Source organism: Pongo pygmaeus, chromosome 10 (assembly GCF_028885625.2).
Source record: "Pongo pygmaeus isolate AG05252 chromosome 10, NHGRI_mPonPyg2-v2.0_pri, whole genome shotgun sequence".
Taxonomy (NCBI): Eukaryota; Metazoa; Chordata; class Mammalia; order Primates; family Hominidae; genus Pongo; species Pongo pygmaeus.
In genome coordinates this window covers 94,594,472-94,865,674 of record NC_072383.2, presented here as the reverse complement: position 1 = coordinate 94,865,674, position 271,203 = coordinate 94,594,472, and the positions used below count along the sequence as shown (strand labels likewise).

General features: G+C 41.0%; 2 protein-coding genes and 1 non-coding gene across 5 annotated transcripts; 2 read left to right on the top strand and 1 right to left on the bottom strand.

Moving 5' to 3' along the window:
- Window positions 1-47,732: 47,732 nt before the first annotated feature.
- On the top strand, window positions 47,733-163,639 carry CDK17 (cyclin dependent kinase 17). Its single transcript, XM_054442307.2, has 17 exons — window positions 47,733-48,374; window positions 113,501-113,647; window positions 124,276-124,440; window positions 128,895-129,028; window positions 131,181-131,306; window positions 141,765-141,821; window positions 143,146-143,260; window positions 144,440-144,534; window positions 144,829-144,891; window positions 147,044-147,167; window positions 152,893-153,013; window positions 155,411-155,508; window positions 156,023-156,128; window positions 158,537-158,579; window positions 159,589-159,679; window positions 161,297-161,374; window positions 161,903-163,639. Exons 2-17 carry the CDS (start codon window positions 113,530-113,532, stop codon window positions 161,938-161,940), a joined length of 1,572 nt encoding a protein of 523 aa, XP_054298282.1. The 5' UTR covers window positions 47,733-48,374; window positions 113,501-113,529; the 3' UTR covers window positions 161,941-163,639.
- On the top strand, window positions 138,646-138,782 carry LOC129011130 (U4 spliceosomal RNA). The gene has a single exon (XR_008493243.1). It is a non-coding gene; the product is annotated as a U4 spliceosomal RNA (small nuclear RNA).
- Window positions 163,640-172,347: 8,708 nt separating the features above from the next.
- ELK3 (ETS transcription factor ELK3) lies at window positions 172,348-247,663 on the bottom strand. 3 transcript variants are annotated; one of them, XM_054442309.2, is made up of 5 exons: window positions 247,310-247,660; window positions 218,291-218,499; window positions 194,657-195,451; window positions 182,623-182,745; window positions 172,348-175,081 (listed from the first exon to the last, which is right to left on the bottom strand). In XM_054442309.2, the coding sequence occupies exons 2-5, from the start codon at window positions 218,495-218,497 to the stop codon at window positions 174,983-174,985; spliced, it is 1,224 nt and encodes a 407-aa protein (XP_054298284.1). In that variant the 5' UTR covers window positions 218,498-218,499; window positions 247,310-247,660; the 3' UTR covers window positions 172,348-174,982. The 3 variants fall into 3 exon arrangements, with proteins under 3 accessions (XP_054298284.1, XP_063502670.1, XP_063502669.1); XM_063646600.1 differs by lacking the exon at window positions 194,657-195,451 and having other exon boundaries at window positions 247,310-247,663; XM_063646599.1 differs by lacking the exon at window positions 218,291-218,499 and having other exon boundaries at window positions 247,310-247,661.
- Between the last annotated feature and the right edge of the window lie 23,540 nt (window positions 247,664-271,203).

Here is a 271,203-nt window from a genome sequence, read left to right as displayed (position 1 = left end):
AAGGTAAATATTTTGAATTGACTGGATATATAAGATCAGCTGAAATTTTGCCTACATTAAATTAACCTTGGCCATGAGCAGTGGCTCATGCCTGTAATCCCAGCACTTTGGGAGGCCGAGGTGGGCAGATCACTTGAGGTCAGGAGTTTGAGACCAGCCTGGCCAACATGGCAAAAACCTGTCTCTACTAAAACTACAAAAATTAGCATGGCTTGGTAGCAGGTGCCTGTAGTCCCAGCTACTCAGGAGGCTGAGGCAGGAGAATTGCTTGAACCCAGAGGGCAAAGGCTGCAGTGAGCCAAGATTGCACCATTGCACTCCAGCCTGGGCGACAGAGCAGGACTCCATCTCAAAAATAAAAATAATAATTAATCTTATGTCCTATTTTTGTCCTCAAATTTGATCAAGGCAAATTCACCCAGAACCCATTATTAAAATGGAACATAATTGTGTTTAGGAGTGATGATCATGGAAACCATTTTACTGATTCAGGCTAATTAAGTAAAAAAAAAAGGTGGGGGGGAGCTATTTTAACTTCCTCAGATATGTGATACATCTTTGAAAATACAAGGTAAATTGTTCTTGTAAATGTTACAAAAAGGGCTACAGATCCCTTAATAAAGATTATTAGACCTTTATCCATGTATAAGTTCTTTTGTTTGTTTGTTAGTTTAATAATGCTACTGCTGGTTGATCAACCAAGCTGTTTTAGGAGCTCCACAGTATATTAGCAAGTCTGTAAAGTAATAGATAATTAGTCCTTAACCAAAAAAAAAAGGAGAATGTCACAGCCCCCGCAAATCTGTTACTTGTCAGATGTCTATTACAGTGGCTGCTCCAAATGCCATTAAAGTGAAACCTTGAATTCTTGCCTATTTATCCTCACAGTCTATCAACTCTTCATATTCTAAAGCTCCATACACTTGTTTTCTTGTTTTCTATTACACTATTAATTTCAGCAATTACAATGTATGGCTTAGCTAGAGGAGTTTCTACAGTATAAATATTAAAAATAGGCCGGATGCGGTGGCGCATACCTGTAATCCTAGCACTTTGGGAGGCCAAGGTGGGCGGATCATTTGAGGCCAGGCATTCAAGACTAGCCTGGTCAACATGGTGAAACCCCTTCTCTACTAAAAATACAAAAATTAGCCGGGCATAGTGGCACGTGCCTGTAATCCCAGCTACTCAGGAGGCTGAGGGAGGAGAATTGCTTGAACCCGGGAGGCGGCGATTGCAGTGAGCTGAGATCGCGCGACTGCACTCCAGCCTGGGCAACAGAATGAGACTCTGTCTCAAAAAAATAATAAATAAAAATAAAAATCACACAAACGTATGAAAGAAAAATTGATGGAATATTATTTTAATAACAGCTATGAAGTACAGAAGATACAGAAATTTACTAGGGAAAATCAAAAGTAAGTAAATTAGAAGAAACAGGAAGTAGAAGGTGATGAAGAAGAATCATCCATCTGCTAAATTAATAACTCTCATTCAATGTGGATTTCAATACAGTATTGTTACTCCACATTATTAAGTTCACTGAGAAGATATTTTAAGTGGCAACTCCCACTGTTAAGTTTAATTACTTTTACAAAGTAAGCCAGTCAGATTCCTCAGATGCCAGACTCTTAGTTATATTTTTCAGCAGGCCATAGCATCTCTAATACCCAGCAAAATCCAGGTTACCACAGACGTAACTACTTCTTCGAAGTAGTCCAACCCTGTCTCTTTCACTAAACTAACTTGATTCCCTTGTTAATTTTGTATGAATGTTCTCCATGGAAACAGCTCCTCGTTAGTCATACTGAGAAAGGAGCAAAATAACCTGGCTGCTTGGGTATACCAATTAGAATTATCAGTAGGTTTTTTGGTTTGTTTTTTGTTTTTTACTCTCTTGAATTAACGAATTTGCTAGACGTCAAAGGAGACTTAAATGCTTATCAAACACAATCTTCTGTATAGATGGTTTTCCCATGAATGAACCCAAGATTTCCTATAAGAATTACACAATATGTGTTGTTCACTTTGCCAAGTCTTTATCTTGCCTATGATGTAAAGCTGAGCTCTGAGAGGGAAATACTGAGAGAAGGGTCAGCCGGAGGCCCTGAACCAACTCCATAGCTGCAAGGGGAAACTGACTAATCTTAGAAATTTGTTTTTCCTTCCTTGTCCTAGGCTTAATCCAACTGGAGGAAATTGACTGGCATTTCATTATTTTCCTTTACAATAAGCTGGGAGCAAGCTGCAGAGGAAACTAGTCAGGTCAGAGCAGAAAGGAAACTGCCTAGTACCTTCGTCAGTTTCCTGTTGCATCTGACTGATAGCAGAACGAAGAGGATGTGATGTTATGGTGCTGGGGTTTGATTCTGAGATGCTGCTGATAAAGGCTCCACCTTCTATTCAGTGGCTAGTGATTCATGGTTTTCTACTGACCTAATCTAGCTTCAGACTTCAGAGCTTTCCCTTTAAGAATCTCTTAACTACCTAGACTTTCAACTGCTTATGCTGAGTAAGATATAGAGAGCCTAGAATGAAAATCTATTATTTATAAACAGCTCCCTGGTAATCTATCAAGCTCCAGAAATACACAAGATCTGTCTCCAGGGAAATTAGTTCCTTCAGGCTTTGGTCTGCTCACCACAGACATTTCCATGGGAAAAATGTCTTCTGATTTAGTCAAGTGGTAGGAGTGTTTTAAAGACATTTTGTTAGAATCTGTATCCCAAATATTCCTTTTTTCTTTCTTTCCTTTTAGAGACATGGTCTGGCTCTGTCGCCCAGACTGGAGTACAGTGGTACAATCTCCACTTGCTGCAGCTTCAATTTCCTGAGCTCAGGCAGTCCACCCAACTCAGCGTCCCGAGTAACTGGGACTAAAGGTGTGCACCACCACACCCAGCTAATTTTTTTTTTTTTTTTTTTGTATTTTTTTTGTAGAGACAGGGTTTCACCATGTTGCCCAGGCTGGTCTCAAACTCCTGGACTCAAGCGATCCGCCCACCTTGGACTCCCAAAGTGCTGAGATTATAGGCATAAGCCACCATGCCATGTCCAGCCCCAAATATTCTTAATAGGGCATGTGACCGTTCTATTTAAAAATTTTAATGACTTCTTCTTGATTTAGTATAAAATTCTAGTTTCTTTACAAATAATTTGAAAGCCTTATACAAGCTATTTCCTACCTACCTTTCTAGACTTATTTCAAACTATCCCACTATTTTTTTTTTCCTTTTTTTTTTGAGATAGAGTTTTGCTCTTATCACTCAGGCTGGAGTGCGGTGGCGCTATCTCAGCTGACTGCAACCTCCGCCTCCTGGATTCAAGTGATTCTCCTGCCTCAGCCTCCCAAGTAGCTGGAATTAACAGGCATGCCCCACCACGCCTGGCTAATTTTTGTATTTTTAGTAGAGATGGGTTTTCCCCATGTTGGCCAGGCTGGTCTCGAACTCCTGAGCTCAGGTGATCCGTCTGCCTCGGCCTCCCAAAGTGCTGGGATTACAGGTGTGAGCCACCGCACCTGGCCAAGTTTTTTTAAAAAGAGTCCATACATAGTGTTCCAAGTTTTTGGAGCTTGAGCTTAGGCCAGGCTATCATCCTAAATGTCCTCACCATTTCTGTTTTTGTTTGTAATTCAAGTCCAGTTCCAGTTGCTTCTTCATTAGATCTTCCACAACTACTTCAGGTACAAAGAAATTGCACAATCGTTGTAGTATTTATTATCTCTATTTCTCACTTGGCCGTTAACCACTTCACAGAGGGAGCACATCTTGAGCTATTTTTTTTTTTTTTTTTTTTTTTTTTTTGAGATGGAATTTCTCTCTTGTCTCCCAGGCTGGAGTGTTTGTCAATATCGGCTCACTGCAACCTCCGCCTCCCGGGTTCAAGTGATTCTCCTGCCTCAGCCTCCCGAGTAGCTGGGATTATAGCCGCCTGCCACCATGCCTGGCTAATTTTTATGTTTTTAGTACCGACGGGATTTCACCATGTTGGCCAGGCTGATCTCGAACTCCTGAGCTCAGGTGATCTGCCCACCTCAGCCTCCCAAAGTGCTGGGATTACAGGCATAAGCCACTGTGCTCAGCCTCTTGTGCTGTTTTATTATGCAGTAGTGATTCTTAAATCTTGCATTCCTGTTTAAGTTTGTATTATTTTGTGATAATTTCAGGAGGAAGATTATATGCCTTACTTCTTTTTATGCCTGCACACCATATAAAGACAGTATAGTGTCTTCAATCATATTTTAGATTAATTTATTGAAAGCACAAGTATTAAACAGGAACCAACATAACCGTGTATATATTTAAGTGGAATACAATGATCTTGCACTACAATAAAATAATTATTGGGTTGGGTGATTTAAATAGGTTAAATTCTTATGGACTCTCAGATTTATAATTGTATAGGAAATGCCTTGATCATTTTAACCAACCAATCAACCAAGTTATTAAGCAAGCAAAAGCAAACAGAAGTTTCTAAGTTTGGCTGATAATGATACCTGGTTTGTTGACTGTACCTGTGCAGATATAGCTTAATTGACTGTAACAAATATACCATTTGAGTGTAGGATGTTGACGGTGGGGGAGGCTGTACCTGTGTGGAGTTAGAAGGTACATGAGAAATCTCTGTACCTTCTGCTTAATTTTGCGGTGAACTTTAAATTGCTCTGAAAAATAAAGTCTATTAAAACAACAACAACAGGGCAGGCGCGGTGGCTCATGACTGTAATCCCAGCACTTTGGGAGGCCAAGGTGGGTGGATCACCTGAGGTCAGGAGTTTGAGACCAGCCTGACCAACATGGTGAAACCCCATCTCTACTAAAACTACAAAAATTAGCTGGGTGTGGTGGCACGCACCTGTAATCCCAGCTACTCAGGAGGCTGAGGCAGGAGAATTGCTTGAACCCGGGAGGTGGAGGTTGTAGTGAGCTGTGATCGCATCATTGCACTCCAGACTGGGCAACAGAGCGAGACTCTGTCTCAAAAATAAAATAAAATAAAATAAATTAAATAAAACAATAACAAAAAACAAAAAACCTTCTCAGCACTTGTTGTATTGAACCATTTGTGTACCACACCAGATTGCTCAGTAGTATCTGATCCCCACCCCCAAACCTCAGTCACTTGACAAGTTTCCACAATCATTGTGATAGGAGGAGGAGTTCCTGTGTAGGGCATGGCCTGACAAAGAGGGACCTTTGTATATGCACATTGTCTGGGATCCCTGGAGGCTCTGCCTTCACCAGAAGCTTCCAGGAGTCGTTAGAAATCACAGAAGAGCAAGAGGAGTGGACTTTAATGAGTGAGAGACCGGAGAGACCAGAGACAGAGAGAACCCAACAGATAAATTGTCGTTTGTCCTATCCATGGACTGTTCTGAGATGTGCTGGATTTCTATAACCTCTCTGGACACCAAACTATCAACTGTGTTTTGTTGTGAAGCTGTGTCTCCAGTAAAACAATATACCACTTTTTATTTGCTCTCCTTCCTTCGTGGACTCAATATCTTTTTCTCTTCTCTCTTAGTGCCCTGGGATTGTACTTCTCTCCAGAACGATGGATATATAACTTCTATTTTCTTTTCTTTTTCTTTATTTTTTTTTTTTGAGATGGAGTTTCGTTCTTGTTGCCCAGGCTGGAATGCAATGGCGTGGTCTCGGCTCACGGCAACCTCCACCTCCCAGGTTCAAGTGATTCTCCTGCCTCAGCCTCCCGAGTAGCTGGGATTACAGGCATGCACTACCACACCCTGCTAATTTTGTATTTTTAGTAGAGACAGGATTTTTCCATGTTGGTCAGGCTGGTCTGGAACTCCCGACCTCAGGTGATCCGCCCACCTTGGCCTCCCAAAGTGCTGGGATTACAGACGTGAGTCACTGCGCCCGGCTATAACTTCTATTTTCTAGGAAATGTGCACCACTTTCAGATGCCAAAACCTGTGCTAGGAATTAGGGAAAAGACATCATGTTCTAGTGTTATAAATACTTTTTAAAATATTTTATTTGTTTGCTTTAATGAATTCACATGGCCAAAAAAGCAAAGTCTTGAAACGATAAACAGTGAAAACCCCTTGTATTAGTCCGTTCTCACACTGTTATAAAGACATACCTGAAATTTGGCAATTTATAAAGAAAAGGGGTTTAATTGACTCACAGTTTTGCATGGCTGGGGAAGACTCAGGAAACTTACAATCATGGTGGAAGGTGAAGGGGAAGCAAGGTTTGTCTTACACGATAGCAGGAGAGAGAGAGAGCAAAGGAAGTCACAGTTTTAAACCATCAGATCTTGTGAGAATTCACTATCATGAAAACAGCAAGGGGGAAACCATCCCCATGTTCCAATCACCTCCCACCAGGTCCCTCCCTCAACACGTGGGGATTACAATTTGAGATGAGATTTGGGTGGGGACACAGAGCCAAACCATATTACCTCCCTTCCACATGTGTGCCCCTGACACTCCAGGACTTCTGCCTCCTGTTCCCCTCCCAATAATAGAGCTGGGAAATTATCTCATATCAATACATAAAATACTTTCTCAATATATTTGGCTGCATAGTATTCCAATGTGTGAATGTACCATAATTTATTTACTCATTTCATTATCGATAAAACCTTTTTTTTTCTTTTTTGTTTTATTATACTTTAAGTTCTGGGGTACATGTGAACAATGTGCAGGTTTGTTACATATGTATACATGTGCCATGTTGGTGTGCTGCACCCATTAACTTGTCGTTTACATTAGGTATATCTCCTAATGCTATCCCTCCCCCCTCCCCCCACCCCACAACAGTCCCCGGTGTGTGATGTTCCCCTTCTTGTGTCCAAGTGTTCTCATTGTTCAATTCCCACCTATGAGTGAGAACATGCGGTGTTTGGTTTTTTGTCCTTGCAATAGTTTGCTGAGAATGATGGTTTCCAGCTTCATCCATGTCCCTACAAAGGACATGAACTCATCCTTTTTTATGGCTGCATAATATTCCATGGTGTATATGTGCCACATTTTCTTAATCCAGTCTATCATTGTTGGACATTTGGGTTGGTTCCAAGTCTTTGCTATTGTGAATAGTGCCACTATAAACATACGTGTGCATGTGTCTTTATAGCAGCATGATTTATAATCCTTTGGGCATATACCCAGTAATGGGATGGCTGGGTCAAATGGTATTTCTAGTTCTAGATCCTTGAGGAATCGCTACAAAAACAAGAAGTGGGGAAAGGATTCCCTATTTAATAAATGGTGCTGGGAAAACTGGCTAGCCATATGTAGAAAGCTGAAACTGGATCCCTTCCTTACACCTTATACAAAAATTAATTCAAGATGGATTAAAGACTTAAATATTAGACCTAAAACTATAAAAACTCTAGAAGAAAACCTAGGCAATACCATTCGGGACATAGGCATGGGCAAGAACTTCATGTCTAAAACACCAAAAGCAATAGCAACAAAAGCCAAAATTGACAAATGGGATCTAATTAAACTAAAGAGCTTCTGCACAGCAAAAGAAACTACCATCAGACTGAACAGGCAACCTACAGAATGGGAGAAAATTTTTACAATCTACCCATCTGACAAAGGACTAATATCCAGAATCTACAAAGAACTCAAACAAATTTACAAGAAAAAAACAAACAACCCCATCAAAAAGTGGGCGAAGGACATGAACAGACACTTCTCAAAAGAAGACATTTATGCAGCCAACAGACACATGAGAAAATGCTCATCATCACTGGCCATCAGAGAAATGCAAATCAAAACCACAATGAGATACCATCCCACACCAGTTAGAATGGCGATCATTAAAAAGTCAGAAAACAAGAGGTGCTGGAGAGGATGTGGAGAAATAAGAACACTTTTACACTGTTGGTGGGACTGTAAACTAGTTCAACCATTATTGATAAAACTTTAAGTTGTTTTACTCTGATTCCATTACAAATAATACAGGCATAAATAACATAATATGTAAGCTGATTTTCACATATGCCGGCATGTCTATACGATAAATTTCTAGTCTGGGCTCAGTGGCTCATACCTGCAATTCCAATACTTTGGGTGGCTGAGGAAGGAGGATTGCTTGAGCCCAGGAGTTTGAGAACAGCCTGGACAACACAGCAAAACCTTGTCTCTACAAAAAGTAAAAATAAAAAAATAAAAAGCTGGGTGCAGTGGCTTACACCTATAATCCCAGCACCTTGGGTGGCCGAGGCAGGTGGATCATCTGAGGCCAGGAGTTCGAGGAAAGCCTGGCCAACATGGTGAATACCTGTCTCTACGAAAAATACAAAAATTAGCTGGCTTGGTGATGAGCACCTGTAATCCCAGCTACTTGGGAAGCTGAGGGAGAAGAATCGCTTGAATCTGGGAGGCGGATATTGCAGTGAGCTGAGATCACGCCACTGCACTCCAGCCTGGGTGACAAGAGTGACACTCTATCTCAAAAAACAAACAAACAAACAAAAAACAAAAAAATAGTGCACCTGTGGTTTCAGCTACTCAGGAGGCTGAGGTGGGAGGATGCCTGAACTTGGGAGGTCAAGTTTGCAGTAAGGTATGATCATGCCACTGTACTCCAGCCTGGGTAACAGAGTAAAACTCTGTCTCAAAAAAAAAAAAAAATCTAGAAGTGATACTGTTGGGTCAAAGAACATGTAGATTCACAGAAGAGCATCTATTATTACATATCCTCAACAGTACAGCATGTTAACAAAGTTTTTGCTTTTTGCCTATTTTGTTGGTAAAAAATGGTATCTCAGCATATATTTAAATTGTATTTATCTTATTATGAGTGAAGTTAAATTTAATTTCAGATGTTTGTAAGCCATTTGTTTTTCCTTTTTTGAGAACTGCTTGTTTTTGAAGAAATCTTCACCAAAGGAACAATCATTGGAGCGTCTGTTTTTTGTTTTTTGTTGTCGTTTTTTTGTTTTTTTTGAGACGGCGGAGTCTTGCTGTCCCCCAGGCTGGAGTCCAGTGGCACAATCTCGGCTCACTGCAAGCTCCGCCTCCCGGGTTCATGCCATTCTCCTGCCTCAGCCTCCCAAGTAGCTGGGACTACAGGTGCCTACCACCACGCCTGGCTAAATTTGGAGCCTATGTTTCTAAAACCCTGTGCACCATGACTCAAAGAAAAGTAAACTGAGGATTTTAACACACTTCTCACTATCACTGCTTGAGATATTGCAATTTCTGTCATCTCCAAGTTGCAAAGTCTAGTTCCCACACTCAATGAGTTCACAGTCTGGCAATAAAGACAATGGAGAGAAGGGAGCAAATCAGGCTAAAGAGTACCCAGCTGTCCCAATTGTAATGCCAAAAGAGGCATGACGCACTTGGATGATGAGGGCTCATATTGGTACCCAAATATTCCATCTGATGGCCAGGGGCACTGCAGCTGGCACTCTAAGCAGTATCAGGGCTAACAGGGAGATGAAAGGTAGTGCCCTGGTTCTAAGAACTCTCCAGAGTGAGGGTCGACTCTAGCCAGAAGTAGGCAGGGCCGGGAAAGGCAGGGACTAAGACATTATAAGCTTTAGAGTAAAGCTATTTCAAACTATTATAGGAATACAGAGAATAGGAAGGGCTGAAATATCCCTAGGAAGCAGGATGGAAGTAAGTTCTAGAAAGGTCTCACACTGAGATGGCTTTTGAACTGGGCCTTGAAGGATAAGATGGAATAACTAGGCAGAGAGGTGGAAATGGCCCCATATGCAAAGGGAATAAAATAAGCAAAGGCATGCGGGTCAGAGATCTTTTTCCTCTGAATGATGATGAATCCAGGGTGGCCAGAGAGCAGGGAGGGCACGTGTGTGTATACACAGGAAAGGGATATGAAAGATGGGCAGAATGAGACATGAGGTCACCTTTTAACTAAAAGCTTTTTTCTTTTTAACTAAAAGCTTTTTATTTGCAGTTCTCAATTGAACTTAAATTTTCTTATAAATGTTATTTGGCATACATGAAAATCCCTGGCATAAACATGGCTTGGGATAATGTATAAACAATCTATTTTAGGGAAAATAGAGGAGGAAGCCCACTGGATCAGAAAGAGTTGGCCCCTATTAGTCATGAGCCCTCTTGTTCCTCTCAAATCAAAAATAAATCTTAGGACCAGGGGCGGTGGCACATCTGCAATCCCAGCACTTTGGGAGGCCAAGGTGGCAGGACTGCTTGAGCCTAGGAGTTCAAGATCAGCTCCTGACAACATAGCTGTCTCTACTAAAAATAAAAGAAGTTAGCTGGGCACGGTGGCTCATGCCTGTAGTCCCAGCCACGCCAGAGGTGAGGTGGGCAGATTGCTTGAGCCCAGGAGGACGAGGCTGCAGTGAGGCATGATCGCACCACCGCACTCCAGCCTGGATGACAGAGCGAGAACTGTCTCAAATTAAATAAATAAATAAATAAATTCTAGGACATAGAGGTTAACGGGTATGCTTATAAGGACAGAGCAACACAGCATCGGGGGTGGAATGAAGCAAAAACTTCTTAAAAAATGGACATGTAGACCAGGCACAGTGGCTCATGCCTGTAATCCTAGCACTTTGGGAGGCTGAGGCGGGTGCATCACCTGAAGTCAGGACCAGCCTGGCCAACACGGTGAAACCTAGTCTCTACTAAAAATACAAAAAATTAGCTAGGCATAGTGGCAGGCACCTGTAATCCCAGCTACTAGGGAGGCTGAGGCAGGAGAATCACCTGAACCCACGAGGCAAATGTTGCAGTGAGCCGAGATCATGCCATTGCACTCCAGCATGGGCAACAAGAGCAAAACTCCGTCAAAAAAAAAAAAAAAAGAAAGAAAGAAAGAAAAATGGACATGTGTACCCTTTTTATATTTATGATAATTAGAACTATTGGAATAAAGAATTATAAAAGCATAGACGCAAAGAGAGGTCAGTGAATGAAATTAGCTACATTACAGAACACTAATGATACCTACTATCTAAAAGCCCAGTAGATTTTACTAATGAATACTCCAGAGCTGTAACCATTTTTAAAAATCTGCTTGGCTTTAACAAGAAAAATACATGATAATTATTTTTTCAAGGAGACATTGCCAAGGTTTATCCATGCCAAAACGCTGATGGAAATTTTAATGTGAAATGAACCACAGAAAAGAGATGATAATGAGAGAGGCTTACAAAGGCCCTGTCATCTGCAGACACTGGCATTCTCTGTTTTTCTTTCAGCTCCTCCTCAAACTGTTCTCCCCTAATCCTTGATGTTTATATTATCCACCCCCATAAAATCCAACACTTGACAGACTCTAGGGATTAAAAGCAAAAGCTAAACTCTCAGATCTGTACATATAAGATAAAACTAGTGGCAGAGGTTCAAAAGACCTCACTGATATCTCTCATAGCATCAGTCAGCCTTGCCTTGCAGATCCAAGCAAGAGCCATGTCTGGTCAATTCTTTTGTAAGGACTACTGTCTACATCTTATAGACTTACCTATGACTTGCGTAAGGACTCAGGACAAATCAAACCAAGAACTTTCCAAAAGAGTAGTAGGGAAGATAGGGGCTGAATGCAGTGAGGTGGAGCTTCCAAGGGCTAGTTGAGAAGTGATTACACAGGACAGGATAAGGTTTTGTACTCACAGTCCATCACAGATACTCTGAATTGCTTAGTCCACTGCCATTCCCCTTCTTTCCTGCTAGCAGAGCCCCAGTTTTGTTCAGGAAAACATTCCCAGCCCATGGGATGAGTGATGATTGGTCTAAGCCAATCGTAGTGGACTTATTCTCCTTTGCCAGTATTGGTAGAAGACTGGGCACATGGCCCAGACTTAACCAGTGCATTGTCAGGAGAAGTCAATTGAGGGTATGTGGAAAAAATTTATTTCCTGATAAAAGAAAGCCTAGGGAAGTGGAAGCCTTTGGCCTCCCTTCCCACGATTCCAGCTGGAATGCCATCGTATGAGGGGATCTCAAGGCAAGAGCTTCGCAGACAGACATTGCTGACTTACTGAGGAGACATGGTGGACTCTGCCTTCTTGATAACATTGTTGAATTACCAAACTAACCTTGAGACTGGCCTCTTGTTGAGTGAACAACAAATATTATTATGCTCTTAGGCCACTATTTGTTGGGATTTCTGTTTCTTGTAGCTGAAAGAACATCCTGTATGTGTAGAAAGCAAACCGATAACCAGGGATGTAGTGGCAAGGTGAAGTCCAAAGGGCCAGGTAGAACAGTAAGTAGGAAGAGAGGACCAGGAGCATCTCAGAATGCAGTATGGGGAACAGGCTGGGAAAATGTTGAGGAGGTGCTGGGAGCGTGTCTGCTGAGTTCCTGGAGGCCTTCCTCCATGTGCTTCTGGCTGTGTGAAACAGGGGTGGTACTGACATTTTAAAGAATCACTGTGGGGCTGGGCATGGTGGCTTACGCCTGTAATCCCAGCACTTTGGGGAGCCAAGGTGGGCTGATCACTTGAGGCCAGGAGTTCGAGACCAGCCTAGGCAACACAGCGAAACTCCACCTCTACTAAAAATACAAAAATTAGCTGGGCCTGGTGGCACATGCCTGTAATCCCAGCTACTTGGGAGGCTAAGGCAGGAGAATTGCTTGAACCCGGGAGGCACAGGTTGCAGTGAGCCGAGATTGAGCCAGTGCACTCCAACCTATGTGACAGAGCAAGACTCTGTCTCAAAAAAAGAAAAAAGAAAAAAAAAAGTCTACCTTCCTTAGCCTTTCGCTCTACCATCTTGCCACACACAGACATCTCTAGATTTTAGTTCTTTAAGGACAGTTCTATGCCATAACTTTTTGTCTCACATAGTTCTTAGAACATCTTATATGCAATTTTTTTTTTGTTAGATGGAATCTCTCTCTGTCGCCCAGGCTGGAGTGCAGTGGCGCAATCTCAGCTCACTGCAACCTCCGTCTCCTGGGTTCCAGTGATTCTCCTGCCTCAGCCTCCTGAGTATTTGGGACTACAGGCACGTGCCACCACACCCAGCTAATTTCTGTAATTTTAGTAGAGACAGGGTTTCACCATGTTGGCCAGGATGGTCTTGATCTCTTCACTTCGTGATCTCCCTGTCTCGGCCTCCCAAAGTGCTGGGATTACAGGCATGAGCCACCGTACCTGGCCACAATAATTTTTAATAACCCTTTATTCATAGACATTGATACTTTCTATTTTGTCCTTTACCTTGTACCTTATATATTTTAGTCAACTAGTCATGACTAGCATGTTTCTATAATCTTGTAACTTTATGTTGATATTTATGGTTATAAAAATGACCAGTGCTATAGTTTTTAATAAATTAACAAATTTGAGCAACTATATTATTTTGAATTTAAGTCTCTATTTGTTATAATTTTTTTTAAGAGACAGGGTCTTATTCTGTTGCCCAGGCTAGAGTGCAGTGGCATGAACACAGCTCACTGCAGCCTCGTCCTCCTGGACTCAAGAAATCCTCCCACCTCAGTCTCCCAAGTAGCACCACAGGTGCACACCACCATACCGGGCTAATTTTTTAATTTTTTATAGAGACGGGGTCTTGCCGTGTTGTCCAGGCTGGTCTTGAACTCCTGGCCTCAAGTAATCTTCCCACCTCAGCCTCCCAAAGTGCTGGTATTTCAGGAATAAGCCCTCGTGCCCAGGCTATAATTATTTTTGAAACAGTAATTTGTAACTAGCTCCACCTTTATAATTTCACAACCAGATTTTTAAATTGCTAAAATAGAACCAACTTCCTGGTTCATAGCATTATCATTTTACATGGAGACCGCTGTATTAATCCTAATTGGCATTCTTGTATTCTTGGCATGTTCTTCATTCCACAACTTTGCTGTTATCATTTTCTCTATCCATCTCTCTATCTATCAAGAATGCTCTCTTGTCTTCCCTTAACTGATTCTTAAACATTCTTCAAAGTTCAAGTCTCACATGTCACGTGAGGCCCTTCCTGACCACAGTAATCCACTGTGGTTTCCCTTCCTTTCAAGTCTCTACTGCACTTATGATCTGCATCACTCATTATGCATCTTTTGCCTTGCACTATTACACTGTCAGTCTTCTTTGTAAGTGTGTGTGTAACCGAAATGTTTCCAAGACCTCTGCCCTTCTCTTTAGTGTTTAGTAAAATTAATAAAGCCGGCTGGGCACGGTGGCTCACGCCTATGATCCCAACACTTTTGGAGGCCAAAGGGGGGTGAATCACTTGAGGTCAGGAGTTCAAGACCAGCCTGGGCAACATGGTGAAACCCCGTCTCTACTAAAAGTATAAAAATTAGCTGGGCATGGTGGCACGTGCCTGTAATCCCAGCTACTCAGGAGGCCGAGGCAGGAGAATTGTTTGAGTCTGGGAAGTGGAGGTTGCAGTGAGCCCAGATCGCACCACTGCACTCCAGCCCGGGCAACAAGAGCAAGACTCCATCTAAAAAAATAAATTAATTAATTAAATAAAATAAATGAAGCTACTGCACATAGCTTGGTTCTCTCTCCTAAGGGAACACTTGAATGTACTGACATTTGCTCCAAACCTCTACTCCCAGTTTAATTATTGATCCTCTTTCACCATCTTGCCTCCTAAACTTGCTATCCTGTCTCTTTTTTTTTTTTTTTTTTTGAGACGGAGTCTCGCTCTTGTTGCCCAGGCTGGAGTGCAGTGGCACAGTCTCGACTCACCACAACCTCTGCCTCCTGGGTTTAAGCGATTCTCCTGCCTCAGCCTCCCGAGTAGTTGGGATTACAGGCATGTGCCACCATGCCCGGCTAATTTCGTATTTTTAGTAGAGATGGGGTTTCACTCAGGCTGGTTTCTAGCTCCTGACCTCAGGTGATTGCCAGCCTTGCCCTCCCAAAGTGCTGGGATTACACGTGTGAGCCATAGTGCCTGGCCTTTTTTTTCTTTTTTTTTTTTAAAGACAAAGTCTTGCTCTGTTGCCCAGTCTGGAGTGCAGTGGCACAAACTTGGCTCATTGCAACTTTTGCCTCCTGGGTTCAAGCAATTCTCCTGCTTCAGCCTCCCAAGTAGCTGGGATTACAGGTGCCCACCACCATGACTGGCTAATTTATGTATTTTTTTCAGTAGAGACGGGGTTTCACCATGTTGGCCAGGCTGGTCTCAAACTCCTGACCTCAAGTGATCCGCCCACCTAGGCCTCCCAAAGTTCTGGGATTACAGGTGTGAGCCACCATGCCCAGCCACTTACCTCAATTCCCCAGATGCCTGAAAGGGTGAGGCAGCGTATCTATGGAGGCCACTCCTGCTTTTGGAACCTGACAAGATCTAAACGAAACCTGAAAACCTGAGTGGCCTCATCCTGGGAGATACACAGTGTGATGGACTGAAACATATTGTGCTAATTATTAATGCATTACTACTAGTAATAATTGTATTAATAACTATTCATTAACTATTAATGATTGTGTATATTATTTGATGTAACTGATCCATGGGTGAAAACCAGGGAGTGGCCTGTGGTGTTATGATATATATATAGGTTTTTGTCCACGGTTCCTGGCTCAGAATTCCCACAGCCCTTGTTATAGTGTTTTTTTTTTGTTTTTTTTTTTTTGAGGTGGAGTTTCACTCTTGTTACCCAGGCTGGAGTGTAGTGGCAAGATCTCAGCTCACTGCAACTGTTACCAGACCAAACTGAGGGCCAGGCTGCTATTTTTCATGGCCCAATAACAAGATACAGATAAACTGGGGAGGAAGAGAATTTTTACTTCTGTAACTGGTTACAGGGAGAAGGCCTGGAAATTATCGCCAGACCAACTCCAAATTACAAAGTTTTCCAGAGCTTATATACTTTCTAAGCTATATTCATCTAAAGACATAAGTGATGAACTTCTTTCAATCTATAACTAGGGTCTGAGTCCTGAAGATCTTCTTCTGGAGCCTTAGTTTACTCAGTTTACTTAGTCTAAATAGGTCTAGGTGCTGGGGTGATGACCCTTATCTCTCTTTTTTTCTTTGAGACGGAGTTTCACTCTTGTCGCCTGGGCTGGAGTGCAGTGGCGCAATCTTGGCTCACTGCAACCTCCACCTCCTGGATTCAAGTGATTCTCCTGCCTCAGCCTCCCAAGTAGCTGGGATTACAGGCATGCGCCATCACGCCCGGCTAATTTTTGTATTTTTTTTTTTTCTGAGATGGAGTCTTGCCCTGTCGCCCAGGCTGGAATGCAGTGGCACAATCTCGGCTCACTGCAATCCCCGCCTCCTGGGTTCAAGCAATTCTCCTGCCTCAACCTCCTGAGTAGCTGGAATTACAGGCATGCGCCACCACATCCGGCTAATTTTTGTATTCTTAGTAGAGACAGGGTTTCACCATGTTGGCCAGGATGGTCTGGATCTCCTGACCTCGTGATCTGCCTGCCTTGGCCTCCCAAAGTGTTGGGATTACAGGCATGAGCCACCGTGCCCGGCCAATTGCCCTTATTTGTATCCTCCTAAATCATAAAGGTTTGGGGAGTTCCTTTAGACCCCAATAAACTTGTTTGTGGAGGCCTGGGAGTTTCTTCCGACCCCCAATAAAACTTGTTTAATCCTAAAAGGGTCCTGTTAAGAATTGCTTCATTATTTTGTCATGCTTCAAGGCCCAGGAAAAGCTAGCCAAAACTCTTGGTGGGCTTTTGTTACATTCCAGCCTTTGTATAAGGATCCTGGCTCTTTCAGCTTTTAATATTTAACTTAACTATTTAGTCAGTGCTGAAACAGTTGTTACAGAGGCCTGCATCTATGAGACCAGGCCTGCCACACAACCTCCGCCTCCTGGGTTCAAGCGATTCTCCTGCCTCAGCCTCCCGAGTAGCTGGGACTACAGACATGTGTCACCACTAATTTTGTATTTTTAGTAGAGACAGGGTTTCACCATGTTGGCCAGGCGGATCTCAAACTCTGACCTCAGGTGATCCCCGGTCCTGGGCCTCCCAAAGTGCTGGGATTACAGGCAGGAGCCACTGAGCCTGGCCATTACAATCTTTTGGTGTAATGTGAGGTGTGTTAGGCCTCAGGGGCAGGCCTCTGACCTCCTGCCTTCTTCTCCCCTGCTTCAAGGCAGGACTCTAATTCTTCCTGCCCCACCCCCACCTTTCTGACTGTGGGTCTTAGGACTCTTCCCAGAGAGGATCCTGCCTGTACCCTGGGGAAAGGAATGCTGACGTCATAAAGGTTCCATAAAAACCCAAAAGGAGGGCCAGGCGTGGTTGCTCATGCCTGTAATCCCAGCACTCTGGTAGGCCAAGGCGGACGGATCACTTGAGGTCAGGAGTTCGAGAGCAGCCTGGCCAACATGGTGAAACACCATCTCCACTAAAAATACAAAAAATTAGATGGGCATGGTGGCAGGTGCCTGTAATTCCAGCTACTCTGGAGGCTGAGGCAGGAGAATTGCTTGAACCCTGGAGGCGAAGGTTGCAATGAGTTGAGATTGTACCACTGCACTCCAGTCTGGGCGACAAGAGTGAAACTCTGTCTCAAAAAACAAAAACAAAAGGACAGAGTTCAGTGAGCTTCCAGATAGCTGAATACATGGAGGGGTCCTGGTTGGTGGTACACTCATGAAGGGTATGGAAGTTCCATGCACCTTCCTCTATATCTCACCCCATGTGCCTCTGCATCTGCATCCTAAGTCTCTTACTCTGCAGGCAACAAATTAGTTGCCTATTCAATGTTCACTCTATTTCTCTTTCCTTCTTTTTTTTTTTTTTTTTTTTTGGTGAGACAGGGTCTCACTCTATTGCCCAGGCTACAGTGCACTGATGCAATCATAGCTCATTGCAGCCTCAAACTCCCAGGCTCAAGTGACCCTCCTCCCTCAGCCTCCCAAGTAGCTGGGACTACAGGTGCCTGCCACCATGCTCAGCTAATTTTTATTTATTTATTTATTTATTTATTTATCTATCTATTTAGATCTCACTATGTTGCCCAGGCTGGTCTCGAACTCCTGGGCTCAAGCAATCTTTCCATGTTAGCCTCCCAAAGTGCTGAGATTAAGCATGAGCCACTGCACCCAGCATCTCTTTGCTGAACTCTGATTTTATTCAGTATCCCAACCTCTTCCATATCTACTGCTGAGAGCTCCATTCCAATTGTTCTTATTAGTATGTTTGGCAGTGACTGGTTTAGGTATGGGCATTTGGTGCATTCTGGCCAATTAAATGTAAAAAGAAATCTTTCAGGCTGCTTCTGAAAAAGGTTCCCTCCTTTCAAGAGAGATAAACAGATAGAGAGCATCTCTTCCTCTAAAATTGTCCTGTCCAAAGGTTATACATGGAACTGCTGTAGCCTTCTCATAACTAAGGGGGCATTCCTTAAGGACAGAGAAAACAAAACAGAGTGAAAAAGGGAAAGTTGGGGGGAGAAACCTCATCTTTATTGTTGGCCCATCAACATATTTAATCTTGGACATTCCTACCTTTGGACTTTTTGAATATAGTATTATTTATGCCCATTCTGAGTTCAGTTTTCTGTTATTTACAGCAGAAAATATCCTAATGGACACTTTGGCTTCTCTCTCTCCGGTGACTCCCGCCTGTCACCATTGCAAGGACTTCCTCTCCTTCTAACATCTGTAGCCTTCTTTGAGTCCCAGGATCTCTAAACCTATTTTTTCTGAACATCAGAGAATAACTCCAAAATTCTATTAATTTACTATGGGGAACAATTCCCTTTTGTTTCCATTTCTCCAGTCCAGCCTCCAGGGTCCCCTCCTCACCACCTCATTACCAAAAGACCCACTTAATGAGTTTGCTTAAAGAATTCTTTCCCAGAGATTAGACACTAAAGACCTGGAGTCATACTACCTAAGTTTGAACATTAACTCCACGTCTTGCTAGCTGTGTAAGCTTTGATAAGGCACTTATTTTTTCTGAGGCTCATCTTCATCTGCCAAATGTCAAATAATTTTTAATTTTTATATAGACAGGGTCTCACTGTGTTGACAAGGCTGGTCTTGAACTCCTGGACTCAAGCAATCCTGCTGCCTCAGCCTCTGAAAGTGCTAAGGTGTGAGCCAAATAATAACTGAAGAATTGGTGTGAAGCTCAAATGATGTCATCTACACAAAGACCTCATAACAGTGCCTGGCACTCGTAAGCATTCAAGATAAAAATGCTGATTGGAAGTAAAGGAAACCAGATAAAGTAGCAGAAAAGAAACGTTCCATTCTGTGTGCTAGTAGCTCACAGAATGGAAAGCCCAACACAATAACTAGGCTCAGAAAAGACAAGGACCAGGGTGGCCTTGGGAATCCAAATAGCAAGAAGTAATCTTTTTCAGTCTTTTTGTTTCTCTGCTTGAGATTCAAACTCCTGGGGACAAGCATCTGATTGGTCTGGCTTTGGCTGTGTGTTCACCTCTTATTTGGCTAACAAAGTACCTTGGTTCTTGGAGCACCCGGATCATCTCCAATAGTGCTCCAAGGCAAACTGGAAATGCTGTCACGAGAAAAAGGAGTAAAGTGAAAAACAAACAACCTAACACCCGTGGTTATTCTACATTTGTTATATTATATTTTTAAGACAAGATTATGTATTCTACATATCACATCGCATAACATCCTTTATTTTTTATTTTTATTTTTATTTTTTGAGATGGAGTCTTGCTCTGTCGTCCAGGCTGGAGTGCAGTGGCACGATCTTGGCTCACTGCAACCTCCACCTCCTGGGTTCCAGGGATTCTCCTGCCTCAGGCTGGGATTACAGGCGTGTGCCACCAGGCCCAGCTAATTTTTGTATTTTTGTGGAGACTATCCAAAACACTTCTGCTCTTTTATAATTTGAATAGTCAGTTGATTCTCAGTCTGAAGCCAGTTTTTATACTTAGGACTCCTGAAGTCATTTTTCCTTCTCCTAATGTCATCCCACTGCATTGATCAAGATCTCCTAATCTAGAAACGAAAGAGAAGAGGCCCACAAAAGAATAAAGTCAAACACTTTGGTTCCAAAGGCTACTGGCTAAAAATTACTCTTTGATTTCACTTTTTTGTTTTTTTGAGGTAGGGTCTCTTTCTGTCAACCAGGCCTAGGCTCAAGCAGTTTGCCCACCTCAGCCTCCCAAGTATCTGGGACCACAGGCACACACCACCACACCTGACCTCAAGTGATCCTCCCACCTCGACTTCCCAATGTGTTGGGATTACAGGCATGAGCCACCATGCCCGGTTGGATCATTTGTATTTTCAAAACTCAGTCCAAAGGAAAACACGTGTTCTTGTCTCAGGTTTTTTAAGGCTGAGAAGCCTCTCAATGATAATTATGGAGGGATATAACAAGGCTGTTATAGCCCTTGAAGGGTGGGAGAGGCGGAGTAAGAGTGAGGCTGTTAACAAAAAAAAATGCCAGTATTAAAGACAAACATTGGAGGAAAGCATATACAATTGAGGACACAATTATCAGCCTGTCTTATCCATCCTTCTGTCAATTTTGCAGATTCTAGCCCTAGAGAATGAAGTAAAAAAGGGAAAGGAGGAATGGATACGAAAGCATCTTAGTGGTCTAACTGGGTCTTTTCATTAATTTTCAGAAGAGAAACCCTTTTGACCTCAAGCATGGTCAAAAAGATTCCATGTTGCATTTATAGGCAAAAGCCTTAGAGAAAGCATTAACTTCACTGTTTATCATTTCTTTCATTCCCACATTTTCAACCACCGATTTATGTCCATTTTTTCTTATAAACATGTTTTTTCTTCACATCCATTCCTATTGTCAGAGTCAGCCTGGAGAACAGTGATCTTGTGGCTGTACTGCCATCACAGCTGTCTCCCATGACCTTATTCTAACTGCATTCTTTTCTGTGAAATCACAGCACGAGTCAGCTTCCTCCAGCATCATTTTGGCCTCATGCCTTTCAAATCACACTTAAGCTCCCGATCCAGATGTGAGAGCAATCTGGCTGAGACATTTGCTGCCCCTTTGTTCGTCAGCGCTGACTCGGCTGAGCTGACTGAGGAGGCAGATGTCCCCTTCCTTCCTCACTTCTCTCTCTGCGCACTCTTTCCCCCAACCCCCTGGAGCTGCACACATGGAGACACTGGCAAACAAACAGGAAGGGAAGCCATGATCTTGAGCAAAATTGTCTAGGGTAAGAGTGTAGCCGGGAACTGGGACTAAGAACTAGGAAACTCTAATGTTGAAGGGCCAAGTGGTGAGGGCTGAGCCTGAAAAGAAGCAGAAAAATAGATGCTAGGAGGAGGGTAGGAGGAAAATCAGAAAAATGTGGTGTTGTGGAAGCCAATGGAAAAGACGCCTCAAACAGTAAAGAGGCATAAGCAAAATGCAGCCTAAACACACAATACAATATTATTTTTTCTTGTTTTCTTTTGTTTTTGAGACAGAGTTTTGCTCTTGTCACCCAGGCTGGAGTGCAGTGGCGCAATCTCGGTTCACTGTAAACTCCGCCTCCCAGGTTTAAGTGATTCTCCTGCCTCAGCCTCCCGAGCAGCTGGGATTACAGGACCCATGCCCGGCTAATTTTTGTATTTATAGTAGAGATGGGGTTTCGCCATGTTAGCCAGGCTGGTCTGGAACTACTCACCTCAGGTGATAACACCTGCCTTGGCCTCCCAAACTGCTGGGATTACAGGCAGGAGCCACCACGCCTGGCCACAATACAATATTATTTTAGCCTTAAAAAGGAAGGAAATTCTGACACATGCTACAACATGAGATGAGCTTGAAGACATGCTAAGTGAAATAAGTCAGTCACAAAAGTGACAAATACTGTATGGTTCCACTTATATAAAGTACTTAGAGTAGGCCAGGTGTGGTGTCTCATGTCTGTAATGCCCACACTTTGGGAGGCTCAGGTGGGTGGATCACCTGAGGTCAGGAGTTCGAGACCAGCCTGGCCAACATGGTGAAACCCCGTCCCTACTGAAAATACAAAAATTAGCCTGGCGTGGTGGCAGATGCCTATAATCCCAGCTACTTGGGAGGCTGAGGCAGGATAATCGATTGAACCCAGGAGGCGGAATTTGCAGTGAACCGAGATGGCTCCATTGTACTCCATCCTGGGCAATAAGAGCGAAACTCTGTCTCAAAAAAATAAAAATAAAAAATAAAAGAATAAGGTACCTAGAGTAGTCAAACCCATGGAGACAGAAAGTACAGGGTGGTTGCCAGAGGCTGGGGGAAGATGGTAAACAGGAGTTATTGTGCAATGGGTATAGAGTTTCAGTCTTGCAAGCTGAAAAGAGCTCTGTGAGCTGGGCACTGTGGTTCCCTAATCCCAGCACTTTGGGAGGGTAAGGTGAGAGAATTGCTTGAGCTCAGGAGTTCGAGATCAACCTGGGCAATAGAGCAAGACCTCACCTCTACTAGATCCCGCCATCCCCATAAAAAAATCCCCAAAACTGGCCAGGTGTGGGGGCATGTACCCGTAGTCCCAGCTACTTGGGAGGCTGCAGCAGGAGGATCGTTTGATCCCAGGAGATCAAGGCTGCAGTGAATTATGATCCTGCCACTGCACTCCAACCTAGGGGGGCAAAGCAACAGCCTTTCTCAAAAAAAAAAAAAAAGGAAAAGAAAAACAAAAGGAGTTTTATGGATGGTGGTGGTGATCATACAGCAATGTGAATGCACTTAATGTCATTAAACTGTACTCTTAAAGGTAGTTTTACCACAATTTTTAGAAAAAGTAAAGAGAAGTCAACAGATTCAGATGCCGCTGAAAGGTCAGGGATAGGGAGGACTGAAAATATCCATTGTGTTTAGTGTCATAGAGATTGCTAGTGACAAGTGTGAGCAGGATCCTGCCTTCATTCTGGGTGACTTCAATCAATATTCACATGCAAATATTTATGCATATTTTCTGGCTCATAACTGACTTTCAGTAAAAGTGAGTCATGACAGATTCAGGCTGTCTGTGGTCCATGGCTAACCTCTTCCTCCTGTCCCTGCCTTCACTTGTTGCATTTCATTCTCCCTGGCATACTCCTGGCTCCTATGCACATTTCGCCATTTTCTCCATAAAGCTTAACAGGCCTTAAATGTCCTGTTTTCCCTAGTAGGGTGCTGATTCCTCTTTTCTGCCAAACCACCTCTCTCCGTTGCTTCCAAACAGGCACTAAATACTTCCCCCCTCCAAGGCCTTTTCCTAGATTAATTCCATTTGGCTTCAAAAATTCTTACCATTATCTTCATCTCCTTTATCCTAATAATTTTTTTCTCATAAAGATCTTTTTTTTCTTTTGAGACGGAGTCTCACTCTGTCACCCAGGCTGGAGTGCAGTGACATGATCTCGGCTCACCGCAACCTCCGCCTCCCGTGTTCCAGAGATTCTCCTGTCTTAGCCTCCCGAGTAGCTGGGATTACAGGCACCCGCCACCACGCCCAGCTAATTATTTTTTGTATTTTTAGTAGAGAAGTTTTCACCATGTTGGCCAGGCTGGTCTTGAACTTCTGACCTCAGGTGATCCACCTGCCTCAGCCTCCCAAAGTGCTGGGATTACAGGCATGAGCCACCACGCCCAGCCATAAAGATCTTAAAATAGTATTTATCACTCATTCAATAATTACTTAAGGAATTTAACATTCCATAAACATGAATAAAGCCACTACTACATACCAGGTATTGTGATAGTTACTAGAGATACACTTCTTGCCCTCAAACAGCTCATAGTCCAGTAAGGAAAAATGTTTCTTCTGTACTTTGTACACAGACGTTTTTGTCTTGAGGTTAAATTTAAAAATACAAATGGCAAAGAAAAAATCTCTCTCTAGAGAAAGATTTACAACTATTTTGGGAGACAATATAGCATTACAGTTTCAGTAGGAACTCCTTTTCCTTGCTGATAAATTTACTATAAACTGGCCAGGCATGGTGGCTTATGCCTGTAATCCCAAAACTTTGGGAGGCTGAGGCAGACAGATCACCTAAGGTCAGGAGTTCAAGACCAGCCTGGCCAAATGGCAAATCCTATCTCTACTAAAAATATAAGAAGTAGCTGGGCGTGATGGCAGGCGCCTGTAATCCCAGCTACTAGGGAGGCTGAGGTAGGAGAATTGCTTGAACCCAGGAGGCAGAGGTTACAGTGAGCTGAGATCATGCCATTACACTCCAGCCTGGGTGACGAGAGCAAAACTCCATCCAAAAAAAAAAAAAAAAAAGTATAAACTTACTACTCTGGCCATGTTATATGTCTACAGCATAACTTTTACAACAGAGCTCTTCAGTACTAGTTTCATCAGCTCCTGTAGACATATTCTATGTTCCAGTAAAACTAAATTATGTTCCTATTTCTAAAATGCAACTGATGATTATAAGGCACACCATGAATTAATGAACATTTCAAGGAAAAAATAACACAACCATAGTACATTCAGATGGTGGTTATAAGACATGTACCAATTACACAAATTTGAAAATGTTAAAATGGAAGGGGGGAGCAGAAGGGTAAAGCATGCATCTTAAGTTCAAATACATACAGTGTTTGTTGCTCTCAGAAAATGCTTTGCATTTCCTGGGCTCCAGACATTTGCATGTGCTTTTCCTTCCATTTGGAACATCTCTCCTCTCCCTACCTCTACCTACAACCTACCCGGTTTCTAAGGATTTCTTCCTCTCATCAAACCTGTCCTGATCCTACCAATCAAATGTGATCTTTTGTTTGTTGGTTGGTTCATTCAACAAACATGTATTGAATACCTACTATGTCTCAGGCACTGTTCCAGGCATCAAGGATAAAATGGTAGATAAGACAGGCATAGTGTCCTGTCTTCATGGAGTTTCTACATGGGGAGACATAAAAAGCAAGTGGATCAACAAATAAATGAAATAATTGTAAATAATGAATGCTATGATGAAACAAACAAGGTGCTGAGACAGAGAACTATATAGGGACGTCTCATCGTGGCAGATGGTCAGGAAAGACCTCTACAGGGAAGCAAAGTAAGCTGAGAGCTAAAGGGAGACGAGGAGTTATATGTGCACATATGGAGAGAGGCACATTCCAAGCACAGGGAACATCTGCAAAAGCCATGAGGTGGGGTTGAGTTTTATATGTTTGAGAAATCCGACTTTTCATTCCTTTGAACCTCCAGAGTATTTCATATCTTCCTTTGAGGTTAATATTCGTTTCCTTTGATCATAATCCTTGTTACTTTCTTTTTTTTTTTTTTTTTTTTTTTTTTGAGACAGAGTCTTGCTCTGTCCCCCAGGCTGGAGTGCAGTGGCGCCATCTCGGCTCACTACAACCTCTGCCTCCTTGATTCAAGCGATTCTCCTGCCTCAGCCTCCTGAGTAGCTGGGACTACAGGTGATCGCCACCACGCCCGGCTAATTTTTGTATTTTTAGTAGAGACAGGGTTTCACCATGTTGGTCAGGCTGGTTTCGAACTCCTGACCTCGTGATCCACCCACCTCGGCCTCCCAAAGTGCTGGTATTACAGGCATGAGCCACTGCGCCAGGCCATAATCCTTGTTACTTTCTTATCACTGTTTGCATACCTTACTAATTCATAAGTTCTTGAGGGCAATCATTAAGTCTAATTCATCTGTGTTTTCCTTACAGCACGTATAATAGTATCTTGCACAAAACAAATTTTCAGCAACTATTTTTTGAATTCTATAATACTGTAAATTGGGACCATATTTACTTAGCAAATTATAGAACATTTTATTGAGCTACATTTTAATAGTATACTTTAAGTTTTTACCAAAGGTTGCTGTCACAGCCATATTATATTCATTAAAATATTTTCTGTAAAATGTTACTGAAAATCTTGTTTAATACATTATTCAATATGTCCTATATGAGTTCTTTTCAGAATTCAGTACTAGCAAAAATTTCACTTCTGAACTGGTTTGCTTTTTCTCCCTTCTGAATCCAAGATTTGTATAATGGATTGTGCTTCTCCTTACTGTTATGGTGCTAGAAAACTCAAAGTCATTTGAACTGTTTAATTTGAACAATTTAAGCCACATGTTTATCCATATGGTTATAATATTTGTGTTTTTATTTTCCCAGATCCTGATTTTTCTTCTTATAATGACTAATAAAACAGTTTGCCAGGCTCTGTGCCAAGTGCTTTACACGAATTATCTCATTTAATCTTCACAACAATGTTAGGTTCTACAGATGAAAAAAGCTAAAGCTTAGAGTACTTATCAAACAGTAGTAAATATTGGAGCATGGATTGAACCCAGGCAGTCTGGCTTCCCCACTATGCTGTATTTTAATATCTTATCATGTGGGGTATTATCTCTTAAAACAATTTCAAGAAAGAGGAGGAGAAATATATATATATGTATGCTTATCTGTACATAAGTATATTTATGTAAAATGATTTGAACTGAATTAAAAACAAATTACAGTAGGTGTTGATCACCTATCTCACACATTATATTTGGTTTTTTGTTTGTTTGTTTGTTTTTTGAGACAGAATCTTGCTCTGTTGCCCAGGCTGGAATGCAGTGGTGTGATCTCGGCTCATTGCAACCTCCACCTCCCAGATTCAAGTGATTCTCCTGCCTCAGCCTCCTGAGTAGCTGGGACCACAAGCACACGCCACCACACCCAGCTAATTTTTTGTGTGTGTATTTTTAGTAGAGATGGGGTTTCACCATGTTGGCCAGGCTGGTCTCGAACTCCTGGCCTCAAGTCACACATGATATTTGGTAGTCATTATGAAACCTACAAAGTCCACAAACCCTTTGATTATTTGATATAAACAAGTAGGACATAAATGATAGAGTATTTTTTTTTTTTTTTGAGACGGAGTCTTGCTCTGTCACGCAGGCTGGAGTGCAGTGGCGCAATCTCGGCTTACTGCAATCTCTGTCTCCAGGGTTCAAGCGATTCTCCTGCTGCAGCCTCTCAAATAGCTGGGATTCCAGGTGGGCGCCACCACACCTGGCTAATTTTTGTATTTTTTTTAGTAGACACAGGGTTTTGAGGCAAGAAAATAGGGTCTGGAGGCAGGGAACATAAGGCTGATTCACACTTCAGCTATGAGAGGAAATATCCTCTCCATAGGGCATACACTGAATAAATGTCTTTATAACTTTACTTCATCTTCTTCATTTACATAGGGCGTACCCCAAGTAGAGGGTATTTAAACTCACAAGAACTCTGTAACAAGGCCTTTGAGCCCCTATGCTCAGGCCTGCTCCCACACTGCAGAATGTACTTTCATTTTCAATAACACCCTTCGTTCCTTCCTTGCTTTGTGCGTTTTGTCCAGTTCTTTGTTCAAGATGCCAAGAACCTGGCCATCTTCTACCGGTAACAGTTTCACCATGTTGGCCAGGCTTGTCTTGAACTCCTGACCTCAAGTGATCTGCCCACCTCAGCCTCCCAAAGTGCTGGGATTACAGGCGTGAGCCACTGTGCCCAGCCAAGCATTTTTAAATGCAGTTTTAATACAAATCTAAGACATAAGCAATTTTATTTTAAATTTTCATCAGAATATCAGTCCGAATAAAGAATATCTCAAATTTTCCAGTTCAAATTGTGGCCCAGCACACTGCAGTAAATTTCAGAGAGAGGGTTCCCAACTTCACTGCAGTGAAATTTCTTAGATAATACTTGCCGTGTTTTAATATAAGATTGGCTCCCAGTTGGGAATTGGATCATGGGTTCCTGGCTCTTTCAGACACTCAAGTTGAGCTCATCGGGAGATTTTTATATCATTTAACACATAAATAACTCTGCATTCCCTGTCAGCCAAGATTGGTTTTACATTTTTATGGAGACAATTTGTAAAGAAAAAGGAATTACTGGAATTTATTCCCAAGACAAATTCAGCTCTTCTCTTTTTCATTTTGAAAGGAATTAATAGAAAAAGCACACATTGACTGCAGCATATTATCACAATTGTCGGAAATCAAATGAACAAAATTTAGTACAGTTAAGAATAACAGAAAAAATATGCTTTCTAAAGATAAGAAAATGATGGCATAAGATGGTTGCAAAAACAAAAAGAGGCACAGGGTTCCTAAAGATGTGCATGAGTCAACACCATTAAAGGCCTGCACAATTCAGGCATGTGCTTGTTGAAGCAAAGGTTTGCCATGCAGGAATTGCAAGATGGTTTTGTGCATTGTCAAATTCTACGGTGCTGATGGGATAAGGGTGGAGGAAGTAGCTGATTGGCTTTGTCTAAATATTCTCCTGCAGGCCACTTTCAACAGTCTGCTGGGTGTTTAGACTCGGTGAGTCTTTCAGAACCTCATTTGTTGTTTTTATCATTCAGCTGACATCTACTGGGTGCCCGCTAGTAAATATTGGAGCCTGGCAGTGCTGGGCTGGCAGGATTTCAAGGTGAATAAAACAAGGAACTGAGAAAGGAGGTGGGGCTGGGCAGGGTGGCTTATGCCTGTAATCCCAGCACTTTGGGAGGCTGAGGCTGGAGGATCAGTTGAGCCCAGGAGTTCAAGACCAGCCTGGGCAACACAGTGAGACCCTGTCTCTATAGAGTAATAATAATAATGAAAGGGGGAAAAAAATAAACGGAAAAGGAGGTGGTATGATCAGGTTTCAGAAAAATCGTCTCATACTGCTCAAACCCCAAGAGCTTGTTTTTTGGTTTTGGGGTTTTTTTTTTTGTTTTATTTTGTTTTGTTTTATTTTGTTTTGTTTTGAGACAGGGTCTTGCTCTACTGCCCAAGCTGGAGTGCAGTGCCTCTATCATAGCTCACTGCAGTCTTAAATGTCTGAGCTCAAGTGATCCTCTCACCTTGGCCTCCCAGAGTTCTGAGATTATAAGTGTGAGCCTCCTCACCTGTCCCCAAGAGCCTGTTTGACATGAAAAAGATTCATCAGTTTATACTGGAAAGTTTTAAGAACTTGGATTGTGAATTGAGACTCCATTAGTGATAAACACCCACAAGGGAGCATAAGTCACAGATCACAAGACTCTGGGAACACAGATTTAGAGCAAAGAGAACTATATTTGTTTGAAACATGGTACCTTCTCCAAAGACACTTTTATTGATTTCTCTTCAAATTAATCCCACCCCACCCCAATAGTCCATATTTACCCTTCAGCTAAGAATCCTGCTTCCTTTGCTTATATTTATTTTCTCACCTACATCTCTGATTCCTTCATATTGGTATAGAAATTAAAAACACAGAGTTTGGAGTCAAGGAGACCTAGGTTCAAATTTTGGCTCAGCCTCTAGCTGTGTGACATTGGGCAAACTGCTTATCCTTTCTGAGCCTTAAATTTCTCATCTAGAAAATTGAGGCAATAATAGTAACTGTCTCACAGGTTGTTACAAAGATTAAATGAGACAAACAAACAGCTAGCCCAATTAATTATAGCTAACAGAACTGTATTCTGGTAGTATCTGCTCTCATATCTAAGTGGCATACAATGTTTTTGAGGTTGGCATGTTTCATTTTTTCCAATATTTTGTTTAATTTTTATACATAATTCATTTTTATTCTAAAAATAATACAATAGCATTATGTTAAATTTGGAAATTAGAGAAAAAGTAGCAATATCTCTTAATTTTGCTGTCCTAACACAACCATTAAAAGCATCTTGTCTGGCCAGGCATGGTGGCTCACACCTTTAATCCCAGCACTTTGGGAGGCTGAGGTGGGTGGATCACCTGAGGTCAGGAGTTCCAGACCAGCCTGGCTAACATGGTGAAACCCCATCTCTATGAGAAATACAAAAATTAGCCAGGTGTAGTAGTGGGCACCTGTAATCCAGCTACTTGGTAGGCTGAGGCAGAAGAATCCGCTTGAACTCAGGAGGCGGAGGTTACAGTGAGCCAAGATCGCACCACTGTATTCCAGCCTGGGGAATAAGAGAGAAACTCCATCTCAATTAAAACAAACAAACAAAAAGCATCTTGTTATATTTCCTTCCAAGTTTTTGTTGCAAGCAATTCTTTTTCCATAGTTATATATATGTTACATAGATATAGACAGACAGAAATCTTAACTTCATATCTTAAGCATGTTTCCATGTTTCTTCACTGTTCTAGTGCATATGCTAGATAGCACATGCTAAGTGTTTAATAAATATTTACTTGAATGAGCCAACACAGTACAGTCAAACCTGTACCTTTGAAAATTGCTTATATAAAGAATTTTTTTTTTTTGAGATGGAGTTTCACTCTTGTTGCCCAGGCTGGAGTGCAATGGCCCGATCTCAGCTCACCGCAACCTCCACCTCCCAGGTTCAGGTGATTCTCCTACCTCAGCCTCCCGAGTAGCTGGGACTACAGGAATGTGCCACCATGCCCAGCTAATTTGAACCACACCCAGCCAAGAAAATATTTTTATGTAACAAATTTACTTAATAAGATGCATTTACAGGCTGGGTGCGGTGGCTCACACCTGTAATCCCAACACTTCAGGAGGTCAAGGCGGGCGGATCATTTGAGGTCAGGAGTTTGAGACCAGCCTGTCCAATATGGTGAAACCCCATCTCTACTGAAAATACAAAAAAAAATTAGCTGGGTGTGGTGATGGGTGTATGATCAGGTTTCAGAAAAATTGTCTCATACTGCTCAAACCCCAAGAGGCTGTTTTTTTGTTTGTGTTTGGTTTTGGTTTTGTTTTGAGACAGGATCTTGCTCTATTGCCCAGGCTGGAGTGCAGTGCCTCTATCATTGCTCACTGCAGCCTTAAATTTCTGAGCTCAAATAATCCTCTCACCTCAGCCTCCCAAAGTTCTGAATTACAAATGTAAGCCTCCTCATCTGGCCCCAAGAGCATGTTTGACATCCTCAGCTACTCAGGAGGCTGAGGCAGGAGAATCGCTTGAACTCGGGAGGCAGAGTTTGCAGTGAGCCGAGATCGCGCCATTGCACTCCAGCCTAGGTGACAGAGGGGGACTCAAAAAAAAAAAAAAAAAAAATGGCAGGGTGGTATGGGCAGTTATTATACAGAATAAATAACTATATATCATGATACTTCAATAGTGCTTTCTTGGTAAGAATTGAAATTATATGTAGCATTATGTTTACAGATATCTACTTATATCGCATGTAGCTAAAATTGAAAGAGCAAAAAGTGTTTCTACGCTTAGGTATCCCTTGGTTTGATATGCTTTGCTAGAAGGTTATGAATGTGAAAGCCAGATTGCTTACTGAGCACCTTGATTCTGGCTCATGGCAGCTAGCAGAGAAAGAACTGAAAAAACAAAAACCAAAACCACACTTTTATATTACATTATCCTAAGAATTCATGAGACAGTGTGGTGGTTTTGTTGTTGCTATTGTTATTTATTTATTGTTTTGTGAAGAAGATTCAATCTGAAAAGGCTGGAATTTTCCAAAAGCTTGTATTTGCCCTAACACTTCCCATCCTGAAACATCTGACAAGGCTTCTAATTGCATTGCTAGGCACAGGAAGCCACATGTAATGTAAGCCTCGTACTTTTTAAATGGTCAAGTTGAATTATGACTTGGAATAAAGGAATAATAGGGAATTAGTGCCTTTGCCAAATAAAATATTCCGAATTTACTGACATTTCATCTATTATTCTGAATTAGAACATGGAGTAACTTGCAATTATGCCATTTCTGTTTGGCAAAAAAAGTGCCATATCTCAGTTCAGTCATTTTCTAATGCTTATCTGTCATATATGGGTTGAAAATTTTAAAAAGAAATTTTGTTATTCCCTTTTGGAAACCTCAAAGGTTCTGAATTACTTAAAATGGTAGAGAGTTACTTCTTCAAGTAAAAACTCTAATTGCGAACAGAACCTTGAGACTATAGTACACATGCAATGTTTGGCAATGCATCTGGTTTTTCTGCTTTGATGAAGAAAGAAGCTCAACACATCACTATGTGTCACGGCTTTCTATAGCATCTTGCATAAACATTAAAGTCCCTGCCAATAGTCCTGAAAGATGTTTTACCTATAGCTGCAGACGTCATCAATTTCTCCAGATCCCAGGCTTTGACTCATTGGTGTTTAAAGAGACTTTTGTCAAGAAATAAAAGCAGAATACGTGAATAAGGTAAGGCTTTTGTTCAGCATAAGATCCTGAGGTTGCCATTTTGGAAACCGACCAGAAAAAAAAAAAAAAAAAATCCATGAGTCCTTTTGGCTAAGTTGCCACTGTGGGAGAGGAGACTGGGAACAGACAAATATGGACAACTTTTCCACACCGGAGGGTATTCTCCTTGCTCTGTTTAAGAGTGATGAAGCATGTTGATTTCTCACAAGGTAGAAATCTACAGACTTCTGGAAACACTGCAGAATACTTCTAAAGGTTAAACTAGTTTGACCTTAAAATTGGAATGGTGATTTTAACCATTTCCTTGCTGACATATGCAACATAGATGATGCAGACTTTGCAAAGATGACCAACTTTGTAGATGTGAGGAAATGATGCAACTGCATTAGCTTGAAGGGTCCTAGAGAAATCCAGTGCATCTGGACTTAAATCTATTCATTTGCGACAACATACTTTTGTTAATCTGGGCTTTCTTACATTTGTCGCTATCAAAATTGATAGACTTACCACAAATGACAAGCATATTACCATGTAAGACTATGCTGTAATTTCTTCTCAAGTCAAGTAATGGCAGCCTTTATGTTGAAATTTGCTTTGGGGGAAGAATTTTAATTTTTTTCTTTTGTATTTGCTCACTGAATTTATTTTAGATTACTCCATTTACGTGAATAAACAAGAATGAGAAAAGAAAATTTTTTATAGGATTGTTTTTCTGTGTGAAGAAGTCAATTTCTAATACAATAAGATAAAGTATGTGCCAGAATTAGGGGGGATGTTTATGTGCATTTTTGTGAGAAAGTGATTCTTAGCTTTGATCAGGTCAAAAGAGGTGAATGACCCTCCCCCACCAATAAACAGGGTTAAGAATTGCTCATTTAAACACCCACTTTAGGCTGGGCACAATGACTCACACCTATAATCCCAGCACTTTGGGATGCCAAGGCTGGAGGATTGCTTGAGTCCAGGAGTTTGAGACCAGCCTGGGCAACACAGTGAGACCCCATCTCTACAAAAAATACAAAAATTAGCTGGGCTTGATGGCATGCACCTGTTGTACCAGCTACCTGAGAGGTTAAAAGGATCCCTCAAGCCTGGGAGGCAGAGGCTGCAGTGAACTATTATCATGCCATTGCACTCCAGCCTGGGAGACAGATGGAGACCCTGTCTCAATAAATAAATAATGACTTTATTTTATAGTGAATAAGCAGAGCCCCTGGAACATCAAACATTTGCCTAAGGTGACACAGCTAGTAAGTGTTAGGACTGGAATTTGAACCCAGTTATCTTATGTCTAAGGCATAAGAGACACGTACTATATGCACTACTATACATACAGCCATTACATTTCCTCAGTGGGGCATCCCATAGTGACATAAGAAAGTTATTTGGAACCAGACCAAATCATACCAAACTAAAACAAAAAAACAACCAATAAAACAAACAACAAAATTGTGTGTAAGTGAAGTCTTTTGTTCCAAATGTGTGACTATCAGATTTTCTCAACCTTGACTTCCAACCTGTCCAAACCTGTGCTAACTGCCAGCTGCTTGGAAAATCCATCTGCCACCTACCGCATCTTGTTCCTGCTTGTTTTTCTTCTTTAATGACAGATGTCCCAGTTACAAATCCAATAGCAGATTTAAGCATCTGAAATAACCAACACCAGCCTTTACCTGGGTGTGTCTCTATTCTCAAAACCCAAACTCTGGCTTTTCCTGGTGTGTCACTTTGCCATTGTCTGAACTCTGCATATAATATTTTATACTACAGTTTGGTGAGTTCTTGGGGCTATATGTTGAAATAGACCCATTGCTTTAAAGAGAAAAGGATACAGGAAGCTAATTTAAAGCTTTTTTAATTTTCAAGCATAAAAAAGTCATACATTTTCACATTTAATTCAATAAAATATCTTTTCATAGCCTGAATTTTTTTTTTTTTAGTTCAAGAATTTCTTTTTTTTTTTCTTTCTTTTTTTTTTTTTTTGAGATAGAGTCTCGCTTTTGTCACCCAGGCTGGAGTGCAATGGTGAAATCTCGGTTCACTGCAACCTCCACCTCCTGGATTCAAGGGGTTCTCCTGCCTCAGCCTCCCGAATAGCTGGGATTACAGGCATGCACAACCATGCCTGCCTAATTTTTTTTGTAGTTTTTGTAAAGATGGGGTTTCACTATGTTGGCTAAGCTGGTTTTGAACTCCTGACCTCAGGTGATCCGCCTGCCTCAGCCTCCCAAAGTGCTGGGATTACAGGCGTGAGCCACCGTGCCCAGCCAAGAATTTCTTTTTAATTGCTGATCAAAACAACAAAACAGAGTTGAGATTTTGACTCTTGGTACTTCCTGTCTGCCATTTTGAAGATGGGGTAGGCTATTTGAATTACATCTGCTGTTAGTATATGAACAATAAATAACAACATTAGCTATCAATATCAATATGGTGCTGTGATGCTGAGAACTATATAAGCATGCCTCTGGCCTCCTTACAACCACTCTGCAAAGCAGAAAGTATTATCCCAATCTGCAGATGAGAAAATGGAGATCAAAGAAGTTAAGTGACTTGCTGAGTAGGAATACACAGTTATAAGTGACAGAGTCAGAGTTGGAACCCAGGAGTAAATATTTTTAAAAAATTCATATTAAGCCCAGCATGTGGACGAAAACTTTCTTTTCATGAATGAGTATAATTTAAAGGTAGTCTAGGAAAAACAGGTACCTACTGCTGGGAACCCCAACGGCCTTTGTTAGTTCCCAGTCCAATTTCCCCACTGTGAGCAGGAATCCTTTAGTTTGTAGCAGCAGTGGGTGAAATCAAGGTGGGTGGTTTGGGAGGATAAACTAAAATGGACATCCCACCTGGGAAGTTAATAGTATCCAGGGAAATGGTGGCAGAGGTAGCCATCCCTGTATCTGATTTCTCACAAAAATGCACATAAACACCCCTCCATCCCCAATTTTGGTAAACGCTTTATCTTAATGCATTAGAAATTGACTTCCTTCATATAGAAAAAAAATCTTAGAAAAAATTTTCTTCCCTCATTTTTGTTTATTCACGTAAATGGAGTAATCTGAAGTCAATCCAATGCGTGCAAACACAAAAGAAAAAAATTAAAACCCTTCACTCAAAGCAGCATGTGCAGACTCCGCTTGCATGAAAACACTGTGGTATCCAGCAATGGAGAAGGGGAATTAAATGATCTATATGGTAGCTGACTGGGCAGGACCCCAACCAAGGGTGGCACCCCTTCACTCCAGTGACTCCTAGGCATGTTTTGGGAAAGACTTTGCAGGGAGATAGGGAAGGTTCACAAAACACAGGTCACAGAGTATTAGGCAGCCAATAAATAGACTAATCATGCAGACTCTATAGCAACAGGAACAAGTATTTATGATAATGATAAATGAAGAACAAAATACAAATCTACCTGTATACTATTAAAACATATATGAATATGAAATAAAGGCTAAAAAGAAATACTCCAAAATGATACAAGTTACTGTGTTGGAGTTGTAAAGTTACGGGCAATTTTCTTTCATTTCTAAATTTTTTTATGATGTTGTTAATGTATGCTTTTAAAAGTGTTTACCAAAAAAAGATAAAAGGGGAAGAGATAAATTAATATTTTATATTATATGAGAAAAGTAGAAAGTTCTTAAAAACCTAATGACTTTTTCTTCCATTCTTCCTCTATCATCTTTTCAGAGTCTCCTTAAAGCTTCTCATTCCAATTCATTCTCTGTTTTGAATAAAACTGATCAGTCCCCCTCAGGCTCAATTCCAGCATAGTTTGAGCCTGTTGTATTTTGCTAGCTTGGTGTCACTTGTGTGAACCATACAGACTTGTCTCAATCTGATTTGGAAGTATGTGACCTGCAGGAAAAAGCTGAGATATTCAGTTTGCAAAGCAGCAAAAGGCAGGAATCAGATACAAAAAGAAAGGCAGTGTTTCTCAGGTAAGCAAATAAAAAACTTTGGATGTTGTTTTACTGTTAATAAACAATTAACATTTGAAGTAAATATGTCAAAAGCTATAGAGAAAATAGAAATAGGTTGACTTCCTTGCAAATTCTGCTTTGTGCTAAGATATTTGGTCAAACTACATATTATGCATTCATTGAGGCCAGGGATTGCCGCTTAAAGCACTGCTGTATTCTCTATAGCACTCAATGCTAGATTCCTAATTAGGCACCAGTAAGTGCTCGTTGACTTGTCTCTTAAGCAATGTAACCTGCTTTGATTTCCTACTCCTACTACTTCTCCCAGCTAGAAGTCCCCCTCTTCTCCTGAGCAGCATATTCAAACTTTTATCTTAGGCTCTTAGCTCTTTTTAAGTTATGGCCAGACCTTCTTCACCCCTGATAGACACTAAGCCCTTTGCGGACCGGGACATTGCCTGTGTCATGTTTCCATTATTTACAGTGCCTGGTTCATTGTAGACATGAAATATAAATTGTTTGAAGGAATTCTTGAAGGAAACGGTAGTTGAAAAGTATATACAAGGCCGGGTGCAGTGGCTCATGCCTGTAATCCCAGCACTTTGGGAGGCCAAGCCGGGGGTGGATCACTTGAGGTCAGGAGTTTGAGACCGGCCTTGCCAACATGGTGAAACCCTGTCGCTACTAAAAATTCAAAAATTAACTGGGCTTGGTGGCACATGCCTATGGTCTCAGCTACTTGGGAGGCTGACGCAGGGGAATAGCTTGAACCCAGGAGGCGGAGGTTGCAGTGAGCTGAGATCCACCACCGCACTACAGCCTGGGCAACAGAGCAAGACTGTCTCAAAAAAAGAAAAAAAAAAGTATATATGACAGTTAGATAACTTCTTGTTTCCAATCCTAAAATTGTTTGAGTACCTCCGATAAAATAAATTTAGATTTATAGCTGTACTTGTAAATACAGGGTATAGAAAGCAGGTAAATAAGAATCTGTGGCTCATGTGCTTTGGTCTCCTTACAGGAGAATCTTTTCAGATCACAAACGACATGTGTTTTGTTCACAGTAGCTATTACTGACCCTTCATATTCCGAATGTAAGGTAATACTTATGATGAATAATACACTAAGAAATAAACATTGATTTTTTTTGGCCTAAATGGGGCTGCAAATCTTTAAGCAAAAAATGTTTTTTTCTGCTTTACTTTTTTCTAAATATTGTAGTGCGTCTCCATAGAAGACAGATGACTTCTTTTGAGCATTATAAACTCTGCCTTCCTAGATGCATTTTCATCAAAGTATTTTTTTCCATGACTTTTGCAGTCATGGTGTGCGGGAGTGGAAGGAAGAACACTAATGTTTATTCATTGCCTGTAAAGTGCCAATTATTGGTGGGCACTTTTATATTTGGTTTCGTGTTGAATCCTCATGAAAGGCCCTATGAGATATGAACATTTTACATGTGAAGAAACTGAAGCTCAGGAAGATTAACTATCTTTCTCAATATCTTACAATTAATAGTGGAGCCAAGATCTAAACCCAGGTTCAGTTTCCTTTCACTTTTTTTTTTTTTTCAGAGATAGAATCTCATTCTCTTGTCCAGGCTGGAGTGCAGTGACACAATCATAGCTCACGGTAATCTTGAACTCCTGAGCTCAAGTGATCCTCCCGCCTCAATGTCCTGAGTAGCTGGGACTACGGGTGCAAGCCACTGCATCAGGCTAATTCTTTTTCTTTTTTAGAGACCAGGTCTTGCCATGTTACCCAGGGTAGTCTGGAACTTCTGGCCTCAAGCGATCCTACCACCTTGGCCTCCCAAAGTGCTGGGATTACAGGCATGAACCACCACACCTCTCCCACTTTGAATTCTATATTCTGCTGCATCATGCTAAAATTTTTTAGAACATTTATGTGAAATAAAAAAGGCCTGAAATATTTTATTCCATCATGCCTAGCAGTTGATAGAAAGTAGTAAAGGAATAAAGCATGATGCACAGAGAGGCACTGACTACCTTATCAGTGGGTTCGTTTAAAATTATGTGAATGATCCCAACATGTAAAATAACTTTTTATTTTATTTTTAATTTTTTCATTACACACCATGATTCTTCAAAAATCTTTTTAAACAGATTACATTACTAAGTGTTTTTTCTTAACACTATAAGAAAATGATCTTGTAAACAACACAAGTGGTCTTTGGAAATGTCTTTGCATTTGCAGAAGGCATCTGCACTTCTGATGCCTTCCAATCAAACTAGAATTTAAGGATAAGTAATTGTTACGAGCTCAAGAAAACAATTTTAATTGTGATTTATCTAATGACTTTGAGTATCAGGGTGCCCAAAGAAATAGGATATCCTACCTAATGGCAATTTTCTCCCTGCCTAGAAGGAAAGCACCTTTAATTGCACAGATGATCTACAGTCAGACTAGGAATATAAAAAGAGGCAAATTTACATTAAATAAACACGAGATGGAACAATATCTCAAACTTTTCAGATTATTTCCACATTGAGGAAGTAGAGGGAGAAGGGAACTGACATTTATTGCATATTACAGTCTGCTTCAACAGGATATCCTGGATTTACCAGGTCAATATTTTACATAGAGTTAAGTAGGTTTCAGGCATGCCTCACTCACTGTTGCCCACTGCTACACTCTTGCACTACAGCGATAAAATGTCAAGAAAAATATTTTGGCTGGGCGCGCAGGGGCTCACGCCTGTAATTTCAGACTTTGGGAGGCTGAGGCAGGCAGATCACGTGGTCAAGAGATCGAGACCATCCTGGCCAACATGGTGAAACCCCCTCTCTACTAAAAATACAAAAATTAGCTGGGTGTGGTGGCATGTTCCTATAATCCCAGCTACTTGGGAGGCTGAGGCAGGAGAATCACTTGAACTCCGGAGGTGGAGGATGTGGTGAGCCAAGATCGTGCCACTATACTCCAGCCTGGCGACAGAGCAAGACTCCATCTCAAAAAAAAGAAATAAAAAGTATTTTTAAAGTATACTTATAGCTTATATTAACCTCTTCTTTGACCCTGAGGCTAGAAACCAACTATGGGTTAAATGATGTGACTTCTATGTAGATATACTTACAGAAAACCCACATTTTTAACAGTGTGTTTTGAAAAATTCAGGCTTGTACAGACAGGTCAGATAATACAGTGGTTTCAAATGGCCATTAAATAGCACAGTGTTTTGGATCCCATTCTCTTTCTGTTTTTAACCGAAAGATTAACATGGAATAAACTGCACATCTTTAAAGTGTCCAGTTTGATAAGTGTACAAACATAAAGCCATTACCACGATCATTTAAAAAAGAGAACACATTTGTCATCCCCCACAAGTGTCATGCGCCTTGGTAATCCTTCCCTTCTTCAAACACAGGCAACCACTGATCTGCTTTTTGTCACTATATTTTGCATTTTCTATAGATTTATAACAATGTAACCATACAGTGTGTGCTCTTTATTTGGTCTGACTTCTTTCACTCAGCATAATTATTTTGGGATTCATCCATGTTGTTGGATGTTATCAGTAATTCATTCCTTTTTATTGCTGAGTAGTATCCTATAGTATCAATTTGTTTATCCCTTCACTTGTCCCTTTTTTTGGTTTGCCCTCCTATACTTGTCAAAATTTATACTTTCTCTGATTTTCTTTTTTCCCTTTTTTTTTTTTTTTTTTGAGACGGAGTCTCGCTTTGTCTCCCGTGGTGGAGTGCAGTGGTGCAATCTCAGCTCACTGCAACCTCTGCCTCCCGGGTTCAAGCAATTCTCCTGCCTCAGCCTCCCAAAAAGCTGGGATTACAGGCGCCCACCACCATGCCAGGCTAATTTTTGTATTTTTAGTAGAGACAGGGTTTCACCATGTTGGCCAGGCTGGTTTCGAACTCCTGACCTCAAATGATCTGCCCATCTCAGCCTCCCAAAGTGCTGGGATTACAGGCATGAGCCACTACGCCTGGCCCTCTCTGATTTTCAATTTCTGATTATGCCCTTGGCATTTACCCATGTATAGTGGACACCAGTGGTTTCTGACAGTCCTGCATTCTACCCCACACCTGTTACTTCTGCTAGACGCACCCTCCACGCCTTTGGACAACTGCGTCTTCCCCATTCCATGTAGTCTGGTGGTACCCTTCTGATTAGTATGATGCAGGCCAATCAGAGTCTTTCCTTGGAATTTTCTAAATGGACCTCCTTCCCCTTGGATTAGGAACTGTGAGGGTGTGATCTCAGAGCTGTCAGTGAACTTATAAAGAATGAGGTTGGCACATAGACAGAAGCCCAGATGAGAGACAATATTCCTGAATCTGGCTAGTGATAAAGCCCACTCATCCCTGGCTTTCTGCATTTTAATTAAGTGGGTGCCCCGCATCCACTACCCTAGTTATGGTAAAACACCTGTTTCTTGTTTTGGGAGGACCGCCCTTCCCATACTCTCAGCACATGTGATTCAGCTGAGGCAGACTCCACCTTGTCTTTGGGGTTAAGCATATGTCCAGGCCCTAGCCAATCACTCATCTGCCTTGGCCACAGTGACAGTCAGTGATTTAAGCTGAGCTAAGTAAAGCTAATATTTGTGCTACTAAGGATGTTACTCCCTTTTTCCTGTGGGACTTGAACCTAGAAGCTTAGAGCTATAAATATTACAGACATCTTTTGACCTAATGGGTGGAAAGCCAAGGCCACCAAAAGCAGAACTGAAAGGAGAGAAACCAGGTTCTGATGACATCGGGACAGCTATTGGCTAAGATGACCTTAAAGTCTGCACCATCCCTAGTCTTTTTTTTTTTTTTTTTTTCTTGAGACAGAGTCTTGCTCTGTCACCCGTGCTGGAGTACAGTGGCATGATCTCAGCTCACTGCAACCTCTGCCTCCCAGGTTCAAGCAATTCTCCTGTCTCAGCCTCCCGAGTAGCTGGGACTACTGGCGCACACCACCATGCCCAGCTAATGTTTGTATTTTTAGTAGAGACGGGGTTTCACCATATTGGTCAGGCTGGTCTTGAACTCCTGACCTCAGGTAATCCACCCACCTCGGCTTCCCAAGGTGCTGGGAATTACAGGCGTGAGCCACCACACCCGGCCCCTAGTCTTTTCAATCACACAACAACAAAATCCACTTTCTGTATTGTTTGTTATTCATGTCACTTACAACAGAAAAACTTGAGATACAATGCATTACATTCATTACCTTATTTAATCCTTACAACCTGGCAAGTACACTGTTAACCCAATTTTACATATGGAGAAACTTTTAGTTAAGTAATTTAGCAAAATCTCATGGTGACAAAATTAGGACTCCCATTCAATCCAACTGATTGCAAAGCCCTATTACTATGCAATGTTCCTTCAGGGCTAGAACCCTGACCTGCTTAATTTATGCTTTTCTACTCTTTCTTTCTATTACATGAAGCTTAACACTAACAACATCTGCAGCTTTCTTATTGCTGAAATAAAACTTGTATAAGACTTAATTCTCCCTTTTCCCTGCTTCTTACCTTTTTTGTCTTCTTTCCCCTCTTCCTCGTTTTTTATTTTTCCATTTTTCCAATATCTATATTCCAAATATTTGCTCTAGTCTTCTTCACAGATCATATCAATTCTAGGATGGTCCTGGGAGTCACGTAGGCTGGGGCAAGGCAAAGTTAGTTTACTGAAATTTGCACTTCTGAACTACTAATACTAGAAGACTACAAATCAGTCCTATCAGCTTACCTAAAAGCATATCACTGGGCCAGATTTCAAAGATGACAAACCATCCCTCCCTTCTCCCATTAAAAGGATGAAAAGGGCCGGGCACAGTGGCTCACACCTGTGATCCCAGCACTTTGAGAGGCCGAGGCGGGTGGATCACCTGAGGTCAGGAGTTCGAGACCAGCCTGACCAACATGGAGAAACCCCCGTCTCTACTAAAAATACAAAAATTAGCTGGGCATGGTGGTGGGCACCTGTAATCTCAGCTACTCGGGAGGCTGAGGCAGGAGAATCTCTTGAACCCGGAAGGTGGGGGTTGTAGTGAGCCAAGATCACGCCATTGCATTCCAGCCTGGGCAACAAAAGCAAAATTCCGTCTCAAAAAAAGGAAAAAAAAAAAAGGATGAAAAGGCCAGGCACGGTGGCTCATGCCTGTAATCCCAGCAGATTGGGTGGCCAAGGCAGGCGGATCACCTGAGGTCTGGAGTTCGAGACCAGCCTGACCAACATGGAGAAACCCCATCTCTACTAAAAATACAAAATTAGCCGGGCATGGTGATGCATGCCTGTAATCCCAGCTACTTGAGAGGCTGAGGCAGGAGAATTGCTTGAACCTGGGAGGCAGAGGTTGCGGTGAGCCGAGATTGCACCATTGCATTCCAGCCTGGGCAACAAGAGTGACGCTCTGTCTCAAAAAAAAGGGACGAAAAAGGCCAGGCGAGCCGGCTCACGCCAGTAATCCCAGCACTTTCGGATGCAGAGGTGGGAGGATCATTTGAGGTCAGAAGTTTGAGACCAGCCTGGCCAACATGGTGAAATCCTGCCTCTACCAAAAATTAGCTGTGCGTGGTGGCAGTCACCTGTAATCCCAGCTACTTGGGAGGCTGATGCAGGAGAATCACTGGAACCCAGGTGGCGGAGCTTGCAGTGAGCCGAGATCACGCCACTGCTCTCCAACCTGGGTGACAGAGGGAGACTCCATCTCAAAAAAAAAAAAAAGATGAAAAAAGATAATGATAATTCCCACAAGCTCCTGGGGAAATGGCCAATTGCCACATTCTTCTTCTTCTCAACCTGCTTAAGAAGGGAAAACCTATACTGCCCCAGTTCCCACTTTCCAACTTTTTTTTTTTAAAGCAAGACATTTGTTAAAGCTTAAAGATGACTTCATCACACCTGTAATCCCAGCACTTTGGGAGGCCGAGGCAGGTGGATCACTAGAGGTCAGGAGTTCGAGACCAGCCTGGCCAACATGGTGAAACCCCGTCTCTATTAAAATACAAAAATTAGCCAGGCGTGGTGGCAGGCCAATCTGCCACCCAATTGGGTGGGTGGCCACCCAATCTGCTGGGATTACAGGCGTGAGCCACCGCGCCTGGTACAAGAGACCTGTAGTCCCAGCTACTCTTGAGGCTGAGGCAGGAGAATTGCTTGAACCTGGAAGGTGGAGGTTGCAGTGAGTCGAGATTGTGCCACTGCACTCCAGCCTGGGTAACAGAGCGAGACTCCATCTCAAAATCTCAAAACAAAACAAAACAAAAACAAAAACAAACAACAATGGCTTCATGACATGCTTCATTTTCTTCGAAAAGCTCAAATAAACTTTAAATGTATTGTATTTGATTAAGACCCACATCTGGTTTTTCTCAGAGGCAGAACATCAATCTAGTTAAGAGGTATTAATATTACATTTAAAAAAGAAAGGAAGAAAAAACTAGTTAATCCCATCTTAATCTCATAATAGAGACGTGTATGCAGTCTTACTGGAAGCCTGGAAACTAACTCTCCCTAAGCATTTTGTCAGCAACTAGAGAAAACTTTCATTTCAAAATAAAATGTTTGAAAATTATGTCCTCCTTAACTGCCAAGATTCAGTTTGGTTCCTGGATTCATTTCCCTTGTAAGGACACATGACATCACTCTGCTGAAAGCTTTTTATAATGCTCCCTGGATGAGACCAAATGTCTCAGATGTTATTCATCCTCTAGGGTTAAATCTGGTACACCAAATTTGAAATTTTACAAGTAAATAGGGAAGAAATTTCCCTCCCCAAATTTGTAACTTGTAAATCTACGGAGGTATTCTGATAATCTCAAATAGATCTGCTCTGTAAAATCTCTACGGTTAAGCTTTAAGTGACAGGGTACAACTGTATCATTATGCAATGGTATATAGCTGTTTTGCAGGTGTTGGGATGGTACAAATTATTAAAAATAAATGTTAAGGCCTGGCTAGATGTTTCATTTTTGAAGCAGGTTTTAAAAAGCCTTTGACAAAACTCCTTCCTTGCCTACAGCTTCATTTTTGCCAAATGTAAAATTATTTTGCTATTGGGGGAAAATTGTTGATTGCTGTCCTTAGCTTAATTTGCTTTACTCTTCTTGCAAAACAAGCAAACAAACATACAGACTTCCTATATGATTCAGCCTAGTAAAACAGGGAATGAACCCAGACAAAAAGTGTTTTTTCTGTTTGGTCAGTTATCTAATTTCTTTGAGAATTTTTAAGGAATATGAAATAATAATTAGAAATAGTCCAGAAATTCAGACATATGGAAAATTATTTTGTAAATAAAGCTATGTATTGATGTTGTATACAGCAGTGGTTCTCAACCTTTATTGTGCAGCAGAATCTTAGAAAATCTTGGTAAACAGTTTGCTGGGCCCCACCCTAGAGTTTCTGATTCAGTTGGTCTGGAGTGGGAACTGAGAATTTGCATTTCTAAGAAATTCCCAGGTAACACTGCTGAGAACCACTGTTGTAGAGCAATTGAAAACCAGCTTAAGTGTTTCTTGTTTGTATCTTATCTGAAAGTTTCATATTTGTTTCCCAGATAGTGTCATTTTCAGAATGTGAATCCCAGCAAAGATTTTCTGGACTTACCACATTTAACTCTCTTTGTACAAAGTTCAATGACCTTCAAAATTTTCTCCCCTCAATATTTTTATATATGTCGCATGATATAGCTATTCTATGGTGAAAACATTTTGGGATATACTTGTTTCACTTGAAATAAAATTATTTTTCAATCTCAGAACTTCTAAGAACCTTAAATATGTAAATGTATATTGTGAATTTCCAAAAGGGAGATAAAGTATGTGGTATTCCTCAAGTGGATTTGATCTTGGAATTCTTCCTCAATCTTTCTCCTCCACTAAGCACTATGGAATATCTATTAATCACAGTTAGGGAAATATTCTAAGTAAATAATTTTATAATTTAACATAGTTTTACAAGGTAAAAAAAAAAAAAGCCTATATTACAACCTACGGAAAAAACAACTAACATGCTCACAATATTACATATAATTTTTTTTTTTTTCAGACAGAGTCTTGCTCTGTCGCCGAAGCTGGAGTGCAGTGGTGTGATCTCAGCTCACTACAACCTCCACTTCCTGGGTTCAAGCGATTCTCCTGTCTCAGCCTCCTGGGTAGCTAGGATTACAGGCTCCTGCCACCACGCCTGGGTAATTTTTGTATTTTTAGTAGAGATGGGGTTTTGTTATTTTGGCCAACCTGGTCTTGAACTCATGAGCTCAAGTGATCCACCTGCCCCGATCTCCCAAAGTGCTGGGATTACCAGTGTGAGCTACCGCGCCTGGCCAAATTTTAAATCAGTTTAGAAAAGTAATTAAACAGGCCAGGGGGCTGGGTGCTGTGGCTCACCCAGCACTTTGGATCACTAGAGCTCATGAGTTCGAGACCAGCCTGGTCAACATGTCCAAACCCTGCCTCTACTAAAAATACAAAAATTAGCCGGGCGTGGTGATGGGCACCTGTAATCTCAGCTACTCAGTAGGCTGAGGCAGGAGAATTGCTTGATACTGGGAGATGGAGATTGCAGTGAGCTGAGATGGTGCCACTGCACTCCAGCCTGGGTGACAGAGCAAGACTCCCTCTAAAAATAAATAAATAAATAGATAAATAAATAGGCCAGGGGTGGTGGCTCCTGTTTGTAGTCTCAGCACTTTGGGAGGCCGAGGTTGGAGGATTGTTTGATGTCAGGAGTTTAATACCAGCCTGGGCTGTCGGCATAGTGAAACTCCATCTCATTTAAATAAATAAGTAAATAAATAAATAAATAAAAAGTAATGAAATAAATATTGTGCAATCTGTAATTTTTTTTTCGTTGAAAGAACAAATCCTCCAGGTGCGGTGGCTCACGCCTGTAATCCCAGCATTTTGGGAGGCCGAGGAGGGTGAATCATCTGAGGTCAGGAGTTTGAGACCAGCCTGGCCAACAGGGTGAAACCCTGTCTCTACTAAAAATGCAAAAAATTAGCCGGGCGTGGTGGCGGATGCCTGTAATCCCAGCTACTTGGGAGGCTGAGGCAGGAGAATCGCTTGAACCTGGAAGGCGGATGTTGTAGTCAGCCGAGACCACGCAACTGCACTCCAGCCTGGGCAACAAGAGCAAAATTCTGTCTTAAAAAAATAAAAGAAATAACAAACCAATCAATCAAATAATCACCTAAGTTTTCATTATGAATTCGTCTTTTTTTTTTTTTTTTTTTGAGACGGTGTCTCACTCTGTCACCCAGGTTGGAGTGCAGTGGCACAATCTCAGCTCATTGCAAACTCCGCCTGCCAGGCTTAATGGATCCTCCCACCTCAGCCTCCCAATTACGAATTCTTTGTTATGCTAATGAAAGATGTAGAAAGAGGAGACGGTGCTTTGGATGAGACAGAATAATCTTTTTATTTCTCATGGAGTAATTTTAATCTAATGATATGAAGGTATAAGTATTAATGCTGAAACTCAGAATGCCATTTCACAGACTCCCTTTTTTGGTGATTTTTTGATATTTACTAAAGTACTAATTTAGATGAGGCAGGTATATGAAAATCCTTTCATATAAATAGGCCTTGTATAAATATTAGTGTTTCTCTGTAACTTAAAAAGAACTCTGAAAATGATGCTACGTCTTGCTATATTATAAAGTTCCAAGTTTGACTTGGACAAATCCAAGAAGCCTCATTAACAGTGCTTTTAAACAAAGCGCACTTGTTCTAACGGAAAGCTTGTTATGTATATTTGCATTCTTGGTTGGTAAACAAGTGTTAAATACGTGTAGAGCATAATTGTTGCTAATTTACGGGTCCTGGTAATTTTAGAGGCATGGGAAAAGCCTGATTGACACGTACGATCGTTGGATATAACTGTAGATGCATTTAACTTTGCCAAACAAAATAAGAGAAAGATGTCAGCATACAGCATTTTTAAGGGGAAAGGATTCATCCCTAAATCCAAAAAGATAATTCTCCGAAGTTCTTAGCACATAATGTGATATGAAACTTCAATGCAGCTTCTACTTCCGGGTGTTAACATGGGAAAAAAAATTTATCTCACTTCACAGGACTTTTATGTGGTTTTTTTTTTCTTGTTTATGTTGTCTACATCCGGTCCCTACTCTCTTCTTTCAATCCTCTCATTATCTCCCTCTAGGGGTTTAAGTTTGTTTTAACTTTATGCTTTTATCCTTATTAGTGGAAAAAAGTGGGTCAGTATTACTTTAGTTTGTCTTCACTGCCACTCTGCTGTTCATTCCTGAACTAGCTTTTAGCCTCTGGGAAAGGAGAAAGTAAAAACAGTTGCAGAAACTGGGCCAACCTCTCGCGGCCCGCCTCCCCCAAGAAAACAAAACCTAACCCATGCAACAGTAGTCCTTTCTGTTTTCATAGCACCTTGTATTTCTCCGCTCATAACGTTCAGATTTTTATGATAGTTATTGATCATCTTTCATCCCAGCTAGACTCTCCGTCCTTAGAGGACTCAGCATATTGCCTGGCACATGATAATATACACAAAACACTGTACTGTAGTTTAAATGAATAGATGCCGTGTGTGTGAGAGACTGCGGCACTAGTACCCACGTACCCACACACAACAAAGGAGAAAAGCTGCAGCCATCAACATCTTTCGGTGTGGGTCCTTTGACATGGACTCTCTAGAAAGCCAGTGGAGAACTGTGGCATGGACACCTTGTACAATAATTACTTGTATAACTGAAGCACGAGTTTTGGTTTGGCAGCGGGAAGTTGAGGGGCAGGGGGATGTTGGAGGGGCTGAATTATTCAAATAATTTCTCCCCCAGTCGCTGCGGACAAGCGCTCATTCCGGTGGGGTCCCCTGGCCCCCTCCGCCGCTCCCCCCACGCCCGCACTTCGGAGCGGGGATTTTCCCGGGGACACCCGCCCCGCCCTGCAGGCCCCGCCCCCGGCCGCCGGCCCCGCCCCCGCCTCCGCCGCCGCCGGCAGGGGTCGCGCTGCCCCCGGCAAGCCGCTCAGGCGGGGGTGGGGTAAGCTCCCGCGGCCGGTTGCTTTTCTCCGCCGCCGCTGGTTGGACCGTTTCAATAAAAGTCTTTTTTCTCTTGCGCTCGCTCTCCTCCGGGGAACAGGCGGAGGCGTCAATCCGCAGCCGCCGAGTGTGAAAGCGACGCACACGCAAGGAGCGAACGCGGTCGCCCGCAGTCTCCTGAGCTCCCTACGGGCCGCCGCAGAGCCGCAGAGAAGAAGGAGCCAGCGCCCGGCCAGACCGTCTCAGCCCGCCGTCGGCGCTCGCCCCGCTCGCGCCCGGCTCCCCCAAGGGGATTAGTGGGCCGTCCGCGCGGCTCGTCGGCGCGGGAGCCATGTTGACCGGGGGACTTGGCAACGCGTGAGACACCCGCGGCCCCTCCCGAGGCTCCGGACCCGCGGCGAGAGCCGGAAGGCGGCTGTGGCGGAGGAGGCCTGCGCTCGGAGGCGCCTCACGTCTGCCGGCCGCTGAGACCCGGACTTGCATCCGGTCGCCGCGGGCGTCCGCGGAGCAGCTTCCCCCCGCGCCTCTCTTCGCTTCGCCTCGGGACTCGCGGCCCCGCTCTTGCTGGTGAGTTGGCGGCAGGCGTCCGCGCCGCGCTTTCTCCTGGTGTCGGGTCGGCCGCGGGGCCGGGAGCCTGCGTGGGACAGAGGCGGGGGCGGGGGCTACTGGGGGCGCGGGTGGCTCAGGCCGGGTCGGGAAGTTGAGCGAGGAGGCGCGGTGCGGGGGGCTAGCGTGCGCCTGTCACCTCTCCGGTCCAGCGAGGACCCTGGGTCGCCCGGGGATTTCCGGGGCTCGGGTGGGGTGTGAGTGTCTTCGAGCTGCTTCCCGGGAGGCGCCGACAGATATAGACGCCACCGCCTCCGGTGCTCGCTGCCGCTTTGGTCTGCGGGGGAGGCCGGTCTCCCCGCGAGGCGGAGGAGGGGAAAGAGGCAGAAAGTCCCCCGAGACACAAAGGTCCCCTCGGCGGGGGTGGAGCTGGAGGCGCGGGCGACGCTGCCCGGGAGGGGAAGGAAGGGGCGCGGGTCCGCGGGAGGTGGGCGAGGAGGCGGCGGTCGCGGCGCCTGGAGCTCCTTGGAGACGCCGGGGCTGTGCGCGGGTGGGGAGCGCGGAGGAGGAGGAGGAGCCCGCGCGTGGGGAGCGGGCAGAGACAAAGATCAGGGCAGCCTCCTGCTGGCGGGTCACACCCCGGAGTGTTGGTCAAGAGCGGAGGTAGAGGGAAGGTGGGAAACCTAGCAAACCGATGGGGAGGGGAAAATGGGGGGAGGAGGGTGCCTAGTGCTGTCGTCTCCGTCGCAGTTGCTTTTCTCAGCATTTTTGTGCCCGATGCTATGCCCGATGCTTTTGCTCTCCAACTCAGCTGGATAGCTCCAGATTCCCTCCCTCCTGTCACCCCCACACTGCCACATTGACTCTCCTGTGGTTTTCCCCTCATTCTCCCCCTCTTTTCACCCACTCCTTTTCGGGTAAGCAGTATTTTGCTTTCAGCTTGGGGAACGTTTGTTAATGACAGGATGCCTGAGCTTGTTCTGACCCTGAACTGCCTTGAACTTCTCTCTCTTCCTCCCACCCTTTCCTTTTCTGGGATCTATAATGTCACATGGCCGTTAACAATTAGCTTTTCTTTTGCAAAAGTGGCAAAAAGCATTTAGCTGAAATCTGTGGCTCTCGCCTCCTTTAGATGAATATGTCCACCAAAGACACCTCGTTGGTCATGTTCTATCACCTCTTCGTCAAATTGATATCAGGTCCTAACAGGTCACTTTCAAGATACAGAAGAGGCAAATTTTGTTTTGAGACTTGGCCATTCCTAGGGTCAGCAAAGTGTATTCCTGGCAGCCAGACCTTCAGTCACTTATCAGGAAATGCTTGACCTAAAGACAGACAATTCTTTCCCCAAACTTTGCTGTTTCTTTTTTGAGTCTTTGTTGAAAGATTTCTTTTAAAAGGCGTTTGTGTGAGAAGATCACAGTAACAAATCTGGCTTATTCTGTTTTAGACTTGCTTTCTTAACTCTTGGGCAGAAGAAAATGAATGAGATTTGAAGACCTTTGATACCTTGAGTAGACAAAGCTTCCCTTGAAACTAGAAATAAGACGAAACTAAATTTTAAGGGGAAAAAATTTGCTAGTGGTAATATAATTGGTTTTGTTTCATTTTTTTATGAGTCTGAGGAGTTGACATTAAACGTTGGGATGTTGCTTTGTTAATGAAGTCATTTCAATTTTTGCAACTCTTAACATCTGCACGCTTCCATAAACAGTGGGTTGGAACAAAAGAAAATGTGACTAAGGGTTATTCCTTAAATTCTTTTTTATGTTTTGAGAGAGAATATTGGAATATAAAGAATGTTACTTCATCTGGTAAACCATCTCATAGGCCAGAAGCACTAACAGTTTGAATGGTTGGCTTAAAAAAAACGGGAGTCTTTGAATTTAAGCTTATGTAAAATTACTATGCAGATATAGGTTATTATTTATTTTTACAGTGAAAATAAAACACTATTGAAGTATAAATGGAAAGAAAATAAAAGCAAAGCCTGTTTAATATAGAGACATTAATATTGATATCACTGTACGAACAGTCATAGCTTGCTGCTCACTGCCATTAAAGGGTTGACATATAAACATTGTGGAAGAGATTTCAGTTTGAGGACTAGTGTCTGAATTATGGGACTCCTTACCCCACCCCACCACTTAAAACATTTTAGAGACTTTTGTGAAACTAACAGGTCATATAATTAATAATTGTTGTTTTATGTACATTTATTGAAAGGCCATATTGAGGATACATTGATATTTTTTTCCTGCATATTTATCAGTATCGAATTAGAAAATTGAACCTTCAGTGTTACTAGATGGAAATTTACCAAAAAGTAGCAAGGTTTCCGAATGGTGGGATTTATTGGTGATTAAACATTTTTTTTCCTGTATTTTACAAGTTTCACATTACATTTACAATGAGAAAAAAAGTAAATGTAGAATTAAAGTCTTGTTAATATCATAATTTGCCTATTGCTGTACTAAAAGAAGCTTCTATAAAATGTATCATTCTCATCCTTAGATTCAGGCCCGAAAGTAACTTTCAGTGTTAGGTATTTGAAATAATGCAGCCTGTCATACGTACTCTGGTTACCAGAATGAAAAAACAAAAAGAGATACATACATAGTAAGGAAACTTGAAATCAGAGGAATTGATCCCTATGTGTATTGCAGCTTCATATACCAGTAGTCTCTAATAAGTCATTGCTTTAATTTAAAAAAAAATAGAAAATTTAAATTTTATTTGCCCTGTAGCACAGGATAGCTGTGTTGACTAAGCGCAGATTTTAACGTATATGTTTGTTGATATATTTAGTTTTCAGATACCAGTTCAGTCCTACAATTATGGTGGAACTAGATGGCATATAAAATCATTTTGTTTGCTTTGTCGAGGCTTGTTTTTTTCCTTATTTTCAGCAATATTTTCCTTCTTTCCTTTCACTGAAAAACAATGCAACTATTTTATTTTGAACAATGGAAGCTGTAATGGCAACTGGGGTAGCTATTCAAAAGTGGAGATGACGATGTCCCTTAATATTATAACAGTTATCTGTGAACACAAAAATTTTTACCCTGTGATTTTCTTTGTTATTGTCTACTAATGCTGAATATTTATAAGACATTACATTTTGAATCTTTATTGATGTTTCCTAGTCTTTAGAAAATTTTACCGTCATGGGCTGGCATTCTTTTACATGGCATTTACATTTCCAGGATGTTCTTTGTATTTTTTGTTTGTTTGTTTGTTTTGTTTGTTTTAGACTTTCAGGATGGATAATTACTTTGTTGCTATATTGTAAAAATTATATTCTCTAGCGAATTTTACCTGTTTAAAAAATTGTCTCAGTTTTCATACATGGGAAGGATGAATAGTTTTAGGTTCTTTTGAATTTTGAATGGATAATTTTTGCCTAAACTTTTAAATAGGAAATCGGCATTTAAAGTATATTTCATAAAGTGATAATGGCATTTTGCATTTTAAATGCAGAAGATAAACAATAGGTTTATGGCATTTAAAAATGTGCTTTATGTAGCATTTTTGAAGTAAAAAAACTGCCTGTAATAGCGAACCTAATGTAGTTCACTAGCATTCAATCTACAGTGTTGGCAATTTCTTTGAACTGATGGAGAGAGGACCAGTTAGACTGGCTTTTAAGAATTTTTATTGTCGTCAGTGGATTCTTTGTCATTATTTTGCTTCCAGTATAGTTAGTTGGTGGTTACTTTTGATATCTGCAAAATATTGACCTGGCAAGAGGAATTGCCAAGGGCCAGAGAAGTGTATTGAATATACCTCAGTGTAGTTTATTGTTCCTAGCCTGTCTGCCTCTCCCTGTTGGCCAACATGGAAAATCAATAGACATCTACCAGTAAATCTAATAAATAATGTTACCGTGTTCTGCAGTAACCTGCAATACTGAATACTGTTTGAGGATGTAGATTTATAGATCTATGGCATATTGGGATGAGGTGAAAATTATCTTGCTCTCCAAAGTCTCCTTTTGAAAATATTTTTTGATATCACCTTATTTTACTTGGGCTACTATTACAAAATACCATACATTGAGGTGGCTTAAAACACAGACATATTTTCTCACCGGTCCGGGGCTGGAAGTCTGAAATCAGCTAAGCACCTGCCCTCTCAGCTGTCTTCTCCCTGGGCACTCTTAAGTCCTTTCCTCCCTGCCTGCAGGTGAAGTGGGAGAGAGATAGGAGGAGGGAGGGGAGGGAGAGGTGTGGATATCTTTTTCTTTTCTACTTAAAAGGGCACAAATCCCGTCATGAGAGGGTCTCACTCTTAGGACCTAATCTAAATCTAATTACTTCCCAAAGGCCCACCTCTAATGGCCATCACACTGGGAGGTTTGGACTTCAACATATGAATTTTGGGGGTACACAGATCTTCAGTCCATAACATAAACTTTGTGAAAGAAATTAACATTAATTACCTCCTCTTGTAGGCACTATGCTAAGTATTATTTTGTGAAATCCTCACAATAAGCGCTTCATATAGGTATTTTGCCTGTTTTCAAATGAAGAAACAAAGACCTTAGGTTAAGTCATTGTTTCCAGGGACCGACCTCTGTGGTAACATTGACATTCCAGTTTAGGCATTCAAACCACTACTCTACACTGTCTCCATGAGGATGAGATGTTAAAAAGTCAATGTTACTGTCTGCACTCTATAAACAGTGAATGAGAAATTAGAAAAGCTCATCAAAATACGATTTAAAGTACATTGAACTGGTTTTACTACATTAAAAGATTGCAGTATATAAAATACGTAAGGTAGGACATGTTGCTCAAAATGAATTAAAAATCAAGATGCTAAAAAAATTTAAAACATTTATATGGGCCGGGCATGGTGGCTCACGCCTGTAATCCCAGCACTTTGAGAGGCCGAGCTGGGCAGATCACAAGGTCAAGAGTTCCAGACCAGCCTGGCCAACATGGTGAAACCCCGTCTCTACTAAGAATACAAAAATTAGCTGGGTGTGGTGGTGCATGCCTGTAGTCCCAGCTACTCGGGAGGCTGAGGCAGGAGAATTGCTTGAACATGGGAGGCAGAGGTTGCAGTGAGCCAAGGTTGCACCATTGCACTCTAGCCTGGAGACAGAGCAAGATTCTGTCTCGGGGGAAAAAAAAATTACAGATTTTTTGAATAAATAATAAAAATAAAATAAATAATAAATATTTTTTGTCTACCCTTTTTTTTTTTTTTTTTTTTTTGAGACGGAGTCTCTCACTCAGTTGGCCCAGGCTGGAGTGCAGTGTTGCAGTTGGGTGATCTCAAGCTATTCTCGTGCCTCAGCCTCCGGAGTAGCTGGGACCACAGGTGGTGTGAGCGTCCATGTCCAACTAATTTTTGTATTTTTAGTAGAGATGGGTTTTCACCATGTTGGCCAGGCTGGTCTCGAACTCCTGACCTCAGGTGATCTGTGCACCTCGGTCTCCCAAAGTGCTGGGATTACAGGTGTGAGACACTGTACCCGTGCTTGTCTACCTTTTAATAACACATTTTTGTTTCTTTTTATGCATTTGTTAGTGTAAATATGTTCAAGAATGCTCTAAATTTTGTGTACATGTTTGTAAACAAGGGAAAAGGACCCAAAGATAATTTCTCTTTCATTGTATTCTACTTCAGTTACTAACTTTGGCCTTCTCAAGTCATATTCATCTACTATTCTTATAATTGATGGGTAATGTTTGTTATTAGTATGTGTTAATATTCAATAATGTAAACAAAGTTGGTAAAAGTTGATACTAATACTTGTGAGAAATTTTTTTTTTTTTTTTTTTTTTTTGAGACGGGGTCTCACTCTATTGCCCAGGCTGGAATGCAATGGCGTGATCTTGGCTCACTGCAACCTCCACCTCCCGGGTTCAAGTGATTCTCCTGCCTCAGCCTCCCAAGTAGCTGGGATTACAGGCATGCACCACCACGCCCAGCTAATTTTTGTATTTTTAGTAGGAGACAGGGTTTCACCATGTTGGCCAGGCTGGTCTTGAACTCCTGACCTCATGATCTGCCTGCCTTGGCCTCCCAAAGTGCTGGGATTACAGGCGTGAGTCCCTGCGCCTGGTCTATACTTGTGAGAAACTATCAAGTAACAGCATTGAAGCCCTTATCACTCCAAATTTAGACTTGCTTTTCTTTAAATTAGTTAATATGTATTTTTTAGTATTATTTTAGAATAAACATTTTTTGAAGTATAACAACTTAGATTTTAGTATTTTATATTATTGACTTGTAATGTTATTTCTGGCGGAAAAAGAAGCTTTTCATTGAGTGTGTGTGTGTGTGTTTGTGTTTGTTAAGATACAGGGTCTCACTCTGTCACCCAGGTTGATTGCAGTGGTGTGATCACGGCTTCTTGTAGCCTTGATCTCTGGGGCTCCAGTGGTCCTCCCACCTCGGCCTCCCAAATAGCTGGGACTACAGGTTCAGCGCCATCAGTCTTGGCTAAGTTTTGTGTTTTTAGTAGAGACGTGGTTTTGCCGTATTGCCCAAGCTGTTCTTGAACTCCTGGGCTCAAGCAATCTGCCTGCCTCAGCCTCCCAAAGTGCTGGAATTACAGGTGTGAGCCACTGTGCCCAGATTTTTTACTGATTCTGAAGTAAAATTGGATTCCTTAGTCAGACTTTAGCACCTTGAGTCTGACCTATTAAATTAGTTTTTTTTTTTTTTTTTTTTGAGACGGAGTCTCACAGGCTGGAGTGCAATGGCGCGATCTTGGCTCACTGCAACCTCCACCTCCTGGGTTCAGGCGATTCTCCCAGCCTCAGCCTCTCGAGTAGGTGGAATTACAGGTGTCTGCCACTATGCCCTGCTAATTTTTGTAGTTTTTAGTAGAGATGAGGTTTCACTATCTTGGCCAGGCTGGTCTTGAACTCCTGCCCTCGTGATCCACCCGCCTCGGCTTCCCAAAGTGCTGGGATTACAGGTGTGAGCCACCGCACCTGGCCTTAAATTAGTTTTAAGAAGTGGTCCTTTATGGTTCAATTTGAGTTAATAAATTTAATTTTTCAATTAACTCAGGTGTGCAGTTGGTATTTTTAAAGCATTTGTTACGTCCTCAATATTGTATTAGCCATTATTTGGGTTGTAACAATATAATTTAATGTGGCAATATTGTAACATATAAAATAACAGCAATGTTGGTTGTCTGAGTATTCTGTCCACAGCCTTCTTTCCAGGTTTTATGTGTTCCTGGCAATCTCGTCTATATTTAGGGCTTTGTTCTCATCACCCATATGCAATAATCTCCACCTCTTTATTTCTAATCTAGACCTCTTTTTCTGAGTTGCATTCCAGCTTCCTACTCGATATTGCCTTAGTGCTACCTTACCTAAACTGAACTCCAATCCCCTACTTCTGTTCCCAATTTCAGTGAATGGTACCACTGTCAGCCTAGTCACGTAAGCCAAAAACTTTGGCGGCTTCTTTCTTAACGCTTTTCTGTTATGCTCATTTCCCCTTAGTCCAGTTAGTCACACCAAGTCCTGTTAATTTTAATTCCTAAATATCTTTTAAATTTATTTTTTCCTGTGTCACTTTCTTACGTAAGGGTTTTGGAATGTCTTATCTGATTTACTGGCTCCAGTTTTGTCCCATTTTAATCTAACCATATTCTTTCTTCATGTTTATATATGTATCTTATTTTATCCTTTTTTCTGTACCGCCGTCCATTCATCCATCCATGTCTGAAGTACCTGCCTACTCTGTACTAGACACTATGGTAGGGGCTAGGATACAAAGATGAAGAAACTGGTATGTTGATATTACAATGCTATGACACTTGTAGAGAAATTCTCATTTTTGAGCCCAAACGTCTCTTCCTCCAACGTGATCTTTGTTCCATTCTGACAGAGTTATGGTGGTTCTGCTATATAGTACTTACGTATTAGGTACTGTTGTACTTAATATGTTATGTTGTAATTAATTATTTTCAGGTCTCTCCCTCTTTTGGCTGGCTTTGTGCTCCAGAGAGGCCATGTTTTTTTTCATTTCTGTATTTCTTCCCATATTATCATACTCTTAAATTGAATAAAGTGATGGAATTAGGAGAAACAACACTGAGTTGGTAAATTAAGGTCAGAGTAGGATTAGAAGCAATCAAGAATACATTTTGATATAGTAGATAATAAAAAGTGTAAAAGGTTTCAAATATTGGAGCTATACAGTTTTGGTGATATTTGTGTGAGAGCAATCTAGAGCAGTTTGTAGGCCAACTTGGAGGGACAGTAACTTGGCATTATTGAGACTTTTTAATTGCATGTGAGCTGTACTAACTTGTTAGTGAAAATGGAGAGAAAAGGGGTGTGGCCTTCAAAGATTGTTGTCTTTTAGACAAAATGGAAATAAAAAATTATAATGTTAATATGTAAAGAAAGTACTCATTTCTGAAGGTCTAAAAATATTGGTCGTTATATCAGGAGTAAAATTTGGTTTAACCGAAAAAAACCGGCCTGCCGCGGTGGCTCACGCCTGTAATCGCAGCACTTTGGGAGGTCAAGGCGGTCAGATCACTTGAGGTCAGGGGTTCGAGACCAGCCTGGGCAACATGGCGAAACCCCATCTCTACTAAAAATACAAAAAATTAGCCAGGCGTGGTGGCGCAGGCCTGTAATTCCAGCTACCTGGGAGGCTGAGGCATGAGAATTGCTTGAACCCAGGAGGTGGCAGTTGTAGTGAGCCGAGATCACACCACTGCACTCCAACCTGAGTGACAGAGTGAGACTCTGTTTCAAAAAAAAAAAAAAGAAAAACAAAAACAAAACAGCCCGCCACCCCAAAATCATCCTTGATGAAATCTAGCTCTTTAGCTGTGTAGTATTGGCTTAAATGCGCTTACTGCAGTGCAGAATTGTACTCAAAGGATCAAACAGGCATTTAATGTTATTCATGCTGCTGTGGTAGTTTATGTATACAGTTGACTAGAAGCTTTGTTTTTCTTTTTATTTTTTTGAGATGGAGTCTCCCTCTGTTGTCTAGGTTGGAGTGCAGTGGTGCAATCTCAGCTCACTACAACCTCCACCTCCCGGGTTCAATAAATTCTCCTGTCTCAGCCTCCCGAGCAGCTGGGATTATAGGCGTGTGTCACCATGCCTGGCTAATTTTTGTATTTTTAGTAGTGTTGGCCAGGCTGGTCTCTAACTCCTGAGCTCAGGTGATCTACCCATCTTGGCCTCCCAAAGTGTTGGGATTACAGGTGTGAGCCGCCACACCCGGCCTTGTTTTTAAATGGAATTACAGTAATTTAAATAAAAACTGTTCTGTGGTCTACTTTTAAACTCGAAGGATTTTTTTTTTCTTTTTCTTTTCTTTCTTTTTTCTTTTTTTTTTTTTGCCAGGCTGGAGTGCAGTGGCGCAATCTCTGCTAACTGCAACCTCCACCTCCCAGGTTCAGGCAGTTCTCCTGCCTCAGCCTCCTGAGCAGCTGGGACTACAGGTGCACGCCATTGTGTCTGGCTAATCTTTGTATTTTTAGTAGAGATGGTGTTTCACCATGTTGGGCACGCTGGTCTTGAACTCCTGAGCTCAGGTGATCCACCCACCTAGGCCTCCCAAAGTGCTGGGATTAAAGGCGTGAGCCACTGCACCTGGCCAAGGCTTTTTGAAAATGCCTGTAATCCCAGCACTTTGGGAGGCCTAGGTGGGTGGATCGCTTGAGCTCAGGAGTTCGAGACCACCGTGGTCAACATGATGAAACCCGTCTCTACTAAAAAATACAAAAAAATTAGCCGGGCATGTTGGCATGTGCCTGGAGGGAGGAGAATCACTTGAACCCGGGAAGTGGAGGTTGCAGTAAGCTGACATCGCCTCACTGCACTCCAGCCTGGGCGACAGAGCGAGACTCCATCTCAAAAAAAAAAAAAAAAAAAAAAAGATTTGAGTTTTAAATTATACCTCTTTTCGGCCGGGCGCGCTGTCTCACGCCTGTAATTCCAGCACTTTGGGAGGCTGAGGCAGGCGGATTATGAGGTCAGGATATCGAGACCATCCTGGCCAACATGGTGAAACCCCGTCTCTACTAAAAATACAGAAATTTGCTGGGTGTGGTGGCACATGCCTGTAATTCCAGCTACTTAGGAGGCTGAGGCAGGAGAATCGCTTGAACCTGGGAGGTGGAAATTGCAGTGAGCCAAGATCACACCACTGCACTCCAGCCTGGTGACAGAGTGAGACTTCCTCTCAAAAACAAAAACAAAAAAACCCTCTTCTATAGTAGGTGTGTTATAAGTAATAAATTTATTTTAAATATTAGTTCGAGATTATAGCTTGGTAACATCTTGTTTGAAGTGTGACATTTAAAATGAATTTTCATAATTTGTGGGAGTCAGTGCCTTTTTAAATTCCTCAACTTACATAGTCTTCTTAAAACACTTTTTATATTAAGTTTTTGAGATCATGGTTTATTAACCAACATTTATCATTTCAGAAACAGTGGGGTATTGTGTGTTGCAATAATTTTTGCCCATAAGTTGGTGAGCATGGATTTTTTTGTTGATCCCTCCCTTCTCCAGATATCATTTACATTTCCATTTTGCTCTCATCCCCTTTCTTCCCAAGAAGCTATAAAATGGTTGAAACATTTATTTCAGGTACAATTTTTTGGAAAAGATCTGCAACTTAGGTTTCTATTGTATAAAGTTTAGAATTGGTTATATGTTTTCAATTTTCTTTTCATAAAGGCTACTTCAGTAATAACTTATAATAACCATATTACTATAAGCTCATTATTTTAACTCTTGGCTGGGCAAGGTGGCTCATGCCTATAATCCCAGCATTTAGGGAGGCAGACTGAGGAGGATCACTGGAGCCTAGGAGTTTGAGGCCAGCCTGGGCAACATAGGGAGACCCCATGCCTACAAAAAAATTTAAAAAAAAATTAGTTGAGCATGAGATGGCACATGCCTGTAGTTCCAGCTACCCAGGAGGCTGAGGCAGAAGGCTCTCTTGAGCCTGTCTCAAAAAAAAAAAAAAATAATAATAATAATAATAAAAAGTGAGGCCTGGTGGGAGGTATTTGGATCATGGGGCAGATCCCTTATGAATGGCTTAGCACCATCCCCTGGGTGTTGAGTGAGTTCATGTGAGATCCGGTTGTTTTAAAGTTTGTAGCTTCTTCTCTGTTCTCTCTTGTTCCTGCTCTTGCCATGTGACATGCCTGTTCCCACTTGGTTTTGCACCATGAGTAAAAGCTTCCCGAGGCCTCCCCAGATGCCAAGCAGATGTTTGCCTTATGCTTGTACAGCTTGCAGAACCATGAGGCAATTAAACCTCTTTTCTTTATAAATTATCCAGTCTCAGGGATTCCTTTATAGCAATGTAAGAACAGCCCAACACAGCATGTAAAACATTGATTGTTTTTGCTGTAACTCTTTATAAAATAAGAACTATTGGTAGTGGTAATAAAATTGTTTAATCCATTGCTTCACGTTGAAGGAATGTCTAAATCAGTGATTCACAAGGACAATTGAATGAAAATCATCTCTGGCTTTTTGAACTTCGCATATTTCCCAGATTTTCTAATATGCCTTTACTCCCACCAGATTTGAGCGTAACTGTAGCAGTGAGTTCGCGTTATTAATGGGTGTGTGTTGCATCCTTCTTGTATGTTTGGGGGTGGAGGTGGCACATATAGACATACCAGTAGACTAAATAGTCTAAGATGTGCATTGTTGTTTCTAATCTAATGACCATTAGGAATAAATAGGTCATAATCTTTTGTAAGCATATCTGTAAGCTTTCCTTAGGGCCAATCAGATATTTCTTTGAACCATTTTCCCTGTTCTCTTCCACTTCTTTAGGCCTGTACTTTATCATTTACTTGACATCTTAATAGTCTAGACAGTATTTGCTTTCCTTGTTTATGACTCTTGTATGTGACTCTAGAGTTTTTCTTTTCTTTTTTTTTTAATATACAGATGCGATGTCACTATGTTGCCCAGGCTGGTTTCCAACTCCTGAGCTCAAGTAATCCTCCCACCATGGCCTCCCAAACTGCTAGGGTTACAGGCGTGAGCTACCACACCTGGCTGATTGTTTTTCTTTTTCTCTTTTATTATTATTTTTTTTTAGAGAAAAGGTCTTACTCTGTTGCCCAGGCTGGAGCACAGCAGTGCAGTCCCAGCTCATTGCATCCTCAACCTACTGGGCTCAAGCGATCCTCCCACCTCAGCTTCCTGAGCAGCTGGGACCACAGGCGCACACCACTATGCCTGGCTAATTTTTTACTTTTTATTTTTTTGGTAGAGACAGGGTCTCACTATGTTGCCCAGGCTAGTCTTGAACTCCTGGACACAAGTGATTCTCGAGCCTCAGCCTCCCAAAGCACTGGGATTAGAGGTGTGAGCCACCATGCCCTGCCTCACGTTTTTCTGAAATCAAAATAGAGTAACTGGTTATAAAGTTTACCCATCAAAAGAAGAAACTGACTTTGCATTTTATTCTTTGTCATAAAATCTGCCTGGATGCTTAGTATTATATTATTGTTTACTATTATATGTTATTCCAGAGTAATGGCTTTAACCTGAACTTCAGAATCATTCTTGTTGACTAAAATAAGAAAAAATCTAAAGGCATGCTTGTATGTGTGTAATCTCAAACTCTGTTTCTGAATGAGAATCTCTGGATTTGGGTTTTTAATGTTTCAGACAATTCTTGATGGATCCTGGAGTTTTAGAAACACTGTTCTAGGGTTTAGCACAGTGTTAAGGGAAGGAACCACTCATACATTAAATTTAAAGTAGATTCATACTTCTAGTGGGTTGGTCGGTCCTTGGTTGCTGGATGCTGTGTGCTATTGGACCCAAAGAATGACGGCACTGCTAGGATGAAGCTCATGAGATTTTTGATGAGCTTTGATTTCATTTGATGAAATGATTCATGAAGCTGTAACCTTGAATTGGAAAGTGGAACACAGGTCTATGGAACAGTCACAGGTGTGGATGTCACCGTGATACACATCTTAAAGCATGAAAATGACCCTGAAGACAGAGAACTTGTACAGTTGGAAACACAAATTTGAGGAAGTAACATTAGATATTTTACTCTACCAGACAGTTTACCTCTGGATACACTACTTGTGGATGTTGAGCCTAAGGTAAAAACCTAAGAAAAGGGAAGCTGTTTGTTGCAGGAAGAGGCCAATGCAGAAGAAGAGGTAGAGGAAGAGTACATGGCCATGGCAGAGGGAGAGGGGGTCCTGGTGGTAATGTCTCTTAAGATTACTGTTTCAAGGTAATATGTGATTTGAGATATTTTCTGTGTAGGTTTTCTTCGCTTATGTCAATTTTTATTTTTAAAATTTTTTCTATCAAAAAATTTACCATTATGCAGTATGTCCATGTAATATGTCAGTTTTTTTGTTGTTGTTTTCTTTTTCATTTTGAGACAGGGCCTCTTTCTGTCTCCCAGGCTGGAATGCAGTGGCACGATCTCAGCTCACTGCAGCCTCCGCCTCATGGACTCAAGAGATCCCCCCAGTTAAGCCTCCTGAGTAGCTGGGACTACAGGTGCCGCCGCCATGCTTGGCTAATTTTTTAAAGATTTTTGTGAAGAGTAGAGATGAGGTTTCACTGTATTGTGCAGGCTGGTCTCAAACTTCTGGGCTCAAGTGATCCTCCCACCTTGGCCTCCCAAAGTGCCGAGATTGCAGGCATGTGCCACTGTGTCTGGACAGTATGTCAGTTTTTAACGAACATAAATGTGTGGAAAATTTTTTGAAGTAAAGGCAAAGTGATTAAAACTTTCTACCTGGGTGCAGTGGCTCATGTCTGTAATCCCAGCACTTTGGGAGGCTGAGGTGGGCAGATCACCTGAGCCCAGGTGTTTAAGACTAGCCTGGGCAACATGGCAAAATGCCATCTCTTTAAAAAGTGTTTAAAAAAATTGGCCAGCTGTGGTGGCACATGCCTGTAGACATGGCTACTCCTCTGGAAGGTAAAGTCTGCAGTGAGCTGTGATTGTGCCGCTGCTCCCCAGCCAGGGTGACAGAGTTGGAGACCCTATCTCAAAACAAAACAAAAACCAAAAAACCTTCCTGTCGTTCCATCTTATTTTTCCCTCCCTTTTTTTTGGTTCTACTTGGAGCCTTTTAGTTTTACCAGGAGTTGGCAGTTTTCTTAATTTTATGTATAATTGTCTTTTGTTTCAATTATTGTATGTTTTTTCCTTTAGTGAATGTTTTTGTCTGATTCTTTTAGCTTGTTTCTTATCAGTGATACTGTTTCCTATCTGTATGGTCTCAGTTATTAGTTTTAGAAAATTATTTTTAAAATGTGAGAATGTATAATCATATAAAAAATGTACAATGTATATTCTCTAACACAGTGGTTACTGTCTTCAAATATTACCTTGGCTTTTCTCCAGTATGTTTTGTATTTTTGTTTAAGATCCTTTTTATGTTTTTTTTAAGGTACCAAATAATTATGGCTGTTACTTTTAGTGTTTGCAAAAGAGGCTTAACCATTTCATGTTGTTTGATAATTATTACTTTTCATTTTTCATTATTTTGTTTTAAAAATAATTTCAACTTTTATTTTTGATTCAGGGCATACAAGTGCAGGTTCGTTACATGGGTATATTGCGTGATGCTGAGGTTTTGGGGTATGGATGAGCCTGTCACTCTGGTAGTGAGCATAGTATATATGATAGGTAGTTTTTCAGCCCATGCCACCATTTGCCAACCCCTTCTAGTCATCTCCAGTGTCTGTTGTTAACATCTTTTTTTTTTGTTTTTTGAGACAGAGTCTCACTCTGTCGCCCGGGCTGGAGTGCAGTGGCACTATCTTGGCCCACTGCAACCTCCGCCTCCCAGGTTCAAGCAACTCTCCTGCCTCAGCCTCCCGAGTAGCTGGGACTACAGGCGCCCACCACCACACCTGGCTAATTTTTGTATTTTTAATAGAGACGGGGTTTTGCCATGTTGACCAGGCTGGTCTTGAACTCCTGACCTTACGATCCGCCCACCTAGGCTTCCCAAAGTTCTGGCATTACAGGTGTGAGCCACTGCGCCTGGCTTTTTTTTTTTTTTTTTCTTGAGAAAGGGTCTTGCTTTCACCCAGACTGGAAGGCAGTGGCATGATCATGGCTCACTGCAGCCTTGACCTTCTGGGGTCAAGTGATCTTCCCACCTCAGCCTCCCACGTAGCTGGGACCATGGGCATGTACCACCACACCTGGCTAACTTTTTGATTTTTTGTAGATACAAGGTCTATGTTGCCCAGGCTTGTCTTGAACTCCTGGGTTCAAGCAGTCCTTTTGCCTCAGCCTCCCAAAGTGCTGGCATTACAGGCATTAGCCACCCTGCTCAGCTGTTCCTATCTTATGTCCATGTGTGCTCAATGTTTAGCTCCCAAATATAAGTGAGAACATGCAGTTATTTGGTTTTCTGTTCTTGCAGTAATTCACTGAGGATAATGGTCTCCAGCTGCATCCATGTTGCTGCAAAGAACAAGGTCTCATTCTTTTTTTATGGCTATACAGTACTCCATGGTGTGTATGTACCATGTTTTCTTTATCCAGTTCACCATCAGTGGGCACCTAGGTTGATTCCATGTCTTTGCTATTGTGAATAGTGCCACCATAAACCTATGAATACATGAGTCTTTTTGATAAAATGATTTGTTTTCCTTTGGGTGTATACCCAGTAATGGGATTATTGAATTGAATGGTAGTTCAGTTTTTAGCTCTTTGAGAAATCTCCAACTGCTTTCCACAGTGGCTAACCTAACTTAACTTATATTCCCACCAACGATGTGTAAGCTTTCCCTTTTCTCTGCAGCCTTGCCAACATCTGTTATTTTTTGACTTTTTATAATTGCCATTCTGACTGGTGTGAGATGGTATTTTGTTGTGGTTTTCATTGCATTTATCTCATGATTAGTAATGTTGAACATTTTTTTCATGTGTTTGTTGGCTGCTTGTATGTCTTCTTTTGAGAAATGTCTGTTCATGTCCTTTGTCTACTTCTTAATGGGATTGTTTTTTTTCTTGTGGATTTAAGTTCCATATGGATTCTGAATATTAGTCCTTTGTTGGATGCATAGTTTGCAAATCTTTTCTCCCATTCTGAAGGCTGTCTGTATACTCTTGATAATTTCTTTTGCCATGCAGAAGCTCTTTAGTTTCATTAGGTCCTGCTTGTCAATTTTTGTTTTCGTTGCAATTGTTTTTGGGGACTTAGCCATAAATTCTTTGCCAATGCTGATGTCTGGAAGAGTGTTTCCTGGGTTTTCTTCTAGGATTTTATAGTCTAATGTCTTTAATTCATCTTGAGTTAATTTTTGTATATGATGAAAAGTAGGGGCCCACTTTTATTCTTCTGTGTATGCCTATCCAGTTATCCCAACATGAGTTATTGAATAGAGAGTCCTTTTCCCATTGTTTATTTTTGGCAACTTTGTTGATCAGACGGTTGTGGTTGTACAACTTTCTTTCTAGATTCTCCATTCTGTTCCATTGGTCTGTGTGTCTGTTTTTGTATCAGTACCATGCTGTGTTGGTTACTTTAGCCCTACAGTTTAGTTTTAAGTTGGGTAGTATGATTCCTCTGGCTTTGTTCTTTCTGCTTAGGGTTGCTTTGACTATTTGGGCTTTTTGGTTCTGTATGAATCTTAGAAGAGTTTTTTTTTTTTTCTAATTTTGTGAAGAATTACATTGATAGTTTGATAGGAATAGCATTGAATCCCTATATTGCTTTTGGCAGTGTGGATATTTTAATGATATTGATTCTTCTAATTAATGAGCATGGAATGTTTTTACATTTGTTTGTGTCATCACTGATTTCTTTCAGCAGTGTTTTGTAGTTGTTATTCTAGAGATCTTTCACCTCCTTGGTTAGATGTAATACTAGGCACTTCATTTTTTGGGGGGCTATTGTAAATAAGATTGTGTTTTTAATTTTGCTCTCAGCTAGAATGTTGTGATATAGAAATGCTACTGATTTTTATTCATTGATTTTGTGTCCTGAACCTTTACTGAAGTCGTTTACAGTTCTAGGAGCCTTTTGGCAGAGTCTTTAGAGTTTTCTAGATAGATAATTGTATCTGCAAAGAGAGATAGTTTGATTTCTTCTTTCTCTATTTAGATGCCTTTGATTTTTTTTTCTTGCCTGATTGCTCTGGCTAGGACTTTCAAGTACTATGTTGAATAGGAGTGGTGAGAGTGGGCATCTTTGTCTTGTTCCAGTTCTCAAGGGAATTGTTCCAACTTTTGCCTGTTCATGAAGAGATGCTGGGTTTTATCGAAAGCTTTTTCTCTGTCTGTTGAGAAGATGATATGTTTTTTGTTTTTAATTCTGTTTTAGTGGTGAATCACATTTATTGTTTTCATGTGTTGAAGCAACCTTGCACCCCAGGAACAAAGCTTACTTAATTATGGTGAATTAACATTTTGATGTGCTGCTGGATTCCATTTGCTAGTATTTTGTTGAGGATTTTTGTGTCTGTGTTCATCAGGGATGTTGTTCTGAAGTTTTCTTTTTTCATTGTATCTCTGCCAGATTTTGGTATTAGGCTGATGCTGGCTCCCTAGAATGAGTTAGGGAGGAAACCCTCCTTGATTTTTTGGAATAGTTTCAGTAGGATTGGTACCAATTTTTCTTTATACGTCTGGTAGAATTCGGCTGTGAATCCATCTGGTCCTGGACTTTTTTTGGTTGGTAGGATTTTTTTTTTTTTTTTTTAATTACTGATTCAGTTTTGGAACCTGTTATTTGTCTGTTCAGGTTTTCACTTCCTTCCTGGTTTAATCTTGGGAGGTTGTGTGTTTCCAGGAATTTATCCTTTTCCTCTAGATTTTCTAATTTGTGTGCATAGAGGTGTTGATAGTAGGCTGAATATCTTTTGTATTTCTGTTTTCACTATTTTAAATTGGTGCTGTGACAAACTTGAACATGTGATATCCCTTTCCCACCCACTCCCACCATTTTGCATTTCCTTAGGGTAGATAGATGTCTAGAAGTGGAATTCCCAAACCAAAGTCTGTGAACCCTTTTCTGATATCTGTGTTGTACCAGTACCATGAATAATGTGCCACATCTGTTTTCAGTGATATGATTATCTAAAATGTTTGCTTTTGATCATTGGTTTTAGAAAAATATAATTATATTTGAATTTCTTTGATTTCTGGGATGTTGGTCCTCTTCCCACCTGCATTATCCCCACAGATTGCTAAGGAGGAGACTTTGACTGCTCCCTGAATCCTGGCATCTTCTTTTTTTAATTTTTTCTGATATTTGGTTTTTATCAAATTGTTATATAATAAAAAAAAACTAGATAACTTGTTTTGGTGATCCATTTCTGTTTATATTCATTCCAGCTTATTTTTCAATGCTTTGTAATATATTTTAATATCTAGTATGGCAAAACACTTAATTTTTTTCTTCTGATAATTTTGATATTCTTATATATGTATTTTTAATTCTACTTTAGTAAATGGCAGGCAAAAATAATGTAGATCTACGGACAATAGTAAAGTTTATGGGAGGAAAATTGCAGATGATCCTTTCAGCTCACTAGAAGTCTCTACTTTTTTCTTCAAAACTGGTGTCCCTGCTATAAAATTTGAACTGTAGGTATGTCAGTATATCTATAAGAGTTGCATCAGTAATTGAAATAGACTTCCTGTTACCTGTTGTCTAGGTTGTGCCCTGTAAAGAGCATCTTTTTTTTTTTTGTAGGAAAAAATGGTTTTGTACATGGGATGAAACAATGTAAACTCAAAACTTACAGATAAGGGTTAGTTGTATCACTCATCTCTTTAAAAAGTTTATATGAATATCCAGTCAAAACCAACAAGGTATCGCCCTTGAAATGTTATCTATATGGATTTCCAAGGAGACCATAGGGCTGTATACTGTCTTGGAACGTCCTCAGAAGGCTTAGCATCTTGATAAAAGGTTATGTGGTTTATGATAGAGTGTATTAGTTTATTTGTGTTATAACCAAAGATGAACTTATGGTTAAAGATGAATTTAGGATTAATATGAAGAGGAAAGAGTAACATTTAGCTGAAGGTATTAAGTAGATGTCTCAGATGAACTGACACTAAAGGTAATTAGCTTTACAAATAGAGAGATGAGAGAAGAGAACCACTTCCTAGGTAGGATAAAAGAACATGTAAAAAAGGGATATGAAAAAAATTTATATTCCTTTAAAAATGTTATTCTCTACCAGCCTAATGAGTATTTCCATGTGATAGAAATAGAGATAAAGGTTGCTCATAGAGGTAGTGGCAGGAAATGAGGTCAAAGAGGGAGATATTCCAGTAAGGAGGCTGTTGAACACTTTTTAGGCAGAATATCATTTTTTCTATAGTGAAGCCATTGGGAAAGTTGTGTACAATTACAGATGAACTTCTGCAAGTTAAATGGACAACTTTTGTGATGTTGGTGCTTCAGAAGTACTCTCAAAGGGTTGCTTTACAATATTGAAAATGCTAAAAAAAAGTGGCCGGGCACAGTGGCTCACGCCTGTAATCCCAGCACTTTAGGAGGCTGAGGCGGGTGGATCACGAGGTCAGGAGTTCAAGACCAGCCTGGCCAAGATGGCGAAACCCCGTCTCTACTAAAAATACAAAAATTAGCCAGGCGTGGTGGTGGGCGCCTGGGCGCTTGTAGTTCCAGCTGCTCGGGAGGCTGAGGCAGAGAATTGTTTGAACCCGGGAGGCAGAGGTTGCAGTGAGCTGAGATCGCACCATTGCACTCTAGCCTGGGTAACAGGGCAAGACTTCGTCTCAAAAAAAAAAAAAAAGCTAAAAAGAGCTACTTGTGCCTTTTTTGGGTAATTTTCTGGTTCACCTCAGAGACATGAGAATTACTGGTTTTTCTTTTTCGGGTTTTTTTTTTTTTTTTTTTTTTTTCGGGACAGTCTGCCTCTGTCTCTCAGGCTAGAGTTCACTGGTGCTATCATGGCTCACTGCTGCCTCAACCTCCTGGGTTCAGGTTTTCCTACCACCTCAGCCTACATAGTAGCTGGGACTACAGGTGCGTGCCACCATGCACAGCTAATTTTTGTATTTTTTGTAGAGATGGGGTCTCACTGTGTTGCCCAGGCTAGTTTCAAACTCTTTGGCTCAAGCGATCCTCCTGTCTTGGCCTTTCAAAGTGCTGGAATTAAAGATGTTAGCTACGGCGCCCAGGGAGAATTGTTTTGCTGTCTGTTAGGAGCACTTGGAAATGTGTGTTTAATTTAGAAACTCTGCCATTTTTATCTTCCGATGAGGAAATGTTTCGATATGTTAGAAATTGGTTTCACCATTTTGTTTGGGGAAATAAGAGATATAAATAGTAGATTTACTTCTGGACACGGTGGCTGATGGCTGTAATTCCTGCAAATTTGGGAAGCCAAGGTGAAAGGATTGCTTGAGCTCAGGAGTTTGAGACCAGCCTGGGCAACATAGTGAGATCCCTGTCTCTACAAAAAATGTTTAAAAAATTAGCCAGGCATGGTAATGTGTGCCTGCAGTCCTAGTTACTCAAGAAGCTCAACCTGTGGAAGGATTGCTTAATCCCAGGAGTTTGAGGTTGCAGTGAGCTGTGATGGCACTGCACTCCAGCCTGGGGGACAGACTTGAGACCTTGTCTCAAAAAAAAAAATTAGATTTACAAAATATAGAAATGATAGATGCTTTTGTTTAACTATAAATATCAGCATATCTTATAATCAAGAATATAAACATTGTTTCTATAAATTGTTTTGCATTTCCTTAGCCTTTATCTCCCTGCTAATATAGGTGATCATAAATCACTTTCCATTTAACAGTAATTCAGTAAACTTACATACAGGTTCTGATAATATGTTAATTTTAGCAGCTGTACTGCATTTCAGCACTTTAAATTCAACTGAGTTTGACTTGAAATACCTTCATTTTACTAAACTTAGATTTTTTTGGTACATAATTGTCCGTAGGTTTGAGCTCCTTTGTCTCATAGTATGTATTTATGCTTCAGAAATTAATATCTTTTTCTTTCTTAGTATTTGAACCTTCAGATTCTTCCACTATTGTAACCATTTTAAGTTCTTTTTAAAATTAAACTTATTTTTTTGGGATAGATAAAACTCAAGTATGTAGAAAGATGTACACAAAGTCTTATTTCTTCCTTTGCTTGCTACTTTGTTTTCCTCCCACACCTTTTGGTATCCTGTTTATCCTTCCAGTGTTTTCCTTTTGTAGTTACAAACAAATGTATATTTTATTCTGGAGATCTTTCCATATCTAGATAAAGATCTTTATTTTTAATAGCTTCATAGTATTTTCTTATGTAGATGTACCATAGTTTAGTCACTCAATCCTTTGTGGCTATTTGGGTTGTTTTCTATTTTTTGCTGTTACAGTGCTAAATGAATAACAATATACATGTAACATTTTCTATTTGAACAAGCAATTGTAGATCTTTAGGTCACATATTTTCTTCTGCTGTCAGCTGAGAGAACCTAGAAGCAACCATATCCCTGTAGCAGTGAGCACACCTGGTGCCCAGATCTTGGTTTCTAACACCATTCTCCAGTAAAAGGAACCAGGCCTTTGTGGAGAAATGGCTGATTCTAGGACTGGGGCAGGCAATAAAACTGTAAGATCAACCTGGAGTATCTTGTAGTGCTGGAAAGGAAGGAACTATTCAAACAAAAACACGAATGAGTTATGGCAAAGGGACACAGCCAACTGAAAGAGTTCCCAGTAGCCGATACTGGAATAATTTGAGCAACAAAAAAGTAATATTGAATTATAACCCAAAGTATAAAATAATATCCATGAGTTCATGCTGATAGAAATAAATGATTGACTAAATAAATAAATGGGGGAAGAATAGACAAATCTGTGCATAATTAGATACACAGCCCTCAAGGAAGTATGATACAACTCCCCACTTTTCAAGTGTGAGCTACATGAGGTGACTTCTTGCCAATAAGTACCATACTAATGTAAGATCTTACTAGTGGAAACTGAGTGTGTGGTTTAAGGGAACTCTGTTTACGATTTTTCTATAAATCTAAAATGATACTAAAAGTTCATTTTAAAAAACTGCTTCTGGGCCGGGCGTGGTGGCTCACGCCTGTAATCCCAGCACTTTGGGAGGCCGAGGCGGGGCGGATCACGAGGTCAGGAGATCAAGACCATCCTGGCTAACATGGTGAAACCCTGTCTCTACTAAAAATACAAAAAATTAGCTGGGCGTGGTGGCGGGCGCCTGTAGTCCCAGCTACTCGGGAGGCTGAGGCAGGAGAATGGCGTGAACCCGGCAGGCGGAGCTTGCAGTGAGCTGAGATCGCGCCACTGCACTCCAGCCTGGGCGACAGAGCGAGACTCCGTCTCAAAAAAAAACAAAAAACAAAAAACTGCTTCTGTAATTCTGATACTGCCAGATTGCCATTTTGTACTGCCACCTAAATGTGCAACAGGCCTGTTTCCCATAACCTCAACAACTGAATGTGTTGTCAGACTTTTTGAGTTTTGTATTTGATAGACGAGAACTGGTTTAACTCAGGTTATTGTATTTTTCTCATTATCAATGACATTGGACATTTTTTCATATGTTTAAGGGGCATTTTATGTTTTTTTCCTTCTTTGAATTCTCATGTCCTTTATTTTTCTCTTAGGTCGTTGGTCTTTTTGTTTTCAGGAATTTTCTATTGGGAGATTAGCCCTTTATTTGTGATGTGGGTTGCAAATATGTATATTTTAGGTTATGTTTTTTCATGCATAACTTTCGACTTTTATATGGTGAAGTAATTTTTTCTTTTATGTTTTTGGATTTTGAAATATATTTAGAAAGGTCTTCACCATTCCAAGGTTATAAGGAAGTTCATCCACATTTTCTTCTAATACTTGTGGTTGTGTTTTTCACATTTGGATTTTAAAATTTGGATCCTTCAGTTCCTCTCAATCTTTGAGGCATTTTAAATGCTTACCCCTTGCTTTCTAGTTATACCTGCATCAGCATGGTTGTGGCCATATAGGTGATTTAAATGACTTATAGTAAAAGAAATACTTAGGCATTTACTCTCGGTAAGAAGTCTCAACTTTCTGATTACTGATGATGATTATTATAGTAAATGGAAACTCCTTTAGAGTTTCTTTTCACTGTTAAGTTGTAGTATATTTCGTAGTATTTTTTCTACTGTTTATCAGTATTATGGATTATTCATGTATCAACTGGTTTTTTCCTTATCCTGTTTCTCATAGGATTCCTTTTTAGATTATTAAACCCGTCTGTGATCTGTTTCTCATCTTCCTTAGAACTCCTACTGGTTTTATGGTCCTCTGATTACTAAACTCTATTTTATAATCTTCAGAAGTTTAATTAGTAGGCCAGTTTGCTGTTTTAACTCATTAAGAAACTGGCCAGTAGTGTCAGTGGATACTGCCTAATACAGGGTGATGATTTATCTTAGCCTTTTATAACAGTATTAATATTTTCCCCACATTGCTTGTGATGAGACTAGTGTCACTGAACTGAGCTTGTAACAGACATTTGGGAAGCTGTCTGGTGGTACTGTGGAATTTTGGCTGCTGGAAAATACCACCAAAAATTATCTGTTGAGTATGTTGCTTATAAGCATTTGTAGGGGGCCATGTGGGTGTTGATAAGAATGGCAAACCAGAAAGGAACATCAAAGTTGGAGTGTTTATTATTGACGTTTTGGAGTCTGGTTTAAGTATTTCAAAGCTTTATTAGAATTAGGTGAGGATCATGATGTAATAGTTTAAGATTGGACGTGATATAATAGTTTAAGATTGGACAGACATACCAAGGCAAAAGTTTTGAGGTAAGCTTTTTCAGTGCCTTAGAAAGTGAACAATCATTTGCTACTATTTATTGAAAAATTGAATAGTCTGATGTTGGTTTATATGGGTTTTTTGGGAAGTTCCTGAAATGAACAATGAAGTTTTTGTAGCTCTTATCTGCCTGAGCAAGAGTTTCCTGGAATAGCAAAGTCATGTTGAAGACAGCTGTATAGTGATAGTTAATACAGATTGTAAACTTGGTGTAGACAGTTTCACTTCTCAGTGTCCATTTAGATCCACAAGAAACTTGAACATGTATTAATAAAAAGTCTGATTCTTAGGCTCATTTGCAAAGACAGTGCATTCTCTTGGTGAATAGTTTGACTTTCAATTTTTTCCCCTGGGGAATGAGGCCTGACTTTAACAATTAGGTGTCAGACATGCCCAAGTAGGCAGTTAGATAGGTGAGTCTGCAGCTTAATAAAGAGGTCAGGATCACTGTAATACCAGCAGTTTGGGAGGCCAAGGCAGGTGGATCACCTGAGGTCAGGAGTTTGAGACCAGCCTGGCCAACATCGTGAAACCCCATCTCTACTAAAAATACAAAAAATTAGCCAGGCATGGTGGTGGGTGCCTGTAATCCCAGCTACTCAGGAGGCTGAGGCAGGAGAATCACTTAAACCCAGGATGCGGAGGTTGCAATGAGCCGAGATCACACCATTGCACTCCAGCCTAGGCAACAAGAGCGAAACTCTGTCTCAAAAAAAAAAAAAAAAAAAAAAAATGGTTAGGATCAGAGATGGAAATTTGGGAGTCACTGTGTGTAGATGTTGTCCACCCAGAATGAGCTTGCCTAAGGAGGAAACATAGAAGAAAAATGCTTGTGCCAGGACTTAGGCCACACTGGTGTGTGTGTATGTGTGGCTGAGGGTGTGGGGTAAAGGGGTGGAATAAATCTGCAAAGGAGTGTCCAGAGAGGTTGGAAGAAAACCAAGATATTGTTATAGAGAAGCCAAGGAAAATGCGTTTAGGATAATGAAGGACTGGTCAAACTCCTATAATTACAGGCAAGGAGCAGTGAAGATAACTGGTGTAGGTTAGTTCAGGAAATTTCTACCTGAAAGCTCTATGTTTAACTCATTTTTGTGTACATATGTATACACACAGGCACACAGTACAGGTTAGGGAAAGGGTCAGCATATAATTGTGGATAGTGGAGATGGTTTGAAGTAGACATTGGGGAGAGTAGGAGACCAAGCGCAGCGGAGAAATATGGTAAGATTATTGGCCAGTGTTGAGGCCCATTTAGGTTCGCTGATCAAACTGCTCTGTTGTGTGACTGTTCAGCAGTGCTGAGATGAACTGGTGCTGATGTGGAGAAAGTCTTAGGTGGATTAGGATTGGGATGGACAAGGATATATTTGTGCATTGCAGTAGACCCAAGTATATGTACCTTTCTGCCTTTGGAGTGGCTGTAGCGTTGTGTTGTTTCATTTATTTCTGATGGGCTCTTCTCATGACCTCACTTGCTTGAAAGCTTACTGCTTGACTGGTATTCAGCCTATCTGAACTTATTTTACTTCTGTGGAGAAGTAAATTAGTTCCCCCCTTTTCCTGTTTTCCACAGAGTCTTGAGATCTCTGGTGTTGCTTCTTAGGAAGAAAGGGCATTTGACTAAATTTATAAAGGAAGTATAAGAATTTGCCAAGAGGTCAGAGAATGGGATGAAGGGGAGGGGGTTAATTGTTCCTGGTAGAGGGATATGCTTGTGCAAAGTTAAGAGGCCTGAGCAAAACACCTTAAGGGAATAGAAGCTACAAATAATTTCTTTGAGGCAATGAAGCACTCACTGTATATCTCTGGAGATGGAGCTGAAAAGAGTGGGGTCAGAACACAAAGTTCTTGTAAGCCTAGGTGAAGAATGACCTGTTGGCCCCAGAGATTAATTTTTACTTAACAGTTTTTCTATGCATGTACAAAATAACAGCTGTTCACAGGCTATTCAGTTCATGACATTCTTCACCTAAGAATTGCCTAGTGGGAAAATCTGTTTGCAGATTAGTTATCTGAATTTGATAATATTTTCATAGAAATAATTTTACTAATTTGGCTGCCGTGTTGCTCCATAAAAGTTACTTAATTTCTCATTTTGGCTGTTAATGGGGAAAGAGGGTTAGTGATACGTAGCTTGCAATTTTATATACAGAACATAAATCATATGTTCATAATTTGGGAGTATACAGTGGCAAAAATAGTATATGTTAAATGCTTACTGTGTGCTAGGTACAATACATGCATTCTGATTTAGATCTCACATCCTTTTGGAGTAATTGTTTTCTGTTTTTCTGAGACGGAGTCTTGCTCTGTCGCCCAGGGTGGAGTGGTCTCGCTCTGTCGCCCAGGGTGGAGTATAATGGCACGATCTTGGCTCACTGCCGCCTCCGCCTCTCAGGTTCAGGCGATTCTCCTGCCCCAGCCTCCTAAGTAGCTGGGACTACAGGGGCGCACCACCACGCCCAGCTAATTTTTGTATTTTTAGTAGCGACAGGGTTTCACCATCTTGATCAGGCTGGTCTTGATCTCCTGACCTTGTGATCTGTCCACCTTGGCCTCCCAAAGTGCTGGGATTACAGGCGTGAGTCACTGTGCCCAGCCATTGAGGTAATTGTTAATTCTTTTCTCTCTCTGTTTTTTTGAGATGGAGTTTCGCTCTTGTCACCTAGGCTGGAGTGCAATGGCGCAATCTCGGCTCACTGCAACCTCTGCCTCCCAGGTTCAAAGTGATTCCCCTGCCTCAGCCTCCCTAGTAGCTGCGATTACAGGTGCCCGCCACCACGCCCGGCTAATTTTTTGTATTTTTAGGAGAGATGGGATTTCGCCATGTTGGCCAGGCTGGTATCCAACTCCTGACCTCAGGTGATCCGCCCGCCTAGGCCTCCCAAAGTGCTGGGATTACAGGCACTTTGGGAGCCACCGCAGCTGGCCTGTTAATTGCCTTCTCTGAAGAGAAAACTAAATGCAGTTTTCTCAGTGTCATACTTCTCACTGTCTCTCCAGTGTTCAAATGAAGGAATCAGGATTTGAACCTATGTTAGGCTTACCCTAGGACTTATTCTCAGTTTCTCTTAAAGAAAGTGAACTTCCTATGTGCTAGAAACTCTTTATCACTAGTGCCAAAGTTGTGTGTTACCATAATTAACATTTCACTGTAGGTGTTAATTAAATGTAGGGATGTGCTAACCTCTAAGCTTTTGAGAAGACTAAATAGGTGGTAAGCAATAATGAAGCAAAGAGATAATCTAGGCTCACAAAGCCATCCTTTGGTTAACTAGAATCCATTTAATTCACCTAATGGAAAATTCAGATAGCCCAAACAATATTCTGTTTGTCAGAATTCTGGTTAATTCAAATATTACTGTTTTAAAATGTTTTTCTATATCATCATAGGAAATCTTTCAACATTTTTTAAAGGCTATCATTTGTAATGTATATGCATATTTTACCCTATTTTTCTTCACTTTGTGTTAATTTAATACTTTATTTTTTCTATTTGTAATATACTGAGGTTTCCTAAATAAGTAAAATTAGAAGAATAGAGAGTTCTACAAATAAAAATGAAAACCTCTGAAAAAAAGTGGCTGTGGAGTTTTTTTTCAGTTGATTATTCAGGTACACCTTTTCTTACTGTTTTGGTGAAAATCTACAATTTGGCCTTTACCTTAGATCTTATAAAGATGATAGAGTATGCTTGGAAATTGGCTTGTTGTTATGCTCCTTTCCTGTTAGGATTGGTATGTGAGCAATTTCTAATTTTCCACTTAGCAAGTAATGTGATGGAGGATTACAGTGCCTCCCACCCCTCACCAAATCACAAAAAAAGCTTTTCTGAAGATAATGGTAGTTTTATAGTTTTGAGATCAATTGATTCGGCCCTAGGAAGACTCTATTTTGAGGCCTTTTCAATATCTTTGAAATTAACTGGCCATGTAAGAGGGAGATTTTTTTCCTTCACAGCTCTTCTTCCCCCAAAGAAAACCTTTACAGAAGATTGAAGAATGCTGGCATTTTTAATATGTTGCCAAATCTTCTACTGTTGCCATGGAAAGTTGGCCACTACTTAGTAGAATTTGTCTTATAAAGGCTTTAATAGTGTTAGTTTTTAAAAAATGTTATAAATATTATTGTCATAAATTACAGAATGACAAAATAGCATTTGTCCAGTTCAGATGCCTCTTGGAGAGAAAGACTAGAAAGTTGTACATACACACGCACACACACACACACACACTCTCTCTCTCTCTTTCTCCCTCCCCCCTCTTTTTAACATGATAAGCAAATTCATATTTACCTTGTGCCAAGTACGCTAAGAACATTCTTAATGAAACCTACATGAATATTTAGAAAGTAGGTGATTTTGTGAGATTTGCAGTTTAAAAACATAAAAGGCAATACATAATACTATTTGATCATGATTGAAAAATATGTCATGTGATAATTCAGTTATTTTTGAAGGGAAATGAAATTTCATTCTTTTTCTTTTTATTTTTTTTGAGATGGAGTTTCGCTCTTGTTGCCTAGGCTGGAGTGCAATGGCCTGATCTCGGCTCACCACAATCTCTACCTCCTGGGTTCAAGTGATTCTCCTGCCTCAGCCTCCTGAGTAGCTGAGATTATGTTGGTCAGGCTGGCCTTGAACTCCTGACCTCAGATGATCCGCCCACCTCAGCCTCCCAAAGTGTTGGGATTATAGGCTTGAGCCACTGTGCCCAGCTGAAATTTCATTCTTACAGTAGCTGTCAAATGTGGCCTTTTAAATATTTAAATATATATTTAGTTCTTCCTATTAAAATGATGCCCCTTAAAATGCTGTTTTAATTTTTTATTGTTGGAGGTAGGAGGTGGTTAAAGGTTAAAGGTGGTGAACAATTAGCTGGGCTTCACAGGATATCTTTACGTCAGTGGGTCATGATATGTCACCATGTGGTGAAGTCTGATCTTTTCAGCTTTGTTCGGTGACATTCCTCTTCAGTTCATTTTGAGATAATCTGTTATTGTAGAATCTCTTATGCTAATTAGAGGATAAAGTATAATGTTAACTTAGAAATACACAATGAGAAATAATCTGGCTTGATACAACAGTGTTTTAAGGGGGGGATGTGAGTGATGCAGTGGGGGCAGGGAGGGACACAAAGATTTTAAAAATATGTTTCTTTCCTTAAGGAGTTTATAATACGATGAAACCCAGGAAGTTTTTATTTACATAGCCCACTTGATCCTGGTAAGTAAACCAATTTAGAAGATCTGATTTCAGATCTGAGGGTTGGTTGAGAATAGCTTTAGGGTAGAGTTTTCAACCTTTTTGGTCTCAGGACCTCTTTATACTCTTAAACGTTACGGAAACAGAATACAAAAACAGAAACTTTAGGTTACAAAAAATTGTAATTTACTTAAAAATAACAAACATTACGAAGTTAACAAATCTTAAAAAAACTATTTTCAAAAATATGAGAATAGCATTGTTTTACATATTTTCAAGTCTCTTTAATTTCAAGCTAAATAGAAAACAGCCGGATTCACACATCTGCTTTTGCCTTTTAGTTTATTACAATATTCAGTGTAGTCTCTGGAAAACTCCATTGTACACCGGTGAGAGAAGTGTAAAAAAGGCAAATAACTTAGTATTTTATAAAAATAGTTTTTACCTCAGGATGCTCCCATAAAGATTCCCCAGACCACACATACTTGGAGAATCTCTGCTTTAGAGCAAAATGAAGTGGGTTGCTTATCCTACTTTTGATCTTGCTCTGAATTGCATATTCTTACAGGCTGTTTCTGTCAAGCTGTAGTAACTCATTAAATTCTATTCTGGAAGTTACTCACAGGTAACTTCTACTGTGAATAGTTGGAGCCATAGGCTTTGATTGGAAATGGCAAGGCTTGCTAGTTGTGTCATTTCAGGAAAATGTATTCACATTTTGGAATGTTTCCTCTTTTGTAAAATGGGTAGAGTAATACCAACTCATAAGACTTCGGTGTGAACCAAATAAAAAATTAAAGCAATATGCAGTTGCTAATCAAACTTGCTGTACTGAGTTGGAAGAAAACATTGCCTGACACATCTTCCAATTTTCTTACATACATTTTGGTTAAATTTGCAGAATATCCTAAACACCTGATAAGATTTGTGTCTTCCTTGTTACTCTGCAGTGACTTTTTTTATTTTTAAAATGCCCTCCGTTCTTTCCTTCTATCCAGCTCTTAACACTCGCGGCTTCTTAGAGCCAGTTCCTTCACAAATGGGATTTTAAAACAAAAACAGCAAAATATCCTTCCCTGGGGTGTTCATAATCTTGTGCTTAAACTAAAGAAACAGTTAAGGAGTTTCACCATATTGGTCAGGCTGGTCTTGAACTCCTGACCTCGTGATCCTCCCACCTCAGCCTCTCAAAGTGCTGGGATTACAGGCGTGAGCCGCCGCTCCAGACCTATTTTATTTATTTATTTATTTATTTATTTTTGAGGCAGAGTCTCGCCCAGGCTGGAGCCCAGTGGCCCCATCTTGGCTCACTGCAACCTCCACCTCCCAGGTTCAAACGATTCTCATGCCTCAGCCACCAAGTGTAGCTAGGACTACAGGCATGCACCATCATGCCTGGATAATTTTTGTATTTTTAGTAGAGACCGGGTTTCTCCGTGTTGTCCAGGCTAGTGTCAAACTTTAGACCTCAAGTGATCTGCCCACCTTGGCTTCCCAAAGTGCTGGGATTATAGGCATGAGCCACTGTGCCCAGCCAACCTTATTTTTTTAAAAAGAAATCCTCACCACATACACATGAGATGTATCTATGACATTATTAATAACTAGATGGGCTGATAGAAAGATTGCGCAACACAACTTTCATTTATAAGAAATACTTAATTTGTTTTTTTCCTTTTTCTTAGTGTTGTCAAGTTTTTTCTTTACTTTTAAAGAAATCAACCAGAAATGGTAGAGACTGTGTTGGTTTATGTAAAGAATTCCTTTCATGAATACAGGCCTTCATCTCACAGCAAAAAATTAGTGCATTTCAGTGTTGTAAGTTAACATGTTTAAGGTACATAGTTGTAAAGATATGTATATAGATATATACTTTTTTTTTCTTTTTTGTGATTGTTTGAATTACCAATTTGATTAGTGGACTGGGCCTGAGTTAGTTGATTCACCAGATTCTTGTTTTTTAGTGAATACACCTATCACAGGCCTACTTTTTGAATTCTAACTTGAAAGTCAGTAGTGGGACTGAAGCCCTTTTTCAAACTTTAACATGGATTTTGTAGTAAAATTGGAATAATACAGCAATTTCATAGTACCACTTGTAGCTTCCAGCAACTATCATGACATTTTATATTCAAACTGTTTCTTTAAAGAAGACTTTGTAGTTACCTAGGGTTTGGGACTCTATTGTGCTCCTTTCCAGCCTTATTCATTGTGCCCCCCTCTCTCTCTCTGTCTTAGAGTAGCTTCTTTCTAAATTTCCTCTTCCAAGGAATCAGCTGATGCTTCTAAGGCAGACTCTGGAGCCAGTATTATGGTTTCATATCAAAGTGTCAAAATACTTCATTTTCTAGTGAGTGTTAGACGAAAATGTGGAACACTTCAACAATTGGAATATTAAAAGGAGGATATTTCCTACTTAGATTTATTTTACTTATTAGGGAACTGAAAATGCCGTTTAAGAATAAGGGGCAACAGGATTGGCCTGTGCTCAAATTTTAGTAGGCACGGTGCCCAGAGAGGGCTCCAGAGCTCTTTTGCTGGCTGCCTCCTCTGGAGCAGCTGACTGGCCAGCTGCAGAGCACATTGATCTGGTCATGATTGCTTTCATCCTGGAGTAGAGCAAGTTCACAGAATTTAAATCAAGAGCCACATTAGAAGCTCCTGACCTCAGGATAACCTCTCATTTTCTACCTTTGAAAGAGGGAACAAGAGGGAACAGTTCAGTCACTTCCTAACATCTAGCCGCAAAAATACATGGGAAGATATAGCCACATCTAAAGATTGTGATCTCCTGATTTTCTTTATAACTTAGGTAGATTCAGAATACCATCTTCCAGTTTTCCCTTGGAATAAAAGGAACATTAGTCTTAATCTACTGTTCTGTGTTGAATAGAGAAATAATTCCTTCTCTTCCACACACTCATTTTTTTTTCCTATTGAACTTTTCCTAGGCCATTCATATAGATGCAGCCTAGATGAAATAGACTTGGACTGTTTGTAAACTCACCCTTTTCTTAACATACCATACCGGAGTGTGACATTTCTTACCTGTGTTATATAGCAGACCAGTGTTTCTTGATGTATACGTTTTTAAATGCATGCTTTCTTTTGGTAAATTTAGGCCTCCCATTATTCTCTGACTATCCCTACCAGTCACTATAAGGGATTTTTTTTTTTTTTTTAAAGTAGAGATGAGGACTTGCTGTGTTGTCCAGGCTGGTCTTGAACTCTGGGCTCAAGTGATCCTCCTGCCTTGGCCTCCCAAAGTGCTGGGATTATAGGAATGAGCCACTGTGCCCAGCTCATTAATATAAAAGTTTTACTGAAGTTTATTTTCTGGAGATTTCAACTGTGCTTCTGCTGTGACTCACATGCCAGGATAGGCAGTCTCATATATGGAACACTGTAAGTTACTGAATTGATAAGAGGGACTGAGAATTGTGAGCAGTTCTCACTTAATTGTACTCTTTTCTCCCATTCATAACTGAGAGTAATATTAAATAATCTGAATCTGCTCTAGTTCATTAAGTATAATTCACATTTTCTTATTTCGACTGTTAGTAACAAATTCTAATGCTCAGAATGTGAGCACTAAATAGTAACTGAAGAAATTAACCTCAGACTTGCGCACTATTTTACTTTATAAGATTTCTTTTTTTTTTTTTTGAGGCGGAGTCTCATTCTGTCGCCCAGGCTGGAGTGCAGTGGTACAATCTCGGCTCACTGCAACCTCCACCTCCTAGGCTCAAGTGATTCTCCTGCCTCAGCCTCCCGAGTTGCTTGGACTACAGGCACGCGCCACCACACTCAGCTAATTTTTTTGTATTTTTAGTAGAGACTAGGTTTCACCATATTGGCCAGGCTGGTCTTGAACTCCTCACCTCATGATCCGCCTGCCTCGGCCTCCCAAAGTGCTGGGATTACAGACGTGAGCCATTGCACATGGCCATAAGATTTCTTAATAACAAAGGAACTACTACTTTGCCAGAAGTCTGTGTGCTTGACTTGGAGGACATACTGAGTTACAGCGAAATAAGTAAGAGCAAAGGTCTTTAGTTAGAAATGTCATGAAATGAGGAAAGAAAAGGAAATAAGGAGGTTAAAATATGCGTAGGTGTTTTATGACTATTAAAATTTCACTGACTTGTGTAGTCGATATTTTCTACTCAGGAAAAAGAGAAAAAGATCCAGATATTTAGGAGAAGTCACATATGTTTATGTACCTTCCTGATAAGTGATGGTATTGAGCTATCTATAATCTTGGTTAAATCCTTATAAGACCACTGATAACATATTAATATTTACTACCTCCGATGGTCCAGAGTTGTGAGTATATTATGTCACTGGTTGAAAATCTGACTGATTTATAAAAAAGGATCAAACTGTGGGTGTTAGCCTTAGTCAAACAATTTAAACAAGCATGAGGTACTACAAACTGATTTTTTAAAAAATTTGGGACAGTGCTGTTTAAGCCGCTTATAATTTCACTTGTTTTTCAGAGATAATTTTTACTTGATGTCTGTTTGTCCTAGATACTGTGATACACTAGATATAGTAATGTATGAGATATATGATAGCAGCTGTGATTTATTATACCTAGAACTAAGGGTGGTTTTCAAATGGATATTTTACTTTCCCTTATATGAGGTACTGGGTCATACTGCTTACAAAAGAAATGACTAAAATGGCCTGCTGTGTAGGAGGGGTAACATCTGTGTTCATACAATAAATGGATGTAGCCTAGTTCTCTGGTGGAATGTCTAACACTTGCCAGTACTGTTCTCAAAAAGAGTTTGTTAATAATTTTAAATAACTTGATTTCATTTAAAAATACATGGCCAGTCTAGGAAAGGTGGATAGCAATGGAAGGTATTTGCTAGAGGCTTTTTGGCCTTCCCCGTGTCTGAAATCTCTTCTCAGAAGTGTTGAAATGTAACGAGGAGTAGAAAAATTTTCCTTACTAATTGTGGAATTGAGTCTGGAATTTGTCTTTTGATTCTGCCAAAGGAGAGAGATTCACAGGCCTACCAAAGGAGGAAGGAGGAATGCTTATCGGTCTCCTGTAGAAGTACTATTTATAGTATTATCTGCTTTATATAAACCTAGTTTTTAAAAATAAAAACTTTTTTTTTAAATTGAGTCAGGGTCTTGCTATGCTGTCCAGCTGGTCTTGAACTCCTAGGCTCAAACAGTCTCCCCACCTCAGCCTCCCAAGTAGCTGGGATGATAGGTGCATGGCACCATGCCCAGCTTCTATAAACCTAGTTTAAAAATACATAAGAGAAAAATCAGATAAGTTGACCTCATTAGGAAATAATTTGTCAAACACATTTTGGTAGCATAGTAAGTGAAATTTGTTAACTTTCATATAATTTGATATTGCTAAAATTGCTTTTAGGTATAGTTTTTCTTTTGAAAAAGATTATCAAGAGGGTTCTGACTATTCAAGAATATTGCTTAATTTCACAAAAATTGAAAGGAAAGGCAGTTTGTGTTTCCCTCAATCTACAATCAACCAACTTACTTGTGTGAGGTTAGTGAAGGAACACACAGGATTTGCATTTTGTCATATCAGGGTTTACTAAATAGTGACTCTTGGGTGAGTCTTAAGTTTTGAGCTTTTGTTTTCTCCTTTATATAATAGGAATGGTAAATTATCTTTTTTACTTCATAGAATTGTTTTAAGAGTCAAATAAAATGATGGATGTAAATACTCTGTAAACTCCATAAAGCTAGGTATATAGTGATGTTATTCATGTTATTTTTAAATTGATGAATGAATTATCCACTTTGTGGAATAATTATTTTAATGATTGGCATAGGGAAGATAATGTACCATTATCAAATATCTCATCTTTGAGAAAAAAGCAATTTTATTTTTATTTGACATTGAATATATATTTAAGGACAATTTAAAACTCTTTAATTTTTAATGGATAAATGTACAGAAAATATTAATACAATGTATAGACATTCAGAAATTATTAGATTGGCAAACCTATTTGTGATATATATAAACAGACAAAAGTTCGGTGTCTGAAAATTTCCTCATAACCAAGTAATGCTTTTGCCAAGTTCTGCACCTTTTTTATATACCTTGATCCTGTCTCATATTTGTGAGTTCTTCCTGAGTCCTTGAATATACTTTATTGCTTTTCCATGGTGCTTGATGAAACTAAAGGTAGGACCAAATTCCCAGCCCAGTAATTTTGTTTTCAAGGAAATTGTTGAAGTTCATTTGTGAAACATAGAGAAAAATATTTTCTGTTTTTAGGGACTCAAGTAAAGAGCAAGCCTATGGAAGTGATTTCCTATAGTATGTGCCGTCTTTCTTGATGGTACTCAGCTGAGAGTGGTTGTTGTAAGGAGGATATATTTAAAGCACAAAGGAGAAAACGATGGGAAAAGAACAGAGCAGCCAAAAACCAAACAGAACACAGCCAAATGATTTAACATAAGTATGATTGGAGTCCTCAATGAAATGGATAGGGGGAAGGACATGAAAAGATGATTGGCGACATTAGTCACCAGGAATATGCAAATTAGAATTACGGTGATATACTGTTCATCAGAGTGGCTAAAATTTAAAAGGTAATACTTGTGTTTATGAAGATCTGGATCGCTGGAACACATTGCTGGTGGGAATACAAAATGGTGTGGCCATTTTGGAAAACCAGGAATTCTTTAGAAAGTTAAACATATATCTGCCATGTGACTCAACAGTTTTACTCAGGTGTTTACCCAACAGAAAGGAAGACATTTGTCCATAAAATGATTATACAAGAATGTTCATAGCAAATTTAATTACAGTGTTGAAAAACTGAAAACAACCCAATGTTTGTTAACAAGCAAATGAGAATGTGTCATATCCATATAGTGGAATACTCTTAGGCAATAAAAATAAACAAACCACTGATACACAGAACAACATAGATTAATCTCAGAATTCTTATGCCAAGTAAAGAAGTTACATGTATAAGAGTACATATCCTTATGTGATCCAGTTTATGTGAAATTCTAAAGAGGATTATGCTGTAAGGGACTGAAAGACAGAAGTTGCTAATGGGGCTACTTGGTTGCCTTCTCGCACTGTGAACCTCTAGCATTTTGAGATGTGTAAAGTTCAAAAAACAATATTTGTTTGTTTGTTTTGAGACAGAGTCTCGTTCTGTCATCCAGGCTGGAGTGCAGTGGCGTGTCTCAGCTCACTGCAACCTCCACCTCCCAGGTTCAAGCAATTCTCCTGCCTCAGCCTCCCGAGTAGCTGGGACTACAGGCATGTGCCACCATACCCAGCTAATTTTTTGTATTTTTTTTAGTAGAGACAGGCTTTCACTGTGTTAGCTAGGATGGTCTCAATCTCCTGACCTCGTGATCTGCCCGCCTTGACCTCCCAAAGTGCTGGGATTACAGGCATGAGCCACCACACCTGGCCCAACAATATTTGTTTTTTAAAGTCACAATCCCTTGAAAAAGTAGCACTTCATGGAATACTAGAGTTCTGTGGAACCCCTATACAGGGGGCTCTAATTTTTTTTTTTTTTTTTTGGGACAAAGTCTTGCTCTCTTGCCCAGGCTGGAGTTCAGTGGCCCATCTCGGCTCACTGCAACCTCCGCCTCCTGGGTTCAAGCAATTCTCCTGCCTCAGCCTCCCAGTTAGCTGGGATTACAGGTGCCCACCACTATGCCCAGCTAATTTTTGTGTTTTTAGTAGAGACGGGATTTCACCATGTTGGTCAGGCTGGTCTTGAACTCCTGACCTCAGGTGACCCTCCCGTCTCGGCCTCCCAAAGTGCTGGGATTACAGGCATGAGCCACCATGCCTGGCCAGGGGGTTCTAATTTTAAAATGCTAATTGATGACTTGTTTTCTTACTTTCGTAACTGGAGGTGGTATGAACTTTGATTAGATATATAGAGTGTATATCTGTGAGTCATTTCTGTAATTATCTTTGTCCCTTCAAGTATTTTTTTAAGGTGAAAGAGCTCATGAATTCTTGATAAATGTGTGAGGTCTTTCTTCTTTCATCACTGTACCTTGGATGCTGAGAAGACACATCTAGAACATCTGATTTATGGTGTAGAAATCATTTTAGTCAGGATCGAACCCTCCATCATCCCCCTAACTCCACCAGCAGAATGATGGGTGAAATACATTCCTCCAAGACCAAAACTGCTTTGATGTTTGGTGTCCTCTCATTAATACCATCATTGCTGTGGGCTACATTTGGACTGCTTGCTTTCCAAAATAAAAAAATTGTATGTGGTTAGAGCCGAGGGCCAAAGATACATCTCTAGAGCTAAGAATTGCTTTACATTTTTGAAGGTTGCTTTAAAATATTTAACAGAGACTGTATATAGCCCACAAAGGCTAAAATATTTGCTGTTGGGTCATTTACAGACAAAGTTTTCTGACAACTAAACTTAGAGAATCCTCTAATATAGTTACTTTCAAAACCAAGATTTTATAAAAATCAAAGTGGAGGCTGGGCATGGTGGCTCATACCTGTAATCCTAGCTTTTTGGGAGGCTGAGGCGGGCATGTCAGTTGAGGCCAAGAGTTTTGAGGCCAGCCTGGCCAATGTGGTAAAACCCCGTCTCTACTAAAAATAGAAAAATTAGCCAGGCATGGTGGTGTGTGCCTGTAATACCAGCTACTCGGGAGACTGAGGCAGGAGAATTACTTGAATCCGGGAGGCAGAGGTTGCAGTGAGCCGACGTGGGGCCACTGCACTCCAGCCTGAGTGACAGTGAGACTCTGTCTCAAAAAAAGAAAAAAAAAATCAAAGTGTGCTGTAAATATCTTATGTTCTTATCATCTTATTAGTTCTTTGACTAAGTTTTAAAAAGTCCATGAAAGGACAGATGAAGTCATAGCTTAATTTCCAGCATTTTTTCTTTTGTTTATTCAGTAGTGCTATATTCTATAGATTTGGTGAAATGTGGCATGTTTGTTTCAAGATAAATATTAATAAAAAGTCAACTATTACAGAGAAAGACTCAGTACATCTCAGGCAATAAAAATATCAAAATCAATTGCTAGAAGAAGATTTGATCTAAAGAAAAAAGCTATTTATATTTGAAAGTAATGAAATAGCATTCATCTAAAATTTTAGCAATTCAGTCCTTTCACTAATCCACATTAATCTTCTCTTCTGATGATTTTTGAATAAGTGAGAGTTTCAAGTTTTCACATAAATGCCAATTTTCCATCTAGGTATGCATGCGTGTGGGAAAAAATTTTTTCCCCCAATTCTTAAGGTCTTGATTGTGTTTTGTAAGATCTGTATATTGCCTTTATTATAGAGGACAGAAGGGTCATTCTTTCAAAGTTTGGTGTATTAAAATAGATACCGTTATTTTGGTAGTGATTATTTAATTTCCTCCTAAGTCATGAGAAAACTCAAACAGCCTAGTTTAACTAGATTTTGTAACTCTAAATATTTGCAAAATATTACCTTAAATATTTAAAATGGAGAAATAAAATCATACAGGTATTAAGCTATTTTCCTTCAGCTTCAGACTTACTCATTGAAACTGCTTTGTGAGGTTGGAGCTGGGATCCTACAGACTATATTTCTCTTTTGTAACTAGTTTCCTGTTACATTTTGCCAATAGATGGTACCAATGGAGATAGGAAAGTAAAAGAGGAGGGACAAAGGACTTTTCTCCTTTTTGTTTACTTCCTTTTCCTGTTCATGTCTCCACAGCAACAAAGCTTCACTGTTCCTGGTAGGAACAGGAGTGGCAAATGGTTCCAGTTTGCAGTTTTTCCACACTCATAAAACCATCTTCATCACATCCTCTCAGAGATGCCAGCATCAACTAGCCATTTCCTCCCTCTGAAAAATCTGGGTTCCAGCTTTGCAGGGTTCCCCTTCCAAGCTCTTGACACGTAGTTTTCTTTTCAGAGGTCTGGATCCCAGTTTCGTAGGGTTCTCCTTCAAGCCTCTGAGTTTTCATAATTCCTACGACTTCCCTTTGTTCCTCTCAGCTCTGGTATTGATGGTTGCTTTTTGCAGTTACTATGTCTGTGATACATGTCTGTCCTCCTTTTTGCCTTTTCAGTTCTCCAATTTTCCTGATTAGCAACTTTTATTAAATTGTCTGTTAAAATTACAGGTGTGGTTTCTGTCTCTTGACTGTACCCTGCCTAATACACTGGTCAGAATACTAGCCTTTGCCAGCCAAAGTCGAGGAGATCACATTAATAGCTACTGAGCCTCTGCAGTGTGCTGAGCCTTTCCCTGTTCTCGGTATCCCGTTGGGTGTCTTCTGTGGTCCCAGAGCTGCCTGGGTATACGTCATTATCACACTGCATTGTTGTCTGTTTTTCTGTAGTGTTTCTCATCTTGAGGCCAGTGCTGATGTCTTTTGTTTCTCTGTCCTTAGTTCCTAACACAGGATTCATATAAACTAGGTGAGTCATGATAAAATTACCTGATGAAGGGAGGGATCTTATTTTGATAATTTTTGGCATCTAAAATTCTTCAGAAAATGAGTTGTTTAAACCACATCTTAACCTGGTATCAAAGATTATGTGATGCCCTCCAGAAGTCACATACCTGAGGCTTGATTAGGTTTTTCTAGTTCAGTTGTTAATGAGATTGAATATGCCTCATTCTCACTGGCGTATCTTACCAGCTCTTGTAAAACTGTTCCAGGGAAGAATGTAAATCCATCTATCAAGATACATTTCAAATGATCAGGCCTCTTCCCATCAACCCTTCCACCTCCATTACGCTTGTAGAGTGAACCCTGTTTCCTTCAATGTACTTTCTTCATTAGTACCTAAACGTATGCTGGATACAGGGTCATGCTGAGAGTTTCCAAGACTTCTAGATATTTTGATTGCAGTATACTTTCCTCTCCATTATTTAGTGGGGTCACCTTGGCCTGTGTAAATCCACTTCCAGACCCCTTCCCCCATCATAGTGCATGTTACAGGCTCCTGTGTCATTTCTTTCTTAATACCTTTTAGTGTAGGTTACCTTCCCCTAAGTATAATTAAACAAATCTATAATTACTATGTCTATTCCTGCTTTATTTCCTTTATAGTGGAGATTTGTTGACTAACTATAGATAGCTTGAATGTCTTGGTTTACTTTATAGGGATTTTTAGAGGAAAAAGTAAATATTTCTTTGAAATTTCTATGTACTTATCAAGGGATATAGATAATTTGTTTTCTGTCTTTCAGAATTTTGATGGGGATTTGGTTTAAACTTTTTCTTTATCTGCTGTTTGAGTTTTATAGTATAAATCTTTTTAAGAAATTGTGTTTATTTTTGTTTACTCTTGAATTTTAATACATCATAGTATGCTAATTAATATAGTGTTTGTCTCCAAATGCCAAAATGTTATGAAATTGTGAAAATTGTTTAGCTATATTCTTTTTCTTGGGACTATGATAGGAATTGCTGCCTACTTGAAATTAGGCATGGCCATGTGACCTGATTTAGCCAATGAAATCTGAGCAGAAGTAATGTGTAATACCCCTAGATGGACACTTTGAGTGAGTTTGTATAGACAGTACTTTGCCACTGTTTATCCTCTTGCCATAGTAGCAGCTCCTTCAGCCTAGATCCTTGAAGACTTGGAGCAGAGCCTCCAGTCAGTGCTCAGTGGATGTATAATATGAAAGAGAATAAAATCTTGATTATTATAACCTAGTCAAATCTGACTGCTACAGTTGGTATTAATTAATGTCTTCTTTAAAGGAACATTTATCAAATAAACACATCTCAGATAAAAACAGTTGTTCACCCACGGTGTATGTATCTTCATGTTTGTCCTTAGTGGTTATAATAATCTGTATAAATTATGAAGAGAATCTGCTGGAATGATTAGTAAGGTGCTTTATTTGTGGGCCAAATAGTAGCAGGTATTAGATACGTTGGTGGGCCAAGAAATGAAGGGAAGCCAAGAATGGAGTGATACATCTTACAAAAGAGACCAAATTTCATACCCGATGACATCAAATTTTATACCTAATGATGTCAAATATAGGCCATTTGTTTCAGGAAAAAAAAAAAAAGCCATCTGACCAGGCAGTTTTGGAAAGTCATCTGTTGAGAATATAGTTACCTAGTGGCAGGTCTGGGAAAAAGAAATTCACTCTCGACTCTAGCCATATATCCTTTTTTTGGGGTGGGGTGGGGTGGGGTGGAGTGGTGGGGGCACGGAGGCCGAGTCTCACTCTTGTCACCCAGGCAGGAGTGCAGTGGCTTGATCTCAGCTCATTGCAGCCTTTGCCTCCTGGGCTCAAGCAATTCTCCTGCCTCAGCCTCCTGAGTAGCTGGGATTACAGGTGTGTGCCACCACACCTGGCTACCTTTTTTTGTATTTTTACTAGAGATGGAGTTTCACCATGTTGGCCAGGCTGGTCTCAATCTCCTGACCTCAGGTGATCCACCTGCCTTGGCCTTCCAAAGTGCTGAGATTACAGATGTGAGCCATGTGCCCGGCCCCTGTATCCTTTTTATTATTAAAATATTTGACCTTGCACACTTACTGAGAAACAGGTAAATAAATATATGTATACATTTTACTTTCTTAAAATCTACTTTTACTTTTTAATTATGCTTCTGTTTTTATTCTTTTTTCCCTAACCTTTTTTTTTTTTTTAAACAAATTTGCACAGAGTTCTGGGCTTATGACAGGATCCTCACTCGTCCCTGCATAATCTGTATATCTGTGTGTGTATGTAGTTATACAGCAATAAAATAATTAATATCTGTGAACTCAACTTCTTAAATATTGTCAGTAACTTAACTTTTTATATGCTTTTCTCCTTGCCTCTCCCTAATTTGTAACTATCATCATAAACTTTATTTTAATCCTGTGTATTTTTAAAAAGCATTATATATAGTTTACCTAAACAATAAATATATTGTGTTTTTTTATTTTTATAAAAAATACTAAATGTAGTCTTCTGGGACTTCTTTTTGTTAAAGATCACATTACTAATATTCGTCCTTGTTGCATGTGGTTGTAGTTCATTCATTTTTACTGCTGTATAATAATATTCTATTCTATGAATTACCGTAATTTGTTACCTATTATCTGGTCTGTAATAGACATTTAGGTTGTTTCTAGTATTATGCTATTACGGGCATGTTGCTGTGACCATTTCTGTTCATATTTTTGGGTAAATGTGTTATAGTTTCTCTTGGATATGTACCGAGGATTAAAATCTCAGGATACCTTTCTCAGGAAGAATTTGAATTTACTGGCCTAATATTATTACTAGTTAACTTTTCACCAGATAAAATAAGCTGGATTGCTCTCACACGTGTGTGTGTACAACCCAGAGGTGTAACCTCTCAGTGCTTGCTTTATCAGTTAAAAAGGTTGGTTTTCAAATGACTAGGTAGGGTAATTTGAATCTCAGAATTATCAGTAGTCTACTATAACCTTTCTGTAGTTGTACTTTGAGAAACGCATTACTTATATGCAAACTCACGACTGGGAGTGTTCATCACATAACTGAGATGTAAAATAATTGCCTTCTCGTCTCTCCTGTTTTTGTTTGTTTGTTTTTTGAGACAGGGTCTCACTTTGTCTCCCAGGTTGGAGTGCAGTCACAGCTCACTGCAGCCTTAAACTCCTGGGCTCAAGCGATTCTCCTGCCTCAGCTTCCTAAGTAGCTAGGACTACAGGCACATGACACCACATCTGGCTATTTTTAAATATTTTTTTGTAGAATTGAGGGTCTCACTGTGTTGCCTAGACTGGTCTCAAACTCCTGGCCTCGAGATGCTCCTGCCTCAGCCTCCCAAAGTGCTAGAATTATAGCCATGAGCCACAGTGCCTGGCCTGAGCTTCCTTTTAATGGGCTTTTTTCCCCTTTTGTATATAACAGTTTGTATATCAAAATGAGGCACTATCTCAAGTGGTTACAATTGCTCTCTTGGTTCTATTCTGAGTAAGACCATTATTATCAAAAGCATCAGATGACATTTCTAATAGATCACTGTCTGAATTCTCTGAAGCTGAACAGCTGTTTAAAACAAATGCCCTTTCTGTGGGGATTTATCATCTGCAAATCAATTTATTATTCATGATGGAAGTATCTACATTCCGAGTGACATTTAAATCAGATTTTATATTTTGAATTTTAATTTATTGCCCAGCAGACAATGTATACAAAAATATGTTTAAAGAAAATAATGAAAATAAGTTTCAGTTGAAAAATATTATCTTGTGAAAGTCAGAGGGATCTGGGGGATTATTTATACAAATGATGGTGTTGAGAAACAACCTTAATAAACCTGTTTGAAGCTTCTCAGCTACTGGTTATTTTTGTCTAAGTTCTTACTCAACTCAGGAGGTAATGGGTAGGAATGTCATTTCACGTAGGGGTTCCAATATAGTGAACTGTAATGTCTTGATCTCTACAAGCTTAATAAAGGCAGTCAATTAAATTTTAAGACTTAGCACGGTGGCTCATGCCTGTAATCTTAGCACTTTGGGAGGCCCAGGTGGGAAGATTGCTTGAGTTCAGGAGTTCAAAACTCCATCTCTACAAAAACAAATATTAGCTAGGTGTGATGGTGCATACCGGTAAGTCCCAGCGACTTGGGGGGCTGAGGCAAAAGGATTGCTTGAGCCTGGGCAATGGAGGCTTCAGTGAGCCATGATCCTGTTACTGCACTCCAGCCTGGGTGACAAAGTGAGATCCTGTCTCAAAATAAATAAATAAATTTTATATATGTTGTCACATGGCTCAAACAGTTTTCATGTAAAGTTCATTTTGAGTATGTGTGCTATTATTTGAATTTTTGGCCTTTGAAATAATTATGAAAACATTTATCGTTATTATCCTGGTGTTTCACTCATTTGCAGAATAACTTCATTCTGAAAATGATATAACACTTCCCAAGACTAAGTAATATTAACAGAGTTAATATTTTATCTTTTTGCCCTCAGTGCCTCCTATATTGCTGGGGACATGATAGGGCCTGTGTGTGAATGTTTGCTGAAATGAATGAATAATACTTTTTAATATATAGGAGAAAACCTAAGCACAGCAGTTTGTGTGAGACAGTGATCAGAAACTTTGCCAGTTAATAGATTGACTTCAATCAGGGAGACAGAGCCTAAGTCAAAAAAGATGACTAATCTCTAGTACTATGTTAGTATTTGCTGTCATTCATTCATTCTGTAGGTATTTATGAGCACCTGTTGAGTGTCAGGATTTGTTCTAAATGCTGAGGATACAATAATGAGCAAAATATATTAATTCCCTGTTCTTAAGGAGACCACATTCTAGTGGAGGGAATCGACAATAGACCAATATATGCTGGGCACGTTGGCTCACGCCTGTAATCCCAGCACTTTGGGAGGCTGAGGTGGGCAGATCACGAGGTCAAGAGGCCAAGACCATCCTTGCCAACATGGTGAAACCTTGTCTCTACCAAAAAGTACAGAAAAAATTAGGTGGACATGGTAGCGCATGCCTGTAGTCCCAGCTACTCTGGAGGCTGAGGCAGGAGAATCACTTGAACTCGGGAGGCAGGGGTTGCAGTGAGCTGAGATCGCGCCATTACACTCCAGACTGCACAGTAGAGTCAGACTCCGTCTCCAAAAAAAAAAAAAAAAACCCAATATAGAATGTTAGACAGCAAGACTGTGGAGAAAATTAAAGCAGTTAAGGGGAATAGAGTGTTAGCTGCATGTAGAGTTCTCACTGTTTTGTACAAGGTGACCAGGGAAGTGATATTTGAGTAGAACCTAAAAGGAAATAAGGAAATGAGCCATTAACATCTGGAGAAAATGCATTCCAAGCAGAGGAAGGGCAAGTGCAAAAAAAGAAACAGAGACTGTGCTGCTATAGTGGAGTGGGTGGGAGCAGAATGGCAGAAAACGAGGTTAAAAAGGAGATGGGCAGGCCATTTATGAGGTTTATCAGGACCTCATAAACCATTTAAGAACTTTAACAGTTTAGTAAGTGCCAGTCATTTTAGGGTTTTGAAGAAGAGTGATTATGTTATTTATGATTTAATATGTTTGCTCTGGCTGCTATATAGAAATACACTATGGGCAGTGGGGCAGGGAGGGCAGAGGTGTTGCGGTGGGAGCAGTAAGACAAGTTAGGATGCTCGAAATTTTTTTTCTTGAGAGTTGGGGTCTCACTCTGATTCCCAGGCTGGAGTGCAGTGACGAGATCACAGCTCATTGCAGTCTCAAACTTCTGGGCTCAAGTAATCCTCCTGTCTCAGCCTTCTGAGTAGCTGTGTGCCACCCTGCCTGGCTAATTTTTAATTTTTTTTTTCTAAGAGGAGGGGTCTCACTATGTTGCCCAGGCTGGTCTTGGAACTCTTGGCCTCAAACAGTTCTCCCGCCTCAGCCTCTCGAGTCACTGGGATTACAGATGTGAGCCACCATGCCCAGTTGGATGCTCTAAACATTAAATTCTAAGCAAAGAGATGATGAGGCTGGGCTTGGATCAGGATTTGAGCAGTTCATGTGATCAGACTCGATACATTTTGAAGGCTTTGGTGATGCGTGGATTGTGGAATGTGAGAAAAGGAAAGACAAAGCAAATGTTAGACTATAGTTACCATCCATTTACTGCCATGGTGAAGACTGCAAAAGGAGCAGAGTTTGAAGGAGTAGAGATACACGTGCTATTTTCTTGCTGAAATCTGTCTCTCATACTAGATTTTAATTCTTCAGTAGTTAGCAGGTAAAAGAGTTGCTTCCTAACTCTGGAAATTTACTACTGTGGAAAGAAAATTGAGTTGGGATCCCTAAGGTGAAATTTTAAGACCTGACTCTCACTTGCAGAGACTTGGCCAGATCACTTCACTTTTTTGAGCCTCTTCAGGCTCTGTTTCTTTAATCATAAAATAAATTGCTTGGCCCAGGTTGTCTCTAATGTTTCTTCAGTTGTCAGAATTGATGTCTCTATCCATTCTGTTTGGAACTGCGTTGGTTACACTTTGCCCTTGTCTACTTGTTAACTTTAAGTATTCCTCAAGTTTCTGACCTTCCCTCTTATTACACATACCCTTTCTGGCTTCAGTTGGTTTTATATAATTGCAGTTCTCAGACTCAAACTTTAAACATTGACTTTTTTTCTGAGTTCTAGATTAAATTTGTTCCAATAGGTTCAATCCTTAATTTACTTTTTTTCCCCAAACTTACTTCCTGTGCTCAGCAATTAGTAATTTTGATTATGGTTACTATTATTACTAGCTATTACCTTTCTTATTGAATTATTAATGTTCTGTTTGCTAAGATAGGTTAATTGAAATTCAGCTTGGGAAACTAACCTAGCAAATCTTACAGTGTGATTTGTGATCCTGAGACCCTTTCGGAAAGCCCACAAGGTCAAAACTTAATTTTCATAATACTAAAATATTTGTCCCACCCTCCCCCCGCCCCCGGCCCTGCCTTTTAAACTCTGTTGACATTTGCCCTGGTGGTACATATGCAATGTGTGTAAAACTTCTGGCTCCTTGTTTCAAAATCATGGCAGTGGCATTCTTTACTTCACACATACAGGGAAAGAAAGAAACAGTTTCACTTAAGAATGTTCTTGATGAAGGAGTAAAATGTATTAATTTTATTAAATCTCACCATGTCTGTGTTAATGTCTGTGTGGTGAAATCCGAAGCATAAGACATTTCTGCTACATAGTATAGCCATACGATGGAATAGTAAACATCCATTTAGAAAGATGATGTATAGTTACATTTATTTATATAAATGGATCTCCATGAAATAGTTGAGGGGAAGTAGCTGAAATGTAATACTTGATGGGAAAACAGCCTATGAAACAGCATGTATGGCCTGATGGAATTCATGTGAATGTATTTTATATATGTTTTTTGGAACATTAGGTTTTGTAAAGTGTTAAAAGTGTCATTGATATTACATGGCCAAATATATTTGGAGCGTCAGTAATACTTATTAGTATATGAAGTCTCTGCAAAATTTTATAGTTTTTCTACTTTATTTGATTTAGCTTTCCAGATTTGACCAAACTATTAATAGTAGTGGGACAGGTGGTTTCTATGTTGTATGAATTCTGTACACCACTTTTAATACCTTTATATGGAAAAACAAACAGTATTCATTACCGAAAACCTGTATCTGATCCAATTAAACTATTTCATAAACTCTAATACTTTAAAAAATTATCGTCTATTTGAGTAGCAAAATAGCCATAATTTGAAATGTTGTCACTGAAAGACTTCATATTACATCTTTGCTCTTGATTATGGGTCACATTTTTCTGTTTCTTGGTCTCTGATTTTTTGTTTGCTGTCAGACATTGTGAAAAAGGACAGTACAGACTGAAGTATTCTGTCAGGTCACTAGTGTTAGGGGCTAAGTCAGTTCAGTTTGGGATGGGACCTTGTTGCAGTTTTAGTTGTCTTTAGTTTACCACTGGTATCAGATGTTGTGAAGGCAGGATGAGGACACTCCCTTTATTAGAGTTTGAGATCTGAGCACCTGTGAGATTCAGGCAATCTCGCCATCCTTTATAGCCCACCCCAGCCTTTTTAGCCCAGTTTGTTGCACTGTGGGAGATCCCTCTCTGTTTCACAGCCCAGCTGTTGGCATTTGGAGCAGCTGGGACATGTTTTTTTTTCTCTCTCTCTAGCCCCACTTCTGGCTTCGGTCCTTACCTCTGGAGAGAGCACTGAACTAATACCCTGCCACCTTCCTTTGGCAGGCATGACCTTACACTTAGTATGCCACTTGAACAGGGGTTTCTCTCAGCTCTCCTGCCTTGTCCCCAGCATTCTGTGGTCCCATCGCCTCACCTTCCCTTATTCAGCTTCAATACTTGGAAGGGATCCTATTGGAAAAGTGCAGATTTGCTTTGTGAATGAGTTTTTTGAGATTTTAATCTATCTTGTCCCTGTGTTTCCCTTGAAAAGTCTGTTAAAAGTTGGCTAGTTTCCCCCTCCTATTGCAGGTTCACTTCTCCTTTCACCATGATCCCAGCCCTGTTTTCTTTTCCAGAAAGGGCTTGTTCCTCTAGAATTTAGTTGATTTATTTTCTTTGCATCCTCAGCTTTCTGAGTTTAAAAAACTATGGTTTTATAGTTTGTCTGGCTCATTCTTACTGTTAAGCTGGGAGCAACAACAGTCTTTTGTAAGCGTCTACATCATAATCATAAAGCGCTAATCCTGATATACTCTGTTGTGTTCAGCATAATTGGTATAGGTCAGATTGAAATTATTTAGCCAATTATTTCAGTAAAGCTCCACTCAAATGAAATATTGACCATATTTAGGCTTGATGGAAAACTGATATAAATGCCTGCTAACACGATAGTTAAAATGTTTTTATTGTGATAAAATATACAAAATAAAATTTACCGTTTTAGTTATTTTTAAGCATAAAGTTCAATGACAATTAAGATTGAAATTATGTGTAACCATCACATCTATCTCTAGAGCTTTTTCATGTAAGTAGAATCATACAATATTTGTCCTTTTGTGTCTGACTTAGTTCCCTTAGCATAATGTTCTCAAGGCTCATCTATGTTGTAGCATATGTCAGAACTTCATTTCTTTTTATGGCATTGTATGTATATGCCACATTTTGTTTATCCGTTGATTGGCAGGTTGTTTTCTCCTTTTGGCTGTTGTGAATAATGCTGCCATTAACATTGGTGTACAAGTATCTGTTTGAGTCCCTGTTTTCAGTTTTTTTTGTTTTTTTTTTTGGTATATCCCTAGGAGTAGAATTGCTGGGTCATATGATTATTCTGTGTTTAGTTTTTTGAGGAACTACCAGTTTTTCACAATGGCTACACCATTTTACAGTTGCATCAGTGTTCCAGTTTGTCCACATCCTCACTGACACTGCTTTCTGTTTGATAGTAGCCATCCTAGTGGGCATGAGGTGGTATCTCATAGTGGTTTTGGTTTGCATTTCTCCAATGAGTAATAATGTTGAGCATCTTTTTATGTGCTTATAGGCCATTGGTATATCTTTGGTGTGATGTACATTCAAGACCTTTACCCATTTTTAAATTGGGTGTTTGTTTTTTGCTGTTGAGTTGTAGCAGTTCTTTCTGGATATTAAACTCTTATCAGATACATGATTTGCAAGTATTTTAACCCATTCTGTAGGTTGTTTCACTCTCTTTACTATCATTTTAAATTTAAAGTCCAATATGTCTGTTTTTTGAGGTCTTTTTTGTTGTTGCCTGTGCCTTTGGTGTCATATTTAAGAAATCATTGTGAAATCCAACATCAGGAATATTTTTTCTAAGAGTTTTACAGTATTAACTCTTATATTTAGGCCTTTGATTCATTTTGAGTTAACTCTTGTATATGGTGTAAGGTAATGGTCCAGTTTCACTCTTTTGCATGAAAACATCCAGTTTTCCCAGCACCATTTGCTGAATAAACTGCCCCTTCCCTATTGAATGGTCCTGGCACCTTTGTCAAAAATCAGGTGTGAGAGTCTGTGTTTGGGTTCTCAACTCTATTCTATTTGTCTATATATATCTATTCTTATGTCAATACCATAATGTTTTGATTATTGTAGCTTTTTATCTTTTTGTTAAGTCTTGAAATGAGGATACATAAGACCTCCACCTTTGTTCTTCTAGTGCAAAACTATCCAAGGTTCCTTGGAATTCCATATAAATTTTAAGATATCGTTGTTGTCTTGCTTTTTTTTTTTTTTAAATTTGAGACAGGATCCCACTATCACCCAGTCTGTAGTGCAGTGGCATAATCATAGCTCACTGTAAACCGGAACAAATTTTAGACCATGTTCTTTTTCTGCAAAAGAGCACCATTGGAATTTTGATGGAGATTGCATTAAACCTGTAGATCATTTGGATAATGTTGACATCTTACTAATATTAAGTCTTCCAATCCATGAGTATGGGATATACTTTCATTTATTTAGGTTTCTTTAATTTTATTCAACAATATTTTGTAATTTTCAGCATATAAGTCTATCACTGCATTGGTTAAATTTATTCCTAAGTATTTTACTGTCTTTGATGCTATTCTAAATGGATTCTTTTTAAAATTTCCCTTTCATATAGTTCATTGCTAACCTATAGAAATACAACTGATTTCATCATGGCAGTTTTCTTTCTACATCTTAAGGAAATTAGTTTATTAGCTCTAACAGGGTTTTATTTGTGGATTCTTTAAGGTTTTCTTCATATAAGATCATGTCATCTCTAAATAGGGATAGTTTTACTTTTTCATTTCCTATTTGGCTGCCTTATATTTCTTTTTCTTGCCTAATTGTTCTGACTAGAACTTCCAGTACTGTATTGAATAGAAGTGGTGAAAGCAGGCATCTTTGTCTTGTTTTTTGTCTTAAGAGAAAAGCTTTCAGTCTTTCACCATTGAATAGGATATTAACTGTGAGTTTTTATATATGGCCTTTTCATGTTGAGGAAATTCCTTTCTGTTCTGTTTATTGAGTGATTTTATCATGAAAGGGTGTTGAATTTTGTAAAATCTTTTTTTCCTTTTTTTTTTTTTGCTAAATCAGTTGAGAAGTTCATGTGGTTTTATCTTCATTTTGCTAATGTGATGTATTACATTAGTTGATTTTCTTTTTTTTTTTTTGAGACAGAGTTTTGCTCTTGTTGCCCAGGCTGGAGTGCAATGGCCCAATCTCGGCTCATTGCAACCTCCCCCTCCTGGGTTTAAGTGATTCTCCCGCCTCAACCTCCTAAGTAGCTGGGATTACAGACATGCGCCGCCATGCCCGGCTAATTTTGTATTTTTAGTAGAGACGGGGTTTCACCATGTTGTCCAGGCTGGTCTCCAACGCCTGACCTCAGGTGATCTACCTGCCTTAGCCTCCCAAAGTTCTGGGATTATGGGTGTGAGCCACTGCGCCTGTCTACATTAATTGATTTTCTTATGTTGAACCACCGTTGCATTCTTGAGACAAATCCTAGTTCATTATATACCCATTTGGTATAATCTTTTTAATAAGCTGCCGAATTCAATTTGTTAGTATTTTCTTAAGGATTTTTGCATCTATGTTTATAAAGGATACTGACTTGTAAAATTTTCTTTTCTTACGATGTCTTTGTTTGGCTTTGGTGTCAGGGTAATGTTGACCTTATAGAAGTCAAGAAGTGTTATCCCCTCTTCAGTTGTTTAGGAATAGGTTGTTAATTCATCTTTAAATGTTTGGTGGACTTTACCAGTAAAGTCGTCTGGTCCTGGGCTTTTTTGGTTGGAAGTGTTTTATACTGATTGTCACCTCACTTCTTAGGTATATTTTGGTTGTCTGTTTCTTCTTAAGTCAGTTTTGCTGGTTTGTGTGTTTATAAGAGTTTGTCTGTTTCATTAAGCTATCCAATTTGTTGGCATATAATTGTTCATAGCGTTCTTTTATAATCCGTTCTATTTCTTTATAATTGGTAGTAATGTTTCCACTTTCTGATTTTAGTCATTTGAGTGTAATCTCTTTTTGTTAGTCAGTCTAGCTAAAAATTTATTTTGTTGATTTTTTTTCTTTTTTTGAGAGAGAGTCTCACTGTGTTGCCCAGGCTGCAGTGCGGTGGCACGACCTCGGCTCACTGCAACCTCCATCTCCCAGTCTGAAGCAGTTCTCCTGCCTCAGCCTCCCGAGTAGCTGAGATTACAGGTACTTGCCACCATGTCCAGCTAATTTTTGTATTTTAGTAGAGATGAGGTTTCACCATGTTGGCTAGGCTGGTCTCAAACTCCTGACCTCAGGTGGTCCACCCACCTTGGCCTCCCTGCACCCGGACTATTTTGTTGATCTTTTAAAGAACCAACTTTCTGTTTTGTTTTTTTCTCTATTCTTTTTCTATTCTCTATTTTGTTTATCTCCAGTTTGGACTTTATTATTTTCTTCTTTCTGCTAGCTTTGAGTTTTGTTTGATGTTCTTTTTCTAATTCTATAAAGTGTACCATTAGGTTATTGAGCTCTTTTAATGTAAGCTTTTATAGCTGTAAACATCCTCTTTACACTTATTTAGCTACATCCCATATGCTTATGTATGTTGTGTTTTTGTTTTCATTTGCATGAGGGTCTTTTTTATATCTCTTGTGGTTTCTTCTTTGATCAGTTGCTTGAGAATATGTTGCTTAATTTCCACATGTGCATGAATTTTCCGGTTTTCCTTCTGTTCCTGATTTTTAGTTTCATTCCATTTTGATTGGAAAAGAGCTTTTTATGATTTTAGTTTTTTAAAGTTTATTAAGACCTGTTTTATGGCCTGCCTTATGGTCTGTCCTGGAGAATGTTCCGTGTGTGCTTGAAGAGTGTGTATTCTGCTTGTTAGGTGGAGTGTACTATGTATATCTGATAGGTCTAATACAATAGATATATAGTGCTGTTCAAGTCCTATATTTCTTTCCTCCCCCTCCCCTCCCCTCCCCTCTCATCCCCTCCCCTCCCCTCCCCTCCCTTCCGCTTTCTGTGAGACAGAGTCTCTGTCGTCCAGGCTGAAGTGTGATCCTGGCTCACTTCAACTCTGCCTCCCAACTTCAAGCAATTCTCCTGTCTCAGCTTCCTGAGTAACTGGGATTACCAGCATGCACCACCACACCTGGCTAGCTGCTTTTGTATTTTTAGTAAAGACGAGGTTTCACCATGTTGGCCAGGCTGGTTTGAAACTCCTGACCTCAGGTGATCTGCCCGCCTCTGCCTCCTAAAGTGTTGGGATTACAGGCATGAGCCACCGCACCCAGCCACGTCCTGTATTTCTTTATAAATCTCTCTGGTTCTTCTATCCAGTACTTAAAATAGGATATTGAAGTCTCCATCTATTATTGTAGAGTTGTCTGTTTCTCCTTTCAATTCTGTTTTTGCTTAATATATTTTTAGTCTCTGTTTTTAGGTGTGTAAATGTTTATAATTGATGTAGCTTAATGTGTCGAACCCCTTATAATATATGATGGCCTTCTTTGTCTCTTGTTATCATACTCTGTTTTGTCTGACAAAAACATAGCTACACTTGCTCTTTTTTGGTTACTATTTGCATGGAATATTTTTTCCTATCCTTTCACTTTCAGTTTCTTAGTGTCTTTGTATCCAAAGTGCTTCTCTCTCTTTTTTTTTTTTTTGAGACAGAGTCTCCCTCCCTCACCAGGCTGGAGTGCAGTGGTGTGATCTCAACTCACTGCAACCTCTGCCTCTTGGGTTCAAGCCATTCTTCTGCTTCAGCCTCCTGAGTAGCTGGAACTACAGGCACCTGCCACCATGCCCAGCTAATTTTTGTATTTTTAGTGGAGATGGGGTTTCACCATGTTGGCCAGGATGGTCTTGATCTCTTGATCTCACGATCCACCTGTGTTGCCCTCCAAAAGTGCTAGGATTACAGGCGTGAGCCACCGTGCCCGGCCTTTTTTAATGGAGTTTCGCTCTTGTTGCCCAGGCTGGAGTGCAGTGACGCAATCTTGGCTCACTGCAAGCTGCGCTTCTCGGATTCAAGCAGTTTTCCTGCCTCAGCCTCCTGAATAGCTGAGATTATAGGTGCACGCCACTATGCCTGGCTAATTTTATTTATTTATTTATTTTTTGAGATAGAATCTCACTCTGTCACCTAGGCTGGAGTGCAGTGGCGTGATCTCAGCTTACTGCAACCTCCACCTCCCAGGTTCAAGCGATTCTCCTGCCTCGGCCTCCCGAGTAGCTGGGACTACAGGCATGTGCCACCACGCCCGGCTATTTGTTTGTATTTTTAGTAGAGATGGGGTTTCACCATGTTGGCCAGGCTGGTGTTGATCTCCTGACCTTGTGATCTGCCTGCCTCCGCCTTCCAAAGTGCTGGGATTACAGGCGTGAGCCGCTGCACCTGGCCAGTTTTTGTGTTTTTAGTAGAAATGGGATTTCACCATGTTGGCCAGGCTGGTCTTGAACTCCTGACCTGACGCGATCCACCCTCTTCCCAAAGTGCTGGGATTACAGGTATGAGCCACTGCACCCGGTCTCTTTTAGACAGTAGTTAGGTGGATTGGGTTTTAAAAAAATCCAGTCTGACAGTCTCTGCCTTTTAATTGAAGAGTTTAATTCATTTACATTTAAAATACTGATAAGGAAGAACTGATTTTTCTAGTTAGCTATTGTTTTCTGTATGTCTTACTTGTTTCTAACTCCTTAATTTTTTTATTTTTGCCCTTTTATTGCACTTAGCTAATTTTTAAAATAGTGTACCATTCCAATTCCTTTGTTTTTTTTCCTTTTCTGTAATATTTTGTGTTAGTTTTTTAGTGGTTACCTTGAGGAATATAGTTAACATCTTAAAATGATAGTAACCTCACTTGAATAATACCAACTTAGTAGTATATAGTCTGCTCCTGTGTATCTCTATCTCTTCCCTTTTATATTGTTATTGTCACAGATTATCTTTTTATATTTTATGTGCCCATCAGCAGATTTATAATTTTTTTTGCCTTTTAAGAGAAATGCAAATCAAAATCACAATGAGATAACATCTCACGCCAGTCGAATGGCGATTACTAAAATGTCAAGAAACAACAGATACTGGCAAGGTTGCGGAGAAATAGGGATGCTTTTACACTGTTGGTGGGAATGTAAATTAGTTCAACCATTGTGGAAGACAGTGTGGCGATTCCTCAAAGATTTAGAACCAGAAATACCATTTGACCAGCAATTCCATTACTGGGTATATACCCAAAGGAATATAAATCATTCTGTTACAAAGATACATGCATGTGTATGTTCATTGCAGCACTGTTCACAATAGCAAAGACATGGAATCAACCCAAATGCCCATCATTGATAGACTGGCTAAAGAAGATGTGGTACATGGACACCGTGGAATACTATTCAGCCACAAAAAGGAATGAGATCATGTCCTTTGCAGGGACATGGATAAGGCTGGAAACCATTATGCTCAGCAAACTAACGCAGAAACAGAAAACCAAACACCTCATGTTCTGACTTATAAGTGGGAGCTGAACAGTGAGAACATATGGACACAGGGAGGGGAACAACACTTCCTGGGGCCTGTTGGAGGAGGGCGGGGGTAGGGAGAGCGTTAGGGAAAAGAGCTAATGCATGTTGGCCTTAATACCTAGGTGATGGGTTAAGTGCAGCAAACCACCATGGCACATGTTTACCTATGTAACAAGCCTGCTCATCTTGCACATGTACCCCAGAACTTCAAAAACAACAATAAAATAATTAAAAAAACAAGAAAAGCAAAAAGAGTTAAAAACCAAAAGTGCATTAATACTCTCTTTTATAATTACCTGTGTAATTACCTTTACCAGTGTTATGTCTTACGTCCTTTCATTACAGCCTGAGGGTTTCCCTTTAACAGTAGGTCTACTGGTAACATACTTCCTTGGCTTTTATCTGGAAATTTCTCCTTCATTCTTAAATGATAGTTTTGCTGAATATAAAATTCTTGGTTGACTTTTTGTTTTCTCTCTGGATTTAAAATATGCCATTCCTATTGCTGCCTGGTCATCACAGTTTATGATGACACATCAGCTGTTAATCTTACTGAGGAGCCCATGTACATGTCTAGTTGCTTTTCTCTTGCTGCTTTCAAGATACTTTATTTGTCTTTGGGTTTCTCCACTTTGAATATAATGTGTCTGAATTTTGTATCTCCTTTGAATTTATTCTTGGATTTATTTGAAATTTTTGGATGTATGTATTCATGTCTTTCATCAGGTTTGAGAAGCTTTTAACCATTATTTCTTCAAATATTTCCCCCTTTCTTTTATCTTTGGGGGCTCCTGTGCTGTGTAGGTGGGTACACTTGATAGTGTCCCTGTCTGGTAGGTTCATCAGGCTCTATTCATTTTTCTTCATTCTTTTTTCTTTGTATCCCTAAGACTGGATAATTTTAATTGCCTTGTCTTCAAATTTGCTAATCATTTTTTCTGCCTGTTCAAATCTGTTGAACCACTGTAGTGAATTTTTTAATTGTAGTTATTGTAATTTTTAACTTTGGAATTTTTGTTTGATTCCATTTTATAATTTCAGTCTCTTTATTGATATTCTTGTTTTGCTCATACATTGTTTTCCTGATTTCCTTCAGGTCTTTGAGCATATTTAGGACAGTTGATTTAACACTTTTGACTAGCAATTCCAAATTCTGTGCTGCTTCAGGTTTCTGTCAAATGCTTTTTTTCTTAATGGGCCATGCTTTCCTGTTTGTGTGCTTTGTGGTTATTTGTTGAGACCTGGCCACTGTACTACAATGTGATAACTGTGGTTATCAGATTCTCCCACTCATCAGGCCTTTCTTGGCTAGTTGAAGGCTGTTGTCATCCCTTTGTGACTTTCCAAAACCATTTTTGCAAACTGTGTATTTCTTATGTGTATAGTTACTGAAGTTTCTATTACATTATCTCTGTAGTAAGTCAGTGACCTGACAATAATGTAACAATATCTGGTTTAAAGAAGGTGCTGTCTTATTAGATCTTCCAGTAGATGCAGGTGCACCTCCCCTGCCCAGTAGCCCCAGAGGGCCTAAATAAAGGCAAGCATCTGCCTCTGTGCCTGTCTCTCAGTGATCTGCCAAACTGACCAAAATATTCAAACTTGAATTTTTGGAGGACAAAGTTCTCCCACTGCCTGCTATGGCACTAATAAGTCGCTCCAGAGATGGGGGCTGCTATTCCTTACTGTTATGGCAAAGCTGAGAAATGGGGAATGGTAGCTACTGGTTTGCCCATGTGAGTCTCCTATCAAGATCAGCAGCCTCTGCATGAAGCACTTTCCTGGTTGTTTTTAGTGTCTAATTAGGTTCCATACTTGGAAGATAGTTGATTCTTGTTGTTTTTCCAGTTTACTGGTTGTTTTTGGTACAAGAATCAAGCTCTAGAGCATTCTTCTCTGACATTTTACACCTCAAGTGTCATAATAAACTAATATTGTCTTTCTTATGGTATTTTTGAATGGAGGAAAATCTTTGGTACATTTCTTTTCTTCTAGTTTGTGTGTTTCACTATTCATACTATCAAAAGAAAAGAATCAGCCTCAGATTTGAACACATCAAGGATTAATTTTTTTTTTTAGACAGAGTTTCTCTCGTTGGCCCAGGCTGGAGTGCAATGGCACGATCTTGGCTCACTGCAGTCTCTGCCTCCTGGGTTCAAGCGATTCTCCTGCCGCAGCCTCCCGAGTAGCTGGGATTACAGACGTGCACCGCCACACCCAGCTAATTTTGTATTTTTAGTAGAGACGGGGTTTCTCCATGTTGGTCAGGCTGGTCTTGAACTCCCGACCTCAGGTGATCTGCCTGCCTTGGCCTCCCAAATTGCTGAGATTACAGTCATGAGCCACCACACTTGGCCAAGGATTAAAAATTTTAAGTGTTTCTGTAAAAAACCTATAGCATGATTGAAATTTTAATTCAGTGCTCTGTCAGTGTTTTGTACAATCACTTCATGGTTTTGTTTTTTTGTTTGTTTTTTTGACATGGTATCTCGCTCTGTCACCTGGGCTGGAGTGCAGTGGCATGATCTTAGCTCATTGCAACCTCCACCTCCCAGGTTCAAGCGATTCTTCTGCCTCAGCCTCCCAAGTAGCTGGGATTACAGGTGCACACCACCACACCTGGCTAATTTTTGTATTTTACTTTGTGTTTTATGCAAATAACAACATTGTCTCTAGTGAAAAAAGTTTAAGTTTTAAACACTGGTTATTCTTCATTCTGTATGATTAGCTTACATGTCCTAGAGTGTGTTTGGTATTTGTCATGGCTTAATTATTGTGGGGAAAATAACAGAATATTTGCTTACATGCCACCTAATGAGTTCACTTTTTTTACAGTAGTTTTTATTTATAGTCATCATTGCTGAAAATGTTATGAAGAAATAAATCTGTCTTTATCTCTGTTTGATATTTCAGAAAGACTAAGAAAAGCAACATTACATGGAAAAATCTTAGTTTCCCAATAAATCCTAGATTTTATTCTTCACAATACTTGATTTGTTCTACATGTGCATTTTGCTTATTTACCTAAAGGAAAATCATTTAGTCATTTAAAAACAATATTTAGCCTTTTCTTTAATATTTTGCAATTATTAACAAAAAATTGTTTTAAGAATATTTCAAAAACATAAACAGTGGATTGCCACTCTAATAAGTCCTTTTATATTAGAGTAGCTTGAATATAAGGTGAAATTGTATGCAAAGAGTTTCTTACTGCAAGTGCTGAGAAAACCACACTATAACACCATTTTTACGAGTAAAGACTCATACTAGAACATTTAGTTTGGGAGTATTTATAGCTGTTATCTTCTTTAAAAACAGTGTATGGTATGCATATTTTTCTATTCCTAAGGCCCAAACTGAGTTGGCATTCTAGAATCATTATCTATATTCCTTAAGTAAATAGAATTCTTACCTTTTCAGGATAAAAGAAACGTAAAAACTTTCCTTAATTGTATAGCAGATAATCCAAGAACAAGTTTAGCCCAAGGTGAAGTAAGATAATTCATTGTATTTGCAAGTTCCTTTTATGTACTTATTGTTGAGAACTGATTTTTGAACATTTTCAACTGTCTTTAAATGGAGAGTTTATATGCTGTCATTCTGTAACCCTTTACTGCCCTTTTACCATTTTAAATTTGATGTAAGTATTACAAAAAGCTAGAAGTGTTTTTGACATCTAGAAAAACATTAGTTTTGCAGTACACACACATACATATATGAGACGTGTGTGTGTGTACATACATACGCAATATGTGTGTGTGTGTGTGTATGTATATACATGATAGGTGCTATGAGTAAAAACCAAGGATAGAGGAATAGAGAGAGTCAGAAAAGGGCCCTCTGAAGAATGACATTTACACTGAAATGTGAATATTTAGTCATTTACCATTAAGTCACACTGTTTATCTTAATATTCATAGAAACAATAGTGTAGGATGATGGCCTCCAGATTCATCCATTTATTCTAAGCAAACTAATGTAGGAACAGAAAACCAAATACCACATGTTCTCACTCATAAGTGGGAGCTAAGCAATGAGAACACATGGACACAAAGAGGGGTTCAACAGACACCGGGGCCTACTTGAGGGTGAAGATTGGAGGAGGGAGAGGATAAAAAAACTACCTATTGGGTACTATACTTACTACTTTGGTGACAGAATAATCTGCACACCAAACTCCCATATATGCAGTTTACCTATATAACAAACATGTTCATGTACTCCTGAGTTTAAAAGTTAAAAAAAGAAATGATAGTGTAAAGATCTTAATAATCTCAAAAATTTTTATTAAACTGATAAAATATTTTAACCAAACTCTTGAGTGTTCCAATTTTAGATAATCAGTAATTTAGCACTGCCCTATTATAGTAAATATTAAAGATTAACCTTAAAGCCAATGTAAGTAGTTTTTATGTCACAAAAGGTGTTTTTAGTTTAGCATATGTGCCTTTATTCTCAGCTAACGAAAAAAGTTGGTATGCACAGTTCTACTTAAAGATAATTAGAAATGTCAGGGAACCTATTTCATTTGGGAATATTTTTTCTTTAATAATGATCTAGGCTGTGGTAATGAAATTCTTTATTATCTGTGTTTACAAATCACTGTAACTTAATTAAAATTTTACAATTATACCACAGATTAAAAATAGGAACAATTTGAAGATGTGATTTTATTTGAAAATTTTATAGTAAGGTTTAGCTTTATAAGTATTTTTCTCTTGCTTTTATGAATTAGAAATATCTTTCTTACTCCTGACAGAATATAAAATAAGTATAGTTAAAATTACTTTATAGACCAGGATTTTCTTCACTTTTTGATGATGAAATAAGTGCCATGCATATTATTCTGAGTTAGAAGCACATAGAATGTCCCCTGATGTATTGTTCAAATGCACTATATGAAGAAAAGGTTAAGGTTTATGTGATTCTATTTTTTTCTCTTAGACTCTCTTAAAACCATGCTGACATAGAGCATATAAAATGTTCTATGTCAGCATTGTCCAGTAGAAATGTAATGTGCACCCCATATGTAATTTTTAAGATTTTTGTAGGCATATTTTTTGAAAACTTTTTAAAAGGCAGAGTTAATTTTGGTGATTTTTTTACTTAATCAAACATCTAAAATATTTTTCAACATTATTTTATTTTATTGATTGATTGAGACAGAGTCTCACTCTGTCACCCAGGCTGGAGTGCAGTGACACGATCCTAGCTTACTGCAACCTCTGCCCCCTGGGATCAAGTGATTCTCATGCCTAAGCCCAAGTAGCTAGGATTACAGGCGTGCACCACCATGCCTGGCTAATTTTTATATTTTTAGTAGAGATGGAGTTTTGCCATGTTGACCAGGCTGATCTTGAACTCCTGGCCTCAAGTGATCCGCTCACCTCAGCCTCTCAAAGTGCTGGGATTACAGGCATGAGACACTGCGCTTGGCCCTCAACATGTTATTAATATAATAGTTATTAACTTTTTTTTTGGTGAGGGATAATAAATGTTATTGTCTGAAGCCACTAAGGCTTTTTTTTTTTTAAATTTTTAAAAAAGTTGTAAAATACATGTAGCAAAATTCACTATCTTTACCATTTTTAAGTGCAGTTTAGTGGTATTTATTTCATATTGTTCTGCATCTATCACCATTTTCCATCCCCAGAATTCATTTCATCTTGCAAGATGTAAACTCTGTACCCATTAAAGAATAACTTCCCATTCCTGTCCTTCCCCAAGCCCCTGGCAACCAAAGTCCATTGTGTATTTTACAGTTGCAGCACAACTCAGTTTGGACTACATACTTTTCAAGTGCTTATTAGCCTGCTGTTGGCTACAGTTTTGGATAGCTCAGTTCTGTGCTGTAATAGATACTGAATCCATTTATAGTTAGTCTGTGTTACAGAATGTTACTGTGTTATGTGAATTAATTCTGTAATAACATTTCTATAATACTTTGTTATTTTTGTCCTTATTTGCCATCCAGAACAATAGGCAGGTCCCGTGGTCAGCAAAATAGCAAAATGGTCATTCAAAAATGGTGTGGCAAGATTCTGAAGTGGTGATGTCTGTATAGTTGGATACTGCAACTGTAAAATACACAGTGGACTTTGGTTGCCAGGGGCTGGGGGAAGGACAGGAATGGGAAGTTATTCTTTAATGGGTACAGAGTTTACATCTTGCAAGATGAAATGAATTCTGGAGATGGAAAATGGTGATAGGTGCAGAACAATATGAAATAAATACCACTGAACTGCACGTAAAAATGGTAAAGATAGTGAATTTTGTTACGTGTATTTTACAACTTTTTTAAAAATTAAAAAAAAAAAACCTTAGTGGCTTCAGACAATAACATTTATTATCCCTCACCAAAAAAAAAGTTAATAACTATTATATTAATAACATGCTGAGGGCCAAGCGCAGTGTCTCATGCCTGTAATCCCAGCACTTTGAGAGGCCGAGGTGAGCGGATCACTTGAGGCCAGGAGTTCAAGATCAGCCTGGTCAACATGGCAAAACTCCATCTCTACTAAAAATACAAAAATTAGTGACTAGATGCCTGTGTTTGAAAAAGTTGGAATCCGAAATGTTGGTAGTTATGAGCTACCATCTCTTAGGACTTTTTGTTGGGGCACGTAGATTTCTTGGAGTGTGCGTTGGGAATCCCCAAGACCAACCCATCATGCTTGTTGATTTGCTCGAAGGACTCATAGAACTTAGAGAAAAGCTGTTAAACTCACGGTTATGATTTGTTATGGCTAAAAGATGCAGATGAAAATCAACAAAGGGGAAAGGTATGTAGCTTGAAGTCCAAGAGGATCCAGATGTGAGCTTTCATTTGCCTTCTTCTAGTGGAGTTGCATGGGCTATGACAACATGCAAAGAGCTTCAACCAGGGAAGTTCACCTGAGTCTTGTTGTGTAAGAAAATTACTGTGGATTTATTAGATAGGCATGGGGTGCTCATATGACTGACTTTAGTTACTTAGTCTCCAGCCTCTCCTGCAGGTCCTTCCTCACCTAAGAAATCAAACTGATATAGTGTGGGCCAGGGCCCCAGGCATACAAAAACAAGCATTAACCATAATTCATATTGTTTATATAGATTATCTGATATGATCCAAGGTCTCAGTTATGTAGAGACACTCTTATCAGGCAGGATATTCCAAGGGCTCGGAGGTTATCTCCCAGGAGCCTCTCACAGACTCGTGCTTTTTTCAGAATGTGCAGAGTTAGAGTACCCCAAGCCTCCCTAGTTATTTCTTTACTGCACAGGGTGATTTGGGAGCCTAACAAAGGAAGATGTCTCTAGTGTAAAGTAGTGTAAAGTCTTACAGAAACAAAGGGTAGATGAGAGTGGCAATAGCTCAGTACAACTTAAATATCTAGTGTGTTTAAACAAATGGTATGAGTTACTGACTGTCAAGGTAGAGCTATAAAGGTTGCCTATCAGAAGTAAAGAATAGCATTTAGGATAACCCTGCAATTAACAGGTTTCTTAATTGGAATGAACTTCATGGTTTACTTTCTCCTTTGCTTGGGAAGTGCATATGTTATCTCATCTAATCCACATCAAAACCGCCATTTCTGCCTACGATGGAGTAACTTGTAACAGACTAAAACTGCTGAAAACTAGGAATGCTAGGAGAAAAAATCATTTTGAAGGCGTTGTAAAGCTTCTCAGTGAATCAGCACTTGAAGAGTCAAGATTCAGGAGAGAAGGGAGACAGACAAACTCTGTGCTGGTTTTCCTCTTGATCCATTTTCCAACTCTTAAGCTATTGGGGGTAAGAAGATAAAAGCTGAGCAAGGCATAAGAGATGAGCAAAAAACGACTGAGGAAGTTGAATGGAGCTTTCAATAGTTTGTTGTGTCGTTGTTCTGGCCCTAGATTTACAGATGGAATCTGTTGAAGAGCCACACCATAGAGTGAGGACAAATCAGAGGCCTACCAATCTTTGTAGTGTCTGAAACTCAGTCTCAAGTCAGCTCAGTCCTAATTGGATTGCATCAGTCTGCTCCTACAGAGACTGTTAAAAAAATAAAAATTAAATCCTTTTTGGAGGAAGGTAACATCATCTGGAGGCTCTACATTTTTTCCGTATACATACGCATATGATAACTCACAATGTCTTACATACAATAAAAAATTACTAAGCATACAAAAAGATCAAGAGAAGAAAATTGACGAGAAACAGATTGATAGATTGTTCAGACTTTGGAGTTAAAAACAAGGGCTTTAAAATACTGTATTCGTTTCATGAAAATAGATGCTGAGGTGGAGAATTTCACTAGAGAACTGGCATCTGCAGGAAGGAATCAAATGGAAATTCTAGAGCTGAAAAATATAGTAACTAAAACTAAGAGCACAACAGATGGGTTTAACTGCAGATTAGACACAGCTGAAAAGAGGATTTGTGAACTGGAGAATATGTTAGTAGAAAACATTTAGGAGCATAAACTTGACTTTAAACTGAGCTAAGGAATAGAAACTTTTCAATATCTCACCGAAGTATGTCTCTTATTTTAGAGCGTATGGGTGAAAAGAGTCCTTATTAAAGTGCAATTGCAACTCTTACTATTTTAATGTGTATTTAGTATTTTTTGGTATTTTTATTTTAGTGGATTTAAAAAAATTATTAAAAAACATTATTTAAAAGAGAGCATCTCATTCTATCACTCAGGCTGGAGTGCAGTGGCACATTTGTAGCTCACTGCAGCCTCAAATTCCTGGGCTCAAAGTGATCCTCCCACCCCAGTCTCCTGGGTAGCTGGGCATACAGGCAGATGCCACCATGCCTGGCTAATTTTCTTTGTTTTTTCAGTAGAGACAAATTCTCACTGTTTCCCAGGCTGGTCTTAACCTCCTGACCCCAAGAGATCCTCCTGCCTTGGCCTCCCAATATGCCAGGATTACAAGCATGAGCTACTATGCCCAGCTGGTTTCTATTTTAAAATATAATAAGTATATAATATGAAAGTAGTAAAATATAAAATTATTACTTATAAGTTTATTTGTGATACCTCCCCCCCAGCTTTTGAGCAAACAAAAATTATTCTATAACTAATATGCATAGATTACCTGTTCAGTAAACTCAGTTACTTAGAATAAATCCTTAGAATGAAAAAATAAGCAAAACATGTACAGATATAAAATAGATATCTGGAGCTGGATGGTAAAACCCCTGTACTTTAACGTAGAGGAATTGTACGGCCCTTACTCTTGGTTGGTTGGGATAATGGTTATAGTGTGCATGGTGATCTGGTAAGCCAGCTCATCATAGAAATACCAAGTTAGAAAGGAAATTGTGGGTCAAGAATTTGGGTTTGGCATAAGTACCTTGTTTCATCGTATCCAAGACTCTACTATGAATTATACCATCAATTTATGTACCTGTAAGAAAAAATACTGTCAGTTACATTTTGACATCACATTAATTGTGAGATACATTCTGATTTCAAAGATGTTAAAGTGTGGAGGAAAAAGTAAATGGTAATTCTGGTTTTAAATCTCAGTTCTGTCATTTATTTGTTTGACATGAGTCAGGGAACTTCTTTGAGCATGTTTCCTCATGTGTGAAAATGGGATAGTGTACTCTACCTTTCAGAATTAGGAAGACTCAGTTAGAGATATGAAAGTGTCTGCTGTGTGTCAGGCATTCAGTACCCGCTAATTTGGCTTTCGTTTCTTCTTTCTAAAGCTTGGTTCTCTTAGGATGAAAGAGACACTTGAAAGCCTAACAAGTAAAAACAAAACCAAACTCTAATGTACTGGCTGTGTAAGAGTGTTAAAAGGAAAATTTCTTGTTGGAGCTGTTTAATTGTCAAACATTGTTCTTTGTCTTCCTCCATTACCTCACCCGCCTCCCAGTTATATCTGAAGATATCACTGGCTGGTTCCAATATAATGATTGATATTTATGTTGTGGAACTTAAGCATCAAAATAATGTTGATATTTTACTATAATGGTTTTTAAAATATATATTTTAAGAAACTTTCCAATCCTTCTAAACTTATTTGTGATGCTTAAAGTGTCACTCTTTAATTACATGGAATTCCTGCTCTTCTGATGATGCCAAATAAATACAGCATTATTCGGAGTAGGTGAATCTTTTTAAAAAAGGGGTTGGATTTGGTGATGTTTGGCAGAAGTGAGAATTCCTCATTATATTCCTATTTTAAAGATTTCCAGTGAACCCAGGCAGTATTTTTCTTTAGTGGTAAAATATTTATAGCTTTAGTATTGTGTTTATTCTTTTCTTTCAGGATTTTTCAAGCCACATTCAATTGATAGGATGAAAAAATTTAAGAGAAGGCTATCCCTCACACTCCGAGGAAGCCAGACTATTGATGAATCATTGTCTGAATTGGCTGAACAAATGACTATTGAAGAAAACAGCAGCAAGGATAATGGTAAATATTTGGCATAGGGGGAGATGCTTCCTCCTTTTAATTACTTTATGAATAGAATGTAAATTTACTTTTTAGATAAGTTCATAATAGCTTCCCTTTGTTTATTTCTGTCTCATTCCATGGTTTCTTAGGAAATTGAAGACTATATAACTTTTGTTTGCTTACTAACTGGAATATTTCCCTCTTACTCCAACATTACGATACCTGGTCTCAAACCCTGATGAATTATTCTATTCCACATATCCTTCCATTTTTCACTAGTTCTTAAATAAGAGTGCATTTTATAATATTATCTGGATTGTTAAATAACTATTAATATTTTTGTTATTCTTATAACCCAAGTTAATACAGCCTAAAAGTGCATAGGAAGTCTGTGAAATTTCTGTTTGTGGCTTCATCATAGTTTCATAATGTTTCATGCATTTGACAGTGCTTTTTACAACATAAAGTAGTAGTATCCAGATGTTAAAATAAAAAGAGCTTGTTAAGTGTATTAAATACAAAATCCTGGTGAAATTTCTAGAGGAAGGCTACATATTCAAATCTGAAATAGCCCTAGGGATGTCATAATAGTAACTGGGAAGGAACTTACGTGACTGGCTTTCAATGTGTCATGATGTGCAGAGTATCTGGCAGATCTTCCTTACCTGTGCCTGAAATTCTGCTGTTAGAGATTTGTGGCAGTGGCTGGAAAGCATGGACACCCTTACCCCTTCCACTAGAATGCACGTACTTATGTTTTGAGAGAGGAAAAGGTATAGTGGAGTGGGCTCTGGACTTTTTAAAGTCATAGGTTTGGATTTTGGATGCACTTAAACACTTCCTATTTGATGACTCTGGGTAAGCCGTTTATTCTACCCAGGCTTCAGTTTTCTTATTTCCTTTACTCAGAAGGGTCATTATTTGCTCAAGGTTACCCAGCTCCAGAACCAGTACTTTAGAACCCAGGTTTCTTCACTTCAAAGTCTACAACAATGCTACTGTTCTGCAAGGACCCCTTCATTCATTTGTTAAGGTTTTCCTTGATAACATCTACCTTTTTTTTTTTTTTTTTTTTTGAGACAGTCTCGCTCCGTTGCCCAGACTGGAGTGCAGTGGCGCAATGTTGGCTCACTGCAGCCTCAGCCTCCTGAGTAGCTGGGATTACAGGCATGGGCCACCATGCCCAGCTCAGTTTTTTGTTATTTTTAGTAGGGATGGGGTTGGGGTTTCACCATGTTGACCAGGCTAGTCTTGAACTCCTGACTTCAAGTGATCTGCCTGCCTCGACCTCCCAAAGTGCTGGGATTACAGGTGTGAGCCACTGCGCCTGGCCTTGTTTTGTTTTTGTCATGGCGGGGAGGAGAGAAGGATAGGCTCAGTAGGAAATTTAATATAATAATTTGGATATAATTATATGTAGGAAGGGAAAATTGTACATTTGGGTCAAATCTCAAACATTACTTTATGATTTTACTGTTATTCCTCTTGCCAGAGGACCTATTCTAGATACACAGAGCAAAATCCTTAATTCTCTTTTAGACTCCCTCATTGAATTTTTGGTGGGACCCCCCCATTGAATTTTTGGTGGGAAGCGCAGTGTGCCTACTCTTAGGATAGAAGGGTCTTGCCAATGTGTTTGCCAATGATGATCAGGAATAAAATAAACACAGTATATATCTTAGTGGATGGTTTCTGACACATATTTTTAGTATTTGACTACAAGACAGTCCTCTTTTCCTAAAGAAAAGGTATGAGTCAAAGAAAATGAACGTATGTTTTAGCTAATATTTTAGACCAATTGCATATTTTCTGGAATATTTTGGTATTAACTATCATAAAACATGCTTTGTTTTTAACAAATGGTGAAAGATTAAAAATATTTGTTTTCTCAAGTTGTATATGTTTTTTAAAACTTATTTTATTACAGTAGTAACTTTTAATAGGTAGTAAATAAGGGCAAATAGGCAATCTATTGAGTTTCTCCTTGACCTGACTTACTTGAAGTAATACTTGAAGACGTCGTAAGAGACATTGATTCCTCTTGGGTTACAAAGATTGCTATTAGCATAGGCTACTATAATCTACTATTGCTTATTTTCTCTCTGTAATAGCACATGGATTTCATCAACAGCTTTCGCAGAGATTCTACACCTTTTTGGTCACCTGTCAGTGCCTGATAGCTGATTCCAACGCATTCTTTTCTTGTGGAACATATTTTAGAGTATAAAAGCTGTTAGACAGGTCACATACACTCACACAGTCCATGCCAGAATACAGAGAATATAGCATAATGAATGACACGTATATACTTTTTAAGTGATCTTCTCACATACAATGTAAGCAGTTTATGAAGCAAAAGTGAGCTTTAATGCCAAATAGTAGCATAATGCTAGCTGAAGGAGTAGGAGGAATATACAGTCATGCATTGCTTAACAGTGGGGATGCATTCTGAGAGATACATTATTAGGCCATTTCATCATTGTGCAAACATCAGAGTATACTTAACAAAACTAGGTAGTATAGCTTACTACACACCTAGCCTACATGGTACAACCTGTTATAGGCTACAAACCTGTACAGTGTATTATGGTGCTGAATACCGTAGGTAGTTGTAACACAATGGTGTTTGTGTATCTAAGTATATCTAAACATAGAAAAGGAAATGCATTGTGCTACTATGTTACAGCGGGTACGGCATCACTGGCATCACTAGGCTATAGGAGTTTTTCAGGTCCATTATAATCTTATGAGACCACTGTTGTATATGATGTCTGTCATTGACTGAAACGTCACATGGCACATAACAGTAGTTTATAATTTCCCTGAATAAACTGCCTTTGGACCAATTTTTGATCACTTGTCTCTTGATTAGTCACAGGCATGATCACAGTCCTATTACTCTTGCATATCTAGGCACATGGCTGTCATGCATACTCTAGATCCAGAACACATTAATTGGGGGCAATACTATAAACATGTTGGAGAAATTATGTGTATGATGCATTTGGTTATACTTATACCCATAATCTCACTCATGCATGCTCTACCTCTATCCAAATAGAATAGAATATCCAAAATGAGATATTATCTCTCTCATTTTGATAACTGAGTCATATATGAAGGTTTTAACTCAGTTATAAATCTATAATTCACATTACTTTGTCTGTTTATAGAAACTAGTATGTTTGCACATTGACAGGTGGGTCGAACCCAAGGAATGATGAACCCTGAATTTGTATTCAGTATGTTAAAAAAAAAAGTTGAAAGTTTGCAAACTTGGTTCATTTAAGGATACTGGCCTTAACTCAATACACCTTTCCCTAAATATGAAATAAAATTTTTGCAGAAAAATTTACAAACTGAAATGTACAAAATATTTTTTTCTGTAGTGCCTGGAAGAAAAAGAATTTTGAGCCCATCAGTTTTCTTTTTACTAACTGAGAAGTGTTTAATGTTCAATTTTTAAAAACCTGTCAAGGTCAAGCATGGTACCAGGCTTCTGCCTGTAATCCCAGCACTTTGGATCCCAGCACTTTTGGATCAGCCGAGGTGGGCAGATCACTGGAGGTAAGGAGTTCTAGACTAGCCTGGCCAACACGGTGAAACCCCATCTCTACTAAAAATACAAAAATTAGTGGAACGTGGTGGCGCATGCCTGTAGTCCCCCAGCTGCTCAGGAGGCAGGAGAATTGCTTGAACCCAGGAGGCGGAGGTTGCAGTGAGCCGAGATGGCGCCCCTGCATGCCAGCCTGGGTGACGGAGCTAGACTCCATCTCAAAAACAAACAAACAAACACACCTGTCAAAAATTAATTTACCTCAGTTCTTCAAAAAGTTAAACATAGACTTACTATATGACCCAACAATTCTATTCCTAGGAATATACCCCAAATAATTGAAACAGGTAATCAAAGTCTTATACACAAATATTTATATTTGTAGCAGCACTATTCACAACAGCTAAGGTGGAAACAACCCAGATGCCCATCAACAGATGAATGGATAAACAGAATGTGGTCTGTCCATAGAATGGAATATTATTCAATACGTAAATGAATGAAGCGCTATGTGCTATAGCATAGATGAACTTTGTAAACTGAAAGGAGCCAGACCCAAAATACTCTATGATTCCATTTATATGAAGTATCCAGAATAGGTAAATCCATAGAGACAAAAAGTAGATTAGTGGTTCCCAGAGGTTGACAGGGAGAAAAGACTGAGGAGTGACTGGTTATTGTGTATGGGATCTCCTTTGGCCATATGAAAATATTTTGAAACACAGAGAGGTGATGGTTGTACCACATTGTAAGTATATGAAATGCCACTGAATTGTATACTTTAAAATGGTTAATGTTATAAGAATTTCATCTCAATAAAAAATTCAGTTCATCTGAGCTACAGCTTTCCCTCATAAACACTCAATGTATTTGATGTCTTTTTTTTTTTTTTTGCTGTCACTGCAGCAGAACAGACGTTTGATAAATCTTAATTCTATTTTAAGACTTATCACAGAAAGTTATATTTCAGAATCTTGTGTTTACATAGCCTTGAACTTATTTTTTCTTGTAATGGGACGATATATTGAGATTATTGAATTTGATGAGAATAGGTGACAATTTAAATGTGAGGAAGAGAATAAATCACAGTTGTAGAAAGGTAAAATTATGTTTTATTGCACATATACTACTTGAGACTTGTTGACCAACTGAAATTCTTCAGCTAATGTACATGTTCCCAAGAAGTGTAGTCAGATAAACCTAATAGAATGTCACTTATCATGATTATTTAGGATTAGAAGTAACACCAAAAAGCAAAGATTAAAATGACCTGGTTTTCCTGATATTCCAAATTCTCGTTCTTAACAGCTCCGTTTGTACGCTGGAGCAGTTTGTCAAGTTTGGAGTCAACAAATTCCAGTTTTATGGATATTGTGAGCCTCTGTCTTTCACCTAGGTCTCTTTATCTTGCTGATCTCTTACATGTTGGCTGTGACAGTTTGTCTTCAACAGTTTGTGGTTACATCATAACAGTAACTTTTTTACAACAGTGGATAACATAGGGAGTTTAAGGAGGACTAACTCCTACAAATAGCACAAGTTCCTTGAAAGGTTGACGCTGAAGGCATAAACTCCATTGGATATATGTAGGATCTAGAATGGGATCAGGCTAGTAATAATGTTTAAAAGAGCAGGACTGGGAGGAGGGAATAGCTTAGGCTACAAATTGGGCTATGAAATTGCATGTTCCTGATCATAGTTCACGTAATGAAAAGATCCAGATAAATAAGATGCCAAGTAACGTTTCTTAGTGGAATCATAATGATTGCCATGTTGTGATGGTAAAAATCATTGGAAATCCTTACTTGGAACTAATTATAGAGTATAAAAGATCTGCAGTTTTTCATATAGATTTCAATTACTTTTTAAAAGTTATGGTAAAATATATATAACACAAAGTTTAACATTTTGAAGTATACAGTTCAGCAGCATTAAATACATGTCTGTTTACGTTGCATAACCATCACTGCTACCCAAGTCTATAAATTTTCATCATCCCAAACTGAAACTCTGTACCCATTAAACAATACCTCCACATTCCCTCCTCCCCCCAGCCCCTGGTAACCACCATTCTACTTTCTGTCTATGAATTTGCCTATTCTAGGTAACTCATATAAGTGGAACCATATAATATTTGTCCTTTTGTGTCTGACTTATTTCCCTTAGCATATTGTCGCCAAGGTTTCCATTACTTTTTAAAATACAGAGTGTTACAATCTTATTGAATTCGCCAGTTAGTTAGTTTCAAGATCTGGAAGTGTTAGAATATTTTATTGTATTTTATTGTGGCTCTCTCATGGGCCGCAATCTCTTCTCTGTCTATACCCTCTCCTTGGGTGACGTCCTCCAACCCTACAATTTCAGCTACCATATATATGTTGACTACTCCTAAGTCTGAATCTCCAGTTAGGATCTTCATCTGGATCTCTAGATTCATATTTAAATGCCTTCTTGTCTTCTCCACATGGATGTGTAATGGGAATGTTAGACTTCACATGACCGAATCAGAATTCTTGATTTCCTTTCTCCAAAATCTGCCTCTACTCAAACTTTGCTCACTTAACCAGTTACTAAAACTAAAAATCTAGGCATTGTCCCCAGTTCTTTTCTCTCCTTTACTTTCCTGTTGTCTCCTCCCTGCCCCCAGCCCCCACCATTGTAGCTTCCTATTTTTTACCACATAAATAACTTTCACGAACTCCTGATTATGATAGTCATCTGTATCAGTGGTCCCCAACCTTTTTGGCATCAGGGACCAGTTTTGTGGAAGACAGTTTTTCCACAGACTGAGGCTGGGGGGATGGTTTCAGGATGATTCAAGCATATTATATTTATTGTGCCCTTTATTTGTATTATTATTACGTTGTAATATATAATGAAATAATTACATAACTCACCATAATGTACAATCAGTAAGAACCCTGCCCTTGTCTTCCTACAACTAGTTGGTCCCATCTGAGGGTGATGGGAGACAGTGACAGATTATCAGGCATTTAGATTATCATAAGGAGCATGCAACCTAGATCCCTCGCATGCACAGTTCACAACAGAGTTAGTACTCCTATGAGAATCAGTGCCGCCACTGATCTGACAGGAGGTGGAGCTCAAGCAGTAATGTGAGCAATGGGGAGTGGCTGTAAATACAGATGAAGCTTTGCTCACTTGCCAGCTGCTCACCTCTTGGCCTGGTTCCTAACAGGCCATGGACCAGTACTGGTCTGTGACCCAGGAGTTGGGGACCCCTGATCAATGTGACTGATACACAATTCCAGTTATAGTCCATTAACATATCATATTTCATATATTTTTAACAGTTGATCTGGTAAAGATTTAAAAATATTTTGGGGCTAGGTGTGGTGGCTCATTGTAATCCCAGTGCTTTGGGAGGCTGAGGTGAGGAGGATCACTTGAGCCCAGGAGTTTGAGACTAGCTGGGAAACATAGCAAAACCCCATCTCTACCAAAAAGACACAAATTAGCCAGGTGTGATGGTGTGTGCCTGTAGTCCCAGCTATGGTGGGAAGGATGAAGTGGGAGGATCACATGAGCCCAGGTGGTTGAGGCTGCAGTGAGCTGTGACTGCACCACTGCACTTCAGCCTGTGCAACAGAGCAAGACCCTGCCTGGAAAAAAAGAAAAAAAAAATCTTTGAATAGATGTTTTTACTATAAATGCTGACTAAAAGCTGGGTGGTAGGAGTGTGTGTGAAACTAATTTAGCAATCGTGTCTGCTGGCCTGTTGCGTCTGCCTTTGTAATATGTCCTAAATCTGCCTGCTTCCCTCCATCTTCAGTATAACTACCCTAGTCTAAGCCACCAACATTTGTTACTTAGGGTACTGTAGTAATCTCCTCCTTTTGCTGTTGATTCCCTATTGCCTGTTTTTCAAACAGCAACCAAGATGATATCTTAAAAAATTATTTTCAATAATTACAAATTCAAAGGAAGTTACAAAGATAATATAGAAATGACCCATACTTGTATCCTTGTCCCAATCCCCACACCATTGGTTCCATCTTATGTAACTATAGAACCCAGGAAATCGATACTGGAATAAAGTCTAAATATAGTTCTGTGTCATGTTCTCACCTGTGTTGATTCGTATAACCACTGCAATCAAGATTAAGAACTATTTCATCATGACAAGAGATCTCTCGTGTTACCTTTTGTAGTCATCCCTACCCCCTTACCTCCTACTATCTTTAACCCTTCACAGTGATATTTTTGAAACATGAATCAGATCATATCACTCCCCTGCTTCAAAGCTACCATAACTGCTTCCAATCTGAGAATAAAATTCAAACTTTTATGGTGAAGTATAAAATGTTGAATGACTTGTTCCCTCCTTACCTCTGTGGTCTCACCTGGTACCACTGTTCCCCGCACGGTTAGGTACTATAGCTACACTTGCCTTCTTTCTAGTCCTCTAACACAGTGGTTCTCAAAGTGTGATCCCTGGACCAGCAATGTCAGCAGGACCTTGGAATTTGTTAGAAACACATATTTTTAGATTCCACACCAGACCTACTGAACCAGGAAGTCTGTGGGTGAGACCGAGCAATCTTATGTTTTACAGATCCTTGATGATTCTGAAGCATGTTAAAGTTTGAGGACCACTGTTCTAACAAGTCGAACTCTGCCATATGTCGGCTTTTGCATTAGCTTTTTTCTCTATCTGGAATATCCTGTTATCCACAACTTACCCATCTTCCCTGACTGGCTCTTTCTTGCATTTAAATTTCTGTTAAAAATATCTCAGCAGAGAGAACTTTCCTCAATATACAGTGTAAAATAACTAGCTACTCATTTCCACATCCCTCTATTTTAGTCTTTTGCATATCGTCTATCATTACCTGACTTCGTGTGTATGTCTTTTCCCTGTTAGGTTTTATGCACTCTGAGAATAGTACTTTGTTTTGTTCACCAGTTGATGCCCAGTGCCTAGAATAGTGTTTATCAAATAGTATGTCCTTATGATCCCCATTTTTTTTTTCTATATTCTCCAGAACAATCAAGCTGTGTTCTCCAGGACAACTTTATAGAGCAACTAAAATGTTGTCTGTAGGCAAAATATTTGCATAATTTGTTTTTAATATTTGAATATTGTGATATTTCACACGTGAAATAACCTAGAAAGAGAAAAAAAAACTTCATTTTTCTTTTCTCTTTCTTGAGACAGGGTCTTACTCTGCCACCCAGGCTGGAATGCAGTGGCATTATCTTAGCTTACTGCAGCCGCAAACTCCTGGGCACAAGTGATCCTCCCACTCTAGCCTCCTGAGTAGCTGGGACTACAGGTGCATGCCATCACGCTTGGCTGAGAAAAATCTTATTGTATGCTGTAGCCTGTATTATCCCACATTGTTTGTAATTATTTATGCATTTATATCAGATAGCCCCTCTTCATTCATTATTAAATCATTAATTATTTTGCTAGACTTAAGATCCCCAAATTCTTTATCAGTTAGGTACTGCCAGGGAATGTACAGATCACAGGCAACTTTAGACACATGTTCTCTATTACTAGGTAGGCATTTGCCCTTACCTCCAGTCTGTCTTTGACCCAGATTAGATAGCTTGGACCTTGGGTGAGCCTTTGGGCCCTTATGCCCTATCCTTCCTCTACACTTCCAGGCAACCAGTATTAGTAGAGGCTCACTCAGGCCACATGGCCTTCTTGGCCCATTACTCTGGAGCCCATACCCTGGTCCTGTTCTGCGGATCCCAAGATTTTCTTGTGAGAGAAGCCTTTCACTTTAAGGCTTGTAGCCAACTCCTCCTGTCAACCTGTCCTTAGTTGAGAAACCTTAGATGAGAAACAGGTAGAGGAATCCCCTGATCAGGAGGTATCCTTATGCCTGATTGTTAACTACAGAAGAATAGTTGGCTTCATTTTAAAAAGGAATCCCCTGATCAGTAGGTATCCTTATGCCTGATTGTTAGCTACAGAAGAATAGTTGGCTTCATTTTAAAAAGAAGGTATTCAGAGCAGCCCAGTTCTTTTTAAAACTCCTTGGCTGCTATCAGTAAAAACAAAATTCTAATATAGAAGACTAATTGTGTATCACAAGACTTGTATCTTTAACCTGTATCAGAGCTCTTCTTTGGAGGTGGAAAGGAGTCGTGAGATTCCCGATAAACATTACAAAACAGTTTCTCCCCCATGCATAATTAAATAGCTTTTAAGTATTATATTTTTTAAATGTTTCTGCTTGGTTATGGGTCTGTGATTGTTTAAAAACTCTTTATATTAATCCCAAATTCAGGGGAATAAACTTGGAGCCTCTGTATTGATATGTATTTAGGTACTTCGGTTTTATTCACTAATTGACATACCATTTTGAATGTCCAGCAAACAAGGATGTAAATTCCTTTAGGCCGAGACCATGTCTTTTATATTCTAAAGCATGCTTAATTTCTTTTTTTTTTTCTTTTTGAGACGGAGTCTTGCTCTGTCGCTTAGGATGGAGTGCAGTGGTGTGATCTTGGCTCACTGCAACCTCTGCAACCCGGGTTCAAGCAGTTCTCCTGTCTCAGCCTCTTGAGTAGCTGGGACTACAGGCGCATGCCACCATGCCCAGCTAGTTTTTGTGTTTTTAGTAGAGATGGAGTTTCGCCATATTGATCAGACTGGTCTCAAACTCCTGACCTCAGGTGATCCACCTGCCTCGGCCTCCCAAAGTGCTGGGATTACAGGCGTGAGCCACGCACCCAGCCAAGCATGCTTAAAATAAGGCACACAGGTAGTTAATAAATGGAGGAGTGGTATGGAAACGATCTTGAGATACACTAAAATAAACAAATGGATGAAAATTTGGTTGGGTATATTAGTAGTTTTGTGGTTCTTAGCCACTTTTGATTATATAAGAAATGGATGGTTATTAGACCAACTTAAAATATTGAAGTATTTTCTTAAGTATTTTTTCAGAGAAACTATTTTAATTTTAATACTGTGTATAGTTAAGCAAAGCAATGAGGCTAAATGTACTAATCTCTGTTACAACTTTTTGTTTTGCTTTCTGAATCCTTCTCATGTGATCCTGGATCTTGGACTGATGATGGAATGATTTTTGAATACTATGAACCACAGAGCCTATTGTGAAGAATGGCAGGCCTCCAACGTCTCACAGTATGCATTCCTTCCTCCACCAGTACACAGGATCTTTCAAGAAGCCCCCATTGCGGAGACCACACAGTGTTATTGGAGGGAGCCTTGGCTCCTTCATGGCAATGCCCAGAAATGGAAGCAGATTAGGTAATTTGATTACTTGTCTATTGTGTTTACCTTTCTGATTATACATCATGCACATAGTTAAGTTTTAGTTGTGTAAAAGTCAGCAACTTTTATTATCTCGTTTCTTCTGTCAGATAAAAATCAAGTTGAGATCAAGAGGCATAGCATAAAGATGGAAAGTTCTAGAGAGGTAGTAGTGCTGACAATACAGAGAAGTAATATTTGAAAAACCTGTCCATCAGGAGGGAAATGAAACCCATAATAAATGGATGCAGTATTTCAAGATGAATGGCAGTTTGGGATGGTGTTTATTTTAGAGTCATGCCTCAGCAACTTTTCAGATCATCACCATATAAAGCCTAGTGTAATGATTAGTAGATGTGGTTATCACCTGAATTGTTTCTTCTTCTGTCATTATGTCTTTAAATATCCAAGAAAAAAGAATTGCAAGTTTCTGTTTGTTTATTCTTCTGGCCTTTTTTGATGATGCCTTATGTTTTTATTTTTATTTTTATTTTTTTTGAGACAATGTCTCACTCTGTCACCCAGGCTGGAGGGGAATGCAGTGGTGCTGTTGAGGCTCACTGCAGCCCTGACCTCCCAGGCTCAAATGATCCTCCCACCTCAGCCTCCTGAGTAGCTGGAACTACCTGTGCACGCTGCTACGCCTGGCTTTTTTTTTTTTTTTTTTTTTTTAGGAGACAGGGTCTCACTGTGTTGCCCAGGCTGGTCTTGAACTCCTGGACTCAAGTGATCCACTTGCCTCAGCCTCCCAGAGGGCTGGGATTACAGGCATGAGCCACCACACCTGGCCTATTATGTTTTGATTTTTAAAATCACTTCAAGTATAACTATTTTATAGTCTTCTTAGATAATTAAATTTACTGAAGCTCCTAGGGGTTTTATTCTACTGCTCGTTTTATGTGCTTACTCTCGGAATAGTATATTATTTCCAAATGTGTTTCTTTAATTTTGGGAGTATGAGCTTATCATCTACAGTGAGGTTTTTTCTGTGAGAACTGCATATAGCCTTTATCTCTGTAGGTGTGTCTCTACAGAATGGTATGCTGGAGTTGGCTCACACTAGTTCATGAGAGATGATTGTTAAAGTTTCAGAAACTTTGCAAACTGGTTGTTAAACATAGCTATTAAGTTTTAAATTATGTAAGTTTACAAATAAGTAAACTAAATTAAAAACAAAGGTAATGAATACGCAAAAGTCATTGCTTCCTAATTTTTTACCACTTTTAACTATTATCTATGCCACAGGGGTTATTTTTTTCTGTTCTATCTCTATAGTCAAAAACACTATATAATGGTATGCTACTGCACATTTCTTCCCAACCATATGTTCAGTGTTGTCATGCTGGTAGCCTGAAGTTGTCCATGGAGAGAGAAGTCAGAAAACACTATAGATCAGTTCTTGGCTTATTGTTTTCTTGTTTGTCTAGACGAGGGTTTTTTTTTTTTTTTTGTAAGGGGGCAGTTAGTAATAAATGTTTTAGGTTTTATGAGCATACAGTCTCCATTGCATATTCTTCTCTGTTTAATAATCTCCAAATACAAAAAACATTTTTAGCTTGTGGGCCATATAAAAAGAAGCCACACTTGTTCTAGACTCTTGTTCTAGAATTAAGACAGTGTATTGAAAATGTTAGTAATACAGATTAAATTTAAAGGATATTGTGCTGGAGGAGAAAAGTATGTTGTATCTGCAGCTGTTACATTACCTGATCAGCAGAGATATCCCTCTCCCCCCCGACAGATGAGTAAAGTTCTGACAAGCCATCATTGTTTCACATTTGTCTTGATGGAAATGAAAATACCAACTGGTAATCATGTCAGAACTACACTTGTTTGTTAATGATGTGAGTAATTTCTTGTTTGGGTCAGATGGTGCTCAAGTATTTATTCATAGTCTGAGATTAGTAAGCTTTCTTTGTCGTCCAATTCCTTGTGCAACAGGACAGATTTTTTTTTAAGTGTGATTTTTTTTTAAATGTACCCTTTAAGTCTCAAAAGTGTAGCGCTTGGGGAGTTGAGCCTTTCTGTGGAAAGGTCTCACTTGTAACTCAGAAACCCAGGGCTTCATTTTTTATCCCAATGTGGAAGGTAAACCCAGGGACCTTCTCATCAACATCAGCGGCCTCTCCTAAGACAGTGATAGAGTCAATTTATGTATAACAGCTTTGGGTTTTCAGTCCTCTCTTTGTTTTTGCTTCCTAGATATTACCAATACATTCTTGCACATTCAGCTGTGCATTTTAAAATATTATATTTTAGTCAACATTTTCTTGGGGAAAGGGAGATTTTCATATCTCACTAGAGATGGAAGGCATGATTAAATTATTTTTAACATTTCGAAGGTGTGACAGAAATGAATACAGGACCTTAGATGTGTTATATACCAAATTTTAAGAGGTTAGGAATCAATCACCAATACATTACTTTTGCTGCCAAATTGATCTTTTGTTCAGATATCACCATAAAATTTCTCTGGAAATCTCAACATAACTGAAGTGTATTCTTGGATTACATATTGAGCTATTAAAAATCCATTACTATTTGCAACTGCTTATGAATATTAATTGGAGTTTTCTTAATATTGAGTTAACCAAGACAAAAATACAGACATAAAGTGAGTTCTCAGATAGAGTTGATATGAGACCGTTGAGTTCAAATTTCTCCTTAATCTAAGCAGTCCTCATACTTTTATATGTAAATATTATTAAAAGTTAACATTTATACTTATAAAATACAATTGTCTCACACATTGATATTTTATATAACTTTATTTGAAAAAGAGATCTAGTTATCTAGGCCATTCCTTGATTGTTAGTTAATATGCAGTTCCCTTGAATACTTGTTAAGCACCTTCTAAGTGCCAGACAGTTGGTTAAGTTCTGGAAATAGAAAAGTGAACAAGCTAAAACCCGTCCCCAAGGATCTTATAAAATCACATGCACCAAAAAATGTTCTTCAGTGCAGTGGGTGGGGGCACAGTAGTCAACTGTGTCTGAGATTAGAAGAGACTTCACTGAGTGATGACACATGAGCATAGTTTGAAGACTAAGCCTGATCTCACAAAGTTGATAAAATAGGAAAAGGCATCTTTTAAAAATGAGAAAAAAAGTGTGTTAAAGCATTGCAGCATGAAACAACATGGTTCTTTTTGGAAAATGAATACGTGTATAGAAAGTAATAGTGGCAAGAGAAGAGTTCTAGAGACCCAGCATTTGTTTCCTAGTACACTCTTCTTGCTAGGTTATTAGATAATGACTGACAAATGCAGGTATATAAGTATACAGCTTGGCCGGATGTGGTGGCTCATGCCTGTAATCCCATCACTTTGGGAGGCCAAGGTGGGTGGATTCCTGAAGTTGCAGTTTTTTGAATTTTTGCAATCAGACCTTGGTGATGACCTTGAGCAGTAGGATATAAGTAGCTCCCACATGCTTAGCTTCCAATAATGGAACACTAGGCATAAATGGCTACAAGTTCAAGATGAGCCTGAACAACAAGGCAAAATCTTGTCTCTACAAAAAAAAAAAAATAAAACAAAACACCAGATGTGATGGGTGCCTGTACTCCCAGCTACTTGGGAGGCAGGAGGATTGCTTGAGCCTGGGAAGTAGAGGCTGCAGTGAGCCATGATTGTGCCACTGCACTCCAGCTTGGCCAACAGAGCAAGACCTTGTCTCAAAAAAAAACAAAAAAAAGCAGTCTATGTCTGTTTTTAATATTTTCAAATGGAATTTATCTTCCTCCTCCTACTTCCATTTAACTTTTATCTCTATTAAGCATGCCATAACCCACCTTTATTGTAGTATGTTTTTGCTCTGAACAGATTTTTGAGTATTTGAAGATCATAAACTTGTTTTTGTAGTTCTGGTACAAAATAGATATTCAGTGAATAATTTTTTATTGTTTTATTTTTAACATTGGGGGTGCAGGGAGGAGAAACTGCATTAGAAACTTTTAAGAGGTGTTTTAAAGAATATTCAAAGAATTAGCTCCATTTGACCATAGACCCAGTAACACATTATTTAGTTGAAAGAATACTAAATAAGAGGCAAATGACCAGGTGTCTATTCCAGCTCTGCATCTAAGCTTTGTGACCTTTTGAAAGTCATTTAACCTTTCAAGTCTCAGTTCCCAGATCTCAAAAATGAAAGAACTGGCTCATTCTCAGAAATATTATTTCCAGTTTATAATTTTATTACTCAACCCTTGATAATAACTTGAATGTTAATTTTTTTTCATAATTTGAAAGTGTAAAAAGATTTCATACTACTATTTTAAGACATTTGAGTCATGTTTTCATCTATTGTCTGCATACCTGTGGCACCCAGCATGTAAATGACTTTTTATGCTGTGATTTTTACTTGTTGGCCTTCTATATTTTACCCATAGTGATAATAAATTATATATTAGAATATAATGTATCTCTTTTAATGTCTCATTTTTTGATATAGATATTGTTCATGAAAATCTAAAAATGGGATCAGATGGTGAGAGTGACCAAGCTTCTGGGACATCATCTGATGAAGTCCAGTCACCTACAGGTGTTTGTCTCAGAAATCGTATACATAGACGGATCTCAATGGAGGTAATCATTTAAAAAATACAAATATACCTGTGAATATGTGTGTTGGTATATGTTAATACACATACATATCAAGTGGAGTAAATGCCCATTTAAAAATTTTCATGAAGACACGTGACACTTGTAAGAAAGTTAACTTCTTTGCATTCATAAATTGCAGTCTGTGAATATTTCCTCTTTTTTAATTTTTATCCCAATATAGATATGCAGTATAGTTGTTCGCATTCTGTGAAACATTTTATTTATTTTAATTTTTTGCGAAACGTTATTTTAGGTTATCCATTAAGGAGAAGTGAATTTTCAAAAATTCTGGAAATACAGAATGATACGTTAGCAATGTCTTCTTTTTAGAAAATACGATTTTAATTATATTTTTGAGATTCATCTGGATAATTAGCATTTTATTTTCTCTGTTTCAAATTTTAAGAGGTATAAATAAACAGCTTTTTTTCTTGCATTATATTATAAAAGTGGGTGTCCTTTCATTTGTGGTTCAGTATACCTACTAATCTCTGAAGCACATTTATTTCTTCGTGTAAAAGGATGCAGAATTCATTTTCTTTTCTTTGTAAGTGTTGTGGTATAACCTTGAGGACATAAGTTGATCGTGACTGTTATTTCAGTACATACTGTAAACTAAAATAGGTTTCTGCAAAAAAAATTGAACATGTTTTGAAATAAAAGTATTGTTGCTTTTTTGGTGCTGTTGAGATGATGATTAAGGTATCTCTCCTATTGGTTGATTATATTTTCATTATAAAAGGATTGCTTCTTAATCAGTTAAGGAAATCTTATCAGTTTTCTAAATGATAAATTAACATTTTCAGTTATTGAAATCAACAATATATTTATGTGACACAATACTAATGAAAATATTTCTTATTTTTCTTCACCTTATAGATGATTTTTTAAAATCATTTGTTTTATTTAGTATTAGGGTCTATATCTGGAGTTTCTCATTCTTCATTGAGCTATAATTTGTTTCCCCACCACCAAGGAGGCATGCTCTAGATTATATTCTTTTTATAGTATATATTTTTTTCTGTTTTATGAGACAGGGCCTCACTCTGTCACCCAAACTGGAGTACAGTGGTGGGATCTCAGCTCACCACAGCCTCAACCTCCTGGGCTCAAGTGATCCTCCTGCCTCAGCCCCAAGTAGCTGGGACTACAGGCACACACCACCATGCCCGGCTAATTTTTTTGTATTTTTTGTAGAGACAGGGTTTCACCATATTGGCATTCCAAAGTGCTAGGATTACAGGCTTGAGCCACTGCACCTGACCTATAGTATATTTTAATATCTGGAAAGACTTCTTTCTGTATCCCTCCCCCATATACACATATACTCTTTCTTATTTTAGAATGGTTTTGGATTTTTTTCTGTTTATTCTATTGATACATTTTAGGCATTTTATTTTGTTCTAAGAATAAGCTTATTTGATTTCTTAGTGGTTATATAACTTATAAAATTAATATAGGGAGGACCAGTATCTTCTCATTACTTATTCTTACCATTTGGTGGCATTGTATGTTTTTATATTTAAGTCTTATATTTCTCAGTAAATATTTATGCAGTTCCTATACCTCTCCATTCTGTTTCATCGTTTGGCTGCTGTTATGAATAGGAGGAATTTCTTTTTATAGGGCTTAAATTTCTTGATATAATGATATAGGCAAGATTCTTTTCAAGTTTATCCCAGCTCACATTGTATAATTAAATAAAGTAGAAATGCCATTAACATGGCAGTAATAAATATAATTCTCTTTCCCCATGTTGCATACAAGATCATATAATATCTACTTGGTTAGTTATTTAAACTGATCACAGAGTTTGTGGTAGTGTTTGCCTATTGTTACTATATGGTATAATAAATTTAAAGTAAATTTCAAGTTGAATTTACCAGTGAAAGGACTCAAAAATTACTAGGTTGCAAAATTTCATTTCTGTAACACTTCGCTGTATACTTTTGCTTACAGTAAATGTTTTTGCCATGAGTATATTACATATAATCAATGTAGGTAACTTCGCAACTGCAATAAAACTTTACAATTACTTATCACTAAGAAATAATATGTTAGAGCCTGTGAATACAAAAGCCAAATGCCTTGCCTTTACTATTTTTGATTACCTTTTTTTTTTTTTTTTTTTAAGGATTTAAATAAGCGGTTATCACTGCCTGCAGACATCAGAATACCTGATGGATATCTTGAAAAGTTGCAGATAAACAGTCCACCATTTGACCAACCAATGAGTCGAAGGTCTCGTAGAGCTTCCTTAGTAAGTTTTTGGTCTCCTATACCTCCACCATCAATCAGATCTGCTTGTTTGCTGCTTCTGGGTGTAAACATTTTAAATTAATTTTTATACTTGACTTTAGAATAGCTAAATTTTATTATATTGCCTTCTCGATTTTTATTATTTTCCATTCTTAAAGGTTTATTGGAGTCCTTAAGATGCATTCAATAGGATGCATATTGGGGTAGGATTTAAGGTATATTTTATTTTTGGTAAATGTTATTAATACGTGCTAGATAGATAAATACATACTAGATATATAGATATACTAGATATGTGCTGGATAAACATGTATTAATATATACTAGATATACAGAGAAGTACACAAACCATAATTGTACAGCTCAGCGAACTTTTGAAATGTTAATATACCTGTGTAACCAGTACCTGGATCAGTAAAAGAAAATTTCAGAAATTCCAGAAACCCCCTTCTGCTCCTTTTCTCTTTACTTAGTATTCCTCACTTCCTCAGCTGTAGCCATACTCTCTGCCTTCTGATGCTAAAGATTAGTTTTACCCATATGTGTGACATTGTTCTGATCATACTGTTTTTATAGTATGTTTTGATATCTGGATCTTTTAAAATCCCATTCACATATATTCTTATTTATTTTTTAAATGTGTAATATTCTCTTTCTGATTATCCTTATTAAAACGTCTGAGCTTTGTGTAATTATGAATATGTAATTATATTAAAATATGTTTTATGTAGATATACAGAATTATATACTTATACAAAGTTTGTATATATATATATATTGCACAATATGTATCCCAGTATGTATGGAAGTTATACAGTATGTATTATTTTTGTTGTTAGCTTCTTTTGTTCAGTGTTATGTTTGTGAGTTTCAGCCCTATTTTTGCATGTAATTATAGAGAATTCATTTTCATTGTTGCATGGTATTCTTTATGAGTGTACTGTACTTCATCCATTCTCCTATCAATGGGCATTCTGGTTGTTTTCGATTTTTGGCTATTACTAAATAATGCTTCTAGCACCATTCCTGTGCATATTTTTTGGTTAACATGTAAGCATTTCTGGTGAGTGCTTACCTAGGAGTGGAATTGTTGCATTATATTCTGCTTCCCTACATGCTGTCAACAGCTTTCCAGAGTGGTTGTACCAACTTATACGTACGTCACTAGCATATAATAGTTCTGGTTGTTCTCCTTGCCAACTTTCGATAATGTCTTTTAAAAATTATTATTTTAACTTTTCTAGTAAGTTGATAGTGGTCTCTTGGTTTTATTTTGCATTTCTCTGATGACTAAGTTGAACACCTTTCTATGTGTTTATTATTCATTCTATGTTTATTATATGTTTATATTTAGATATTCTCTTTTGGGAATTAACTACCCAAGTCTGTTTTTCTTCTCTCTTCTATTGGGTTTTCTGTCTTTTCTTATTGGTTTATACAAATTTTTAAGTATACTTTGTATACAGGACCTTTGTCAGTTACATGTCTTACAAATATATTTTCTTAATATTTAGTAATTAACCCAGCACCATTTATTCAAAGGATAACTTTTCTTATTGCAGTATCACTTTAACGTAAATTCAGGTGATTGTTTATGTGAGAATCTCTTTTGGATGACTATAGTCGTATAGTAGAGATACATATAAAGTGCTTTGGGACAACAAAAGAGGCAGCAAGTAAAATGCCTTGGCAAATCACAAGCTTACAGAGATAGCACTTGAGCTGGTCCTAGAAGGATGGGCAGAAATTTGTCAGTTAAAAATGGCCTATGAATGAAGGGTGTTCTAAGCAGAGGAAACGTCATGTACTAAAACTAAAACCCAGAGGTTTGGGTATAGATGTCATGTTTGGGAAATCAGAATTGATATGAAGGGTAATATGGAATAATATAAAAGCTATGGCTTGAACGGACAGGACAGATCCAGAATGAAAAGCCTTAGAGGTCAGGCCAAGAAGTCTGGACTTCTTCCCATGTAATGAGAAGACATCAAAGGTATTTATTTAAACAAAGGCTGACATGATCACATTTTTGTTTCATAGCAATAGCTTTAGGAAAAGTACAAACAGTGAATTAGAGAGAAAGACTAGAGGCATGGAGAATTAGGAATTTATTCAAAATTAAGGATGATGTGGCAATCAGATGGAAATAGAAAGTAGAACATAAATCCTAGAGACCAGGAAGGGATAAAATACCACCTAATACCCAGTTGGACTTTGCACCTGAAGGAAGAGAAATTGATGATGACTCTTGGATTGCTAGCAGTTGTTGTATCTCCTTTTTTTACATTATTATTATTATTATTATTATTATTATTATTATTATCATTATTGGAGACGGAGTCCTGCTCTTTCACCCAAGCTGGAGTGTAGTGGCGCAATTTTGGCTCACTGCAGTCTCCGCCTCCCCGGGTTCAAGCGATTCTCTGGCCTCAGCCTCCTGAGTAGCTGGGATTATAGGTATGCGCCACCATGTCCTGCTAATTTTTATATTTTTAGTAGAGATGTGATTTCACCATGTTGGCCAGGCTGGTCTTGAACGCCTGACCTCAGGTGATCCACCCGCCTCGGCCTCCCAAAGTGCTGGGATTACAGGGGTGAGCCACTGCATCCAGCCTTTACATATTATTATATAATGGAACTATTTTCTTTAGAGACAAGTCTCACTCTGTCACCTAGGCTGGAATGCAGTAGCACGATCATAGCTCACTGTAATCTTGAACTCCTGGGCCCAAGCAATCCTCACATGTCAGGCTCCTGAGCAGCTAGGACTGCAGGTGCACACCATCACACCCAGCTAATTAAAAAACTTTTTTTTTTTTTTTTTTTGTAGAGATGGCATCTCACTGTGTTGCCCATGCTGGTTTCAAATACCTGGCCTCAAGCAGTCTTTCTGCATTGGTTTCCCGAAGTGCTAGGATTATAGGTGTGAGCCACCCACAGCATCTGGCCCCTGTGGGCCAGATTAGATATTCTAGTTAGATATTCTAAAAAATATTTTGGTTACATACTCTAAAAAATAAAATCACTTTATGCTGTATATACCATGAGCACATTGTTATTTGACATTCACCAGTATATAAATATGGTAAAAAGTATCACACAAACTTGATTTTGGTGTAAGCATATGATTATCATAATTTAGCATCGCTGCTTAAGACATTTTGTGTGTGTGTGTGTCTGTGTGTGTGAGACAGAGTGTCACTTTGTTGTCCAGGCAGGAGTACAATGGCGCGATCTTGGCTCTCTGCAACCTCTGCCTCTGATTCAAGCGATTCTCATGCCTCAGCCTCCTGAGTAGCTGAGATTACAGGCATGTGCCACCACGCCTGGCTAATTTTTGCGTTTTTAGTAGAGACAGGGTTTTGCCGTGTTGGCCAAGCTGGTCTTGAATTCCTGACCTCAGTGATCCACCTGCCTCAGCCTCCCACAGTGTTGGGATTACAGGCATAAGCCACTGTGCCCGGCCAAGACATTTTTATTGGGATGATTTTGCCATTTGATTGTCAAGTCAAAAGTTTTCTTTGGCTATCAGTTTTTATCAAAGATTGGTACTTAGGATAAATTTTGAGGCTGTATTTGTTCCAATTGGGAGTAAAAATGTGATTTAATCACCATGTAAATTTTTAAGCTATCATTTAGGAGCTATCTTTTACAGTCTACATGATATTAAGAAAAACAGTGCCCTCTAATGAATGCTAAGTGATTAGAGTTTTTATTTATGGTTAAGTGTTCCTACCTACCTCCCCCCCCTTTTTTTTGAGACAGAGTTTCACTTTTGTTGCCCAGGCTGGAGTGCAATGGCATGATCTCGGGTCACCGCAACCTTCGCCTCCCGGGTTCAAGCGATTCTTCTGCCTCAGCCTCCCGAGTAGCTGGGATTACAGGCATGCGCCACCAAGCCCGGCTAATTTTGTATTTTTAGTAGAGACGGGGTTTCTCCATGTTGGTCAGGCTGGTCTTGAACTCCCCACCTCAGGTGATCCTCCTGCCGCAGCCTCCCAAAGTGCTGGGATTACAGACGTGAGCCCCTGCGCCCAGCCTGCCTACTTCCCTTTTCAAAAAATTCTGAAATGGCTTACAGATTTCAGATAAATCATGCCAGCTATGTTTTGGATTTTACTGATGCATCCATTTCATTATTCATCTACCTTAGTAAAGCATACTTTTTGGAAATACATTAAAAATTATTCTTCAAAATGAAAATCTCTACCCTAGGTTTATATTTGAACATAGTCAGTGAAGGAGGGCGTGTGAAAGTTAGGGATGGATGGAAAAGGAGTGGGAAAAAGAAACTCATTTTTTTACATGTATTAGAATTTGTGTATCTATGGATAATATATTCTTTATATACCTAAAAAGTAAAAGTTTTTTCAAGGAGATCAGTTTTTCCAGCATAGAAGTCTGGACCCTAGGTTTGTGTGTAAAGGAGATGGGTAAAGATTAGGGATGGATGGAAAGGAGGTAGGAAAAGAAAAATATTTTTCACATGTACTAGAGTTCATTTTTCCATGGATAATAAACCCTTAATCTAAACAATAAAATATTTTTTAAGGTAAAATGTAAAATTTAGCCTTGTCTTCTAAAAGTTTGAAACTTTCAATGTATTGTTCATATATATATATATATATATATATATTTTTTTTTTTTTTTTTTTTTTTACAAATTATTTGTAGAGACAGGGTCATACTATATTATCCAGGCTGGTCTTGAATTCCTGGCCTCAAGCAGTCCTCCCACTTTGGCCTCCAAAATCATTGACATTACAGGTGTAAGCCACCTCTCCTGGCCTATTGTCATATTTTCTAATGGCAATATATAATGAGTAGTAAAAATAACGTAAAACCTTTGCTTGAGTAGGAATTAAGAAACAATTCATTTCTCCTGGAGAAAGTTATACAGTAGGGCTGAATGGGTCTAATATAAATTTATGGTCATCAATCTCGCATAGATCTCCAGTGTTGCCTGGCTACCCCACTGTCTTTCTCTGATTAACTCTTCCTCTCTCACTGTAAGCAGATGATCTCTTCTCCTATATCATAAAAAAGAGAGAGGGCCAGATGTTGTGGCTCATGCCTGTAATCCCACCACTTTGAGAGGCTGAGGCAGGAGGTTTGCTTGAGCCCAGGAGTCCAAGACCAGCCTGGGCAACATAGACCTCCATCTTTACAAAAAATTAACAAAACTAGCCAGGCATGGTGGCAAACCTTCGTAGTCCCAGCTACTCGGTAGGTAGGAGGTGAGAAGATCACTCGAGCCCAAGAGGATTAGGTTGTAGTGAGCCATGATTGTACGTACCACTGCACTCCCGCCTTGGCGACAGAGTGAGAGACCCTGTCTCAAAAAAAAAGGGGGTGGCCATTAACCGAAAACTCCCTCCTTTTCTGTATAACAAACTTGCAAATCTACCTATACATATGCCTATTCTGTTCTTTTTTGTTTTTAATCTTGAGAATTTGTCCCCCTTACTATCCCATCTTTTCAGGATGCTTAAGACTGTCTGTTATCCCTATAAACTCATGTGTGTTCAGTCTCCCATTTCTTACCTTAATCCTTTCCATTGACTTTTTATTTACATAAACATAATTTTAGTTTTAGATTTACAGAAAAAAATACAAAAATTATATAGTTCTTCTATACCACATACCCAGTTACCATATTATTAACATTTTATATTACTTTAATAAATTTGTCACAACTAAGGAACCAACATTGGTACATTACTAGTAACAAAACTCCATAGTTTATTCAGATTTCACTAATTTTTTGTCAGTGTTGTTTTTCTGTCCCGATACTCCCTCCAGGATACCACATTACATTTAGTGATCATATGTCATGTTAAAAATATTGGCTATTGGATTGGTGAAGTGCTATTTAGTAGTCCTTTATGATTGATAAGAAATAAAATATGGTCAACATATTTAGTTAAATATTAGAATAGTGGGAAAGCCTATATGTAGATAGTCAGGATTCATCAGAGCTTCCTTGCCCTTATGATAATGGTATACCCAGTGGAAGTTTTGTGAGACTGAGTGCAGCTTCAATTAGAATGAAGGTCATCCATATATAAAAATTTGTCTTATTGTATTCAAATTATAGGTTTATACATTTTAAGAGCATATGCCTTCCTAAACAATGAATGTTTGGATTCTTCATTCCTGGTTTTACCAATAGACTATATAGACCTTTCTTAATTCTCAGAGCAGGTGAGAAAATACAATCAAGTCCTTACATCTCTCAGCAATTAGAAATATAAGATGGAATGTGGGAGTGAGGTTCAAAGTCCCACAGAATTTACCTTTAGCATATTATGTACAGGAGTACAGGATTAAGGTGGTATTGTGGTGATGATAATAGCAATTTTTGTAAGACAAAGTGACTGAGTAGAATAGAGATTCTCAATCTCTCCCCCTGCCCACCAAGTCTAAGGGATAAAACACATTTCTGTTGTTAACAGTAACTCGGTAATTCCCACAGGGAGGGAAATGAATGTTTGAGAAAGCCTCCCTCTTCCCCTGCTGTTTCTTTTTTTGTTGTTTTTTGAGACAGAGTCTTGCTCTGTCGCCAGGCTGGAGTGCAATGGCACGATCTTGGCTCACTGCAATCTCTGCCTCCTGGGTTCAAGCGATTCTTCTGCCTCAGCCTCCCAAGTAGCTGGGATTACAGGTATGCACCACCACACCCAGCTAATTTTTGTATTTTTAGTAGAGACAGGGTTTCACCACGTTGGCCAGGATGGTCTTGATCTCCTGACCTCATGATCCGCCCTTCTCGGCCTCCCAAAGTGCTGGGATTACAGGCATGAGTCGCCGTGCCCGGCCCCGTTTTTTATGTATTAATATATACTCACTTACTCTGCAAAATTTATAAATTAAACTTTATCTTAGGAGTGTATTAATATGTATAGGGAAAAACCTAGTACATACAGGTTTCAGTGCTGTCTGCTATTTCAGGCATCCACTGGTGTTCTTAGAAGTATCCCCTGTGGATAAGGGGGACCTCTGGTGCTTCATTTGTTTTGAAGCTCAGCTAGAACAGCATCTCCAGCCTGTGATAGAGTAATTATGTTCCTAGATCCAAAGTAAACAAAAAATTTCCCATAAGGCTTGGTATTGCTTACAAGTTACACTGAATTCTAGAAAGACTATTATAAATTATAATTTAATTTATATATATATTTAGAATTTTCATGTGCTTATACTCTAAGAGCCATCTGAATAGGAATTTGCTTGGGGCTGTCAAAAAGTGAAGTATTTTCTTGAAACAGTGAAATATCAGAAAAAATTATCTTCATTTGTCTGGAAAGCAGCATTAAGGGGGCTCTTATATTACATGAAAATATAAGCTTTGAGCAGTGATGGTATCATACCCGAGGTTTATCCAAGGCACAGTTATTGCTAATTGAAAAATTTTCCCAAATACCCCGCCATGACAACTTGTGATATAGTTGGCGTTGGCAATTTTTGAGTATCTACAGAGACTGAAACAACAACATATACATTATAAAGCTTATTGTGCTATTTCTTTAGCTATTATTTCTGTTTCTGTGAAACTTTTAAAATATTCTAAAGTAATCTAGGATGGAACTCAGTCTAGATTGTGAACTCATGAAAGTGGGAATCATATCTGTCTTCTCTAGCACCTAACATTGTGCTGGGTAAATGTTGAATAAATGAGCTTTGTCCTCTGTCCTCTGAATAATTTCTGTAGGAGAGCATGTCAACAAGCTAGTCATTATATCTATTGTTAATCTTGTCGTGTTCAGCAAATAAAAATGCAAGCAAAATTTTCTAAAAATTTTATTTAAAGATTCAGTAAGTACTATTTTGATGTAATCATTAAATCCTAAGTTGGAGATTACTAAAATGGGGGCTAAGCTTTTACTTTTTGAATTAGGATCTGACAGACAATTCACTAGTGTAATTGTGCCTTTGTCTGAATTCTCTGCCTGCCTGCCTGCCTGCAGGGGTAGAATTCAGTAGTGTTGTTTATTTTATAGACTGATTATTCAAATTTAAACTTAACCTCATACATTTTTGTCTTTACAGTCTAATTTGTAGTCCATTTACATAGTCTTTAAAGCAAACCTCGACATTTTGTCATAGTAACCATTGGACCCTAGTGTATTTGATGTTTTAAGAACATAGTAGTATTCATTCATTTAAGATAAAAGAATTAATAAGAAAATTTCTCTACTCCTGAGAAGAAAAAATGCCTAGCTTACAGTCTTATTTCCCATGTGCTTCTCATTGTTATAATGACATTTTAAATATTTTTTTCAGGAATATTCATTCTTTTGTTCATACTAGTTTACATTTATTCTCAATATAGTGTTTTCCCCCATAAAAGATGACACAAAACTTAAAATTCATGGCAGAAATGTGATAGTTCCATATTCATGAATTTAAGCACCTAAATTCCAGAGATAAGTATCAGAATAAAGATATTTTATTAGTTTCTGTGATCTTGGCAAGTAGCCTTTTTTATGAAGTATTTAAGATCATATATAAATAGGCTGTATAAAACATATATAAATTAAAAGATTATTCGTAATCAGACTGTCATGTACCAGATAGTGGGCTATTTGCCATGTTTTTCATACTGATTTTAAAAACTTGTATTTTAAAAATGTTATCTATTGTAGTTTTACTTCTTTATTTTGCATAGTTATTGATACTAGAAAGTGAAGGACTTAATACTGAGTCATGTACAAGACAATACATTGATGAATAGTGTATGATGGTTGTAAAACTTCATTTTTAAAATTTAATATTTTATGAAAAAGTCATAGGAAAATGTCATAGAGTGCAAAAATAATTTTTCATTCATTCAATAATACCTGTGAGCAAAGTTTTAATTAGTTTACTAAAATTGAATTAAGTACTATTGGATGTGCAGTTTTCCACATGGCTTTTAATATGAAACATATCATTGTAACAAAAAGATAAAAACAGTTCTTTTGAGGGGCCTCTGCTACTTTTGGCCATTCAACTTTGGATAATTTATCCTATTGTCTGAAATGGTAAGTGATGCAAGTCTAATTACCAAGGATTATTTTAATTTTATTCCACAGTTCCAAGGAAAATTGCATATTTAGACCTCTAGAGTTTGACTAAATCACAACATTTAATCATCTGGCATAATTTATACACCTTTGAGAACTGAGATTATGTATTAAAAAATATTATTTCCTTTCACCGGCTTTTTATTTAAGGGCATTAGCACCATTCTAAGCAAGTGAATCTTTCTTTAGATTATCATTACCTTTTCCATTATCTACAAAGGGGTACTAGAAAGCAATTTTAAGAAAATTCTTTTCCCATTCTGTTTTACTTTTTAAAATATTTCTGCTCTCTCAGTCCCTAGTTTTCAATCTATCTAAAAACAAATTTTCCTAAATTTTGTGTTAAGGTTTTTTCTTTTTCATTTTAAATATTGGGTTTGTATTACATATTTAGGTATATTTCATCTACCCTGTTTATCATCTCCATACACAATAGTCAGGCAAGCTCAAGGTTTAAAAGCAAGGCTTTTGAGAACTCACTTTTAAAGCATTTTCTCTTGTTGTTGTGGGTTTTTTTTTTTTTTTTTTTTGGCTGGGGGTTGAGGGGGGTGTAAGCCAGAATTTGACTTACATTGCTGCTTCTATGTTTGCCACTTCCTGATCCATAGTAGAGCATGATTTTCAGTTGTCTTTTTCATTGTATTTTGATTGGAAAGCCTGAAACAAATAGTATCTTGTTTGCAGGACTTCCTTGGGAATTCAGATTGGTGAGGGAGAAAATACATAGGAAAATTATTTATTTTGCAATTTTGTTAAAAAGAAAATCCCAAGTAGTTATCCTTGATAAGATTCTTTAGTATCTTAAAATGCCTGTGGTATCTTAGAATAAAACCAAATATTTTTCATGACAGAATGTTAACTGTGTATATAAAGGTTGAGTTGACAATTTTGATTGTGAACTTTGATATTTTTGAACCTTTGAATGTTCCAACATTGGGTTTATTTTAAAACTTGATAGATATTCAACCATTTGATTATAATCAGATTTTTCTATTCTTAGTCATTCTTTAGAGTGGGAAAGTTTCAGAAGTTGAGGAAGAGATGAATTGAAACTTTATATACTAGGCTGGGCGCAGTGACTTACGCCTGTAATCCCAGCACTTTGGGAGGCCAAGGCAGGCAGATCACTTGAGGTCAGGAGTTCGAGAACAGCCTGGCCAACGTGTTGAAACCCTGTCTCTGCTAAAAATACAAAAATTTGCCGGGCTTGGTGGTGCGTGACTGTAATCCCAGCTGCTCCGGAGGCTGAGGCAGGAGAATCACTTGAACCCGGGAGGTGGAGGTTGCAGTGAGCCAAGATTGTGCCGCTGCACTCCAGCCTGGGCGACAGAGTGAGACGACGCTGTCTCAAAAAAAAAAAAAAAGTAAATACTAAATTTATCATTGTTTACTTTTCAGTCAGAAATTGGCTTTGGAAAAATGGAAACCTACATCAAATTGGAAAAGCTTGGAGAGGTAAGTAAATATTTATTTCAAAAATGTAAGACACATTTTTTTCTTATTCATCATTCAAACTCTGTTACTCCACAGTTTTTGTTAACCTGGAAAAAATGTAAATACTGATGTCTACAAGATTATATACTTGTTCTGGAAAGGTAACAGAGTTTCTAGGAGTTAGAGTCTTCAGTTTTTGAAATTATCCCATCAGTTTGAGAGGAAATGAATTTTTTTTATAGCTTTGAAATTTTTATTGAAGCAGAAAGTATTATGTTTTCTTGATAACAAAGTAGGCATTTGTCGCGTAGTCTACTGGCAGTCTACTGTCTGTGCCACCATGGGAAATTGCATGAGTTCAGACCTGTGAAAAATCAGAATAAAGATAAAAACACATTTTTTGAAGGTTACGGAAATTCTTAAGATCTTGGTTTTCTTGAACTTACTACTAGTACTACTGATTTAGAAATGGCCTACCTCCTATAGTAGGAAAGGGCAAAGAAAGTAATAGTTAATAGGGAAGTCTTAAAGGAGCTTGAGGGCTGTCCTGGCAATAATAGAAGAGATCCTTGTTTTTTAAAGGAGAGTTAATGTACAAAGATTCTGAAAAGTCTAGAAACATGGGTAAAATTTTTATGATTGCCGGGCACAGTGGCTCACGCCTGTAATCCCAGCATTTTGGGAGGCCGAGGCGGGTGAATCACGGGGTCAGGAGTTCGAGACCAGCCTGGCCAACATGGTGAAACCCTGTCTGTACTGAAAACACAAAAATTAGCTGGGCGTGGTGGCGGGCGCCTGTAATCCCAGCTACTCGGGAGGCTGAGTCAGGAGAATCGCTTGGAACCGGAAGGTGGAGGTTACAGCAAGCCAAGATCGTGCCACTGCACTCTAGCCTGGGCGAAAGAATGAAACTCCATCTCAAAAAAAAAAAAAAAAAAAATTTATGATTTAACAATATGTACATTATGTTTTCATTTTTCAATTAATATGTTCAATTAGTGTCCATCAATCTCCATATACCATTGCAGGTAAAGCACCTTTGATTTTAAAGCTATTGATCTAATTGTTAATCTAAAATAAGGTACAAAAAGTAAATATTCTGTCTATGTTTTTATACTCTTGAGGCACTCTGTAGTGTTACAGAAGTATGGAAGCTGTGCATATGAACTGAAAGTCCTGTTTACTGTAAGAAAAGCCAAGGCTGATCATTGTGTGTTTTTCTTTGCAAGATGGAATTTAACAATGCTTAGAAACTAGAAATTCAGGTAGAGCTCTTTATTATAAGATGGTATTAAATAGACTCTTATGATACTTTTGATGTGTACTTTAAAAATATATTTTATAGGGTACATATGCAACAGTATATAAAGGAAGAAGTAAATTGACAGAGAATTTGGTGGCATTAAAAGAGATCCGATTGGAACATGAAGAAGGTGCACCCTGCACAGCTATAAGAGAAGGTATAATAATTATACAGAACATTTTAAAATCAAAGTGGTGGAATAAGAGTTTATTTTTTATAAGTAAAAAGAGCTCAGATATACAAGTAATAAATGACTGGAAGATATAATTAAACCTTTAAAAAGGGAATTTCTAAAACAAATACTCAAAAGAAAGGGATTAATTATATTACTGTATAACTTATAATGAAATCTGAATTCATTAAAAATCACTATCATAGACAACTGTTTGTCATAGGGAAATGTTATACATTGGTACATGAGGAACATGATAACTATAAATTAACCAGATAAACTAAATAAATTAAAAAACAGTGTGTAAACATATTTATATCATAGTACCATTTTATAAAGAAGATTATTCAGAAAATGGCTTGAGGCAACTGATGAGTAATGTGGAGGGGAAAAATGGTTCCTTGTACTTTATATCTAAATTAATCCCAGAAGTTTCAAAAGTTAACATTTAAGAAAAATACAGAAGATGATATGGAGAATATTATAATACTGGGGACAATTTTAAGTATTATAATATCAAACCCAGTAGTATAAAAGAAAAAATTGATTTCCATGAACTTTTTTTTTTTTTTTTTCTTTGAGAGGGAGTCTGGCTCTGTTGCCCAGGCTGGAGTGCAGTGGCGAGATCTCGGCTCACTGCAAGCTCTGCCTCCTGGGTTCACGCCATTCTCCTGCCTCAGCCTCCTGAGTAGCTGGGACTACAGGTGCCCGCCATCACGCCTGGCTAACTTTTTTTTTGTATTTTTTAGTAGAGACGGGGTTTCACCATGTTAGCCAGGCTGGTCTCGATCTCCTGACCTCATGATCCGCCCACCTTGGCCTTCCAAAGTGCTGAGATTACAGGCATGATCCACCGTGCCCAGCCTCCATGAACATTTTTACAACCAATCCCCTTGGTAAATTATTGCTTTAAACCTAAGAGAATCTTTTTTTTTTTTTTTTTTTTTTTAAATAACATTGTTGCCCAGGCTGGTCTTGAACTCCTGGGCTCAAGTGATCCGCCTGCCTCAGTCTCTCAAAAGTGCTGGGATTTATAGGGGTGAGCCCCCGCCCAAGACCTAAACTTAAGAGAATCTTTTAATCAGTTCATATGTTCAACTTACTTCAGGTTTTTATAAAGACTGCCACAGACTAAACAATTGTCTTTCTTTTTCTGTTTTGCAGTTTCACTATTAAAGGATTTAAAACATGCAAATATAGTAACCTTACATGACATTGTTCACACAGATAAATCCTTGACTTTGGTGTTTGAGTATCTGGTAAGCATCTCATAAAAATGCAGTATTTAACTTTGCTTTAGAAAAACATAGTAAATTGGACTTTTAGTTTGTTTTTTATTTTTCTTTAAACTGCAGCTGTGCTTAGATAAATTGGACTTTTTAACAGCCCAAGGGACTTTATTGTTTAGTTACCAGTTTTTCATTAAATTATGTGTATGGTGCATCCAATATCTTTTCTTGAAAAACAACTTATTTTGAAAAGCACTATTAAGTGAACCAGTCACAACATTCTGAAAACGGTGTATCACATAGCAGAGTGCTGTTTTTTTCCAGGATAAAGACCTGAAACAGTACATGGATGACTGTGGAAACATCATGAGTATGCACAACGTAAAGGTATGTTTTCTTGCGTGTGTAATTTTTAAATTTTGTTTAAAGCATAGGTGAACCATTATATAATGAAATGTACCAGCCTCATAACTCTTCTTCAGGGTTTTCTGTTTGGCCTTTTAAATAGGTTATTGTCCTCTGAACGTGCAATATTTACCCAGAACTTCTGTTTACTATACTATAGCTTTCTTAGGATCAGATCTTTTTGTAGAACCACTTCATTCTTTTGACATTTCACATTACAACTGATTGTCCTAATATAGAGTATATGTACAGGTGTATTCTGCTTTAAAAAAAGATTCAAAATAAATACGAATGATGAGTGTGCATTCTGTGAAAGGCCTTCTTTAAATAGTGAACTCCCCAAATAAATGGTATTTAATTGTAAAACAACAACTTTTCAGGACTAATGAATAAGGCCAGAACATGCAGGTTTTGTGAACACTATGCTGGAAATACCAATCTGTACTGTCAGGAAGAAAAGTAAGATAATCGGTGTGTTTTCTTACTACAACATATTTAAAAATTTAATGCTAAAAAAGTTTGCTATAAAATCAGTGCCAGATGATACCCAAAAGTTATTAACTGAGTAACAGCATCCAGCATAGTTTGTATTCTTATAGTAGGTTTCTTTGACCTGAGTAGTGTATCCAAATTTAGCAAAGATTTATTTATCCAAACTTAGTCAACAATATGTAAGAACCTATTCTGAAAATAGGCTGTCGCAGCTGTGTGCTTCAGACATTTCTAATTCTGTAGGTAGTAATTTTAAACTTTACATTTTAAAAAAATATTAAGTTTGGTGGTTATAAAGGAGAGCCAGTTTCTGTTACTAAAAGACAGCTCAGAACATATGGATAACACATTGCTAAGGATTTTTAAAAAGGGTTTTAAATGTACTTCCATATATATTCTGTCAGGGTTGTTTTCATCTTATTTTACATTTTTTGTTTGCAAAGTGTTATAACTGTCATTTTGTATCTTTTTTGGTTTTAATTTTGTTTTTCCTCCTTTTTTTATTAGCAATAATTTGAAAATAAAACAAGGCCCTTGATGATAATTTCACAAATGTTGAGACGTTTATTTCTTTAATGCCAGGTTTACATGATTAGCTTAAGTTGGAAAGCGTTTTATTATTTATTTGTTTAAATGACCTTTATACTTTCAAAATACAAAGTATAACAGGAATTCATTTAAATAGTATAAATTTTAGAGTTTTAAAAACATAATTATGTAGACTGCAGAGACTCTGGCACAGAGAATTCATTCAGGCGTACCGTTGACCTGCTGCCTTGGCGGCCTCAGTGTTCGGATGCTCTGTTTTTCACCTACAAATGAACTGAGGGAGAAACTCTTGAATCCTCTGTACTTGAGGTTCTTTTTGTTAACCCCAGAGAATCAAAGGTCTTATGTGTTCCATAACCCTCTTTCTACCAAAATGTACAGCGAAAACTCTACCATTAGCCTTGTAGGAATTACTTTTTTCAGAGTCATTCAGAACACTACAGTGCTGATGCCCCTTTGTTAATCACAGTAGATTTTGAAGGCTGAGTAGGAGGTGCTAAAGTAAAGTACCCAAGAGATGGGTGATAGAAGCTGGTTTAGGTTATTTTTATAGTAAGTAATTCGCCAGAGCTATGCAGCAGCTTTCTCTTTGATAACCTCAGACTTTTCATAAAATCGCCAATTCCAATGCCTTATTTTAAAGACACTGCCCCAGATCAGAGTTTTTGTTTTTGTTTTTGTTTTAAGGAGAGATGGGTGGGAGGGGGGGGGTTGGTTGGTTGTTTGCCAGAATTTTATAATTAAACTATGTAAACCTTAGTAGGCCTGTAAGTTTATGAGGATATTTTTTTAAAGTCATTTTCCACAGTAAATCAACTGTTACTGCTAGGAGGAAGTTTCATTTTAAAAAATATTTCCATAGATACTGTTAGACTAAAAGAAATAGGTAGATGGTTCAAATAGAATAATAAACTATTAAATTCAGAAAGCCACTGTATATAAAAGGAAAAAGACATTGTACTTAAGGATGCAATTACTTTCTTTTTCCTGTTACAATGTTCTAGGCCAGCTGCTTTTCTGCTTACCATCATTTATGCTTATACTAAAGCATGTCTCATCTGTAAGACTAATTTTTATTTATTTGTTTCTGTAGCTGTTTCTTTACCAAATTCTACGTGGTTTGGCATATTGCCATAGAAGAAAGGTATTGCATCGAGACTTGAAACCACAGAACCTCCTCATTAATGAAAAAGGAGAATTAAAGCTAGCAGATTTTGGTATGGAATGTATGAGATATTTATTAGTACTTCCAGGTTCTTAAATGTAAAAGATCAACCACTGTCATAATATGCCATTGCTTTTATGTGGGTTTGGAAATTTTCTCGGTAGCCCACAGAATAAGATATTTGACAGAACTTTGGCTGGTGATTTATGTTGGTTATTAGCAGCAAATTCTAAAAGGCACAGGCTGTTCTTGGGTGTGGACAAAGAACCCCTAGGGCTCCTGAGACCCTTGTAGGAGGCCTCTAAATGTAAATATATTACCAAAATTGTACCATCTGTTATTTGCCTTTTTCACTGTGTTAATATTTGCAATGATGGTCCCAAAATAATAACGCATAAAACTATACATCAAAGTAGTGGCACCAAAATATATCATTGTATTCTTTTTTTTTTTTTTTTTTGAGACAGCATTTTGCTCTTAAAGCCCAGGCTGGAGTGCAATGATGTGATATTGACTCACTGCAACTTCTGCCTCCCGGGTTCAAGTGACTCTCCTGCCTCAGCCTCCCAAGTAGCTGGGATTACAGGCATGCGCCACCATGCCTGGCTAATTTTGTATTTTTAGCATGACCACCATGTTGGTCAGGCTGATCTCGAACGCCTGACCTCAGGTGGTCCACTCGCCTCGGCCTCCCAAAGTGCTGAGATTACAGGCGTGAGCCACCATGCCCAGGCCGTCATTGTATTCTTTACCAGTACACTTACATAAAGGGAAAACTGTCAGTTACACTTACATGATGAAGCAATAAAATTTATTATATTTAATTTCCATCCTTGACTACATTTCTTTTTAATATTTTATGTGATAAAATGGGAAGTGTACATAAAACTCATTTGCTGCACACAGAAATAATGTGGTTACCTCTCAAGGAAAAGTGCTCATGTGATTATTTGACTGCAAATTGAACTAGCCCTGTTATTTGAAGGGACACCATTTTTACTTAAATGACTGACAGACAAACTATGGTTATTCAGACTTAGGTATTTGGCAGACATTTTCCTGAAAATGAATGAAGGAAGCCTATCATTTCAAGGAAAATAACTGTCAATATTTCTTGCCAATAATAAAATTCAAGTTTCCAAGCAAAAATTAGAGTTTGGAAATTTGGATCTGCTTTGAGTTTGATGGCTTTTCAATACTTAGAGACTTTTCTGATGAGATCGATGTTGATGTTAACAAACACGATTTTTCGATATGCTGAAAAAGTGTATAAACATTTGGAATGTATAACTCAGGGAACCACTGTTTTCCAAATGGCTAATGCATGATATTACAGAATCATACATGGATAAAAGACCCATTTAAAGTACAAGGTCAATGAATTTTAGTGCAACAAAAGCATGAGAGGTTCATCGTTATAGTTTTTGTTAACACATAGCTTTTAAGAGACCACTTACTTTCTAGTTGCTGATGTAGTGTCAAATAAGACTATTCACATTTATCAGAAAAGGCTATTAAAATGCCCCTCCTCTTTCAACCTCATATCTGTGTGAGATTTGATTTCCTTCATATATGTATGTATGTTGTGATATGTATATTTGATCTATTTTGATACATATTGTGATATGTATCAAAGCAACATATCACGACACATCGAATGCAAAAACAGATGTGGAATCCAGTTGTCTTCTATTGAAATAGACTTTAGGCCAGATACAGTGGCTCAGGGGTGTAATCCCAGCACTTATGAGGCTGAGGTGAGAGGATCACTTGAAGCCGGGAGTTTAAGACCAGCCTGGGCAACATAGCAGGACCCCATCTCTACACCAAAAACAAGACCTAAAAGAGATTTACAAAAATGTGAAAGAAGGCCATTCTTCTTATTAAGTTTTGTTTTTATAAAAAAAAGTTTTTCATAAAAATGTCATTCATGCTGCATATAAAGGGTGATGTTTTTAAAGAGAAAATAATATTTTAAAATTTGCTAAGTTTTAATTTCTAATGGGCAAATATCAGTAAATATATCCACAAAAGTAAAAGCTCTTTAGATCTTTGATAATTTTCGAGAGTATAAAATGGGTCTTGAGAGCAATGAGTTTAGAAGCAACTACTGAAAGGCGTTCCCTTAATATACCTGCCACCATTACTCTGTATTTATTATATGCTCAGTAATTTAATTGCAGCTATTTATCTACTTTTTTTTAGCTAATCTGGTTTTAAGGGAATTGAAAGTAAAATTAAATGCTCTTTTTGCTTCTAGAAAGTAAACTTTTTCATATTGAAGGAACTTTGTAGAGTAGCTTTGAATTTTTTGTATTCCACATTCTGAGAGTTTGAATACTCTTAGAGAACTTAGTTTTTAAAAACCCATGCAGTTTTCCATAACTAAATTCATAATTTTTTTTCATAAATGATTATGGTAGTTTTTTGTTTGTTTGTTTTGAGACAGGGTCTTGCTCCGTCACCCTGGCTGGAGTGTAGTGGTGCAATCTCAGCTCACTACAACCTTTGCCTTCTGGGTTCAAGCGATTCTGGTGCCTCAGCCTCCCAAATAGCTGCGATTACAGGGGCGCCCACCATGCCCAGCTAATTTTTGTATTTTTAGTAGAGATGGGGTTTCACCATGTTGTTCAGGCTGGTCTCGAACTCCTGGCCTCAAGCAATCTGCCTGTCTTGGCCTCCCAAAATGCTGGGATTACAGGTGTGAGCCATCACACCTGGCTTTGATTATGGTAGTTTTATGTTTGGAGTATTTCATTAAATTTAATAAATACGGGTGTTTCAAGTATTACTCTTCACTGTTATTAAATGGTGAGTTTATTCTGGAAATTCCTATACTTTTGCTCGTTTAATACTTTGCCATTTGAAGAGTAAATTACTTTTTGCATTTTCTTCCTTAAAAAGGAAATGTGTGGGTTACCTGTGTTTGAATAACAAATTATATGCTATTTACATATGCTTTCATAAAATCTCTTCTTGGGCATAGTTTATGTTGTTATTCCCTTATAATAATTGTTACTCTCTCTCTCTTTTTTCTTTCTCTTTCCTTCCCCCAGCCACTATTTCCTTTTCACCCTTTTTCCTTCTCCTTCTCTTTCTTAGCTAACCTGCATGTAATGCTCTTTATTCCCAATCCCAAAATGAATGGCAGTGAAGAGAAATACTTCAGGATGCCAAGGCAGGTGGATCACATGAGGTCAGGAGTTCAATACCAGCCTGACCAACGTGGTGAAACCCTGTCTCTACTAAAAATAGAAAAGTTAGCTGGGCATTGTGGCAGACACCTATAATCCCAGCTATTTGGGAGGTTGAGGCAGGAGAATTGCTTGAACCCGGGAGGCGGAGGTTGCAGTGAGCCAAGATCATGCCACTGCATGACAGAGTGGACTTCATCTCAAAAAAAAAAAAAAAAAAAAAAAAAAGGCAAAAGGAATGTCAAGGACTATAAAAAATTTACCTTTGGCTGGGTGCGGTTGCTGACACCTGTAATCCCAGCACTTTGGAAGGCCCAGCAGGCAGATTGCTTGGGCTCAGGAGTTGAAGACCAGTCTGGGCAATATGGCAAAAACCTGCCTCTACAAAAAATTTAAAAATTAGCCAAGCGTGGTGGTGTGCACCTCTAGTCCCAGCCACTTGGGAGGCTGAGATGGTAGGATCAGTTGTGCCCGGGAGGTTGAGGCTTCAGTGAGTCATGATCAAGCCATTTCATTCTAGCCTGGTTGACAGAGCAAGACCCTGTCTCAAAAAGCAGAAGAAAAAAACAACAACTACTTTTATCAGGGAATACCCTGAGTGATTTAAATTTTGCTTCCAACCTCTACAAAGCAAGCCAGGCAAATTTTACCCACAAGGCAACAAGAAATTCTGATTATTCCATGAGATAGTATATTCAACTCTGTCTCTATTTCTTTTTTTTTTTTTTTTTGGTTGCATAGTAAATATGACTCCATGTGAAAGAGGGTCATATAACTTGGTGTATTTATACTATCTATAAGTTGTTCTCTGTCCGTCTGAAAATCCTACCCTTTTCCCATGATCGGTGAAAATGAGAAGTCTAGGAACTAGTGATATAGACACATCTTTTCACTAATCATACAAAATGGCTTGTATAATAATACCATATCACATTTAATTAATTTGGTTTAGGAGAGATTGTTTCATTTCATTCCAACCAATATTGAAATTCTAATTGTGAACTAGAAGGCCATGTAGACAAACACCATAGTTCGGAATCCTCTCAGGAGTGGGAGAGTAGGATACTGAGGAAACTATAACTGGTAATTTGCCTTGATATGGTATGTTACAGGATAAGCACGTTTGCAACCCTGTCCTTTGCCTTCCTATAACCCACTTTTAATATCAAGAAGAGAAGTCAGAAAGCTACTTCCATCTTGTTAATTAATTACCAAAATTGGTATGAAAATAATTTGTTGGACTTACTTCACCAAGTTGAGATGCTAGAGTAAAACTTGTAATTAAATGAAGTAATGTCAACATTGTTCCAGTTATATAACCTTTCACCATTATACTGAACTGAAATAGTATATGAGTCCTGCCTAATTAAATTTCTGACATTGTTTCTGTAACCTTATTCAGTAAAATAAAAGTATTGATTTTTTCTTTTGTGACATTTTTCTTTAATATTTTAATCAGATATACAGAGTTATATATAACAGCAATCTCAGCCTAAAAATAAATTCTTCCTTGTTTTGGCAAAATAAATTTGTAATTTTCCAGATATTTTTTAAAGTTGCTTCTTCAGATCATAATTTAGAGGCTTCAAGGTAATAGCAACTCTCTCACACTAGTGACACAGGAGATAAAGTTGTAAACTCTAGCCTTTATTTCTGGATTATCAATAGATTCCATATTAAATTAGCAAAGGAATGGCAAATGTTTTATATCACTTACAGCAAGCTTGTCCAACCCATGGCCCATGGGCCATATATGGCCCAGGATGGCTTTGAATGCAGCCCAACACAAATTCGTAAACTTTCTTAAAACATGATGAGATTTTTTTGCGATTTTTTTTTTTTAAAGGTCACAGCTGTTGTTAGTGTTAGTGTATTTTATGTGTGGCTTAAGACAGTTCTTCTTCCATTGTAGCCCAGGGAAGCTAAAAGATTGGACACCCCTGACGTAAACAGCAATTAATAATATCCAAGGACAATGAAGTCTGTCTTACTCCAAAATCATCCATGTAACTTAAAACCTAAAAAGGGAGTACAGAACAGCACTGTAATTTTATTCCAAGGAAATTGTCTGTAAGTCGATTTGTCAGTAAATCTCAATGAGATTATGGACCAATAACTTTACAGTTTTTGATAAAAAATGGTATAGCAAATGAAAGTTGGAATCAGGTTAAAAGGTGACAAAAGCTCATAGCTGTTAGAAGTAAAATTGTGTATCTCAATGTCATTGGCCTATTATGGATTAATTTAATTGCAGCTGAGAAATAATTTTGGCATCATGATTCATGGACAGAAGGAAAACATCTTAAGTTTAGATTCACCCAGAATACTTTACCAGGTGTATTCAAACATAAAAGTAAGCATAGTCTCTGGTTGTGGAATTCTTGTTTAGTTGAACTATGTAAGGATTTGCTGACTTAGGGCCACATGCACTCAACAAATTCATAAAGTTAATGGTGGTGAAGCCTCATGAAGCTACGAATTAACCATCTCAGGCATCCCTTTGAATGGAGTCATGGTGAGAATAGGGTCTGAGAGATCCATTAAAGCTTTTTCTTAACCCTTTGTTTTATTTTCCCTGTGAAGGACTAGCCCGAGCCAAGTCAGTTCCCACAAAGACCTACTCAAATGAAGTTGTCACACTATGGTACCGGCCACCTGATGTGCTTCTTGGTTCCTCGGAGTACTCAACACAGATTGACATGTGGTAAATATATACAGATGTCACTGACATTTATAATTTTGAAAGAATGTAACTGTTAATGCAGGATGTATTGATAAGTATATACTTTAAGGAGGTATTATTTTAAAGAGCCATAATGTAACAGTGATTAATGAGTTCTGGCATGGGAATTAGATTACCTAGGTTTAAATACCAGTTCTGCCGTTTAGAACTATGTGATAACTTTATTCAAATTACTGGCCTTTGCTTCAGTTTCCTCATTTAAGGAAATAGGAATAGTAACAATAACTACTTTGAAGTGTTGTAGGTGATGTTAAGATTAAATGAACACTCAGAAGAGTGCTTTATGAGACACTCAAGAGTATCTGATACATAGTAATTTAAAACAAAATTATCATTTTATCATTTAATATTCACCAAAACCTTTCTGCTTTAACTTGAACTAAAAGTAATAATTAAAATATCGTAGTCATCTTTCTCACACACCACTTCGATCCTGACACTCTTCTACTCAAACACCATTATTGCCACCCCCTTCATTACCTATAGAATGAGGTACAATGAATTCCTCAATCTGATACTTAAGGATTTCCATAAGATGTCTCTAAACTACCTTTTCCAGCTTATTTCAGACTGTTTCTCAACACAAATGTTCCCTTTTAGCAAAATGGCATACTCACTATATCTCAGGAATAATGTGGACTTTCCTACCTTTGCTCTTGGTGTTCATACCAGTCCACCCATCTGGAATGCCCATTCCGGTGCTCTAACTTGGGCTCATTCCTAGTAATGTTCAAAGCACAGCTTTTCATAAATCCTTTCCTGAATATACTCTAGCTTCTGTTGGCAGTTCCGTCCTCTGAACTGTGGTTGCATTTATATTCTGTGTTCTTCATGTGGTAATAAGTCATATACCGATTTCTGTTGCTGTCTTGAACAGTTATATAAAATGTCTCATATAACTTTTTAAAATTAATTTTTAATATTGTAAAATACTCATAAAATTTATCGTTTTAACCAATTTAAGTATACAGTTGTGAGACATTAAGTATATTTATATTGTTATGCAACCATCACCACTATCTATCTACCTCCAGAATCTTTTTTCATCTTGCAAAACCAAAACTCTGTACCCATTTAACAGTTTCTTCCTATTCCCCTCCCCCACCATCAGTTTCTGGTAACCACTGTTCTATAATACTTTCTGTCTCCATGAATTTGACTGTTCTAAGTACCACTTATGAGTAGAATCATGCAGTGTGTGTCCTTTCGTGACTGGCTTATTTCATTTGGCATAATGTCTTTAAGGTTCATTCACATTGTAGTGTATGCCAGAATTTCCTTCCTTTTTAAGGCTAAAAATACTCCATTAAATATATATTCCACATTCTGTTACCCATTTATCCATTGATGGACATTTGGGTTACTTCCACCTTTTGACTATTGTAAATAATGCTGTTGTGCACACGGGTATACAAATACCTTTTCAGGACCCTGCTTTCAATTCTCTCTCTCTCCTTCTCTTTTTCTTTTTAAGAGACGTTGTCTCACCATGTTGTCCAGGCTGGTCTTAGACTCCTGGGCTCAAGCAATCCTCCTGCATTGGCCTGATTTCAGTTCTTTTAGATATATACCTAGGAGTAGAATTGCTGGATCATATAGTAATTCTACTTTTAATTTTTTGAAGAACCACCATACTATTTTCCATAGCAACTATATCATTTTACTTTCTATATAACAATATGTAAAATTTACTTTTATATATAGTTGCTAGATTACGAGCCCTTTAATGGAAGGATTATATCTTAAACTATGTGCGTACATACGGTTCCTAGATGACTGTTCTAAGAACCACCATTCTGTTGTCTGAACCACCATCCTTTTCTTTTCCTTCTCTTACACGCAGCACCTTGTACCAACATGTTCTACCTCTGCTTCCTGCATCAAAACGTCTTGAATCATTTGTTTCTCTCCATTTCTCCTGCCTAGCTTAGGTCACTGTCATCTCCTAGATTACCATAATATCTCTTCAGTTGTTTTTCCCCACTCCTGTCTTTGCTGTTCAATCCATGGTCTACACTATTGCTAATACAAGGATTCAGTGAGATAATTGGTGCACTTAAAAAACATTTCTAACACATAGTAAATCTTCAGTCACTGTTAGCTGTTGTTAGTGTTATTCTTCAAGGATTATGCAAAGGAGAGTTGGACATTTTAAGTGGGAAAAATGGATATAGCAATATAGAAATTGAGACAAATAGGGTAAATGCGAACAAATTAGTTAGATCTAAAATATCTCTTCAGGAGGTTTTCTGACAGGCTAGTGCAAAATTCTGCAGAGAGGCAATCTTAAGGAAAAGATTCTTGTGCTTCATAATATGTAAATGAATTGCTAAATTATTTTCATGATCTATTTTAAAGGGGTGTTGGTTGCATTTTCTTTGAAATGGCTTCTGGAAGACCTTTATTTCCAGGATCAACTGTGGAAGATGAACTGCACTTAATTTTCCGACTGCTAGGTAACAGAAGAAATCTTTTCCCAGTAATTTTGCACCCACAATTGACTAGCTGGATAAGACTGTATCTCTAAAATACATATTTTAAAATTAGATACTGAGACTAACATAAACAGCTGTTACTTAGAATAATTAGAATGGACACTATGAAGATAGATCCTTCTAGGTAACTTCATCTGCTAAGTTTTATCTTTGCAATAAAGATTTTATGGAAAAACAGAATATAATTAGTATGGAAAATTGGATGTCAGCACATTATTAAGGAATATTGCTACCTTTTTTGGTATCAACTGGATAGAAAAAGGGCCAGGCATCCTTTTTACAGTATCATTGCAAAGTCCAAACAAAAAGTCCATGTACATTTATTTCTGTCATTTCAATTGCAGTTGAAATAGTTAAGTCATCTGGTAAATGTAAATTGTTCTCTAAGACACTTTGTTATATATATGTATATATAATTTTTATATATAAATTTTATATATATTTATAAATATTTAATTTTTTTTTTTTAATTCAGGAACTCCATCTCAGGAAACTTGGCCAGGTATTTCTTCAAATGAGGAGTTCAAGAACTACAACTTTCCAAAATATAAACCACAGCCTCTAATTAACCACGCACCCAGGTATTTTTTTTTCTTATGTGAAAGGGGGGAGAACACATGATTCTTTTCAATCTTTTGAAGGATTAGCCATAGTAAGGATTCAGGAAAAAATACATAATACACATAATCCTTACATATTTTAGGATCTTATTTAATTTTGAACTGTATATGTATTAGAATTCTAGAGTTTATGTAGTTAATTTTCCCAGAAAGAAGACATTGATTAATGCCTTATTCCGTACCACAAAGATTATGATGAAATTCCTGTTTTGCTTTCTACAGAATTATTCTGTATTTACTTAACAAAAACCTAAGAAAGGGTTATGTAAGTAAAATCTTGACTCTATAACACAAGGTAACCTATCAGTATTTTGACCAGTGTTAATGATGTAATTCATATTTGAAGAATATAAACTCTGTCCGATTCCTTAGCAAAATGTAACATCTAAATGTCAGCCATTCATTTAAGTTTCTTCTTAGACCTACCCCAAGATCAATCCAAGGCTCCCAATAAAATTTGAGTCAGAACATTTTTACTTGTGGAATGTATTATATTTTCAGGAGATAACATAGAATAACTCCTTTGACTGCATTTTCCATCTCCCTGCCCCCAACCCCCCCAAATTTTGAAAGTCACCAAGATACCAAATAAGGACATCATTTATTTTAACCCAAAGGCATTCACATTGCTTACAACATAACACACTTGTTCTGCTTCCTTTTATTTTCAAGCTAGGGAAGGAAGAGCAAAACAGTTATGACACCAAAAATATTTTTAAAGTATTTATGTGAGTTGGTACTCTTATTGTTACTATAGCAACTAATACCATTCTAACTAGATTTTCTTAGGAAGAATAATAATACGTGCTGGGCTTTTTTTGCATGTCTCTCCCAAGTAGCATAAATTCTATTTTTGTCCTTTAATTATTTTTTGGTAATGTTCAGTGTAGAAGGTTGAAGCTTTTCTTTGAAGCAGAGTCTCCATGACTGTAGTGCCTAGTCTGTGCCCAGGGAACTCTGGATATGTGCTAAAATGGCAAACAACATAGAATTTCTAGACTGCAGCATCCACAGGACCCACTTGAGAGCACTTGGAAGAAAATGTTACTTTATTCATAATTGTACTTCTACCAGTGAAAGGCAGTGTAAGATAGAACCTGTTATTTCTGATCAAGAGATTATTCCATTAAGATAATCCCAGGCTGGGTGCGGTGACTCACGCCTGTAATCCCAGCACTTTAGGGGGGCCAAGGCAGGCGGATCACCTGAGGTTGGGAGTTTGAGACCAGCCTGACCAACATGGAGAAACCCTGTCTCTACTAAAAATACAAAAAATTAGCCGGGCGTGGTGGTGCATGCCTGTAATCCTAGCTACTCGGGAGGCTGAGGCAGGAGAATCGCTTGAACCCAGGAGGCAGAGAGGTTGCAGTGAGCCGGGATCGCGCCTTTGCATTCCAGCCTAGGCAACAAGAGCGAAACTCCATCTCAAAAAAAAAAAAGATAATCCCTAACCCTACTACCCCTAGTTATACTAATTTCATCTTTATTATGTCATTAGTTTTATATCCCTTATTGATGAAGTTTTTTTTGGTTTTTTTTTTGAGACAGAGTCTCCCTCTTTCACCCAGGCCGGGCTGCAGTGGCGCTATCTCGGGTCACTGCAAGTCCCGCCTCCTGGGTTCAGGCCATTCTCCTGCCTCAGCCTCCCCAGTAGCTGGGACTACAGGCACTGGCGCCCGCCCCCGCGCCCGGCTAATTTTTTGTAGTTTTAGTAGAGACGGGTTTTCACCATGTTAGCCAGGATGGTCTTGATCTCCTGACCTCGTGATCTGCCCGCCTCAGCCTCCCAAAGTGCTGGGATTACAGGCGTGAGCCACTGCGTCCGGCCACCATTGATGAAGTTTTATGAAGTTATTGTAGCATATTTAAATTGAACTCAATACCTTCTAGTACCCGGTGCTAAGCAGACAACTCTGTAAAAATTTGTTGAATAGCTCATTTCTGTGTTTGTCTTGAACAACAGTGATACATTTTGTGGTCACTTGTCTCTGTTTTCACCTATATAATAGGAAAATGATGCTCTTATATACTTGCGTTTAGTGAAAGACTGTGAAAAGTGATATATTTAAGCTTTCTTAATACTGAAGTTACTTTGTTTTGAGACAGCATGGTGATTTTTTAAATTCTTTAATTTGTTCTTGGATATTGAAAATTCAAATTGAAGCCAAGTTATTTATGGCTTATCCTTAAACAAATAGCAAGGCCAGTCTTTTAAGACTAAAACAGGTTTGAGTCTATTTGAAGGCAACAAGAGTGACTATTTTAGGGCATTTAAATTTAGCAGATTAAAACACTTAGAAAATAGTTTTATCTGAAAAGTTTTATCAGCTAAGAGAGAATAAATTTTACTTGTTCTTTGTTGTTTCTAGGTTAGACTCTGAAGGAATTGAGTTGATAACAAAATTTCTTCAGGTAAGTCAGATCTTATAGTAATTGTTAAATAGGTTGTTAAGCCTCAGCTTCTTCGTGTGTAGAATGGGGTCAGTAGTACTTCCTCAGTATTGTTAATGACAAATAAAATTATTTGTCATGCTTAAGGCACATGTTTAAGTTAAAAAAAAAACAAAAAACATGGTTTCTCCTAATGTGTCTGGGTCTCTTGTCACCTACAACAGTCTGAGGTAGTTGGTTACTGGCATTGATCAGCTGTGTCAAGGCCACATTCTCTGCAATTGATGCTCTCTATGCTCTCTTATATGTTCTCTTTTCCTTATACTTACAGCCTTTGGAGGATGCTCTGCCTCCAAATGCCATTCATATTTCCCTCCAAAGCAGGAATAAGGGGGGACGAAAAGGGTAGTACCAGCCACATTAGTCCTCTTGAAACTTGGAAGCAAAAGCTTTACAGAAACCCCTACAAGGTTTCTTTCCAAGTCTTACTGGCCAGAACATTAATTGTAGGAAAGACTGGGAATTGGGGAGCAGGATTGTCATAATTAGCCTAAATTTAAAACAGTTACGATTCATGATTCATCTATCAGAGTTGATGGACACCTTGAACAAACCTAGGTTGTATCATCAAAGAAAAAAGGGAAATGAGTATTGGATAGGTAATTAAGAATGGCTGCCATAAAAATACTGGGTATACGTCCACCAGTCCTTTGGTGTTCATGAAGAGAAGTAACTACACAGGTCAAATATTTTAATTTTTCTTTGCTTCAGAAAATACAAGCAATGTAAATTCTTGTTTAAGATCCAGCCTTATCTTAGAAATGTGGAACTGAGATGTTATTACACAATCTCAACAGCGACTCAAATTAGAGTATAACTGGAGTATTCCAAATTGTTGATTGAAAAATAGTCATCATATTAAATAATCAAGATTTTTTTTAAAGTAGCTCTAAATGCTAATTTGCCCATCTCCTACTTTTTGCAGTAATTAGAGAAAAAGCTAATGAAGCAGTTCTTTGCTTTTTCACAGTATGAATCTAAGAAAAGGGTTTCAGCTGAAGAGGCCATGAAACATGTGTACTTTCGAAGTCTGGGACCAAGAATACATGCTTTACCAGAAAGTAAGAGAAATCCTAAAGTGTTTTCCCCGCTTTATTTGTCCAAGGTTAGGGACTGGGGTGATTGGGGAGATGGCTATTGATTTTTAAGCCTAAGATTCTAGTCTTTTCTATAGTTAGATTAGAATTTCTTGAAGGGAGGTGTGTGTCTTATTTCCCTATGATTTAGTTATTTCTTGTAACACTGAGCACATTGTCACTCCTCTGTAGGAAACCAATAGTACCTAGGCAAGGATCATTAATCTTATTGGACTTTAGTTGAAACATGCCATCTGATGACAGGCATTGTCCCTAGGCCCAATCTAGCTTTGATTTAGCGTTGTTAAAAGTGAATTTCAAACAAAAACTAATGAAGCATAACCGAAACATAAATTGTTTTCTTGTGAAAATACATTTTTTCTTAAGATACAAAGATGATTTTCCTTTATTGTGGTCACACTGACTTTACTGTCCCCATGACAGCAGTGAGCATATTGTCAAAGTCACTGTAATAGCAGATTTCCCATGCCTGAGTAACGTTGATTTTACTCGTAACATTCTATTTTTAGATTACCACAGTATTTTACTTTAAAATAGAGTAAGGTGAGTGGGGAATTAGAAGAATGTTTGGGAACTAAGCTGCCAAAAGCTTTCATTAATTTCCTATTCTCATTTATTAGACAATATTGATTCATCAAAGCTTGTGTAGCAGTCAGTGACAAAGCTAATTGGAATAAAAAATCCTTAATACTTTTCACTTCAACTTTACTGGATATATTTAAATGAAAGAGTACCTCTCTGACAGAGATTGGAAATGAAAGAGATAAATGACGAGTTTTGTTTTAAAGATATTTGTATTTCACTGGGCACGGTGGCTCATGCCTGTAATCCCAGCATTTTGGGAGGCCGAGGTGGGCGGATCACGAGGTCAGGAGTTCGAGACCAGGCTGACCAACATGGGGAAACCCTGTCTCTACTAAAAATACAAAAATTAGCCGGGTGTGGTGGCGCGTGCCTGTAATCCCAGCTACTCAGGAGACTGAGGCAGGAGAACTGCTTGAACCTGGGAGGCAGAGGTTGCAGTGAGCCGAGATCATGCCACTGCACTCTAGCCTGGGTGAGAGAGTGAGACTCCGTCTCAAAAAGAAAAACGTATTTGTGTTTCATTATTAATACCAAGTTTTACTTTGAGGTAGGCAGTTATGGTTATACAAACCTTTCCCTTGTTTTTCGCTAAAATTCCGAAGATAGCTTGAGAGCCTCATGCCTTCATGTCATTGTAAGGAGACAGAGAAAGGACAGAGAGAATTAACACCTAGTATAATAATATATTTTGACTGGATCTCCCAACCCCAGAAAGTCCTGGAGCAGACAGTGTATATTCTCCTCAGAGAAACACTTGCTCACAGCCTGCTCTGACACAGAGTTGGGAGAAGAAAGGTTCTAAAGGTGGATTGCTTCATTCATTTAGTTTTCTCCTCAACACACTGGGACGAAAAGGAAAAATTTCAGCAGGGCTATCACCTTGTAAAATGGTTTCATATTGAATCAGTATATGCTTTATAAACATTTGTTGATAGTTGGGTTGTGTTTGTTTTAATGTTAGACCTTCACCTAGTAATTTTTGTCTATGCATTTTAGGTGTATCAATATTCAGTTTGAAAGAGATTCAGTTGCAAAAGGACCCGGGTTTTCGAAATTCTTCTTATCCAGAGACAGGTGTGTTTGTCATAAACCATTTCACGTGTCGATCATGAATTTTTGCGTGGAACCAAGCTTTTGGTTTATAAATTGATCAGTAAAATTATTGATGTAAAAACCAATGTACAGTGCATTCCACAACTGTTTATGTTTAGCATTGCACGTACTCACTTTTCTGTATGATGTGGGCAGCTCAGTAAATCTTCAGAGAAAAATCTGACTCAGTCAAGTCAGGGATCCTGAAAGCTGCAGATGGCACAAAGACCTTTTACAAGTGACCTGGCTTGATCACTGCACACGCCATCCCTGGTACCTGAGGCAGAAGACACATCTTGTGCTTCCCTAGTCATCAGGTTCATCACTTCGAAGCATAGAAGCTGTAGACTGACCCCATCAACAGAAGGGTCATTTAAGACAGTGCTGATCACTCTTGCCATGGAATATTAGCTTTTGATGGTGGGAACATTAGCTTCCTAGTCACCAAATAACTGTATGTGGGATAAAACTGAACCTTGAACTGCCTCATAAAATGACTTTATATTTTAGGACATGGGAAGAACAGAAGACAGAGCATGCTCTTTTAAGTCTGATAACATGGTTTCAAGCCCAGCCCCAGCCCCCAGCCTTTCTTACCAATCAAGGACTCAGAACTGAAGGCAATTATTTCTTTTGGTGGACTTGGAATCTCCGTTTGCCTACACTGTCCTCTTCACAGTGGAGTCTTTTTATTTCAGACCTACAGATTGTTTTTATATTTGTTGTCACAGTGTGACAATTTTTTGTACAGTCGGTTTTAAGGTCTTCTCTGCCATTAGAGCCAGTAGGTTACAGCTATTGATGTAACTGTAGCTGCAATTTTTGTGCAGGACTGAGAAACACAGTGCATTATTTATTGCGGAATCATTGCTGCTAAATAACTACTGTCTGTTTATTTAACACAACAATTGAATGCCTGAAGAAGTTGCAGTGGCTTTATTATATGTGAATGCATCTGTTTCTCCTCACGAATTGTTTTACTGCTGCATTTTTTGTTTTTAAAATTAAACTGCAGTGTTTCCTGGAATGTAAATTTAGCTTTGCTTAATAGTAAAATAAGTGAGCCATCTTGAACACTTTTAAGTTTATACTATATAATTTCTTAATGAACATTGGCAAATAGAGTAGCTAAGAGATTGACAAGCACATTATGTTTAGATAAGCATGTGATGCAGAAGTTGATTCAAGCAAGTGAATCCCTGACATTTTGAGGATGTCACATTAGACACCAACAAATTAAAGCTCCAAAATTATTTATTTTTTACCTGTTCCTCACTTTAGGAACGTCTACTGCATATTACTGGATATTTGTATACTAATACACTTACCTATTTTACATTGTGTTTTAAATTTAGTTAAAACTTAACCGTAGAAGTCCGTTCAAACGCGAAAGGTCTTGCTTTGTTTGTTTTAAATACATTTATTGTATTAGAAAGGATGATACTTCATTGGGGAACAGTTTCTTTCATTTGGGGGCTATGTGTTTCAATAACATTCACTTGGAATCAGCTAAAAGCTGTAATATGTCTTTGAAATGAGCCATGATAAATTACAAACAAGAGAAATGAGAACTTACAGGATTGCTTGAAATTATTGTGGGTATTATCTGTTTACCAGAGATACTAAATATTAGTTTTAATTATGCATCTCTTTGAACATCATAAACACACTTTGGTGTTGGTAACAGTATTTTAAGCATTTGTGTTCACTTTTAAGGACTATTTGTTTAGTGCATCTTACAAACTATAAATCTTAATTGGTATATTTTGAAATGGTCGTGTAAATTTTTGCCTTATATGTCATGAAAATAGTCATAACTTAATTTCTTTTCCTGAAATTCACTGTAAAACATTCAGGGGTCCTACCATTTCTGTTCAGGAAATCTTGTAGTTTATTGTTATTTAACAGTATTAAGTGGATTTTTGTATATTTCATTTTAACTTTATTTGTGAATAGTGATTGTGGCATGTTTGGGGTGTTATTTTAATATTTCATGATACTGAAATTTTAATTTTTAAAAAAAAAATTTCTGGAAGAAACAGATTCATGTGTAATGGTGAATATTGGACCACTACTGCTTTTCACATTTGTAAATTGGTTTTATGTTAAACCTTGTAGCCTAACAAACTGCTGTTCTTTCTAACTGACAGACATGTATTAATATTGTACTTTGAAGGTTATAAATATGTGGAAATTCCTTCATTTTGTTTTGAAATTTATAATAACAAAATCTCCATGTTGTTAAAATGTGGTTTTATTGAGTCACAGTTCTTTCTTGGGGATGAAGGCTGTGCCGAGTGGGGTCCTTTTCATTTATGGGTCATTCTTAAGATAATGAAGTCTCACTGTGCTAGAGGTGTTATTGTTTTCTGTTTGTGCCAATCATTTGCTTAGTAATTTCTGCTGGGTTTTTTTTATAGCACTCTCAGTTATAAAGTATCAAATTTGTCACTTCATAGAATGTATATTTGATTTGTTGCAAATTTGACATACAGTTTTTTCATAGGCTTAATTCTTGCCTATAAAAGGTGAAAATATATATCCATTTGTTACATAAAGTGTTTCTTCCTAGGAATTCCTAGGGATATTTCTTCATTTTATTAAGGAATTTGGCAAGCAAACAAGTGTTTGTTTTTTTGTTTTATTTTTGATACTCGAGCACCATTCAGATCCTGAAAACATTGCAGTGAAGGGAATTGAAACTCCGAAACTTGGAACTTTGAATACCTGTGATTCCTCTTAAACTGATAAGGTTCTTAAAGGTAAGAGAAGATGCCTTTTATGTTTTCTTTCCAAGTGGTACTGTGAACACACATTGGATGTGTCATTCTGGGTGTGTAGAGTGGCTGCATTCTGTCTGAGGCTTTATCAACTTTCATTTGAAAGGCTATTTGTTAACATGTTGTAATCTATCTTTTGGACTTGGGACAATTTATGTAGGTTGTTTTTATCTTTTAAAAATTGTGTTGATATATATATAATCTTAAAATCCGGCATTGTAATTATTTGTATGTGTACAGTTCAGTGGCATAATTATAGCCACAAAGTTGTATAACAGTTACCACTATCTACTTCTAAAATTTTTCGTTACTCCAAACAGAAACTCTGAACCATTTTACCCTTCCCCGCCAGCCCCTGGTAACTGCTAATCTACTTTCTGTCTCTCTGAATTTGCCCATTCTAGGTATTTCAAATAAGTGGAGTCATACCATATTTGTCGTTTTGGGTCTGGCTTATTTCATTCAGCATGATGTTCACAGTTCATCCATGTTTAGCATGTATCAGAACTTCATTTCTTATCATGACTGAATGATATTCTATTATGATTATACACATTTTGTTTATCGATTTATCTGTTGATGGACACTAGGATATCCCATCTTTTGGCTTTTGTGAATAATGCTGTGTGAACATTGGGGTATAAGCATCTGTTTGAGTCCTTGTTTTTAATTATTTGGGGAATATATACACCTAGGAGTGGAATTGCTGGGTCATATAATTCTGTGTTTGACTGTTTGAGGAACTGCCAAAATGTTTTCCACAGTGGCTGTACTATTTGATATTTGCAGTAGTAATGCATGAGAGTTCCAGTTTCTCCTCATCCTTGCTAATTCTCTTTTTCCTCTTTTTTATTACATTCATTCTAATAGGTTGAAGTAGTATTTCATTGTAGTTTTTATTTGCATTTACCTAGTGCTTAGTGATGTGGAACATCTTTTCATACTTTTTTGGCCATTTGTTTGCTTTGGATAAACCTTTATCGAAAGGTTTATTCAAGTACTTTGTCCATTTTAAAAATAGGGTTGCTTGTCTTTTTGTCATTGAGTTTAAGAGTTCTTCATGTGTTTTGGCTATTACACCTTTATGAGGTATTTGATTTGTAATTATTTTCTCCTGTTCTTTGCGTTCTCTTTCACTTTCTTTGGTGTCCTTTTGTTGCACAAAAATTTTATTTTATTTTATTTTTATTTATTTATTTTTTTGAGACAGAGCCTTGCTCTGTTGCCCACACTGGAGTGCAGTGGTGCAGTCTCGGCTCACTGCTACCTCTGCCTCCTGGGTTCAAGCGATTCTCCTGCCTCAGCCTCCCAAGTAGCTGGGATTATAGGCATGTGCCACCATGTCCGGCTAATTTTTACATTTTTAGTAGAGACGGGGTTTCACCATGTTGGCCAGGCTGGTCTCGAACTCCTGACCTTGTGATCTGCCCATTTCAGCCTCCCAAAGTGCTGGGATTACAGGTGTGAGCCACCACACACAGCCAAAAGTTTTTAATTTAACAACATCCATTTTATCTCTTGTTTGTTGCCTGTGCTTTTGGTGATTTAAGAAAGTATTGTCACGTTTCAAAGGTCATAAATATTTGCTCTTATATTTTCCTTTAAGAGTTTATTATATTGTTAGCTGTCAGATTTAGAGCCTTGATCCATTTAAATTTTTATATGTGATATAAAGTAAGGGTCTGACTTTATTTTGCATGTGAATATCAGTTTCTTTTCCAGCACCATTTGTTGAAAAGACTGTCCTTTCCCCATTAAATGGTCTTGGTGCCCTTCTCAGAAATCAGTTGACCATAGATGGGAGGTTTATTTCTGGGCTGTCAGGTCTGTTCCATTAGTCTATATGTCTGTCCATAAGGGTTTGTAGCACAACGTTTTGATTAATGTCTTTAGAACGTTTTAAATCAGAAAATGTGAGTCTTCCAACTTTGTTCTTTTTCAAGATTGTTGTAGCTATTCAGAGTCTCTTGAAATTCCATATGAATTTTAAGATGGGATTTTCTATTTCTGCAACAACAACAAAACACCATTGGGATTATGATAGGGATTGTATTGAATTAGAATCTATAGATCACTTTGGGTAGTATTATAATTTTAATAATATTAAATCTTCCAGTCCATGAACACAAGATGTCTTTCCATTTAGTTAGGTCATCTATAATTTCAGCAACATTTTGTAGTTTTCAGCATACAAGTCTTTTGCCTTCTTAAATTTATTCCTAAGCATCTTATTCTTATTGATGTTATTGTAGATGGAGTTGTTTTCTTAATTTCTTTTTAGACTTTTTCATTGCTAGTGTATAGAAATACAAGTAATTTTTGTATGGTCCTTTTGTATTCTGCAGCTTTGCTAAATTTGATTATTAGCACTAACAGGCTTTCTGTAGAGTCTTTAGGGTTTTCTACACATAAGATCTTGTTACCTGCAAGGAACGATAGTTTTACTTCCTCCTTTATAATTTGGATGCTGTTTATTTCTTTCTCTTGCCTAATTGCTCTGTCTAGGACTTCCAGTACTATGTTGAAGTGATGAAGGAACATGTCCTTGTCTTGTTTTGATCTTAGGGGCAAAGCTTTCAGTCTTTCACCATTGAGTATGCTATTAGCTGTGTCTTTCTATGTATGGTCTTTAACGTGTTAAAGAAGTTCCCTTCTATTCCTAGTTTATGGAGTATTTTTATCTTGAGACTATTGGGTTTTCTTCAAATGCTTTTTCTCCATCAATTAAGATGATCATATTGTTTTCTATATTCTGTTGATGTATATTACATTGATTTTCATATGTTAAACCACTCTTGCATTCCTTGGATAAATCCCACTTGGTTATGGTATGTAATTCTAATAGGCTGCTGAATTTAGTTTGCTAATATTTTTTGCGTATTTTTGCCTATATTCATAAGGTATTTGGCCTGTAGTTACTTTTCTTATAGAGTTTTTGTCTCGATTTGGTATCAGGGTAATGCTGGCTTAATAGAATGAGTCAAGAAGTGTTCTCTCCTCTTCAGTTTTTTGGAATAGTTTGAGGATTGGTGTTAATTCTTCCTTAAATGTTAGGTAGCATTCAGCAGTGAGGTGACCTGGTCCTGGCTTTTCTTTGTTCGGAGGTTTTGATTAATGATACAGTCTCCTTGTTTATTAATTTTATTCAGAGTTTTTATTTCTTGTCAGTTTTGGTAGTTTGTGTGTTTCTAGGAATCTGTCCATTTAATCTGTTATAACCAGTTTGCTGACATAAACTTTTTCATAGTGGTCTCTTATAATCCTTTTTATTTCTGTTATTGATTTCTAGTTTCATTCCATTGTGGTGAGAGAAGATAGTTTGTATGATTTCAGTTTTTAAAAATGTATTAAGAGTTGTTTTGTGGCCTAACATATGGTCTATTCTGGAGAATGCTTCGTGTATGCTTGAGAAAGTATGTCTCATTCTATGAAAAATGTTGTTGGATAGAGTGTTTGGTATGTGTCTGTTGGGTCTAATTGGTTCGTAGTGTTCAGTTCCTCTCTCTCTTTACTGATCTGACTCTTGTACATTATTGAAGTGGGAGCATTGACATCTCCAGCTGTTCTTGCAGGATTGTCGTATTTCTCCTTCCAGTTCTGTGAGTGCATGCTTGATATATTTGGGGGCCCTGTTACTGGGTGCATATGTGTTTATAATTGTTACCTATCTTCCTGATGGATTGAACCTCTTAGCAATACATAATGTCCTTTGTCTCCTGTAACTTTTTTTTGATACTTTAGTCTATTTTATCTGACAAAAATATGGCCACCCCATATCTGTTTTGGTTACTATTTGTATGGAATATTTTTTCCATTCTTTTATTTTCAGCCTCTTCAAAGTAAAAATACAGTGTCTGTGTTTTTAAAGTGAGTCTCTTGTAGATAGTATATTGACGGATCATTTTTTAAATCCATCCTGCCCATCTCTGCCCATTAATTGGAGACTTTACAACATTTACATTTAAAATAATAACTGATAAGGAAGGACTTCTGCCATTTAGCTGTTTTCTGTATGTCTTATGTGCTTTTTGTTCTTCAGTTTCTCCATACTGCCTTGTATTTGATTTTTTTTTGGTAATGTACCATTTTTATTTTCTTCTTTCTTTGCCTATATATTTTTAGTTATTTTCAGTTCCTATCATTTTAAAATATTTACCACCAAATGTAATCCCTTTTAATTTATTATTTATAATGTCAGTGGTTTTATTTTTTAAATATTCTAATCTAGATTCTTACATTGATTCTTTTTGATTGACAAGTTCATCCATATCAGAATTTTAAGTGTTCACACAAGCCCTCAAGCAAGGCTGCTGAAGAATTTGCATACTTTTCTATGTTCCAAACTTGAAATTTCCAAAGTTTTTAATGCATTACTTTAGACCCAAGAGAAAGGTACAACATTTTTCCCTCTTGCTCAGTGTAAAGCTGAAACTATTTTAAAAAAAATTTTTTTTTTTTTTGAGATGGAGTTGTGCTCTGTCACCCAGGCTGTCACCCAGGCTAGAGTACAGTGGTGCAATCTCAGCTCATTGCAACCTCCGCCTCCCAGGTTCACGCAATTCTCCTGCCTCAGCTTCCTGAGTAACTGGGATTATAGGTACATGCCACCATACCCGGCTGATTTTTCTCTTTTTAGTAGAGTCGAGGTTTCACTATGTTGGCTAGGCTGGTCTTGAACTCCTGATCTCAGGTGATCCACCTGCCTCAGCCTCCCAAAGTGCTGGGATTACAGACGTGAGCCACCACGCCTGGCCTGAAACTATTTTCTAATCTTAAATTCAGATTCTGGGCTTAGTCAGATAGGCAGGAGTTTCCCTGAGCTGTCATCATTCCCAACTGAAGTTATTACAATTATCAGTTTCTCCATCACTGACCCAGAAAACCACTGAAGTTACCTATTTTCTGTTAGACTCAAACAGAAAGAAAGTGACCAAGCCACTGATTATAAAGCTACTTTGATTAGAAGAGAATATAAAATTTCAACCTGTGATGATGGGGAGGATTTTTCATTGGTGGGTTCCCCCTAAGAGAAGTGGGAAAATTCTACTAATTTGAAAACCCATTTTTGAAAGATTACCATTTCAAAGACTGTAAACTAAACCTCTGTTGAGTAGAGTGGGTGTGGGGGCTAGATATGCAGGTGTGCATCTGTGAGAGGGGGACAGGGAGAGAAAGACTGAGGCTGGAATAGGAATCCTGATGGCTGCTCTTGCTACTTTCTCCCACCTTAACTCTGCTGCAGTAGTGATGCAGAGATACCTGGGCTGGATCATAAAGATGTGAAGATGTAGCTGCTGACCCTCTGGATAATATGCAGCACCTTTCAGAGGGTAAGGGAAACAGCATCTGCCATCAGTCTCGTATGTTTACCGAAGGATGGCTCCACCGGGCTCTGATTGACCTATGGAATTTTAGTGAATAGACTTGGGACTTAACGCAAGACTCCCTTGGGACTCTTTTGAGTCTTTCCTAGAACAGTGCTAGTTTAAACAGTGCCACTCTCCAGCCATTTCTCCAGCTATATTGACAATAGTTCCACATTCTAGCAGTCAAAATAGTCTTAAGGATCATCTTTATCTTGTTATTTTCTTCCTCATTTATGTATACAGCTGAGGTTGTCAAGTGATGAATGGGTGACGTGGTACTGTTACAGGCTGTGTAGCTCATCTCTGGATGATGATGATGGACTGTTATTCCAGAAACACTGAAAAAGTTTATTTTTGAGGGCCCCATCCTGCCATCTTGCTCTTCCACAGCATCGTAGCTAATCACTGTGTCATTACTCCTCAGGGATCTAGAAGTGTTCCTCCTTCCTCCCTTTTCAATTTCGACTCTATTGCTACTGGTATCTACATTACTGTCTCATATGATGATGAACTATAGGCTTTGTTCTCTGTGAGGGTAAATCCAGCCATATTGATCTTTTGAGTTCCTCACACTTCACCTCATTGTGAAACATCCCCTTTCCTCTGCTTGTTCATCTATGCCTCTTCTCTTTGTTACTCTTACTCATTCATTCTCAATGTAATTTTTTCTTCCAGAAAGCCTTCTCTGCCCCACCTACCCTACCACAGACTGGGTTATGTGCTCTGCTGCTTAACTGCCTTCCTTCCCAATACCATCCTTATACTTCACTCTGCAACAACACTTAATCACACGTCATTTCCTCTCACTAATCCACAAGCTCCATGAAGGAAAGGATTGCATTTTGCTCACTTCTTTATCCTAGTACCTGATACATTTTAGGGGAACAGTAGTATTTGCTGATCAAATTAAGGCACACATGCATGATGAAATTCTGAGTAATTCTAAAAAATCTTTTGTCAGTTACGTAATATCAACTTGGATTCGTCCCCTCTCTGAGTCAACCAAAGACAAATGTAGCTGTCAAAAATTGGTGATAGAAACTTTCTTCCTAGCTGGCTAAAACGTGTCTTTAAAATCTTAAGAACTAACCTATAGTCAAGCTGTTCTCAACACACACACACACAGATATGCAGGTACACACGCACCACTGGGGAGTGGGTCTAGGAATAAAGTCAATACTAGAGAAATCTAGGTAGGGCCAGCTTCTTGATGACAGAAAATCTGCTTGCTCTCCCAGGAAACACTGATATAGCAAACATGTCTGAAAGGTTTATATGCACCAGGTACTGTTCTATGTGAAGATGTAAATTGCTAATTCACATTTGTTGGAAGTCCTATAGATGAGGATCATGGCCTCTCAATCAAAATGTTCAGTTTGAAATCTGGCCAGTTCTGTGACCTTGAGCCAGTTCCTTAATCACTCTAGGCTTCAATTTCCTTATCTGTAAAATGGTATATAATAGTACTTCTCTCATAGGTTTATTAGGAAGATTAAATAATCCATGTAACATGCTTAGAACAGTGCCTGGCATGACAGCAACCTTACAAATGGTTGCTATCATTAACTGAAATTATGCCATCCAGCAATGAAATAAAAACATGTTTTAGAGATCTGACGCACCTGGGAGAGGGTAACTAAACATAGTGTATTCTTCAGTGCCAATCCTTTAGGCAGGGTCATATAATCCCAGGTAACATGAAGGGGCGGCACAGACCCTGTGGGTATTTAAGCATAAAAGGGCATTTTACAAACTGATTTGGTTGAATTTTTTTTTTTTTTTTTTTTTTTTTTGAGTTGTAGTTTCGCTCGTCACCCAGGCTGGAGTGCAGTGGCACGATCTCGGCTCACTGCAACCTCCGCCTCCCAGATTCAAGCGATTCTCCTACCTCAACCTCCAGAGTAGCTAGGATTACAGGCGCTTGCCATCACGCCCAACTAATTTTTGCCTTTTTAGTAGAGACAGGGTTTCACCATGTTGGCCAGGCTGGTCTTGAACTCCTGACCTCAGGTGATCCACTTGCCTGGGCCTCCCAAAGTGCTGGGATTACAGGCGTGAGTCACCACACCCAGCCGGTTAAATTCTTATGTATAAACAGAACCAAGCAAATCTATTAATGAGAACAGGGATCAGGTTTCCATCCCCTAGTTCTAAAATGGCACCTGGAACATAGTCGATTTTTAAATGTTTCTTCAGTAAGCAAATGATTCCCTACCGCCACGTGTGTTATACTATATACAGCTATGAGTTATCTGTGGCCTTTTGGCACACTAGTGATACTGAATGTGTTGTTTAGGGACTGCATTAATCTGCTCTTTCTCCCTGCATCCCCTCCCCTCCCCTCACACCAGTCTCCCTATATCAAACCCTGAGTGGAGACTGCTTTGAATCACCCATGAAAACCACAGCCAGGTCAGCCTGGTATTGAGACCAAGAGAAATAATAACCTTTATCAGCAAGCCTAGCAGTTCACATTCCCCTGAATCAACAAAATGGCTAAAAGAATAAATGGTAGATTTGACTTTTCCCTATCTTCTCACTTCCTCCTCCTCAATACAGAGCAGTTGATAGAACTTATTTAAATAAGATCAGGGGTCTGCTTTTCAATCCCATTCCATTCTCCCACAAGTCAACCTCAATAATTACATTTATTTCTTAAAATATGTGTATGTAAAGCACTTTTTTTTTTTTTGGATGTGCTATCTTTAAGGGTAGGTGACAAGACTCATTTTCCAACTTGTATCCATATGGAAAAGTGGTTTGGGTCACCCCAAGCAAATGGAAGTAAGCCAATCCAGTTACCTCTAAACACCTTTTATCACAAAGTTTTTATTGAACAAAAATAATATGACAATAAAAATGATACATAAAGTGAATGAAGATTTGCAGTCATAGAAAAGATGTGTACAAAGAGACCAACATTCAGGTTATATAGTTCTATAAAACTTTACCCATAGCAGTTTAACACTGATTAAGCAGACATAAAAAGGAAAAGAAAGTCATTAATGTTCTTTGAAACCTATTTTCTGAGTAAAATACTTCTGCTAACACACACATGCATACACACACACACAATGAGGCAGAGCTATATGAATGAGTTATTCTTCAGTTCCTCCAGTTATCTGTGTTACAGGAGTATTTTCATCCATCAAAAAATTGTAGTATTTTTGCATTTCTAATAAATGGATCTAGAGCATACATTAATCCCAGTTTCCAAAGGAAAAGAAAGTAAGAATCAGATCTATAGTCATTTAAATATTTCCAATCAGCATTTACATAAACAAGTATACTAAAAGTATTTTTGGTTGACATTTTTGCACATTAACTTCCTTTAGTTTGTCTATAAGAATGATGCATTTTGGATGTGTTCTCGTATCTGACAACACAGTTTTAAATGCTCTGTCTTTATCTGTTTTGTCTGTTTTACTAATAACACATAGTTTTACTTACAGCCAGGCATGGGGGAGACAGAATTGGACTGAGCACCAATCATTGTTCTACCTTCAGTGAGCTGTGCAGCCTTAGGCAACTCCCAGCTTCTGCTGTGCACCTGTCTTGAGCTGGAAACAGGTGGTGGGAAGCATTCTCAAAGGCCCCTTCTAGCACTAACTTGGTATGTTCAGTAAATATCAGTTCCCTGGAACAGCTCCTTTTATTCTGGTGCAGAATTATTCTAAGCCTATGGGGTGGGGGTGGGGGGACAGTAGTGTGTCTATTTGTGAATTTTGGAACCAGTGTCATTACAGTCAAGGAGGCATATTAGAGTGTTTGTTTGGATTTTTATCCCTTGATAAGGGCCCACATCCCCACATACAGAGATGCTCAATTCCAATTGAAAAACCTCAGAATTTGTAAGTTTCAAAGCAATAGTCTAAATTTTTTTTCTGAAAATTCAAGAAATGTGTTTTCTCAAACCTCGTTTTTTTATCCTTTCTCATAATCCTGCCACTTAATGCCCAGTTTGGATCAGTTATTTAGTCACATTTCAAGTTAGTTTTTATCACTTAACAGTTAAGGATTATAATTAATCTTGAATTTAAAGCTTGGTGCTTTTCAGTTTTCTTGTATTAAAACTTTCCTTCTTCATGTACAGGTGTGGTACCTTTGGACTGGTGCCTGCTGATTTTCTGATGGAACAGAAAATATGTATTATCACTGCTCCAAATTACATTACACAATAGAATTTACTGGAGTGTTCCAAGTTGTTATCAGTTCAGTTCCACGATGATGATGAGGTTCCTGTAGAATTTTTCATCTGTCAGATTTCCTTCATTCTCCCCATAACTTTAGTAATACATAAAGCAGTGTATCCTCTCTCAATTTCCACAAGCAAGGCCTGTAGTACCTCCAGTTCTCTATTTGTATTACAGCAAGTTTTTGATCCATCAAAAATTGTGAACACCTACCTATACTGATGAAGATACCTAGTGTTAAAAATGGTTTCTTTGTTTTTTTTTTGGGTTCAACACCACTCTGTGAGCTTCTTCTAAAGCATTAGATTTTTTAAATGTTAATTATAGTTCCAGGGGAACCCCAACTTATACTGACACAGTAAATATATCAGATGGTCGGGATTCCCTATGGAAAATTGAGAAAACCAGGGCTAATTTTTTGAAATAAGAATATGCTAACCTAGGAGATATTCTCGGGCCTGGAATAGCATGAACTTGATGTAGCTTTTCCATCTCAGATTTTTGTCTGGGAGGCATCTAAAAGATACTGTAAACAGCTAAGGAGGCTAGCCTTTCAAGGTTCATTCTTTTGAAAATGTACTTTAGAACATTTTCTTTTATCAATGTTTATTGTCTAAATATGGCTTAGTTTATTATAAAAACATTACTTGGACATTTACTGAATTTCAGTTCAAAAGAGGTTCTAAGGCAATTCTTACACAATTGAAAGTAAAAAAGAAAACGTGATATGAATGTGCTTTCATATTGCCCACTGGTGAAAAATAATGAAATTCTACTAGAGAGCTGTTTGATACTAATTTTCATCTTTCAAACATTTCCTCTTAATACTAAAAAATATATAAATCATTTACATTAAATGCAAAGGAAGGCACAGCTGGTTATAGTCGATATAAGCACACAGTTTAGTATACTCAGAACTAAAGAGAAAAAAGCTTCACATCCTTATTAGTTATACTGAAAACCATTAAGAAAAGTTCTTCACTGTCAACAGTGTTCAACACTTAAGAGCTAAAAGGATATAAAAACAAAAACATTAAAATTCACTTAATGCAAAACAGATTTTCATATATACTTGAATATATCAAAAACAGTTTTTAAAATGCTAACATAAATCTAGACTATCCATGTTATGAAAAGTGCAAACCAAATTAACAGAGTTTCACAATGTCCTTCTCATGACACAGGTAAACTAGCCCATGGGGACAAATTTGTTTCATCAGTTAATGAGTCCTTAATTGTGGCCAGACGTCATCAGGATTTCTGAGAGTTTGAAGAAAGTAGTACTGGAGAAGCAGCTCTGTCCAGACTGGGGATTGGCACTGGCATGTGGCTATTAAGCAGTGTGGGGAACTGTAGGGGACAAAAGATTTTTACAATAATTATTGCAAATCCATTGGGAAGAACTTAGGTTCTTTACATTCCCATACAGTCCATAGCAGTCCACTTCTCTCATCACCCCTGTGATAGAGATTAGTTGCCAGTGTATTTTACAGAATAATTGGAAGATGACAATGAGATCAAGATTACATAGAGCAAACAAAGGATAAGGCCCAGAAAATGTCCCTAATTATTCTATATGCATAGGCTACTAGGAAAAAATATATAATTTATATGTTGCTAAAGCATCTTCTAACACTTTTTTAAAAGTTCTAAGCTACTCAGGATGCTGATAATGCTATAAATATTAAAATAATGTGTAAAAGAGTGTTTTGAAAACCAGAGACTCTTTACGTGTGAGTCAGTAATTTCTAATACTATATTTTGAAATTTGCCATCAGTTTTTCAGGGTACTACAAAGATGATTCTTGCAGCATTTATTCTAAAATAAGAAATGTATTTAATCTTAAAAGATTTAGAATAGATTATTTTGGAGCTAAGAAAGTATTCTTTCTAAGTAAAATATCACACTTAGATCACTCATAAGTGACAAAGAATAAAATTTCTGTATTGTTGTTAACTAAGACAATAAATAGTAGGATGACAGTATATGCTCTGATAATGAGTTTCAGGTCTGAAACAAATACGTTAGTTGCAATCCCAACTGAACAAGGTCTTTTAATATGTGACTACTTGCAACTAGATTTTCGTTGTTTAGGATGATGTGTCAAAAAGATCTCCTGGGCTGTCTTTTCTAGCTTATTTCCTATTTAGTCCAGGTAAGTTAAATATTAAACTTCAGCGCCAAATATCAAATTACGGAGCCTGGCACATGTTAGAAGTACAACAAATACTTATATTTAGGTAAATATGTTTTTCCAATTTTCAAACAATTTCAGTAACTTGTGTCTAGTACCTTAGAGTTTATCAAGGCTTGTCATTTCATTTGATACCTAGGAGCTGTAACATGAGTTTTGTTGTCCCCATTTTACAGATAAGAAAACAGATTTCAAATAAGTTCTCTTGGCTAAAGGTCACGCAGCTAATAAGCAACACAGCCAAGTTTTAAACAAATCTTTCTGTACTAACATTGTACTACTTTTTGTTTTGGTAGGAGTTAGGGGGTATCTTTACTGTTTCAATTTCTTTAATGGTTATTGCCATATTCAAGGTTTTTGTTTCTTTTCTGGAACTTTAGAATTTTAACTTTTTCTAGAATTTTATCCACTTCAACTGCATTATCAAATCTATGCACATATAGTTTATACTCTTGTTTAAAAGGTCCGTCCTACTAACCACTCTTCTCATTGAGCTAAAGTGAACACTGGAAGATGAACAGATTTTAAATTTTCATTTTTTTATTTATTTTATTTAGAGATAGGGTCTGGCTCTGTCACCCAGGCTGGAGCGTAGTGATGCAATATTGGCTCACTGAAACCTCCACCTCCCAGCCATCCTCCCACTTCAGCCTCCCAAGTAGCTGGGACTACAGGTGGACGCCACCATGCCCAGCTAATTTTTGTATTTTTGGTAAATACGAGGTTTCACCATGTTGCCCAGGCTGGTCTGGAACTCCTGAGCTCAAGCAACTGGCCTGCCTTGGCCTCCCAAAGTGCTGGGATTGCAGATGTGAGCCATTGTGCCCGGCCTGCATTTTCATTCTTTTTGTTTATTTGCATCTTGTCTCTCTTTGGTGTACCTTATTGGTGTTTTCAAGATAATCAGTTTTGGTATTGTTCATCTGTTTTGCAAAATAAATTACTGATTTCTGCCCTTACTATTTCTGTATACTCAATGGACATAGTTTCTCTTGATTAGCCTGGCTTTTCTAACCTATTTTTTTAGTCATCTTTATTAGGCTCTTCTCCCACAACACTCCCCTATTTTAAACTGCAACATTTCCCAAACTTTTGTCCCCAGCCACCTTTTCTCCAGTACCGTGCTTGGACTTGACAACCATTTCCATTTTAGACATCTCCAACCAATGCCTCTTTCCCACAAAACCCGCCCTTCTTCCATTGCTTACTCCAAGTCAGTGAGAATGGTGGTTAGGACCACAAACTTGGGCTCCACCACTTACGAGCGTGTTATCTTGAATAAACTAGCCAATGTCCCTGTGCCTTAGTTTCTTATCTTTAAAATAGAATTACTGGGAGTATTAAGTGAGAAGCCACCAAAAGTGCTAAGAACAATGTCTTGCACACAATAAGTCATCAATCATCAATAAATGTTAACTATTTTTTTTTTTTTTTTTTTTTTTTTTGAGACAGAGTCTCGCTCTGTTGCCCAGGCTGGAGTGCAGTGGCGCGATCTCGGCTCACTGCAAGCTCCGCCTCCCGGGTTCACGCCATTCTCCTGCCTCAGCCTCCCGAGTAGCTGGGACTACAGGCGCCCGCCACTACGCCCGGCTAATTTTTTCTATTTTTTTTCGGTAGAGACGGGGTTTCACCGTGTTAGCCGGGATGGTGTCAATCTCCTGACCTCGTGATCCGCCCGCCTCGGCCTCCCAAAGTGCTGGGATTACAGGCGTGAGCCACTGCGCCCGGCCAACTATTGTTATTTTTTATCTTTATTTTTTCAGACAGGCTCACTCTGTGGCCCAGGTTTGAATGCAGTGGCATGCTCATAGCTCACTACAGCCTCAACCTCTAGGGCTCAAGCAGTGCTGCCACCTCAGCCTCCCTAGTAGTTGGGACCACAGGCACACGCCAGGCACACATGGCCAATTTTTGTATTTTTTTTGGAGAGACAGGGTCTTGCTATGTTACCCCTGATGGTCTCGAACTCTTGGGCTCAAGTGATCCACCCATGTCACCCTCCCAAAGTGCTGGGATTACAGGTATGAACCACCATGCCCGGCCTTAACTATTGTTATTTAATAGCATTTCCAATATGTTAATCACTTAGTAATCTTTGCCTCTTCTTAATTTTCAATACCTACTTACTCCTCAGACCCATCTCAAAGTCTGCCTCTCTTGAGCTCACCTCTAAAATGTCTTCTAATTATATCCTGTGTCCACTGTTTTAATCTCAAAGATGATTCTCCCTTCAATATTTGTAGTATCATTTCCTCTAGCCAGGTGTGGTCGTTGACACTGTAATCCTAGCTCTTCCTAGGAAGCTAAAGCAGGAGGACTGCTTGAGCCCAGGAGTTCAAAACTAGCCTGAGCAATATAGTGAGACCTCGTTTCTACAAAAAAATTTCAAAAATTAGCCAGGCTTGGTGGCATATGCCTGTAATTGTAGTCCCAGCTACTTGAGAGGCTGAGGTGAGAGGATCGCTTGAGCCCAGGAGGCAGAGGTTGCAGTGAGCCAAGATTGTGCCACCACACCCCAGCCTGAACAACACAGCAAGCTCGTCTCAAAAAATAAAAATAAAAATTTCCTCTTATCTTCCTGTTCCTTCCACTTTCTCTTCAGTTCTTCCTCCACACTAATATCAGTGATTGTTCTCTAAAACAGAGATCTCATCCTCCTACCTCCAGCTTAAAAAGCGTAAACATTTAACAGATAAAGGGAGAAACTCCTAAGCCTATATTCAAGGCCCACAGCTGCATTTCCAACCTTATCTCCTATCAGCTGGTCCCTTCCTGAACAGACTCTCATGTCCCCGTCATTCGGCTCTATTCATCTAAATGTACTCAATCGAAATCCTGTCCCTTCCTCCCAGCTCAGGCGCCACTGCTTACTTGAAGCCTGTCCAGTCTCCAGCTGGAAAGAGCGTGTCTGCCCCTTACTTTCTGCAGCACTTTGTTTACTCATCCACTATTCACATATTCTGTGTCCCTACAGTCCTTGTCGCAGAGCATTGCAAAATATTTGCTGGGTTAGATTTGTTGAACTAAAAATTACAGCACACATTCTTAATTGAAAACTTAATTAGCTCTACCTTGTTTCAAGACATACCTATTCCTATTAGGTATATTCCACATTGGAACAAAATCTGTTTCAAAAGTCATGGAACAGACATCCTTAGACAAGAAGAAAATACTAAACTGTCCAAGAAAAACCAAGTTCACTTTATTTATATAAATCCAGGTTCTTTGTTTACATTTAGCACAATGTCTTTGGTGCCTCTCTCCTTACCTAAACATTTCTCAATTATAAAGCATACCTCTTCCAGAAAGGCGTCTTCTCTGTCCTTCCTTGGAATTCTTTAATATCTGCTATAACCTGCTATAGTGATCATATTAGGGGCCCTTCTGTACACAAATGCTTCAGCTCTTCAACTATTACCCCAAGGATTCTGATCAACCTTTCCAATCATGATAATAGGAAACTTGCCAGCATCATTTAAGATGTATAAGCCAAATCTATTTTTTTCTTCCTTAATTACATCTATAGCGTACATGAAAGAGGTTTGCTGTTATTGTGAAAGAAAATTATTTTCATCAGTTTAAAAGGGATGTTGGCCAGCGTGGTGGTATGCCTGTAGTCCCAGCTACTCCAGAGGCTCAAGTGGAGGACTACTTGAACCCAGGAGTTCAAAACCAGCCTGGACAACATAATGAGACCCCATCTCTAAATTTAAAAAAAAAAAAAAGGTTCTTAAAAAAATAAGAGACACTGCTGATAGTAATCTGAATTCTGAATATGTATCAATTGTAATATCTAGTTTTAAAAATCAGAAAGTTATTCTCTACCATATTTTGTTGTTTACTGTTCTCAAAATTGCTATTTTCAACTTTTGCCACACTCAGTTGCTCTTTTCACAGGAAGACTAATAATATTTTAAAAGGTAAAAAATTGTTTTTCCTTAGTCTCATGGATCCAGCCACAAAAAGAGAGCCCAAGGCCATACAACCTGTAAGCCATCCGGAATACCAGCTTGTCTTTTTTTTCTGTATTCTGTATTTCTTTTGTATTCTGAATGGCTTCAGGAAAGAGAACAGGTCCACTTGGTGAAATTAAAACTCTAAGCAGGTAGCCTTTAAATGCAGTAATTTGTGATGCAGAATTCTAAATATAAACTGGGAACCTCTGGTCTGCAGTGCTTCTCAAATTGGTTCCTGGACTGGGTAGTATCACTAGGAACATGACAAAAATGTTTTTGGGCCAGACACGGTGGCTTACGCCTGTAATCACAGCAATTTGGGAGACCAAGGCAGGCAGATCACTTGAGGTCAGGAGTTTGGGACCAGCCTGGCCAACATGGTGAAACTCCATCTGTACTAAAAATACAAAAATTAACTGGGTGCAGTGGTACACGCCTGTAGTCCTAGCTATTTGGGATGCTGAAGCAAGAGAATCACTTGAACCCAGGAGGTGGAAATTGCAGTGAGCAGAGATCACACCACTGCACTCTAGCCTGGGCAACAGAGTGAGACTCTGTCTCAAAAAAAAAAAAGTTTTTATCAGGCCCTATCCCAGACCTACTGAATCAGAAACTCTGGGAGTGGGGCCCTGCAATCTTTATTTTAACTCACCCTCTAGGAAATTATTTTGCATGCTAACTTTGAGAACCATTGGTCTACAGTAGTGACTGAGGACTGAAGAAACGAGGGGATGCACATATCCCAACTCCCAGAGATCCTGATAACGTGTCGAATCACTGCAGACATGAACCATCATTTACTGTTGGGAGTGTTGGGCTGGAAAAGGTATCTAAGACAAGGAATCCCAAAGAAAGCCAAGCCAATAGTGCTCCATTGCTTTCCTAGGAAGTTGCCAAGGCCTGCACCAATCAGGTGGCAGAATTCCCAGTAAGGAGAGAAATGAGAGACCACTTATTATTCACAAATACCTACTAAACTCTACAGAAGCTCTGTGTTAGATTCTAGGATTAGAGTAGTATAGCAATCCCTACTGCCATGGAGTTTACTGTAACCAAACAATTTCTTTTTTATTCTATTAATTTTAGAATTCTGCTGCTCTAATCTTAAGACTTTCAGGAAATGAGGTGTTTTTATCTCTCCACCAAAAGATTAGTATTCCTAATTTTAAACTTTCCTAATACAACATTTGCTCATTGCTTTTTGCTCACTATTTCTAGTTTCTCTTTTCCTACCCGAGCTGAAACTGTTAAAAATCAACATGACTATAGCTCAATTTCTTGTGATGGGAATAAGGGCTGGGAAAGAGAGAGAAACCCAATTACTCCAAGGATATGGTCACTTCATGACACCCTACCCTAATCCCACTAGGAAACCAAAGAAGCAAGATGGCAATCAAAACCTCTTTAGCTCCACCCTTACAAAGAGACCCTAAATCCCAGCATGTACAGCTCCTGGCACAGAGGAGGTACTCAGCAGACATTAACCTTGACAAGCAAAATGACCAGCTCAGATGATCGTGAAGACTTGCTATTAACACTGGCCTTTCTCAGACTTATTTTTGTGAATTCATTTAGACAGTCAATAATTACTGAGCCTCACTTGCGTACAAAGCCATGTGCCAGATGCTGAGGACACACAGTGAACAGGATTCCATTCTGGTCTCGAGGGCCCATAGTTTAGTGGGAAAGACTGCCAGATCAACAGGCAATCATGATACAAAGTGCCACGTGCTAGATGCAATGGTATCCAAAGAGCTGCAACTAACTTGGGGTAAGCCACACTGTGGGGCACAGGATGCAGGCAGGGACGATGAGAAAAGCTAGAATTAGGGAAAGAGGGAGTTTGCACTGGGCCCACCTTTTCTTCAGTCCTGTCCCTAGGATCCTTTCCACCTATATTCAACATATTCACACAGTAACACCTTAGTCAGTGAGTAATGATCTATGGGTCTCAAGGAGGAAATACTGATTTCTCCATGACAGCAAGTGACGGTCCTGCAAGATTCTAGTGTGTGAATGAATGATGAAGGTGCTCGCCTAGTATGGAGAGTTCTATAAGATAAAGCAGCTAAGTCTTCATTATTTTTTAATCAAATGCCCTGGATTCTCCTTTTTCATTACAGAACAAGGAGAACTTAATGATGATTCATAAAATGATGCAAGTAATTTTTCTATCCCAGGATGGGGAAATTGTTCACTATTTTTATTTTCACTTTATGTCAAACGAGTTGCTACATTAACTAGGAGGATTAATATATTAAAGTCTTTTGTGGACTTTTATAAATAATAATATTTATTTTCATTTTATTTTAAATAGAGATGGGGTCTTGCTGTGTTGCCCAGGCTGGTCTCAAACTCCTGGGCTCAAATAATCCTCCCACCCTCAACCTCCCAAAGTGCTGGGATTACAGGTGCGAGCCATCATGCTGACTTAAAGAATAATTTTTAAAGTTTTGCCTTTTCCTTAATAAATTTCCTGTCTTCATAGATAAATGAAAATATGCAAAACACTTCAAGAACTAATTCTTCCACGTATGGGTGTCTGGCATGTATCTGCAATTTCTGCCTCAATGAAAATGTCTGCCTCTGAAGGGCGTGCAACCCCACTAACATGAACCCCCCTGGACATTTAACATTTCAACCCAACATATGGCAAAACTCACCATTACCTCTGCAGGATTTAGAGAAAAAACCGTCCCTCAGAAGTTTAATGTTCAAAAGTTCATTTCCAAACGCTCACCTGGAACAGCGTGCTTGGCCCTTGCAGCCTGGCAGGACTTAGCGGAGCAACGGGACTAAGGCTGCTCCAGAAATGTATGCTGGAGAGCAGCGGACTCGGAGTCAGAAGCAATCCATTTGGTGTCTGGGAAATAAAGCAAACAGACTTCTTCATATAGGTTCACCTGACGTGGGCCATGATCAACAGAGCAGCAGAGAGACGTTAGGTAGGCTAGGCATGGGCCAGGAAACGACCTTACCATCTCAGGAAAACTGGCAACGTTATTTCTGAGGGGCTGTGAACAGTTTAATTTTCTTTTCTTTTTGAGACAGTCTCACTCTGTCACCCAGGCTGGAGTGCAATGGCGCGATCTTGGTTCACTATAACCTCCACTACCTGGGTTTAAGCGATTGTCCTGCCTCAGCCTCCCAAGCAGCTGGGATTACAGGCACCGACCACCGACTAATTTTTGTATTTTTAGTAGAGAAAGGGTTTCATTATGTTGGCCAGGCTGGTCTCGAACTCCTGACCTCAAGTGATCTGCCCACCTCAGCCTCCCAAAGTGCTGGGATTACAGGCATGAGCCTCCGCGCCCGGCTGGCTAATTTTCTTCAATGCTAATTTTATTAACACTTTCATAAAGGAAAAAGGTATTGACACATTACCTTCCCTAAACATTCCGGTGGAAAATTCAAGTTTGTATCAACTTTCGTCCGAATGGTTTGTTCAACTTGTTCCCCTTCCCAGATTAAACAAGGATTAGTATACAAACAAAATGGGATCCCATAAAGGGGCTTTAATTCTTCTTATCTGTATTTTCCTGTTTTTCTACAGTGGACGTCTATTACTTGGGTTACAAACACACGTTTTTAAATGGTCTCCATATCAACAGCCGTTAAGGCTTTGGGATTTGCTGTTAAAATACCCTGTAGTAGCCTGTTCAGAAGCTCTGAGCTGGGTTTTCCAGATTCCGTCCGGATGTGGAGTTGATGAGAATTCATTGCCCTGGCAATGGTTTGGGTGGGGGCAGGGAGGGCCCTTTCTTGTCAGATTGGGTGTAAAGCCAAAACCCTGGGTTTCCCAGGAGAGTTCCAAGGACTGCATTTGCTTGCACACACACAGCAGGAGTCCTGGCCTGCAAGCCAGCAGGAGGGCAGAAGAAACACCCGCCCAGCTGCTAAGTCTGCATGGCTTTTATTCTCGGTGGAGACAAACTCCCCGGCCCAGGGTGGTTTTGTACCTTTGGTGACTAGAAGGAGTCCCTCAGTGGTTTTGTGATGTCAATAAGGTGCTTTGTGTAAGAAGAACCACAGCAAAGGCGCCAGCCTTTCAGACTGCACCATGCTGGATGCTAAAGTGTTATTTTTTCCTAGAATTGGCCTCCGTAGCATCATTAATTACCAACAGCATTTGGCTTAAACCTAAATTGAAAGGTCTGCTCTGTTCAGCAGAATGGAGACAAACATCCAAAGTTCCTCAAACTGTGAAGCTGCTGAAATGTAAACACATTTATACCAAATTATTTGAGTCGTTGGTTCCATGGCATTTCCTACATACTGAATGACCTATGAGGTTACTAGAATAAATACATGTTTTGAATAAGCTTCCCATTCGTTCTAGTCCAAGGCAATTTCACAAGCATGCCAGGCCATCTGGCCTAACAGTTAAAACGTAATGGCTCAGCATGAGCTCTGCCAGGGTTCCAATCTCAGAACCACTACTTCCCAGCCAGGTAACCTCAGACCAGCCACCCAACCTCTCTCTGTCTCAGTTTCCTTATCTGTAAAATGGGGAGAATAAAAATGCCCACGTTACAGGGTTGTTGGGATTAAATAAGCTGATCTACTGCAAGCTCTTATAAGATATGTGCCTGGCATATAGAAATGCTCAACAAGTGCCAGAGGCAGTTATCTGGCTAGGTACTTCATACATGTTTTTGAATGAATAAATGGATTGGTAATTAATTGAAAGTATACATGACATACTTACTAAACGTTATTTCATCTATGTGAGGCAGAAATTCTCAACTGTATACAGAGAAGGACTTAATCCTTTGAAACAGACAAACTCAACTGAGTCAGCCTGGACTTGGAGGCTACTATCAGCTGTGTTAGGCTCAAGGCCACAAGCTCAGGTGTTCTGAAAACTAATATTTGCATGTTACTCTGGAGCAAGGTTCCAACCTCAATATGTCACATTAACATTTAATAACCAGTGTGTTCAAGGCCTCCTAATTTATCCATCAATGAAGGCTCTCAAAGCTCTAAAGAGACAATCTTCTAAACCACAAAACATAGCTATCCTTCTCCCCTCCATGGCCATCATATGCCCATTCCTTTTGAATCCTCTGAGCAATGTACAAGGTCTAGAATTTCTATTTCTCTAGTCTAAAATGTATACCCATGTCTGGATTTGAGATGTTTGCACATTTGTTTCTTAGGAATACAGGATGTACTCAGACTACAGTAGCCTTCTGTTTCTCATCTTTAATATGTCTGAAATGTCTTCTATAATATATGCAAATAAACACTGTAAAATGACTTCATTCCCTCCTCTCCCTTCTATCCCTGAAGTGCTCCCTGAAAATCCTGTGGCCTTCAAGAACCATGTGGTTGCTTTTTTAAGGAAAGTTCCTATAACGCCTGCTCTGGGTTATCTCCAGGACAGTGTGAGACTTCACAGCCTCTCTCCACACGCTCCTGGAGTCAGGCAGAGTGGGCGGAGCCTGAGGCCCAAGGGCTAAACAAGCCACAGCAAAAAGGGCTGTTTTCTTTCCTTCCCCAAAGACAGTCTCGTTTTAACAAGCATGGCAGATAAGGAGCTCCTGATCCCACGGCTGCCGGGAAAGGAGATGCCACAGGCAATGCATTTGCAAAGAGTAAGACCCTCATCCCAAGATCCCCTTTTCATTTTCCCCACTCAGTTCATCTTCCACTTCCACCTCATAGAGTCTCCTAAAAAGCCTGCACATCTGAGCTCACCAGGGTGAGCTGGCATCCAGGCATGCCCACCTGCGCACCCCTGCCCCGGCCCGCTGCCTCCTCCTGCCTTCCTCTGCCCATCAAAATGCCACCTCCTCAAAGGACACTTTCCTGATCTCCCCTCAACCAGATGGGATTTCTTATTTCTGAATCTTTGTAACACTTTGTGACCATTATTTTCTTAACATTTAACATGTTCTGCCACCTATTACAGTGACTGGCACATTTTTCTTATACCTCTTTCCATAGCCTTTAAGGTATCTGCTCATCTTTATTCCTCCTGTACTACTCATCTCCTAAACACCGATGAACTGAAGCCATCTGCAGCTCTAGCTGGGTCCCCCCTGGCTTATCACTTGTTGGACATCTCCACTCGGATGCCCCACCATGCTCCAACTTCATGAAGCTCAGCACCTTTCCACATCAGTGTTTCTTAAGACTCTTCCCCTTCTGTCAACAGGACCACCATGTAGGCACTGCCTCAATAAATACTGACCGAAAGTGCAAACTATGTTTCAGGTGCCACAGATGAGGATAAAACAAGACATAATCCCTGCACGCACAGCCCCATTTACCACCCGCATCCCAGGCCCCACCATGCAAAATGCCTTCCGATAACTGCAAGCTCCGGACATAGCCTCTGGAGGAGTCCCACAACTCAGTCTCCTATTTATCCCTCATTTCCATTCCTGCTGCATCCAAGCCCCTATCACCTTACAGATGGCATTCCACAACAGCCGCCCAGGCCAGTCCACCTGCCTCTGGTCTCCCCATCTATTCTGTACCCCATCGCCAAATCAACCACCCTCAAACACTGAGTTCACTCAACATTCAGTCACCATTTCAGAAAGGATGTGATGTGCTCCTTAGCCACAATTCGAGGTTCCCCATATTCTGGGTTCACACACTTGCTAACTTCTGAGGACTAAGCTCTGATTTTTTATCTTGCCCAAATTCCTACCTAGGGCTCTAGGAAGTCATGCCCTACAAACCATAAATTCTCATCAGATGGGTTTTATTTGACCCTACATATGGTGACTTACTTTTCAATCCGACTCTGGCATAACATTATGAAACAAGGAAAAAATATTTAACCCCAAAATATATTTCCTTGCCATACCTTGAAATTGCCTGGCAATTTCATGACGTCTCATGCCTCCCTAAAATATATAAAACCAAACTGTACCCCGACCACCTGGGGCACGTGTTCTCAGGACCTCCTGTGGGCTGTGTCACGGGCCATGGTCACTCATATTTGGCTCAGAATAAATCTCTTCAAATATTTTACAGAGTTTGACTCTTTTCGTAGACACTTCCCTCCCTGAACCCTCTTACTTGCTTTGATGTGTCCTGAGCTTTCCTCATATGCATGGAGGACCAGGCATTCTAACTCAACAGTCCTTCAACGCTCCCTCGGAACTTCCCTGACCACCCAGCCCAGCCCATAGTTCCCTGGGCTACAGGCCCTCTCCACAAGTGACCTCATCCGTTCCCATGGTTTCACCACCCCTTGCGTGTTGATGACTCCCTAACTTCCTCTCCGGCTCCAAAACACTCTCCCCTCTCCAGATGGAGCTGGACTTTTCCACCCGAATGTCCTGCAGGGTCCTCAAACTCAGCATGGCCCCGACTGGACGGTTAGCCTTTTCCCAGGGAGCTTATTCTTCCTCCCATGTTCCTCACACTCAATTCTGGCTCTCCCCACTCCTCCCACCCAGTCAGTCACCAACTCCTGTTGACGGCACTCCCAACATCAGGTCCATCCCTCTGACCCCTCCCACCATACAGCCTTAGATACTCATGGTCTTTCGCCTGGAATATTACAATAGCATCCTACTTGGATCCAGCCTTCCCCCTTCCCAATCTCGTCAGCAGGGTGATTCCTAAAACAATTCAGACTGTCACTCATACCCCTTCAATGCTTCCTATTGCTATACCTCCCCTAATCACAAAGCTATTTCACGTATCTATGCCTCGCCTCAAGCTGTTCCTCTGCCGACAATGCCTTCCTCTCCGTCTACCAGAAAAAGGATCCTGCTGCAGGCTGATCCTTCAACACCCTGTACCAGTGGTCTCACCCCCTCCAGGAAGCCCTCTGGACATTCTTCCTCCATCTCAGGCAAAGTTAATACCTTCCTCCTTAGGATTCCTTTTGCAACTTAGTATTCCTTTTGTATTGCACCTGAGATACTAGATGAAGGGACTTAAGTTATGAGCTCCTAACTATCAGAGACTATTTTATCCATGTTTGTAGCCCCAGCTCCAAACACAGCAGCTTTCACATGATGGGTACTCAATTCATGTGTGTTGAACTGAACTAAACGATCTTGCCCCTCAGCTCCTAAGGCGCTTCTCTGTGCTGCATGTTTGACTCTTGCCAAGGGCTACTGTGTGTGTGTGCATTTGTAATGCCTTGTTGTCATGGCTAGGTCCTAAGGTCATAAAAACAAGCAACTAGTTTTGCAGTCCTTTCTCGGCTCTGTTATTGCTCAATAATTATTTGTTGATTCTAATGAGACTTGTTTCACTTATACCTCTAGCAGCTGTTTATTTATTTATTTTTGAGATAGAATCTCACTCTGTCACCCAGGCTGGGGTGCAGTGGCACAATCTTGGCTCACTGTAACCTCTGCCTCCCGGGTTCAAGTGATTCTCCTGCCTCAGCCTCCCAAGTAGCTGAGATTACAGGCATGCACCACCACACCCAGCTAATTTTCTTATTTTTAGTAGAGATGGGGTTTTGTCATGTTGGCCAGATTGGTCTTGAACTCCTGACCTCAAGCTATCCGCCCTCCTTGGCCTCCCTAAGTATTGGGATTACAGGCGTGAGCCACTGCGCCCAGCCTCTAGCAGTTAATTTCCAATCCAAACAAGTCGAAATTCCTTAGCCAGTTCTCAGGGTCCTCCATAATTTCACACCACCCTAAATCATAACCCTATGTTATATATTGCCCCGTATGCTGGACAGCAACCTGTAAACTCATGAGAACAGGAACGGTTTCTATCTTGCTAACCTCTGTATCTCCAGGTATCTAAGCAAATGCTTAGTTTTCAATGATTATCTCCCAAATGAATGAATACATGATAAACATTTGTTACTGGACCGATTAAAGAAGATGCAGAAGTATTTGCTGATCACTTGATTTGGTGATCTGAGATACCGGTAAGTCACTCAGTCTTTAAGAAAGTAAAGGAGAGAGAAACAAGATGTCTAGCAGGTTGTACCCACAAATATCTGTAATCCTAAGCTCCCACAGATGCCAACAGAATCCATGACAATGCCACCTTGAGGTTAAAAAAAAGTCCTCAAATAAAAGGTGACTGAATCTCTGGAAACTCCTAAAGTTGTCTGAATTCAAGTGAAACCATGGTTTTAAGGTCTTTAAAAGGGGAGTTAATCCCACAGAAGTCTGTAGCACTGATCCTATGGAAAAGGGGATAAAATGGAGACTCCCATGGGGGCCTAGGGTACCTATAGAAAGGGGCAGGGGAGGAAGCAGGGCAGAACCAGGACAAGGAGGCAGTAATGAAGACTGGGGTGGCTGTGGCAGTCTCTTAAAATAAGACAACAATGAAGTTTGCCACATTGATTGACTCTTTTATTTTTTTTTGTGAGACGCGAGTTTCGCTCTTGTTGTCCAGGCTGGAGTGCAGTGGCGTGATCTCAGCTCACCACAACCTCCACCTCCCGGGTTCAAGTGATTCTCCTGCCTCAGGCTCCCAAGTAGTGGGATTACAGGCATCTGCCACCACACCTGGCTAATTTTTGTAATTTTAGTAGCGATGGGGTTTTGCCATGTTGGCCAGGCTGGTCTTGAACTCCTGACCTCAGGTGATCCACCCGCCTTGGCCTCCCAAAGTGCTGGGCAGGCGTGAGCCAGCGCACCTGGCCCAATTGATTCTTCCTTTCATGAAAGATTTCTCTATGGCATGTGATGCTGTTTGATAGCATTTTACCCAGAGTAGAACTTCTTTCAAACTTGGAGTCAATCCTCTCAAACCCTGCCACTGCTTTATCAACTGAGTAATGTAATGTAATGTAAAGTTATGTAACATTCTCAGTCCTTTGTTGTCATTTCAACAATATTCATAGTGTCTTCAACAGGAGTAGATTCTATCTCAAGAAACCACTTTCTCTGCTCATCTGTAAGAAGCAACTACTCACCCAATCAAGTTTGATCAATAAATTGCAGCAATGTGGTCGCATCTCCAGGCTCCACTTCTAATGCTAGTTCTCTTGCTATTTCTACCACATCTGTAGTTCCCTCCTCCACTGAAGTCTTGAACCCTTCAAAGTGATCCATGCCCTCATGGATCTGGAATCAATTTCTTCCAAATTCCTGTTAATGTTGATATTTTGACCTCCTCCCATGAATATTCTTAATAGCATCTAGGATGGTGACTCCTTTCCAGAAGGTTTTCAATTGACTTTGCCCAGATCCATCAGAGGAATCACTATCTATGGCAGCTGTAGCTTTATGAAATGTATTTATTAAGTAATAAGACTTGAAAATCAAAATTACTCCTCGACTCCTGGGTTGTAGAATGGATGTTGTATTTGCAGGCATGAAAAACATTAATCTTCTTGTGTATCTCCATGAGAGCTCTTGGGTGACCAGATGCATTGTTAATGAGCAGTAATATTTTGAAAAGAATCTTTTTCCTGAGTAGTAGGTCTCAGCTGGGCTTAAACTATTCCATAAACTGTGTAAACAGATGTGCTGTCATCCAGGCTTTGTTGTTCCATTTATAGAGCACAGGCAGAGTGTATTTAGTAGCACTGGCTTCAACTTAAAGTCACAAGCTGTACTAAAAAGACTCAGCCTGTCCTTTGAAGCTCTGAAGCCAGGCATGGACCTCTCCAGCTATGAAAGTCCTAGATGGCATCTTCTTCCAATAGAAGGATTTTTCACCTACAGTGAAGCTGTTTGATGTAGTCACCTTCATCAATGAGTGTAGCTGTATCTTCTGGATAGCTTACTGCAGTTTCTCCATCAGCACTCGCTGCTTCACCTTGCACTTTTATGTTATGGAGATGGCTTTTTTCTTTAAACCTCATGAGCCAACCTCTGCTAGCTTCACACTTTTCTTCTGCAGCTTCTTTGCCTCTCTCAGCATTCAAAGAATTGAAGAGAGTTAGGGCCTTGTTCTGGGTTAGCCTGAAAGGAATGTTGTGGCTGGTTTGATCTTCTATCCAGACCACTAAAACTTTCTCCATATCAACACAATCAGGATGTTCCACTTTCTTATCATTCATGTTTTCACTGATGTAGCACTTTCATTTCCTTCAAGAACTCTTCCTTTACATTTACATATTGAACTGGTATAAGAGCCCCCTAGCTTTCGGCCTGTCTCGGTTTTGGACATGCCTTCGCCGTCATCATTCTAGCTTTGGATTTAAAATGAGAGACGCGCAGCTCCTCCTTTCTCTTGAACACTTTATAGGCCACTATAGGGTTATCAACTGGCCTAATTTCAAAATTGTTGTGTTTCAGGGAATAGGGAGACCCAAGGAGAAGGAGACACAGGAGAGCAGTTGGGACACACACAACACTGATCAAGTTTGCTGTCTTATATGAGTGTGGTTCCTGGTGCCCCAAAACAATTACAATAGTATCAAAGCTCACTGATCTCAGAGCACTATAACAGACATAATAGTAAGGAAAAAGTTGGAAATGTTTGAGAATTACCAAAATGTGACATTGAAACACGGAGTGAGCGTGTGCTGTTGGAAGAACAGACTGGCGCTGATAAGACTTGCTCAGCACCAGGTTGCCACAAACCTTCGATTTGTAAAAAACCACCAATTATCTGTGAAACACAATAAAGCAAAGTACAGTAAAATGAGGTATGCCTGTATGAAGTGTAATAAGGTCCCCGAGGGAATGGTAACCACGTGACACAGGCTATGCCAAGGCTCCCTTACTTCTCCCCTTCTTCCTGCCATGATTCTAGCTGGAAATAACCAACCTTGGGAATTTGTACTTTCAGGGTATCAGGTTATTACAGCACACACAGCTAAGCGAAGCTTACAGCCCACGGATTACCAAATGTTTATGTGCACACAGCGTCACACCGCACACAGCACACCCCCCACACACACAAAAAAGGAGAGTTTCTGTGACAAAGTGCTCAGGTAGGAGGAAAACCACTGAAGCCTCACTGCTGCCTGTGGAACACCCTGAACCCCACAGTTGTCCTTCACTCCCGAGGCCGAAAAGAATTCCGCAGAACGCCTGGCTGTTGAGAGCCACGCTGTCTCTGGCTGTCACCTGGAAGGTGAACTACTGGGCTGGTGCTGGTGGGTGAGTTTCTGAGGCACCCCTGAAGCAGCTCCCAGGGGAGGGAATCTGAGAGTCCAAATCTGATATTGACATACCCTAATCCTAAACCATCCCTGGCTTCAAGATATCCTATCTGATCTCAGGGAATCCGCCTGGGCGAAACCGGCTGCAAGAACTCAGCTCTGAATAAGTACCACATCCCTGACTCCCACCCGAGCCCCTCTGGTGTCGCCCTCATTGCCCCTTCTCTCCCTCCCTGTTGGCCACCCATGGCCATGCCAGGAGCAGAGTCCACACTCTGGGAACGTGAGGGAAGTTCAAAGTGGGGTCTGAGTCCCGAGGCTCTACCATCTCCCAGTGTAGCTGGTGACCCCCTTAGTTTTGCGTGGTTTGGAGGACTGCCTGGTGCCCCTCCTCCTTTGACCCGAAGGCCCTCTCTGAGCCAGGTCCCTTTACTTCCACTCTGCTGCCCTGGGTGCAGACGCTGCCCCTTGCCTCCCTCCCCTCGGGACCATTTCTGGGCTTCCTGGCACTAAACCATCACAGCCTCGCCCTCACAGCTTGGCTGAAGACCGGGCGCCCTCACTGCCTAAGGCACAGGTCCTCTTGTAAAGATCCTGGCTTTCCTACGCCTTCCCACGGGGTTTCAGGCCATGCTGGTGGCTTCTGGCTCCTGGCCGTGCCCTCTGCATCCATTTGTTGGGCATCCACCCTTGATCCTTCTCTCACGCCCTCAGCCCCACCGACGGGAGCCACCACTCCATCCACATTATCCACAGGGCTGGCTGAGCTGGCTTCCTCTGAGACAGGGCTGGCATCTGCCTCACTCTGTTCTGAGAAGGTGATTCAGGCTCCCAGGGAACACAGACACCTAAATCAGAGTTGGCCCTGGCCTGGCTTCAGACCTTTCTCACCCTGACAGTTGTAAACACACAGGAGACAGGGGGAGGAGATGCTCAGATCGTCTACCCTGGCCCTGCCTCTCAAGTTACTCCCCTGAGCTACGTCAGGAGCTGCTGTTTCTGAGCCATTTGCTCAGCAGCGCTTGGTCACTGGACAGCCTTGCTTAACTGGAAGATGCCTGATTTAAGAGCACACGTGCTCACTCTGACCTATATCCTGCTCTCCTGGCCCTCCCCTCTGCGGTGGCGCACGTCACCACCAGCTCACAGGCTTGAGCTGTCATGAAATCCCTGGGCAGAATCCAGTCCAGAGAAAGCGTGGAGAGGAAAGTGGCCCAGAGCTGCTTTCAGGCGCTCCATGGATGGCCATCGTGATCAGGGACACTGCCTTCTCGCAGCAGGAATGCACTTCATTTGAGAGCATGGATTCTGGAGGCAGACACTGGATCCAAACCCACCTCTACCACCTATTGGCTGTGGGACCCTGAACGAACTACTTTACCTCTGTGCCTCATTTATCTCAGCTGGGAAATAGGATAATAATAATACAACAGGCTCAGCATCCAAAATCCAAAAATCCCCAAATCCCAAATCCTCCAGAATCTGAAACTTTCTGAGTCCTGACATGACACTCCAAGGAAATGCTCATTGCAGCATTTTGAATTTCAGATTTTCAGATGTGGGATATTCAACTGGCAAGTATCATGCAAATATTCCAAAATCTGAAAAGATCTGAACTCTGAAATACTTCTGGTCACAAGCATTTTGGAAACAGGATGCTCAACCTGTATCCACATGACAGGGCTGCTGTAAATGTGGATACAGGCAATGCATGTAAAGCGTCTGGAGCAGCGCCTGGCACACGTGGGGAGCCCATCATATGCTGCCGCGGCTGCTGCTGATAACAACAGGGACAACTACGATGAGATTACAGAGGCAGGGGATGGGTGCAGCTCCGCGGTTAACAATGCTACCAGGTGTCGACAGCTCACAAAGCCTGTCCATGGTCCCATTTTCCACACATGGAACCTGGCCCAGAGAGCAACCGCCACAGTCCCACTCCTAGGAAGCAGGGTAGCCAGGAACTGAACGCAGGTCTGTGAACCTAAAACAAATACTCTTTTAACCGCTGCCACTAAAATTGCATCCAATTTTCAAGGGGAAGGAGAAATAGGGTTTCCCAGCACCTACTACGCCTTTGCGCTGCAATTGTCAGCTGGACAAGAAAGAGCATCTGAATATTTGATTTAAAGGAAAAGGCTGCTTTCTCCTTGGGACTAATAACAACGAAGGCTTTTTTGGCTCTGCAAGTTTGCTGTCCTCTCCCCAGTGCTGTGGACTGAGGCTTTCTCAGAGTAGTGCTGCTTTCAACGAAGCAGCTGTTTGGGGTGGCCCCTTTGTTTCTTATTACCTACGCTATGACCACAGCTCCACACTGACAGATGCGATGGCGGTATCAGTTGACATCTATTTTCTTGTTAACAGAACACAGGTGGCTCCTTATTAAGTGCCCCCAGAGAAGATTCTGCCATAAAAATTTCATAAAGCCTCCTGAAATGTAAACTGACCCGCTCAACTTTCCCTAGGAAATCGCTGGTGAGACCTGCTTTGTCGGCCAGTGTGCGTGTTCCACCTATGGTCACTTTAGGCCGCTAAAAGCAAGAAACCAATCAAGCATCCCACTAGAGTCGACAAACCAAACCCTGTCTCATGTGCACCCCTTGGTCTGAGGATGGAAAAGCAGCTTCCCTTCACATTTACACAGTGACCTCGGTACGAGTCATAGGACTACGTTTTGAGGGACAGAAGGAAGTCTCTTTAGTTGCTCTTCCTTTTTTGCTAAGCCACTGAAGCTGGCTGTGGCTGGGATGACAGGAATGACTCTTACCTGTGCAGTGAAGAAGGCTGGGGTGAGGGATCCCGAGGGGAGGGCTGGGCTGTTGAGGGCGATGGAGCCGATGTCGGTGCCGGAGAGCACCAGCGGGGGCGCTGAGATTTCCAAGCCTTTGGGTTTTTTGGCCTTTGGGGGAAGAGATGGAGACTTGGTCTTGGAGCCCGATGACAGGTTCAAGGGCTCCAGGGAATCGGAGTCATGGCAGGCGGCCTCCAGGAAGAGGCTTCTGTGTTCAGAAGGGATGGGTGAGTTGGGGGACAGGGACGGGGACCGAGATGAGAAGGGTGAGGCGGATGAAATACTGGCAGCGTTTGGCAACATTAAAGAGGAGATCTTGGCCGAGACGGACGAGGCCAGGAAGGCAGACGCCGCCGCAGCCTCTGACGTGGAAGGCAGGGACACCACCGGCCTCGTGACGTGCTTGTCGGTTTTATTGGTCACAAACCTGATCACAGTCCTGACTTCTTCCACGGGGGGGCTGTCTTCAGGCGGCTCCTCCAGCTTCTCCGTCTTGATGGCCTTGAAGGCGTCTGGTGGGTTCTGCAGGGAATTAATGGTGAAGGACGAGTACAGGCCTGAGTGGATGTATTCGTTGCGGCTCGTGCTTTTGAGGGCGGCCAGGCCGTGTTTGTGGGCCTCGCGGCCCTCCGGAGACGCCTTGCAGTCGCTGTCCTGCAGCAGAAGGCTCTCCCGGCTGATCTCCACCGCGTGAGGATCCATCTTCAGGATCTCCGGGAAAGAGACAAACTTGTACACAAACTTCTGACCGATCACCTTCTTGATGATGTTCTGCAAATACAAAAGTAGACGTTGAAAATCTGAGTGCACCCAAGAAACCGTGTAAGAGCTCAAGATAATGGTAAATGTCGCTGGCAGAAGCACCAAAATGTTCCTGATTTACATTCTTGGCTAAGGAGAACTGGAAGGAGGAATGAAGTTGGAAGTAGGAGAATTAGACGTGAATTCCAGTTCTGCCATTACTAGATCTTTGTGATCTTTGGCAAATTATGTGCCACTTTGAGCTTCCTCGTCTGTAAAGTAAGGAAGATGATGATGATGATGATGATTTCTTAGACAGGGTCTCACTCTGTCGCACAGGCTGGAGTGCAGTGCCACGAACGTGGCTCACTGCAGCCTTGACCTCCTGGACTCAAGCAGTCCTCCTGCCTCCACCTCCTGAGTGGCTGGGACTACAGGTACATGCCACCACACCCTGCTAATTTTTATATTTTTATTTTTTGTAGAGACAGCATCTCACTTTGTTGCTCAGGCTGGTCTCAAACTCCTGGACTCAAGCAATCCCCCAACCTTGGCCGAGTGAGGATTATTCTATGTAATAACATAGTAACAGTTGCCATTTATGAAGCCCTTACTATGTGGATGGGATTATTCATACCTTATCTCATACAATCTGAACAGCAATCCTAAAAGGAAGGTGTTGTGACTCCTATTTTAAAAATTTGGAAAATAAGCTTAGAGCACTTCCGTAACTCACATGGCCACCTGGTAGGAAATGAAGTGGTAGAGGCAGCATGTCCTTAACCATAACACAGTATTGTCTTACCTACCTCTGGGAGTCAGAAGAATTCAATGAAATAATAATGAGAAAGCATTCTGTAAGCTGGAAAGCATTATAAAATGCAAGTTATCATCATCAAACACTACAACGTTTTCTTAACTCACTTAGTCATTTTTTTCCTTTTTAATTTTTATTTTTTTGCCAAGAAAGCCACTGGAAGAAAAACGAACTGTCTACTTTGGATATCTGTGACATTCATTGACAGTATTTTTAGTTGCTAGCATCCACTTCTGGCTCTTCAGTTTATGGCTCCAGTCCTCAAACATTAGGCTATAAATGAAAAGCAATAATCATTGCAAAAGTTTTTGCAGCCCTTTGGGAGAAGGGACTTTCTATTAAAGGCTGTGCTGTTCTTGAGGTTTATTAAATGGATACTTTAATTCCCTGCCAAACCCACTGGGTTCTATATTTACCTACCAAATGCTTGCGTGTGCCTTGCCCTGTGGATGAATCTTGGGGTCCGAGGGGCTCAGAGAGACAAAGATGGTCTCTCTCAAGCACAAAAACCCAGCACCATCCTATGGGAAAAGGACTCTGTTTCCTTAGAAACTGTTCCACCTAAAACCTGGGTATGAGTGAGGGTTAAAAAAAGATCATTTTGAGAAGAGTTTTAGAAGCAGCTCTGATTGAGAGCCTCTCTTCTGTACCAGGGGTTGCACATAAGGCACCTCATTAGATCCCCACATTAGCCCTGATGGAGGTGGAGGATGTCATCCTTCTGACACAAACAAGATCCCAGAGATGGGGAGTCATTTGCCCAAGAACCATCAAGATCGACAGATTCTAAAGCCTAAGCTTTTTCACATCCCCACACAAATTTAGGGGGAGAGAATCAAAGATCCCCCAATAGACATGAAATTCAACTGAATGTTGATGTGCCTTTTGAAATCATAGTGTGGTTCTAAAAACATGTGTTTGCCTGCCATCCTTTACATTATGACATTCCGATTTGCCTTTTCCCTTTTCCCTCCCTAAATGATGGGAGCGAAGGGCACATTAAGGGCCCCATTCAGCACAGGAGATCTCATACACAGAGTCATGGAGAAACCTCACTGAGCACCAGCATGCAGGCCATGCCCAGGGCACCTTAGATTAGAGTCAAGGCCAAACAACAGTTCCAGGGGCCGCGGCCACCCTGCTGCATCCTGGAGCTCCCACCTGCAACTTAACCCGCGGGGTCCCATTTACACCAGCGACCTCACACTCACACTGCTACTCGAAGCTGAACAGCCCTTAAAAACCTTTAGAGAAATTTGGGAAACTGAGATGTTTTCCACCTGGGCTTTGTTAGCAGCGTCTCTGCCGAGTGCCCTGGGTCAGAACATGCCCAGGAAAATCAGCTCCCAGCAGGAAATAAATTAAATAAGGGTGTCATTGGACCCACCTGACCCAGGGTCAGTTCCCATTAAAAAGAAAGTGTGCTGGCCTGGTGTGTTAATGCTTCCTTTGCTAAAATTCTAAGTTATTTTTAGTTTTAGCTCATAATATTTTCCTCCCTGGGGAAAAACTTTATTTTTTTCCCTCAGCGAGTTTGAACACTCATCTAAACTGAGTGAAGTTTTTAGAGCCTAAATAATTACACAAAAGACAAACTTCTACAAACGTTTTATTTAGAGCCAAAATAAAAACACAGAAGAAAAAGGATCTGAATCATTTATTCTAACAAGTCTTAAAAACTAATTGTTTCTTCTTTTCCAAAAAAAAAAAAAAAAAACAAACTTTTAATTTTCTTATAGGTTTGGAACATCATGTCTAAGTTGGGATTACATTCATGAGCACACCAAGAAATAACCAAGGGCTGTGATAAAAATGACAGAAAATGTCTCTCCTGCTCAAAAAATGGTTGGGAACTGAAAGGCAGCCTCAGACAGATCATACGGCCTTGCTGTGTTAAAAAGAACATGAGGAACAACCCACCTGTCCACCAACCAGCAAAAGGATAAATGAAATGTGGGTTGTCCTTACAATGGAATATTACCCGGCTGTAGTAAAGAATGAAGCTCTGTGCCAAGGCCTAGAATTCATTATTTGAGGAATAATGAATTACTAGACTATGGAATAGTAAGGAAGAAACATAACATAATGGGCCTCAATTTCATTAAATAGAATCATAGATTTTTTTTTTTTTTTTTTTTGAGATGGAGTCTTGCTCTGTCGTCCAGGCTGGAACGTAGTGGTGCAATCTCGGCTCACTGCAACCTCTGCCTCCTGGGTTCAAGCGATTCTTCTGCCCCAGCCTCCCAAGTAGCTGGGATTACAGGCACCCACCATCATGCCCAGCTAATTTTTTTTTTTTTGAGATGGAGTCTCGCTCAGTTGCCCAGGCTGGAGTGCAGTGGTGCGATCTTGGCTCACTGCAAGCTCCACCTCCCTGATTCACGCCATTCTCCTGCCTCAGCCTCCTGAGTAGCTGGGACTACAGGTGCCCGCCACCATGCCTGGCTAATTTTTTTTAGTAAAGATGGGGTTTCACCATGTTAGTCAGGACGGTCTCGATCTCCTGACCTCGTGATCTGCCTGCCTCGGCCTCCCAAAGTGCTGGGATTACAGGCGTGAGCCACCACGCCCTGCCTAATTTTTGTAGAGATGGGGTTTTTCACCATGGTGGCCGGGCTGGTCTTGAACTCCTGACCTCAGGTGATCTGTCCGCCTCAGCCTCCCAAAGTGCTGGGATTATAGGCATGAGCTATAGAATAGAATATTCTATTCTATGATTCACTACAAAGTGAAAGCAGCCAGATATTACATGATAAGGTCACATATGATTCTATTTATATGAAATGTCCAGAATCATGAAATCTATACAAAAAAACAGAAAGTAGAGTATGGTTACCTAGGGCTGAGGGGTGGAAGGAAGGAGGTAATGAAAATGTTCTAAAGTGGGTCACGGTGATGGGTGCAGAACTCTATACTCAGAGCCACTGAACTGTATATGGTAAATGGGTGAATTGTATGGTACGTGAATTTTATCTTAATGAAGCTGGTTTTTAAAGAAAAGAACATATAGAATCTTAAGTATTTTACGTGTTTAAGTGGAAGACAGTGGGAACTTTCTATAGCTAGAAGCGACTGTCATAACATGCTGATCCCTACTCAGAATGTAAAAAGGGAGACGCTGGGAAGGGCCCTTCAGTAGCTGCTGCCTCTGTTGGGGGGGAGCAGAGAGGACACCAAGAGTTTTCTGGGGAAAGGTTACGCAGTGACGGGGATGGAGACAATTTACTAGCTGGCCAAAAGGAGGAAGTGACAGCCATTGGAAAGAACCGAGGCAGGTCATGCTTCTCTAGAGACCAATGGGAAAGACGGATTCGATCTGGCTACCTGGAAACCTGCCAGGGTCGAAGGCTGAAGAAGTGGAACTGGGAGGGAAGAGGACAGAGTCGGATACAGTAAGTGGGTCAGAGAAGTGCAGCCCAGTGACTCAGCACCAGGGACATCCGCTAAACGAGGGGAGCTGGTAAGGTAAGCCCCCCACAGCGGTGCCCACGGCTGGAGGATTAGGAACAACCTGGGCTCAGAGGACGTGTGTCCCTGCAGCTGCACTGACAGCCCCTTCTTCCTTATCTTCCAGGGCTGCCCCCAGAAGCAGCGCCATGTATGTTTGAAGATCTCTCTGTGGCTTCCAGGGGGGGAGTTTCTTTCCAAGACAGTTTGCTGAGAAGACTCAGTGTCAGGAATAAGACAAGCTAGTATGTGCTGAGCACGTATTATTTGTCAGGCTATCTTCTAAGAACCTGACAACCATCAACACTCAATCCTCTTAGAGACCGGAATGATTATTATCCCCATTTTGGAGATGAGCAAGCTGAGGCTTGGGAAGTATAAACTATATACTGTTGGAAGCTTGTACCTGGAGAGAACAGATGGTACCCAGGCAATCTGACTCCTGAGGTCTTGGCTACTATGAAGGGTGACACAAGATTCAGGCCAACTTAAGCAGCCCGGGACACAAGCACACTTGGGTAAGGGCTCTTATTATGGTAAGTGATGAGGATATTTAGAAAAAGTCTGGTTTCCACCCCCTTCAATCCCAGACTCACAAGTATTTGTTGCTCACAGTTGCCTGGTAACCTGAGCGATGCTGGTCTGTGTCGGGTGGAGCTGAGTGCGTCTCCAGCGTGGTTTTAGAGTGTTACACACATCCGCTTCCCTCTTACACGGGTGGGACCAGTGTCTTTGTAATTTCCCATTAAATACGTATTTGCAAAAGGGGCTGCCTCTTTGCCCGGCAGGCATTCCATGTGAGGTTACGGGCAGCAAGGATGGGATCAATTTTAGTGAGAGGAAAAAGCAACATCCTCTTAAAACAGAGCCCGCCCAGTGGCAGTTCCAGGAAAAAGAGGAGGACCAGATACCAAAATTAATCCCCCTGTCACCCCGTCCAAGTTGCCATTTTGAGAATGCAGTAGTAGCCTAAAGGGCAAGTCGTCCCTTTGGGACAGGATTCCGGGCAGACCTGTGCAGAAGAACCCTTCCCAACTCACCAGCCACCTCTGGGGACCAAGGCATCCCATGACAGGATCTCATGACAGGATCCCTCAATTATTTCACTTTAACTGCATGGAAAATGCCAAGAGAGCAGGTCATATTTCCATTTCCATTTCAGTGCTGTCTGTTACCCTGACAGGTTACAGGCATACCTATAAGAACAGGTATGGCTGTCCACAGTGTGTTTACATATGTATACACACACATAGACACTCCACTCTGCCCTTTGAAGAGGAAGGATTCTGTGTAAATAATCCCAAATAGTAGATAGATGAGAAATATTTCGATAAGTTTTGTAATTTAAAAAAAGCATATGCAGTGCTAGGTAATGAAAAGATGCATATGGAATTAGATTTACCTTCTCAATGACGATGTTATTAGGATTATATTTAAATGAGTTAACTAAATGTTTGTTGAATGAATTACCAACTATAAGGAGAACTGACCCAGGCATAAAGCCGCAGGCATGAAAGACACAATCTTCCACGGCTCATTCTCAGGCTGGTTAAAGCTCCCCGTGGGTGTATCCCATACATATACCTGCCTGTGCTTCTTTGCTGGCATTTTTAAACTGAAAACTCCCAGGCAGATACTAGAGGCCACATGCAAACTCCACATGCTACATACAACCTCACACCTCCCGTGAGAGCTTCATGAGCCATAATTTCACCCATCCATTTACGTGGCAAATATTTGCTGCACGTGTCTGCCCACCCACTCTGGTCTGGCACCCCAATTTTGATCCAAGGTTATGAGTCTGGAGTTCACGTGCTTAGTCTTGTTATCTGATCTTCCATTTTCCTCCCTGCGAGGAGCCAGGCCTGTGGCGAGTTCCTCATCATTCTGGTCTGGCCCCTGGATCCTCTGCCATTCCAGGGCACCCTGGAAACACAGCGCTCCTGCCCTCTGATTCTGCAACTCTCCTACCTCGTTCTCAAAACTGAGAAATGTCAGCAGCTCAGTAAGCAAGCAGGATCGGTTGTGCTGAAGACTCTTCCTAACAAACAGGCCCTTCTTAACCCCTGCACTGGGTAAGGGGGACAGAGCAGGGGACCTTTCCAATAAATACCCACTTGACCCTATCACAAGGGCTGCTGCAGGGATTAAAAGGAGAGGCTCCAGAGTCACTGCCTGAGTTCAATGCCTCAATTTCTCGTCTATAAAATGGGGGGGACTGATCCATCTGCCTCATTGGACTGAATGAGACATCCATATACAGCTTCTGTCAGAACGCCTGATGCATCCATGCATGACAAACCGCATAACATATACTATTAGTATTATCATCATTTTTACACTCCCATTTAAGCAAAAACAGAACAAAACATAAATATCACCCTGTGTCAGCCCTAATGACAATTTAATAGACAAAATGAACCCTCATAGAAGGCTGTGCATATTCTGCTAGCTTTGTCCAAAGTTCTGGGTAACATGATCAGTCGCACAGCAGGCTGAATTACATCTGGTTTACATGTCTCAACTGAGCAGGGAAACATGATGTTTTTATTTAGTTGGGTTCAGTCAAGAAATAGATACAAGGCTTATATTATATTGTGCCTAACACGGCCAGCACTTGACATCCACTGTGACGAAAATCTTACACAATCCAATTAATTTGGGGGTTGTAGGGAGGTTCTAGGAGAGGGACACAGGGAGCCACAGATGTGAATAACTGCTGGATCCAAGTGCTCCGCTTAGATGCTGGCCGCAGCCTACAGGCGACACGCCACACGTCAGGCCCCGAAAGGTGGTGCAGACACTAACCAGGCACCCAGCTCATCTCAACTGCTCCCCGCGGCTTCTCAGAGCAGAAACCATGCTGCCCAGACTGGGAGGGAGAAGGGCAGCCTTGCAGCGTCTGCTTGGGCTCAGGCCTCTGCTCAGGGTTCCTGGGAGAGGCCAACGGGAAGCTGCTGGCCCTGAGCACTTGTCAGTGAGACCCGAGGCAGGAACCAGTTCAGGTGCTGAGCAGACACACGAGACAATGCATTTATTTGGGGCACACTCATTTTATCGTGGTAGATACCCTACGTGAAAGGAACCAGTGCAGAGAAAGGACAAGGAAAGAAGCCAGCATTTATGAGGGCCAGCCACATGCTGAGCACACACAGCTGCCTTGCAGGACGGGCACTGTTATCCCATTGCAGAGATGGAGAAGCCAAGGTCCCCCTGGACAGCGAGGTTATATCCAACTGTCCACCACCTGGGGGTAGGTTAAATATTGGGAGAGCCATACAATGGAATACCATGTAGCTATTTCAGGGGACACAACACTGCTAACACTTCCCCATACCTTTAAATATACATTAGGTGGGGAAAAAAAAACAACAGTATGAATAATTCCATTGTTTTAAAAATCTTCTACTGCATATATATGTTTTCTACTGTATACATGCATATATGTGTAAATAAAAGAAGGTAGAAAATTAATCTTAAAAGATGTATACTAAAATTTAACAGTGATTTTTCATATTTTTTTGCTTATGTGTATTTTCACATTAAAAAATGTATATTTGATATGTATTACTTGTCAAATTAAGACTTTTTAAGAGAAAGAAATAGGAACTAAAAAGCTGACTAGCCCAAGGTCACACAGCTTATAACTGGTGAAGCCGAAGTTTGAACCCAATTGTATCTAGTGCCAAGACCTAAGCCATTTCTGTTCCACTACCACACCCTCTTCCAGAAAAGCAGCTGCATTTGGAAGCAGAGGCTGCTGCTAAAGTAAATCCGTCAGGGCCAAGGGGTCTCTGCATTCCAGAGTAATAGTGGGGTTAACTGCAGAGTGCCTGGGAAAACCAGCTCTGTGCTGAGAAAGCATGGGCCTTGCTTGAGAACAGTTATTTCTAGCTCTTCGGGCGGAAGAGACCAATCTTCCGTAAGGTCCGTTCATTACCTAGAAATAGAACTGCCTCTGCCAATCCACAGGGTAGAGAAGGTGCCTGCTTTGGAGGGCCACCCTAACATGAGGCACGGGGGACCCAGCACTCCCAGTGCAGCAGACTGGACATGAGCAGCCAAACTATAAGTGGCATGCCATCCAAGGGACGAGGGTGACAGGAAAACAACAGGAAGCTCGCGTCCACCATATACAGCCCGGTGATGGCACCCACTGCCAAGCTCCCCCAGCTGTCCCCAGGCCTGTGCCCAGCAGCAGCTCACACAAGGACACAGGCCAGGAGGCTTGACGGGCCAGAAGTCATGTAGACCCAATGCTGGGGTGAACAGATCTGGGTTTGAATTCCAGCCTCTCTGCTTACTATGACCTTGGGCAAGTTACTGAACATCTACACGGAGCTCAGTTTGCTCACCCCTAAAATGGGAATAAAAATACCCCATAGGCTAATTTTTTCTAAAGACTCAACGCAGTCAGTGCCTCACTCACACAGGTCCTTACAACATGACCCTCACTCAGTGAATCTTGCTTAGCGTGCAATAATCTAATCGTACACACTGCTCATTATATCACACTTTTCATTTTATTCTGCCTTCCAGGAAAATCGCTTGGGTGGGCACCTCACTTTAGAGTTTACAGAAGGCTCACACACAACCTCATGTTAGCCTCACAACGCTTTGATACCCACTTCACAGATGTGAGACCCGAGACTCCCAGCTGAGTTCACAACACCCACAAGTAACAGAGGAGTATCTCCAGGCCGCGGCTTCCTGGCCAACACATTTTCTTCAACTCCTGCTTTTGGGTTCCCATCCAGACCACAGTCTGACTCACTCCTTCCTGACATGAAACCCGAAGTGTCCTTTCTCCAAAGTTAGAACAAGTAGTTACTGTATCTCTCCGACAAGCAAACATTCTTTCAGCAAACACTGTTTTTGTTTTTTAGAGATGGGGTCTTGCTGGCATTGCCCAGGCTGGAGTGCAGTGGCTATTCACAGGCACGACTGTTACACACTGCAGCCTGGAGCTCCTGGGCTCAAGTGGTCCTCTTGCCTCAGCCTCCCAAGTAGCTGGGACTATAGGTTCAAGCCACCACACCTGGCTTTCAATGAACACTGAATACACACTCTCCTATGGGTGGCACTGTGCCAGGCTCTGAGGAACAGAGAAGGAGTGAAGCCAGCTTCTGTCCTTGAAGTGCCCTCAGTGGCTTGGATGCAGTGTGACATCCCCTGCCTCTGCTCTGTCTCTGCCATTGAAGCAGAGGGGACAGTGAGCAGTCAGCTGGCCATAAGAAACTCTGCTACAAATGTCTGGGGGGCAGGCTCACCTCACACCCACCCCCACTAAAGAGCACCTTATGATCCTGAACTCACGGGCTCAAGCGATCCTCTCACCTCGGCCTCCCAAAGTACTGGGATGACAAGCATGAGCTGCCACACCCAGCTATTAAAAAGCATCTTATGAAAGGGCTCCTCTGACCCATAAACCTGAGCTGCTTCTCACCAAGGCAATCTTCCCCCTCCACCCACCGCTGCAGTGAGTTTAATGTCCCTGCCAAATTCATGTCCACCAAGGACCTTAGAATGTGATCTGATTTGGAAGCAGGGTGTTCTTACAGATGTAATTGGTTAAAGATGTCGACATGGAATCATCCTGGATTTGGGGTAGGCACTGAAGTCAATGGCTTCTGTCCTCATGAAGACACAGAAAGACATATACAGGGAAGAAGGTCATGGGACGCAGAGGCAGAGACTGCAGTGAGGCAGCTCCAAGTCAAGGAACACCGAGGGTGGCTGGAGCCCACGAGAAGCCGGAAGAGGAAGGGGGGATTCTTCCCTAGGGCCTTCAGAAGGAGCGGGGCCCTGCAGACACCTGGATTTCACACTTCTGGCTTCCAAAACCTTCAGAGAATACATTTCTATTGTTTTGAGTCACCAAGTTTGGGGTCATTTGTTACAGCAGCCCTGGGAAACTAATACACCCCTTTCTTAAAATTATCTCTGTTCAGCGAGGCAGAGGAGGCACAGCCTGGGGCCGCCCCTGGGGTGCAAGCGGCCCTTCCCGCTGCGATGGTACAGGCACCGGGTTAGGTGGAGCCTGAGCTGTCCCTTTTGCAAAGCCGAACTTTGGAGCGTGCACACACACACACACACACCCACTCACACCCATTCCAAACTTCTAAGAATGATGTGCTGCCAACAAAGGCTGGAACTCTGTCTCTGAACAGGCCGACTCTGTCGGCTCCCGGGGGAGGTTTTCTTGTGGTTTGGGTTGAGGTTTCTTTGCCTTCTGGCACCGGTAAGCTGCAGCGTGAACTATCTCACCAAATTTGGCCAGCCTGAAGTTGAGGCGCTCTTCATCCCTGCTGCCTGAGTACACGTGGCACCCTGAGGGTGCTAGTGAGAAGTGCTGGCTTGCTGGCCTGGCAGGACACCCCAATCCGGGAGGCTTCGACTGGACGTTCACAGCATTTTTCTCCCCGCCTTCTTGGCTGGGCGCTGCTGCTGGCTGGACCTGGAGTCCTGTCTGCCTCCTGGCTCTCCTTAAACACTCAAGGGTACTTTTATTCAAAGGCTTTTGAAGTGTTAATAACATGGAACATAAAGCTGCTCAGGCAGGGTGGTGGCTCACACCTGTAATCCCAGCACTTTGGGAGGCCAAGGCAGGTGGATCAACTGAGGTCAGAAGTTCGAGACCAGCCTGGCCAACATGGTGAAACCCTGTCTCTACTAAAAATACAAAAATTAGCCGGGTGTGGTGGCACATCTATAGTCCCAGCTACTCAGGAGGCTGAGGAAGGAGAATTGCTCGAACCCGAGAGGTGAAGGTTGCAGTGAACTAACATCTCACCACTGCACTTCAGCCTGGGTGACAGAGCAAGACTCCATCTAAAAATAATATTAATAAATAAAAATAAATAAAACTGCTCCCCAGTGCAAGTCTTTCCCTTTCCCCTGCTGGGTGGGGGAGGTGCTAACACTGACCTTGACCTTCCTGTGTTGAGTGGCCACCTCCAGCGCTGGCAGATGGCATGGCGGGGCAGTGTGTGTCATTAGCCACAGGTGGTCTGGGAGTGTCTTCTCATCCTGGCTTTGTCACCAGTTGACTTGGAAACTCCCCTCCCCTCGAGGATCCTCACTTGCTAAAGGAGGGGTAGGTAGGGCAAGACGCTTTCTTGGATCCTCTCTTGAGTGACTTTCCAAGGTGACAGACTCTGTGCCATGGAGAAGAATGCTTGTTTCTTACTCATTCCTACTACACTTGATTGGTGCTGCCACGCCCTCGGCTCTGCAGGATGCAGGGAATGGTAAGAAAACCCAGCATGCGGCCCTGTAAGGGAGACGCAATGACAGCAGCAGAAACCAAGTCCCTCTGGGAGGGGCCGTGGAACAGACACGGCCATCACCAAGCGAGGCGCCAGCTGGAGGAGGCACAGAGAGGAGTCTGAAGGGTGGCCAGGAGTGAACCAGGCAGGAAGGGCAGGGGGAAGGAGGGGGCCTGAGAAGATGCTGGGGTGGGGGCAGCTGTGAGGGTGCAGGGAAGGCAGTTGGGTTGGGGCGAGACGGTGAAGGGAGCTTGGACTCCTTCCTGGAGGCTGCTGGGAGCTGGGAGGCGCACATGCAGAGGAGTGCCACGCTCCAGTACTTTCCGTAGGATGCATCTTCTGGAAGCGTGGGGTATTCTGGGGCCACTCGAACTCACATTTTCAGCTGACTCAGATAATCTTGCCAGCAGTTTTTCCACTGTCATTTCAATTAAAAAATACCGGGGGCCTGTCTCTCCTCCCTGGCTGCCCTTGGGGTAATCATCAGCAGTACTGGGCATACAGGACTCAAGTCTGGACCCAGGGCTCTGCAGCTGTGTTACCCTCCAGCTTTGGAAGCCCAGGCATGGGCCTTGGGGGTCAACACTCTTAGTCCGAAAGCTCTGCCACCGCCCTGCTGCTGCATCTTGAGTCCGTGACTTACACTTCTTGGAGACTCAGCATCCCCACCTCTAAAATGGGCTCAATATTGACCACCAGCACTGGTGCATCACAAATTGGAAAATAAACTAATAAATGTAAAAATACCTAGCACAGTGCCTGGCTTAAAACAAAATGCTGCACACACATAGGCATCTCTTTTTTATGTTACAAATTTGGGGTAGGAACTGAGAGGAGCCGTGGAGGAGCACAGGCCGTGCAGAGGAGCAGCTGAGGCGTGGGTGGACAGCGGGTGGTGGGTGCTATGCTGTGAATGTTGGAGTTTTTGTGAGTTTGTCTACACAACCACTAAATTTTCCTGCAGCTCAAATCCCAGAAGCAGGAACGCTCATGCTGGCAAACGCAGACTCGGTGTGGGCTTGGGCAACAGCCTGACGTAAGTGGATCTGGCAAGGCCGCAGGAGCTTTGGCAGCCGAGCCCCTGGCGCAGAAGCATCCTCATCAACACAGTGTTGACGGCGCTCCCGGGCCTCTGGCTCATCCCTGTTTCTTAGCAACTGCCCTATTTTGGGGGAACACTGAGTGCCACAAGGAAGCTGGCCTGGAAGCACGTGCAAGACAGGCAGCACCTTCAGTCAACACGCAGCCCCCTGCTCCCAGCAGCCTGGCCCCCTGATACCAGCTGCCATCTCCCGGTGCAATGTGACCAGATTGGAAGACCTCCATGAGGCAGTTCAGCCACTCCACAGGTCTCTAAGCAGCTTCCAGGACCCAAGCTTGCGAGAGAGGCCCTGGTCATCCCCTGTGCCCCCAGGCAATAGCCCCATTGCCATCTGTTATGCTTCCAACCATCTGAGTAGCTGCTATGGTAGGAAAGAAAGACACTCAACAAAACACACCAGGCCCTCAACACTCACACCCAGGGCCGGGCACAGAGGGCCCCCTCGATCGATAAAACACCCCAAAGGAAGTCCAGGTCTTCCCTAACATTCCACGACCAACAGAGGTGTTCTAGAAAGTTCTGGGATATGAATGCCTGCTGGATGTTTGTTCCTTCTCCACTTTGACAACATCATTTTATCTTTGCAAAATTTATTTTGGAGGAATTAAAGAATTCCACCAGGGCCAGGTTTCTTGGGAGAGGCAGTTGATCTCAGATATGTATTATTAATACTAACATTTTCTTGTCGTGATTGCACACCCAATTTAAAATGAATTATCCAATTAAGCTAAGAAGGTGATGCGTTCTAATTCCAGGAATAGGTTGCCAATGACTTTGTCTTGACTGTTCTCCCCGAAATCCCTTCCAATTAAGTAAAGATTGTTCAGTACATCGTGAGGCTAAGCCAAGAGGTTGCTGTGGAGACGGGAGGATTTTTCATCCTATCACCATTTTCCTCTCTTGATGAGAAGGGAGCCAGCAGAGCTTTCAGCCTCCCCCGGGGTTGAATGTTCACCGCCAGCAAGGACAAAAGGTCTGCTGGACGGAAGAGGATGAGGGGTTGTGAAAGCTTCCAGGTCTCCTTCTGCAACAACAGAGACAGCCCGTGTCTTCAGCTTCTCGTGAGCAAAAGACAGTTGCCCATATTATGGGAATACCAGAGCCCATCCTTTTTCCCTCTCCACCTCATGCTGAAGGTGTGATAGGGCCAACTCGGCCAGCAGAGAGAAATAGATTCATGGTACCTGGCCAGAAAGATCAAGGCTATATGGTCGGGTATAAAACGATCCATGCCAAGAACAGTAAGAGGAGACACAGATTTTTATTTCTAAAATGGAAATCTGATCATAGCACTCTCTTGCTTTTTTAAGAGACAGAGTTTTGCTCTTTCACTCTGTTGCCGAGGCTGGAGTGCAGTCATACAGTAAGAGCTCACTGCAGCCTCTACTTCCTGGGCTCAAGTGATCCTCCTGCCTCAGCCTCCCCAGTAAGTAGGACTACAGGTGCGCACAACCATGCCCAGCTAATTTTTTGTCATTTTTGCTCATCTGTTATTATTAGTTTTTTGGTTTTGGGGGGTTTTTTTTGTTTGTTTGTTTTTGTAGAAACAAGGCCTCACTATATTGCCCAGGCTGGTCTCAAAACTCCTGGGCTCAAGCAATCTTCACATCTTGGCCTCCCAAAGTACTGGGATTACAGGCATGAACATTCCCCGCCCCCTCCCCCATCTCCTGTTTTTAACTTTTTTTTTAATGTATTTTTATTGATTTATTTTTCTGAGATGGAGCCTTGCTCAGTTGCCCAGGCTGCAGTGCAGTGGTGTGATCTCAGCTCACTGCAACCTCCGCCTCCCAGGTTCAAGCAATTCTCCTGCCTCAGCCTCCTGAGTAGCTGGGATTTATAGGCACACACCACCATGCTCAGCTAATTTCTGTATTTTTAGTAGAGGCGGGGTTTTCACCATGTTGGCCAGAATGGTCTCAATCTCCTGACCTCATGATCCACTCGCCTCGGCCTCCCAAAGTGCTGGGATTACAGGCATGAGCCACCGCGCCCAGCCAGCCTTTAACTCTTCATTGGCTCTCACCACAGAGTTTCAACCCTTTAGCATGATATACTCCACACTCCATTCCCCACTCACTTTTCCAACCACATCTTGCCCTCACTCCCAAGATACTCTGTGCTTGAAAGGTCAAACTCATCCACACGTCCCTGCCTTTACTCACACTGTTCCCTTCTTGGTATATCCCTTCCTAACTTTTTTCAGCCGGGTAAATTCATTCTCCTTCCTTAAGATCCAGATCAAGTGTCTTGACCTCCGCAGGCCTTCCCTCTGCCTCTACGTCCCTCCCTGCTCTCCCGGAAGGCCCCAGCATTGGCCATGCCAGCACTGTACACGGGGTTCTCTACTAAAATTGGTTTCATGTCTGTCTCCCTGACAAGCTGCTGAGCCCCTCAGGAGGAGGGAGGTATGTTTCCAAAGGGATGGCTGGATGGCTGAGGAAAAGGCAGAGGTAAAAGAAGAGGCCGTGTCAACTGGAGGTGGATGTGTAATTAAAAACCCTAGGCCAGGTGCTGTGGCTCATGCCTGTAATCCCAGCGCTTTGGGACGCCGAGGCGAGCAGATCACCTGAGGTCAGGAGTTCAAGACTAGTCTGGTGAAACCCCATCTCTACTAAAAATACAAAAACTAGCTGGGAATGGTGAGACGCACCTGTAATCCCAGCTACTCAGGAGGCTGAGGCAGGAGAATCACTTGAACCTGGGAGGCAGAGGTTGCAGTGAGCTGAGATCACGCCACTGCACTCCAGTCTGGGCAACAGGAGTGAAACTGTGTCTCCAAAAAAAAAAAAAAAAAAAGCCTTATTCAAGAAGTGGTTAATGCTGTGAATCCCAGCAGGAATTCCTGCCCCTCAGGCTTGACCCATAAGGTACCTGGCAGTTGTCAGGGCCAGTGACAGAAATGCTCTGGGCATTGGCCCCGCTCTTCTCTACTCTAAGATGAAGGGTCCATCTGTCTGATGTTAAGGAGTGAAAGACTTGTTAGCTTGTTAATAAATAAAATCTCGAAAAAAGATCCTTACTGTTACATCAGGTTATAAAAGTACCTTCTGGAAGACTCAGTTTAAACCTAAGGGAAAAAAAAAACTTATCCAAAAATTCACACCATCAGAACTACAGTAACAAACCCATCTCCTAGGGCTTAAAGCGAGACCAAGGGAAAAAGCTGTTTGGCAGAGAGGAAGTGTAAAATGCCCAGGCGTCAGTTAAATGTCCTGTTTAGGCCTCTACGGACTCTGGTTTCTGCCCCTCACGGGCTCAGCCACAGGTGCCTCCTATGACCTGTGTGTTTCTCAAATTAAACAGGGGCCTTTCATTTATACCCGGGTTGCAAAACATGCCGCTCCCTGGACGGGGCATCACTCCTTTCTTGGAATTCTAATTGGGTTTGCCCCGCAGCCTCTACAAAAGCTTAACCGGGGGAAGCAGTTCCCTGGCGGAGCTCGGCTGCGGAACCCCGGCCCTCCAGACTTTCCCCACACCTGTGTCACGCGCACTCCACAGAACTGCAGAGGCAGGAAGGAGCCTCTGAGCACAGTGATCAGAGCCTCCGATCCCAGCACTGCCAATCCAGGATTGGCGCCCCCAGGATCGCATTTTCTTCCCATTTAAGTCATCTATTAAAATCATGTGCACTTCGAGGACAAGGAGCTGCTCAATTCCCAGCAACTCTGAATCCCTCCAAGGCAGGACTCGTCTTGGGTGGACCTGTCTCCACCCCGGGGACTTGGCTCAGCGATGTGTCTTTGATTCTAGTGTCACACCTGTCATGGAGTCTAGTATTATACCTGCTGCAGAATCTAGGTGCTGTGCCTGTCGTGGGGAGCAGTTTCCTTTTAGGATTTGCTGAATCGAACCATCACTTATAGAGACAAACTAACACTCTCCTTTAAAGTGTAATTTTGAAAATCTAAACAAAAAGCCCAGCAGTGTCTGAAATACAGTCAAGCATCACTTAACGATGAGGCTACGTTCTGAGAAATGCGTCGCTGGGCGATTTCGTTGTTGTGTGAGCATCATAGCATGTACTTGCACAAACCTGGAGGGTCTAGCCTATCACACACCAAGGCTATGCTATATGCTCTTAGGCTACAAACCTGTACAGCACGTTACTGTACTGAATACTGTATGTAGGCAACTGTAATATAATAGTAAGTATGTATGTATCTCAACGTATCTAAACGTAGAAAAGGTACAGTAAAAATATGGAATTATAGTCTTATGGGACCGCTGTTACATATGTGGCCCACTGTGGACCAGAACATTATGTGGTACATGACTGTATACGGAGGTGTTACAGGGTGAATTTTGTCCTTCCCCAAACTATGCTGACGTCCTAATCCCCAATACCTGTGACTAGGACCTTATTTAGAAAAGGGTCTTTACAGATGTAACCAAGTTAAGATGAAGTCATAATGCATTAAGGTGGGCCCAAATCCAGTGACCGGTATCCTCGTAAGAAGAGGAAAATCAGCCAGGCACGGTGGCTCACGCCTGTAATCCCAGCATTTTGGGAGGACGAGGCGGGCAGATCACAAGGTCAGGAGTTCAAAACCAGCCTGGCCAACATATTGAAACCCCATCTCTACTAAAAACACAAAAATTAGCCAGGTGTGGTGGCACATGCCTGTAGTCCCAGCTACTCGGGAGGCTGAGGCAGGAGACTCCCTTGAACCCAGGAGGCAGAGTTTGCAGTGAGCTGAGACCATGCCATTGCACTCCAGCCTGGGCGACAGAGCGAGACTCTGTCTCAAAAAAAAAAAAAAGGAAAATCTGGACACACAGAATGGGGAGAACATCATGTGATGACGGGGGCAGCGATCCGAGTGAGGCCACTGCAAGCCAAGGCACGCCAGGGACTGCTGGCAAGCCCGGGGCTAGGGAGAGGCCAGGAAAGAGTCCACCCAAGTCAGAGGGAGCACAGCTCTGCTGACACCCTGGCTCTGGACATCTGGCCTCCAGAACTGTGAGACAACACATTTCTGTTGTTTTAAGCCACCTACGGTTTGTGGTCATCTGATCTGGCAGCCCTAGGAAACTACAGGACAATAAACAAAAAGCAATGACTTTTTTTTTTTTTAGTTTATCACTCATTAATATCAACTTTCATGACATAAATGGTGTGCACTTGAGTAGTGGACACATCAGTGTTTTATCCATTTGCTCGCTCGTCTAGCATTTACTAAGCAACTAATACATGCCAGACCCTGTCCGAGGTACCAGAGCGACAAAAGTGGTGCAGCCAGAAGGCCACGATGAAGGCAGCTATATACAGACAGCTACGACACAATACAGTCAGTTTTATAAATACGCATAACTGGAATGATGAGCCTTCACTGAGTGGGTGCCTGATACTGTGCTAAGCACCTTATCCGCGTCATCTTATCATCTCTTTCCATCTTCACACAGTCCGACAAGGAAGGGTGCTGTTCCCATCACCACTTTCTAATGGGTGAACTGAGACTGTGAGGTTGAGGGACAGGTGGACTCTAACCTCAAGGGCTCTGGATACCAAGCTCCCACCAGTCACTAAGACAGTCCAGAAGGTGGAGACTGGCTCCAACTGCAGGTGCTCAGAGAAGTGCCAGAGCTTTGATTCAGAGCAGTGAGGGAGAGTCATTTAAATAAGAAAGCATCTTCACAGTTGAATTTTCAGAAGAGATTAAATATATGAAAATAAGCAACTGAGGAAAGAAACTGTTGTCGTCTGTCTTCAGTCATTAAAAAGCACGACAAAGTGCTCCTGATAGGTCCTAAGTGAAAAGGGCCATTATGCTCAGATCCGGCGTTTCCCTATCTCCATGTGCCTGAGCAGCAACGTAGCAACAAAGGTTTTGATCTTTTTTTTTTTTTTTTTTTTTTGGACACAGAGTCTCACTCTGTCGCCAGGCTGGAGTGCGGTGGCACAATCTCAGCTCACTGCAACCTCTGCCTCCCGGGTTCAAGCGATTCTCCTGCCTCAGCCTCTGGAGTAACTGGGACCACAGGTGCGCACCACCACGCCCAGCTAATTTTTGTATTTTTAGTAGAGACGGGGTTTCACCATGTTGGCCAGGCTTGACCTCATGATCCACCCACCTTGGCCTCCCAAAGTGCTGGGATTACAGGCGTGAGCCACCATGCTTGGCCTCTTCTTTTTTTAATAAATTGTGCTAAATTTTTTAAAAAGAGACAGGGGTCTCGCTATGTTGCCTAGGCTGGACTTGAAGTCCTGAGCTCAAGTGATCCTCCCAGTTTCTAATTTTCTTCTTTGCACCTTCTGAAATGTTCAAATTAGTGATAAAGAAACTGTCATCTGTATTATCATTCTGACTCCTGCTTCATTGTGCCTACCCTGTTTGGGGCCCTGTTCTCAGCCCTGCACACGTGTGAACACAATGAATCCCACCGCAGCCCCACAGTATAGACTCTGCTATTATACCCACTTTACAGAAAAGGAAGCTGAGACTTAGAGAAATTAGGCAACAGGGCCACAGTCATGGAGCTGGATTCAAACCCCGATGATCTAGGCTGGAGCTCAGGCTGTAACTACCTCGCTATTATAATCTGAGAGGGGAGGAAAAGAACACTCTTAGGAGGAGCAATGACTAAAGTGCCTCAGCCCCAACCTGACCGCGTGGGCACAGGGACGACCCTCCTCCAGGGCCTTCTGCAGGTTTGCACACATGTTCCACTTTTTTCTCTGCTAAAAATATAACATATAAAAATAATGATATTCTCATGCTTGTCTACTCAAGTGGGATAAATTCCCTATTAGGACAAACCCAGGGATGTGCAGTTGCAGCCAAGAGGGAAGAAATGACAGCTAGCAAAGGACAAGAGAGATGACGGGAAAAAGGACGCAGCTGCCGAGTTCAGCAGCTACCTGATTTCTGCATTGAAAGGCTCTGGATGAATATTAGTGAGGAAGAGGACACCGAGAAGGAAGAGAACACTAAAAGGCAAACGGTCAGGCTGAGCTGTACGTGATGCTGAGAAACGCACGCAGTTCAGGGCAGCGCGAAGTTCAGGGTGGCACACACGGCAGTGGCCCAGGTGGTTTCGCATCCACAAAGACTCTGCTCCAATCTGTCTCTCAAGTGAGAGGCTGAGCCACTTCAGACTGCCATTTCTGTGAGTCGAAAAAGGTCACAGACTGGCAATGCACACAGTCAACTTACACCTATCATCACAGAGTGACACTGGCAAAACGGAAGGAAGAAACCGGTCATCGGAAAATGTCAAATAGAGTGTAGTTTTTGTCATCTTTTTTTGACATGCCTCCTCTTCCTCCCTCTTTCTCCATCCCCTCTTTTTTTCCTCTCCCCTCCATTTCCCTCAACCATCTCTTTTCTTCTCATCTTCCTCCCCTCTCCTTCTTTTCTTTTTAAACTGTATTAAGAGTCTAACTTTCCATCTTGCTCATCACTTGAGAGCATTTTATAAGAATCAAACAGCCATGTGTGCGCATGTACATGTGTGTGCACATGTGTGTGCATATGGCAATGGCCACGTGTACATGTGGACATGTGTGTGCAAGTGTGTGCACGCACATGTGGACATCTGTATGTGCATGCGGGCATGTGTGTGCACATGTGTACATCTGTGTGTGCATGTGGACAAGTATGTGTGCATGTGGACAGGTGTGTATGTGTATACTTGTGTGTGTGTGTGCATGTGGACAGGTGTATCTGTAGAAGGAAAGACATGGAGCAATTTCTTCTGGTGGCCAAAGTCTACATGATACAACAGGATAGGAGGCTGCTCCTGCCCTTACTGCCAGCTCCAGCTCGATGCTTGGGGTTGCTCAAAGGTCATGTGTCCAGCCCCCATGCTCTGCCCGGCAAGAGAGAAAGGGGCACTGCAGGCAGGCAGGCCACACCAGCCACCTGGACTCCTGACCTTGGGCTCTACCTGATGCACATCATTTGCTGGGATTTTTCAGTACTGAATTTGTTTCTTTCCTTTTTTTTTTTTTTTCTTTTTAAGAGACAGGATCTCCCTCTATTGCCCAAGCTGGAGCGCAGTGGTGCAATCATAGCTCACTGCAGTCTCAAACTCCCAGGCTCAAATGATCCTCCCACCTCAGCCTCCCAAGTAGCTGAGACTACAGGCATGCACTTCCACACTCAGCTAATTTTTAATTCTTTGTTGCGACAGGGTCTCAGACTCCTGGACTCAAGTGATCCTCCTGCCTCAGCATCCCAAAGTGCTGAGATTAGGTGTGAGGCCCTATGCCCAGCCTGAGGCTCTTAGTAATAAACAAAACTTCTTAGGTTGTAATACCCTTTGGACAGCCTGACTGCCTACCTGGAACTCAAGACATTCAAAGGCGAAGGAAATGAATGGCCCAGAAGGCAGGGGGTGTGTGTGCCTTTTGGCTGGGAACCTGGGTGGACCAGCTGGGTTCAAATCCGGGCTCTGCCACTCACTGGCTGTGTGCACCTGGGCAGGTTTCTCATCCAAGCCTCCACGTTCTCACGTGTATAAGGAGGATGATGACAGCAGCACCTGTCTATGGGGTTGTTGTAAAGTTTAAAGGAGACAAGGGGAAGAAGTGCTCAGCACAGCACCTTAGACGTCTAACAGAAAGTGCCAGAACATACTTGTTGACTGAAGGCTATGAAACTGCTCTCTCTAGAGATTTTAAAATCTGCCCAAGGAAGATAAGATGTAGTCTTAAACAGGAATGGCTTTGCTAATTTTGTGAGCAGTCATTTCCAGCCCAGGACATCCCTTCATGCTAAAGAGACACAACCCTTAAACCCCCAGGCCCAGGCCAGGGAAGACATGAGTCAAGTCCCAGACACAGAGGGAGGACTTCTTTTTTTGATACCTTGACTGAAAACAATGAAAATGCTTTTTGAGTCTCAAAGCCCAGCTTTTAGGCACTCTGCCAGCAGGCAACGGGAGTGTTTTCCTTCAGCAGCCCCAGTTCTCACTGCAGAACTTAGAACCTGGGAAAACACACAAAACAATAAGCCATCTGCGAGGCTTTCAGACAGTGCAATTTGCAAGAAGTGCTTTTATATCTTAGTAGGACTCTGCAGTAAGTCAGGATTAATTAATCGCTACATTAAAGGAGAGCACCTTTAGCATTTCAATGACATAATCACGTGCAATTACGATCATATAAAGGAACACTTTATAATTAATGACGTCTCTACTTCCTGAAATGTATAATCCTTATGTCTTGAATTCCAAAGAGGTTGGCAGACGGCAGGCCCTAAATATAGATCAGGAACTAATATTTAAATCAGTTTTTAATTCACCTTTTAATATGAACAATAAAACCAGAACAAAAGCTCATCATTCTCATGGCTCTATGCCTTTATGTCTTAGAGGCTAAATATTCAGCAACAACAGATTCAAACTGAAATGGCTAACAATTACAGGCCTGAAATGGTTCTCCTAAATGGCAATAATTTTGCCCTAGCAAGCACATTAAAACTGCTTTTCCAGAAATGCATTAAAACTCACTCCAACTGTCCTGGTTTTGGCAACTACGCTATATTATCACTTATCAAACCACTCTGCCTCATCTCTATGACTTAAAAATGAACATGTTTTTTCTTCCAATTAGGGAAGTTTCCCATGAAGTTGCAAGCACCACATACCAAGCAGTGTTCTAAGTACTTACATGTAATGACAATCCTGAGGCAGGATTCCTATTCCTATTTGCAGTGTTCTAAGTACTTAACATGTAATGGCTCGGTTGGTCATCACAACAATCCTGAAACAGGATTCCTATTCCTATTATTATTCCTATGCTGATTCCTGTTTTATAAATGAGGATACTGAGGCACTGAATTGTTAAAAAATAATCTGCCAAAGCTACCATCTTCCAGGAAAGGTCCCTTTAATTGAACCACAAACCAGACAGGATAAACAGACTTTCCGGATTTTAACATGCATTGTGTCATTCAAGCAATTCAACATGAGGAAAGCCCCAGAGCCTGCCTGCATCTCATTTCTATCGTGAGCAAAGTTCTTCAGCAAACTCAGATGAAAATGCAGAAGAAACAAAATGTGACCCTCAGTAATATCCAAAGGGCGTCCAGAGGGTGGGGAAAATCCCTACAGTACAGCTTTTCTCCAAAAAGAAGGTATACACTGCCCCTATTATTTTATTTTTTTTGCCCCTATTTTATTTTCTAACTTGATTCATAGCACGCTATTATCTTCTTTCATCAGTGAACTACGCAGAGGGGATTCCACCCTCCCCAAGACGGCCCCAGGCAAGGTCAAGGGTTTACCTTGTCATAATAGTATCGCAGGGCTCTGCTCAGCTTATCATAGTTCATATTTGTTTTGTTTTTTCGGAGTCCCCACAGCTTGGCCACTTCTTCTGCTTTGAGGAGCTTGAATTCACCATCGTTCGAGGTCCAGCAGATCAAATGCTCATGTTTCTGATCCAGCAGCAACTGCAACAGGAACTGCCACAGCGTGATTGCACTCTCCATACCTGCGGGGAGAGGCGGCCAGGTCAGAGCTGCTGGTCACGATGCCGACCAAATTTGGCGGGGAGAGAGGGGGCTTCAGAATGGGCAACTCAGCTGTCCCCTCCTTCCCCCAGTGAACCTAATAAAAAGTAGCTTTCACTTCCATCTCAAGGGGCCACTCTGAACCAGGAGCTTCCTGGCTGCATTTCTGTAAGCAGCCACAATTCAGAAATACAGGGAGGCCCTGTGGTCCTCCTCTATTCACCACCTATGTCCCCGCGAGTGACAGCGATGCATGGGGAATGATGTGGAACAGTGATTAATGACATGACCACTTGCAGAACGGGTCCCCATTCAAACCGCTCCCCACTTAACACAAGTGTCTATTCCCGCCCATCCTATCAATTTCTTTGTGGGTCCGTGGTATAGTTTGGATGTGTATCCCCACCCAAATCTCATGTTGAATTGTAATCTCCAACGGTGGAGGTGGGGCCTGGTGGGAAGTGACTGGATCCTAAGGGTGGATTTCTCATGAATGGTTTAGCACCATCCCCCTCGGTACCATACTTGAGTTAGTGACTGAGTTCTCATGAGATCTGGTCATTTAACAGTGTGTGGCACCTTGACCCTCGCTTTCTTGCTCTTGTTCCAGCCATGTGACATGCCTGCTCCCCCTATCCCTTCTGCCACGATTGCAGGTTTCCTGAGGCCTCCCCAGAAACCCAGCAGATGCCAGCATCATGCTTCCTGTACAGCCCGCAGAACTGTGAGCCAATTAAACCGCTTTTCTTTATAAATCATACAGTCTTGGGTATTTCTCTATAGCAATGTGAGAAAGAACTAATGTAGTCGGTCTCTAACTAAAATGCTGGACCCCATACTTCATACAGGTGCCTGGAATCTCTCTCCTGTGGTTGTGGTATACGTCTAAGTGTAACTGCCTTTCCTACTATGATGAGCTTCACGAGGAAGGGACTTTGCTGGATTACTTTGTATTGCCAGCACTCTGATAACCCATACAATGCTCAAAGCTGCCCAGTCCATGGATGCCTGTGAAACCGAACAATCACTGCCAACTGCAGAGACCTTCCCTTTCCCGGCACTCACCATGCTGCATGTCAAAGCCCACCATCACAGGTGCACAGATGGGAAAAGCAATTTCTCCCATGAAGAGACAAAAACCTATACAATGTTATCCTTTTCCTTCAACTCTGGTGTGAACTTTTTAAATGCTATTCCTTCTGGCTAAAATGCTGTTCCCTAGCTTTGGAGCCTGGTGAACTCTTTCTCATCCATCGTGACCCAGCTCAAATAGGGCCTTCTCAAGGAAATTTTTTCCCACTCCTGGGCAGTTTCTCAATCTCAGGCATTTGAGGACTTTCATGACAATGGGTACTGATTCTAAGTAGTAGTAATAATAATAATCCATTTGTGTTATCAATGCTCATTACATTTTAAAAAAGGTGGTTAGACTGGCCTCAAAAGCTTTGCCACAGATCAACTGTTGTGAGTGGCACAGACAGCTAGGGATCGATGGGAGGGAGACACCGAAGTCCTGGTGGGCGGGGGACAGGGGACGGAACCTGGAGTGACCGCAACCCAGCGGGCAGCTCTGGGAGACCTGGAAGCCAGAATAATTGCCTTGGGGAGGGTTATTTGTACCAATATTGTCAATCCCACAATTCCTCTCAATTAAAGGAAAGTAGACTAGGAGTGCTCTCAATTACCCACAGGGCATTTTATTTAGGGCTCTTTAAAGGGGATATTCTTTACAGAAATCAGTATTAACCACAATGGTCTGTAAGACAGTCATTTCATTGCTGGGTCAAAACCACCTCTGCATCTCACAAATCTTGCAAGCCCCTACTTTGCTGGGATGCATGGCAGCTGACGAGCCCCAACTCCTCCTATGAACCACCCTTCTGATGACTTGCATATGAGCCACAACTTTCTTCTCTTCACTGGCACTAAGAACGGCTAACAGTTGTCGCAAATTCTTGAGATTTTCTTGGCCAAACACATCAGACAGTCAGCTTTAACGTATCTTTGAAACTTTAAGTGCCTGCTCAGATGAATCTGCTCCTAAGGGCAGAAGGCTGCCGGTGGGTCTGGGGGTCTGCAGGGAAGGGACTGTTGGGCCTCTGCTCACATGCCAGGTGGGAAAGGGTGGCCCTCCACTTTTAACTGACATCACGTTCCGAATGGGACAGGAGGGCAGCAGAAACATCTATCCATGTATTTTACACTTGGCATTTCCACCTGCCTGGCCTCCTCGGAGCTTCTTGTGCATCACAGCATCACTTTTCATTGCAATCCAACCCCATGTGTCAGAGACCATGTTCTGGGCATGACTTATGAGAACCCATATGGCAGACTTGTTAAATGTTCTCAACTGCCCTCTCCTTAGGTGACTGTGTAGCCCTGCACTGGAGTGGCTGTGGGAGGAGTGCTGACATTGGGGCTTTGCCATGTGATTGCATTTGGCCAGGAGACTGACACGGGGAAGTGACAGCATCCCATGGCCGAGCTGGGGTCTTGGAGGCATCATAAGTTGGCACTTTTCCTCCTGTGCTATGCTGCCAGGAAGCTGCTGCCCCAGAACGAGACACATGGAGGTGACCTGAACTCAACCCAAAGTCCAAAGCCGAGCCCCACCCGCCCATCATCTGAAGCAGCATCCGTGACACTGACTTGTGAGAAAAATAAATGCCACTGTAAGCCAGTGATCTTGGGGCAACTGGTTACACAGCACCACTGTGGCAAAAGCTGACTATTAAAATACATGATGTCTTTGTTAAAAAAAAAAATTCTCCCTTTGCTGGGGTGCTGTTATCTTTAGGCTCTAGAGCTTGTGTTCAAAATCATGAGAAAGGCCGGTTGTGGTGGCTCACGCCTGTAATCTCAGCACTTCGGGAGGCTGAGGCAGGTGTATTACCTGAGGTCAGGAGTTCAAGACCAGCCTGGCCAACATGATGAAACCCCATCTCTACTAAAAATACAAAAAATCAGCTGGACATGGTGGCCCGCACTTATAATCCCAGCTGCTTGGGAGGCTGAGGCAGGAGAATAGCTTGAACCCAGGAGGCAGAGGTTGCAGTAAGCCAAGATCACGCCACTGCACTCCAGCCTGGACAACAAGAGCGAAACTCCGTCTCAAAAAAAAAAAAAAAAAATCATGAAAAAGTAAGCTACTAGGTGTGGAGGGATCGGCTGATCACATTTTTACTCAGAGGCCACACATGGGCTAAGTGGCAGCCATGGGTGCTATGGCCATAGCCTCAGGCAAAGGTAGAAGGAGAGAAAGAAAGAAAAAGGACAGGTGAAAGAGTAGAAAGGGAACAGGCAGAGGAGCAGTGGTGGGGATGGGGACCTACTGCTTCAGGGCCTCCCAGATTTCTGGAATAAAGGAACTCGCCTAGAGAAGGCAAGAGCTGTTCACTAGGAATCACAGAAATGCCCCCACAGTTCAACCAAGCTGCAGAGCTTGGGTGGCAGCTGCAGGCACAGGGGATCATCAGAGGATTACTCAGAGGGGTTGCTATGCGCAACACCGCTCTGGCAGAGGTGACTAAGGGCTCCAGCCTCTCCTGTCTGAGGCATGCCCAGCCTCGCCCCGTGCTGAGGGCCTCGTTCTCCTCTTCTCGCGCTCTCGAGCCACTCCTTGACCCTGGTGGATCCACCAGTTTCGATGACTGGGCAGTCACATAGCCTTCCCGGTGGAAATCCCAGCCAGATATTACTCAGAACTGAGTCGAAAAACTGCTTTCCTGTGAGCTTATCATTGCATCTACAAAGATCAGTCACTCCTGTCTACGCTCAGCAGAAGTCACTCTGGGGTATCGTGGAGCCCCCAGGCAGCCCTGGGACCCACCATCCTCTCTGGCCAGAGCCATCTGCATGATTAAAATGGGTGGCTGTCTGTGGCAGAGGTTTGGGTAGGGGGACAGGTGGGCAGTGGGCCACCAGCTGCCACAGCGCTCTCCATATTGTTTTCGTTCCACTCGATGTAGTTTAACTATGAGATCAAGTTTCATAATTTATACAACTATTTTCACATACAATCACACTGTACATTCCACTGCGCCTCTACCAGCTGGAAATTTTGCCCTCTGGGGTGTTGGAAAACACAGACTTTGTACCATCGTGCTGGGAGGTACGCCCTTCCAATAACCGCTAACACTACAGATTTTCGTAAACTCATCTATATGAGTATCTCTCTCACCAGAAAAAAAATTTAAACTATTTTTTTTCTAAATTAATTCCTTGATACCTAGAATCCTTAATGAAGTCCAATGTCTTAACAGGCAGGTACAATAAAGCCCATTTATCTGGATGCCACTTTAAGGAATGTGAGTAATTCAGACAGTACACTGTGGCTTTTATTAAATCAACAGTTGAAGAAAGTGGTGGTACTTGAGATTTATGTTTGATACGTTATTATGCACATGGAGGTCTGCTCTAAGTTAAAATGTTTCATCTAACTTTACTTAGCTGACTTCCCACCACTCTGAGCTTCAAAAATGTAGAACACATAAAAGACATGCTAGAAATCTTTTTTAAAAAATTCCCTTTATCTAATGAGAAAATGCTTATCTTGGCCGGGCGCAGTGGCTCACGCCTGTAATCCCAGCACTTTAGGAGGCTGAGGCGGGCAGATCACGAGGTCAGGAGATTGAGACCATCCTGGCTAACACGGTGAAACCCCGTCTCTACTAAAAACACAAAAAATTAGCCGGGCATGGTGGCGGGTGCCTGTAGTCCCAGCTACTCGGGAGGCTGAGGCAGGAGAATGGCGTGAACCCAGGAGGCGGAGCTTGCAGTGAGGCAAGATCGCGCCACTGCACTCCAGCCTGGGTGACAGAGCGAGACTCCGTCTCAAACAAACAAACAAAAAAAGAAAATGCTTATCTTTCCCCTGCCTGGACACCCCGCTTTTTTAAGATTCAGGGGCTATACATGCGTGTTTGTTACATGGGTATATTGCATAATGGTGGGGATTGGGCTTCTAGCATACCCGCCACCCAAACAGCGAACACTGCACCCAACACTGCATCCAACAGGTAATCTTGCAGCCCTCACTCCCTCCCTCTCTCCCCACTTTTGGAGTCCCCAGTGTCTATTATTCCCGTCCTTATCAGACCTTATTTTGAATGTACAAAATTTTATCAGGTATTTTAATGCCATTCTTTTTGCAGAATTGAACTCAGTGCTTTCATACTGAGGCCCATCAGTCTGCTTTTAAAGGCATCGCTGCTCTTACAGGAAGAGGTGCCCCCTTCACATCTGATACTTTCTGGATTCCTCTGACCTCACCTCAACCTTGCAGCCTGCAGGGCCTTCCCATCTCCGGCTGGCCTCTCACCATTTCTACCAGCACTGACCAGGACCATGGTCAAAGGGGGCTGAGGCCCACCCACTCCTACTCCAGAGGGCAAAACCACCTGTTACTTGCCCCATCTCCTTTCCCTTTGTAATGTAGAGCTGTCATCTGTCATGGTAGAGTGAAGTTAGATGATTTAGAGCAGCTTGTCAAATGTGAATCATATGCATACCTCCTTTAAAGGAGCAGGAGAAAAAGTGATTCGTTCTCAGTGTTGACAAGTGATTTTTTTTTTTTTTTTTTTTTCGAGACAGCGTCTCTCTTTGTCCCTCAGGCTGGAGTGCAGTGGTGTGATCTCGGCTCACTGCAACCTCCGCCTCCCGGGTTCAAGCGATTCTCCTGCCTCAGCCTTCCAAGTAGCTGAGACCACAGGTGCGCACCACCACGCCCAGCTAATTTTTTTGTATTTTTAGTGGAGACAGGGTTTCACCATGTTGGCCAAGATGGTCTCGATCTCCTGACCTCACGTGATCTGCCCGCCTCGGCCTCCCAAAGTGCTGGGATTACAGGTGTGAGCCACTGTGCCCAGCTGAGAAATTGGTTTGTTAAAAAATAATTTTCAAAAGAGGGTTAAATCATGGCTCTCATACAGGTATCAAAACGAACACGTTTGAGATTTTATTTCACTCATAATTCAGTAGGGAACCAGGCAGACGTTATAATGAGTTCAAAAAAGCATCTGAATAATAGAGGCATTTATAGAAGAAGAACATTGAAATAAATGCTTAAACGGAGGCAAAACTAGGGGTGGGAGTCAATGGCACTCTGTAAGACAGAATTTGGCTGTCCATAGACAAGAATTATTTCATGATCAGTTACCTACAGTCAACAACGTTGTAAAACAGCTTCCAAAAAATCAGAATCACATCATCTGGAGGGAGTCTTCTCTAGAGTCAAGAATGCAGTTTTTCACTGAAGCATAATTCTTTTCTTTTTGACTAGGTCTCACTCTGTTAGCCAGGCTGGAGTGCAGTGATCTTGGCTCACTGCAGCCTCAGCCTCCTGGGGTCAAACAATCCTCCCATCTCTAGCCCCCAAGTAGCTTGGGCTACAGGTATGTGCCACCACGCCCTGCTACATTTTTAATTTTTTGTGGAGACCATCTCTGTATGTTGCTCAGGAGTCTCCAACTCCTGGCCTGAAGCAACTCTCCTGCCTCAGCCTCTCAAAGTGCTGGGATTACAGGCATGAGCCATCGCATCCAGCTGTATAACTATTTTCTATAACTCAAAGCAGGTGCTAGTGAAGCACTTTTGTCTGTTTGGAAGGTAAGCGCAGATTCTGGCACCTGACTCTCTGGGTTCAACATCAAAGACTCGTCCTGTCTGGTTGCGGGACTTCGGGGAAGTTAACCTTTCTGTGCCTCAGTATCCTCATAGGTAAAACGGGACTGATGTAAGTATCATATCATATAGGGTTGTTGTAAGAGTTACAGAAGTTACTAATAATGCACTTCAACTACACCTGGGACAAAATAAGTGCTATTTAAATGTTAACTACAATTACCTTTTAAGCTACAGGGAATCCTCCTCACAGAGCTTGCGGTGGAGTCACGTGGCCTTCACCAGGCTGGAAGGCATTGTGTAGCTACGGCACCCACCTGGGCTCTTTGTCCATTAGGCAATGAGCCCCACACAGGCACTGAAATCCAGGGAGACTCTTCAGCCACATGGTGACTGTGGTTTATAAGGTGACTTGGAGTATGCTTCTGTTCTGTAGTCTATCATCAAATATGAAAGCACAAAAAATCGTAAATGCTTGCAGAAAACTCAGATGCCAGGGCACAGATTCTCCGACTCCAGCTTAAGAAACACTGGTTTAAATGCTGACTCTGAGGCCTCCAAGCTGTGTCACCTCAGCAAAGAGGGTCCTTGGGGCTCTCTCCTTTCCTGGGGTACATTCTGCTCCCATTTATGTGGTTTCTCTGGAGCGGGAAGGAGAGTCAAGTACATGAGAGCTGTTGGGTCAGAGAGCGAAGAAAGAAAGATGTTCTAAATGACAAGCCAAGGGACAACGATGACAACACCGCTCATAGCCGCTGCAGACGGGGCCTCACAGGAGGGCATTCATGGGCTGGTCAGGGCAAAAGACACAGCGTAGAGAGGCGTGGAGGGGCCAAGAGTAAAGCGCTTGACCTCTGGCACAGAGGGGAGGGACATTTTTGCAGACTCTGAGTGATTACTTTCTGCCCTTTTTCTGTTTTCAGCTTTTTGCACTTAAAGAATGCAGTTATGAAAATAGTTTTGAGGCTAGGCGTGGTAGCTCACGCCTGTAATCCCGGCACTTTGGGAGGCCGAGGTGGGTGGATTGCTTGAGCCCAGGAATTCGAGACCAGCCTGGGCAAGAGTAAGACCGCATCTCTACAAAAAATACAAAAATTAGCTGTGTGTGGTGGTGCGTGCCTGTCCACCCAGCTACTCAAGAGGCTGAGGTGAGAGGATCGCCTAAGCCTGGGAAGTAGAAGCTGCAGCGAGCTGTGATTACGCCACTGCACTCCAGCCTGGGTGACAGAGCGAGAATTTCTCTCTTTAAAAAAAAAAAAAAAAAAGTTTTATGTCCCTCTTAGTCTTTCTGATGTTTTTATTTAACTTTGATTCATTCTTTAATCCGACGGAGCCTCAAAAAGAAAGATGCTATTGATAGAAATATTGATCATTCTCATTACGCTGTGCCTGCCTCTGCCTACGTGAGAGCTGTCAGGTCACATGACACGATCCCAGCTTCAGGTGTCCCAGCTCCTCCTGCCTCTGTCCCCGAAAAGCTACTGGCCTCTTCTTGGAAGCTGACCTCCTTCCTGTCGGCCACAAGGTGGCGCCCGACGTCTTAATGTGAGTAGGGGCCACACACACTCCTTATGCAAAGTATGAAGTTTTTGCCTCCATTCTTAGAAGTCGAAATGCCCACTTATTTGTTCTTCTTTCTACTGATGGCAACCTAGCACTTCCCTTTGCATGTTCCTTGTTTCATTTTTACTGAGGTGGGAGTTGAGGGGGCAGAATTAGCTTTGATTTTCTTAAGCTTCTATGTGGTGGGAAATAAGAAACAAGGCAACTTAAAAAAAAAAAAAAGGCAATGAGAGCCCAAGAAAAGGAGAAAAACTTCTGGGTAAGGAATAAACAAAATAGGTGCTCATGAGGTACCCATGTCTTTTTTCGTTTGTTAAATTTTGCATGGTTAGAGAAATGAAGATGGATTTGAACACTTCTTACTGAAAATTCTGGTGAGTTCAACTCCTCTGCCAGTATCTGCTATGCATTTCCATGTCATGATACTATCCATTGTCTAAGACAAAGGGTAGTAGCCATTTCATTATGGAAAATGAAACCTGTACTTCAGTCAAAGAACTGGAAGACAACATTTTATATTATTGGGGATCTGCAATAACTCAGCACAGAGTAAGTGTAAGGTATTAAGTAAATAAGGATAATATTTGGAAAAAAACAACTTATGCAAGTTCTGAAGTCTTCTTATTATTTCTGAGTTGGAAGACTATTAAATTTATTTTCAAAGGACATTTAAATTATTTTAATCATTATCACTGTGTATAAAAAAGGCATGAGGCCAACTTCATGTCTCCCAAGCTTTTCATTTATTAACAAGTATTTGCATTCTGTGAATATCTACAAATTGTCCATTTTAAAAAAGGTAAACAAAAGTAGGTATTGCTCACCTATTTACTTACTCTTTACAGGGTGCAATGGATTTTTTTTTTTTTTTTTTTTTTTTGAGACGGAGTCTTGCTCTGTCGCCCAGGCTGGAGCACAGTGGTGTGATTTTGGCTCAATGCAAGCTCCGCCTCCCAGGTTCAAGTGATTCTCATGCCTCAGCCTCCCAAGTAGCTGAGATTATAGGCGCACACCACTGCCTCCGGCTCATTTTTGTATTTTTAGTAGAGACAGGGTTTCAGCGTGTTCGCCAGGGTGGTCTCAAACTCCTGACCTCAGGTGATCCACCCACCTCGGCCTCCCAAAGTGCTGGGATTACAGGCGTGAGCCACCGTGTCCAGCCCAGTCTGCAATGTTTTTTAAATAACTCTTCCATCTTGGGAAAGAGAAAGGTTGCTGGGATTACATGCCTGTACATGTTATATCTAGCACAATGCAAGGATTACTGGGTTTTTAATGAATGGATTACATGTCTGTAATCCCAGCACTTTGGGAGACCGAGGAGGGAGGATGATTTGTGCCTAGGAGTTCAAGACCAGCCTGGGCAACATGGTGAGACCCCCATCCCCACAAAAAACACAAAAATTAGCTGGATGTGGTGACACACACCTGTTGTCCCAGCTACTTGGGGAGCTGAGGCAGGAGGATCACTTAAGCCCAGGAGTTTGAGGCTACAGTGAGCTGCGATCACATCACTGCACCCCAGCCTGGGCAGCAGAGCATGAACCTGTCTCAAAAACAAAAAAAAGAAACACTTTTCAGAGGAAATCACTGACAACCACTGAAATAACAACATATGCAATTTACTGTGTGTAGGAACCACCCCTCTTTCCTTCTGAAACTATGCTGTCTCTGGCTAAATTAGAAGTAACTCAATTGGTTTGTCAGTGACTTTTATATGGGCGAGTAGTAAATGATGGCTTTGTTAACTCTGGCTGAGAAAATGTCTTACAACCATTCTACTTCTTCCCACATAATTAACCGCACCCCACCCTACCACCATACAACCCAGCCCTATGTTATCCTACGTTTTCAGAGCGCGCCCACATTAAGACAGAAAAGGGCCTATTTCCATCCAAGGCTGCCTCATGTGGGTACCTCTTGATCCCTAACATTCCAAAACTTTTTAAGATTCCTGGTATAGAGTTTGTTCTTTCTGGGCTTAGAGAAGAAGAGGTGGTCAATCTGCAGGGTAAAGAAATAACTGATTGTCCCAGAAGCACACCCTATTTCTCTGTAGCACAAAGCCGCAAGGCAATTTAAATGAGATGGTGTGTGGAAAAAGCATGGTACCGTGCCAAAGGCTTATATATGTTTTAAACCTTCAACAAGGTTTCTATGCCCCCTTCATATATGCCTTATATGAAGCCTTCCACAACACATAAATAGCTATTTATTTCTAGCCGTCATGTCACTTGCATTACCCAGCACTTCCAACAGAGCCCCTGATAAACAATAGGTACTCAATTAAAAGGTGTGTAATGAATCACAATTTCTTTGGCTCTCAATTTCTCTAAGATGGGTATTGTAAGATCTGACTTCACAGACTCTTCCAAAACGAGCTAAAGAGCCTAGAAAAAATAATTTTATTTTGCTTCTCCCTCCCCCGCCCCCGGGAGAAAGATGAACTCACTCCCTTCTCCAGTGTCGTCTTCATTGAGTCCTGTATCCTGCCACGTGGCTCACCAGGTAGCCACATAGAGTGTGCACTATGTAGTCTTCAACACACACATCTTCATTTAATCTCTTCTTTGAAAACATCAGACAAAAATTTTATTGGGTGGTTAAAGGAATATAAGCCTCCTAGATCAAAGCAGCCAACTGGTCACCCGGCCTTCCCAAATTGAGGCTGCCGTTCATTAGAGCTGCTTGGTTAACCACATCCACCTCCCCACTATATCAACATCCCCAGGAAACAGATTTAGAAGTCCTAGGAACTGCAGGGAAAATCTTTTCAGGTAACCCTCTGTATTAAAACAGCAGACCATGTCTTGAAAGATGAGTGGGGCTATAAAAAACAGAGGTTCCTACAACCTGAGGCATTCCCTAGGCCCCCTTAGAGTCTCACATGGAAGGACAAGCTCTGCTGACAATGCTTTTTCTTTAAACAGATGGGCTGTTCCTTCCCAGACATTTTTGGACTAAAACCTGAACATTCACTTTCTTTGCAATTGTTTTTGTTGCCTGTGTTGTTTGCATTCTCTTAATTCTGGCTTGAAGCACGTCCCGTAGTTCTCATACTTGGTAACATTCAGCTTCCTCTTCTTCTGCAGGTTGCAGGCAGGAAACTGGAAAATGGGCCACAGGAAACCTGGCCTCCTACATCTGTCCCACTTTGTCACTGCAGCTCTGGTTTCATTTTGTCTTGTGTTTTAGCTCTGTTTTAACCTTCAGCACTGCAGCCCAACTCTGCCTTCTGAAACAACACTGAGGTTCTTATTGCCCAAGAAAACTCAGAATTTTTGTTCCTCCCCAAAGTAATTAACACTGTGAATTCAACAGGGAAAAAAATACTAAGCAGATTCTCCTACACAGTAGTCATTTGGATCAGAAAAGTGATTCATTAGATGTAATAAAGCTATTAATAAATCCACAATGAAAATTAAATTGTTTCATAATACTAGACACAAAAAAGTTTTTATTTTGTATTTCCTGTGATTAAAGTCAATGGAAAAGCACAAGTTATTTTAGGTAAATATGGTTACTAGTGGTCCAAGGCTGCCTGATGAATTTTAACTTGCTAGGCTTTGATAAATAACATACAAAAATAAGCTACAATCATATTTCATTATAAATATCACATCGTGATATATTTCAAATTGTTTCATAATATCACAACTATTAAGTTGAACTGTAAGAAATTATTGTTTTTATAGATCAAAACTAGTCAAATACCAGCAATCTCATATATTCAACCTTAAATATATTCACATACATAAAACTGATACACATATACACACACACACACACACACACACACACAATCACATCCCCAGGGCAGCTTCCTCTTCACGTATTTGGTCCATGGACCTTTTTGAGAATCTAACATTCTCTAGGAAAAATATACAGCTATACAAAATACACATAATTTCACCAGGATTTATAAAACTCTAAAACTTATAAATTTCAAATTAAGAGCACTGTTCTAAGAAAACGTTAGCTATTAATATATCCTCCACCACCAGCAATGCTGAGATCCCATGGACTTCTGAAGAATAGCACCCATACCTAAATAAATCCATTACTTTATTAAATAGGAGCTTTTCTTTTTAGTGCAATTAAATTTGATGACCACTTACTATGTACCAGGAATTGTGCTGAGTGCTTTATACATGCTGTCTAAATTTAATACTCTCAGTTGGCTATGCCCATGAGGAACAATGACTTCGAAAGGTGAAATAAGACGCTCATGTCCACATGGGTAAAACGGGCCAACAGAGCCTCATATCCAGGGGCATCTGGCTCCAAAGTCCAGGTTCTTAATCAACGCGCATATGCCCCCAGTAGAGGCTTCATATCTCATATGCACACTTCACGGCTGCTAAGGGAAACGTCTCATTGTAATTCGTGGGAAATACATTCCTACTAGGAATCAAATCAGGACATTTCCTTGTTCATTTCTGGTGTTGCCTCATCTGCGTCTCCAGCTGCTCCAGTTGGGTTGTTTCGAGAAAGAATCTTTGAATCCACCCCATCCACCATTTTGTTAACCAGTGCCCTCCTTTCAAAGATCTGTATCGTGGTTTAAATAGGTTCAAGGTTCACCCAACACTAAATAAGCAAGGGTGGCTCTCGATACAAGTGGGACATTGAGAAGCTGCGTGTTCTGGAAGTCGGTGCCCCTGGACCTCCCACTTGGTGTGTGTGTGTGTGTGCAGGGCGGTGGAACAGGATGAAAGTCAGAGGAAACAGAAGTGAGCTAGCCTGGCCCGAGAGAGGCCCCAAACATGCATGCACCCCACATCACGAAACGAATCATGAGAAGTACTTCAAGTGTGAATAGGGACAGGCTGGAATCCCAGGGAAACCGTGCATGACAGGATCTGGCAAGGTCCCTAGCACCTAGCAGTGCCTCCAAAACTTTCCTTTAAAAAAAAACACCTCTAGGGAAGCCCTGTTTCAGGTTCTAAGAAAGCAGTGTTTAGGATTTCATGGAGGACCACAACATGCCCCGAAAACAACAGGCTGTTCCGCAGTCAGTGAAACTTACTAAGATCTTACAAACTGTCTTTCAGTTTGAGCTTTAAATTCATGAGCTCTCAAATCCCCAGTGGGCATCTGGCCCCCCGACCCTCATACTACTTTTGATTCTTATGTTTCAGAGGCCTTTGCTTGAATGGAAAATCTTTTCCGCAAATTTTTGTACTATTAATATCAATACAATTCAATCCTGCGTACAAGAGAAAAAAGTTGGAGGTCAAGATAAACAAATTCTCATTGCAGCCAAAACCTTAAAAATTTGTGTGATCTTCTGTGCCTTGGTCAAAGGTAGGAAAAAAAAGGAGAAAAAGAGTCGTGTGAGCTACAGCAGGGATGTTAACTTCTGTATTTCAACCTTCTCCTCTGTAGAAGGGGCTAAGTCAGTCTTATCCTTTACATACTATCAAACTAAAAGACTTCTTAAAAGTATTTGAAAGTAAAAATATGTAATCCTTTTGATCAATGCATTGTATAAATGATCTTTAAAATAAGGATGGAACAATGTCTTCAGCTTTAAAGACAGCCTTGCCAGAAGTATTTTCTTAAATCTATGGTTGTCAATGTAAGAAAATGTTTATTTACTTAAAGATGGTTTTACAAAAATCAAAATAAAGGAAATCTTATAGACCACTTCCACTAGAATGAAACCCTAATCTTTCTGATAAACTTGAAAGCTTTTCTGTGCTAAAGAAGCAGCTGATGAAAGTCGAAAGTATTTACCCAGTGCAATGAGAACCTTTTTGCATGGATACAAAATGATGGCGGTTTTTCCACATCCAGAAACTGAAACATTTCCTGCCAGAGCATCCTCCAAACTCTTCTATTGTGTTGAAACTGTAAAATCTTTCTAAATCAGGACTTCCTCCTATTATGCTTTAGAGGCGTCTTTCTGGGAAGGGTAGATCCAAGGCAAAAGGTAGGAATTCCTGCAGCACCACCCAGTGGAAACATTACAAAAAAAAAAAAAAAAAAGCAAGATAAAATATGTTTAATAAAAGAAAATCTCGTGTTAGCTCCTCACTCAAACTCTGGACACCACTCTTTTTGCATCGATGGCAACCTGCAATCTGTTGTGCTTACAAATGGCCTTTAACATCACGTCTGCCCTGTCTCTGTTTTGCACGTGTGCACACACGCTGCACCACGGCGGGGTCAGGAAGAATGGTGCACCCCTGGGGAGGAAGAGGTCCCAGGTGGGGTCAGGTGTGAGCTGTGACATCACCCCTTCCTCTCAGAAGGATCCCCAAGGGATCCTGGGGACCGGGAAGCCTGCACAGCTGTGCTGGGCACCCCAGTCCTGATGCAGCAATGAGCGTTTCCTGGCAGAGAGGTGCCCAACCATCTGTGCACCTTCCCCTTCCCCTGGCCCAGCTGCACCTGGCCCCGGCCGCCTCCAACATCTGCACAGCCATTCTACCTCCCTGGTTCTATCCTGGAGAGAGTTATAGAGCCTCTTCCTCCCCTCGCAGCTCCTTTCTCCAGTCCCTGCAAAACTCCCTCCGGTGGGAGCATGACTTCTGCTCCCCTGTCCTACCAAGGCCACAGTGCACCTCATAGGCTCCTTGGAGGTCATTTAAATCTGGTTGCACTTCATTTACTGCCTCCACCAAAACTCGTCTCTCCTCACCAGTGCCTGTTTCTCACAATGCATGACACATCAGGCTATAATTTTCTTGGGAACTGGATGAAGCAACAAGAACCCTTGACCCTCTCCCTTCCAGCTCCTTCACAGAAAGCCCTGGCAGTGGCCTGGAGAAGGAGAGACGCCATTGCATGCTCTTCTCAGGAAAACTGGGAACTTTCTTATCTTCTCTATAGAACTTAAAATAACAAAGTAAACTTAATCATTTCTGGATGGTTAAGTCACTAAAAAAAACTGCCCTCTGGCTGGATGCGGTGGCTAACGCCTGTAATCCCAGCAATTTGGGAGGCCGAGGTGGGTGGATCACCTGAGGTCAGGAGTTCCAGACCAGCCTGGCCAACATGGTGAAACCCCGTCTCTACTGAAAATACAAAACTTAGGTGGCAGTGGTGGCGGGCGCCTATAATCCCAACTACTCAGGAGGCTGAGGCAGGAGAATCGCTTGGAGCTGGGAGGCGAAGGTTACAGTGAGCCAAGATCACGCCACTGCACTCCAACCTGGCAACAGAGCGAGACTGTCTCAAAAAAAAACCAAAAAACAAAAAACAAAAAACTGCCCTCTACAATCAGCCTACCTGGAAAAGTTACCTTTCTCCCTTCCTAGAGTAAATCCACTGAAACCATTTTTAATCCCTCTTTTAAATGGTACACAGATATGGCAAAGGATAACAGTTGGCTGAGCTAGACACTGTTTAGAGGATATGATCAGTGTTAACACTTTACAGCATAACATATTTGAATTGCTGATAATTTATTATACAAAGGGTTAATTGCATTATACATCTTTTCTTTCTTTTTCTGATGTTTAACATTTGCCAAAACATGTCAAGGTTTAGTTGGATAATACTGACATTACCCATTATACTTTGGGTCCCACTCTATACAGTATTCTTGCAGAAATGGTTATGAGTTACTGTTATTTATGACCAAGGGATCACCATCAACATCTTTAGAGGTTTTTGAGAAGCACAAAGAGCTGCCTTACAGAGGTGGTTCCTGAAGCAAGGAACCGGTTAGTTTCACTGTTTTTCCTGCGTGCTCTTCTCAACAAAACTCTTTCATGGTTTAGGAAATGCAAATTCCAGGCATAAACATTTATACATAAATCTGGTATGGTAATATTCGCTTTGGAAGAGAACTATAAAAAACAGTGACTCTGCAGTCTTCAACATATCATCACCTGCTCATGTGGCGGACATGTGTGTGGGATTTTAACTGCATCTGAAGTCACGAAGGTAGTCACTACCCCTTGAATAGCTTTACCCTCCCCACATGCCTATGTCTCGCTCACATTTTTGTACAATGGACATCAAGTCTAGCTGCATATGATGGTTATGGTGCCAAATGCAGAGGGATTCTAAGTATACAGCACGTCTAATAAAGTTATTTTTAACAGGAAGTAAAAATACAGTGGTGTTAAGGTAAAAGTACAAGCACAGCCCTCTCACCTCTCATTCAATGTCTGTTTAAACCAAACCCAACTTGTAGACAAACAACTGTAAGTGGAACACATTTTAGAACAGCTTGGTGTTCCTGGTGGGTACTGTTATTTCCAAAACTTGAAAATTAAGACAGTGAGTGATTTCAAAACTTAACAGTCTTCTCATAATGCCTCATATTTCAAACATTTTTAAATTAACCATCAAGATGTACTGAATAAATGAGCAAAATAACATTAAAACTGCCATCAAGGGGCAGACCAACCGTTCATTCATTCATGTCCAGGGAATGGTGTTATGCAAAGACCACCAAAAGCATCTGATGGAAGAGACTGGCTGTTAGTGGCATTAGCATCAAACATCAATCTGTACCCCAAAGCATCCTCACTGCCCTTAATTCCCACGTGGGCATCTGCCATTCACTGGCTTGGGCAGTCCCTTTTTGAAATGTCATATACAACTTATTACTCTACCTGTTCTTCCAATAATTGTTCAGCATGAATATAATAACTGTACAAAATAACAGCCAGATCCTGCTTTAGAGGATCTTTTTTTCCCTTGTGAAAGAAAATCATGGCTCACACCTGTCATCCCTGCACTTTGGGAGGCCAAGGCAGGCAGATCATGAGGTGAGGTGTTCGAAACCAGCCTGGCCAACATCTCTACTAAAAATACAAAAATCAGCCAGGCATGGTGGCGAACACCTATAGTCCCAGCTGCTTGGGAGGCTGAGGCAGGAGAATCGCTTTAACCTGGGAGGCGGAGGTTGTGGTGAGCCAAGATTGCGCCACTGCACTCCAGCCTGGGCAACAGAGTGAGACTCCGTCTCAAAAAAAAAAAAAAAAAAAAAGGGAAAGAGAAAGAAGAGAAAGAAAGAAAAAGAAAATTGTCCCTTTCACCCTTTCATTAGGTAAAATATTTGAATCATCTGGTGCACGTCTGCTCTTCTACATCAAGGTTTTAAAGTTTCTCCTTTCTGAAAGACAAACTACTAGGCTTTAATATTTAGGTTTAAAAAAAACACACAAAGGATGTGGCAGAGGCTGAAGGAAGATGCTGTTCTTGTGGTTCAGCTCTGATTGAAATCAAAGCAGGGCAACGAGCTTATGTGAGAGCCGTGACCCCCAATCCTTTGAGAATTCACAGTACACTTGAGTCATCTGATTCAAGATGTCTTCACGCAGCATATAGTTTTGTCATTAAAGTAATACACATTAAGAAAATTTTAACACTCTTCAGATTACCTCATTTGTCATCAATCCAGCATTGAGAATTAATGGTACAGCAATTAAAGGGGTGAATTAAGTGAGGACAGAAATGCCAAGTGGCTGACTGGCTCTTCTGTTTTTGCCTCAACTATCTAAGACGAAGTCAGTCCATCTATGGGCATTTTTGCACTGGGCTATGCATGCAGCAAAGATATGACAACATCTCTCTGCCCGGAGTTTAATCAGTTCTAACCCTCACTCAGGCGTCACTTGGAGCATTTCAAGGCATTTGTTCTAAACTGCTTTTTCAAAAAAGAAAAGAAGAGCTGGGTGTACTGGCTCAAGCCTGTAATCCCAGTGGATTACAGAGGGAGGCTGAGGTGGGAAGATCACGTGAGCCCAAAAGCTCGAGGCTGCAGTGAGCTATGATTGCGCCACTGCACTCCGGCCTGGGTGACAGAGCAAGATGCTGTCTCTAAAAGAAAAAAAGAAAAGAACCCATCCAATGCCCTCTGGTCTAAATGATCAGTAGCTGGGGCTTGAAAAAATCTACAGGAATGTGAGCAGAAATAAATTCCCTCCCAATGGTCACGAATTCTAGTTGCCAGAGGGTTTCAAGATCATACAAGGCACCTCACACACAGTCCCAAAGATAATACTAAATGGTTTGGTCCCCTCTCTGTATGTTCATAATGGGACGTGCTGAGATGATCAGGAATCTATGCTTTCTTGTTTCCTGCAAATTCTGTAATAAATCCAGGTTCTCTCCTGACTTCTCATTGTGAAACAATGATTCTTCAAGGGTGGAGACGGTTAGTAAACATTCACTTATGCTCCCACCCTCTCACAGAACCAGGGCTTCAATTCTACATGGGCAGTGACTCTGCAAAGAGGAGCAGCACCAACTGAAGTCACCTATTGTCCCATTCTCTCAGACACAGACCTCCCTCTTGCAGCCCACATCTGTAAAGGCGCATACACACTCCTCACCTTCCAGGGCATAGCCCTTTCATCTGTGAATCAACTCCAACAAGGATTTGCATCTGAGCCTCTAAAGGCGAGCCTTCCAAACTCCAATAAGGGGATGAAGAGGGGAAGTGACATTTCCAGTTCAATGAGCATTAACCAGAGAAATATTCTTAACTTTTAGTGTTAGGGACTCATTCTAACATTTACACCTCCTTTTCTCGCTTAATAGAATAGTATGATCTTCCTGAGTCTCAGGATCGTTAACTCTGAGGATGATGACAACCTGCAGGTGCAAGCAGAGGAGAACTCCTACTGTTGATTCCCACAGAGAATTCCTGCAGTTACCCTAGAATAATTTCGGGCTTATTTTGATGTTGCTGCTGCTGTTGTTGTTGTTGTTGATGTAATCTCTCTATTCTGACAATTAAGTGCAAGGAGAAAAATCTCCTTAATCATACATTCCGCTTAATCAAGGTTTGACTATCAACAAATTGCTCCTTGGCAAAACCCAGCTGAAATTTATTAGGAGACCTAGTCCTCCCCCACCAAAAAAGAGTTTGGGTGTTTAGTCATTCAAGTCTTCATAATCACGTGAGCAGAATCTTTTGTTATTTCCAAACTCAATCAGAAACATCATTAATTTCAAAAAGGTACAGACGGAAGCTACACACACAGGTTTTATTATAAGTAAAGAAGGACCTGTAACTGTGGATCTTATAGGATTAAAAACTGGTTATCCAAGGGAACTACGAAAACTTGATCAACTGAAGTCTTTCATAAAGGACTAATGATGGTTGCTCTACAATGATTAATTCTATAAAAAAAACTTTACATTGAGATTCTTTCAACATATCCTATCCCATGAATAACTTTACTGTTAACCGACCACTCTCAGTATAGTAACACTGACACCAACAATAGGGCCAAACCTTGTCCTCCAGGATACTAGCAAACTAACTTCATTTCTATATATCTACTTTTCTTGCAAGTCTAAACAAAAAGTATGGGAAGTGGCATAGAGGAACTTTTTGTCTGTCTTTATGGGTTTTCTTTTTGAGACATAGTCTCGCTCTGTTACCCAGGCTGGCATGTAATGGCACAATCTCGGCTCACTGCAAGCTTCACCTCCCGGGTTCAAGCGATTCTCCAGCCTCAGCCTCCCAAGTAGCTAGGATTACAGGCGTGCACCACCACACTCGGCTAATTTTTGTATTTTTAGTAGAGATGGGGTTTCACCGTGTTGGCCAGGCTGGTATCGAACTTCTAACCTCAAGTGATCTGCCCGCCCCGGCCTCCAAAGTGCTGGGATTACAGATGTGAGCCACCGCCCCTGCCTGTCTTTATGGTTTAACCAAGAGATCTGCATGTTATTAATCCAAGTAACTCATTGTCTAGGAAAGAGATGGACATATGCATAGCAACAAAGGGCTTTATCAAGTCCAAGGGCAAAACAAGGTGGGGCTATATTGACAACCCCACCCCACCCCCACTTCAGATTATTTTTAATTCATTGAGTGCCAGGTATTGTACAAAGTGCTGAGATAATACAAAGGATGAGAAAAATTGATGCAGGCCCAGAGGGAGCTCACAGACTGATGGCACCACAGACACGCAGCACATGACACAGACACGCGCAGGCATCCCCCAATATCCAAATCAAACGGGGCCGCAGTTTCAGACAGTAACTTCAGATCATGAGGGATGCCATGCTATCGCATCTATTTGGTTCCTGGGTTTTGAAGAAAATAGCATTAATGAATAATGAGGGACACCAGCCCTATCTTCAGAAAGATGTCTCTAAAACTAGTTCCTGGCCAGGCATGGTGGCTCATGCCTGTAATCCCACCAATTTGGGAGGCCGAGGCGGGTGGATCACGAGGTCAGGAGTTCGAGACCAGCCTGGTCAGCATGGTGAAACCCCGTCTCTACTAAAAATACAAAACTTAGCCAGGCATGGTGGTGCATACCTGTAGTCCCAGCTACTTGGGAGGCTGAGGCAGAAGAATCACTTGAACCCAGGAGGCAGAGGTTGCAGTGAGCTGAGATCACTGCACTCCAGCCTGGGCGACAGAGCGAGACTCCATCTCATGTTCCTGTGTTTGGGTAACAAGAATTTGGAGAGAGAGAATTCAGGTAATGAGGCAACCTGTAAATAAAGCCTGTGGCGGCCAGGCATGGTGGCTCACACTTGTAATCCCAGCACTTTGGGAGGCCGAGGCAGGCAGATCACTTGGGGCCAGGAGTTTGAGACCAGCCTGGCCAACATGGCGAAACCCTGTCTCTAATAAAAACACAAAAATTTGCAAGGTGTGGTGGCACAAGCCTGTAATTCCAGCTACTTGGGAGGCTGAGGCAGTAGAATCTCTTGAACCCACATGGTGGAGGCTGCAGTAACCCAAGATGGTGCCACTGCACTCCAGCCTGGACAACAGGCCAAGACTCCATCTCTCAAAAAAAAAAAAAGCTTGTGGTAAGGGCTCTGAAGGCCAGGAGCAGATGACTGAGGGAGATCTACTCTAGGTGACAGGAAAGGCTTCCCCAAGAAAAGATGGTGGAGCTGAGTGTGAACTAAAAGACGCCTACAAATTGGTTAGGCGTGGAGTCTGAAAAATAGAGGGGTCGGGGGAAAATTCTGTCAGCACTGACAAAGACCCAGTGGACAGAGGGCAGAGGACACCTTAAGCATTTGAAGAACTGAGGAAAAGCTAGTTTGGCTGGCCCAAATCACATCTTGCAGCTTGAGTTAGGAGATTCTGTCTTCATCCTAAGCTGAAGCCACTAGAAGATTCTTCAGTAGAAGAATGACCTGGTCAGATCTGTGTTTTGAAAGGATTGTTCTAGCTCCTGGGGAGAGAAGGGATCAGAGGGGGTGCAAGGGAATGTGAGAACCCTCAAGATACAGCAGTGGGGGCAGACAGCACTTTCAAAGACTATCAGAAGGAAGGAGGAGGAATTTAACCAGGTGACCAAACTCTTATCTGGTGCCACAAAGCACTCAACTCAGACAGTCACTGATGTCCCCAAGAATGAGGTGGCTGTGGGTCATTAGAAATCAGTGCTGCCTGTCACAAACCTCAAAAGACTAGGAGGAAAGGAAGCATGGCAGCTAATATTGGCCTTCCACTGGAGTGTTCCTTATTCAATAAGGGGCCAAAATGGAATTCAAGGGGAAACTTATGGGGAGCCCTCTTTTCCACCACAAAATAGCTGTTTGTTTAAATTCCTGCATATGTCTATAAGTCAGATGTTTGGAGATGACAGCAAAAATTCATATCACACTTTCATAACTCTTAGAAGAAGTCAAGTCCTTTCCTCCAAATATAGTAGTACACAAATAGGGCTTCTGACTTGAAAGGGAGTATCTCAGCTTCTCCACTTCAATCCCTTTTTTTTTTTTTTTTTTTTGAGACAGGGTTTCACTCTGTTACCCAGGCTGGAGTGTAGTGGCACAATGACCGTTCACTGCAGCCCCGACCTCCCGCGTAGCTGGGACTACTGGCACGCGCCACCACGTCCAGCTAATTTTTGGCAGAGATGGGGTCTCACTATGTTGCCCAGGCTGGTCTCAGACTCCTGGGCTCAAGTGATCTGCCTGCTTCAGCCTCCCAAAATGCTGGGATGACACATGTGAGCCACTGCACCCAGCCTCCACTTCAACTACTTTACCATCAGGCTAAAGAAACTGAGGTCTGGGAAGATTTACTAATATCCTCTCATCCCAATTAGTCTTAAGGTAATACATTTTTCCTAAAGCACACATATTACTTTTGGTTAAATATTTTGCAGGTATCAGGTAATATAGAAAGGATTTTTCTTTTTCCTCTTACTGTATATGATGAGGAAATCTACACATTCTGATTTATTTTTAACTAAGCAGATTAAATAAAATACAATATTTTATCAAGGTATTCTGAAGTTTAAGAATCTATATGGTAGAATCATGAAACTGCCATAACGGAATTTTGCAAATGGCCAGGGATAATGAGACCCCATTTCTACAAAAAATACAAAAATTAGCCAGAGGCCAGGCATGGTGGCTCACTCCTGTAATCCCAGCCCTTTGGAGGTGGAGGCCGGCAGATCTCTTGAGGCCAGAAGTTTGAGATCAGCCTGGCCAATATGGCAAAAGCCCGTCTCTATTAAAAATACAAAAATTAGCCAGGCATGGTGGCACATGCCTATGATACTAGCTACTTGGGAGGCTGAGGCATGAGAATTGCTTACACCCAGGAGGCGGAGGTTGCAGTGCGCCAAGCTCGCACCACTGCACTCCAGCCTAGGCAACAGAGCCAGACACTGTCTCAAAAAAAAAAAAAAAAAATATTAGCCAGGTGTGGTGGTGCACACCTGCAGTTCTATCTGCTTGGGAGACTGAGGCAGGAGGATCACCTGAGCCCTGGAGTTCAAGGCTGCACTGAGCTATGACAGTGCCAGTGCACTCCAGCCTGGGTGACAGAACCAGGCTCTGTCTCTAAATACATAAGCCAAAAAACACTTGGGGACATGGAAATATTGTCTCTTTGGGCAGGGTTACATGTACGTATACAATAACACTTAAGATCTGTGCATTTTAGTATATGTAAATCATAACTCAACTTAAAAAAAAGAGAGAGGGGAAGATACCAAGAGCCTCGTTTTCTTTACTCTATTGCTTGGAGTACAGGAGCCCTAGCTTCATCAGTCTTAAGAGAAGGTCTCCAACAGGAGGAGTAAGTTCTCGTGTTCTATAGCACTGCAGGATGCCTATAATACTATATAATTTCAATTAGCTAGAAGGAAGATAATGAATGTTCCCAACACAAATAAATCATAAACATTTGAGATGATGGATCTAATTACCTTGATCTAATTACTATACATGATACGTATGTAAAAAATCACTATGTACCCCATAAATATGTACATTTATATCAATTAAAAAAATAAAAAGAGAAGGTATCCAGATAAGTGTTTTATACCTATCCCATCACTCCCATATTACACATGGATATTCAGAAATTGTTCTTAGCTATAGAAACTTTAAGCATATTTATGATACTATGTGCTTTAGATCCTTGTTTTAGAATGTGCAAGTAAATTCATTTCAGTCTAATTCAAATTAGAATACACTAACATAACATCATCTAAATTTCTTTAAAAATATACAAGTAAATTTCTCAGCCATGGTATAAAGTAATCTTATTTAATTCTTAGAAAAATGTAGTAATTACTTTCCAGGAAATGTAAATTAATACATAGCAATAAAGTAGTCAATGACTTTATTCCTAGTGGGAATTCAAACCAAATCACAATTTATTGAAATGACTAGTTCAAAGTTTATTTTAAAACTGCTGACATATATGTATATCTCCAGTAATGGATGAAAGGCCATTTTTATTTTGGTTTCAGGCAGGAACCATGGGGAGTTGAATTTCTGCACAGAATAGTTATTTAAAAGACTGAGTGATCTACCATTTTTGAAGACATTTAGAATTTCACAGAAGGTTACACACACACACACACACACACACACACAGCTAATTTTATTTACTGGGGCTGCTCCATAAGTGGCAAAACTAGAGTTTTCATGGTCTCACTGCCATGGTTTCAATCAAAAGGCTGAATGACCTCAATTCAAAGTGGCTATGAACAACAGCAATCTTGAGCTAAAAATCAATTTAAAACACCAACTTCAAAGTTTGGAAACTCCACTGATAGAAAATGAAACAGTAATAGGAGTTGTTAAAGTGTACAAAACACACCTTCCTCTCCCTTCATAGTTGGATAATTTCAAGGTATATTTTCGGTTTAACCTGGTTTCTCTTCTTTCATCATTTAACATTCTATTTTGATGTGTAGTGCCCTGTACTTCCTGTTACTACATCTTGATATTCTACTGAAAATCATGACTCATCCTTAAATCACAGAGAAACTCATCAAAATCCAAAATTTCACAGCACATAGGAACTCAGTCTTTCAAGAGGGCAGCATTCTTAGAACATTACTTGAACCACAGAGGACAAAAAACACTGAACAAGTCTATGAAAAAATTATGTCAATCCATGGTTGAGCCAACACATTTATTAGATCAATAAATAGAAGCTCTATGTGATAATTTCGGTCTCAGTACTAATTATTAAAATGTGTTACATGATATGTTAAGTGAAAAAAGTTATAAAACAGTAAGTACAGTGTGCTTTCAATTAAAAATAGTATGTGCATGTGTGGATATACATAGACACACAAATGCATTTTTTAAAAACTGGACAATTACACATCAAAAGGTAAACAGTGGAATTATGGGAGATGTCTATTTTTTTATAGCAGTTTTCTGTATCTTTGTAAGGCAATTCACATTAATATTTTTTACAATAGGAAAAAAAAATAACCAACCTTTAGAAGATACTATTCTGCTAGCATGGTCTCAAAGTGTGTTATAAGTCAATCTATACAGGCAAAGAGGAATTAAAGATAACTAGGACATAAAAAACTTTTGCCTGAAACATACAAGAAAATCTGACAAAAATGGAGTCTTCTTCCCCTCTCACCTGTATATTTATGTACAGAACCTTAGGAAAGGGTCAGAAGACAGTCATCTGGGGTCTACAGCCAGAACAAAGCCAGAATGGATAGACAACCCATTTCTTTTAAACTTTAATGAGACAGCTGGTATAGAGGTTCACACCTGTAACCCCTGCTACTGAGGAGGCTGAGGTGGGAGGATCACTTGAGCCCCGGAGTGCAAGGCCAGCCCTGGCAACATAAACAATTAAAAAAATAAAGTTTCATGAGGAAGTCCAGGTCTGGGAAACACAGAGATGACTGAGTCATTCCTTAGAATTGGAAGGGAACAAAACTAACGATTAGTAAGCAGCAACTCACCCTCAGTGAAAAAAGACTCTACTCCAGGAAGTCACATTCTTGGATAGTTTTCTATGAAGTGTTTTGGGTTGTCATCAGGTCATGTTTTGCAACATTTCACAGCACCATATTGGTCTTCTGAATCAGATAGATATATGAATATAACTGGGTACCACAGAACACACAAAATCTAATATCTGACAGCTAAGAAGGGAATATTTTAATTTACATATACTGCCTGGAAGTCCTTTAAGACCAATTTCAGGAAAAGATTCAAGTTCCAAAAAGTTATTACAAATATAAATTGTAATATATGACCTCAGAGTTACATGTACTGTATATTAGCACTTTTGACTTATTTAATTTTTTATATAAGAAAAAGAGGAGGTTTTTAATAAATGTTTAGGTAACTTCAAAACTCAAATGGAGCTGGCAAATCACTGCTCTCCCCTATCTGGACTACTGCCATTCTGGTCTCAACAGCATTGGTACCAAGTGCATGAAGATGCTATATTTGCAGAGTTTCAGAGATGGCCTAATTCAGGACATAAAGGGTACATCATCACAATGTCACCATCCGTATGTCACTCTATTATTGCATGTTACTGACCAAAAAGAGAAAGAGAAAATCCATGAATCCTATGTTATGTATGTGGCCAAAATTGATGATGATGATGACTTTTAAATGTCCTATTTAACAGATGATGACTTTTAAATGTCCTATTTGTTGACTGAATGCATGTTAAAGAGCTTTCATCATCTTCATCATCATTAAAGTAAATAAGATTTTTCTCAATCAACTATAGACATTTTGGGCCAAAAAATTCTTTCTTGTGCATTGTTGACTGGTGAGCAGCATCCCTGGCGTCTACCCTCTAGAAGCCAGTGCACCCCCTTAGTTATAACAACCAAAACGTCTCCAGACATTGCCAAATGTCTCCTGGGAGGTAAAATCACTCCTAGTTGTGAACCACTAACATAAATGAACCTATGTGTCCCAAATAATTACTTAGAAGGAGGAATTCTAAATACTTCCTTTTTTATTTAAAGGAAATGTACTCTGGAGAGAGTTTACAACCTCCATTCTTAAGGAACACTCATGCAAAATGTAAGAGATCTTGTAAGTCTTTTCTTACCTATTATAAGTTTTGTTAGCCTACTCACAGCTTTCAATGCTACAATTTATTGAGCACCTACTCTGTGACAGGCATAGCATTAGGGACATCCTGTACTCATGTCCACTGACTCATACCCCGGTCGGGCTGTTCGGGCTGTTTTTAGGACACACTTTGCCACCGTAAAAGAACTGCCAACACCTTAAAAGCAACACGTCTTTGTCAATAAAGGTGCCCCATCGTTCCAATCAGGTTCCTTTTGACCCTTTTTAGTAACTCCACACATTTCTACGCAACATTTAAATTAAAAAAAAAAAAACAAAAAAAACAAAAAAACACTTTTAGAGGGCAGAAGGCCTTTGCTATATTTGGCATAGAAAGGCCATCACTTTTCAAACTCAGGGGGGTTTCTAGGCAGGATCATTACTGGAAACTCTAATAACACTTATGGACAGTCTCCTTAACTGCCTGACCCATGTGACCTCCTAACACAATTTGTAATTTTATCATCCTCATAAATTGAAACTCCTAACTGACCTTTTCCAAATAAATGGGTGCCATGGCGAGAGAGAAAGAAAAAGAGATCAGAGGGTATTTTGTAAGGCTCACAAATCGATTTCAGCTCATGAATAGATGCCTGGAACATGCTCCACACACCCCCACCCCCAAAGACAAACACAGATGGAGAAGATGGGGGTGTGTGAGCTGCTTATCTCCCCCCACCTCTCAACACACATACACACGCGGGAAAGAAAAACCTGCAAATCTGAAATCCAAAATGGCCAAAGTGACTTCAAAGTTTTCAAGACATTTCCTGAAAAGGCTCGTTGGGCGGCTGCACCCCTAAGTAAATAAAGCCATAACTTGTCTCCTTCCCCAGCGCCGGGCTCCCAGGCTGACAGTGGCTGCACAAAACCCCTCCTGTGCCGAGCAGCGGAAACTCCTAATGAGATTAGTTGGTGTGTGTGCAGACATTACTTAGCAATGACTAAGGGGGCTCTCTCTTCCTGCAGCAGCCAGTGGAAAATTCAAGGAACTTTTTCCCCCTGCAGCAGCAGAATCCCTTTAACCCTCTCCGCAGCCAACTCCAAAAACAACTCAGCCTCCCCTTTCCCCGCCACCCCTCGGCTGGAGGACTGGGGTGGGGGGAGTTAAAGACCGGCCAGGGGCTTTCAAAGGAGGGAGGGTGGGAGGGGGCTGGCGGGGAAGGGGCGGGGGACCCCTCGAACACTACAAAGGAAACTGTAAAAGGCACAAATACATAAACCTGAGAAGGGGCAAACCACAGTTTCTTTGTGAGCTCCTCTAGTGAGTCATTTTCAAGATGCTGTCTGCTGCCAGTTTCAAAGCGGAAGCGCATGGCAATTAGTCTTGCCGTTTCCAGACAAGCCAGAAACTCTCCCGACACTCGTTTTTTTTTTTCTTTCTAAAAAGCCCCTTTTTCAGTTTCTGAAATAACATTTCTTGCTTCCACCTCCACCCGCCGCCTAACTGCAGCTTGTCCTTAGGATGATTCGGTTCAGAAAAGATAACAAAACCGAGACCTTTTATTTTTGCTTTTTAACTACTCCAAAATCTTAATCCCGCCTCCCCAAAAGTTACAGTAGCGTCACAGGCCAACGTTGAGTTCGAAGGTAAACAGGGATGGGGAGTGGAAGGGGCCCCAAGATCATTTCTTGCCTGGTCCTTCTCCAAAACCATGCCCAATAGAGACCACCGGCTTTTAAATGTCCGACCTGGCGTGCGCCTGGGGCGGTGACCTGGGCGGGGGTCACCTGCCAAGCAAGAGCGGACGCAGCCCCCAGCCCCACACCTTCGCGACCCATGCCCTCCACCGCCCTCTCCATCCCTGTCTCCCTCCCTGGATCCGAGCACCGGTGCCCTTTGCCCACTCGAGGGGAGCCTGACTGCGGTCCCAGCTGGAAGGTCGGCGGTGGTCCAGCCTCCAGGCACTCAGCCTGCTCCGGTCACGGTTCTTCCCAGGGACCCGAAGTCTCGCCGTCCCCCGCTCCCCGCGCTGCCTGCAGCGGGGCCCTGGGCGAGCTCCCAGGGTTGCACGCCCGGCGCCCCTTCCTCTGGGCTCGCAGCGCAGCCCCAGAGAGGGGAGCCGCGGGCGCAGGGTCCCCGCAGCCCCGGGCCCGGCGCGAGCTCGGGCGACGGCGGTGGCAGCGACGCGGGCGCAGGAGCAGCCGCGGCGCCCCCTCCCCGCGGCCGGCCCTCCCGCGTGGACGCACCGCCAACCCCACCCCGGTCCGCAGCCCACCCCGCGGCGCCCCCCGCCCCACCCCCACCGCGCCCAAGAAAAGAAAGAAAAAAAACACCCCCAAACAAACTTTGTAAGTGTCCGAGCAACAGGCAGAAGCCCTGTTACCTACCCAGATGTGGGGGAGTCTCCTTTGGGGGGAATTTCTAGGAGGACCCGGGCGAAAGCCCCCGACTTTCCATGCTGACAGGCGTCTGCAGACGGTCTGTGGCTCTTGTAATGAGATCCTGATTTTTCCCCCTTTTTTTCTTTCTCTCGCTCCTCTTTTTTTTTCCCCTCTGGTGTGTGTGAGAGCAGGAAGTTGGAGCAGTCAGGCCGAGCCGGCTCACTTCCTTTACTGCATTATTCCCCAGGCGGTGTGCAGTCTGTGTAAACAGGCTTTTCCGCCCCGCGCCGCGCGCCCCGGCCGCGGCTGTGCGCCGGGGCTGGCCGCCCAGGCCCGCGCCTCCCCCGCCGCCCCGACCCAGTGCGCGCCCCGCACCGCCCCCACCCGCCCCCACCCACCCCGCTTCCTGCGCGGCCACCCCGGGGAGGAGCCTCCGACCCGCGGCGACTCCGCGCGGCCGCAGCCCCTCCCCACGGGGAAGGGGGTCCGCCCGCAACCCGCAGAAGCCGCCGCGCTTCCCGGGACGCGGGGGATCCCTCCTCACCTCAACCCCTGGGGGTCGAGCGCGCGGGGCACCACGACGGGGTCGTGCCCTGCGCAGTTGGCCCGGGAGGGGGGTCCCGAAGTGGGGAGGCGGCTGGACTCGCTGTTTCCCATCCGCTGGGATGGAAGAGTTGGGGGGCAGAGGGGAATCGAGAGTGGGGTTCAGGGTTTGGTTGCTCTGGGCAAAGGACTGCTTTTCCTGTGGGTGCGGGCACAGTTTCCTTCTGGGGTTGGAGATGGACACCGTTCTTGTCTGGGTTTTCGATGTTTTAAAAGCCAGCCCTCGGCCGGGCGTGCTGGCTCACGCCTGTAATCCCAGCACTTTGGGAGGCCAAGGCGGATGGATCACCTAAGGTCAGGAGTTCGAGACCAGCCTGGCCAACACGGTGAAACCCCGTCTCTACTAAAAATACCAAAAAAGAGAAAAAAACAGCCAGGTGTGGTGGTGGGTCCCTGTAATCCTAGCTACTTGGGAGGCTGAGGCGAGAGAATCGCTTGAACCTGGGAGGCAGAAGTTGAAGAATCGCTTGAACCTGGGAGGCAGAGGTTGCAGTGAGCCGAGATCGCCCCATTGCACTCCAGCCTGGGCAATGAGCGAAACTCCGTCTCAAAAAAATAACAAAAAAAAAAGCCAGCCCTCAGTTGGGGGGCGGGCCTGTGGGGAAAGGATAAGGAGCCACAACACTGGAAGCCATGGAAATAAACCAATGCCCGCAGGGTCAGAGACTAAAGCTTGAGAGGAGCCTCTGTGGTCTCAGGACTGGTCTCCACACCTCCACATCCCTCGAGGAGGTCCTGCCTCTGATGGCTCAGGCCAGGCTCTGATGGGAGAGCCTGCCCATTGCCCTAGGCTGAGACAAGGTTGGGGGGGGGATGCCTGTTGAAGAGCCTCTCCCTTCCCAGGCCTGTGCCCCAACCTCACTACTCACCTTCTAGAACCTTCCATCCCCATGCCGCCACTTAGCAGCCCAGACCCCTGGTTTTCAAACTTGACCCGAGGGGCTTGTTAAACCACTGGTGGCTGGGCCTCTCCTGGAGTCCCAGATTCAGTAGGTCTGGTGTGGTTCCCAGCCCCGGCTAATGTCAGAATCACCTGGGGAGTGTTTTGACACTCTCCAACAATATAGTCAACCCAGGCCAATTAAGTCAGATTCTCTGGGGGCCGGGCGTGAGTCCTTTCAAAAGGACCACATTCTAAGAGTTCCTCCACTACGTTTGTTTCTATTTTTGCAATCTCTCCTGAAAGATTATTTTGTTTACAAATTTCTCACTGCCATCAACTGTGAGCTTCTAAAGGGCACGGAGTGTGTTTTACTGATTAGTACCACATCCCAGCTCCAAGTGCCTATCAGAGCACACAGGTGATAGGAATTTCCTTCGGGCATTTGCTTCAGGGCTTCTGTGAGTAGTCCACTGGAAAGGGTGGGAGAATGCCCTCCAGACCTCTGAGAAGGAGTGGGAAACCCGTGGGGTGTAGGGTGGGGGCACGGTAGGAGAGTGGGGCAGAAGGAGAAGATATGGAAAAGAGGGCTGCTTATCAATCCTTGATTTCCCACAGCTAATTTTCCACTTAGGGTATTATCGTTTTAATCCCCAGTCATCTTCTTCTGTCACTCAGCAGAACACCTATGGTGTCCCTATATGATCCAGCTGTTGGACTGAGAGAATGTAAACTTATTATCCTCAGGGGAAAAAAAAAAAAAATCCACACAGTTAAGAACTCATGTTGCTTTGCTTTAGGAGGTATATGCCTGAAAGAAACCGGTCTGAAAAGGCTATGTTCTGTATGATTCCAAACTATATGACATTTTGTAAAAGGCACTATGGAGATAGTAAAAAAAGATCAGTGGTTGTCAGGGGTTAGCAGGGAAGGAGGGGTGGACAGGAGGAGCACAGAGGGCAAGGAAACTACTACTCGGTATGATACTATAATGGTGGACACATTTGTTAAAACCCACAGAATATACAACACCAAGAATGAACTCTAATGTAAACCATGGACTTTGGGTGATAATGATGTGTCAATGTAGATTCAATTACAACAAAGGTACCACTTTGGTGGGGGATGTTGATGATTGGGGAAGCTGTACATGTGTCGGGGCAGGAGGTATATGGGAAACCGCTGTGCCTCTTACTCAGTTTTGCTGTGAGTCTAAAATCACTTTAGGGTCAGGCATAGTGGCTCACGCCTGTAATCCCAACACTTTGGGAGGCCGAGGTGGATGGATCACCTGAGGTCAGGAGTTCGAGACCAGCCTGGTGAACATGGTGAACCCCCATCTCTACTAATAATGCAAAACTTAGCCAGGTATGGTGGCAGACGCCTGTAATTCCAGCTACTCAGGAGGCTGAGGCACGAGAATTGCTTGAACCCGGGACGTGGAGTTTGCAGTGAGCCAAGATCAAGCCACTGCACTCCAGCCTGGGTGACAGAGTGAAATTGTGTCTCAAAAAAATTAAAAAAAAAAACACTTTAAAAAAATAGTGAAAAATAGTCTAGGGGCCAGGTGTGGTGATACTACTCTCACCTGTAATACCAGCTACTCAGGAGGCCAAGGCAGGAGGATCGCTTGAGCCCACGAGTTCAAACTCCAGCCTGGACAACAGAGTGAGACCCTGTTTCTTTTTCTCTTTTTTTTTTTTTTTTTTGAGACAGAGTCTCGCTCTGTCACCCAGGCTGGAGCGCAATGGTGCGATCTCTGCTCGCTGCAACCTCCACCTCCCGGGTTCAAGCAATTCTCCTGCCTCAGCCTCCTGAGTAGCTGGGATTACAGACACGCACCACCATGCCTGGCTAATTTTTGTATTTTTAGTAGAGACGGGGTTTCACCATGTTGGTCAGGCTGGTCTCGAACTCCTGACCTCATGATCTGCCCACCTCGGCCTCCCAAAGTGCTGGGATTACATGTGTGAGCCAGCGCGCCCGGTCAACCCTGTTTCTTAAAGAAATAAAAAATACACACACACATATGAAGTATATGAAGTCTGTTTTTTAAAAAAAGTGTATTCAAAGCCAAACATATTTTAATTCAGCGATTTTTATGCTTTTATTTTTGCACAACAAATCTTTATAGAATCCTAACATGTAAGGGAGCATGTTTTTGTCAACCAGTTTTTATTGTTTTGAAGAAATACCTCATCTAATACACTTCTGACACACTTTTGGGCAGCTTTAGGGTTTCCCAGCCCGTATGAAATCCTGATAAGTTTCTCTGGTATTTTGGATTGTCCACACGACTACTCTCAGCTCTTCACATGCATGGGTGATTCAGAGCTGACTCTGGTCTTCCTCAAAGCACAGGGCATAGCTTTTATTTTCAGGTGTCATCAGCTTCCGTTCTTTGCATTCTAAGAGAAAGCTGCTATTTGTTTTCCATGCTTTCCTTCCCACTATCAAAAAGCAGCCAAGGCCACGGAAGGTGGCTCATGCCTATAATCCCAGCATTTTGGGAGGCCACAGCAGGCGAATCACTTGAACCCAGGAGTTCAAGACCAGCCTGGGCAACATGGCGAAACTCCATCTCTCTACAAAAGAATACAAAAATCAGCCAGGCATGGTGGCGCATGTCTGTGACCCCAACTACCCCAGCTACTCAGGAAGCTGAGGCGGGAGGATCACCAGAGCTCAGGAGGTCTAGGTTGCAGTGAGCTGTGGTCACACCACTGCATTCCAGCCTGGGCAACAGAGCGAGACCCTGTCTCAAAAAAAAAAAAAAAAAAAAAGCAGCCAAAAGATGTGGTATCTGCTATTGCATGATCCACACTCCACTTTCTATGCTTTTGTTTTAAAACAGCGAGGAGTTAGGACTGAGTAGATTTCAAGTAAGAGTTCTTTAGGAGCCCTTTATAGCAAGTGACAGAGCCCAGGGTCATATATTTTGGCTGGCCAAGAAACAAGTGAGACTCTCTCAGCTTTAAAAAGAACAGCTGAGATTCCACCAGAGATGATATGCAGAATCTGTGTGTTTGAGGAATGAGAGATAGTGTGATGTTCTGGAAGGTACACAGGCAGGGTCAGGGAGAGGCAGCCTAACTCAACCCTATGTATGAAGAGTGGAAGAGGGCTAAGTCTCAAAAAATAATAATATTAATCAAAGCCTGGTTCCAAAAGAAGGGGTGTTTTAGTCAGCTTCTGCTGGGATAATATCATGTAACAAACAACTCCAAAACTTAGTAGCTTATGGCGACAAATGCTTCTAGGTTGGCTGGGCTTGGCTGGGTTTGGCTCCAGTCTGCAGGCTGAATGCATGTTGCCTTCTCATTTCTGGGACTAGGCTAAAGGAACAGACACCACTTGGGACGTGGTTCTCAAGGAGAGTTGGAGCTCAAGTGGGGGTGAGTGGAAACGTGATGCTTCTTAAAACTTCTGCTTAGGACTGGCACACTCCCACTTCTACACTTTAACATCTTACAATGTATAACAGAATGGGATGCTATCAAAAGTAAAGAAAAAAATTACAGATGGATGAGAAAACAGAGCGGGAGAAGAAAATTAGTTTTACAATAAACCAAACTAAAATTTACAGTAAACCAAGCAGAATAAATAATGTTTGAAGTTTATGAATTGATGAATTTCTGATAGAAGCTCAAAAGGGTTTGCCATCACTACCTTTGAAGACTGCTTCAATACTGGGGGGCTAGGAGGTAGGGCTGGGAATGAACAGCCAAAGCCTGATGGTAAGACAGACCACTCTGGTGGAATGTATACATTTGGAATCAGGAATTTGGGAATCCAGTCCCATACCTGACTTGTTCTAGCTATGGGACCTTGACTAAATCACTCACCTTCTCTGGGCTGGAACAAGTGTCAGTTTTTACTGATGTTTCCAGTGAATGCCAATTTTACATTAAAATAACGTGTTATGGACTAAGATTCTTAAATGTTCATTTAAAAGCATATTTAAAAGAGTTGTATAGACTTGTAGGCAGCCCCCTGTTGGAGTCTGCGGTCTCCCTTTTGTGTTGTTAGAGGTATTTCAGGGGGACATTTGAGAAATATTGACTTGGACCATCTTTTTTGCCCTCAGACAGGCCACTCATGGGGCAGAGGTTGGCAAACTACAGTCAGTCCACAGAACCCGCTGCCTGTTTCTATATGACTTTTGAGTGAAGAAATATTTGCCTTTTCTTTTTTATTTTTAATTGTGGTTAAAAAAATCAAATTTACCATCCTATTTTTAAGTGTATAGTTAGTTCTGTAGTGTTAAGTAGATTCATGTGGTTGTGAAGCTCTCCTCCAGAATTTTTTCATCTTATGAAACTGAAACTCTATCCCCATTAAACATGAGCCCCCATCTTTCCCTTCCCCAGTCCTTGGCAACCATCATTCTACTTTTTGTTTCTATGAATTTGACTATATACTTTATATAAATGGAATTGTACAATATTTATCTTTTTGTGACCGGCGTATTTCACTTAGCATAATGTCCTCAGTGATCATCCGTATTGATCATGTGACAGGATTTCCTTTCTTTTTATTTTATTATTATTATTATTATTATTATTATTGAGACAGGGTCTTGCTCTGTCACCCAGGAAGTACTGCAGTGGCATGATCACAGCTCACTGTAGCCTCGACCTCTCAGGCTCGAGTGATCGTCCCTCCTCCACCTCCCAAGTAAATGGGACTACAGGTGCCCACCACCACACCTGGCTAACTTTTTATTTTTTGTAGAGATGGCATCTTGCTATGTTGCCCAGGCTGGTCTTGAACTCCTAGACACAAGCAATCCTCCCACCTCATCCTCCCTAAGTGCTGGGATTACAGGCATGAGCCACTGCACCTGGCCTTCCTTCCTTTTTAGAACTAGATACTATCCCATTGTTTGTGCATACCACATTTTATTTATCCATTCATTTGTTTTGGACATTTGGGTTGCTTCTACCTCTTGGCCATTGTGAGTAATAAGAATCTACATTTTTAAATGTTTGAAAACAAGCCAAAAGAAGGATAATATTTTGTAACATGTGAAAATTATGTGAAATCCAAATTTAGTGTCCCTAAATGTGAAAATTATGTGAAATCCAAATTTAGTGTCCCTAAGTAAAGTTTTATTGGAACACAGCCACATTCATTTATTTACATATTGTCTAACACTGTTTTTGCACTATAACAGCATGCCTGAGTAGTTGTGACAGAGACCATATGGCCCATAAAGCTGAAGATATTTACTTTCTGGCTCTTTATAGAAAAAGTTTGTCAACTGCTGGCATAGGCAAAACAACTGCTGTGCTGTTTTTTGGTTTGGATTTTTAACTGCATTTTCTTTCTTATTCCAGACAAGGCCCTTGCTTGCCATATCACATAAAAAATCTTACGTGTCTTTAATGTACTTCACGTCCAGGAACCTCAGCTTCAAAGAAAACCAAACGCTCATGCTTCATTTAATCCCCCTTACTTGGTCTTCCGAAGAGGTGGAGAATAGCCGGTGCTCACTGTCCCAGACACTGAGATGGCATTTCAAGATTTTCTCTGCAATCTGGTCTCTGAACAGACTTGAGCCTTTGTCTGCTGGTTCCCAACCCTGGTTACAAATCAGAACCATGTGCTCCAGGACCTCACCCCTTGGAGTCTGAGGTTGAGCCCAGGAAACTCTATGTCTCCATGTTTCCATCCAGACACCCTCTCTCTTCATGAAACCCTTGTAAATGTCTTACTCATTCTTTAGACATGGCTTAAACCTCAGCTCCTCCAAGAAGTCTTCCAAGATTCACCAGATGAAATGCATGGCCCATTTCTCCTACACCCCCCACAGAACCGTGTTTGAACTTTACAGCTTAGACTTATTACTATGACTCGCTCCACTATGCATTCCCGTCTCTATATCCCTAACACCTGCCAAGAAAGTGCTAAAAATTTTTGTCGAATCAATCAGTCCATAATAGAAGAAATGATGTAAAACACAGTTTTGTAAATGATGTTATACCGTACTAATTGAGATATGTGAACAATCATTAAGAAGAAAAAGAATTAATGGCATTTGGGGGGAATTAAAACTGATTCCAAGCTTCAGAGTTTTAAATTTAAAAAATGATTGAAATTCATTAACACCCTGTACCCTCACACCCACCCTGAATCCACATCGTACCTTTAGAAAGGAAGGGAGGGTAAATATGTAGTGGTAAAGTGTCACAACTCCTAAAACGGTGAGACATTGCCATAGTGTTTTGGGATGAGAACGTGTACCGACCAGCTGCTGGTCAAAATCACTTCCTACATGCTATAAATCTGACATGCTCAGAAAGGTACAAATGGTCTTTGGCCCTTTCCCTTTCAGTGATGCCCAGAGTTCCTGTGCAAACAACTGTTTTGGATTTTAAATGTGTAGATCAAGAAAATCAAGTATTTTATCTTTCATTTTGATCCTAGAAGGTGTTGAACAAGGCTTTGTAGGAAACTGCAGTCTTTTTTTTTTTTTAATCGGGCAGCATCAGACAGTTACGGGAAGCTCAGGAAATACTGTGAAGGGCAGGATGTCACGCTGTGCATTGATGGCAAAGATGGGGAAGAGGTGGTCGGGCCTTTCAACACCAACTCCTTAAGGGTGGAAAAAGCTAAGTCATTGGAGATTCATGATCACATTTTTAAAAAATCCCTAAAAATAATTTGACGGCAGCAAAGGGAAGACCAGGACCATGACACTAAGTGCAAGGATGATTGTAGAGTAGGGTCTTCGGAGCAAGTAGAAGCTCCAAGGCACAAGCGTAAAATTCCTTCTCCTCAAGAATCTATTTGCATGGGTTGATAGGCTTTGTCTGGGGAGGCTGGAGCCAAAGGGGAGTTGTGGTAAAAAATCAAGAAAAAGAAGCTGTTTCCTGTGAAACTTCAGGAAATTCTGAACACAGTCACGTCTTCCCTTTGGGGGCCAGCACAGAGATGAGGAGGGCATTTTCTCCACATCGGCATGGAACCTGACGGTCCCTGCAGGCATGAGGGGGGGCCCCCGAACGAGGAAGCCAGAAAGCACAGAATATGAACAAACATGTTCTGGAAATGTAGGGTTCCCCAGCCCTCCAACCCGTTATTCCCTCCTGTCTCTGTCTGGAGGCATTTCCAGTAGGAACGGCAGAGGTATGTTCTCTAACTGGCAAGTTTAGGAGAAGAAACTGGCATGCTTGGCTCAGCTTCCTCCTCTCTCCTCTTTCGGAGCCAGCTTGTCTCAGGAACACACGGTCTCAGTTCTCCGTGCTAGGGGGATGCCTGCAGTCTTTTGGCTTATCCTAGGTAGGCAAACTCTGTCTTGGGGGCAAAATGACAAATGAACCCATTGTGCCTGCAGTTGGAAGGGTATCCTCCAATTTAGCTTTTTTCTCATAAGACTATCATTTTGATCTCCATCAGTCTGGCTCCTGGGTCTATCTCTCAACTGATTCTGAAATTGGACAGGGAAGAGGGAAGCCATTTATTGGGCTCCCACACCCCCAGCCAGGTCGTGTGAGACCCCACCCTTGGCACTCTGAGAAACAACTGGAGAAGAGTGTTGATGGTAAGGAGTGGGTACTGAATTTCCATATGAGCAGGGAGAGATTGAACAATGTCCTAACTGGGGCATCTGTGGTCTTAGGGCCTCATGTGTACCCACAGGCCGATTTAGCTACCAATGTAACCCAAGATGGGAGAGAAGAGAAACGCCGTTCTGCAGGCTGTTTTTGGGAGCCATACATGGTGGTTTGGAGGTAAAATCTGTCATGCTATTGAATTCGCTTTAAATTGAGTGACTTCTGTAGGCCACTGTGAGGGTACTGAGGTTAGAAGCAGATACTGGGGTGAAAGGAAGAGAAGCATCCTTTCCCTGGAAGCATCTCTTCCTGGAAGCATCATGGCACTGGATACTCTTAGGAAGGTCAGACTTAGTAATATTCCACTCATACCCCTTTCTCTCCACAGCAATACACATTTCTTGAATAAATGCCTTGGATACTTAAGGAGAAAAAATAATAATTATTAGAAAATACATATAATGCCACACAGTCTAAAAAAGTGCCATTAAATAGATTAAGCCATTGATCCCTGATATTATTAATCCTGTTTTATGTTTGATACAAGTGAGGAGCAGAGATGTTAAGAGATTTATAGGCTCAAGATCACACGGTTAACAAGTGATGGAGTTGGAACTAAAATCCAGGTTTTCTGATCTAAATCCAAATCCTTTCTGCTATTCTTTGCTGTATGACAATAGAGGACCACAAGAAAATAAAGAGAAGAACTCAGAAAGCAGGGTCAGGGAAACTGGATCGGACTCCTGGTTCTACCATGATCTTGAATCGCCTGAGATTCAGCCTCTTTGCCTATAAAACTGTGCTGAGGGCTTGGACTAGAGTGTGTCTAAGACTCTGACATGCTGAGAAGGTCCTGGGTGGTTCTCTGCTTTAGGTCACCGTCTTAGTCTGTTGGGGCTGCTATCACAAAATACCATAAACTGGGTGGCTTAATTCAATGCCAGACATTTGTTTCTTATGGTTCTGGAGTCTAGGAAGTCCCAGATCAAGGTGCTGACAGACTTGGTGTCTGGTGGGGACCCAATTTCTGGTTCATAGATGGCACCTTCCTGCTGTATCCTCACATGGCAGAAGAAGTGAGGGGTCTAGGCCCCTTTCCTAAGGTACTAACCCCATTCATGAGGGCTTTATCCTCATAACCTAATCACCCCTGAAAGCCTCTCTCCCAATACCATCACCTTGGGGGTTAGAATTTCAACATATGAATTTTGGGGGAACACAAACATTGAGATGCTAGTGTGTCCAGAGTTGGTTCCTGCCAGTGGGTTCGTGGTCTCACTGACTTCAAAAATGAAGCCGTGGACCTCCGTGGTGAGTGTTATAGCTCTTAAAGGTGGCATGGATCCAAAGAGTGAGCAGCAGGAAGATTTATTATAAAGAGCAAAAGAACAAAGCTTCCACAGTGTGGGAGGGGACCCGAGCTGGTTGCCGCTGCTGGCTGAGGTGGCTAGCTTTTATTCCCTTATTTGTCCCCTCCCACATTCGGTTTTTGTCCTATCAGAGTGCCAGAGTGCCCTTTTTTCAGTCCTTCCTGCGACTGGCTACCTTTAGGATCTTGCTGATTGGTGTGTTTTACAGAGCGCTGATTGGTGCATTTTACAGAGCGCTGATTGGTGCATTTTACAGAGCGCTGATTGGTGCATTTTACAATTGTCTTGCTAGCTACAGAGTGCTGATTGGTACGTTTTTACAGAGCACTGATTGGTGCATTTTACAATCCTGTTGTAAGACAGAAAAGTTCTCCAAGTCCCCACTGGACCCAGGAAGTCCAGCTGGCTTCACCTCTCAATAGTAGTCACCTCCTGTCACAGTTATTCATAGCAGTTCTGCTTAGGAAGCACATGGTCACAGAATTGGCTTTGCAGAAGGCTGGGGCATTTTAATCAGCCACCTAGAGCAGTGGATTGAAAAGGTTATCTGCAACTCACAGTAGGAAATGAAGTTTACATCTAAACCCAATAAACACATATGTGGAACTGGAACAAGTTTCACAAAATAGTAGTTTTTTTTTTTTTTTACTTTGTTGTGTTGTTTTTTTGAGACAGGGTCTCCTCACTCTGCCACAGTGCAGAGTGAGTGTAGTGGTTCGATCTTGGCTCACTGCAGCCTCGAACTCCTAGGCTCAAGCAATGCTCCTGCTTCAGTCTCCCAAGTAGCTGGGACTACAGGCATGTGCCATCATGCCCAGCTAATATATTTTTTTAAATAGAGACAAGGTCTCCCTGTGTTGCCCAGGCTGGCCGTGAACTCCTGGGCTCAGGCAATCCTTGTGCCTTGGCCTCCCAGAGTGCTGGGATTACAGGTGCACTAAGCCACTGCAATCAGCCATTTCCTTTTTTTTTTTTTTGAAACATTTACTATGTGTTTTATTAGTTAAAACAAAACAAAAAAAAAACAACTAATATTAAGAAAACAAGGCCGGGCGCAGTGGCTGATGCCTGTATAATTCCAGCACTTTGGGAGGCCGAGGTGGGTGGATCTCTTGAGGTCAGGAGTTCGAGATCAGCCTAGCCAACATGGTGAAACCCCCGTCTCTACAAAAATTACAAAAATTAGCTGGGCATGCTGGCGCGCATCTGTAATCCCAGCTACTCCTGAGGCTGAGGCACAAGAATCGCTTGAACCGTGGTTGCAGTGAGCCAAGATCGCACCACTGCACTCCAGCTTGGGCAACAGAGTGAGACTCCATCTCAAAAAAAACAAAACAAAACAGTTTTAAAACTTTTTTTAAAAAGAAAACATTTACTGTTTGAGTACTTTCTATTCTATTTCATTTGTTTGGAAAATGTTGGTTGCAACACACCAATTTGATTTCATGATCCACAAACGGTTTAAGAGCCACAATATGACAAGCTGGAAATTGGAGAGTGGTGGTGGGAGAAGTCCTGGAAAGACGGGGGATCCCAGAAGCCAGCTGAGGCTGAATGGGAGAAAAGGAAGAGGAGGTAACTGCTGTGTGTGATTCAGTGTCCTTCCTAATATGCCCAACACTTTCACATCATCTACCATCTCACTGAGAAAGTTCTCACTTCTGTCTTCTGTAGCTAAGAATATTCAAAAGATACTTTATTTATCACTGTCTTGATTTATCAGCCACTCAGGCGATAAATTCCTTGAGCAGCACTCCCTGTGTCCATAGCTGGCTGCTACGCATAACAGGGTGGGCTGTGATCTTTTTATTTTTTCTTTTTAATTAACAGCCAGATTCAAGAGGGTGTGATCTTTCGAAGGGGTCATGCAACAAGGTCGGGGTGTCACCAGGGGAAGCCTGATTTGACTGATGGCCCATGGATAGCATCACCTTGGTGACAGTCTGAGCCCTAGCTTACCGGTTCAGAAAGTTGAATGGACCAGTACCTCTGAGCATGGCCACTTGGCCTGGGGCCTCACCACACAAGGCCTCTTATTTATCTCTGAAGTCATCTCCAAATGGTCTTGTTCATGTAGTTACAGAGATTATCTGGCAAGATTGAAAGTAGAAGGCAAGCTGGGTTTGGTGGTTCATGCCTGTAATCCCAGCATTTTGGGATGCTGAGGTTTGCTTAAGCCTAGATCAGGACCAGCCTGGGCAGCATAGCAAGACTCGTCTCTACAAAAAACAAAAACTAGCCAGGCATGGTGGTGCGTGCCTGTAGTCTCAGCTACTCAGGAGCCTGAGGGAGTATCTATCTGGCAGGATTGCTTCAGCTTAGGGTGTGAAGGCTGCAGTGAGCTGTGATCATGCCACAAAAAAAATAAATAAATAAATTTAAACAAGACAGTATTAATAGAAGGCTTTCATCACACATCTTCAAACTTACATACCATCCTCCAATCACACTGCTTGAAATTCACTAATATTTTTGTAGGTCCTGTAATTATATTGTCACTAGCACAATAATATCACATTGCATTTTGCATGTTAAATGCATCCATTGGTTCAAGATAAACACTGAAAATACATCGCAAATTTTAAAACCATCTTTTAGCACTTGTTCAATTTTTGATATACACCAAACATAGCAGAGACCTGAGCCTTTCTCAACTTTGAGAGGGCCCACCCAAGGAAGACCAGATTCTTGGTGACACAGTTTTCTTTCTTTTTTATTTTTTTGAGATGGAGTCTCACTCTGTCACCAGGCTGGAGTGCAGTGGCTCGATCTCGGCTCACTGCAACCTCCAACTCCCTGGTTCAAGTGATTCTCCTGCCTCAGCCTCCTGAATAGCTGGGATTACCGTCACGCTTCACCACACCGAGCTAATTTTTGTATTTTTAGTAGAGACAGGGTTTCACCATGTTGGCCAGGATGGTCTTGATCTCCTGACCTCGTGATCCACCAGCCTTGGCCTCCCAAAGTACTGAGATTACAGGTGTGAGCCACTGCGCCTGGCCAGTGACACAGTTTTCTTAGAACATCTGCAAGTGAATTCACTTTGGAGTGAAAGGAGAACGTTTCTTTCTCAAAGTGACTGAAATGCCTGCAGCTCCTGTCCTGTTCAGAGGATCCTCCAAGGTAACCAGGAACCCAACGTAACATTGGAGAGTTTGTTCCTTCATGATTGACATGGTTTGTCTGTGTCCCCACCCAAATCTCATCTTGAATTGTAGCTCTCATAATTCCCACATGTTGTGGGGTGAACCAGGTAGGAGATAATTGAATCATGGAAGCGATTTTCCCCATACTGTTCTCGTGGTAATGTATAAGTCTCTTGATATCTGATGGTCTTATAAGGGGTAAACCCCTTTCACTTGTCTCTCATTTTCTCTTGCCTGCTGCCACGTTAAGATGTGCCTTTCGCCTTCTGCCATGATTCTGAGGCCTCCCCAGCCACGTGGAACTGTGAGTCCATTAAATCTCTTTTTCTTTATCAATTACCCAGTCTCAGGTATGTCTTTATCGGCAGCATGAAAATGGACTAATACAATGATCAACAATGAAAGCACCTTGAAGTGAGCATCTTAAGGGCTGTTTCTTTCAGACTACGATGAGGCTTAATGAACCAACTGGTCCTGCCCCATCAGAGAGGGTCCTCTCTGAAAAGCAGAAAGCTCCCGCCCCCCATTTTTCATTCTGCCAGACAATTAAGCCAAAGATGGCCTTTCTCTTTGTGCTTCTTTCCTGACCATGCCTATTCTATCCAAATGTTCTTTCTTCAGACATCAAACTCCAGTCAAGTAGCTGTTCCAGGAGATCTAAAAGGCATCTGTTTTTTCCCATCACATACAGACTCAATTTGTTTAATTTCATTTTCAGAGAGAAAACTTGCTTCCAAGCCCCCAGGTTGAACCTCCCTGTAGGCTCCACATACAACCAACATGACATGGTACAAAATAGACACCATGCCTGACTTTGAGTTTACCAAACTAACATGGAAACAAGAAATCTGCCTTAAACATATAATTTGGAGCAGAGTGGTATGATGAAGAGAAGCACAGATTCACTATCTTAGGCTCTTGTTCAAACCCTGCCGTGTGATTTTGGGAAAAACACTTCACCTACTCTCTTGAAAATAGTAGGCCCGAGGCAAGGGGTGGTTCAGAAAATCTCTCAGGACTGAAACCCATTCACTTATTCATTCATGCATTCATCACATATTGTCTTAGCACCTACTATGTGTAAGGGACTGTGCCACAGGCAAGATTAGTAGACATGAATCTTGCCTTCAAGGAACTGCCAATCTATAGCTTTCAGATATAAAATGTCACGATTCAAAATATGATGATAGGCTGGGCGCGGTGGCTCACACCTGTAATGCCAGCACTTTGGGAGGCTGAGGCATGTGGATTACTTGAGGCCAGCAGCTCAAGACCAGCCTGGTCAACATGGTAAAACCCTATCTCTACTAAAAGTACAAAAATTAGTCAGGTGTGGTGGCACATGCTTGTAATTCCAGCTACTTGGGAGGCTGAGGCAGGAGAATCGCTTGAACCTGGGAGGCAGAGGTTGCAGTGACCCAAGATTGTGCCACTGCACTCCAGCCTGGGTAATAGAGCGAGATTCCATCTAAAAAAAATGATGATAAACAGAAAATGTATTAGCACAGGGGTGGGATGATCATCTTAGGGAGGCTGTGAGCTACATGGGGAAGGGTCAGATGGTCTTAGGTTCAGACTCAGCTCTTTGGTCTTGGGCAAGTTCCTTGATCCCTTCTAGTTTCCACTTCCTTGTCTGTAAAACAACAGGCATAAAAGATCCACTTTGGAGTGTTGAGAGGAGTAGAGCTGAATCATACAAAATACCCCACATGTAGTTGGTATTCAGTAAACCATCTTCTCAATTTCACTCTCAACCCTCAACATCCATTTTCTATCCAAGCAGCTGATTGATCTTTTCAAGAATGTAAAGCTGTCATATCACTTAGAACCCTCCATACGCCCATTCAAATACATAGTAGGGAGGGCACATGCCTCCCCTGTTGAAGATAAGTTTGTTCTTGTCAAGGGCCTTTGAGCTCTTTGAGCTCTTCCTTTCTTTTTTTTTCTTTTCTTTTCTTTCCTTTTTTTTTTTTTTTTTTTTTGAGATGGAGTCTCGCCCTGTCACCCAGGCTGTTGTGCAATGGTGGCACCATCTCGGCTCACTGCAACCTCTGCCTCCCGGGTTCACGCCATTCTCCTGCCTCAGCCTTCCAAGTAGCTGGGATTACAGGTGCCCGCCACCATGCCCAACTAATTTTTGTATTTTTAATAGAGACGTGGTTTCACTAGGTTGGCCAGGCTGGTCTCAAACTCCTGACCTCAGGTGATCCACCCGCCTCAGCCCCACAAAGTGCTGAGATTACAGGCACGAGCTGCCGCGGCCGGGCAGCTCTTCCTTTCTTGAAAAGTGATTGGTTCCTCACCAGTAGGGGCTCGGTTCAAACATCATTTCTCCAGAGGCCTTTCCTCATCATACATTCCTCAGCCCAGTCACCTCTATCCCATCCTCCTGTATACTTATTATAACAGCAACCTCTGATTATCTTGTTTCCTTGTGTGTTGTCTGCCCCACCTTCCTCAAGAAGCTACATTCTCCATAGGTTCATTCCTTGTCTCTCCTCTTCTGCCAAAAGCTAAGATAGAGTCTGGCAAATAATAGGAGCTTGATTAATTTTTTTTTTTTTTTTTTTTTGAGATGGAGTCTCGCTTTGTCACCCAGGCTGGAGTGCAGTGGCACAATCTCATCTCACTGCAGCCTCTGCCTCCTGGGTTCCAGTGATTCCCCTGTCTCAGCCTCCCGAGTAACTGGGATTACAGGCATGCGCCACTATGCCCCACTAACTTTTCATATTTTTAGTAGAGATGGGGTTTCACCATGTTGTCCAGGCTGGTCTCGAACTCTTGACCTCAGGTGATCCACCCGCCTCGGCCTCTCAAAGTGCTAGGATTACAGGCATGAGCCATCATGTCCGGCCGATAAATATTTTTTGAATGTATATCGTTGTTATTATTCCTACTATCATTTGGTGGTTGGAATTTATCTGAGGAAAGATTCCTCAGGTTATATCTGTACCTTGAACCAGAAGAGGAAACTAGTTGCATGCCTGAAATACAAAGCTGGGAAGGACTAGTAGGAGGAAGGAGGGTGTGGGCCCTGGAGGGAGTTTTGTTTTTGTTTTTCCTTTTGAGATAGGGTCTCAATCTGTTGCCCAGGCTGGAGTGCAGTGGCACAAACATGGCTCACTGCAGCCTTGACCTCCCAGGCTCAAGCGAGCCTCTCACCTCAGCCTCCCAAGCAGCCGTGCCACCATTTCTGGCTAATCTTTTTATTTTTATTTTTTATAGAGAGGAGGTTTTACTATGTTGCCCAGGTTGGTCTCAAACTTTGGACTCAAGCAATCCTCCTGCCTCAGACTCCCAAAGTGCTGAGATAACAGGTGTAAGCCCCATGACTGGCCTGATGGAGTCTTTTAATCAACAGAAAGAACTCCAGGCCAGGTGCAGTGGCTCACTCCTGTAATTCCAACACTTTGGTAGGCCGAGGTGGGCAGATCACCTGAGGCCAGGAGTTCAAGACCAGCCTGGCCAACATGCTGAGATCCTGTCTTACTAAAAATGCGAAAATTAGCTGGGAGCGGCAGCATGCGCCTGTAGTCCCAACTACTTGGGAGGCTGAGGCAGTGGAATCACTTGAACCCGGGAGGTGGAGGTTGCAGTGAGTTGAGACCATGCCACTGCACTCCAGCCTGGGTGTGCAGTGCGAGACTCCATCTAAAAAAAAAAGAAAAGGAAAAATAAAGAGCTCCAAATTTGGAGCTAATAGGTCTGAATTCTGGGCCTAATTTTACCACAAGCTACCTCTGTTCTTTAACTTCTCAGAACTTAGTTTTTTCATACATATTTTTTAAAAAATGATTGGACTAACTTGGCCTTAAAAGTTCCCTCAGCTCTGAAATTGTGTGCCTTAAGAATGAGCTGCCTCTGAGGAAGCCCAGAAGTGTGTGTGTGAGATGCCACAGGAAAGCTTAGAAGGGAGCAGTGGGTTTGCCCCTCTCTGAGCAAAACTACTACTCAGATCCTTGACACCCATTCACTCCAAGCCAGACCTTCCCCTCACCACACCCTTCCTCATGCTCACAGCAGCTGCTCAGAGATATTGACTAAATGAAGAAATGAACGTCCCCTGGAACCAGCAGACAGTGGAAACTGAAAACTCAATGACTCAGTAGGAAGGACTACTGAGTCACGCAAGCCACTTCTTGTTTTCTCAGTGTACTCCAAACCAAGTCCTGACAGGGTGGGAAGGCAGCAGAGCTCTAGCTCTAGTAAGTCCACACATAACAGCGCTGCAAGGAGAAGGCCTTCAGAGTCAAAGCTGGAGGTAGGAGGGGAGGAAATGAAACACTTAACCTTTGTTCCAGTTATCTGCAGCAAACCCTACTATCCAACTAAAAGATCATATAGCCTGATACCTTAAGAGTAATAAAATCAGTTTCTAGAGTGCCAGATATAAAAGGGGCTGTATCAGTTACCTATTCCTATGTGACAAATCACCACTTAATGGGTTAAAGCAGAAACCATATTATTTGCTCACAACTGTATGGGTCTGTGATTTGGTTGAGTTCAGCTAAGCGGTTCTTCTGCTGGTCTTACAGGAATCACACATATGACTATGGTCATCTGGCAACTCAGTTGGGGTTGGATGATCTGAGATGGCCTCACTCACATGTTTGGTGGTTGGTGCTGGCTGTTCGCTTAGCCTCTCTTTCCACATCATCTTTCATCCTCAAGGAAGCTAGTTTAGGCTTGTTCACATGGGTACAGCATCGTTGCAGCGTACAGCATCATTGCAGGAGTGACAGTGGAAGCTGCAAGATCTCTTAATGCTCAGACTCAAACATAATGTTACTTCTACTACAATCTGTAGGTCAAAGCAAGTTACAGGGCTAATCCAGATTCAAGGAGACAGGAAATAGATTCTACTTCTTAATAGGAGAAAAAGCAAAAGTATGCCGCAAAGGGAGCAAACATGCAGGGATGGGAGAAGTTGTGGCCCTCTTTATAGTCAACCTACTGCCAAGACCTTGATGCTCATGCAGTCCTCTCATTCTTTTTTTTTTTTTTTTTTTTTTTTTTTTTGAGACAAGGTCTTACTCTGTCTCCTAGGCCAGTGTGCAGTGGCATGAACACAGCTCACTGCAGCCTTGACCTTCTAGGCTCAAGCAATCCCCCCATCTCATGTGCCCACAAGTATCTGGGACTACAGGTGCACACCATCATGCCTGGCTAATTTTTGTATTTTTTGTAGAGACAGGGTTTTGCCATGTTGGCCAGGCTGTTCTTGAGCTCCCAAGCTCAAATAATTCATGTGCCTCGGCCTCCTAAAGTGCTAGGATTACAGGTGTGAGCCACCACGCCTGTCCAGGCCTATCATTCTTGAAATGAGGAGACTGATACACAAATAAGTTAATTGCCTTGGTCAAGTTCATAGAGTTAGTGGCACATCCAGAACGGGAACCTATGCCTCCTGCTTGTCAGTCCAATGTTTTCACACCTTGAAGGAACTTTTCTACATGCAGCCTCTTTCTTCTTTACCCAAACCTAGTGACAGAGCCAGTCTTTTGAGCCACTCCACTTGTCAGAGCCATTCTTTAGACTGATATAGCTTTAGGAACAGAATACCAAAGCCCTATTTCCAAGGCTGGTCACAGCTGCCTTAGTTCTATGAATCTCCCTAACAGGAAAGGAGATTCCATTTCATCTTCTGGTCCCTTGGGAGTCTATTAGGCTCCCAGGCCATAGCTAGATTGGACAGACAAATCTCCTTTTGCTGGATTTTTAAAAGGCATTTCATAAAATAGTGCTTTGTATATGAAGAAATGTTCAATATCACTAATCATCAGAGAAATGCAAATCAAAACTATGAGATACCATGTCACCCCAGTTAAAATGGCTTTTTTTGGCCAGTCTGGTGGCTCATGCCTGTGATCTCCAGAACTTTGGAAGGTCACAGCAAGAGGATCCCTTGAGTTCAGGAGTTGGAGACCAGCTTGGGCAACATGGTGAGACTCTGTCTCTAAAAAAAAAAAAAAGTAAAAAATTAGCCAGGCATGGTGGCACATGCCTGTAGTCCCAGCTACTCGGGAGGCTGAGGTGGGAGGATCACTTGAGCCCAGGAGTTCAAGATCAGCTTGAGCAACATGGTAAGACCCCATCTCTACAAAAAATTTTTTTAAAAAATTAAAAAATGGCTTTTATCAAAATACTAGGCAATAACAGATGTTGGTGGGGATGTGGAGAAAGGGGACCTCTCATATACTGCTGGTGGGAATGTAAATTAATACAGTTACTATCGAGAACAGTATGGCGATTACTCAAAAAACTAAAAATAGAACTATCATATGATCCAGCATTTCTACTACTGGGTATGTATCTAAAAGAAAGGAAATCAATATATTGAAGAGATATATACACTCCTGTGTGTATTGCAGCACTATTCACAATTGCCAAAATAGGGAATCAACCTAAGTGCTCATCAGCAGATGAATGCATAAAGAAAATGTAATGCATATACACGATGGAATATTATTCTGCCATAAAAAGGATGAAATCCTGTCGCTTGCAGCAACACAGATGGAACTGGAGGTCACTGTGTTAAGTGAAATAAACCAAGCACAGAAAGACAAATGTCACATGCCCACACTTTTTAGTGTGGGAGCTAAAAAAACAAATATTATGAAGACAGAGAGTAGATTGGCGGTTACTGGAGGCCAGGAAGGGCTGGGTGAGGGGAGATGAAGAGAAGTTGATTAATGGGTACAAATATATGGTTTGACAGAATAAATAAGACCTAGTATTAGATATTAATAGATCAGTGGGGTGACTATAATTTCCAGTAATCTATTGTGTATTTCAAAATAGCTGGAAAAGGGCTGGGTGCAGTGGTTCACACCTGTAATCCCAGCACTTTGGGAGGCCGAGGCGCATGGATCACCAGAAGCCAGGAGTTCAAGATCAAAATAGCTAGAACAGAATTTGAATGGTTGTAGCATAAAAAATAGACAAATATTTAAGGTGATGGGTAGCCCAAGTATGCTGATTTGGTTTTTACAAATTATATTAATGTATTCAATTATCACATGTACCCCAAAACTATGTACATCTATTATATATCAATTAAAATATTGCTTTGTAGTTGTCATTTTTAAGGCAATACATCTCTAGCATATCTTGGAAGGGTAGTAACAAAATCTGTTAGATACAATACCACTGTAAAGAATTAGTTCGCCAGGCTGGGTGCAGTGGCTCATGCCTGTAATCCCAGCACTTTGGGAGGCCGAGGTAGGTGGATTACTTGAGCTCAGAAATTCGAGATCAGCCTGGGCAACATGACGAAACTCCATCTCTACAAAAAAATACAAAACATTAGCCAGGTGTGGTGGTACACGCCTCTAGTCCCAGCTACTCAGGAAGCTGAAGCAGGAGAATCGCTTGAGCTTGGAAGGCAGAGGTTGCAATGAGCCAAGATCACGCCATTGCACTCCAGCCTGGGAGACTGAGTGAGACCCTGTCTCAAAAACAAAACAAAACAAACAAACAAAAAACCAAATCAAATTAGTTCACCAGAACAGCTTCTGAAAGTGAAGGCTAGAGGGAGTAATATTAATTATCTAACATCTATTGAGCTCAAACTACATCCAGACACTAGGCTAGCCATTTATATATATTAGCTCATTTAATTCAAATAACAACCTTGTGACATAAGTTTTATGGCTTTCACCATTCCTAAAATTGGTCTGTCAAACATCATGTTTATGTCAAATTGCCAAATCCAAGGTTTCACAACTTTTAGTTTTTTTTCAACTCTCCTCATCATTTGAGAATACATATTCATTCAATTGTCCATACGTCTATTCTACTAAGTGACAAGACCTGGTTTAGGTATAGGAGATACAGCAATAAACAAGTCAGAAACATTTCTTATGCTCATGGACCTATATTTCTTGTCTAGTGAAAGGACATTGAATAAGTGGCAGCCAATAGGATGGGGGTTATGAATAGGGAGGTGGAGAAGCCCTCAGAGAAGGCGTCTCTTGGATTCTGGGAGTCGAAACTCTCCAAATTCTGGTTCCTATTTCTCTGACCACTCCTTTGCCGATTCCTTTTCCTCCATATGCCCTTTAAATCCTGGCGTTCACCAAGGGCTTGTCCTTATAGCTCTGTCTTCTTTCCTTTCCACCTGTTGGTGATCTCAGCCAGTTCTCCTGCTTCAGGCATGCTTGGTTTAATATGCTTTTCCTGGGAGCTCTCCCAAGCTCCGTGGCTTCAACACCTGCTGAGGATTCCCAAACTTGTTCCGCATTTCCAGTTCCCTATAGGATGCTGTCATCAACCTATGCAGAACCACGCATTGGCCATTCAAACCTCCTTGCTGATATTTTTAGTTCTGCCATCACTTACCCTAGCCCTTTCAGCCTGCTAAAATCCTGTTCACCTTTTGAAGTCTCCTCACCCTCTTCAGGTGAAGCCCATCCCTTCCTCCTCTGAACCCCTCTGTGTATTTCCCCCTGGCTACTTCCATATTTAATCACCTTAAAGACAAATTAGTTTTTTCTGTGGCTGGCTCCTCGTGTGCTCCCTGAGACTGTGTGCTCCCTGAGGGCAGGGATCAAGTCTTGTTCATCTTGAAATGCTCCATGTTTTGCACAACAGTAAATGCCCAAGTTTACTGTTCATTGCATTGTCGAACTAAATTTGGATCTATGAACTATTTTCAACTCCGCAGTCAAAAGTAGCACATTTTGTTCTGACTATAACACTTCTTTTAGAGTTTCTATTAGGGTCAGTCAACTGTTCTTGTCTCAGTCATGAGATTGTGGGCAAATTTTATGGGCAACCCAACTCCCCACCTCCGCCCCCATATTTTATTTGTCTTTTTTCCACCAACACCCCCAGTGCCAATCACATAATGGAAGTGTTTGTAGTCCAGACTCATTCCAATACCTTGGCTTCTCCTTGGTAAGAGGTCACTCATTCATTCGTTCCTGTACTTATCTAACAAGTACTAACTGAATTCCTCCTTTGCACCAGGAATTGTTCAAGGCAAAGTCCCTGCCCTCAAGGAATTCAAATTCTAGTAATGGACACGGACAATAAATAAGCAAATAAATAAGCAAGAAAATACTAGATTGATACAAGCTATGAAAGGCATCAACAGGGTGGTAAGAGAGAATGAGAATGGGAAGGTGCCACTTTAGATAACATTGTTCAGGGTCAGCCTCCCTGAAGGAGTTTGGACTGAGACTTGAGTGGCAGAAGGAACCTGGCTCTAGGCCAGGTGTGGTGGCTCATGCCTATAATCCTAGCACTCTAAAAGGCTGATGTAGTAGGATCGCTTGAGCCCAGGAGGTTGAGGCTGCAGTGAGCTGTGATTGTACCACCACGCTCCAGTCTGGGTGACAGAGTGAGACCCTGTCTCAAAAAAAAAAAATAAGAAGGAACTGGGAACTGGGCTCTAGAAGGTCCAGAGGAGATTCCAGGAAAAAAACAGGAACATCGGAGACACCAAAGGAGCATCATGTGCAGGGCATGGAACGAGCAAGTGGGACAAGCTGACACAGGGGAGGTAAGCAGAACCAATCGTGGGGGCTTGGAGGCATGTAAGGACTTTTAATTTTTATTAAAAGCAAAATGGGGAGCCATTAAAGGGTTTTGTGCAGAGGAGAGACATGATCTGATTTATTTTGTAAAAATAGCTCTTTAAAAAGAATGTAGAGTGGACTGAGTGAGAGCAGAAAGACCAGTTAAAAGAGTGTTATAGTAGCCTAGGCCAGTGTACCAGTGGCTTAGAGCAGGTTGGCTGGTCTATATCCACATGAGGCTTGATTCTGTCTGCTCTTACTACCATTCCGACCCATTAGTCTGGCCAGGAAAATTCTCAGTGATGCCACTGCATCCCTGGTGCCCGTGAGAAATCCAGATGCTGAGAAATAGGGACACCAGGTTTAGCCAGGAGCCCTTGGTCCTCTTGTCTCTATCTCCATGGTCTCTTGTATTCTGGTTCAGTGCCACAGGAGGGACAGCCCTTCTTTTTTTTTTTTTTTTTTGAGATGGAGTCTGGCTCTGTTGCCCAGACTGGAGCACAGTGGCGCAATCTCGGCCTCCCAGGTTCAAGTGAGTGATTCTCCTGCCTCAGCCTCCCAAGTAGCTGGGATTACAAGTGCCGGCCACCACGCCCAGCTAATTTTTGTATTTTTAGTAGAGACGGGATTTCAACAGGTTGGCCAGGCTGGTCTCAAACTCCTGACCTAAAGTGATCCACCTGCCTTGGCCTCCCAAAGTGCTAGGATTACAGGTGTGAGCCCCCACACCCAGACTGGGACAGCCCTGCTTCTGAGCCAGCCCTCCAGAGGGTTGGAGAGATTGGCAGGGCATGGGATTGTCTGAAGGCCAAGAGGGCTGT

Excerpts from the sequence above, each read along its gene's own strand:
- ELK3 (XM_054442309.2), bottom strand. The coding sequence starts at position 218,497 with ATGGAGAGTGCAATCACGCTGTGGCAGTTCCTGTTGCAGTTGCTGCTG. Across the intron at positions 195,452-218,290 it reads TGCGATACTATTATGACAAG|AACATCATCAAGAAGGTGAT; the intron begins GTAAACCCTTGA and ends TTGTATTTGCAG. Across the intron at positions 182,746-194,656 it reads CAGCCTTCTTCACTGCACAG|ACACCAAATGGATTGCTTCT; the intron begins GTAAGAGTCATT and ends TTTATTTCCCAG.
- CDK17 (XM_054442307.2), top strand. The coding sequence starts at position 113,530 with ATGAAAAAATTTAAGAGAAGGCTATCCCTCACACTCCGAGGAAGCCAG. Across the intron at positions 129,029-131,180 it reads ATAGACGGATCTCAATGGAG|GATTTAAATAAGCGGTTATC; the intron begins GTAATCATTTAA and ends TTTTTTTTTAAG. Across the intron at positions 144,892-147,043 it reads TGAGTATGCACAACGTAAAG|CTGTTTCTTTACCAAATTCT; the intron begins GTATGTTTTCTT and ends TTGTTTCTGTAG.